At 47.8% G+C, this 288,358-nt stretch overlaps 1 protein-coding gene across 8 annotated transcripts; it reads left to right on the forward strand.

The window, feature by feature from the left end:
• Positions 1-38,259: 38,259 nt before the first annotated feature.
• BIN1 (bridging integrator 1) lies at positions 38,260-193,365 on the forward strand. Of its 8 annotated transcripts, XM_084643534.1 has the most exons (19): positions 38,270-38,501; positions 108,472-108,552; positions 120,276-120,330; positions 120,896-120,990; positions 124,220-124,315; positions 131,169-131,276; positions 133,866-133,958; positions 139,398-139,483; positions 141,674-141,749; positions 143,477-143,559; positions 152,299-152,446; positions 158,142-158,270; positions 163,322-163,432; positions 165,454-165,477; positions 171,826-171,945; positions 178,290-178,424; positions 179,351-179,461; positions 182,313-182,414; positions 186,749-193,365. In XM_084643534.1, the coding sequence occupies exons 1-19, from the start codon at positions 38,421-38,423 to the stop codon at positions 186,854-186,856; spliced, it is 1,842 nt and encodes a 613-aa protein (XP_084499660.1). In that variant the 5' UTR covers positions 38,270-38,420; the 3' UTR covers positions 186,857-193,365. The 8 variants fall into 8 exon arrangements, with proteins under 8 accessions (XP_084499666.1, XP_084499660.1, XP_084499662.1 ...); XM_084643536.1 differs by lacking the exon at positions 171,826-171,945 and having other exon boundaries at positions 38,272-38,501; XM_084643535.1 differs by lacking the exon at positions 133,866-133,958 and having other exon boundaries at positions 38,273-38,501.
• Positions 193,366-288,358: the final 94,993 nt, after the last annotated feature.

The following is a 288,358-nucleotide window of genomic DNA, read 5'->3' on the forward strand; positions in this document are numbered from 1 at the left end:
TCTGTTTGAGGGGTTGGAGCAAATGCAGTTGTATCGCAGAGCTTGGCTGTAGATGATGGATCGTGTGGTGTGGTCAAGATGAAAGCTAGAGGCATGTAGGTAGGAATAGCGGTCAGTGGGTTTCCGGGATAGGGTGGTGTTTATGTGACCATCGTTTATTAGCACTGTAGTGTCCAGGAAGTGGATCTTTTGTGTGGACTGGACCTGGGTGAGGTTGATGGTGGGATGGAAATTGTTGAAATCATGGTGGAATTCCTCAAGGGCTTCTTTTCCATGGGTCCAGATGATGAAGATGTCATCAATATAGCGCAAGTAGAGTAGGGGCGTTAGGGGGTGAGAGCTGAGGAAGCGTTGTTCTAAATCAGCCATAAAAATGTTGGCATACTGTGGGGCTATGCGGGTACCCATAGCAGTGCTGCTGATTTGAAGGTATACATTGTCCCCAAACGTAAAATAGTTATGGGTAAGGACAAAGTCACAAAGTTCAGCCACCAGGTTAGCCATGACATTATCAGGGACAGTGTTCTTGACAGCTTGTAGTCCATCTTTGTGTGGAATGTTGGTGTAGAGGGCTTCTACATCCATAGTGGCCAGGATGGTGTTTTCAGGAAGATCACCGATGGATTGTAGTTTCCTCAGGAAGTCAGTGGTGTCTTGAAGGTAGCTGGGAGTGCTGGTAGCATAGGACCTGAGGAGGGAGTCTACTAGCCAGACAATCCTGCTGTCAGGGTGCCAATGCCTGAGATGATGGGGCGCCCAGGATTTCCAGGTTTATGGATCTTGGGTAGCAGATAGAATACCCCAGGTCGGGGTTCCAGGGGTGTGTCTGTGCAGATTTGATCTTGTGCTTTTTCAGGGAGTTTCTTGAGCAAGTGCTGTAGTTTCTTTTGGTAACTCTCAGTTGGGTCAGAGGGTAATGGCTTGTAGAAAGTGGTGTTGGAGAGCTGCCGAGCAGCCTCTTGTTCGTATTCTGACCTATTCATGATGACAACAGCACCTCCTATGTCAGCCTTTTTGATTATGATGTCAGAGTTGTTTCTGAGGCTGTGGATGGCATTGTGTTCTGCACGGCTGAGGTTGTGGGGCAAGTGATGCTGCTTTTCCACAATTTCAGCCCGTGCACGTCGGCGGAAGCACTCTATGTAGAAGTCCAGACTGCTGTCTCGACCTTCAGGAGGAGTCCACCTAGAATCCTTCTTTTTGTAGTGTTGGTAGGGAGGTCTCTGTGGATTAGTATGTTGTTCAGAGGTATGTTAGAAATATTCCTTGAGTCGGAGATGTCGAAAATAGGATTCTAGGTCACCACAGAACTGTATCATGTTCATGGGGGTGGAGGGGCAGAAGGAGAGGCCCCGAGATAGGACAGCTGCTTCTGCTGGGCTGAGAGTATAGTTGGATAGGTTAACAATATTGCTGGGTGGTTTGAGGGAATCACTGCTGTGGCCCCTTGTGAAAGTTTAGTGTCCTTTTTCTTTTGTAGAGAAGCAAAGTGTGTGTTGTAAATGGCTTGTCTAGTTTTAGTGAAGTCCAGCCATGAGGAAGTTTGTGTGGAAGGTTGTTTTTTTGAGTATCCATTTTTGAGAGCTCATTCTTAATCTTTCCCTGTTTGCTGTAGAGGATGTTGATCAGGTGATTCCACAGTTTCTTTGAGAGGATGTGGCACAAGCTGTCAGCATAGTCTGTGTGGTATGTACATTGTAATGGATTTTTTACCTTCAGTCCTTTTGGTACGATGTCCATCTGTTTGCATTTGGAAAGGAAGATGTCTGTCTGTATCTGTACAAGTTTTTTCATGCAGTTGATAGATTTACACTCCATACGGCTAAATGCAGTGCCTTGCATGATGAGGTTTCAGAGTAACAGCCGTGTTAGTCTGTATTCGCAAAAAGAAAAGGAATACTTGTGGCACCTTAGAGACTAACCAATTTATTTGAGCATGAGCTTTCATGAGCTACAGCTCACTTAATCGGATGCATACTGTGGAAAGTGTAGAAGATCTTATTACATACACATAAAGCATGAAAAAATACCTTCCCCCACCCCACTCTCCTACTGGTAATAGCTTATCTAAAGTGATCACTCTCCTTACAATGTGTATGATCAAGTTGAGCCATTTCCAGCACAAAACCAGGTTTTCTCACCACCCCCCCCCACACACACTTTGTCCTTACCCATAACTATTTTACATTTCAGGACAATGTATACCTTCAGATCAGCAGCACTGCTATGGGTACCCGCATGGCCCCACAGTATGCCAACATTTTTATGGCTGACTTAGAACAACGCTTCCTCAGCTCTCGTCCCCTAACGCCCCTACTCGCGCTATATTGATGACATCTTCATCATCTGGACCCATGGAAAAGAAGCCCTTGAGGAATTCCACCATGATTTCAACAATTTCCATCCCACCATCAACCTCACCCAGGTCCAGTCCACACAAAAGATCCACTTCCTAGACACTACAGTGCTAATAAACGATGGTCACATAAACACCACCCTATCCCAGAAACCTACTGACCGCTATTCCTACCTACATGCCTCCAGCTTTCACCCTGACCACACCACATGATCCATCATCTACAGCCAAGCTCTGCGATACAACTGCATTTGCTCCCACCTCTCAGACAGAGACAGACACCTACAAGATCTCTATCAAGCATTCTTACAACTACAATACCCACCTGCGGAAGTGAAGAAACAGATTGATAGAGCCAGATATATGCTATCATGTGCCAGCAATGCCCTTCTGCCATGTACATTGGTCAAACTAGACAGTCTCTACGTAAAAGAATAAATGGACACAAATCAGATATCAAGAATTATAACTTTCATAAACCAGTCGGAGAACACTTCAATCTCTCTGGTCACGCAATTACAGACATGAAAGTTGCGATATTACAACAAAAAAACTTCAAATCCAGACTCCAGCGAGAAACTGCTGAATTGGAATTCATTTGCAAATTGGATACAATTAACTTAGGCTTGAATAGAGACTGGGAGTGGCTCAATCATTATGCAAGGTAACCTATTTCCTGTTTTTTCCTACCCACCCCTCCTCAGACGTTCTTGTTAAACGCTGGATTTGTGCTGGAAATGGCCCACCTTGATTATCATACACAATGTAAGGAGAGTGATCACTTTAGATAAGCTATTACCAGCAGGAGAGTGGGGTGGGGGGAGGTATTTTTTCATGCTTTGTGTGTATAAGAAGATCTTCTACACTTTTCACAGTATGCATCCGATGAAGTGAGCTGTAGCTCACGAAAGCTTAAGCTCAAATAAATTGGTTAGTCTCTAAGGTGCCACAAGTCCTCCTTTTCTTTTTTTGATTGATTTTCAGTAATCTCTGAGGAATAACATTGTGTGGTCTTGTAGTACCACCAGGTGGTGCTGTACTCACAGGATTCCATAGCTCAGTTGATGCAGGATCTCTTTAAGAAGAAAAACCGTTCTTAAAATTAACCAAAACAAGTAGCTTACACTATTTTCCCTTCTGTAGCAAGATCTAAACCTCTGTATTTCAGATGAGGTCAGTTCTCCAAAATACAAGATTGCTGTAGTGTTCTTGTATCTTGAATACAAACTATTTCAGGGACTTATTTTCATCCCTCAGACCCAGAAGCAGCCTTGTGTGTGCCACCATATGCCTGCTTTGCACATGCACTTCTCCACATGTCTGCTCAAAATGGGGATTTGCACAGATACATACAAAACTATGCATGCAAAACAAGCACACAACTGCCTGCACAAAGTTGTGTGTGGGCATGGCTAAAAAAGGGGACCGGGGGGGAAAGGATAATTGTTCCAGGGCCTTGAGCAGCCGGATGGGGAGCACTAACATCTGAATAAATAAAGTGAAATGAGAGAAGGTGAGGCCCCAGCCAATATGGTGCACCAGGACTTCACATTTTTCTCCTCAGGTCTGTGTGGGGGCCTGCTTGGAGAAAACTAGGCCCTCAGAACATTGTATTCATTATTAGAATCTATTAATTGTTAAGTATGCATTGCACTTAGTGCTGTACAACACGTAAAATAAAAGCTACCTCCTGCCTTGTTGTTTGGCTCCCTGGTAGGTGTTGCAGAAAAGCGTCTTATGAAGGCAGCTCTGACAGGCTTGGCAGTGTTTGTCTGAAACACCCCCAAGCTGCTATCAAGTATTGACACAGCTGCGAAATAGTTAAATGAGATCTTCTGACTCACTGAGGTAGCTTTGAATATAAGGGAGGTGGGAGCAACTGACTTGCAGAGAGCAGATTTAGGGAATGAACACTGGAAAATCAAACCAAATAAATATCGGGGGTAGCCATGTTAGTCTGTATCCACAAAAACAACCAGGAGTCCAGTCGCACCTTAAAGACTAACAGATTTATTTGAGCATAAGCTTTCGTGGGTAAAAAACCCACTTCTTCAGATACATGGAGGTTTGGTTATAAGGTCTGGGTTTTCCCTTTTTGCTTGTTGAAATTAGTGAAATGCTGATGCAGGCTGTAAGTGAGCAGATACAGCATGGACGATCTACTCACTCTGTATCAGTTCAAAAAGAGAAACTAGAAACGAAGGAAATCAATTAACATTAATGGCAGGGCTGTAACCTTTAAACTGGACACAAGCACAAGGTAGTATTGTATTAAGGAACATACTGTAGCTAAGGAAAACATAATGCAAAGCTTCTTTCATATTCAAGATATAAAATACCAATAAAGGGGCAAGTAACCGTTATAATAAAAAAAAACCAAGATCACATCTCCAGTAGTAAATGTTGATGTTCCACCACTATTAGAATTAAAAACTTTCTTGTCATGAAATCACTTTTTTAAAAGTGCCCACCATAAATGCCACATACTTGCAGGCAAAAAACACAGGCCGCATACTTAGAGAATTCTCAGATGTCTTTTAGAGTCTAGAATGTCTTAACGGTAAATCCTACATTAAGATAGACAAAACCAGAATGATGGAGTCGTTCACAAAGTTCACTTTATCCTAAGCAGATAAATTTAGAAACTGAACTTGATAATATGGAAAAGCTAGGAGTTAGTGAAAAGGTAGAACACCAATAAAGCACATTAGTTTTACGGTGTTATGAAGTGCTGAAGTTATAGTGGATGTTTTGATACTGGTGTGACCCAGGCCCTAGTGGGGAGCCAGCTGTGGTCACTCAATTAGAGTTAACTGCAAAGAATGGAGCAGAAAATCCCCATAAAGCTGGTGGATATTCCAATACTTAGATTCACCAAGTCAGCATAAAACAGCTTCTTTATTACCTTACTGGTTACTCAGAAGTCCAAACAACACAGTTCCCTTAAAGCGATCCAGCCTCAGGCCTCCATCCAGGTACCCACATCAACTATGATGAAAATTTCTGTAAATCTCATTTCATCCTATAAAAGAAAAGGTTCTACCAATCCCAAAGGATTGGACACATCAGCTCCCAGGTTAATAAGGTGACCAGATGACAAGAACAAAATATCGGGACACATGGGGGGGCAGCCACAGGCTCACCCCCACACCAGGGCCAGCTCTAGGTTTTTTGCCGCCCCAAGCGAACTGGGGGGGGGGGGGCGGGGGAAGCCGGAGGGCCGCCGAAGCAAAATATCGGGACAAATGGCGACCCGACCGTACATTGGTTGGGACGCGGGACAAACAAATATCAGGAAAGTCCCAATTTTATTGGGACGTCTGGTCAACCTACAGGTTAATGAATGTTTCAGATCTCACCCAAATACACGCTACAGGCAATTCTTATTAACTAAACTAAAATGTATTAAAAAAACAAGAGAGAGAGTGAAGTTAAAAGATCAACATACAGATAGACATGAGTTCAGTCCATTGAGGTTCAGATTCACAGCAGAGATGGTGAGCTTTGTAATTGCAAAGAGTTCTTTCAGAAATAGAAAAGGAGTACTTGTGGCACCTTAGAGACTAACCAATTTATTTGAGCATAAGCTTTCGTGAGCTACAGCTCACTTCATCGGATGCATACTGTGGAAAGTTTAGAAGATCTTATTATATACACACAAAGCATTGAAAAAAATACCTCCTCCCACCCCACTCTCCTGCTGGTAATAGCTTATCTAAAGTGACCACTCTCCTTACATTGTGTATGATAATCAAGGTGGGCCATTTCCAGCACAAATCCAGGGTTTAACAAGAACGTCTTGGGGGGGTAGGAAAAAACAAGGGGAAATAGGCTACCTTGCATAATGACTAAGCCACTCCCAGTCTCTATTCAAGCCTAAGTTAATTGTATCCAATTTGCAAATGAATTCCAATTCAGCAGTTTCTCGCTGGAGTCTGGATTTGAAGTTTTTTTGTTGTAAAATAGCGACTTTCATGTCTGTAATCGCGTGACCAGAGAGATTGAAGTGTTCTCCGACTGGTTTATGAATGTTATAATTCTTGACATCTGATTTGTGTCCATTTACTCTTTTACGTAGAGACTGTCCAGTTTGACCAATGTACATGGCAGAGGGGCATTGCTGGCACATGATGGCATATATCACATTGGTGGATGTGCAGGTGAACGAGCCTCTGATAGTGTGGCTGATTGTTATTAGGCCCTGTGATGGTGTCCCCTGAATAGATATGTGGGCACAGTTGGCAAAGGGCTTTGTTGCAAGGATAGGTTCCTGGGTTAGTGGTTCTGTTGTGTGGTATGTGGTTGCTGGTGAGTATTTGCTTCAGGTTGGGGGGCTGTCTGTAGGCAAGGACTGGCCTGTCTCCCAAGATTTGTGAGAGTATTGGGTCATCCTTCAGGATAGGTTGTAGATCCTTAATAATGCGTTGGAGGGGTTTTAGTTGGGGGCTGAAGGTGACGGCTAGTGGCGTTCTGTTATTTTCTTTGTTAGGCCTGTCCTGTAGTAGGTGACTTCTGGGAACTCTTCTGGCTCTATCAATCTGTCTATATGCTGCTTTTGTTGGGGACAGAACAGGAATGGAGTCTCAGAACTTTTAGTAAGTAATCTAGCTAGGTATGCGTTAGATTATGATTTCTTTAAATGGCTGAGAAAAGAATTGTGCTGAATAGAATAACTATTTCTGTCTGTGTATCTTTTTTGTAACTTAAGGTTTTGCTTAGAGGGATTCTCTATGTTTTGAATCTAATTACCCTGTAAGGTATCTACCATCCTGATTTTACAGAGGGGATTTCTTTACTTCTATTTACTCCTATTTCTATTAAAAGTCTTCTTGTAAGAAAACTGAATGCTTTTTCATTGTTCTCAGATCCAAGGGTTTGGGTCTGTGGTCACCTATGCAAATTGGTGAGGCTTTTTATCCAACATTTCCCAGGAAAGGGGGGGTGCAAGTGTTGGGAGGATTGTTCATTGTTCTTAAGATCCAAGAGTCTGGGTCTGTAGTCACCTAGGCAAATTGGTGAGGCTTTTTACCAAATCTTGTCCAGGAAGTGGGGTGCAAGGTTTTGGGAAGTATTTGGGTTCAGATCAGCGGCACTGCTATGGGTACCCGCATGGCCCCACAGTATGCCAACATTTTTATGGCTGATTTAGAACAACGCTTCCTCAGCTCTCACCCCCTAACGCCCCTCCTCTACTTGCGCTATATTGATGACATCTTCATCATCTGGACCCATGGAAAAGAAGCCCTTGAGGAATTCCACCATGATTTCAACAATTTCCATCCCACCATCAACCTCAGCCTGGTCCAGTCCACACAAGAGATCCACTTCCTGGACACTACAGTGCTAATGAACGATGGTCACATAAACACCACCCTATACCGGAAACCTACTGACCGCTATTCCTACCTACATGCCTCCAGCTTTCATCCTGACCACACCACACGATCCATCATCTACAGCCAAGCTCTGCGATACAACCGCATTTGCTCCAACCCCTCAGACAGAGACAGACACCTACAAGATCTCCATCAAGCATTCTTACAACTAAAATACCCACCTGCGGAAGTGAAGAAACAGATTGATAGAGCCAGAAGAGTTCCCAGAAGTCACCTACTACAGGACAGGCCTAACAAAGAAAATAACAGAACGCCACTAGCCGTCACCTTCAGCCCCCAACTAAAACCCCTCCAAGGCATTATTAAGGATCTACAACCTATCCTGAAGGATGACCCAACACTCTCACAAATCTTGGGAGACAGGCCAGTCCTTGCCTACAGACAGCCCCCCAACCTGAAGCAAATACTCACCAGCAACCACATACCACACAACAGAACCACTAACCCAGGAACCTATCCTTGCAACAAAGCCCTTTGCCAACTGTGCCCACATATCTATTCAGGGGACACCATCACAGGGCCTAATAACAATCAGCCACACTATCAGAGGCTCGTTCACCTGCACATCCACCAATGTGATATATGCCATCATGTGCCAGCAATGCCCCTCTGCCATGTACATTGGTCAAACTGGACAGTCTCTACGTAAAAGAGTAAATGGACACAAATCAGATGTCAAGAATTATAACATTCATAAACCAGTCGGAGAACACTTCAATCTCTCTGGTCATGCAATTACAAAAAAACTTCAAATCCAGACTCCAGCGAGAAACTGCTGAATTGGAATTCATTTGCAAATTGGATACAATTAACTTAGGCTTGAATAGAGACTTAGTCATTATGCAAGGTAGCCTATTTCCCCTTGTTTTTTCCTACCCCTCCCCAGACGTTCTTGTTAAACCCTGGATTTGTGCTGGAAATGGCCCACCTTGATTATCATACACAATGTAAGGAGAGTGGTCACTTTAGATAAGCTATTACCAGCAGGAGAGTGGGGTGGGAGGAGGTATTTTTTTCAATGCTTTGTGTGTGTATATAATATCTTCTAAACTTTCCACAGTATGCATCCGATGAAGTGAGCTGTAGCTCACGAAAGCTTATGCTCAAATAAATTGGTTAGTCTCTAAGGTGCCACAAGTACTCCTTTTCTTTTTGCGAATACAGACTAACACGGCTGTTACTCTGAAACCTTTCAGAAATAGTTCATAGTTTATAGTCCAATGTCCAAATATCATATTCAGGGCATACCAGCATAACTGGGACCTCAGTCTTGTGACTCAAATGTCCCCTGATGAAGCCAAAGCAGATCTGAGATGACAGAATCAGGACCCAAGGATCTTTTATACAATTTCATATCTTTTTGACAAGTTGGAGTTCCTCAGGGAACAAAACGTAATTAGCATGACTTTGAAGGAGGTCCATCTCCGGTACTTAACTATAGAATTAACGTAAGGCCATTGCTTGTTCCCCCACTATTCACAGATTATTTGCTATACATTTCAAAGAGAGATGAATACAGAGATATCCCATGTTTACAATTCATTTAAATGATAGGATGTTCTTTTGACCTCTGAATTATCAGAATTCTGCCTAGCCGGGGACTGTTGTTGGCTGTCAGCAATTTGTTCAGTGAATCAGTGCTAACCATGGTTTAGCTGTAAGTGTAGACAAAGAGCAGTTTCTAAATAGCATTGCCGCAAATCAGTTTTACTGCCAATAGCTGCAACCTTTGAAGGCCCATGTGTGTCTCTCAGGAAGGCAGCGAGTCGAATTTGCCTCAAAACCCCTAAACACAGCAAAAAGAAGCTGTGTCCGGGTCAAAAAGGAGATAGCGACAGCAGTTATGGGAGAGAAAAAAAGCACATGTGCAAACTGATCACAAACCACTTGTTTTTAGCCCCACTTAGAACATAGTTCAATAGTTTTCTCTGAAACTAAGCTATTATACCATTCTTCACTATCACATCTACAGCTGCTACCCTTATGACAGTGTCACAAATCCAAGAATTCATGATTGTTATAGTAACACTAGGCAGTTTTGTTTTTATAATTGTTTTCAGAGAAGTGATATAAAACAGGCATCTTCTCTCTCAGTATGTAATACCACATTTGTACAAGAAACAAATGAATCATTAACCACTCACTAGTCAGCTTAGTATTATTTTGAGATGTAAGCTGGTATTCACTTCTCTCCCTTCTGCTCGGTATTGTAGTTTAAAACGTGATTACAACAGCCATCTGGGATCTGGGCTATAGATGTATGAAATTTTTATCTCAATTAGCAGGCACTCTAAGTCTAATTTACCAAAATATTGTTGCTCATATTGTTTGGCATCAGTCCTGAATCCTTCCAGTTCATATCCTGGTTCAATTCTTCCAATCAGTATTTTTTTGGTTCTTGACTTTGAAAATTCTGTACCAAATCCGTAGGCTTGGCAGGCTTCATGGTATTCACTCCACACCCTGGGCGCTTGGAACTCTGAGGATGCAGTGAAGATAGAACTCACACCTTCTGGGTCCACAAGCAGAAGCGCCTACCACGTGAGCATCTCTGGTAAGTGCGATTAGCAATATAAAGCCTGTGACACACCCTTTGAACAGTTCTGATTCCATCTAGAAGACAATGATGTATACATAGGACTTCTGATTTTCAGCTGTAACTGATAAACATAAGAACATAAAAATAGCCACACTGGGTCAGACCTATGGTCCATCTAGCCCAGTAGCCTATCTCTAAAAGTGGCTAGTGCCAGATGCTTCTTGCAGTCAGAGACTTAGGGACACTTGTACCATGGGTTTCATACCCATTGATGGACCTATCAGCTATGAACTTATCTGATGCTTTTTTTTTTTGAACCCTGTTATACTTTTGGCCTTCACAAATCCCTTGGCAACGAGTTCCACAGGTTGACTGTGCATTGGGTGAAGAAGTATTTCCTATGGTTTTTTTTTTAAACCTGCTGCCTATTAATTTCATTGGGAGACCCCTGGTTCTTGTGTTATGTGAACAGCAGGGCCCACAGATAAAAGCTGGACCTCAGATCCTGAAACTCCCAAGCTGGGGCAAGCTCCCAAGTGGGTGATGGGGGCCAGCCAGAATGTAGGACAGTTGGGAGGGATGTGATTGTTTCGAAAACCTATTTTGAAAAAAATACTTGCAGATAAAACAAGGTTTCGTGCTTTAAGTGCCTTAACATGTCTGTAATACAAATAAGCACAGAGTATCTGAAGTATTTAAGTACGAGTGTGAAGAGTGATTCAAAATGCTTACGTATGTACTTAAGAACATGGCAACACAGCTTTTGTCTAAGGGCCTCTCTACACAGAGGAGAAATGCAGGTGATGGAGGTGGAATTTCTAAAACGCACTGTGTTGCGCATTAATTGGTCCATGCAGACCCTGCTGGTGCACATGAAAAGTTCCTGCACTTTACCATGGCGCTGTTCAAAGAGAACTACGTTAAAGGGCACTATGGGACAGTACGATCGGCACGACTGTAAATGAGTAATGTATGTAATATACAGTATTACAGTATGTGTATAAGACGCAGTATATTCATTACAGTACATACAAAAAGAGCCCCCCCAAACCATTGCTGTATGGACAGTGACGTAAAACTCAAAAATTGCTAAAAATAAATCCCCCAAAATGAAGGTAATAAACCCCCAAAACAGAAGCCCTGCGTATATACACAATAGCCAGTTCATTACAATACATTTAAATAGCTTTTTTTTACTTTCCTTAATGCAATGTAACAACTGCAGCAAAGTCTCTGCAGACCATAGTCTCTGAGAGCTGTTAGACTAGGTCACCTAGTAGATCCTTTCCTTTGCTAATTTCTATGATTCTGGCCTATTAGAAGTGAGGTTTTGCACTGCTTTGTTCAGGAGACCAAGATTTGGTTCCTGGTTCTATTATCTTACTTTCTACATGAGCTGGTAGAGCTGTCAGGACAGTGTGTTTGTTTTACTGGGGAAAGGAGCAAGTCACTTAACAGTGCATCCTGTAGCCAAACCAATGGACTGCAGTGCCAGCCTTTGGATAGCTAGAAAGAAGGTGGCTTCAGTGCAGAGTCTTGAATGTGAAGGAGACAAAGTGAAGTCCTTTGGGCTTCAGTAAAAAGACAGAAGGCCAGATCCTCATTTTAAAGTCAGTGGAGCTATGCTGATTTATACCAGCTGAGGATCTGGCCAGAGGATCCTGTTTTTTGGAGGCCAGAAGGGAGGGAAACTTTGCCTAACTCTAAATACTCAACACTAAGAATATTAAACATACGTAGGAGCTATTGTGATTTAGCTTTATCAAGTCACGTTTAGGGCAATGTTCACTCCACATGATGCACACACACAAAAGTCACCTCATCTTTGTTGTGTTTGTACAGCGCCTAGCACTGTGGGATCCTAGTCCATGAGTATGGCTCCTGAGCATTATGATAATACAAATAATAGATAAACATTTGAAAATTTGAAAACATTTTTAAATATTTGAAAATACTTTAGAAGCTCTGTGGAATAGAACAGCAGAATGAAAGCTTGCGTGCCATGTATTATGAGGATGGGGTAATCAAATAGCCCCGAGGAAGCAGTACATTAATGACAAGGTCAACCCTCAGCCACCCTCAAAAAGGCTTCTGTACAGGTGTATGTAATTTCAGTAGGTACCAACTTCGTGACCTGTAGATTTGTCACATCACTATGGAGCTATAAATAGAGGGAGTCTATATATTGGTAAGGTTTGCAACTGACGCCTACATATTTGTATCTCTTGCTCGAGTTAAAAGCTCCTTAGGCAGAGGATCCACTTTCAGATGTACTCTGAGCCTATATAAATAATATCTTTTGAAGTCTGTGGGTGGCTATATTGCTCTTCGAATAATTTAAGCTTAGGGATCAAATTCAGTAGGGTGGGTAAGGAGAAGACAGAAAGGGAATATGGGGTCGGTCCCCTTGCTAAACATTGACTACTTATGCCCTGGTAAAGTAGAATCTTACTGGGCATGCCCAGAGGTGACAACGTATTTGTGATCTCAGAAGACCTGTCAGAATTCTGCAGTATATCTACACCCTGATAAGTCTATGCCAGATCATTCCTGTCCATGCAGTTTGGTTTCTCATCCTGTCCTAGAGCTGATGAGTGTTTCATAGGCCCTGAAATTCTGCTCTTTTGTTATACTTGTTGCTTGTGTTTATATTTTGTTACCAGTAACCTGGAATCTGAAATGAGTGGACATATTGTAGTGTATTATGTTTTCATATTCAGATCTGGATATGGCCAGCGTAACGGCTGTATTAAAGTTACTGGCAGAGGGTCCAGTCCTGTGCAGTGGGAGGTCTTCCACTTACTTCAGTGAGAGAAAGATCAGACCCAAAGTGGGATGTTTTGAACTCTACTGGGGAGCATTGCCTTACAAATCTCTAAAGCCAGAATATGTAAAAAAATGGATCCAGGGAATTCCAAAAGATCAGATGCGAGATAATCTGGGTTTGGGGCTTTTTTTATGTTAAATCCAGAGATCTCAGAATGAGTCATTTAGAATTTCTGCACAGCCCAAAATAATACATTGTTCTAAGAGGCAGCTGCAAACAGACTGCCTGTGTAAAATGTGAATGGAGAGGATGAAAGGAACTCCATGTTTGTGGGTTTCATTTCTTTAGCCACAGAGTGACATTCTTTTCAGACACTTGTCCTAGATAAAAATATTGACACTTTCAACAATTGAAAGGTTAAAAAAATTAGACATTTCGTTTGACCTGAACAAAATGTTTTGTTTTGATTTTAAACATTGTTGTGTGTTTTCCAATTTTAAACAATAAATAAATAAAAGAATAAAATGAAAGAACAAAAAGTCATCTTGAATTGAAAAAGCACACCGTTCGTTCTGTGTTGCAAATGTTGAAATAGGTTTTTTCCCCCAAATAAACAATTCAGCAAAATCAGCACGAAAGCTTATGCTCAAATAAATTGGTTCGTCTCTAAGGTGCCACAAGTATTCCTTTTCTTTTTGCAAATACAGACTAACACGGCTGCTACTCTGAAACCTGTCAAAATCAACATGAATTCCCAAAATATTTTGGTGTTGCCAAATCTGCATTTTTTTTTTTTTTTTTTTTTTGCTGGGAAAAAAAGTTTTGATCAAAACACTTTACCTAGCTCTAATTCTCTCCTCTTTAACTGGTGGGGTTGGTTATGTAAGAATCATCAGGATTCCCCATAAACCACTCATTCTGGCTGCGAGGGGACAGGAACAAAGAAAAGGCATTTAGGTGTTAATGCTGCCAAAACAGTGGAACAAACATTTGTGCCTCTGCTGCACAAGCAGAAGAGATGCTGCAAAGGGGATTTGCAAACTCTGCTCAGAATGGGGCCCGGCAATTTGGGGGAGTCTCTGAATGGCTGCATGCAAGCCAGTATTGGCGGTGAGATATCCAGAGCAGTGAGAGCGAGACTAGAGGATTCTCAGGTCCTTCCCCTTGCACAGTGGGGAAGTTGCTTGTGCCACTGAGACTAGTCCCTCTCCATGGTCTAAGGGAAGGATTTCTCCCCATCTCTTCTCTTTGCAGGTGATCAGTTTCAGTATGGCCAGTCCCAGCCATTGCAAAATCATAAGTCAGATCCTGAAAATCGATTAGATTGGTCTAAAAACCAAGAGGTTGTTTTGTTTGTTTTTTTTTAAATGGTACTGTTTTTTCCTTTCTCATTTTTGAGCCTTTAGGGTTCACATTGTCAAGGGGTTCTCCACAACTCATGGCTAGACACTGGCTTTTTAAAAAAAATGAAAGCCAAGTTTTTCACATATTCACGTGACTTAAAAGTGGAGCTTTATGAAAACACCAATTCCTGCAAGCTTTACGTTCAAGTTGTGAGAGTGGGCAACTCTGAGAATTTGCCCCTTGATGCTTGGACTAAGAAAGAAGGTACAATAATGCACTCTTGCTTGTTGCTTTTAGGGGGACTGGTTAAGAACAGGCTTTGTTGAGATAAAATACCTTTTGTTGGTTTATTCTGAAACTGATTCCTTTGCTTCAGTTAAGTGGAGCACATTGATGAAGTGGAGCTCCATCTAGAAGAAATGTATTCATCATAGTGCGCTGGTGACCCTGATGTCTGTATACATGAGGCCATGTAGGATTAAACAGTGAAGTGTGTCTAAGGCTCTGTAAATATTATCTGTTATACTTGGCAGGGACACATCAAGATGTAAAAGCATTTGATACAGTGGTAGACAATGTCAGCTCTTTCTTGTGTGTGAATAGGAATGCTTCAGTGTCCATACCGAGTTAGTTTGTAGTCTAGATCTGGTTTATAATCCGCTAAATCTGTATAGTACACCAATATTAAAGTCTCATATAAAACACTTGATTTTGAGAGAAGGTTTGTAGTTTTAGTAAAACTAAACAAAAATAGACTAACATTTATATGCCATTTGATAGGAGTAATTTCAGAAGGCAACAATTTTGCCAGGGTCTGAGTCTAGGGTGACCAGATGTCCCAATTTTATAGGGACAGTCCCGATATTTGGGGCTTTGTCTTATATAGGTGACAATTACCCTCCACCCCCTGTCCCGATTTTTCACCCTTGCTATCTGGTCACCCTATCTGAGTCATAACAGGACAGAGAATATAAGACATTTTAAGAACAGGCCAATGCCATCTAACCCAGCTTGCCTGCCTTCCTTTGGTTGATCCAAATCCAAAATTTCTGCTTTTTACCATGCCCTCCTGAATCCATACCTTCTATTATAGAGCTGCTGCAGTGACTTCATGGTTAAGGTTACAGCTCACAGTTATGAATTCTACCCCCAACTTCCTCACTATCTTCTTCTTTTCACCTCATATTTCTCGGTGTGGTTTCCTGCACAAGAAGGATGTATGTAAGAAATTCTGTGGCTAAGTGGACAGGATATTTTAGATATCTGAGAGTCTGAAAAATGAATACTTGTGGCACCTTAGAGACTAACAAATTTATTTGAGCATAAGCTTTCGTGAGCTACAGCTCACTTCATCGGATGCATGCATGTAGCTCACGAAAGCTTGTGCTCAAATAAATTGGTTAGTCTCTAAGGTGCCACAAGTCCTCCTTTTCTTTTTGCGAATATAGACTAACACGGCTGCTACTCTGAAACCTGAAAAATGAATGTTTTTTCTGTTTTGGAAGTCATTTAAAAAAGACTTGGGACATCGTTACCTAAAAAATGACTTCATCTAGGAGCTCCACATCAGTTTTATTCATTTGCCCTCATTGTGACTAGTGCAATTCTTTTAGGAAAGAGATAGATATATATATAGAGAGGGAGAGAGAGATCTATCTATCTCACTGGGGTTTATACATTGCTTCATAAATGTGGGTGGAGTTGATGAACTTCTTTGTAAATCCAGCAGAGTTTATAAACCCAGGAAGATGTATGAGCTTACACACTTTCCTGTCAAAGCAGATATGGTAAATGAATTTAAAATAGGTCTGTCAAGCGATTAAAAAAAAAAGAATCGCTATTAATTGTGTGATTAATCGCACTGTTAAACAATAATAGAATACCATTTATTTAAATATTTTTGGATGTTTTCTACATTTTCAAATACATTGATTTCAATTACAAAACAGAATATGAAGTGTACAGTGCTCACATTATATTTATTTTTGATTACAAATATTTGCACTGTAAATAACAAAAGAAATAGTATTTTTCAATTCACCTAATACAAGTACCGTCGTGCAATCTCTTTATCATAAAAGTTGAACTTACAAATGTAGAATTATGTACAAAAAATAACTGCATTCAAAAATAAAACAATGTAAAATTTTAGAACCTACAAGTCCACTCAGTCCTACTTCAGCCAATTGCTCAGGCAAACAAGTTTGGTTACAATTTGGAGGAGATGCTGCTGCCCATGTCTTGTTTACAGTGCCACCTGAAAATGAGAACAGGTATTCGTGTGGCATTGTTGTAGCCGGCATCGCAAGATATTTATGTGCCAGATGTGCTAAAGATTCATGTGTCCCTTCATGCTTCAACCACCATTCCAGGAGACCTGCATCCATGCTAATGATGGGTTCTGATCGATAATGATCCAAAGCAGAGGGGACCGACACATGTTCATTTTCATCATCGGAGTCAGATGCCACCAGCAGAAGGTTGATTTTCTTTTTTGGTGGTTCGGGTTCTGTAGTTTCGGCATCAGAATGTTGTTCTTTTAAGACTTCTGAAAGCATGCTCTACCCCTCGTCCCTCTCAGATTTTGGAAGGCACTTCAGATTCTTAAATCTTGGGTCGAGTGCTGTAGCTATCCTTAAAAATCTCACACTGGTACCTTCTTTGCATTTTGTCAAATCTGCTGTGAAAGTGTTCTTAAAACGAACATGTGCTGGGTCATCATCTAAGCTTGCTATAACATGAAATATATGGTAGAATGCAGGTAAAACAGAACAGGAGACATACAATTCTCCCCACAAGGAGTTCAGTCACATGATGGCATATATGCCCCTCTGCCATGTACATTGGCCAAACCGGACAGTCTCTACGCAAAAGAATAAATGGACACAAATCAGACGTCAAGAATTAGAGCATTCAAAAACCAGTCGGAGAACACTTCAACCTCCCTGGACACTCAATTACAGACCTAAAAGTGGCAATTCTTCAACAAAAAAACTTCAAAAACACACTCCAACGAGAAACTGCAGAACTCGAATTAATTTGCAAACTGGACACCATCAAATTAGGCTTCAATAAAGATGGGGAGTTGATGGGTCATTGCACAAACTAAAAACTATTTCCCCATGCTAATTTTCCCCCTACTGTTACTCACACCTTCTTGTCAGCTGTTTGAAATGGGCCATCCTGATTATCACTACAAAAGTTTTTTTTTTCTCCTGCTGATAATAGCCCACCTTAATGGATTAGTCTCGTTAGAGTTGGTATGGCAACCCCCATCTTTTCATGGTGTGTGTGTGTGTGTTTGTGTATATATATATATATATATATACACACACACACACTATCTTCCTGCTGTATTTTCCAGTGCATGCATCTGATGAAGTGGGTTTTAGCCCAAAAATCTTATGCTCAAAAATATTTAATAAATTTCAATTGGTATTCTATTGTTTAACAGTGTGATTAATCACGATTAATTTTTTTAATTGCAGTTAATTTTTTTTTAGTTAATTGCATGAGTTAACTGTGATTAATCAACAACCCTAGTTTAAAAAGCTCTTCCCTGTGTAAGCAGGGTGTGAATGAGCTCTCCCCTGATATCCAGTGATGACCTGGGGAGAAGACTTCAAGACTTGTTTGCATAGATCAGTGGTCTCCAACCTTTTTATGCCCAAGATCACTTTTTGAATTTAAGGGCAACCCAGGATCTAGCCCATCCCTTCCCCGAGACCCCGCCCCTTCCCCGAGGCCCCGCCCTGCTCACTCCATCCCCCATTCTCTCTGGCGCTCACTCTCCTCCACCCTCACTCATCTTCACTGGGCTGAGGTAGGAGTTGGGGTTCGGGAGAGGGTGTGGGCTGGGGCTGAGGAGTTTGCAGTGTGGGAGGTGGCTCCGGGGGTGCAGGAGGGGGTGAGAGGTGCAAGCTCTGGGAGGGAGTTTGGGTGCAGGAGGGGGCTCTGGGCTGGGGCAGTGTGTTGGGGTGCAGGAGGGGGTATGGGGTGCTGGCTCTGGGAGGGGGCTCCTGCTGGGGGGGGCACTTACCTCGGGCAGCTCCTGGGCGGTGGCGCAGCAGGGCTAAGGCAGGCTCCCTGCCTACCCTGGTGCCACTCAGGCACATCAGCACCTCTTCCCTATTATGAGCTGGGACACCACCCGCCTTGCCAGCCAGTAGTGAACCACGTGGCCACGTCACTCCCGGAAGGGGCCAACATGCTCTGTGCACTGTCCCTCTCTGCAGGCACTGCCTCTGTAGCACCCATTGGCCACAGCTCCCTGTTCCCAGCCAATGGGAGCTGCGGGGGCAGTGCTTGCAGGCAGGAGCAGCCCGTGGAGACCCCTGCCACCCTCCCAACCCCCACGGGGCCAAGGGGGTATGCTGGCTGCTTCTGGGAGTGGTGTGGAGCCACGGCAGGCAGGCAGCCCCCCTGCATCGCCACGGCCGGCGATCACAATCGACTGGGAGAGTCTCTCCAGGATTGACCAGTCGATCGCGACTGACGGGTTGGTGACTGTTGGCATAGACGCACCCACTCTGCCTAAGTGAGCAGCTTTGCCCAAATGATCGCCTTGGGCTGGTGTTGGATTGCAAGTCACTTTGGTATTGGGTGAGGGGTAATAAAGTGTTGTTACCTTTGTTGTGTGAGTAGAGGCCAGCAGAACTGTGTTTGGCATGCCATGATTGTGGGTGGTCACTGCACTCACTAAGCAGGGGCTAGGGATGCCAAAGGCCTGTGGAGATGAGAGAGGGTGGTCATGTTTGATGGTGTGGTCTCTGCCTAAAGATACTATGTGAATCTTCCCCTCTCTACTGTTTAATGACAGCCCATTAGACTCAATTGGGAGTCTTTTGTTTTGTAATTCGTCACAAGAGCTGAAATCACTGAGAGCCAAGTGCTAAACCTTAGACCTGCTTGAGGGGCAGCGTCTCCAGTGAAAAAAATTGACTAGCCAGCCTAAGGCCTGGTCTACACTGGAGGTGGGGGTGGGGGGCATCGATCTAAGTTACGCAACGTCAGCTACGTGAATAACGTAGCTGAAATCGACGTACTTAGAGCTCTTACCGCGGTGTCTTCATTGCAGTAGGTCGACTGCTGACATTCCCCCGTCGACTCCGCCTACGCTTCTCGCTCAGGTGGAGTACTGCAGTCGACGGGAGAGCGCTTGGGGGTCAATTTATCGCGTCTTCACTAGACGCAATAAACAGACATCCCCTCCCCCCCCCCGCTGGATTGATCGCTCCCGAGGTAAGTGTAGACATGCCCTTAGTAGTGAGGCTCCCCGGTTAACTGCTGAAATCACTGAGAGCTGTGTTAAGTGGGGGGACCTCAAGACATCACAGAGGCTAGAGTTGAGCAACGCAGCGGGTGACGGCACAGTGGCAGAGTGATCAGTGGCACGGCGGCCAGCGTGAATGGCGGCCAGAGTGAACGGTGCAGTGACAGCTGCTGTGGCCATGTTTGGTGCCTTCCCCATGTCCTGGGGTAAGAGGTGAACTCATGCAAATGCATCTCTGCACTCTGGGTCTTCACTGACCAAGGGCGACAACTCTGAGTGGGGTGTAGTGGAGGGAGAGGGCAGTGGCAGGTTAAAGGAACATTTGTTTGTCAGACTTTCACACCACAAGGTGAGAACCTGAAGTGAAGGACACTGCCCAACGGACTCTGGGGTGGGTGTTTTGCTCAGGGTCATTTGCTTGGAAATCACCTTTGTGGCATTTTCCCATATTAAGGCTGGCTTCCTTTTTTATTATTATTAAAAGTTTTCTTTGCTGTACACTGACTCAGTGCTTGCAAGAGGACACGTATTGCCTCTTAGAGGCACCATGGGGTGCCGTTTAATTTTCCCAGATTGAGCCAGTTCTGTGCTGTATTGTTAAGACCCCCCAGATACTGAACCTGGCTCTTGTTGCTGCTGGCTCCACCTGGCAGAAGGGTTACAAGTATAATCCAACAGATCACTTAGATCTGAAGATGAACTGCTGAGGTTACAAACACCACGGTCAAAGCCTTGCTATGTATGTGGAACGCTTGCCTCATCACTGAAATGAAACCACCCCAAGGGTGAAAAGTAGCAATTCTTTAACAGCATACTCCAAAACCACTCAACTGCATTAGGAGCAAAAGAGAGAGAAAACCCAGGGCCACTGTATTTTAGCACCTTTCCAAAATTAAATGTTTCCACCCATGATTCCCCTTTGTTTCTTGCTCTTATGGACGTGTTCTTCCTAGCATCCTGTGTGTTACTTCTTATTTTATAACTTTTAAAATTTCTCATTGAAACATTTATTTTGAACATATAAAAGCAAAAAGAACAGAATGGTACGCGTTAACATGAAAAATAAAATGTGACAGAGCGACATACCACAAACACATTGGGTAGGAGGCATTCCTCAACACTGATGGCAAATATCCCCAGACAATATCAGGCAGGAACATAAGAATGGTCCTACTGGGTCAGACCAAAGGTCCATCTGGCCCAGTACTCTGTCTTCCGATAGTGGCCAGTGCCAGGTGCCCCAGAGGGAATGAACAGAACAGGTAATCATCAAGTGATCCATCCCCTGTCGCTCATTCCCAGCGTCTGGCAAACAGAGACTAGGGACACTATTCCTGTCCGTCCTGGCTAATAGCCATTGATGGACCTATCCTCCATGAATTTATCTAGTTCTTTTTTTTAACCCTGTTATAGTCTTGGCCTCCATAGCATCCTGTGGCAAGGAGTTCCACAGGTTGACTGTGCATTGTGTGAAGAACTACTTCCTTTTATTTGTTTTAAACCTGCTGCCTATTAATTTCATTTGGTGACCCCTAGTTCTTGTGTTCTGAGAAGGAGTAAATAACACCTTCCTTATCTACTTTCTCTATACCAGTCATGATTTTATAGACCTCAATCATATCTCTCCTTAGCTGTCTCTTTTCCAAGCTGAAAAGTCCCAGTCTTATTAATATCTCTTCATACGGAAGCTGTTCCATACCCCTAATAATTTTTGTTGCCTTTTCTGAACTTTTTCCAATACCAATATATCTTTTTTGAGACGGGGCAACCACATCTGCACACAGTATCCAAGATGTGGGCGTACAGGGATTTATAGAGAGGCAACATGATATTTTCTGTCCTATTTCTGTCTGCTCTTTTGATGGCCGCTGCACATTGAGTGGATGTTTTCAGAGAACTGTCCACAATGACTCAAGATCTCTTTCTTGAGAATGCTGGATGCTGCAGTATGAGATCAAAGTTTCCAGTTAGAGCTCAGTAAATACTGCAAAAAGCCTTCTTCTTATAATTGTTTATCATTTGTATTACTGTCGTGCCTAACTGCCCTAGTTATGAACCAAGTGCTTTATGAACACATATTTACTTGAAGTCATGGAAAATGTACTCGCACCCCTGTTGTGTTTGCTCTCCATGAACGCTCATTCACTTGAGTCGTGCTGACACAGTGTTCATCCACTGAGAATTTCAAAGTCACGTGTAAGCATTTATGTAGAAACCAGATGTTAAATATAGACATGCAAGTATTTGTGCTGAAAGGGCTTATGCACTTCTCCAATTAGGAAATAGAAACCATAGCACATGACTCATCTGAGTAACCACAATGAGCTGACACTTCTCGAATAGTAAATGATGCATATGGAACCCTTGCAAAGAACTGCTCACAATCAAACCAAAAAGTTGCCCCCAAAATATTAATCACAAAAGCAATTTGTTAGCTAGTTTTGAAGAATGAGTAAATCCAAGGAAGTGCTTATCTGCTGGCAGGACATAAGGTGAAATAAATCAGAGAAATTATTTGCTGGGAATGAGTCACTCCGGTCTGTCACCAAGGAAGTAAAATGAAGCTACGAGTGTCCTGTAAAGGAAAGAAGAGATGACGGAATACCAGCAGGGCCTGCTATGGACATCCATACTTCCTTACCTGGGCTGGACATCTTTGACATGAAACCTTGTCAATTACTCTAAAGAAATTCTTAATATACAATATCTGCTGATTTTCACTTATCTGTCATGCCAGTGGTATGAACACGGAACTTCAGCAGGTTTTTGAGGCCTCAATCTAATGCACTTTGAAGTCAATGGACAGATTCCTATTTACTGATCTTTGCCTGAACCATGACCGCCCCTAACAGAATCCATGATAACTTTCCAATTGTCCAGAAGAACTAGCATCTCACTTCTTTTATAATACAATGCAAGACACATCTCTTTGACCAGGTCTATCCCATGGCTACAGAAGAAAAGCTAGCAAGATGGTCCCTTTGCCAAACAAATCTATGGAGAAGAGCAGGGCAGTGGTCCATTCCTAAACAAATGACACTTTTCTTAACTATCCTATTGCTACCTAGATAACAATGCAGGTGTAATCCCCTCTCTTGTTCCCCGGCCCAGTATGAGGTCGTTCGAGATAGGGGAAGCCTGCCTTGTGACTTTACACAACTTTGGGAACCTGTGCCTGAGGCTTCTTTGTGTGCTCCGCATTGTGTGTCAGTGCATATTCATCTCAGACCAGCCCCACTCAGACAAACCACCAGGAACATGCACTAGACATCCATGAATATAGATAAATCAGATGTATAGTGGCTTGCCACATAACTGATATTTATAACCTGGTTGCACTCTATAATAATAATAATAATTAATACCAAGCATTTTTCATTTGTAGATCTCAAAGCACTTTACAAGGAGGTCAGTATCATTATCGCTATTTTACAGATGGGGAAACTGAGGCATGTAAAATGAAGCAACTTGCCCAGGGTCACCAGCAGGCACATGGCTCCCCAATGTGCTCAGGGCCTTAGGGGCAGACCTGGGACTAGAATCCAGATCTCCTGAGTCCCACTCCAGGGCACAAGCCACTAGACCACATTGTTTGTCTCTTGACTTGTACCCCCTCGTTATAATACTAATTAATTAATAATTAATAATAGAATTAATAATGGAAACAGCCTCCCAAAACTGGCATGAAAATTTACCAGACCAAGCACAAGAGTTGCTTACCTGCCCTTTGCCAGGATGATTGATGCTAATGAAAAAAACTAATGATGCTTTTTTCGCCGATCTAAAAAATTACTTGCCCTGGATGAGTGAATTAGAATTTTACAAGGCTTAATGGAATTATGTTTTCCCTTTTTCCATATCTTATGAATGAATCATGAATTAGTGAATTCTTGAAAAGGCTCACTTAATTTTCCTTTATTTGCATCCGATGAAGTGAGCTGTAGCTCACGAAAGCTTATGCTCAAATAAATTGGTTAGTCTCTAAGGTGCCACAAGTACTCCTTTTCTTTTTGCAAATACAGACTAACACGGTTGTTACTCTGAAACCTTAATTTTCCTATTCGTTCATTTTGAAACACGTGGATGTATGTTAGCTGGTCCTAGTATCTGTTTACTTGATTCTTTGTTGTGAGAGCCATCTTGACTAGGAATATCAAAGTGAAAGGGGAACTGGAGAAGGGTTTGAAAATGAGCCTTCTGGTATCAGGGTTTTCTGTGATAAGCCCAGTTTTATTCACCATTTTTCATAATGAGCTGGAAGAGGGAGTTAACAGCCTATTTAAATTTGCAAACAATACTAAATCAGGAGGTGTTAACAACAGAAGCAAGGATGGAGACATAGAACGCAAGGATCTAGCGAGCTTAGAAATATGGCCACAAAATAATAAAGTGAGACTCAACTTGGAAAACAATGTAGTATGTGAAAAAAGCCAATGCATTTGTGAGCAGCATCTGTGTATCAGTGCTTCCTTCAGAGACGCGAACCTGCCAACCTCCCTATAAAGCACAGGAGTCCCACTCTCAGAAACCAACACTTGAGCTGGAAAATCTCTCCAGCCATCCCCCCATCTCCAACTTCCCAATCCTGTGCATAATAATAATAATTAACAATAACAACAATCCTAATTAATAATAAATAACAAAATGCTTAAAATTCATTTAGAAAGTGGTTAAAACTAAGCTCTAACAATATATGATCCCTGCTGACATCCTGGTTGCTTCACAATCAAACTTCAGAGAGGGAAGTAACACAGAGTGAGCCCTTTTAGTACTGCTTGATAACCTCCTCATGGCAATCCGTACAGGACATATTTCACTGCTTGAACTACTTAACCTCTCAGCTCCATCTGATCCAGTGGATCACAGGGTATAAAAGTCCTGCCTCCATGAAACAGCTGGAATAGACAGGTTTCAGAGTAGCAGCCGTGTTAGTCTGTATTTGCAAAAAGAAAAGGAGGACTTGTGGCACCTTAGAGACTAACCAATTTAGACAGCACAGCATTCCATTGGCTCCAATCATTCTTCTCCATCAGAACCCACAGAGTAGCAATGGGCAACCTTTCCTTTTCCTGATAGTCCCTCACCTCCAGAGACCTGCAAGGATATATCCTGCACTCCCCTCCTCTTCAGCATCGACTTCAGACAAGCAGTGAGATATCAGAGGATCCACTACCAACAAAATGCCAATGACGCTAAAGCTGTCACCAACCAGAGTGGATGATCTTGATGGTCCGGCAGTCCTTCTGGCCTTAAACTCGCTGGCTATGGATTATGGTAATTCACTGTTGCTAAGGCTGAAGGTGGAAGCAATTAAGAGGCTTCAGGGTGTGTAGAATGTGGCTGCTTGTCTTCCCAGAGAAACTGTCTATTGTGAGTCCATCACCCCTTGCTGAACAAAGAACTAGAAAACAGGGAAGAATCTTGCACTGACCATGAGATGGACTGGATAACCTGATATACTTTCCCCATCTTTAGTTTCTATGAGAAATTAGAATGAGGAGTACTTGTGGCACCTTAGAGACTAACAAATTTATTTGGGCATAAGCTTTCATGTACTTGAAAAGATGGGGGTTGCCATATCAACTCTAACTAGACTAATCCATTAAGGTGGGCTATTATCAGCAGGAGAAAAAAAACTTTTGTAGTGATAATCAGGATGGCCCATTTCAAACAGTTGACAAGAAGGTGTGAGTAACAGTAGGGGGAAAAATTAGCATGGGGAAATAGTTTTTAGTTTGTGCAATGACCCATCCACTCCCCGTCTTTATTGAAGCCTAATTTGATGGTGTCCAGTTTGCAAATTAATTTGAGTTCTGCAGTTTCTCGTTGGAGTGTGTTTTTGAAGTTTTTTTGTTGAAGAATTGCCACTTTTAGGTCTGTAATTGAGTGTCCAGGGAGGTTGAAGTGTTCTCCGACTGGTTTTTGAATGTTCTAATTCTTGATGTCTGATTTGTGTCCATTTATTCTTTTGCATAGAGACTGTCCGGTTTGGCCAATGTACATGGCAGAGGGGCATTGCTGGCACATGATGGCATATATCACATTGTTAGATGTGCAGGTGAATGAGCCCCTGATGGTGTGGCTGATGTGATTAGATCCTATGATGGTGTCCCTTGAATAGACATGTGGACAGAGTTGGCAATGCGTTTTGTTGCAAGTATAGGTTGCTGGGTTAGTGTTTTTGTTGTGTGGCGTGTGGTTGCTGGCTTGTCTGGTTATGTACATTCTCTCCTCAGGCCCTATGCTACCAGCACTTCCAGCTATCTTCACTCTCACAGACCTTGGGAGACAGGCCAATCCTCGCTTACAGACAGCCCCCCAACTTGAAGCAAATACTCACCAGCAACCACATAATTCTTCTCAGGTATGCTGCCAGCCAAGGAAGAATCTCTGGAAAGATAAGGGCCAATGGGTTATTGTGAAATGCTACCTTGTCCCCCCGCCAGACTGGATCAGAAAGGAATGTTAAAATAAACCAGATAAGGGGGAAGCAGACACCCTCTTTGCCTGAAAGAAAGAACCTTCCAAGGCTGAAGGGAAGGGTAAGACTCAATATGGCCAATCCATACCGGATATTGTCCAGGAAAAATGCACTATCTGAGGATGGTCACTATAGACCAGGTGGAACACATAACAACTATCGGAGTCTGTTTAAAACAAACCTGGAATCAGAATTTAATTTGGTTTTAATACTTAACAAAGGATACAGACTCTAAGTTTGTTTGTTTCCAAGATGTTGGTTTTATTGAGCTAGATTCATGGTGTAACATAAGTAAGACAATGGAGTTAAACCAGAGAGGAATTTGGCGCATTCTCTTTCAATGTTATGGCTAGAGATGACCTGAACCAAAACTCCAGATCTGAACACCCTTCAACTTTGCAGAAATCTGAAATCCAGACACAGGTCCAAATCCAAATATTAGGGCTTAAACCCATCTCTATAGCAACATCGCTGAGTATGTTTGATTTTGTGTTTTTAAACTTCATGATTGATTTTTAGAGCTGGGTGAATAATACTTGAGAATAATATTCAGTATGAATGTTTGCATTTTTAAATTCTAATATTTATATATTAATAACCATCTTTATTTGACAATCTGTAATTTTAAAAAACTGTATATAGCTAGCTAGCTAGACAGATAGATATAAAACAAAACCAGAATTCTTTGTTAATGAAACAATACAGATATCTCAGCACTGCTGTGTATTAATCTCAACTACAGCAGGGAATGTCGCCGTTCCAAGAGTGTGAATGTTAGCAACCACTACCATTGTCTTCTTTTTCTAATACAAGGGTTTTACACAGACTTTCGCCACCAGGGGGAAAAAAGCTATATTTTCATTCTCACCGTTTGGAGCTCAAAATGTAGCAAGCTGTAATCAAAAACTTTAAGCCAGAAAAGATAAATATATGTCATTTGGGTGTGTGTCTGAGATCACTATTTAAAAATCAGATGTTTTGAAGCAGTTCAAACTGGAAAACAATATCCTGTGCCCAGGACAAACTTTGCACATACCAGAAAAAGAGAAATACAACAATAGTTTGTGCAATGAAGGGAGTAAAATTGTTTGAGGATTGCAGAATATAGATGATGATACAGACCTCAGTCTAGCAAAGCACTTAACCACATGCTTAACTTTAAACAGGTGAGTAGTCCCAATGACGTTAACGAGTCTACTCATGTGCTTAAAATTAAGCACATGCTTAAGTGTTTCGCTGGATTGGGACCTAAAGAGACACCATCAACTCGAAATCTAGTCAGTTAAAAACAAAGGGTTTCAGATGCCCCCTGCCAGTATTTGTGGTTTTACCATTACGTTTGCCTGTTTTTAGTCTCTAAGGTGCCACAAGAACTCCTTTTCTTTTTTTTGTTTTTAATATGTTTTTCTTTGCCCTGTGGTTTGTGTGAATGATTCATACAAACTACAGGGGAAACCAGCTCAGGGCCTGATCATAAATGAGCTCCATATTTTCCCCTTGACCCCATATTGCAAGATCAAGTCTTACTCACATGAGTAGTCCCACCAACTTCAATGGGGCTATTTGTGAGTAAAGTTACTCTCGTGTGTGTTTGCAGCTTCAGACCTCATAGTAAGGAAACTGTGATACTCCCCAGACACAAAATGTTGTCGAATACACAAAATAAACAAACAGAAAAAAATATGGTTTTTTCCTTTCTAATCAGTTTTAGTGGTTCTAGACAATAAGACAGGTTTCAGAGTAACAGCCGTGTTAGTCTGTATTCGCAAAAAGAAAAGGAGTACTTGTGGCACCTTAGAGACTAACCAATTTATTTGAGCATGAGCTTTCGTGAGCTACAGCTCACTTCATCGGATGCATACTGTGGAAACTGCAGAAGACGTTATATACACAGAGACCATGAAACAATACCTCCTCCCACCCCACTCTCCTGCTGGTAATAGCTTATCTAAAGTGATCACTCTCCTTACAATGTATATGATAATCAAGTTGGGCCATTTCCAGCACAAATCCAGGTTTTCTCACCCTCCGCCCCCCTACACACAAACTCACTCTCCTGCTGGTATAGCCCATCCAAAGTGACCATTCTCTTTACAATGTGTATGATAATCAAGGTGGGCCATTTCCAGCACAAATCCAGGTTTTCTCACCGCCCCCCTCCAAAAACCACACACACAAACTCACTTTCCTGCTGGTAATAGCTTATCCAAAGTGACCACTCTCCTTACAATGTGTATGAAAATCAAGGTGCGCCATTTCCAGCACAAATCCAGGTTTTCTCACCCCCCCCCCCAAACACACACAAACTCATGTGTATGGGGGTGGGGGGGTGAGAAAACCTGGATTTGTGCTGGAAATGGCCCAACTTGATTATCATACACATTGTAAGGAGAGTGATCACTTTAGATAAGCTATTACCAGCAGGAGAGTGGGGTGGGAGGAGGTATTGTTTCATGGTCTCTGTGTATATAATGTCTTCTGCAGTTTCCACAGTATGCATCCGATGAAGTGAGCTGTAGCTCACGAAAGCTTATGCTCAAATAAATTGGTTAGTCTCTAAGGTGCCACAAGTACTCCTTTTCTTTTTAGACCATAAGAGTAGACAAAACATGTTCAGCGAGACGTGATTTTAAATTGATGCTGTTCCTTTAAATGGGGGGGGGGGGGGGGCGTTATTTTGAGTTTTTTTAAAAAAAGAAATCCTGTAAAAGGAACCAACTTCTGTCTCCCCGGAGACAATCCATGATTTTAGAAGAGTGGCCTTATAAAAATATACTCCTCTATTTGACACTGCTAGCCAGAGCCATTGCAGCATCTTTATTGTCAGCTGCGGTACTTTGGATCATTACTGTAGAATGCTGTTGTGTTATTTATAAGGACACCATGCAGTACGGCCCTGATTCAGCAATGCACTTACTCACATGCTTAATTTTGAGTGTGCGGTTTATTCCCATGTCATGGCATGTCATGTACGTGTATGAATTAAGCGTGTGCTGGAGTGTTTTACTGAATAGGAAGGGTATTATTATTAACACGCTTAAATTTGAGCACGTGTTTAGGCGCTTTGCTAGGTCACAGAAAAAGAAAGGCTGTTGCAACTCTGGGCAACACATCCAGAGGCGTCGCAGAGCAGAGCAGTGCTGAGAGATCCTCAGTAACCGGGTTCAAGGGGCCATGCTTGGAATACTGTATTTTATTCCAGTGGCTGCAGTAGCAGAAATAACAGAACTCATTTGGAGGGAAAGCAGAAAATAGGAACACAATGGGTTAATCGTATGAGGAAAGATCCATAATAGCCCCTTCCAGTGATGACCCATAAAACTTTCAGTTGCCTTAGATAATTAGATAATGTTAGCTTGGTATCTGCAGTATTTCCGGTTCTTGATATGGCAAACACAGAGATAACCTTATATAAGGTGCAACTGAAATGCTTTAAGGTTAACTCCGGTGCCATGTTCAAAGCACCGTACAAACATTCACTCCTTAATCTTCATAACATCCCTAGGAGGCAGGTTAATAGCATTATTATCCCCAGTTTGCAGACCGAGACGCTGAGGTGAAGGGATTTATCTGAGGCCCAACAGCTAGTCAATAATTCAGCCGGCGTTAAAATTCAGGGATGAAAATCTGCCCCACTGACATCAACAGGAGTTTTATCATTGACTCACTGGGGCCGGGATCGCAGCTCAGACTCTCTGCTCTATGTTCAGTCCTCCAGTCCGCACCCCTTCTGTAGTAAAAGAACTAGCTATGCAGAGGCTGGCTAAATGGTGACTCAGGGTTTGATCCTGCTCCTTTGAAATCAATGGGAGTTTTACCATTGACCTGGCCGGATAGGTCTCTGCTGCAGCTGGGCGCAAGCCTCCCAGCCTGGGTAGACAGACTTGTGCTAACTCGCTGAAAATGGCACCGTGGCCCATGGTTTCAGAGGGGCTGCCGTGCTAGTCTGTATCAGCAAAACCAACAAGGAGTCCTTGTGGCACCTTAGAGACAAACACATTTATCTGAGCATATGCTTTTATTTGGGTAGAAACCTGCCTACTGTATTTTCCACTCCGTGCATCTGATGAAGTGGGTTATAGCCCACGAAAGCTTATGCCCAAATCAATGTGTTAGGGCTTGTCCACATGACCAAGTTTTGTTGACAAAACTTATGTCAACACCCAAAGGTCGACAAAACAAACATCGCCAAAGGGGGGTTCACACTTGCTCCCTCTGTTGACAGATCCTGTCCACACTGGGTACACCATCATTGACAGCGTGAGCCATACACCGTGGGTAGGTATCCCACAGTGCAGTGTTGTGGGAAGGAAGAGCGGATCACTTTGCCTCTTGGGATTCTCTCCGAGTGCTCCCACAGCCCCCTCAGCTGCGGAGAGCAGCATCATGAGCAGCTCTGTGAGCTCGCCTGTGCTGAGGAATGGCAGAGCAGCCCAGCAGCCTGTCCCCCTCCCCGTTCCTAGCGTCGGGCAGAACAGGAGCATTCCAATGATTTGCTCGTTGTTCATTCCCCAAAGGGAGCAGCACACAGATACTTCCTGGAGCTTTGAAAGGTGAAGGGGGGAGGCATAGCTCAGGGGTTTGAGCATTGGCCTGCTAAACCCAGGGTTGTGAGCTCAATCCTTGAGGGGGCCATTTAGGGATCTGGAGCAAAAATTGGGGATTGGTCCTGCTTTGAGCAGGGGGTTGGACGAGATAACCTCCTGAGGTCCCTTCCAACCCTGATATTCTATGCCTGCAGGGCAGCAGAGATCAAAACACAGGGCAAGCATTGTGGGATACTGGCAGAAGCCAGTTCTGTCAACAAAACAATCAGCAGTGTTTACACTGGCTCTTTGTCAACAATAAAGGGAGGGGAGAAGAGAAAAGTCTCTCGTAGGGGTGGAAGTTTTTGGTTGCCAAAACTGGGCTTTTTTCATGACAAAAATCCCATTGTAGTGTAGTGCAAAACACTCTTGCTGTTTTGTCGCCAAAAGGCAGTTTTGGGCGACAAAACTTGGTAGTGTAGACAAGGCCTAAGTCTCTAAACTGCCACCAGGACTCCTCGTTGTCTTTACTGTGGACATGGTGGCTTGGGAGGCAGTTCAGGCTCTCAAACTCACCCAGCTCCCCTGGTCTGAGCTCGGGTGGCTAGCCCAAGTCTAAGCTGGAGCTCCAATGTCCACACTGCTATTTTTAGTGTGTTAACTTGAGCTAAGCTAGCACGAGTCCAGATTACCAGGGCTGTGAGGCTCACTCCCAGCTGCAGTGTAGACATACCCACTGGGAGCAGGATCGAGCCCGAAGAGCGTGTTCCTGCCAACCCTACTGACAGTAGCGCTTACTCCTGGAAGTCAATGGGGCACCACCTACTGTAAGCAATATGCATGGTATCGAGTCTTTACAGGTTCCGGTGCCAAGGGAGGATATGAAAACCATCCAGTTAAATACCAATGCAGGAGAGGAATTGTTTTTTATGGCTCAAGGAAGATGTAGCGAGGAGTAACAGGATGAGTTAAGAAAAGGTAAGTCACGTTAAGTCCAAATTCTGTCAAAAACTTGGAGATGATGCAGGGAAGAGCCACAAAAATGACCCGAGGGCTGGAAAAAAAATGCTGTACAGTGAGAGACTGGAGCCATTCGGTTTAGCTTATCAAAAAGAGGATTTATTACTGTGTATAAGGCTCCTCCACCCGGAGGAAATATTGGGTACTAAAGGGCTCTTTAATCTAGCAGAGAAAGGCAGAACAAGACCCAGTGTGTAGAAATCAAAGCCAGACCCATTCAAATGAGAAACGAGGCACTAATATTTAACCCCAAGGAACAACCTACTAAGGGAAGCGGTAGAGTCTCCATCTCGTGGAGAAAACGGCCGGTCTTTCTGGAAGACTCGTTTTAGTCAAACACAAGATAGTGGGCTCAATGCAGGAGCAACTGGTAAAATTCTCTGGCCTGTATTATGTAGGAGATCAGACTAGATGGTCTCATGGTCCCTTCTGGCCATAACATGTACAAATCTATAGAAGCAAAGATGGACTGTTTTAAAGGGTGAAATTAAGAGCCAGGTGCTCCAAAGTACAGAAGAGAAGACTGCCCGAGATTTGCCACATTCTTTCAAGTGACTACTTCTGGGCGTATGCAGTGGTGCTGTAGCTTTGCTAGCCCCTCCAGGTTTTTTTTCTCCTCTCCTCCCCAATGACCAGAGAGGTGTTAACAGGCCACTTCACCTTGAAAATGAGTTAATTACTTATGCTAAACAGTCTGTTCCACCTTGTGTTTAGCTGTGATTCTCAGAGTGCATTTCTCAAACCTGCAGAAGAGCTCTGCACAAGCTCAGATGCTTCTCTCTCTCACCAACAGAAGCTGGTTCAATAAAAGATATTACCTCACCCACCTGGCCTCTCTGCTTCTGGGGGAAGAATGACCCAAATACCTCAGCAAAAGTTAGTTCTCCTGCACCCACCATCCAGGACTTAAACTAGGGGTCTCAAACACTGCAGCCCCTCGGAGTTATTTCCTGCAGCCCGCCACAGGCGCCGACTCCACCGGCAGCCAAGTTCCCCTCATCACCCGCCCCCCTGCCTCCGCCCTCTGAGTTTGCCTCGTCCCCGCTCCTCCGCCTACCTCCCAGCGCTTCCTGCTGCCAAACAGCTGTTTGGTGGCACTTAGGACTTTCCAGGAGGGAGCGGGGAGGAGTGGGGACACGGCTCGCTCAGGGGAGGAGGCGGAGAAGAGGCGGGGCCAGGGTGGGGATTTGGGGAAGGGGTTGGAATGGGGGCAGGGAAGGGGTGGGAAGAGGTGGGGCAGGCGTGGGGCCTCATGGAAGGGGTGGAGTGGGGGCGGGGGCAGGCTTTTGTATCTTTGTATGAAAAGGTGTCAGTGATGCAGCCCTCGGGCCAATGTACTAGTCCTCATGTGGCCCTCATGGTGATTTGAGTTTGAGATCCCTGACTTAAACTATCTTTTAAAAAGATTCTGCAGGGTTCGCATGCCAGACACATTATTCATTATTATTTATATAGCACTTTATAACCAAATAATGGAACACATGTCCTGTCCCAAGGAGTTTACAATTAAAGATCCAGTCCTGCAGACACTTACTACTAAGTGTAATGCTTACTGCTGAGAGTAGTCCCATTGGAACATGCTCCATAGTGCTTTCAGGACTGAACCCCAAACAGGCAGCATTTAGACAAAGGATGGGAGGTGGAATACAACAAAGAGCAAGAGATTGAGTGGAGGAGTTTGGTATGTGTCTTGTTAATTGCTTGTTTTTATTTTATGTGTGTGTTTTTTTTTAAATGAACGATTGTATGAGGTAAGCTCTAGGATTTATATGTGTCCTGGTGGAAGTGCATTTTGAGCAGAGGACTTTTGTGGGTGGAGGGATGGCAGGCTAGGACTGTTTGTTTTACTGCAGGACTGATTAACTTGATAGAGCTGGTTTACATTACTACCTTTATTACCCACCTCCTGAGCCTGTTATCACTTTGTTCTTTGGTGAGCACGAATTCTTCAGGCCCATGTCTTTCTAATCTCTGTGAAGTGCCCTACAAAGTTAGTGCACTAGCGATCTTTCTGATAATAATAGCAGCGATCATAATGAATTCCAAGGCCAAAGATCAGACGGAGCAGATCCGTGCCCGCCCCGCCCCTGCAGCCCTTGTCCCAAAACTCTTTCCCTTGTGCCCCCATGTCACTGCCAACCCACTTCCCCCAACATCCAGTTTCTTATCGCCACCAGCTGCCTCCAACACCTGTAGCTTCACCACCCAGCCCTGCAAACTATGACCCTTACCCACTGCACTCAACCCCCATCACCAGGCATTTTAGCTGGCCTGAAGTGCAGCACTCCTTGTGTGCCACTCCAGACAGAAAGGCTGGTATCACATAGAATATTTCCATCTTCCCAACCCCCAATGACAGTGGCGCTGTTTTAGATTAAAAACTGTGATATGAGGATGAAAGAAGGTCTCCCTCTCTTCCCTTCTACAGACGTTGCATGTGGCCCCCGGGGAATGATTTTGGCTGTCGCCATCATTTCAGTTACCACAGACTGGTTGACCACAGACTGAAAGGCTGGTACCATAGACCCATAGCCTAGGTTAGCCAATTAGCTACCAGTAATCAGGTAATTTATACTAAAAGAAGAAACGGAAGAAGAAAATGATAAAAGGTCTGAGATATACTGTGTTAAACTTCATAGCTTTTTAAGGGCCCACAAGATCATCTCGTCTGACCTGCTGCATCACACAGGCCAGAGAATTGTATCCAATTGCCTCTCTATTGAACCCAGTAACTTGTGTTTGACTAACGTATCTGTTCCGGAAGGCATCCAGTCTAAAAGTGGAAGAATCCACTACTTCCCTTGGTCATTTTTTCTGATGGTTAGTCGCCCTCATCGGAAAAAAAAATTGTGCCTTATTTTTCATTTGAGTTTGCCTGGATTTAACTTCCAGCCATTGGTTCTTCATGTTTTTCTTCACTAGATTGAAGAGCCCTTTGGTACCAGGTAGACTTTCACCCAGTGTAGGTGTTTAATCACAGCTCTTTTCAAACTTTCAGTTCACTTTGCAAAATTTGACTTTTGGTTCAGTGAAATACAGTTTTCTATGGGAGTCACTATCTAATTGCAGGTGTCAAGCAATAAATTGAAAAGCAGCAGGATGCATTATTTATAAATATTAAAAATCAACAATAGCAGTTAGTTGCAATTAGCCTTTGAAAATTAATAAGAATGACAAATTGCCATGCCAGCGGAGAGAAGTCTGCAAAGCTGTATCCTTGACAATGTCTAAGAATGAGGGTTTGGTTGTTCTATTTTTCAGCATAAAACCTTCAACCATCAATCACACCCCAACTGAAATTAAGGTGAATGGAGCCCTCAGTAGGCAGCTGTAAAGAATATTTCTCATTTATTTATTTTAAAATGTTGGCTCACTGGTGTAGGCTATGGGATGCACATCTTGTTTTCATAAGGGACCGTAGGTGACAGCAACCCTACAGTATTATTCCATAAATATTGTTATGCCAATATGCAGGACACATACTGAGCAGACAAAATTGCAGTTCATTTTACAATGACAAAACTTTATTAGCCAACATGGCTTAAACCTGCTCCTCCTCTTGCTTATCTCTGGGTAATCCCACTGACATCAATGAAGTCACACCGGTATTATGGTGTGGTGTGATGAGAGGAGAGTCCTGATCTTTCCTCTCATCCCTTGTGGTCCCCACCTCCACATTCTCAGTCTTCATTGCTGTGCATAACACCCCCATCCTCCCACAAGCCCAAGAACGCAACCTTGGGATCCTCTTTGCCTCTGCCCTCTCATTCTCCCCCTATATCCAGGCTGTGACCAAACCCTGCCTTCTTCCTTTACCACTCCAGAGCGCTCCCTCCCGATAGCTCTGTCCCTTGTCAGTGATCTGGTCTTCTACTGCCTCAGGTATTAACCTCTTCTCACTCCAGCCTGCCTTCACATCCTTTGGTTTGCCCACATCACACGGCTCACCGAGCCAACTCACTGACTCCCTGTTGCACTTTGTGTCAGGTTCAGACTTCCCCTTCCCTGAGCGACGGAGTTATCCTGACCTAACCCCTGGTGTAGATAGCCCCACGTCGACGGGATGGCTTCTCCTGTTGACACAGCCACTGCCTCTTGGGGAGGTGGAGTACCTACGCCAACAGGAGAACCTCTCCTGTCGGCATAAGTAGCATCTACACTAAGTGCTACAGCTGTAAGTAGAAAAGGAGGACTTGTGGCACCTTAGAGACTAACCAATTTATTTGAACATGAGCTTTCGTGAGCTACAGTATCGGATGAAGTGAGCTGTAGCTCACGGAAGCTCATGCTCAAATAAATGGGTTAGTCTCTAAGGTGCCACAAGGACTCCTTTTCTTTTTGCGAATACAGACTGACACGGCTGCTACTCTGACAGCTGTAAGTGTAGAGGTAACCCCACACACCTCCTGGGTGTGGTGGTCTGTCCTCTCTTATGGCACCGAGACCACTTAGAGCAGGGGTGGCCAGCCTGAGAAGGAGCCAGAATTTACCAATGGACATTGCCAAAGAGCCACAGTAATACGTCAGCAGCCCCTATCAGCGCCCCGCTCCCAGCGCCTCCCGCCCACTGGCAGCCCCGCCGATCAGCGCCTCCCCGCCCCCCTCACCTCCCAGGCAGCTGTTTCGTGGCGTGCAGGAGGCTCTGGGAGGGAGGGGGAGGAGCGAGGGCACGGCAGGCTCAGGGGAGGGGGCGGGAAGGGGTGGGGTGGGGGCAGGGCCTGTGGCAGAGCCAGGGGTTGAGCAGCGAGCTCCCCCTGGCCCATTGGAAAGCTGGTGCCTGTAGCTCCAGCCCCGGAGTTGCAGGTTGGCCACCCCTGACTTCGAGAGAGATTAATGAGTCTGCTCTACATCCTTAGCTAGGAACCATGTGGTTCTTAGCTCCTGAGGTAGGGGCTCATGCGTTTAACTCCAGAGGTCCCAGGTTCGATCCTGCCCGCTGACGACCTGGGTCTGTCGGTGTTCCATAGACAAGCCCTGAGACTGCAGCTCTGTCTACAAAGGTGAGTGTGCCTCCTCTTCCATTAAAATCACAGCCAATTAATTGTTCACCTGCCGTGTCTGAACCACCAAGGCGTATGCATGTGTTTCTAAATGGACTAAACACGTTAGCCTATTTCTGTGATCCATGTCCTTCCTTGCCTCTCCCTTTCCCTGTGCTGGGTCTCTTGTCCGTCCTGTCTGTCAATTAGACTGTAAGCTTTTTGGAATAGGCCCCTACCCGTCTTCTCTATGTTTTCTGCTATGTATCTAGCATTCTTATGGGTGCTAAATTTAACAATGGTTGGGCAGTTGATGTGCTGAGACGGCTGCCCATCACACTGACCAACCCTCTGTCTGCCCGTATCCATCCGCTGTCTCTTGTCTTACACTTACATGGTCAGCTTTTGGGGGCAAGGGCTGCCTTTTTGTTCTGTGTTTGTACAGCACCTAGCTCAGCGGGGTCCTGGCCCACGGCAGCACTGCAGTAAAATAAATAAGCAGCGGTATTGATAATACTGAGATGACATGGCAGATGTGCAGATGTGACTGTTGCCCTAGAACATAAGAACGGCCAGACTGGGTCAGACCAATGGTCCATCTAGCAAGTATCCTGTCTTCTGACAGTGGCCAACGTCAGGGGCATCAAAGGGAATGAACAGAACAGGGCAATTATGGAGTGATCCATCCCCTGTTGTCCAGTCCCAGCTTCCAGCAGTCAAAGGCTTTGGGACCCCTGGAGCATGGGCTTGCATCCCTGACCATATTGGCTCAGAGCCATTGATGGACCCATCCACCAGTAACTTATCTAATTCTTTTTTTAACCCAGTTATAGTTTTGGCCTTCACAACATCCCCTGGCGATGAGTTCCACAGGTTGACTGCGCTTTGTGTGAAGAAGTACTTCCTTAGGTTTGTGTTAAACCTACTGCCTATTAATTTCATGGGGTGACCCCTGGTTCTTGGATTATGAGAAGGCGTAAATAACACTTCCTTATTCATGTTCTCCACACCAGTCATGACTTTATAGACCTCCGTCATATCCTCCCCCTAGTTGTCTCTTTCCCAAGCTGAACAGTCCTGGTCTTTCAAATCGCTCCTCATGTGGAAGCTGCTCCATCCCCCGCCGTCATTTTTGTTGCCCTTCTCTGTACCTTTTCCAATTCTAATACAGCTGTTTTGAGACAATCTACTGGAGAGGATCAGAACCATTCAAATATGTGTCAGAGGCCCCACACTGCTACAAACTAAGGCCCAAAGGAGTTAGGCGCCTGAATACCTTTGAAGATCTGGGCCTAGCTGAGATTACCTTTTGGCTCAGGTTGTAGCGAGCCCCGCTTTAGAAGGGGGGAGAATCGGAGGCCTATCCCCCTGAAGTTCTGCATGGCTTTTGGGTTTGTGGCGCTTTGCCTAAATACACTTCAATGGGGACTAAAAACCCAAGGGCATAAACATGCTCCCAGAGCTACAGCGCGGGGAGCAGGGCCCATCCGAGGGTTGTGTGTGTGTGTGTGTGTGGCTTGCAAAGTCAAAGGAGGGCTGATAGAGCTGAGCAGGGGTTTCCCATTGCAGGGGCCTGCGGGAGCGGTCCCTTTAAGAAGCGGCCTCGCCTTTGGGGGCCGTGTGTCTTTAAAAGGCCGTCTCCTGGCGCCCGGCTCCCGGGGCAGGCGATGGCCATTGTCTCGCCCCGGGCTTCCCTCGCTCCGAGTCGTGCAGCCGCGCGGGTGAAAAGGCAAAGGCAAGATGGCTGAGACGGGCAAGGGAGTCACGGCGGGGAAAATCGCCAGCAACATGCAGAAGAAACTCACCCGCGCCCAGGAGAAGGTAAATCGAGGCAAGCCCCCGGCCGGGGGGCTCTGGGCGAGCTGGTTTGACTGGGGACGTGTCAGTGCAAGGGGGGGGGAGGGGTGTGTATGTGTGTTGCAGTCTTCCCCCCCCCCCGTAGTTTTCCTCCCCCCTCCACTCCCAAAGGCACTTGACGGCTCAGTAGCCCGGGGGGGGGGCTAGTGGTCGCCAGCCCGGAGTAGCCTCTTGGTGCCGCAGCTGCGGTAGCTCAGGGGGGCTCTGAGAGATCGGGGGTGCGCTGGTTGACCGCCGGTGGGAGGGGGTGGGGAGTGTGTGTTGTGTTGTGTGTGTGTGTGTGTGTGTGGGGGGGGGGGGTCACAAACAGCTGAAGCCAGGGAGCAGCGCTGCAGGCTGGACGCGCTTTGCTTTCCCATGCGGATCAGACCTGTGCATTTCTCCACCCCCCCCAGGGCAGCTTTCCGCCCCTCCCGCCTGGCTGCAGATGACCCCCCCCCCCGCGCCCCGCCCCGCTGTTCTGCCCTTGCTCCCCTGCACTGCATGGAGGGGGATTCCCCGGCAGGGCACCGCAGGGGGGCTGCCCCCCCAGGGAGTTCCCCAGTGGATTGCTGCGCGGTGTATGGCACCGGGGGGGTCCCAGCGTGAGACCCTGCAGACAGGGAGGGAGTGACGGGGGGGGGGGGGAGGTTCCCTAGGTGTGGATTAAATCCAGTGGGGTTGCAAAGCTCTCCCATAAATTCAAGTGCTTGGGTTGAACGCAGCCTTTCAAAGGCATGGCAGCCTCCCCCCCTACCCCCCCCCCCCCCGCCCTGGCTATTCTCTGGGCAGCCCCATGGATACTGGCATGGGAAGTGTTACAGGACCAGGCTCATAACATGGGCCCAGTAGCATGAAACCCTCTCCCGGGCACTGCAGTACAACAGCTCTCTCTGAAAAAGCTAGCCGTCCAGATCTGTCAGAGAGCAGCTCTCCTCTTGGCTGCCAGGCCCCCCTTCCTGTTCTGGACCCAGGTTTGCTCCCCGGGTTTATCACTGGAGGAGATCAAAAATTTAAAACTGGCTTTCAAGGGGGTTGCTGCATTTGGGGTCACTGCAGCTGTCTCAAGCGTTTGCTAGGGGAGAATGTGAAATTTTGCAGTGAGGTTTCCAACCAGCTTGTGTGCTCTAGTGGGGATCAGCTGGGGGGTGGGTGTGTGTGTGTGTGTGGTGGGGGGAAGGATGTGGCCTGTTCCCTCTGAAACTCCTTGTTGGCTGTAGATAGCACAGAAAAGCTCTGCTAATCTTTAGAAAGCACTGCATGGCAATTCAAGCAGATCTTTATGCTTTGCTAGTTGGGGGGTGCTAAGCTTGGCACCTAAGGGTGGGGGATTGAAGGAGTTCGACACCACCTACCTCCCTGTCTCACACTCTCCTCTAAAACCTAGAGCAAGATTTCCTAGCTTTCCCCTCTTTGATTCTCAGATTCTGGAGTCTGTCACTATGCTATGTATGCCTTCCTCTGCTAACATCAAGCTGTTGCTGGGGAGGATGAATTAGGGTCTCTTTCCTGATGTCAGGGAAAGGTTTGGGGACTATGCAGTGGATAGTTTTCATGTTCATCTCTCTGGGATCCTGCTCTGGACGCCAGATGCCTAGTCTGTGCAGGGATTATCGGACGTTTTATGCAGGGACACTGATCAGCTGTTTTTCATCTCAAGCACGCTCATCTTGGTTTTCAGTGATTGCTGTTACAGAAAGATGACATTGACTCAGTGAGGAGCAGTACATCTTTGGGAGAATGCTTCTGCAATGACTGTTTCTGTTCTCCAGGAGTTACCTTTAGCAATGATTAGCTCTAGATGGAAGGCCTGATTACACAAAGCAAAGTGAATGTAAAATGCTACCAGATCAGAATGGGGAAAGGAAATCCGAGCCCCTCTGCCTCTGCCCTCCCTGATAGGTCTCACTGAATTGCACTTATTTAATGAAGCTGGAATGGGGCCCATAATGTTGTCTGGCTGCTTTAAAAAGCAACCGAACAGTGACTGCACAGGGAGCAGCAATGAAAACGCCTGCTCCTACACACTGAACAAGAGAACGAGGACAACTCTTTGGTTGTAAACAATGAAAAAAGAATTGCAGGGCTTTGTTCATCCTCTGCTTGACCTCGATGAACTGATTCAATGGAGAGTCTCTCACTGGCATGGGAGACCTCACCCTCTTCTCCTGGGGAATGGCTTGCATAGAGGAGAGTTATCCCACTAATTTTGATACTAGCAAAGTAAGAGGTAGGCATATCGCAATAGTTACAGGATTACCATCAATCCTGCACAACATGGTAATGTAGGGAGACAAATGCAGTGAGCGTTACGCCATCACCTTGGCATTTGCCAGACTTTATTTCCTTTAAATAACTGATACATATAAATCACTGCTTGATGGGAAGAATGTAATGCCACTCTATGGTCTGAGAGAAGAGTTCTGTATATTTAAAGCCAGACATGAATAGTTGCATTAAGCAAAAGTGTTGAAGATAAGCTGGGTGGGTGCTCAGCACCCAAACCTATTTTAAAAAACAGTATGAAAAGGTTATCCCAAAAGGATGCTCTGAAAGATATAGCAATTTCCTTTTAAAAAAAACCTTATTAAATAAAATTGAAATAGCTTTGGAGCCCACTGTATTAAAAATGCAAAATGTATACATCATTGTGGGATCTCATGTAACTTTGCTAAGGGGGAGATGTGACCAGTGTGAACCCTGGGAAGTGTTATGAGCTTCAGAGGACTATTTGCCAGGCAAGAATGAACTTTTGGGACAAAGTTAAGTTGGTTTCCTGGAGAGGAGGTGAATGGAAAATCCTTCCTCTGATTATGCAAAGACCCAGCCTTTTGAAGCTATGCCCTGAGAAGAGAACCATTGTCTGCTGTTCACCTGCTACTTGAGGCCAAGATCAAAGCCAACGCTGTATAGAGGAAAGAATTAACTATCCATGATTGTGTGTATTCTGAGCGAAAGCTGATATAAAATTGTGACCACAAGAAAGAACCCTAGGAGGGGTTTGAAGGAATGATCACTTACCAGAGCCCCTGGTAGAGCTGAGGGTGATCTCTGGTAAGCTTGTTAGCAGGCATGTAGTTTTTTATTGTTTTTAATCTGTTTTCTCTGTAATGCTTTCACCTTAATAATAAATGTGCTTGCTTAGAAAGGGCTGTGTGGGTAACTTATCACTGTGGGCAGTTATGCTGTTAACTGCCTTCTCGCCAGAGGCTATATGCAGCTGCTGGCTGTTTAGGTTGTCTGGCTTGCTGGGAATATCGCAGTTTAGGCTGGGAACTGTGCAGCCTGGAAAAACCCTGGTCTAAAGGGAAAGAGATGGGTCTACCCTCAAGAGAGGTGATGGCTGCGGAGCTAGAAGCCTACAAGTGGGTGCCCTTGCTGGACCACAAAGTGGGAATACAGATGCAGTTGCCTTGAACTGTGATAGATGCTCCAGGGAATTTTCACTGCCTTTTAAGCATAGGCACCAACTCTGTGGGTGCCCCAGCTGATCAACTCCTCCCCCTCCCTCCCAGTGCCTCCTGGCTAATGTGGTCAGCTCTTTCACCATGTGCAGGGGGAGCTGGGAGGGAGGGGGAGGAGCGGGGATGGAGCACACTGGGAGGAGGGGGCAGAGAAAGGCAGGGTGGGAGCTTGGGGGAATGGATGGAGTGGGGATGGGGCCCGGGGTTGAGTGGGGGTTGAGCACCCCCTTGGCAAAGGACAAAGCAAGCGCTTATGCTTTTAAGGCTTACAGTGTCCCTGTTATGTATGCTTTTTAGGTTTTATATTTAGAATGAGAATCCCTCCTCCTCCATTGATTTCCAGCTTGAGTGCTGGGAGTTTATGATCTCAGCAATGTCCCTGGTGATGAATTTGAGCCTTGTATTGAATGAAGAATGATGTCTTATTCAGTACTAAATTCACAATGGAAGACTGGAGACATTCTCTTTCCGCTTCTGAGATCTCTGTTGTGTAAAGGACGTAAGATGTTCCTTCAGATATGGTGTTCGTCCGCTTTTCACCAAAGCTCTTGGTTTATTTCCAGAAGATACTTTCTTACGTCCGGCAGAAATATGCGGCAAAGCGGTTGGGTAATTGGATACAAAATCTTGTTCATTCATGTTCAGCCTAGAGTTGCCATGAGTAAAAATTGTTACCATCTGGTGGTTATTCAGTGATCCATGTAAAGAATGATTGTGGTGTCTCAGACTGGTTACAGGTGTCCACACCGCAAAAACAACCATCATAAATGGTACTTACACCCTTTTTGGCAGCCTTAACAGAGAAGCTGGTGATTGATGAGACTTGGGCAAGAAATGGCCTCTTGCAGTATGGCTACACAGCAGCTGGGAGAGTGATTCTCACCTACAGTAGATATAGATGTGCTAGCCCTTTCTGAGCTAGGGTGCTAAAAATAGTGGTATGGATACAGTGGCTCAGGCTGACCTCCTGAATACATCCTCATTGGGGGGGGGGGGGTATTTGGGTGAGTACCTTAAACTGCTGCTATTTTTCGTGTGCTAGCTTGAGCAGAGCTAATATCTTTCTATCCAATCTCTCTATATAGCGACCTGAACTGGGAATCTTGCCTCCCACCAGCAGCCGGGTAGACACCCGTAATCATTTAGTTTAGTCGGGGATGAGGCATGTTGGTGGGACAGGTTCATTGCAGTTGTCTATCCTGTAGATAACTGGTGTATCTTCAGCTTCTGAGACGTTAAATATGGGGTTCTAAACTCACTCTAAAGGGGGGGGAGGTAGGGGGAAGAGGTTGGTGCCACAAAAACATTACAGATGTTCACGTCCGAGGTCATCATGGGCCTAGTGTTGAAGTTTGTTTGCACTTTTTATGGCATGTAATAAATGCGCCACAATCTATGCTTTTCTTTCTCTTTTTAGCCTATAATAATCTAGTTTTATTTAGATTGTAAATATCTCTTCCCAGTGCTTTACTGATACCAGTCTTATACCCTGAATTAAGTCATCCTAGCTCTGTTCCAGGGATTTGTTGTTTCTAGGCCTTTCAGTCTATCTGCATGAACACAAATTTTCACTTAACATTTAAATAAAAATGAATTTGGCTTATTGGAATGAATCTTGGCATCCTAGAAATTCCTCAGGTGGAGGGTCGATTAATGCCTCAAACTGATGACTGACTACTTCTTGCTCAGCTGGGCATGTCACAGAGACAAACCTGTTTAGTCATTACTAACCTCTCCTATTGGCTGGCTAGAGAGCAGGAGTGGAATGATAGCTGTGTCGAGAGCTGCTCAGGATTTAAGGTGTCTGGAGGCAAGCCAGCAAGGCGAGGAGAGAAATGTGTGGTAGATGCAAGGAATCAAACTATCAGGTTTGGGGCAAAGGATTTCTGCAAGAATAATGTGAGGTAGAAATAATAAACTAGTTTATGCCTATTGCTCCAGGCTTGGATTGTGTGTGTGTTGGGGTGTGTTTGTCATGTTTTTATTTGTTGTTCTGTTGGTATTTAGAGACGAGTGGTGGTCTCTTTTCATGGTGTGGTAAATATTACATTAAAAGACCTCTGCATCTAGTTCAACCTTCCAGACGTTTGGGGGTGGTGGGCGGGGGGGGGGGTACAGTCTTCTATGACATCAATAAGGTATAATCATGCTAGTTAATGTGAATGCTAACAAACAAATCCATCATCACTTCCCTAGCTTTATTCCTAATCTAAGCAAACTAAAAGCAGGGGGGATTCCTTCTAGATCAAGCTGTTTCAATGATGGTTTATGTTATGGTAGGCCTCCCCAGTGTGATTTTTAGATCACAGGTCTGGAAGTCAGGACTCCCAGGTTCTAACTTTCCCAGCTGCCACTGACTTGCTGTGTTACCCTGGGCATTTTACTTCAACTCTCTTCCTCACATGTACTCTGGGGATGATGACACAGCCATCTTTGTAAAGGGGCTTTGATAGAACACCCTTCTGAGGCTATCAGTGCAAAGTGTTATCAGTTTATTATTGGTGAGCATAACGCTTTATATACCAGTAAGACAAGCACTCCTTTAAAGAATTAACAATCCTAGGTAAATGGTTAATGGTGAGCAATAACAAAGGACCCTGGGGTGGAAGGTGGCTGGGAAGGAAGGGGTAGAAGAAAACTGTTCTTGCTCTGTCTCTCAATCCCTTTCTCGAATAAATTGTCTGTCACAAGAATGGTGTTCAGAAGGGAGCTGTCTCTTCACTGATCCGACTCTGTTCCTTTCTTTTTCTCTGTTTCCTTAGCCCTTCTCTGAACAGGAGCCAAGAGAAGGATGTCAATGGGTAGGAAGGATTTAGCAAAAAGGCGGGCCTTGCATGTTGATCAGACCTGGTCTCAGTCCCACTCTTATGTGAAGAAACCCAGAGGTGGGGTCCAACAGCTAAGAACCCCCTGAGTGAAATTCTGGCCTTATTGAAGTCCATGGGAGGTTTGCTGCTGACTTTAGTTGGCCCAAGGATTTTGCCTCTGTGGTCCCCAGAGTCTTAAGCTGGTCTTCTCCAGCTGTGGACTGCAGCTGTCTGGAGGCAGCCTCGGAGCTAGCCAGGTCCTAGCTCTGAGGACATCTTTGGAGGTCTTATAGACTTGTATTGGAAAAGTAGAAAAGGGACTAGTGCCTTGTGTTGCCTTGGCCCTACTGTTGCAGGGAGTAAATGACTGAAAAAATATGCCTGCCTGGTCTGTTCAAGACGGTGGAATTCATTTTTGCTGCACCTCAGGTTCCTCATGGCCTTTCAAAGCCTTGATCTAGTGCTACTGTTTGACCTCATTCCTGGGCAAAGTGTCAAATGCTCTGTGTAACGTCAGGCAGGAGGCGTGCAGAAGTGGCGATGCAGCGGGGGACAGAAGTACTGTACCTGTGCTGATCCTGTCAGGAACTGTCTTTTTCTGGAGAACTTGCCAGCAGCTTATACAAGGCTTGCTTTGTGGGTGGTGGTCTCTTTCGTAACACTGGTAAAGGGCCTTCTTCACCTGCCTTTCCTAGACATAATCCTGGAAGTGACAACATGACTCTAAAAGCCATAATTAAGGACAGCTGCAAACTGACCACATTGTAGCTAATTCATTTAGGAAACACAAAGCTCTGGAATGCTTTCTGATTCAGCTCTCTCCCTCTTTTCACTTGTGATTTTAATTTGATTATTGCAGCAAGCCCTCTCTAAAATTATTCTTGGGAGGTCAGGGCTTTGCATTGTTTACTGAGGTAGTTGTAAGAGGAATTTTGGTAAGACTTCAAGGGAGATTTACAATAGCCCCCTGGAAAAGTTACTCTGGCTGGGAGGTTAATTGAATAGCTTTTGGTCCTTCAGCCTTTCTTCGCTGCTAATCATTGCCCTAGAGTAAAACCACGTCATTTTAATTATTAATTATTGTTACAGGGTCATAAACTTGCCTGGCACTTTACCAGAAAAGAAGTCAAGTCACTGCCCTGAAGCATTTACAATCTGAGGTGCTCAGCACCTTGCCAGATTGCATCCTAAGGGCATGGCCACACTACTAAATTAAGTCGACCTAACTTAAGTAGGCATGCAGCTGCCACAGTAATAACATCAGCTGTGCATGTCTACACTTCGCTTCTTGTGTCAGAGGCCTGGGTCCTCTCCAGGAGCACGTGCACCAATTGAACTGTCAGTGTGGGGCATAGCGGGACAGCTTCTGAAAGCCCGCAACAGTTGATGTAAGTAATGTTGCGTCTACACTGATGCTGTGTTGATCTAGCTACATAGACATTGACGCTCTTGGAGGTGGAGTTAAGTGGGTGTAGTGGGCGAGTTCCCTTGGTGGGAGCAAAGTTGTAGTGTAAACACTAACCGAGTTAGGTCAACGTAAACAGCTATGCGTCACCCTAACTCTGTAGTGTAGATGCTGGCCTCCTTTCCTTCCCACTGCCCTCCTCCTCTTCCCACCAACTTGGCCGATTTTTATCACAAGGGGCAGGGTTTTGGAAGACTTGTGGAGCCTGTCTGGTGGTGACGTGAGAAGCTCCAGGCCTCTTGTGAAGTTCAGCCTTGTGGGAAGCCAGCAGAGTCTCTTCCCCTCGGCCTGGCTTCACTCTCCCCTTCCCCATGTGAGAAATAGACAGGAAGGTGCACGCATCTGCTCCTTCCCCTACCCTCTGCAGCACCTGGCCTCGGGGGAGGGAAAGAATTGCTCCAGGAGCTAACACCCTCCAGGCTGGGAAAGTGGGAGACGGTCCTACTGGAGCCTCTGAGGTCTCAGGGGTGTGAGGGGGTATGGGAAGAACCTTAGGAGAAGCAGAAGTGAGGCTGGGGACTGGTGGGACTGGGGTGCTGCTGAGTTCAGGGAAGGGGAGAGGCTGCGGGAAGGAAGAATAATTAATTAAAATAAGAATCATTTTAAGCTATTTGGACAATTATGAAGGTTTTTTTTTAAAAAAAACAACAAAATAATTTATTGTAATTACTGAACAATGTATATATTTATGTAGTGATCAAAATCATGCAGAGAAGAAAGATTTAAAATGGTTTTTGAGATACTTTGAATGTGACTGAATGGATTATTTAAAAATGATATTTAGGGATTATAAATATAATTAGTAATAAATATAAAAGGCTCCAAAAGCTGGCTGACATTGCAAAGATATTCTTGCATGTGAAGGTCTTTGCAGCTCATATGGATCACTATTGAAAAATAACTGGAAAATTTTCTACTTTGAGTGCCTTGTGTTTCCAGGATGTTCATTGTTCATTTTTCAGCTCCATTTTGTAGGCCTTGTGTGGTATATTTCTAAATAAGTATGAATTAGGTTTTTCCATCATATTTTATCTTTATCACACTATGGAGCTCTCCATTGAGTACTTCTGCATGCAAGAACTTAACAGAAGTGCGCCCTCTTTTCCCTACCAGCATAGTTGCTGCTTTCCATTTTTGAAGGGATGCTTTTGAGGGGATATCCATCCTAAAAAGGAGATACCGTTCACAGAAGCATTACAATGATATTGAAATTAGTTTCTCACTTCTTAGGAGTAGCTCAGATAAAACAAAGTCTTAACCATTTTGTGACCTCTCCCTTCCAATTCTCCTAACTAGGTTTGTGTACCTTCAGTGTACAGACTCTCCATCTCCTCAGCCAGGGTGAGGCATGCGTGCATTAAAGGTTGTATTCAGTGTTGTTGTAGCCATGTTGGCCCCAGGATATTAGAGAGACAAGGGGGAGGTAATATCTTTTATTGGACCAACTTCTGTTGGTGAGAGAGACAAGCTATTGAGCCATCCAGGGCTGCTCTTCAGGTCTGGAAAAGGTACTCCTGGTGTCACAGCTAAATACAAGGTGGAACAGATAGTTTAGTATAAGTATCGGGCACATATTGTAAAGGGACTATTCAAGGTAGAGTGGCCCATTAACATATCCATAGTCCTAGGACAAAAAGTGTGGGGGGACAGTGGTTTACAGGTTGTTGTAATAAGCCATAAATCAAGTGAGAACCTGCTTCAATACAGAAATAAACTCCTCTTGCAACCTCCCCCTCCCCCCACCAAACTGGAACCCATATGGGGTATCATCAAACAGCTACAACCCATACTTCATGGGGACCCCCCCAAAAGAAATTGTTCCTGAACTCCCATTTCTGGTCTCAAGCAACCCCCAACCTCCATGCTCATCAGAAGTAAGCTCCCCACAGACCAGAACACACCAACTCAAAGTGACCCCAGACTCTGCCAGGATAACAGATGCAGAACCTGCAGACATATCTCCAGTTCACTGCTACAATGATCAGTGCCTCCCAACACACCTCTAAAGATCCATGGATCCTACCACTGCCTAGGACAACAAGTGGGTGCATCCCATGCTGTGCCCTAAATGCCCCAATAGCAACAATGAGAGTGAAACCAGACAGTCACTGTGCTCTCGAATCAACTTGCACAGGAAAATGATGCAAGACAAAAACACCCCCGTCTGTCACCTGTGAGTGAACGCTTTTCACAAAGTAAATACTCCTATATCTCACCTCTCCATCCTCTTCTCAAAGGAAACCCGCACAACACTTTCAGAAGATGAGCCTGGGAGCTTAAATTCATAACTCTGTTAGACCCTGAAAATCATGGACTGAACGCACACACTTGGATTTATGGCTGTAACCCACTAACCCCCTTTTTTTGTCCTATGACTGCAGAGGTGTTAACAGGCCACTCTCCCTTGAATAAAGCAAAGGAGGACTTGTGGCACCTTAGAGACTAACCAATTTATTTGAGCAGAAGCTTTCGTGAGCTACAGCTCACTTCATCGGATGCTGTAGCTCACGAAAGCTTATGCTCACATAAATTGGTTAGTCTCTAAGGTGCCACAAGTCCTCCTTTTCTTTTTGCGAATACAGACTAACACGGCTGCTACTCTGAAATCTCCCTTGAATGGTCCCTTTACAATATGTGCTAACTACATATGCTAAACAAGCTGTTCCACCTTGCATTTTGCTGTGATGCTGGAAGCACCTTTCCTAGACCTGAGGGAGTTCTGTGTGTGTCTGCATTAAAGGTTTACTTTCCCACCTGAAATTAATCTCCTGGAAACGTGTGTTTGATAGAGGGGAATTAAAAAGTCAAATGACAGATGAAGAGCATGTTGATTTTTAAATCCTATGATTTGTGGGGCCAATCTCGTGATTTTTTTTTTTCCTCCCAGGATCTGAGTCATGATTTTTGATCTGAGATTGGCAATACTGCTTGAAGCTTCTACATTAAAATATATATATAGTTTATTTGAAGGGAAGATGAGGGCTTAATTGACAGGTATTTGATTTTTGTCATGTTATGGGACCCATCCTAGTTCCATCACACAGTGCAACCTTCACAGCTCCACGTGGGCTGCCGGACCATGCAGAGCCCTTGCCCCAGTCAGTTGCACTGGCAATTTACCAGGACCCCGAAGGCTGCACTTGATTTGCATTAACAGAACAGATTGCAGCCACCCTCTTCTTCAGGGAGATGCAGCAGATGATCCTAGCGTTCGGATCTCCCTATTTATATTAGTGACGCTGGGACATGTATTCTGAGCACTGTCTTTTTTAAAGATAAAGTTGTATTATTCTGAGCTGCATTTGGCCAGCGGGCTCTGCATTATCCACCCTTGTACAATGTGCCTTTTCTATTTATTCAACACAAGAACAAGAATTAAATAGCTGCTGTGGTGGCTTCAAAAACCGCCCACACAAAGAGCTTGGTCTCCTAATGTCAGCAGCATAGAGGAAATTGTTGGCGACTTGGAATGGACAGCCTGCCTTTTAACCTTCTGCTCCATAGCTAGTTTATTTGCCTTGCTGAAGTTCATTAACAATCAATCTAAGTTTCAGAGTGGTAGCCATGTTAGTCTGTATCAGCAAAAACAACGAGGAGTCCTTGTGGCACCGTAAACTAACAAATTTATTTAGGCATAAGCTTTCGTGGGCTCAAACCCACTTCACCAGATGCATGGAGTGAAAAATACAGTAAGCTGTGTGTGTACAGCACATGAAAAGATGGGTTGCCTTACCTGGTGGTGGTGGTGGTGGGGGGTCAGTGCTAATGAGTCCAATCCAATTTAGGTGGAAGTTAGCACTAACCCCCACACGCGCACACACACTTGGTAAGGCAACTCCCATCTTTTCATGTGCTGTAATATATATATACTGCTTACTGTATTTTTCACTCATGCATCTGATGAAGTGGGTTTTAGCCCACAAAAGCTTATGCCCAAATTTGTTAGTGCCACAAGGACGCCTTGCTTAAACAGTCTAAGTGTTCCACAAGAGAAAGTGAAGTGAAAGTATAATAATCTGGTGTCAGCAACTGCTGAGCTAAGAGAAACTGAAATGTAGCTTTTATTTATTTAAAAAAACTTTGAAGAAAGTCACTCATTTAACATGCAAGTTTAGCTCATTTGACACTTAGGTCGCATCACATTTAAATAAACACCGAGACATAAGCAGAGGCCTTTGCAGAAAAGCATAGTTTTGAGGGCAGTAGGGACAACAGATCTGACATGGGATTTTTGCAGTGGGTACATTTTGGTGAGGTATGGACCTCAGATGGTTCAGGTCAGTACTCGGAATTTCAGATACATTTGCAAATTATTTGAACCTCTTGGATCTTTACAAACTGGTTGCTACTGTGAGAGGGTTTCAGCCGTGAAAGAAACGAAAACTATAGTAGTGCAAAGCAAATAGAAAATAACTGTGCAGGGTTGGTGAGGATTAAGACACGCAGGTTAGGGTTGGCTTGCATGCACGGTTAGTGTGTTCACCCATGCAAACTAGGTAACTTTGGAGGTGCGTCTACTTCATTTGCCTGTCCAGTTACTAAATGTGTATGCACAATCCTGCTAAATATGCAAGCAAATTAAATGGCTAAACTGAAAACTGGCCATAGATTTTTTTTTTAATTGATATAAGATCACAGAAAGCCCAAGTTTAAAAAAAAAAAAAAAGGTACTTTAGGGTTCCTTCAGCCTGTTCGTGTAAACTTTCTCACAAATTAGTAAGATGATAAAAAGCTTACCCTATCTGCTGAGGAGGCCTTGGAAATTAGAGTGCAACGCAGCCTCTTTTGCCTTGGGAATATGTGTATGCCCATATTGATTGCCTGGCCAGAGAAACCAGGCATACAGGGAACCTGTAGATGGAATAGTTGATGGATTGGAAAACAAGACTGATCGTGCCTTCCCACGCTCTTTCTCTGTGTAGTGTAAACAGAAGTCCTGCAGAACTCTACTCGGTATGAACTGAAATATATCGAACATGTTCAGGAGAACTCTTCCTCCAGAGCTGCGCCCTGCAGTTGAAAAGCTTTTTCATTAATTGTCCCTCATGGCAGCATAGTGCTGTTTGTAAGAACCACTACTAAGTTCAGCCATTGCTGGCTTTTTTTTGCCCCTCAATTTAGAAAGAGGGAGAAGTCTAGACAGCAGATGTTCCTTAAAATAGGCTGCAGCGCAGGGTGAAGAGAGCACTAAATATTTGACTATTTCAGAGCAAAACATTATTTAGGAGTGACAAATCCATGACTAAAGAAACTTGGTTAGTGTTACCGGTTTGTTAATGGCCTGGTAATGAATAAAACCTAGTGTGCCGGACTGTCTGCAAGATGTCTGCCATTTTAGGCCTAAGAAAATAGTTACCTGGTTTGGAATGATTCATTAACTATGCAGTTCTCTGTCAAGCATGTGGGGTGTTTTTTCCCCAAAGTTGATGGGCTTTTTGGTTGGAATTGCCCAATAGCTACACCTTCCAAGGAAGTTATTTTATCAGCATAGTAACTAGAGCTGAGCAGAGACAGAGTAAACATTTTTCAGTGAATAGTTGCTCACATTCCAGGGTGAAATTGAATTAGATAGGACTGCAATGCTCCCGTTCACTTTCCATGACCACTAGTCCAGTACTGAAATACTTCAATGTTGGCTGAAACTTTTTTTGAGAGGCATCAGCCATTGTAAAATTTGCAATTCATCCTGCGTCAAATACGACAGTGTTCCATGCTGCATCATCATCATTTAATAAATAAAATATTCTCTGTTCCAAAGCACTTACACTCCAAAGGACAGACCTACAGAATACAGATACTGCTGGACTAGTGGCTCTCAACCTTTCCAGACGACTGTACCCCTTTCAGGAATCTATGTCTTGCGCACCCCCAAGTTACACTTCACTTGAAAACTACTTGCTTACAAAGTCAGACATAAAAAGACAAGTGTCCCTGCATGCTATTACTGAAAAATTGCTGTCTCATTTTTACCATATAATTTATAAAATAAATCAATTGGAGTATAAATATTATAGAGCAGTATAAACAACTAATTGTCTGTGTGACATTTTAGTTTGCACTGGTAAAACTAGGTAAATATCTTGAGTTGATGTACCCACTGGAAGACCTCTGCACGTATCCCTGGTTGAGAACCACTGCACTGGATTATCCAAAGGTACGGATTAGTTCGGGTTTTTTGATTGATCATTTTACTAGTTTATTGTAAACTGGACATTGCAGAAGGTGGGCATTTTTAGGGGGTATTTGGATGATAGGCCTGTGGCAATTCTCCAAAAAGGGCTGTATTTTTGGAGTTTAATATACCCACTTATATCATTTGAAAGCTCATTTTATGACTGTTTAGATAAGGTGTGATATGGAGCTGTCAAGCGGTGAAGTAAGCCTGTAGGCAACCTGAAACAATGGGACCCAAAATGAGTGTTTTTTGCACAGTTCCAGAAACACTGCAATAGGGGTATGGCTACAGTTCTTACGGTTTGTTAATTTCAACACTTTAACGTGGTGATTATAGGTCAGAGCTACCAAATGACAGTGTATTAAAAGATTTGTATTGGTTTTGCATGGACAAGGAGTTTTTTCCCCGGAAATGAAGCCGTTTAGCATGTTATCATTTAGTTGGGATTGGCCCTGCTTTGAGCAGGGGGTTGGACTAGGTGACCTCCTGAGGTACCTTCCAACCCTGAGATTCTATGTTGCAAAAATGGCAAATCAACATTTTGCAATATATCAATGTGGAATGGTTTCACGTTGCACATTCTTAATTGTCAAAGTATCTCACAGGTGATTATAGTAGCTTTCTATATTTTTTCAGTTGAAATTTGTTTACCCAATCAGTCTCTCACTGAAGGTTGTGGACCAGCAGCAGTAGATTGCATGCCCACAGCTTGTACTGCATAGTGGATAGATATAAACGTACATGCATTCCTAATGTAATCAGTCTCCATTTGTAAGCTTTTGTACGTACAACGTAGCATTTAATTTCTCTGGTAGAGTTTTAACTTGTAACTGTCTTTGCATGCAGTACTAGTCTTTGAAATATTCTAGAAACTAGCTTTTTAATTCAGTGATGTTTATGCACAGGTCAGTATTAGTGTCAAAGATGACAATACACAGCTTCGTATTATGAATATGCAAAAGCTATGAGAGAAAGAAGTGACCTAATAAGAAGTAGTGAAAACAAAGTCCATGAAGAGCATATTACAGCTCTTACCAACCATGTCATCAAGAATATGACAAACCCATTTGACCCTGAATCACATCCAGAGGTGCTTATCAGCGTATCTGTGGACTTCATCAGATAAACAAGTTTCACTACTGAAAATAGCAGATGTTGGTGAGGAAGAAATGAAGAGGTTTGTGAGGCGCATTTGGTTGCGATGGGACATGAAGCTTCTTCAGCCCAGTCAAGAAATCTGGCATCAAAACATTTGCTGACATGGTCAAGAAGACCAAATGTAAGTCTGCCAAGGGAGGGACAGTCCCAGTAGTGGTCAGTCCAGAAATTGCTTTCTGCAGATCCCTGTCCTTAGCAAGATGCAGACATGTTTCAATGGCAACTGTTCTTAATCACCAGTAGGATTTATGCTTATGACCCTCTTCAATGCTGATGGAACAATAAGAAAAGACAAAGCTGAATTAGGGCTGTGATACTATCTAAAGGGGAAGTTGTGATAGTCTACACAATTATGGTAATCATTTTTACAAAATTATGATAAAGCTTGTAGAAGGTGCGCCTTGTAAGGTATCATTGGAAAAGTTATAATATGCTGAATATTACTGTCCTGTTAAAATGTGTGTATCAATATTATGTATGGAATTACGAGGTTTTGCTATATGTTTGTGACTCAAACATGCTGTGAGTCTGAGAAATGCCAACAGGTTAACTCTTCAGGAATAACAGAGGGACTATAAACAATGACCCCTGCTTGTCAGCCCTGGAGACCCCTCAAACCGCACGTACCCAGAAAAGCAAGCAAGAATTTGCAATTCATATGAAGGACCATGGCACTGCCTGACCTCATGACACAGCAAGGACTTTTCCAGTAAAAAGGATCAAGATATAAAAAAGGGGTAATAAAGGCCCCTGACCACCCCCCACCCCCCCTTCTGGAGTGGCGAATACTGATGAGAATTCTGAACAAAAGGACAAAATATTTTTGGGCAACCCAGAGGAGCATATAGAAAACTAGCAAATGTTACATCTCTATTAGCATTGTGTATTACAAACTTTTAATTCACATGTAATGTATTCACCTGCTTTAACCTCTCAGTAACTTTTTCTTAGCTAATAAACGTTTAATTTAGTTTACTAAAGAAATTGGCTTCAGCATTATCTTTGGTGAGAGCTGAAGTATACCTTGAACTGGGGTAAGTGACTAGCCCTTTGGGATTGGAGAAACCTAATATGGGGTGATTTTGCTTTTAATAACCTTTCTTCATAAAGTCTGGTCTGTCTGGGTAGCTAAGTAGAGGCTGGAGAGCCTAAGGAGGACTGTCCATGGCTCCATGGTAAAACAAATGTAGTGATCCAGGAGTGCACACTTGTTACTGGTTTGGTGAAATCTACTAATAGAATATACCACCAATTTGGGGTGGCCATCCTGTTTTCTGACTGCCTGACCTGGGATGAAAGAAAAGGAGGACTTGTGGCACCTTAGAGACTAACCAATTTATTAGAGCATAAGCTTTCGTGAGCTACAGCTCACTTCATCAGATGCATATCGTGGAAACTGCAGCAGACTTTATATATACACAGAGAATATGAAACAATACCTCCTCCCACCCCACTGTCCTGCTGGTAATAGCTTATCTAAAGTGATTATCAGGTGGGCCATTTCCAGCACAAATCCAGGTTTTCTCACCCTCCACCCCCCCACACAAATTCACTCTCCTGCTGGTGATAGCCCATCCAAAGTGACAACTCTTTACACAATGTGCATGACAATCAAGTTGGGCTATTTCCTGGGATGGGCTCTCTCAGCTGTGACCCATTCCGGGCACCTGTGACAAGGGCATGAGCTGGAAGCTCAATGAGCTAAGAGTATGCAACAAAGAAACGGCAGTGTACATCAGACACTATGGCTGCCAAACAAACGATAGGTACAGACAGATTCCACACATTTGATGAATTGGCTGCTCAGTACTTGAGACAGGTCCTAAAAGGATTTGAGACTGCTGATTTTGCAGTTGAAGTCTTTGACCGACATGACAACAGTAACTCTGTGGAAATCGCAGAAAGACAGTGCTGAAAGAGGAGCTAACATTGGATGCAAGAAAAATACTGGTGGTTGGTAAAAACCGTTTTTCATGGAGGCCCTGGGAGTCCAAGTGGGGTATCCAACCAGCAGCCGCTCAGAAAATTCCTCTGAATATATGGTTTAAAATGCACCTGAGCGTGTAGGAACACAAACACTTCTTCTTTCTGGAGGCTTTTCCAGTGGGTGAAGTAGCAAAGTCCATCACCAAGAGAGGTGTTGAAGCCCAAGACTTGTAAAGTACTCAAGAGGAAGCAGACACAAAGATACTTCTGCATGCTGTATATGCCAATATGACTTTTGAGTCTCTTGGTGTCAAAGGAACCATAATAATTTGGTCACTTGACATGTTTTGGTCCTTCCTGTTCACTAATTTCCAAAAATGGAACTCTTGTTTCAATCCCCATGTTATCTGGCAAGCATTGCTTTACCCCTGTACATGGGACTTGGGACGCAGTTGCTCCTGACTTCTGCAAGGTGCTTCCTGATGCACATGTATTAACAGGGTGCGACTCCGTGTCATCCGTATTTGGTTTTTTTGGGAAAAAAATCTGTTTAATGTTAAAAACAAAGGGAGTTTATTTACCTCATTCAGAAATCTTGCCCAATTGGGAGAGCGTGACAGATCCACTGCAATTTCTGCAGCAAGGCAGTTGCTAGCCATGCTGTATGACCAGGCCATAAAAGAAAAGGGGTGCCCAGAGACCTGAATTACTTGCACCCCAGTCTCTCCATCAAAAAGGAGAAGTGACTGGCCAAACTCCTACCATGTGAGGACAGTTGTGAAGAGCATGTCAAAAATGCATCTTGGCAAACAAAGCTTTGGATGTCTTCACATATATGTAAACCTGATATTGGATTGCCATTGCTACATGGATGGAAAAATGTGGATCTACCTCCTGAATTCTTCCAGGCATCTGAGCGTCTACAAGACCTCATTTGTGTATGCCCCTGTAGGGGTTGCTGCATGATCAACTCTGTAGTCAGAACAATCTTGACTGAACACAACTGGGTCCATGCCAAGGCAATGAAGACTGTGGTAACCCACCCACTCAGCAGAGATCATAATGGTGAACAAGATGCTAACGCTGATGACTAGAAATGACACCAATGCTATTGCATTTCAATGATTCCTGTACAAATTTATGATTAGATTTTTCTTTTACCCTTTAGACTGTGGTTGGGATACTTTGTGGTCACAAATCCAATTTTTTATCTTACTTTAATGACTATGTATTGTTTCTGTTGAAATAAGTGCATATATTTCAAAGTGGTTATTTCAACGTGTTGATGTCATTGTTTATCCTTGTTTCTGTGGTAAGGGCATCACTTGACAGCTCCACATCAGACCTCCACTTTAAAGTGGATATAATAAGCTTTCAAGTGATGTGTGCTGTGCCTGTGTGTAGAGGGTGCATTAAGTTGACCAAACCAGTGGTGTCTGCTGCTCGCCTGTGAAGAAGGGGTAATGGTTTTGTGAACTAGCGCAGGGATGCTGAATCTATGGCCCACAGACCATACGTGGCCCACCAGAGCCCGTGGCCTGCTTCAACACAATATGCTCATGACCAGTTCATTAACGTTTTGTCATGTTTACATCACTTTAGTTTACAGAAGTGTGTAAATAGACAATACTTTCTAAATACATACACAACAAGTTGAACTTAAAATAAAAATCAATAGAGGTGACTTATTAAAATACGTAGAATCTGTTTGGCCCACCCAAGGTTGTGCTTCATTTTATGTGGCCTTCCTGTGACAGAAGGTTGGGCACCCCTGCACTAGAGCATTGAGGTCATTCTGCACGCAGGACGCAGCATAGAAAAGCGCACGGCCAGGACCAGGCATGGGACTCAGCCTGCAGGATGAGCGGAGGGTGGCCTTGGAGGAAAGGAGGCTTGATCTGCAGGCTAGAAAGGAATTTTATGCGGGGCTTTGGAGGGGAGGACTAGAAGTTTGACCTTGATGTGGTAGGAAGGGCAAGCTAGTGGAGAGATGAAGGGGGGGATGTGATTGGTTAGATGGGCGAATGGACATCCAAAGTACTGAACAGAATGGAGCTTCCAAATCTCTGAGCTTCCAGTAGTCACCTATGAGTGGGTGACTATAATCCGCCACCGGACCAGATTTCCCTCCCCCGCCAAATGCATGTAACTGATTCTGGTGCTCTTTAATACCTGCCCCTTAGCCTGTGTGGACAGCTTGGCGAAAGGAATGCAGTGTGCAGCATCCTGTCTTGGTTTCTCAGCTCGTGTGTGAACTCCTGAGGAGCTCATCAGGGTGGCACATAGCCCTTGCCCCTCACAACAGCACTTCTCCTACACTTGAAAACACCATGGGCCAGAGTCACAGCTGGCATGCGTTAGCACTGCGTCATTGAGGTCAGTGGAGTTGCGCCCGTTCGCAGTGAGAGGATCCGGCCCTCCTCTCAAGGGCTCCATGGGTAGCTTCATTGACACCAGTGGCTTACAATACCCTAGGAGAGGAGGAGAATCGGGTCCAGTGCTGCCTGCTTCTACTCTAGAAAAATCAGGAATAAGGTCTGCATAAAGTGACCGATAGAAATCTGAAGGAAAGTAAATCTGAGGGAAGCCTTGACTTGATTTGAGGGACCAGCTAGACCTGCAATCAGTGCTCACACACTCACTGTCCTGTGTCCATGTCACAGGCTGGGCTTTGCACCCAAGCTCAAGCCTGCGCTGGTGTATTACCAAGGCATTTCCAGCTATCCCACCTGTGGCGATGCTGAGCTTTCCAGGTTAGAGCCGCTCTACAGCGTATCCGAGGTTCTGCTGTTTTTCCTTCTCCTTTGATTGCCCTCCTCTCTGGGGCTAAGACCTACCCAGCGGCATTACAGGGACTCTCCTCTTCCTACTGGCCCAGGCTCAAACCTGCCTTGCAGCAAACATTGCAGTAGCTGTCCTGTTCTCTCATCTGCACTCAGGCTCAGAGCTGCTTTGCAGTACTACATCACTTCCCTTGGGTTCCCTAATATTCTCTGCTCCCCAGCTGGGACCCGCAGTGCAGAAGCTCCCCTGTTTTGCCAGTCTCCTGATTCCCCACCTCTGGCCTGTACTTCAGATCCCCTTCCCTTTTTAATTTGCATCCTAAGTTGGTCACCTCATTTTGCATTCACATCCAGCTCTGGAGAAACAAAAATGATTTTTTGCGGCTGTATCTGCATTTAAATCGCATGTTACAGGGGTGAGGTGGAGGAAGAGAAGAGACGAGAGGCAGGGATTTGTACAAATGGCACTATTTGTGCTATCTAGCCTCCTTACTAGTGTTACAGCCAGCTATAGATAGGGCTTAATTAAACCCTGTTAAATGCCTATCCAAATAAGATTTAACTTCTTGTGGAGTTGTCGTCTGGAATGTGACATTGATGCAAACTGAATTAAGTGATGCCATTTTGGCCCTCTTGGTTATGTGGTTACTATGCAGCTAATACCCTGATTCACTGATAAGTTTCTGTACGTTTTGTCTAAAACAAAACAACCCTAAATGCAGTTGTGTGTCTAATTTGTGTGCAGAATGACCTTGATTGCACAAACAAATCTGGTAATTGTGTGCACGAATGATCAGTTGCGTGCCAGTTGACTTACCAATGAAAATTAAATATGCAATTGTATGCACCTAATTTTAAAGATCAAGGCTGAGTATTTAAGTTACCTGACAGTCACAGATGCTACGTACCCACAGCTACCATTCTCTTCTGATGTGTAGAGTGTTCAGCACATTTGAAAATCAGGCCAATTATTTAGTGCCAAAACTTCAGGCTCTCAAACCTTGGAAAGTTTTCATTTCAGTTCTTAAAGTTCCTGGTCTCTTATGGATTTTTAAGTTAATATCTTACTTAATTGAGGTTTTTAAGGCAAGAGATGCTGTCAAAATAAAAATCCAATTTTAAAAGCCATTTTCCTTCGGTGTATTAGACAATTAAAACTGAATTAATAGTACAAATCTCATTTAAACCTTTAACTTTGCCATTTGTTTACTTTTTCATTTTGCTTTACCGTCAGCTTGGCTGGTTACCCTAGAATGGTCGCTTCCGAATCTCCTGCACTGATACGATGCTGTTGTGCTTGAGGTGGGTGCAAGGGCATTGTCTTAAATTTCAGTGAAAGCCCCTCTTTTCATGTAAACTCTTAAATCTTTCAATGATAAGAAAGCAACTGAAAATAGCTTTTGGCATCCAAAGCAAGAATTTAATTTGTTTCCCCAATGTATTTACTCAAAACAAGTCAAGAACCTCTATTTACACAGCAAAATCTGTTAAACACACAGTGTGTTCAGCCTATATTTAGGAAAAGTTGATTGACAGTCTTCTGTTTTTCTATGGAGCGGAACAGAGGCAAAATAATTACACTAGAAATTCAAATAAGAATTTGCTTTACTTTAGCACATGGTGACATCTTACACGTGAACTAAGATGAAAAGGAGTACTTGTGGCACCTTAGAGACTAACCAATTTATTTGAGCATAAGCTTTCGTGAGCTACAGCTGATGAAGGGAGCTGTAGCTCACGAAAGCTTATGCTCAAATAAATTGGTTAGTCTCTAAGGTGCCACAAATATTCCTTTTCTTTTTGCGAATACAGACTAAGATGTGAGCTTTGCTCAGGGTTGGCTATATCATGGAGGACAGGCAAAATGCAAAGGGGCCTAAGAGCAGAAATATGTACAAAGCGGTAGCATAGCCAGATTAAACCTGGGATAATGCATCAGAAAGGCAGCAATCCTCTATGGAACCTTGGGATCAGCTGTACTGGGGGGGAGGGATAGCTCAGTGGTTTGAGCATTGGCCTGCTAAACCCAGGGTTGTGAGTTCAATCCTTGAGGGGGCCATTTGGGATCTGGGGCAAAAATTGGGGATTGGTCCTGCTTTGGGCAGGGGGTTGGACTAGATGACCTCCTGAGGCCCCTTCCAACTCTGATATTCTATGATTCTGTGTATTCTAGACCTTGGTGTTAGCAGACAGCAAAATGGATGTGGTATTGCAATGTAACTTGTTTTGAAATTGGGGTAAGTAAACAGACACCCTGCCACAGAGAAGGGAAGCAATCTTCCCACTCTGCATCGCAGTGATGAGCTCACACCTGGAATATTGCGTTCTATTGGATGTGGGAATTCTAGAAAGAAACAGGGAGAGTTCAGAGAGAAAGCAACCAAGTGCTTCAGAAGCTGAAGGGAGAAACTATAGGGAGAAAAACCAAGCAGGCTGGATCTTCAGAACGACCACCCTGAACAACCCAAAAATCCCACATTCCCAAGTGCAATATAGGGACCTGTGGCCATTCATCAGGGCAGATGTCAGAATTGCAGATGTGATTATGGTGTCTAGTCAACGGTCCTCTTAAATGTACATTGTTTGCTTTTAGCTCCATACTTTACATTTTATTTTGAAGGGATGGTGCTTCAATTTGTTGGGCCAAATCATCAGCTGGTGTAAGTCAGCATATCTCCCTTAATGCCACCTGAGTTCTGCAGATGGGAGAGGCCTGGACTAGGGATGTGAGCAGAAGACTGAGAGCCAGGATCTTCTAAATTCTCAACCCAGCATTGTCACTGGCTTCCCTCTGCAGCTTTGGGCATGTCCTAGAACCTCTCTGCTTAACTACAGAACAGAAAGCTAATACGTTGCAAGAGCGTGGTGCGAATTTGTTCCCGCTTGTAGAGTGCTGTAGAAATTAGGAGTTGCTCAGCCATGCAGTGGTAGGTGTGTGAGTTACAAACTGTAAAAGCCTTAAACTCTTGCATGCTGGAGATGGACTGTACTGTATGTTCTCCTAAATATATAGGACAGCACTATGTCAACTATTGTGGGTTGGGAAGGAATTATCCCTGAGGTCAGATGGGCAGTATTTTTTGGGGGGCTTCCTCTGCAGCATGGGGTGTGGATCACCTGGGCATCTCTCCTAATTAATCAATGCCCTACCATTGCTGGGATCTCAGGCATTGGTGGCACCTTGGCCTCCTCTGTTCTGTCTGTGGCAAACAGTTTAGTCTCCTGAGGACTGACATGCTTTGGTTTAACTAAAGCTACTGGGCTCAACAAAGAAGTATCTGGGTGAAATTTAATGGCCTGTTACACAGGAGGTCAGACTAGATGTTCTAATGATCACTTCTGGTCTTCGGCTCTGTGAAACTAAGCCATTTTAAAAATACTAAGGCACAATGTAGCTTTTTATTTCTCTTTGCTAGAGAAAGCACCTCCCCCCCTTCTTCCCCCCCGCACCTCCTGATCAGCTGTTTCGTGGCATGCAGGAGACTCTGGGGGCAGGAGCGAGGGCATAGCAGGCTCAGGGGAGGGGCGGGAAGGGGTGGAGTGGGAGCAGAGCCTGTGGCAGAGCCAGGGGTTGAGCAGCGAGCATCCCCCGGCACATTGGAAAGTTGGCTCCTGTAGCTCCAGCCCCGGAGTCGGTGCCTAGACAAGGAGCCGCGTGTTAACCTCTGAAGAGCCGCACGAGGCTCCATAGCCGCAGGTTGGCCACCCCTGGTCTAGATAATACTTAGCCCTGCCATGAGTGCAGGGGACTGGACTAGATGACCTCTCGAGGTCCCTTCCAGTCCTGTGATTGGATGATGATCACTAGCATGGCTTCAACTTTAAAAGCATCTTGCGGGGTTTCTACCATATTCAGCTGAGCAGCCACATCCTTCATGTACCTTCAGTTTTAGCCTGTGGCTTAGTGCCTTTGTCTCTAAGTGACTTCTGTCAGTTTCATTTAGCCTTTTATAACTCTAGAGACAGAGAAAATATGAGCTAGGCTTTCACCAAGCCCATCCAAATCATGACCGAACTGTAGGCAACATCCTCTATGGTGCAACCTTCTAATGTAATCAGCTGTTGCAATGTCAGATGCTGAAGGGATGATGCTTTATCTCTGCCTTTCTTTGCCTGCCAACCCACTGGCTGGGTGCATGATGGCACTGTTGCTGGCAAACATGAGAGAAATGCTCTTCTTTCAGGTTGTCACGTGCAGGTTCTATGGGGGAGCTGATTACCTTGGCCACTAGTAAATGGTTCTCTGAGGTATGTTGTATTCACACAGATCGGCTAAACTTAGCTAATGGGTTTTTCCTTCCTGTTTGTCACAGCAATTTGGTGTTTCCAACTCTTGTGATTGTATCATGGTTCTTACAATATTTGATGGGCTTCGTTCTTATGGCCCCGGCTTCTGGGCTCATGTGATTACATGAGAATCTCTGCCTTCACTTTGGGGAGAAAAGGCAAGTTTCTCAGGCTTCGTGGCTGCAGAGAAAAGCTTGAAAATGTGATTCCTAAAGGCTCAAAATCCAAAAGCAAATAAAAGGACCCCAGTTGATTATTTTAAAAAAAAAACTAAAAACAAAACCTCACGATATTTTAAAGACAATTTTTGTTTTTTTGGGGGGGCTGGACTCTTAAAAAAAAAAAAAATTTGGAAAATCGGGGAAACTCCATGTAGCCACTCCTCAGCGTACTGCTTCACAGTCCCGTTGCACAATTGGCTTCTGTCTCTGTTACCTGTCCCCTATCTTCTTTCCCTACCCCCCCGTTGGCTCTCTTGTCTTTTTGCTTCATAACTACGTGTAAAAAAAAAAAAAAAAAAAAAAAAAGTCCAGTGTTCCTAATCTTCAGATGAAATGTTAGCGCAATAGACGTTTTCTTAAGTGTCTACATGTGGCTGATCTGTCCTGGGGTGAGAGACCAGCGTGAAGAGGATGGAAAAGAATGACTCTGTAGTCTCCATTGGTTTGTCTATACGTGCCAGCTTCTGGTGAAAAGTGCCTGGAGCAGGGTTGTAAAGTGAATCTCTCCTTTTTTTAAAAAGCATTCCTACCCAAGCCTGTTAAGAGGACAGTCACGTTACTCTACTGGTGCATTCCACAGCAAGCTGATTTTCTCCTGCTGTGTCTCCTAAAATCTTCTCTCTGGGCCCCTTCGGGTCCATTGTTTTGGTGGGAATGTCTGACACCAGTTTGGTTAAGACAGATCTTCTCTGGTATAGGGTGACCAGACGTCCTGTTTTGATAGGGACAGTCCCCCTTTTTTTTGGGCCTCTTTCTTATATAGGCGCCTATTATTCCCCCACCCCCTGTCCTGTTTTCTTTCACAGTTGCTGTCTGGTCACCCTTCTCTGGTATAAAGTGAAACTGGGAGAAGAAAACTAAAAGGGTTATCTAAGGCATCTGGAATATTGCTAGGCATCATTTATAGTCTAGATCAGTGGTTCTCAACCTATTGCACATGCAGCTCTGTGTTATATAGGTCTACGTATTTACTACTGTGTGGCCCTGAAGATGTCACGGGCCGCAGCTGTGTGCTGATTGGGCCACAAGCTGCCCACAGGCCATGGGTTGAGAACCACTGGTCTAGATGGATCCTCATCCAAGATCTAGAATGATTGATTTAATCTGACTCCTGCAGTGCACTATTTATGGTGTGACATTGACAGCAACTACTAGAGGGAGAGATCTGACGAGATAACTGGCTCTGTGAATGAGGGGAAAGCAGTGGATGTGGTGTTCCTTGACTTTAGCAAAGCTTTTGAAACTGTCTCCCACAGTATTCTTGCCAGCAAGTTAAAGAAGTATGGGCTGGATGAATGCACTAAAGGTGGATAGAAAGCTGGCTAGATTGATCACTACCCATTGAGTATTGGACTTATGAGGAGAGGCTGAGGGAACTGGGATTGTTTAGTCTGCGGAAGAGAAGAATGAGGGGGGATTTGATAGCTGCTTTCGACTACCTGAAAGGGGGTTCCAAAGAGGATAGCTCTAGACTGTTCTCAGTGGTAACAGATGACAGAATGAGGAGTAATGGTCTCAAGTTGCAGTGGGGGAGGTTTAGGTTGGATGTTAGGAAAAAGTTTTTCCTAAGAGGGTGGTGAAGCACTGGAATGGGTTACCTAGGGAGGTGGTGGAATCTTCCTTCCAATCACATCCGATGAAGTGAGCTGTAGCTCACAAAAGCTTATGCTCAAATTGGTTAGTCTCTAAGATGCCACAAGTACTCCTTTTCTTTCTCCTTCCTTAGAGGTTTTCAAGGTCAGGCTTGACAAACCCCTGGCTGGGATGATTTAGTTGGGGATTGGTCCTGCTTTGAGCAGGGGGTTGGACTAGATGACTTCCTGATGTCCCTTCCAACCCTGATATTCTATGAAGAGAAAAATGGAAAACTGGGCAAAACAATGTTTGTTAGGCACTTACAGCCCAAGATCCAAAGGAGACATGGTCCCAGGCCACAAGGGTACTGAAACCTAAATTGAGGGGAGTGTGTGGTACCCACTAAGGAGTGGAGGAAAAATGGACCAATGCAGGAACATAAGGATTGCAGTAAATTGCCAGCATGGGTATAGCAGAGTATGTAGCAAGGAAACCATCTCAGCAAAAGTGCTCTTTCTGCTCCATGAGTGGCCTATTTTAGGAAGTTGATTCCATAAATGGACTATGCAGTATGCTTAGAATGCTTTTGGAATGTGGTTTTCCAGTTCTGTTACCTGAAAGGTCACTCTGCCCTTTTGATCTCTTCTCATATCAAAGCCGTTCCATCCCCCAATCATTTTTGTTGCCTTTCTCTGTATCTTTTCCAATTCTAATATACCTTTTTTGAGATGGGGTGACCCAGAACTGCACACAGTACAGTAGAACCTCAGCATTGCCAACCCCTCGAGAATGGAGGTTATTTGGAACTCTGCAATGTTCATCGCTTGAAGAAAACATTATGGTGATTCTTTCATAAGTTTACAACTGAACACTGACTTAATACAGCTTTAAAACTTTACTATGCAGAAGAAAAATGCTGCTTTTAACCATTGTAATTTAAATGAAACCAGTACAGAAACAGTTTCCTTATCTTGTCAAATCTTTTTTTTAATTTCCTTTTATATTTTTGGTAGCTTATGTTTAACACAATGCTGTATTGTATTTGCTTTTTTGTCCGTCTCTGCTGCTGCCTGATTGCGTACTTCTGGCTCCAAATGAGGGATGTGCTTGACCGGTCAGTTTGTAACTCTGAGGCTCTACTGTATTCGAGTTGTGGGTGTACCATGGATTTATATAGTGTCATTATGATATTTACTGTCTAATTATCTATCCCTTTCCTAATGGTTCCTAACATTCTGTTAGCTTTCAGTTGCACATTCAGTGGATGTGTTTGAGAGATCTTGGAGTCATTGTGGATAGTTCTTTCTTGAGTGGTAACAGCTAATTTAGACCCCATTTTGTATGGATAGTTGGGATTATGTTTTCCAATGTGCATTACTTTGCATTTCTAAACACTGAATTTCATCTGCCACTTTGTTGCCCAGTCTCCCAGTTTTGTGAGATCCCTTTGTAACAGTTTGCAGTCTGCTTTGGACTTAACTATCTTGAGTAATTTTGTATCCTCTGTAAACTTTGCCACCTCGCTGTTTACCTCTTCCCCCCAGAACATTTCTGAATACGTTGAACAGCACTGGTCCCAGTACAGATCCCTTGGGGACACCACTATTTACCTCCCTCCATTGTGAAAGCTGACCATTTGTTCCTACCCTCTGTTTAACCAGTTACTGATCCATGAGAGGATCATCCTTTAGCATATAGAAGAAAAGGAAAGAGCTGAGGTTAGATTGGGAATCTCCATGAGGCAGGATCAGAGGAGGAAGCTAGACATTTCTAGGGAATCTGCAGAAGTACACTGGTGTTGCTTATCTAAGATTGCTATTGGGGCTAGCAGCTGAAGAAGAGCATAAAGGAAAGGTAGCAGGGGCATTAAGATGAATACACTGGACATCTGTGGATGTGTCAAAGGCTTTCCTGAGCATGTGTGTATATGGACTAAATTCTGCCCTTGAAATTGCTCACGCATCCCCAGCTGACATCCGTGTAGAGTGACCAGAGAGCAAGTGTGAAAAATCAGGACAGGGGTGGGGAGTAATAGGCGCATATATAAGACTCAAAGTCCTGAATATGGGGACGGTCCCTGTAGAGTGACCAGATGTCCTGATTTTACATCAGTGGGAGCTGTGCATATATATCTAGTGAGCTGGCTACCTCTTCAAAGCCCTGCATGAACACTAATCGGTTCTCACAACAACCAAATGAGGGAGGGAAGTAGTGATATCCCAGTTTAACTGATGGGGGTGGGGGAACGGAGACCTAGAATAAGGGCTGGATTTAGGGCTTGTCTACATTGGTAAAATTACTGGCATAGCTCTGCCGGTAAATCTCCCTGTGTAGACACTCTTCTTCCAGAATAAGAGTGTTTTCCTGGTTTGTTATGTCGCTTTGAAAACTGGCAATCTTCCCCATCTAGACAAACCCTTATATATTTGGGATCTTGTTAGTCCTTTGTCTGCTAAGTTGAAGAGCCCTCTATTATGCAATATGTTCCCCATGTTGTACTAAGAGATTTTGCACAATGTAGACACTCTGACTGTGATCGCCTCTTAACCTTCTCTTTGACAAAATTAGGCTGACTCAGACTAGAAATGAGGCAGTTTTTAACACTGAGTGTAACTGGGACAACTTCAAGGGCTGTGATAGATTCTCAATCACTGGGAACTTTTAAATCAAGATTGGATGTTTTTTCTCTTGAGACACCCTAGTGTCCGTTGAAGTCAATGGGAGATGTAGGTGCCCAGCGAATTAGGCCCTAGGTGATTTTCTCAAAGCAAGTTAATGACAGAGTTGGGATTAGATCTTGGGGGCTGCTGGTTCACATCCTTGTACGCATTCTTTTAGGTTACACTGATTATACTGCCTGGCTGAAGGCAGAATTTGGCCCTATGTGTTAACCTTCAGATTTTTGTCCTTTTTCTTGGTGCCTTAAAGTTCACCATCATGAATAGGAGCCGAACGAGAAACAGGGTTGTAATCGGATCTGGAAAATGGTGGGACTGAGAATGAAGTGCTTCTTATGAGCCATCCGTAACCTCCTGCCAACATCAGCTAATTTGCAACACTGAGAAGGTAACAGCTGAGGGCTATGTAGGGAGATGCGCCCTGCAGAACATTCTCTCAGACTGTACTGTGGCACTGGCACTGGCCCTGGGCCAGTAATGCTGCAGACATGCTATGACATTAAAAGGCCTGGCAGATATTTTAGACAAGGAGAGGTTGAGGACGAGGAATCAGGGGGTCAAGAACCAAGAATGGCTCAGTAAATTTGCAGCTAATAGTGTACTGGGGAACAAGGAGTCTCAGGAGGGAATTCTTCCTACATTCATGGAGAGGAGAGTGGGAACAGGCCAGAAGGCAAAGCATTTGTTCTCTAGATTGAGCAACTTCCACAGGTTTGCTGTCCTCATCGTCATCATCTTCCCTTAACAATTGCCACTCCTTTCTCATGTCTTGCCTGAGCCACGGCTTTCCAGGCTTCAGCATGTGCAGAATGTCACTGAACAGTGTCTCCTGTATAAAGGAGACCGTCCATATTCTCAAACCGCTCATAGCTTCTCTGTCCATTTGAAACTACCCCTGTTTTAAAATTGTGCAGAGTGAGAGTGAGTATTGTTTAATCACAATAGTTTTATTGTAGGATTGCTCAGGACTGCTGGGCTATGGACAGTTCTTTCCAAACCTTCCCCCCCCCGGCTCTGCATTTCTCTCGAAAAAGGAGCGTTTAGCAAATTTTTTTTGGAGGGGTCTGAGAAAGTAGGAGTATGTGGGATTTGAATGATGCAGAGGGTTTGTGCTGGTCTTCTGCATGGGGCAAATTTCTCTTATTAAAACAATAAGACCCAGAATCTCAAAGATATGGAAAAATACCTTTGGGGATCTGAGTCTATATGCCTGCAAGCAGATTGAAAAAAGGAAAAGAATCCTAAAATTTGGTGGTCACAGTGAGCTTCTAAAACCTATATTTTTTATAGTTGATTATATTCTCCCTTTATTATAAAAGCGAAAAGACCTAAAAATACATCGTCCCTGTTGGTAAAGCTATTGTTCCTAATAGCCATACGGGGATCTTAATAACCCTCTAACAAGTCACCATGTGACCCTGGCTTGAATAAACTTTGCCAGTGACAAGTGGTGGTTTTGCAGGCCTAGAGATTTTGAGGAAGTTGTTTATAAACTAGATGTCTCTCTTATGATTTGTTCTGATTACTAGGAGGAGGAAATATACATGTAATGCCTTGTGCTGCCGTAACCAACTGGATCTTCCTCACTAACCCCCTTTGTTTGTTGTTTTCTTTCCCCCCACTTGCTGCCTTTTTAATGTAAGAGTTTCAAGGGCTCATTCAATGATTTCCTCTGTTCCTTAGGACGTTGGATTGTAAACACTGAATCGGGGCAGAGAGGCTGATTCTGATGTCGCGTACCCAGAGTGTACAGGGGATTGGACTAGATGACCTCTTGAGGTCCCTTCCAGTCCCGTGATTCTATGAAGTCAGTGAAATTCTACCAGTTTGGAAAAGCCCTGGTGGGACGAGCGTCAGTTCCACTGTCTTTTATTAGTCTGTAAAACGCCATGAACATTTATGGTGTATTTAGTGCTTATTAAGGCCCCTAAGCATTTCAGCAGGCTTTGGAGCAAGTCCTCAGTGGCTGGTTAACGGGACAAGCCAGAAGAAGCTATTACACTTTGTGCATATTCCAGCTGCGAGCCCTTCTGGTCAGACTCCCAAGGGTCTGACAGACTGCCTGGGTCATGTACACAGTGCATGGCCACGGTGCTGGGACCACCAACCAGACGTTCACTGTGACTTCAGCACTCTGCTTTCTAGAGGTGAAAGGCAAGTGTGGTTACACCCTGTGCAGCTGTGACCTACTCCTTCATGCAGCTGACTCAAAGCTGAAAAGTCAACAGCTTTTTCCATCCTGCATCACCGCCCACTAGTTAGAAACCAAAAGGTAAAAACACAGCCAACACCTTCCCATTTCCCAAATCAATAATGGGTTTGCCTCTGCATCTGGAACCTTATCTTGCAGGTGCAGACTGATAACATGGTTTAGTAATAATACCGAGCATTAATGTAGCCCTTCAAACCACTATGCAGCCATTAACCAAGAATTTCCACAATGCCCCCTGGGAGCTGGAGGGGGGTAAATGTCTTTAGTCCCATTTTACAGAAGGAGAAATTGAGACAAAGGTGTTTGCCATTGAATCGTGGCTTTGGGCGAGTCCAAAGGCAGGATTTTAGTTCAGGCTCACCCTGGCTCCGAACCAGTCGTCCTCTGGAGAGGAATGTTTATTCTCATGGCTGATGCGGGCCGGAGGTGAGAGTGCAGTCCTTGGTTCTGCCCGAGTTTCCGGTGTGGCTTTTGGCAAACCACCCGATCCCTGTCTGTTTGCCATCTGTAAAATGGGAAGAATAATCTTTCTTCATCTATAAAGTTGGGAAATCTTTGTGTAGGAGGGACTGTCTCTTACTATGGGCATGTGCAGTGCCTAGGGCAATGGGGCACTGATTTCTGTTGGGGTGTCTGGGAGCTATGGGAATACAAATCAGACATGCTGCTGCTAACAGAAGTGAGCCCATCCTACCATCCAGTAACTGGTCAGCTGCACAGAGGCAGACTGAATCCCCAGCCCCAATTCTCTCAGCGTTTCATTGGTAATCCTGTTTCCTCTCTCCAGAGTGCGGGAGTAGGAGGCCTCTGGCGCTGCCAGAGAAATTTGCTGCACCTGTTCCATTGTATCCCTGACTCTGCTATTTCAGACTCGCCACTTTCCCTTTATCTGGGGGAAAGTCCCCTGGTGTGATTCAGAGGAAAGTCTCCTTGTGCTAAATGCCAGCTGGGGGAGTGGGAGGTGGCAAAAGCAGTGGCTGTTGCTGCTCAAAGCTCGAGGAGATGGCTCCATCCCTAAAGTCTCACCTACCCTTGCGAAGATCCATCTCGCTCTGCTTCGCAAACCCCCAAGCCCTCGCAACGAACTTCAGCTGCTGGTATGCAGGGTGATCGCTTTTAAATTTCCTCCTTCTGGGCACTGCCTGCCTTATACCCCCTCTGCTATGGTCTCCGGCCATCTCCTTGTGTACTGGAGAACCAAGCACAGAATGAGATGGCTGGCCTGATCATGCAGATACTAAGGAGGAGGGCTTCCTTATAGCAACAACCCAGGGGAATCTCTAGCAGCCGCCTCCTCTCTCTCTGCTACACTCCCAGCCCCTGCTTGTCTTGGGAGAAAGGAGCCCTGTGCTGATTGCATCTTCCTGAAAGCAGAACACCAGCTGCATCATCACCCAGTGCCTCTTCCCCCCGCCCCCGTTTTCCCTGGAGTCTGTATCAATCGATCACGCCTGCCTTTCCCATCTCTTTCGGCTGCTTTTCCCATTTGACTATCCACGTCCCTCTTGCTTTACGTTAATGTAGTTCACTCCTTGTTCCAGGCCCTCTTCCTGTCTTTGTTTGTTCTGCTCTTTTTCCTCCCCTCCCCCCCGCCCCCCTTCCTAAGCTTGTGCCCATGGCGGTAACATAGCTGAAGCATAATACCAAAGGAGCTGCTGCTTTGTTGCTCTGTCAGTGCCAGGTTGCCATTTAATAACGGGTCTGATTACCACAAAGGAAATAACACACCGATGCAACCCTGATACTCTCTCATCTTAAAGTTTAATTAGAGATCAGGGTGATGTATAGAGGCCTCTGAACACAGGAGTGGTTATGTGGTGTTGAAATATTTGCAGCTGGGTTGGATGATCCAAGATCACCGCTGCCTCCGCTCTTAATATGGACTTTATTGATCCTTGAGCTCAGTCTTGGTTCTCTCTCTTCTCCACCCGCTCCCCCCATTCTTGTTAGTAGCTTGAGGCCTTTCCATTTGGCTGCTGTTCCCCTGTGGGTTTGCAGTGTTGATCCAGGCCTTTGCAGTTCAGTGTTTGTAGCAGTTGGATTAAGTGCTTTGGGGCAGCAGGTATCTTTGGACTACTACCTTCAAGTCAATTCAGTGATCTTACTGTCCTGTTTGCTCTCCATGGAGAATAGAGAGCAGCAGGAGCATGGGCTGGGGCAGGCAACAGAGCTTGAGCATCTCCAGCGGTACAAATAATGTTGGGAATCTTTGTTGTGGACCCGTCCGTTAGGGACCAGAATGAAGTCACCCGAGCTGTTGTCAGTGGAATGCATTTTGATCGTCATGGGCCAGGCTTTCAAAAGAGCTCCACTCCCCTTTAGGCACCAGAATCCATGGCCAGCTTTTCAAAGAGCATGGCATGTGGGCCCTTTATAAATGTGGACATGAATGTCCTCCATGGGAGCTGCTGGGTGCTCAGCAATTTTGAACATCTGGTCTCAGTCGTGGGAGCTGAGCATTAGAAAATCTGGCCCAATAATCCTGGGCTGCATTTGAGCCAGTAAGAATACTCTAAACCTCTGCCTTGCTTCACTTGCAGTAAGATGCAGGCAGAGGACAATAACCTAATTTCAGCCTTGATAGTCAGTTTGCAAATGGGTGGCCCATAGTCTTCCCTGTGTCTCAGAGCAAAATTACCCTTGATGTCAGTGAGTGTCCGCCATGGCTAGTAGTTATCAAAGGTGCACTGTCCCCTAGTTAATATTTATTCTAGCGCAGAACATTTGTTTTATCTTGGCTTCTCATTGGCTTAATTAAAATGCGCACACACTGCCATGTCCTCTTAAGGAGACTGCAGTATGTAAACTATTGAGCCCATTAAATGCAGTGGACAGCGTGGAAATTCTCCAAACACCTTGCTCGCATACTTAAACAGTTGTGTGGCTTTGATGTTTGCCTGTAATTTAGGTGTAATCGGTTACAAAAATTGTCGTGTCCATCTACTGATGCAAACTGAGAATCTTAAATTCATCCCTATTGGAGGAGACGTAAACCCAATATCCTGACTCCTGACCTCACCACCTCTTTTCACAAGGTGCAGGAATTTGGCCAAAACATTTGTCCGCCTTCTGCTTACCTAATATTTCCTCCTGTAGTTTCAGCTGGTGAAGGTATTCACTTCTTGTCCCAGACTGCCGGCTGTTGCTGATCCTTGCTACCTAGGACTCCTGTTAGACTATATTATTTGTGTTGTGCATAGGAGCCCTAGTGAAGTGGTCCCCGTTGGGTTAGGTGCTGTACAAACAGAGTAAAAAGATGATTCCCTCTCCTGAAGGTATTGGATCAGAGAGAATAAACTAGAGGGAGCACTTGGAGTTTGCAATGGCTGTAAAGCATCTTGTGTCCGTGGACACCAGTTATCCCAGGTGTTGCTACAAGCATTAATTGTACCAATAGGTTGTGACATTGGGGAGCAGGTCTCCAGCCATGTCTGATGGTACTGGCATAGTCTGCAGTGCTTCTAGGTGGGCAGCTGCAAATGCTGCAGTTACACCTATTTTTGTTGGTCATCCTGTTTGCATCCCACAAGGCAGCACCTCCTGCTTAGAAATTACCCAGCAGCTCCGGCAACAGCGCTGCGATGGGTGCGCCAGGATTCCCAGAGCGCGGTAGCACGAGCACAGGTGGAAGGCATGCGGACCTGCCAGGAAGGATCTGCTGTGTGGATAGCCCAGCACCATTAATAGGGCAAGCCGGGGGAGGGGTAGCTCAGTGGTTTGAGCATTGGCCTGCTAGACCCAGGGTTGTGAGTTCAATCCTTGAGGGGGCCATTTAGGGATCTGGGGCAAAAATTGGGGATCAGTCCTGCTTTGAGCAGGGGGTTGGACTAGATGACCTCCTGAAGTCCCTTCCAACCCTGATATTCTATGTTTAATCCAAGCATTGTGAAGACTCACTTCAAGCAACCAATCTGCCTGCAATGGTTTCCTCACAGTGTAGACGCAGCCAAGATGAAGCCCAGCTGTATCGCTTAGTAGCCTCTTTGGAGGGCGCACTGGAAACCTTGGCTAAACACATATTAAAGCAAGTCATGGTTGGAACGAGTGCTTTGGGGTGTGTGTGTGTGTGTGTGAGAGAGAGAGAGAGGGATGCTGCTTCACAAAGAAACACGGGGTGATACTAGTGGTGTGCAATTCCGTTTGTTATCCCAACATAGACCGTAATAAGAGCCTGTGTCTGAGTGAGAGAAAAAGGCTAGTCTGTGTTCTGTAGCGTTACCAGTGGGATTTAACTCCGTAATTCCAATTTGTATTTCACGCTGCTCAGCTCTTGGGAATCCAAGGAACTTCACACCACTCCTAGCATAGCCGCAGAACCATCAGAGTTACAAGACAAAGGGGGCTACAGAACAGTACTTTGTTTTTTTCTACAAGAAAAAACAAACTTGCCATAGGGTCAGAAATGAGACCTATTTACATTGAAGTGGCACCAAAAGATGTGCGTCGGGATCTAGTGAGGGATTGGAAGAAGAACAGACGTTCCCCAGCTGATGTCAGAGTATAAAGGTATTTCCTGTGATTCCTTCTTCCTTCCAAAGGATTATAATGAATTTTGGTGCTGATGAAATGTGCATGTCTGGCAGATGTTGGCAGTGATAGCACATGCTTCCTCCACACTACCCAGCGAGGGCATTTTGTCCTGTACCTAGGTCCACTCTAGCAGTCGATGGAGACTAAAATCATACTTCAGTCTTTGATATCCCTCTGTCTACCTTTTTTTGTGCATGATGTGGCCTCCTCTGCACCTGGAACTGGACTGAGGCCATTGGATTATTTCACTGAAGAGTAGTGCAGTGGCTTTTGATGCTTTATGTGAACCAGCAATCCAGAGGTGATAGGCTCCATATCTCCTTGCCAGGGCCTTGAGCCCTCTAGAATGTGATCCGTTTTCCAGAGTCTGGGTCTTCCTTTCATGGGAGCATGCAACTGCTGTTAGTGTGATGAGAGCTGCATGTGTGTCAGAGGTGCATGTCTATTGCACCCCCCACCACCCCGTGCCCCCCATTCCCGTTTCCTGGCTTCCCTGAATCCGGTCCCTTTCAGACTGGCTCAGTTGTGCTGAAAGGCTCCCCCAGGACAAAGGCTCCTTTGTAGACAGCTGCAGCTGGTCGCATCCACGTCCTCCTCTCTCCATTGCTTCTAAATGCTCGCCGATCCCCGCAGTACCACCCGGTGACGGCAGTGCCTCTAGGGATGAGCATTGCTCGATTTTTATTTTTTGGCCAGCCAATGGGCATTTGGACTCTGAGATTGTTACAGAAATGACGCTGTTGAGGAGGGGGTCACAGAAGTTACTGCCGTATGTTTGTGTCCCCCCGTCCCCCCCATGTATGGGTAACATGGATAACAAACTACTCCCCTGAGACTCTGCAAGCAGCAATAGGCCTCACCCCCACCTCTCCTTGCATTCACTATTAGGACCTTCCATTTATAAAGCCAGCTCCCCAAGTCCTGTCTCAGTTTCTACCCGTCCTTATTCAGTCAACTCTCCCATTTGACTCCCTCGTCTTTCATTCATTTCAAACACTGTGCACAGGCGGTCACCGAAGTGCAGCCATTGCTGGGGTGGACCACGCAGCTGCGACTTGGGAGCCAGGCCGCAACTATGGGATTGCAAATTTTTACTGTCCTGTTTCTGTCCTCCTCCTCAGAGTGGCTGCATTCCCATTTCTGGTCCCTGTAGCTGCTTAGGGGGGTGCCGAGGAGGGGAAAGTGAAATCTGCAGGGGGAAAGCAGGGAGGTTGAATGCAACGACCAGAAAGGGTGATTCTTGCAAATGAGAGATTAAATGATCACAACTGGTCTCTCCGAAAAGACACCCACGTGCCAAATATGCCTTCACAACGTCGTCCAGCGTGGATGCGAAATAGGTAGGTGCTGTTGTGTGTACTACCCCTTCATTGCTCCCAGTTGCTGGGCCCTGCCTCTCCTTCCTGCCCGCTAGCTCTCTAGAATAGAAAGCCATTAACCAAAGGGCATCTTCCACAGCCTGCCTGGGCAGTGACGCAGAGATATCGTGTGCACATGTGTCCCTCTCTTCCCTGAGTTATTAGTGCGGACGTAGGCAGCCGCGGAACATTTGCTGGCCTTCGTCATGACTCATTTTTATCCAGGCACTGCCAGGCCAGGAGGAGTATTTATAGGAGCTGCCTGGGAGGCTGAGGTGACACTCCTGGAAAAGGCAGCTGCGTGCGTTAGCACGATCTGCACGGTTGTCTTTGCCTGATTGCAATCGTTTAATGCAGTCCAAATCCATACTATTGAATAAGCGAGGCGATGGCTGCTCAGGGGGAGTCACTGCATGGCACAGTGTGGCAGAAACACCGGATGTGCCACCCGGGCAACGTTGTGCTGCCAACCTTGGAAATATTTTTGTATTTGGGGTCAAAAGGGAGAGGGGATTTTTGCGGTTTTTTATACCGATGGGAGTTGGACACCGAAACGCCTGAGGATCTGGGTCTTCGTGTGGGAGGGGTGGCAGATTATCCCACATCTAATACATATTCCTTTGCAACATCAAACGCGGGCCACCGTTGGAGAAGGGATGCTGGATGAGAGGGACCATGGGTCTGATCCAGTCTAATTCCTTTGCTCTTTGTAGCAGTATAGTCTGACGGAGGTGGGCAAACTATGGCCTGCCGGCCACATCCAGCCTGTTGGGCAGTCCTGACTGGCCCCTGAGCTCCCAGCTGGGGAGGCGAGCCCTTGCCCCCTCCCCTGCAGCCTCAGTGTGCCGCCCCGCCGCTCCTGCTGGGCAGTGCGGGCAGCGTGGCTGGCTCTGGCTGAGCTGCGAGCTCCTGCTGCTCTGAGCAGCATGGTAAGGGGGCAGGGAGTGTGTGTGTGGGGGGGTGGATAGGGGTCAGGGCAGTCAAGGGACAGGGAGCAGGGGGAGGTTGGATGGGGCAGAGGTTCTCGGGGGTGGGAGGTCAGGGGATGGGGAATGGGGGGGTGGTTGATAGGTGTGGGAGTCCTGGGGGGCCTGTCGGGTGGGGATGTGGATAGGGATCAGGGTGGGTTGGTCAGGGGAGGGGGTCCCAGGAGAGGGCAGTCAGGGGACAAAGAGCAGGGTAGGGGGGCTTGGATGGGTCGGGCATTCTGAGGGGGGCAGGATCCAGGCTGTTTGGGGAGGCACAGCCTTGCCTTCCATACCCAACCTTCCATACAGTTTCACAACCCTGATGTGGCCCTCAGGCCAAAAAGTTTGCCCACCCCTGGCCTATGAGAATGAGGAATAGTTCCCTAAGGGAGTGGGGTAAGCCCCGTTTAAAACTAGGATGGAGAATGTATTTCAGGGGACAGTCCTACCCTGGCTTCTGAGGGAGGGGCTAGATGGAGAATCTGGTGGGATCATCTTCCATGGCTGTGGTTTAATCCCATTCTGTTGGGGCCTGCCTGGCTGGATACTCATTCTATTATGTTCTGAGTTTTAAACCAGTCGTTGTGTCTGGGCAGGGCACCCCGATTCCTTCCACTTGGGTACCAGCCTGATTCTCCTAGATGCTGAAAATTATTTCAGTTTCCCCTCTCGGGAATTTAGCACCAGACACTCAAAGTCCAGGCATTTCTCTTTTAATGCGGGTAGCAACCCCTCCCTCCCCCACCCAGAGCCTGGGTCTCATGACCCATCTGGCATTCTCCAGGAATGCTCTTTAAATATACTTAGGTGGGCTGGTGAGTGTGAACTTCCCCTTCTCTTCACCCCATTCCACCTATTCCCTCGGCTGCTGTTTCTGTTCCAGGACAGCTTCGTTGCCGCGTGATCATGTGCGAGGAGAATTAGAGGAGGTGGTAACAGAGCTCCTGCTGGTTAGTAATAGAAATGATGCTCTGAATGTTATCAGATTGGGCTGCGACTCTTCGGTAGCACATACAGTGTAGTGTTACTTTATATTATGCATGGGCATCTGAAGGGCAAATGCCCGGCTTAGCTGCATGCCCCTCCCACTCTCCTTCCTCCCAGCCCCGCCACCTGTTCGAGGGAGCTCTTGTTAGCTTCTTCTCTCCTGATTCAATGTTTTCTCCTTCCTTGCGCGCGGCTTCCGCACTGATTATGGTCTCCTCTGGCTCAAGTGGATGAGGTGGGGTTTATTCCCTGCTGAGATCAGAGTGTTACAAAGGGCCACGTGGGGCCTGGAGGGTGTTGACAACTCCAGGGACCTCTCCAGTTTTAGGAGATTAGAGTTGCCAGGTGTCTGGTTTTCAACCAGAACACCCAGTCGAAAAGGGACCCTGGCAGCTCCAGTCAGCACCGCCGACTGGGCCATCAAAAGTCTGGTCGATGGTTCTGCGGGGCTAAGGCAGGCTAGTCCTTTCCTGTCCTGGCACCACCCTGTGCCCTGAAAGCAGCCAGCAGGCCCGGCTCCTGGGGGGGCGCACAGGACTCTGCATGCTGCCCCCACCCCAAGCACCGGCTCTGCACTCCCATTGGCCAGGAACCGCAGCCAATGGGAGCTGTGGGGCGGTGCCTGCGGGCGACAGCAGTGCGTGGAGCCTCCTGGCTCCCTCGCCTAGGAGCTGGATCTGGCCATTTCTGGGGTGCAGGGCAGAGCCAGGACAGGCAGGAAGCCTGCCTTAGCCCCACTGCGCTGCTGACCAGGAGCTGCCTGAGGTCAGCCCGCACCCCAACCCTGAGCCCCAGCCTTGAGCCCCCCCAAACCTGGAACCTCCTCCTTCTCCCCAAACCCCTCATCGCACACCCCCATCCCAGAGCCTGTGCCCCCTCCTGCACCCAACCCCCTGCCTCAACCCGCAGCCCCCTCCTGCACTCCAAATCCCTGGGCCCGGCCCTGCCCCCCAGCCTGGAGCCCTCTGCATCCCACACCCCTCATCCTAGGCCACACCCCCAGCCAGAGACCTCACCCCCCTCCCACACTCCAACTCCCTGCCCCAGCCTGGAGTCCCCTCCTGCACCCTGAACTCCTCATATCTGGCCCCAGCCCAGTGAAAGTGAGTGAGGGTGGGGGAGAGCGAGCCATCAAGGGAAAGGGAATGTAGTGAGCAGAGGGTGGGGCCTTGGACAAGGGGCAGGGCTAGGGTGTTTGATTTTGTGCAACAAGGAGCTTGAGACCTAAATAGTGCACAGGGAACTTCTAAGCAGGAACATGTTGGTTACTTCTCTTGTGCTATCTAAATCAGGTGGTGAACCTCTACGATAAAAAAAAACTGTTACATGCATAATGTTCCATAAAGGAGGAAAATGATGCCTTGATCTTTTTACTATGACAGTTCTCCTTGCCATTTTCTGTGTGCTTTGGACCAATAGATGTGGTTCTCAACCTATTTACCATTGTGGGCCGCATATGCAGCTCTCTGGTATGTGGGCTGCATCTACACAAAATATATATATTTCCTGTATGGCCCTGAGGATGTCACATGGGCCACAGCTGTGCCGATTGGGCTGCAAGCTGTTCACAGGCTGCAGGTTGAGAACCACTGGTCCAAAGGGACCAGATGTAAAGTTTGGTCACATCCAAACTCCCGCAAAGTGTTGGGCTGTAGGGTTTTGCTTCTGGCCCAGTTGATTTGTGTTGTGTATTTCTCTTTGGGCTTGCTCTGGAAGATGCATACAGTGACCCAAATGCTGTGTGAGGGGTGAAGCTGATTCAATAGTTCAGAGATGTGTGCTTCTTTGGAGGATATTTTTCCTCTGACAAAATGGTTAGGGGAGGGAATGGAATGTCTTTCCCCTGGTGGATCTTACATTTCGTCACCCAGTGGAAAGTTATACCAGAGCCCCATCTGGAGAGATGGTAACGCTCTGGAAAACATCAGCATGAAGTGGGGTGGAGAGGCTGGGAGGTATTGTTCTCTTGAGTTCCCTTCTATCTCCCAGCTTCTCTTCAATACTCAATGTTGATGTATTTCACCCCCTGCCCCCAGCAAAGCAGCATGGAAGAGGAAACTTGGCTTTGTGGGTGTATTGAGAATTGCTGCTGTCTCGCTGAGGGATCGGTAAATGGGGTATTTTCACCTCTAGGTCAGAAGTTCACCACTGACCCAGCTCAGCAGTGACCAAAACTCAGCCTTGTCTTTTGAGCAATGGGAGATTGATCTCGGGCTAGTTCCTAATGGACAAGTGCTCTCATCACAGCAGAGAGAACAAGGACTGAATGGGACATAAAGCTCCCTATTATGTCTTCACTGTGGAGTTAACCCTAATCTCTCTCTTCCCCCCCCCCACCTCCTCTGAGTTTGGTGCTTCAACCCTGGACTAGCTGGGGGTTGAGGGTAGCCCGACTTCTTTGCCATGAGGACGCAGGCTAAATGGCTCCAGTGCTGATACTCCTGCAGTGCCTGTGTGCTCAGATGGACAGACAGGTTCCGCCATGATTCGGTGGGAAAACCACAGAGCAGCTCAGCTTGCAGCAGTGCTGAGAACCCTGGAATGCACCCCCAGAAGACACACCTGGGGGAACGCAGCACTAGTGAGGACACAGGAATTTGGATAGGACTCACAGTGCGGGGGGAAACACACCTAGGCTAGACTAACCAGAGGGCTCCGACCCAGTGGTTGACCACGTGGGTGAACTCTGCAGTGAAGACCTACCCCTAGAGGGTGGTCCCTTCTTGGTACAGGCGACCATGCAGGGCAGCATGGGGAGGCAGCTTGCTCTGCCCCTAGAATCATAGAATATCAGGGTTGGAAGGGACCCCAGAAGGTCATCTAGTCCAACCCCCTGCTCAAAGCAGGACCAATTCCCAGTTAAATCATCCCAGCCAGGGCTTTGTCAAGCCTGACCTTAAAAACCTCTAAGGAAGGAGATTCTACCACCTCCCTAGGTAACGCATTCCAGTGTTTCACCACCCTCTTAGTGAAAAAGTTTTTCCTAATATCCAATCTAAACCTCCCCCACTGCAACTTGAGACCATTACTCCTCGTTCTGTCATCTGCTACCATTGAGAACAGTCTAGAGCCATCCTCTTTGGAACCCCCTTTCAGGTAGTTGAAAGCAGCTATCAAATCCCCCCTCATTCTTCTCTTCTGCAGGCTAAACAATGCCAGCTCCCTCAGCCTCTCCTCATAACTCATGTGTTCCAGTCCCCTAATCATTTTTGTTGCCCTTCGCTGGACTCTCTCCAATTTATCCACATCCTTCTTGAAGTGTGGGGCCCAAAACTGGACACAGTACTCCAGATGAGGCCTCACCAATGTCGAATAGAGGGGAACGATCACGTCCCTCGATCTGCTCGCTATGCCCCTACTTATACATCCCAAAATGCCATTGGCCTTCTTGGCAACAAGGGCACACTGCTGACTCATATCCAGCTTCTCGTCCACTGTCACCCCTAGGTCCTTTTCCGCAGAACTGCTGCCTAGCCATTCGGTCCCTAGTCTGTAGCGGTGCATTGGGTTCTTCTGTCCTAAGTGCAGGACCCTGCACTTATCCTTATTGAACCTCATCAGATTTCTTTTGGCCCAATCCTCCAATTTGTCTAGGTCCTTCTGTATCCTATCCCTCCCCTCCAGCGTATCTACCACTCCTCCCAGTTTAGTATCATCCGCAAATTTGCTGAGAGTGCAATCCACACCATCCTCCAGATCATTTATGAAGATATTGAACAAAACCGGCCCCAGGACCGACCCTTGGGGCACTCCACTTGATACCGGCTGCCAACTAGATATGGAGCCATTGATCACTACCCGTTGAGCCCGACAATCTAGCCAGCTTTCTACCCACCTTGTAGTGCACCCTGCCTATGTTTGTCCTGCTTTGTGATCATCTGACAAAACTTTCATGGCCGCCTGCCTGATTCCTCTTTCGTTCTTGCTTCCCCTGTAGCTGCTCTTCTCCTTCCTGTAACATCTGCTGAGGTTGTCCTACTGAGTCTTCTGTTGCTTCCTGCCACACAGAAGCTTCGTATTGCAGTTGAAGCTCCTAAGCCATGTTCAATCACCCCCTTTCCAGTTCTGGGTTCTCCTCTTGCATTCTCACACGGCAGGGATTTAACATACTGAAAAGCCAAACAAAACCTGCTGTCAAATTTCTTTCCCTCAGGTAGGTCATTAAGACCTGGGATCTCCTCCTCTGTTGGTTGCCTCCCCTTTCCTAACCTCCGCATGACACCAGGGAACAGGAACTGAACCAGGAACCACAAGGGTTACTATATGTGCTGTGAAACCAAACCAGAAAGGAGACCTTAATTGAATGGTCCTATTCCTGGCAGCAGATCTGCAATCTTACATGGATCAGATGAGCTGTCTCCTGGAAAATCAAGCGTATACTGTATTTGTTAACTGTTGGAGGAAAACAGCAAGCAATTTAAGTGAGCCAATTCAGCAGAGACCGTAAACGTTTAAAATCTCTAAACCACAACACCCCAGACTGCTGAGGTTGCACCACTTTCTTTTAAAGACCATCTAGTTGAATGGTTAATGTTAGGACCCAAGTTGTGGATGCTTGATTGCAGATGGCTAATGCTTAAACAGGGCAGGTTAAGTACAAGGAAGGCTGGTTTTGTCACGAATGACATGCACATTAGTTTATTGCAATAAAAAGTGCCACTAAACTGATTCCATTAGTCTCCAAAACAGATCTTAGATGGCTTTGAAAAATTAACACCACTTGTCTGCCACTTTCTAGTGTAAAGCGCTTTCACGTGCACATCTGCACGCACGCACATAGGCACACGAGGCAGAGAGTGTGAAGCTTTAGCACAGCTGTGTCAACTGAATGCCAATACCTGGGATGGTTTTCCATTTCACTTCCAAGCCTCTTTCATCTGGCACTGCTGTAGCAAAGTGGCTTTTATTGGGAATTTTAGAAACTGAACTGGACATCAGGAACAACCTGATTGGTTAGCTGAGGTTGTAATTCCCACATAATTATGGGACAAAGACCTCACAGTACTTACCCAAATTGAAATTATGGTAAGTAACTGGGATTTTTTGTTTTTGCAGTGGAATTTAAAAATATAAATGAAATATGGACATTGGACACTGGAACATAAATTTATTACTGATCCAGGATCCCATCCTGTTCCTCACAGCAGTGTACTTTGTGTGGGGAAAAGTTCACATTTTGACTTCTTGTAGTTTGGGTTTTCTTAGTAGTTGTTGGTTTTTCTTATTTTTAAGATGCACCTTAGAAGCTACTCAGAAGTTTGCAATGTTAAAAGTAGCCTTGGCAGAGAACTTTAGTGGGCAGATTACAGGTGAGACAGTCAGACGTACATGTGAAATATAACTTTTGGTTAATCTTGCCAGGTATTGATACCATGCTCACCAGCAAGGCATCTGAGTGGCTGCTGCTTGGGGATAGTGCCATGTGTATTGTCTCCCTCTAATGGCTAGTCCATGTGAAAGATAAGAGCCTGCTGGCTAGTGGAGTGGCTCCTTTTGGCTTGAGTGCTAGTGGCCCCCTGTGTCGGAGCTGAAGGTGTGGCTCTATTCCTGGAGGAGATTAAGTGGATCTGTGGCGAAGAACAAAATACCTTGTAGGTGACTTTCTGGAATCTTTACGTATGCCACTATCCAGCACATGTGTAGCTTGGGCCCAAGTACACACCTGTATGATTGAAACTCTGTTTATGTGGCTCCATGTTAAGTTCTGCAAAATCACTCTTTCAAGGCATTCTGTGGGGGACTATAAAATCCTAGAGAGATGTTCACAAAATCCTGAACATCTCCTGGAAAGCAGGGAGGATGCTTCCAATTTAGCCACCAGAAGAGAAGTCCTCTCCTGTACCTATTTCACTGTGGTGCTCACTCAGCTGACATTAATTCCCAAGATGGCTGAACAACTGGAATTAACTCAACTGGAGGAGAAAATGTAAATGGGTTCTGTGGGGCTGGCTAATTGCTCTAGAGAGATACCATGGAGAGAAAAGGTTAGCCCAGCGCTGTGGGTAATTCATGTAACTGATTAATTTTTAAAATCTAAAAATTCACGTTAACGTCAATAAAAGCCTTATTTGTTGCTCCTCTACACACATGTTATGAGTCAAATTCATCCTTGGAGTCATCCAGCAATGAATTTGATCTGCATCACTTGTTGACCATATGAACGTTCAAGTCATTAGTGCATCCACTGCAATGCATTAGTTTAAGGTTGGAACTCGATGGTCATTAGGGCGGGTCGAAAAATTTCTGTCAACTGTTTTTGTGAGAGGAAACTGGGTTTTCTACTTCACAGAAGATGTCTTCTTTCTGGGCAAACTTTTGACTTTGCATCCAAATTGCAAACTGAAAATGCTTTGGTTTCCTGATGAAAAGTCAAAATTTTCTGCAGAAAATTAAACTTAGTTTCTGTTGAAACTTTCTGTGGGAGGAAAAAAATCCTTTCCACCTAGCTCGATTATTAATACCCTGCACGGCAGAGGGTGTTGGACTGTGAACTCTTGACACAACAGGGCAATGGACAGAACAGCTGAACTCCAAAGCTTTGCCAAATTAGTTTTTGCTTGAATCTGGAGGGTCTCCCCCCGCCTGCTCCTTTCATTTAGTGTGTATTTATAGGGGGCAGGCTAGATAGGCCCAGTACAACATGTGTATTTGCAAATTCACTATATTAGGCTATAAGTGGGTGAAGCAGTATAGTAAGTGAAACACGCATACTAAAAAGGACACATAAGCAACACAAACCTCTTCCCCCAGCTGCTGATATGGTCACATGCTGTCCCATATCACATGAATTTACAAGGCTCTGCAGAGTTTGCTCCCATTGTAAGTCTCAAAGACCAGACTTGAGGCTTTCAACCCCCCCCCCCACACACACACACTTCAAATGTTAAATGACACAGCTGGGTAAGGACACTTTCAAGGGAACAGCAGGAGAAAATCAGACCTTTGAACGCACCATGAAATTCAGAGAGTAGCCATCACCTTTAAAAGGTTATGGGACTTTCCCTGGATTGATACGAAATTAGTTCCATTTTACTCAGTTGGTGTTTATTAATAGATATAAACACCATGATCGTCTGGTGTACTGAACAGTATGTATTTGTGGGGATGGAAGGGAGCTGAATTTGTTAATAGTGACAATCCTGGCTCATTAATAGAATGATCTTGTAATTTTATATCTGCACACAATAACTTCAGGCAAGATAGTTAAGCCTCATTTTTACTTTTACTGCACTGTTGGGATGTGTATTTCTTCCACTTCTGGAATCTATCTCCCAAACACGTAGGCCTGTTTCAGAAGGGCCACGACTTGCACACTAGAGCTGGCTCTTGTAGATAAAATCTAGGTTGCTAAACTCTGGTCTCTGTAGTTCATGTGAGAATATATTGTTAGAGAAAACCTTTAGTTCCCTGTCAAGAGTTGGGTGCTGAAGCCCATGGTCAAGGTGGCAATTTACTGAGTTAAATTAACCCTTAAGAAGGGGCTATAGGCATGCTATTGGAATCATCGGCTACAGACCTTGTCAGAGGACCCATGCTGGTATGTAGGCATGGGACCTCTATGCAGCTGGCCCCGCACATCCAGTGGATCCTCATAACATTCATATGGATCTTGTGATCTGTGGGGCTGGGTGGCCAAGACTCCTTGCTTCTTCTCTGGGGTGTAAATCCTGCCCTGCAGTTGGAAAACGTTGGGATGAAACTCCATTAGGTGGAACTTCACAGGGTCTTCCTTCAGCAGGTGCTCCTCCCATGCCTGGGAGAGGGCATTCTGGCCCTCAGCCAAGTTGGCACACTTGGGGTTTAGTCACAGCTGCTATAAGGTGCTTTGGTTGGCTTCAGATAAGAGAGGGAGGGGGCCTCTTGGCAAAGATATATTTTAGTCACCCAGGTGTATAGAAAAGAAGTTGCAGGAATGGCTGAATATCAGTTGTGTGTGAGCGTTAATTTGGACAGAACATTGAGATCCTTATCAAATGCTGGATAAACATGTGAGATCATTGTGTGTGGGAGTGAGGGGGTCTGTGACCAGGGCAGTCCCATGCCCCAGCTATTGATTGGCTGCATCGAAAGGGACCTGACAGCATCCGGGCCGATCTACTGACCGGACACCCAAAATCCGGTTACTGTTGGCGGGGAAGGCACTGAGTCATCACTCCCATCAGCTCCTACTTAGCCTGGGCCACCCCCTATCTGGGTCAGGCAGCTGCAGCTCCCAGCCCCGGCTCCACAGGCAAGTCCCTCCCAACCTGGGCAGAGGTGGGGGCGGAGAGAGGGGAAGAGCAGCGAGCGATGGGGGGGGGGGGGGGGGAGGAGGAAAAAGGAGCAAATGGGGGCAGGGCCTTGGGGATAGGGCCGAGCAGGAGCAGGGCCTCAAGGAAAAAGGCGGGGAAGGGGTGGGTCCTCAGGGGGAAGGGGAGGTTCCTGCTGGCGTGTCTGGCTTATAAATATTACAAAGTTGGCAATCTAGGCTCACAGCAATGCAAAGATCAGATAAGGGACCCAACCCCCTTCCTCTCCAGCCACGATATCAGACTGTGTCACGCAGCAGGAATAAATCAGGGCCTAAATCTGCACCCCTGCCCTCTTCTTGCCTCCCCTCCCCCCAACTTTGTTTCTACATGCTGGAAGCGTTTAGGGTCTGGTTCTCAGGTATGCTTAGGCCCCTTTATGCCACCCTGGCTCCTGCTTTAACTGAGGCTAAAGCCCAGCAAATTTTTTTTAGGTGTCTTCACTCCAGAAAGTTAAACTCCATTAAAAAAGGACGGGCCAGATTCCGATCTCCGTTACACCAGTGTAAATCGTGAGTAGTTCTGTTGAACACTGGTGTAGCTGAGATCGGAGTCCAGCCCCAGGAGTTTTACGAAGTGTCTGTTCTTGAAGCCAGCAGGGCTTTTTCAGTGGCAGCTGGAGGATCAACCCCCCTTCTCCCCATCTGTATTTTTTTTCCCAACATATTACAGATGTCACTTCTTCGTGACTCGTTTGTGAGCAGGTGAAATGAGCAAGTGTAATCCATGCTTAGTTACACGAGAGAGAGAGTCTGTCGAACGGAGGCTCTACTCTGCCACGCCCTGGATGCATAGTGGCTTTCTGCAATCCCCCTGCAGCGTGCACTGGTGCTGCTGGTCCATTTCTGGTTTTAAAGATCTCTGGGCAGGACTGTAATAGGAGGTGCTGGTGCATGAGAGCAGGGGGCCTGAAGGTTGCTGACAGTCCTCTGGTTATTAATGACCAGGGCAGGCCTGAGAATAGACTCCACACTTGCTCTAAAGGAGACAGCTGACAATGGTGCTTGATACTTCTTTGCCTGACATTTGACTGACAGCGACACAAACCCAGTGTCCTCTTGGCAGTAGCTTAGATCTGGTGACATTTACAAGCAGAGCTGCTTTCTCCAGCCTAATTTTAGATGGATCGTGTGTGCGTGTTCGTGAGTTTAATGAGAGATATAAAGGCAGAAGAAAACTTATCCAAACAGAGATGAAACAAGGGTACTAACTGTGGCTAGAGACGGAAAGAGGATTGTCTCTTTTGTTTGCTTGAAAACTTTGTTAACATACCTAGAGGATGTGTGGTTATTCTCTGCCTTAGCGTGTGTGGGCCTTGCTCCCTTGAAAGTTAATGGAAAACTTGTGTAACTATGTGAATCTCTCTAACCCAAGTGTGTGTTTCTGATGGTTTTGCAGCGTGACAAATGTCTGAGTGTCTGTGTGTATGTTTAGGCGGAGGGGATGAGTGTTTAAACGCCAGGGCTAGGGGACAAGCTAGTTGGAAATGCAGTGTGGTCTCCTCTGGTAACTGAGATTTTATTTCTTTCCTTATACTTCTATTTTTTTGCAAATGAATCTCCTGTTGGTGAAAAGCTGCTGGACTGCTAGAATGAAATCTGCACGCCACAGAACTGCTCCAGCCATGGCAGGCCAGGATAACTAGAGCATGCAGCGGGATTCACCCCTACCCAAAGGGAGAAGCTCTGACGGGAGCTTAGCCTGAATGGCCATGCCAGTCCTTGGGGCGTCTGCCAGGTTCTGATTGTTTGCGATGTGGACACCTGTCCACCAGGCTTTGGGCAGAGACCTGCTAACTCGTTTCCTATATGCTAGGTCACTGAGCCGACGTCAGATGGTAACTTTCCGTTACTAACAAGCTGGGACCAATTTCAGACCAGTGACTTAGAGATGAAAGGCTTCATATCCCATTACCAACCTCCCCTTGAGCCATCAGCTGCCTTGCTGAACCAATATTCCTTGAGAAGCTGCTTCTTGTCAGCAAACACATCTTTCCTCTGAGGCCATCTTCTCCAGGATGCAGGGAACAGGCCATGCAATCTAAATAGAAATGAATGCCTTTTTAGTCTGACCCCTGGGGTGAGGGTGCCCCAAAGGGGCATATATTGTACATCCTCCTCTGGATGCATCAGGGTTTTGCAAGGGTCTTCTCCTGGCATCATGAGAACGTACACAATGGGCGGCTAAACGTAACCCAAGGGAGACATTGTGACCCTATTGGCCATGCCTTGCTGGAGAGCTAAACTGTGCCTTTAGATGGATGAAAGGGGCCACGTTTTGCTCAGATGCTCTGTGCTGAGCGATATCTGGAGAGGCTGTTTATGTATGCTAGGTATGCCCATTTTAGCGTGGGACTAACAGTTATGAAAATGGCTCTGGCAGGAGAGTACAATGAATGAAAGATCTCTGAGCTTCCCTCCCAACCAAAGATTAAGGCCCTGGCATAAGCTGACACAGCTTCATTGACTTCAGTGGGGTCGCACCTGCTATGTCAGCATTACATTTGTGCCAAAGCTTTGGAAAACGTTGACCCTAGCAAGCTCCCGACTCGCTGGCAGTAAAGAAATCCAGGCTGCATTAGGTGGAAAAGAGCAAGCTGGAAAGTGTTTCCATTTCTTCTTCCTCTCAGCTTCAGCTTCCCTCCCTACTTCACATATTCTTATGTAAGCCTCACTGGGAGTGTTTTGAGTTGGCAGATGTCCATCAAATGAGCATATTCTTTTGCCTTCATGAGACTTGGACATTAGTATGCTTAGTGCAGCATTCTGCAACCTCACCCCCTTTCCCTAATCAGTCAGCCAGACATGCCAGATTCCCGGGTATAATTACTATTCAGTACTCCCTTTGCACTGCATTATTGCTTATCCATGGATCAGGACCCCATTGTATTATGTACTGTAACTGTACACCCAAAAGAGAAGGCGGTCCTTGTTCCAGACAATGCTCTGGTGACTCAATGAAGTGGCTATCATAAGTAGTGCAAACAACCAGACCGTGCTGGCGAATCTGTCCCATCACCTCTTACTTGGATATGGGATTTTCTGGGGAGTTGCGGGTGGAGAAGTTGATACATTAGGATCCCTATGAGGAGGTCCACAGAATGAAAGCTCTGGGGTGCTGCCAATTTTATTGGGCATGTCTCTTGTTCCCTAGGTTTTGTTCAGGGATTGCATCTACTCCACCAGCTAATAAGAATATATTGTTATCTGGTCTGTTCTAACCCTGATAAATGTGCCTATGGGGTGGCAGGAATAAAAGCTATACTCGGAATGTCTGAAAACAAGCCCTTTGGAGTTGCAGTGGCATTATGCCTCTCTGCACTGACCGCTTTTGTCCACGTGTATGTAATACGTGGTTTGAGCATTGGCCTGCTAAACCCAGGGGGTTGTGAGTTTAATCCTTGAGGGGGATGTTAAGTTGATCTGGAACAAAAAATGGGGATTGGTCCTGCTTTGAGCAGGGGGTTGGACTAGATCTCCTGAGGTCCCTTCCAACCCTGATATTCTGTGATTCTGAATACATTCATCATCTGTCGCCACTCGCCCAGCCCAGAACTGTGCAAACCCCCTTCGTATCCAAGCCTGGTAACTGAATCTTTAAGTACTGTCAAAAATAAAACCTGCTGAGCTAGAATCGGATCTGGTTATCCGAGAACTGGAAATATTCTGAAGGACAGAAGCGAGTCAGTCGATAACTGGGCATGTTTGGGGCGGAGAGAAGTAACTGGCCACTCCATTCTTTACATTTCACATTAGTTTAAAAATCTTAGTTTGGGACGGGAGTGGGGCCTGGCCAGGAAAATCTATTTATCTTTTAAGCACTGGAGCGCTGCAATGTCCCTATATGCTAAAGGAGAGAGACCGTGAACGCGCCTGTGTGTGTACTTGGCATACCTTTCCATTGATGTGGAAGCCGCATTGGTGCTGGAGGGACGCTGTGAATTTGATTCAGGCTTTAGCGAACGTTCGCACCCTTCTGCAATTCCAGCTTTCCCCCGTGAAAACCAGATTATGTTTCTGTTTCTAATTTTGTGGCAGCCACAGGCAGGCTCCTCATTTGCGGAGGGCCGGACTTCCACGCCATTCTGAAAGCAGAGTCTCTTCTCTTTGTGTTGGAGATGGCATTGTGACAACTCATCGTCCCCCTAGGGCTTCACAGTTGTCATGTTCCTGCAGACCGTGATCACTTGGAACTTCATGCCAACAGAGGGTCTACAATTCCAATCCTCCCACTCCAAAAGCATACGCTTCTAAGACTAGAGTTCATGTGGAATCTTCATGCACTTTTGGCAATATAGGGCATATGATTCAAAATTGAGCAGTCCTGATTCCATCCAGTGGGGGCAGCATGGTCACACATCCATACTAGCATTTCACTATAGTAGTTTGCTGATTTTTATGGCCTCTTTTGTCAGAGGGTCTCAAGTGCTTTTCAAATATTGGCTATGTAATGAAACCTGACAGTCCCTCCAGTGAGGTAGGAAAGTATTTAGCAGGTGGGGAAACCGAGGCACAAAGTGTCAGAACCGGGATGAGAACTCGAGCATTCCTTTGTTCAGATCATGCACCCATCCTGTCTAACATGGGCAATGTGGCCTGTGGACATTAAAGTTCTTGTCACGTGATGATCCAGCTTGGTATAGGGTTGCCAGGTGTTCGGTTTTCGACTGGAACGCCCACTCAAAGAGGGACCCTGGTGGCTCCGGTCTGCACCACTGACCGGGCTATTAAAAGTCCAGTCTGCAGTGCAGCGGTGCTAAGGCAGGTTCCCTGCCTACTGTGACTCCACACGGCTCCCAGAAGCAACCGCATGTCCCCGCTCCATCTCCTATGCATAGGGGTGGCCAGGGGGCTCTGCACGCTGCCCCTGCCCCAAGCGCTGGTTCCGCAGCTCCCATTGGCTGGGAACTGCAGCCAATGGGAGCTGCAGGGCCGGTGCTGGCAGATGGGGCAGGGGGCAGCAGGCAGAGCTGCCTGGCTGCACCTCCATGTAGGTAAGCCTGCACCCTGACCCCCTCCCATGCCCCAATCCCCTGCCCCAGCTCTGATCCCCATCCCACCCTCCAAACCCCTCGGTCCTAGCTCAGAGCACCCTCCTGCACCACAAACCCCTCATCCCTGTCCCCACCCCAGAGCATGCAACCCCAACCAGAGCCTTCCCCCTATACCCCAGCCTGAAGCCCCGTCCTGCACCCTGAACCCCTTATTTCTGGCCCCACCCCAGAACACACACCCCAGCCCAGAGCCCATACCCCCTCCAACACCCCAACCCCCTGCCTCAGCCTGGAGCCCCCTGCCATACACTGAACCCCTCTGTGCCACCCTCCAAGGCCAGGAGCACCCTGCTACACCACAAACCCCTCATCCCCACCCCAGAGTCTGCACTCCCTGCCAGAGCCCTCACACCCACCTGCACCCAAACTGCCTGCCCTAGCCTGGAGCCCCTTCCCACACTCTGAACCCCCGAGACCAGAGCCTCATCCTGCACCCCAAATTCCTCATCCCTGCCACCACCTCAGAGCCTGTACCCCCCCATCCCAACCCACTGCCTTAGCCCAGAGCCCCCTTCCACACCCTGAACTCCTCATTTCTGGCCCCACCCCAGAGCCTGCGTCCCCAGCCTGAGCCCGTACCTCCTCCCACACTTCAACCCCCTGAGCCAGCCTGGTGAAAATGAGCAAGTGAGTGTGGGGAGAGTGATTGACAGAGGGAGGGCAGGGGATGGAGTGAGTGGGGGCAGGGCCTCAGAGGAGGGGTGGGGCAGGGCAAGGGTGTTCAGTTTTGTGCTGGTAGAAAGTTGGCAACCCTAGCTTGGTATGAATAGAAGTCTCTTTGAAGATGGAGTCTTGCAGGCGGATACCTCATAGAGGCCCACGTTGTAACTGAGGGGCACATGTGGTCTGGTCCCTTCAATGCAAATTAAAGCTCCTGGCAAGTTGTCAATGTGACCCTGACTCGGGTAGTTTTTTGAGCACGATGTCCCAAGTTTCAGGATCCCCGTGTGGTGGGGTCTTCAAAGACTCTTCCCAACCCATACAGGGATAGTGGTAAGGAGAGCAGGCCTCTAAATTGGACCTGCCAGCTATGTTTTGGTTAGTGAGTATGGGTGTGACGTGAACATGCCCATGAAGAGTTCTCACCTCTGCAGTTCTCACACTACATAGGCAGAGCAATGAAGCATATGAGACTATTGGTCTCTGTGCATACAGCAGCGAGCAGGCTTATTGCAGTCTGATCAAGAGAATGCTTCATTGAACGGCTAATGCAGTGCATCCTTGAGCTCTAGAAGAAGTAGAGACCTGTGCTTCTGGAACAAGGAATCTGAGCTCCAGCCCTGGGGTCACCATGCAGTTCTGTGTGGCTGTGGTGCCCGGCAGTGACAGCCAGGAAGTCCTGGATTAGTTAGTATAATCTAGCATTTCTGTCATACCTTCCATCCCAGGGTCTTAAAGCATTGTAGGCTGCCTGCAAAGCTGAGCAGAGTAGCAGACATCTGCTGGGATAGACAGACCTCTGCCAGCTGTAGAATTCATGGGGAAGAGCCAGTTTGGGTCTGGATTGTTTAAAAAAAAAAAAATCTAGTGATGAATTAGAGAAAAGAACGTCGCTAATTAAGAGGGGAAGAGCTGGGGTGTTCTCTAACCTTTGAAAGTACCAGCTTAGGTGGGTTTAAAAAACCCAACCCGCTCTCCAGCGGGATATAGAGTACCAAACATACTTCAGCGATGGACAGGGTAAACGTATTGCATCATCAGAACATCTCATCATTGGCTGTTTGGGATTCTGTAGCCAGGGCACTGTGACCTCGCTCTGAGAAGATATTAGATTTTCCGAATAAACCTTTATGGGTGTTGGCATACTACACCAGGTAGAGAATGTTATTGTAGGGTCACCTTCAATGTCACCAGCTTTCTGGAACTCCTTACAGGGATGTGTTAGATTTTTTTCTTTTTTTCAGGGCAGTTAATAAAACTGCTGACCATCCCATTGCTTGGGCAGTAGTTTTGTTTTGGGATTTGTTCTTTTCAAAATATATGTGAAAAAAGGAAGAAAATCTAAATTGATCGATGGTGTTTTTTTTTTAACCAAAATATTTCTTCGGCTTCTCCTGGGGATGAGTTTCGCTTGACCCCTTACTTGGCTTGAAGACTTAAATTTATCTTTCTTTAAAAGGCCTATAATTCCAGATGCTTGTTTTCAAGTAACATTCTAAAGAAATGTGATGTTTACAGAAAATGCCTGTTCCCCAAAGACCATGTGATTTATTGGCTTCTAGTGATGTTGCACAAAAGTGACTGGGCCCCTCGGCTTGGCTCCCACTCAGAAAATTAATCTTTATCCCTTTCCTAATGAGTTTGTACGAGGCTGAAACTGGTTCAAACCAGCAGCAGTCCACTTCCTGTGCGTTCAGTTTCAGAGCTCTGATGCACCACTTCCCTCACAGAACGGAGGATTGTCTTGTTTCTAAGAAACTGCATTTTGAATGTAATCAGGCTGGTTGAGATTTAGGCAGGGTGTCACACAGAGAGTGCCTTAAAACACTGAGCCTTGATGGTGTGATATGGAACTATGAGCTTTGGTACTGTGTGCACTGCCCAGGTGTATGTGGAACGCACCGAACTCGCCAGTTTCATTCCAGCATGCAGTGGGCCCTGTGCAAAACCTGGGATGAATTCTCTTGGAAGTATTTTTGCTCTAAATTCCTGATCAGGAACCTGGACAGGGTGTCACCAGGACCTTCCTCTAAGCCAGGGTACCAGGGAGGTAAATTACGACTACTTTTAATACTTGGTTGCTTCAGACGCAGTTCTGTGCACTTTGGGTGAAGGTGGATCAAAGGCAAACTGAAGCACATCTGTGCTCATGTCTAATCCTGCTGGGCAGAAGATACAATCGATATTATAATGAAAATTGGTTGTGGACATCAAGTAGCCTTAACAAAAGAGAGAACTGCAGCGTGTGTATGTGGGTTTATTTACTGGAGGGAGGACTGGTCTCTAGATCAGTGGATGGTTTTAACCCTGCCTTCCTCTCTGCCCAGGTCACTGTCCCATCTGGCAAGTGGTCTCGAATACAGTGTACTTGTGTGGTCAAAGATGGGATGATGAATGGCTCTGAGTGCTCTCGTATGGGGGCCACAGGCGCCCTCTGCCCAGAGGGAGGAGAGATCAACAGGTTGTCTTGGTGCAGTGAGAATGCTGCAGGTACAGACTTGGTAACTCTTGTGTACTGGGGTCATCTTAACAGGCTTAACTTCCAACTGTCAGATTTCTAAAGAGTGATGAAGATCAGTACAGAAGTCTCATCGTCCTAGAACTTAGCCTGCTTTTGCTCAAAAGCAAAGTGTCCAGATAAATTAAATACAGGTACAAGCTAGAACACTAGTTGCAATAGTGGATTTCTTCGTCTTCTCCCATTACTCTAGAAACACCAGCTGAGTCCCAGTGCATACACTGCATGAACCTTTAGGCGAGTGGTTTCCAACTTTCGTACACAAACTCGGCTATATCATGGCATGCAGGGAGAGAATGGGAAACTGGAGATGTCCATATTCCCAGTGGGACTCCTTCCCCTTGGCCTGCAATGGCAGACTTGAAAAACATACATTTTCTGCATCTAAAGATGTAATGAAGATTTTTTTTCTAGGCCTACGGGGCCCCCTGAGCCCTGTAGACTGGATGAATAAAAAAACCCGTCAAATGTTTTAAAAACTGTGTGGGGGGGAGGGGGGTTGTACTACATGTGATGGGGTATTATGGTTTTATCAGCACTCACAATATTCTGCATATAGCCCAGTCATCGCTTGATCACAGTATTAATCAGTGGCCATCTCAGATCTCTGATCATTACAAATGAACGCCATGTATTCTTTATCGAATTTGAATTTTATGTAGACAGAAATGCATATTGTACAGGAAGACAGTGAGTTACTTTCTCACGGGCACACATGGTGTACCTCTGAAAAGTTTCTCTGCCAGCATCTTCTTTCAAGCGGCAATCTATACTGGTTCAGGTTAGGGTCTGAGTACTAGTGAAACACCTGGAAATGAAACGTGTGTTCAGTAGGGTACGTACCTACAGGCTCGTGTGTGTGTGTGTAATCACAATCTGGGTGAGGGATGTGCATATCTGCATAGAACACCTGACTTTTAAGCTAAACAAATAGACTGTCTTTTTGAGATAGGGTATTGAACCAAAACTTGAATCGAAACACCCTTGGAATCTGGAGCCGTTTGGACCTGATCTGTATATTGTGGCTTGGACCTTTCTCTAACATTTACTGCTAGGTGGTAAATACCATCTTTTGGCTACATGTGGAAGAAACAGGAGGTGTGCAGAAGTCCCCTTCCTTTCTTGAGGAATATCTTCTGTAAACCTTTTTGGAAAAATTCCTGATAGTTAGATCAAATCTCTCGGGGGGAACAGAATGGGACCCTGTTGCTGGGACACTTGAAGCCAGCCTGGATAAAGCATTGGAGATTATCCTGGCAGAAGTACAGCACTGGCGGGGGTGGACTAGCTCTGCTAGCAGGACATTTTTCAAACCTAATTTCTATGAATATGGCAAGTCCACTCTTTGGAGGAAACTAATATGCTCCACTGTGGGAGAGAAATGATCTGGATTCATTTACAGTTTCATGCATGGTCTTCAACCGACTCTGTCTTCCAAGAGGCCACTGCTTTGCAGAGCTATGTATCCGCAATGCCCATCAGCCAGGTAGGAAGTCCCAGCATTGTCCTGATCTTCCCCCCTCCATTGCCTTCCTACCCTCTTCCCTTCATTCACTCGCACAGTGAACACCCGGATTAGATCTGGCGCCAATGACCCTGGTAACTGAGGCTTCCCTGCGGGCGTGACGCTATTGCAGGGAAATGTCAATGCCTAGTTTAGAACGGTGATTTGATACAAGGTGGGGGACTCAAAAGCAGCATGCTTGGCACCCTCTCCTGTGCTCAGGGGCAAAGCTACTGTCATGGGATAGAGAAGGGCCTACCCAGTGCAGCACACTCTGCAAAGAAGGGCTCCCACTCACTCCTGGTCCTGTAATGATGTACAACCTTGTGCGGCTCAAGCTAATTAGAGACATAGAGGGGGAACTAGCTTGACTGACTTTATTACAGGCGCTGAGTTAATAGCCCCCCTGCCCCCGAGAAATCAAATCTCAGGTTTATGGTACAAAGGAAACTACTGTAGTTGGACTGAGCAGGTCTGACGGGGGAGTAGCCCTTAGAATGAATAGTCTCTCTTAATGAGATTTGATGGAGATGTTTTGGATGTAATGGTGGAAGAATAGTGCGGTTGCCTGGGATGACCAGGGAAACTAAAGGCTTCTTATCCGAGCATCAATTCTGGGCATAACCAATGGAAAAGCTGATGTACGATCCAATGGATCAAAAATGAAAGAGTAGGAATAGAATGAATGCCAGTCACCGTGGTTTTATGGAAAGGAGGTGTTGTCAAACAAACCTGATTTCATTCTTGGAGCTCACAAGTTTTGGTTGGTGAAGGTGTGCATAGATGTAATCTACTTGGAGTTTTGTAAGGCATTTGGCTCATATCGCACAACACTCTGATTTTAAAAAAGTAGCACTAGACAATGTCAATAGAGCCCACATTAAATGGATTCAGAATGGACTCTCTGGCAGATCTCAAAGTAGTTGTCAATGGAGAATGATCATTGAATGGGGATTGTGTAGTGGGGTTTCTCAAGAATCGGCACTTAGCCCTTATTCAACACTTTTTATCAATGATCTGGAAGTAAATATAAAATTGCTGCCAATAACATTTGCCGATGACGGAAAGACTGGAGGAATTGTAAATAGTGATGCGGACAGGGCAGTCCTACGGCATCTGGGTTGCTTGATAACTGGGCCCATTTAAACAGTGCTGCCAATGCAAAGTTATACATCTAGGAACAAGGAATGCAGGCCACAACCACAGAATGGGGGACTATATCCTGGAAAGCGATGAGTTGGAAAAGGATTTAGAGGACATAGTGAACAAACAACTTAATATGCCTGTGTAATGCTGTAGCAAAATGGACTAATGTTTATACACCCAAGGATCACAAGGAGTAGTGAGTAGGACCAGGGAGGTGATTTTACCTCTATATACAGGGTTGGTGAGACCAATACCGGGATACTGCATCCAGATCTGGTGTTAACATTTTTAAAAGGATGTTGAAAAATTGGAGAGGGTGCAGAAAAGAGCCACAAGAGTTATTCAAGGGCTGGAGAAAATGCCTTATAGGGAGAGACTCAAAGAGCTCAATCTATTTAGCTCCTCAAAAAGAAGATTGAGCAGTGATTTGATCACAGTGCATAAGTACCTGGCACATGGGTTACACCTGAATTGGGAAAAAATACCAGGTATTAAACAGCTCTTTTATCTAGCGAAGAGAGGCAGAACAAGAACCAATGGCTGGAAGAAATCCAGATGAAGTCAAATGAGAAACAAGACACACATTTAACACTGAGGGTGATTAATCATTGGAATAAACCACCAAGGGAAGTGGTGGGTTCTCGGTCTCTTGATACTGAACCGGTTACAGTGGGTCTGGTGACACTGTTATCTTGATGGTCATTGTGAGTTCTCTCCGCTTCCGCTGTAGGTTGAAAAGGGTGAGGGAAATGCAAATATGCCGCTCCTAAGAACAGCCATTGGCCAGCTTAGTGAATTTTGAGAACCTCTAGTTAAAGGCTGCATTTCCCCTTTGTGTGGGAGCTCCCAGGAGGGGATGAAGTATGCCTGGAACTCCATGAGATCCACCAACTGGAGTTTCCATCATGAAGTGGAAAGGCTTGGGGGATGTATGGGAAAGAGAGAGAAGATGGTCTTATGGGGGCTAGAGCCACTACGGTAGATTCTCACCTGAATATACAGCCTTGCCCTTTAGTCACACAGGCATTTTGTACGTTCCCCCAAGGCTTGTCCTTCTTAGCACAGCGATTTTATATATAATATTTTTTTCTCTGTTTAGGACAGAAAAATCCCCTACAAGGGACAGGATTTTAAAATTAAACTGGAGGAAATAGAAAAAAACCTCTTGGTAACTGTTCCTAGTATTGGAGGTCTCTTTCTGCAGCCTTGGCTTAGCTACAGGTATCAGGACTCTCTACATAATGATAGTATTTTGTAGTTCTAGGGTGGTTACTGTTTATACACCAGGCAGTTGGCTCTTGGCAATCCTGTGAAGTAGGTGCTAGCTCCATTGTACAGATGGGAAAACCAAGGCATGGAAAGTTTGACTTGCCCACAGTCAGACGTGAAGCGTAGCTGGGAATAGAACTCGGATCTCATGCCTTCTAGTGACGAAACCACAAGACCATCCTCTGCGGCTGCTGTGGGGAAAATCCTGAGCTTGGGAAGATGACCATGACTGAATAGGCGTGAACAGCCAATTGCACAAGTGAAATGAGTCTGTTTTCCTTCTCACTCTTTCTTGGGCTGTTCTGCCCTTGTCTGTTGTGGGGGTGAAATTCACTGGTGGCTCAGAAATCAAGGACCAGCTAGGGGAGTCCATCTGATGGGCCAGATTAAATGTAGAAAGTGCCTGTGGATCTTTTATTTTTTTTTAAACACCTGCCTTTTCTCCAGCCTGAATCATTTGAGCTCAAAGGGAAGAGACCATCTTTTTTTAGAGTTCTAACATTACCCCTCCTGCCAGTGCGGGTCACATTGGGTAATGATACCACATGCAGTCAGTCCAGGGGGAGCTTTCAGTGCATACCTCTCCTTGCTACAAATACCTTGTAGCATAGTACCAGCTGTTGGAAGGTGGCAAAATGAGACTGTTTCCGTAAAACACCTTCCTGTGCTTTGTCGCCTCACTTGCCACTGTTGCATGTGGTTGGTGGAGGGTGTGCGACATGGCACTGTGATTGTGTTGGGCTGTGGGACCCAGGAGCCCTGGATTCTGTCACTGATGTTCTTCTGTGGCCTTTTGCACATCATAGACAAACCATCAGATGTGGCCTGAATTTCTGTATTTATTTTATTTAGTGCACAACTGTAGGTGCAGTGTCTGGCTCTACGGAGCACCCACAGCTCTCGTGGACTTCACTGGGAGATGCAGGTGCTCAGCTCTTCCAGACATCAGGTCCGAGGTGCTTCTGGCTGGGCATCATGCAATCCGTGATATGGTTGCAGTGTCTCTGGCAAATGGGCATAGCCACACTACCTACCTCGCAGGGGGCTGCGAGGATAAATCAGTTACTCTGTAGGAGATGCCCACATACAATAGTGATGGAGGCTCTGGTAAACAGGATCTGACCTCGTAATTGGATGAGCAACCTCCAATGAAAGCTCAGGGAGTTACAGGAGGTGAAATGGCATTCTCTACCATAGTATTCGAGCACCTTTAATGTATTAGTCCTGTTAAGAAGGGCCAGGCTATTATCCCCATTTTACAGAGGGGGACCTGAGGCAAAGGCTTTCACAAGGTCCAGAGAAGTCTGTGGGCGAGCAAGGAATTGAATCCCGGGTCTTCCAGGTCTTGTGCTAACACACTAACCAAGGGACCATCCTCCCTCGCTGCATGATTGCCTGTGTTCTGCCAGGCTTTGCTGTGGAATCAGGTGGACTTTGTCAACAAGCAGGTAGTTAGTAGGAAACCTCCTCCATGCTAAGCTTAACATTGCGCCCCCTCCCTCCCACAGATGATCAGAGTCTCCATGGTTGCCCAGAGCCAGGATTCCTTTCTGAATGTCAAATGCAGCGTGGAGGCATTTAAACTTGAACTCTGCCCCTCCCCGACCACGTGCCTTTGTTCCGTTGTTCCAAGGAAAGACTTAATTGTGCCGTGCTCAGATACGGACAGTGGAGCTGCCCTCTGCACAGGACAACAAGCAGGAGAAGCACAAAGGGCACCATTGGGTGCCCTACACCCATTGATAGCTAAGTGGGACTTAGCCACCTGGTTCTCACCTGTGCTGTTCAAAAGCTCTCCTTGAGTCTGAGTGCAAAACGTGTCATGGAGGAACTTGCGTTCATTTATTTCACTGGGCAAATGAGATTCCATTTGGGCTGAGAGGTGGTTCCTTTGTTTTAGGGAGGACAGTAGTGTGGCAGCTCAGGATCAAAATGTGCCTTGGTGTTTCAATTGCGCTGATCTGGTGTTAACTGTTCTAGGTGGCCTCTTCTCAGGACGAGGCTGAGTCAGACGTGGGGTAAAAGGTATGAGGCTGCCCTTTCAGCTACAAGATTATGTATCAATACATGGCAGCTCCAAGTATAAGCAAGTGGGTGATAAATGGGATCACAGGGCTGCATGTTTGTGTCCCGGGGTTTCCAGATCAGATGTGCTCAGTTTGCCCTGCCAACCCTGTAGGCTCAACCTGGGATCTGAAAGTCAAGCTGGATTCTTTTCTTCTTGCACATCATCACCAGTGCAAAAGATCCCGTAAACCAATTTACGCCCTTGGTGTGTGTATGCAGTTACAATTGGAGACTAACTGGTTTGTGCAGGTATTGCTGAGGGCAGAATTAGGAGGAAGTGGGTTTAGGTGTCACTTTCAGCATAGTTTGGCTTGCAGGGGCTTCAGCATATCATCACGGTAATAAACCGGATGGGGTGTATGTATTCGTGATTCTCTATTCCGGATTGCATTTGCTGTCAGTTAGCAAGGAAAAGTTCTTCCTCTCCTCCTCACCCCCGCACGGAGAAAGTGTGATCTGAAATCATTAAAAGGCAATAAATATGGAACCCCTTGCTGCTCTTTGTCCTTTTTAGAGTGGAATCACCCTTTAAGGGGATCTGACCCTGCACTGCTGCACAGGGGAGTTGCTACAGTCAGAAAGCATGGTCCTTCTTTGAAATGGCAGATTGGATCAGACTAGTGGTACATTTGTGCAGCATCCTGTCTCCAATTGTGACCAGCACCAGACTGTTGAAGGGAAAGTAAAAAGAAGGCATTTTGGGATAATCTGTACCCAGGGAAAGTTACCTTCTAATGCTCAATCATTAGAAGTTGACTTAAGCACTGAAGCATGAAGAATATTCTTGTCCCTTCCAAAACTCTCATATAATATAATATTGTCTCATCCCTATAAATGTCCAATCCTTTTGTGAATGCTGCTAAACTCTTGGTCTCTGATATTCTGTGGCAATGAGTTCCACAGGCTAATTATTCATTGATTTTAAAAAAACCTGTCCTTCAGGTGATGGTATGAACATTCTCTTCATTGACTGTTCTAGGTAGGAGGCTAAAACTCCCATGGCATAAGGGTGTTTGGAATAACCATGTCTCCTGGCCATCATTCCCTCTCAACTGGTCAGGTTCCAGGGTACAAGGCTCTCTGAGCTATTGCTCAGTGTATAATGGATGCAGGATTTGCCTATGCACCCACTGCAGTTTGACTAATGGTGTCTAACTCTTCTCTTAATGAAGTCCTATGAGTGTATAAAACCAGATCCCATTCCAAATAATGCTGTTTGTAAGCCTGGTGCTCATTTGCATGTTTATTTATGTATTAAAAGCCAACTATTTTTTTAACAGTATTGTGCATCTCAGGGTCTCCAAGTGCTTTTGAAATATTATTCAAGCTCTGTAAAGTACAGTAGAAATTAGTGTTCCTGGCCTACAGAAGGGGAAACTGAGGCACAAAGTGTTGGGTTCCCCCCAAAAAACATGAGTGTTTAAAGTTAAGCACCAGTGTCCTGACCATTTATTTAGGTGCTTAAAAATAGATTTGGGCTCCTACTTTAGGCACTTGAGTCTGAACACTTTGCCCTAAGTGAATTCCCCATGCTCTCATAAGCAATCTATGGGTGATCCAGGAATAGAAGCCACTTTCATGCAGGGGGCTTGTGCTGAAATCCCAGCATGAAACTTCCTTTGGTAAAACCGCTTCCCTGGTCCAAAACTGTCCCTCTTGTTTGGCTGCTTCTTACTCTGAAACCCGTTGTAAATCTTCACTGCCCCCATAACATGCTGGGATTTTAGAGACCAAGAGCTGAGGAGGGTGTCCGGCTGGAGTTCCTTATTAATGCTTACGTGCCAGATCACCGCTTCTGGCTGCCATTGGTGTGTGTGGTCTGACTGCAGACAGCAGCTGCCTGACTGTCTTTCCTGTCTGATCCATCCTTGGCTCTCCAGTCCTGGGTGCTGGGGCTGTGTCAGGATCTTAACTTACCGCATCTCTGCACAGGCAAATCTGCTCCATTAATAGCTATAAAGAGCCTGCAGTTTCCATCCTAACTTGATCTGGCTTTGCAATGAGCCGGGGGATTAAGCGCTGTCACTCGGGGGTGGGTGGGGGGAATAGCATCCGTACTCCTGGCCGAGGGGAGTTGTCCTATGAGCTCACTGTTTATTCACAGCCGGAATGGACATGTGCTGCTGGCTGCTTTGTGTAAGGCCAACCTCTCCCCTCTCTCGGTTGGCAGCCGTGGGTGTGCTTGTTTTTCCTGAACCCAAGCTGTGTCATATGACAACCCCTGGCATGGAGCTGTCAGGCTGGTGACCCCTCATTTGTGCACTCTTTTTCGGGCGTGGTCTCTCTTTAAAAATGTTTTTAAATAAACCCCTTTTCCCTTACCCCACTTCCCTTCATAGGGTTCCCTGAGGCTGTTGATTCCTCTGCTTTACATGTCCCTCTGTGTCGCTCAGCTGCAAGCCATCCAAGGGCAAGACTTTGTTGGTCACAGCACTCCTGGCCCGGGTGGGTAAGAGCTTGGGGGACAAATCTGAGCTCTCAGGAATGGAGAACACTTAGCAGCAGTGCTTTAATTTGTGCTAGGGCTGAGCCCCGGCGACTCTCGGCTTGGCAGTTCGTAGCCCCGGCACCTCTGGGCTTGCCGCCTCTGTTATGAAAGTAAAAAAAAAATTGCTTGAGCACCGGCACCTCTTTCATTACCAATTAAGCACTGCTTAGCGGTGCCTCAACAGAGCCCTAAAGGAAAGGGGAGCTAGATCTCCTGGATGGATGGAGACCAGGGGAGTAAGGGGCAGACTTAGGCTTGAGGCGTCTGTTGGATTAGCAGCGTGTGCAGTATGGTGCATTCGAAATGCAGGGCCAGTTCCCAGGCACACAGGATGCAGGAGCACAAGAAGTCCATTTAGTGGCCTTTTCCTGATCATTTCCTGTGACTAGTATTATGTCTGTTTGCACATACAAGCAGCAAGGGCCCTTTCAAACCTTTGAGCTCTGGCAACGTACTCCGCATTCCTCTGAGTTAAACGACCCCTCCAGAGTCCTGAAAGCATCCTGTTACCAGCCGGACACATGTGCCCATTAAAAAAGCCTCTTTAGATGACGGACAGATCTCTTGATCTTCTTATCAGGACTTTTGTCCCTGCTTGAAATCTGCAGAATGAAATATCTGATGAATGTCCTTGACCAGTGCGCCTGTAAAACGGGTCTCAAGGAGTGCTAACGATGGTAGAAAATCCACCCTCTGCCCTGGACGAGCTTTGGCAGGAAGTCCTTCTCTGGCCCATGGTAACCCCCGGAGAACATCTGCTCAGTGAGTGACATCCTTCCCGGAAGTACTGCATCACACCTGAGAATGATGTCATGGGGCCGAGGCATTACTCGGGTGCTGCCACGGACAGTCCTTCCTGGCTTTTGGGATTTTTGCCTCTGATGACAATGAAACCCTGGTGCAGATATGTAACCTCCTCGGGAGCATCCAGGCATCAAATGTCCCCCATCACTCGAGTAGATGAAACATAGTGTGAAGAAACTATCATTGATTACGGTCTAGCTCAGTGGCGGGCAACCTCTTTGGCCTGAGGGCCACATCTGGCCATATACATTGTATGTGGGGCCATGAATGCTCACAAAATTGGGGGTTGGGGTGTGGGAGAGGGTGAGGGCTCTGGGGTGGGGCCAGAAATAAGGAGTTCAGGGTGTGGGAGGGGGTGCTGGACTGGGGCAAGGGGTTGGGGGGAGAGGGGGAGGGCTTTGGCTGGGGTGTGGGCTCTGGGGTGGAGCTGAGGGGTTTGGGGTGTAGGAAGGTGCTCCGGGCTGGGACTGAGAGGCTTGGAGGGGATGTGGGTGATCAGAGCTGGGGCATGGGGGGGGTGAGGGCTCCAGCTGGGGGTGCAGGCTCTGGGGTGGGGCTGGGTATGAGGGGTTTGGGGTGCAGGAGGGTGCTCCAGGCTGGGATAGAGGTTCAGAGGGCAGATCAGGGCTAGTGCTGGGGCAGGGTTTGTTTGGGTGAGGGGCAGCCTTAGGGGTGCAGGCTCCAGGTGGCACTTACCAGAACCAGTGGCATGTCCCTCTTCTGGCTCCTATGTGGAGGCATGGCCAGGCGGGTCTGCATGCTGCCCTATCTGCAGCCGCTGCTCCCGCAGCTCCCATTGCCTGGGAACTGAGGCTAATGGGAGCTGTGGAGGGTGGAGCTTGAGGTGGGGGCTGCATGCGGAGCCCCCTGGCTGACCCTAGGCATAGGAGCCAGAGGGGGGACATGCTACTACTTCCGGGAGCCGTGCAGAGTGCCCCCCAACCCCACTCCCCAGATAGAGCGAGGCAAGCCCCCTCCCCCCCTCCCTGGCAGGAGCTCAAGGGCTGGCTGAAAAGATCCGATGGGCTGGATGTGGCCTGCAGGCTGTAGTTTGCCCACCCCTGATCTAGCTTCATCTCCAGAACTGCCATCGCTGTCCCTTGCTGTCCATCCAACGTCCCTTTCCTGCCACACCTCACCTAGCTGCCACGTGCACCTTTGTATGGTTGCTCGGTCAGGAGTTTGATTCGCATTCATCCCTGGTGGAGTTGTCCTGTTATGTCTGACCCAAAAGGCAAAATCTCTCTGGCTAGGCTGCCACGGCTGGCTCTCTAGGGCAGAAGGCTCTCAGGTCACTCTCTGTGCCATGCTATCCGCTCACCAGCCGCTCTGCCAGCTCCATTCTTTTTAATCCTGTTTTCACGGTAGCCCTAGCGGGAGAGCGCAAGAGTCTGACCCTGTGTCCTTTGTTAGAATGGACCCTACACACTCTGTATCTTCAGCCCCACAATTTGCCTCCTTTAACACAGGATGAACACTGTGTATCCCACTTAGGGTTGCCAGGCACCTGGTTGAAAAGGGACCCTGGCAACTCTGTCTGGGCCGCTAAAAGTCCGGTTGGCCACAGCAGCCGGCTCCGCACGCGTCCCAGAAGCAGCCAGCATGTCCCTCCGGCTACTAGGTGCAGGGGCATCCAGGGGGGCTCCACACGTTACCCCTGCCTGCAGCAAAAGTGCCACCCTGAGTATCGGCTCTGCAGCTCCCATGGGTCGGGAACTGCGACTAATGGGAGCTGCGGGGGCAGTACCTGTGGACAGGGGCGGCGTGCAGAGCCCTCTGGCTGCCCTCTGACTAGGAGCCAGAGGGACATGTTGCCACTTCCTTGGAGCCACCTGAGGTAAGTGCTGCCTGGAGCCTGCACCCCCTCCTGAACCCTGAACTCCTGCCCCAGCCCTGAGCCCCTTCCTGCAACCAAGCTCCCTCTCAGAACCTGAACCCTGAACTCCTGCCCCAGCCCTGAGCCCCTTCCTGCAACCAAGCTCCCTCTCAGAACCTGAACCCTGAACTCCTGCCCTAGCCTGGAGCCCCCTCCCAAACTCTGAACCCCTTGGCCCCACCGATAACCTGGAGCCCCCTCCTGCACCCCCTGCACCCAAACTGCCTGCCCGATGCCCCCCACCGGGAGCCCTTATCCCCTCCTGCATCCCAATCCCCTGCCCCAGCCCAGTGAAAATGAGTAAGTGAGTGGGTGGGGGAGAGCAAGCGATGGAGGGAGGGGGGATGGAGTGAGCAAGTGGGGGGGGGGGCTCAGAGAAGGGGCAGGGTAGGGGCAGAGCCATGGGGGAGGGGGGAGGGGGAAGGGTGTACAGTTTTCTGCAATCAGAAAGTTGGCAACCCTAACCCACTGTCTGTTTGGGGTGTGTGTCCGTGTCCTGCTGTGCGTCTGACCCACTGAGCATGAAAGGGTCTTTTATAGCTCTCAGCTACAGCACCTGTTCCTTTAGCTCAAATTGTAGAGACTTCTCACTCCAGGTCAATCCCCAGTCCCAAGGAAGATAGTTCTCATCACAGTTGCAGGTGTCTTTTTTTTTTTTTTTTTTCCTCGGTGTTACATGAACACCCCAGAGATTCTCCCCCCGCAGGCAGAGGAGTGAAACACTGTCACGCTAATCTAGATAATCTGACCACAGCCTGAGCAGGGGCTGTGCGGACCAGGTGCTGAATGACTAAACAGCTTTATCACGCACGGCTCCAGTGTGAGTTGCTGCACCTCCCTGGTGCTCGCGACCTTGAGGAAGGCTTCCAAGCCCTCGCACGGGCTGTGTCAGCACGGCTAATGTCATCAGCCGGCTGTGTAACCGCATGGGCTGGCCAGTGGGTGCATTAAGTGCCGTTGCACTAAGTCTGCCTTAACCGTGCTCAAAAATAACAACATGCAGGGTGTGATTTCTGTCATGCTAGCAAAGCCACCACTGCTGTCTCCGGCAGGAGCGACACCCAGGGAGGCGGGTGGCCAAAGGGTTTAAGTTGTGGTCACTCAGCTTCCAGGTTCCTGGCTTGACGGAAGTGGCTAGTGGCTAGTGCTGTTGCCCTCTGCAGTCTCCCTGAGCTGGGAGAAATCCCTAGTGGTTGTCCCATAAGGCACCATCTTATTAGCCCCGCCCATACGCATGTATTGGTGGCCTTCTCCGAGAGGATCCAGACTTGATGGTCCACGGAGGCTGATCACCTCTGCTGCGAGTGAAAGTGTCAGGGCCCATCTTGTGTGCGTGTTCCATGCAGGGAGAGTGGGCTTTGCTTTCCCGGTATGTCAGTTGGGTGCTGTCCACCTGCGTTAATCCCATGCACGCTTGCAGGCAGCAAAAGGTCTGGGGGAGGGTGCAGAAGGGGACAGGGTAGCAAGGGGGTAGCTTCCCTTGTAACCAGAGAGCTGGGGGAATGGAGAATAACCAGCTGCAGTGCTGCTAGGCCTCGTAGAGGGCGTGGCTCTTGGAAACCTGAGTTGGTGCACTTTTGCAGCGCTCTCCCAGCTGGAAGGCCCCATTCCTCCAACCTCAGTTCACCCACAACACCCTGCAGCCAGGAGTGATTGGGCTTTTCCCTGCTCACCTGTTTGGAGGCTCTGTGGACTCTGGTGCTGCCACCCCTGCCTGGTCTGGAAAGTTTAACTGGCCAAGTGAGTAGCAGAGGAGGGCCTGGGCACCTAGGAAATCCAGTTTCTGCTTCTACCTGTTGGCAGAGTCGGGTAGGACTATGAACAGGGAGTCTGTGGTGGCCCCCTCGTGGTTAAGTGTGGTGTGGTATGCAGCCCTGTATGGGCACATAGGTCTCAGGCTGCCATGTCCGCTGGTTCCTCGAAGGCAGCCTAGTTGTGGGTGAGGCGTGCCGGGCCCTGGCTGCAGAGATCCACAGGGACGTGCACACCATGCGTGCATCCACCTGGGGGTAGGGTTGCCAAGTGTCAGGTTTTGGACCAGAACGCCTAATCAAAAAGGGTTTCTGGTGCCCCAGCCCAGAGCCCCCTCCTGAATCCCTCATTTCTGGCCTCACCCCAGAGTCTGCACCCCCAGCCGGAGCCCTCACCCTCTCCAACACCCCAACCCCATGTCCTAGCCCAATGAAAGTCAGTGAGGGTGGGGGAGAGCAAGCAGTGGCGAGAGGGAGGATGGAGTGAGTGGGGGTGGGGCTGTGGCGGAGGCAGTTAGTGTTTGGGTTTGTGCAATTAGAAAGTTGGCAACCCTAACTGGGGGGCTCTCTCCTGGCTTAAGTAGTGGTGTTGGAGAGCTTCTCAAGTGAACCTGAATAGCTTGATATCCTTAATTACAGCCTTAGGGCCATGCTGTGTACCTCTTCCCCCTCCCCCCCCATGCTTATGCTTTTGGATTTATGCTGCTGATGGAGGTTTCGGGGTGCAGAATTAATGTCTGTTAGGCTGCGTTTTCTACTTCAAGCATAATCCATGTGTGTGTAATGCTCTGTGTGTGCATGTAACCCTCCATGTGTTCTATTCATGACCAGCCCATGCTTCTGAACCCAGTGGCTGGCTGGGGATATCACGTGCCCTTTCTGCACACAGCATGCATAGCGGGCCTTCTCCCCCCCTCCATCAATGTCCTTCTCTCTCCTCCCCTGTGGCTCCAGGACTGAAATTGCCCAAGGCAGGGCGAGTCAGTCCTGGCCGCCTCCTACAGCTGGAATCTATCCCGCTGCCTGTGACAGGTTGTATCGTGGTGGGTCTCCCTGGACCAGAAGTGCCCAAGCACTCTGTGGAGAGTGTGTTGAAGGGGAACTCCTGATAGGGGAAGTGCCCTGATAAGGATTTACTTTGGCCTGGGGCCAGCTGTGTGGTGCAAAGAGCTCTTGCTGTAGAGAGGAGACTAGCTGGTTGGTGTGGTTATCGGGTGTGGGGAGACAGATGGGTGCATGGTCCCCTGGCCTCCTCTGGCACCAGGTGGAATTGAATCCTATGTGATTAGGGCCCTTTTACCCCTTAGCAGCCAGGTATCCCAAACTGTGTGTGTGTGAGAGAGAAGAGGGAGTGGGGGGAAGGTGGTATTCTCTCTCTCTCGTCCATGCCCTTTGTGTCTCTCTCTTGCCTTATATACCCTCAGTTGCCTTCCCTCTCGTGGGCTGGGCAGTCCAGCAATCCTGGGAGGGGAAAAAAACGATCTCCTGACTGGACCTAATTTTTCACCGTTTGGCACCCCATGCAATCATTTATGCCTGTGCAAAGTGGGTATAAAATGCTGCTCACTCAGGATTCCCTGCTCATGGACCCCAGAGTTAGTGTGTCACACCCATTCGGCACAAGGTGCGCGGCGGCGGGGTCCCTCCTTTGCTGGCCTCCTAAACAAAACTAGGCAGCATCTATCCCGTTGCTGTTGCCTCGTTCGCCCTCACCCTGGGTGGACGCCGGGCTCTGATCGCTGATGTAGCGTTCCCAGCAGGGCTGAGCAGGCATGAGCTCACCCTGACTCTCAGCTCTGCAAAGCATCTCTGACTTGCTGAGCACAGGGACTGGATGAGCCAAGAAGCTGCCACAGTCTCTGCTCCTGACTCTTTACAGTTTCGTGTCAGCCTTGTGACCTCCGGGTTAAAGCCCCTCTTCTGTTCCCCGCTTGCAGGTCTTACAGAAGCTCGGCAAAGCGGACGAAACGAAAGACGAGCAGTTTGAGCAGTGCGTGCAGAACTTCAACAAACAGCTGGTAAGCGAATTGGTGATATGTAATTACACACAGGGCCGTAGCGCTGCAGGGGGCTTTTGGAAATGAACATGCAATGAAGGCACTTACAAACAAAGCCATAATCACACAAGTTACCCACCCACCTGTAAGCCCCCTACTGTGCATACACACCAGATCACGTTAATCTCTTATTTCATTTCCTTGCCACATGGCAGGTAACGTTGTATTGGAAAAAGGCCAATTTAGATCTAAAATTTAGGTTGAATAAAATCTGAGTAGCAAGATTTTTCCATATTTCCCCCTCTTTTATAAACTTAGTTTTAACAGTGGTTTGCTGCGTGCATTCCTCTGGCAGTGCGGGAAACCCAGCCCGCCAGCCGCATTGTGCTAGGGCCAGAGAACCAGGAAATTAAACTGATTAGAAATGCAACATAACATTAGTCAATGTACCTTACTGTTCCTCAGCTGAGTGAAATGCAAAAAAGTAAACAAACCGCATAAATGGTGAAAGGAAATACACAGCTGAGAGAGCCCACAGCATTACTTCCCTTTTTGTACCTGTTTGCTAAATCCAGCCAATCCTGTTTGTGTTAAAATGTTTCACTGCTGCATTTTAACAAAATGTATTTCTGTTACGATAGCGCCTAGGAGTCCTAGTCATGGACCAAGACATATTGTGCTAGGTGCTGTACAAACACAGCACAAAAATAAATGTATGTTTGTAGGATGGCAAGAAAACTCATTGATTTGTAGGCTTTTTATACAGAACTGCCACATCATATTCTCTATCTAGAGCGCACTGTCACTTAGACTGGAAACTGTAGCTAATGGGAGAGATTTTGGAAAAGAGAAGCTAAAGGCTGAGTGGGCTGGAGGGAGTGATTTATGATGAAAGGATGAAATAGCTAAGTGTGATCCCGTAGCTTCCCCACACAGGAATAAGGGGACAGGATAACTGTGATAGAGAGAGGGTCGTAGAGACCTCGGCATAAGAAGGCAAACCTGAATGCTGGAAGATTTCCCAATAGCCATTGTTTAAGACTGAGGGATGGGACGAGTCCCCAAGTGGGAGTTGCACACGCAACAGGAACTCTTTAATTTGTACTGGGTATTAAAGGATACACTGGTTTTAATATCTCTCAGCTGTTTCCTGACCAACCTCCTAGTCCTCTCCCACCAATCAGTCTCTCTGCCTGGCTCCCTCCCTCCCCCTCCAGCCACAGAATTTCCTTCCCACTCCTCCGTCTCCCTCTCCCTTATTCATGCATACAGAGAGCCCATTTCCACATGCACCCCTCCCCCTCCTGCTACTGCATCCATAGGTCCCCAGCCCCAGAGAACCCATTCTGTGCCTGTACTGTTCAGCGCCTGTTCTACTGCTTTTCTGTGGCCTGTCCCCGAGTCCCAGAACCACAGACGTTAGTAACAGAATGACCGACTAGGTCATCCAGCATCACTGAGTGGACCTAGGAGCCTGTCCAGCGTCTGCTAGCCGCTGCTGCGTAATGCCCAGGGCACAGCAAAACTCAGAAGTGTGCTTCCATCACGTCCCTAAACGAGTCACGGGCCTCTTCCTCGGCCATAGCTCCCTTTCTGCTGCTGAATGCAGAGTCCCATGATGAGATTTTTAGAGTCCCTCGGTCTCACGTGAGACTCCTCTAATCCAGAGACTCGCCTACGAATCTCTCAAGGCCTCTGTACCGCTGCTGCCTGAGCTGGTGCTTCAAAAGCAAGTGCAAAACCCCAGTGGCTGGTCTCCGTGATTGTGCAGTATTCTATATGGGAGAGAAGCGTTTCTCCCTGGCTGCTCGTGGCTGATGTGGTATTGTGAAACGCAGTTTGCCCTTAATATTTGTTGCTTTACTAGCCATCAGCGGCCATGGAATTGACTCTTTAAAAGGGGAAAAAACAGCTCCCTGCCCACCCAGCCCCTCCCCCCCATTAAATCTAGCCACCCTCCTGCAGCAGTGAGTTCCATAGTGCATCAATATGAGGAGTGAAGAAGCGTTTAATTTTTGTGTATCCTGAATGATGTGATGTTCAGTTTCATGCTGCCCTCTTTGTTCTCTTCTTAGGGGACAGGACAAGGAAGGAGAAACTATACCAGTCAGTTAGTTGATCATAGGACTGGGAGCTGCTGTGTAGCCTCTGATCTGTCACTTGTCCTCTTTGCCTCTCAATTTCCGCATGGGTGAAAAAGGGATGGTGCCTGTTTTTGCAGGGAGTGTCATAAACCTGGATTAGTTTGATTGTGCAGCACTCTGAAACTGCCAGGGGTAATTATTATGATGTTGGCTCAGATATGCTGGAAAAAGAGCTCTATATATAGATAAGATTTCTGTGGACTTCCTTATAAAGGGCTTGTCTATGCAGGGAAACTGACCAGAATAGCTGTTGTGGAATAAGCATTTCTGGAATAGCTCCCTGCGTGAACGGTCCATTCCAGAACGATTAGTGTGCTCGCAAACTGCACTAATCATTCCAGAATAAAGTGACTGAATAGAGGATCTACCCCGGGTGTGCAATTGCTTATTCTGCAGTGTGGACAATTTTCCCATGTAGACCTTTCCAAAGAAGGCACCTTAGACCAAAACTTAAGTTTTGAGAAAAGTTGGGCTCAGACCCTCAGAGATGTTTAGGTGGCTAACTCCCATTGGCTTTCAAGCCAAGGCATTTCTGGGACCCTCCCATCCTGCAGTTCTCCTATTCTTGCAGCACATGTGGTCACTGTTCCTTGGCTTTTAAAACTAATGGGAGTTAGGCACCTAAATACCTTTTTGGGTCTGGGCCTTGATCTCTTGCAGCAAGGAATTAAAGCTTTGTATCCAATTTAGCATTTCAGTGGGCTGGAATTGACTTGACCTCCAGAGTGCTATTGAAGCAGGAGGGGAGGGAAACACTGCAGATGGCTCCAATCCTTGTCTGCTAGTAAGTCAGAGGGGCCCCGGGTTCTGTGGCTGAGTTGAGTCGTCTCACTGGGTGTTTCTGGGTATGGGGCTATTTGTGAATATAGGACAGAGATAAGTTAGCTCTCTCCTTCCCCCAAGGCATCCTGTGGTTTCTCCAAGTGTGTGTTTGTGTGGGGGGGAAGAGAGCCCATGCTGTATAAACCTTCCTGTGTCCATTCAAAGCAATGCAAGAATCTCTCTCTCTCTCTCTCCCTCTCCCTCCGAATGGTAGGAGCTCTCTGCTTAGACAGGTGGACTTTGCTATGTGACCCAGGAGCTGAACATGGCCTTGCTTCTGCAGAGCTGTAGATGACCACACACACACTAGGTCTTACAGGGCTTGACGAGGCGTCACAACTGGGCTGTTAGTCTCCTCCTCGTGATGGGCTAAATTTGGCTGTTAACCTCCAGCCTGGATCCTTGGAATGCACCCCCACCCCTCCCCCGGCTCCCTTGCCCAAATGTTATTTTGTATACTGCCACCATCATAGCCCCCAGCCATCCAATGCATGTCACCCAGAACTGGGAATAGGGGGCATGCTGGAAGAAGTGAAGGGGGACCCTTGTCTTGAGAGGTTGGACCCATGTTACTTGCCCGATGTCTCTGAATGTCACTGGCTTGGGAGGGAGGAGAGTTGAAGGCTTGGCGTGGAATCCAGGCCTGGCACATGGCAAATGGTACCTGCTCCCGGCTGGCGGAGTTGCTGTGTTTTGATACCCTGGCGTCTGTCACTCATGTGGAACCTCCGGGCTGGTCTACACGGTTTTACAGCATGTTTTTGATAAGGGTTCCTGTCTCTCTTGCTCTCCTGTGATGGCTGGGAGCTGCAACTGTTACTGGCGAGGGTTGGGTCTTTCTAGACTCGTTCCATCAGGGCTGAGGTCAGCACCACTCCCCACCACCCCTCCCTCGTATGCACCAGTTGGTGTGGGTGCCCCTTGTGCAGAGCAAAACATTCCTCTTCAGCTTGCAGAATCTGATTGCTTTCAGCAGTGCTGTTTCCTAGTTCTTGGGGTGGGCGCGGGGAGGTGGATTAGTTTTTGTGGGGCCCTGGGCCAGAGCAAGTGATTGGCCCCTCCCAACCCCTTCCTCCTGCAGTCCTGCCCCAGTTCTGCCTGCAGCCCCACCCATGGTCCACCTCATTCCACCCCCTCCTGCTGTCCTTCTCCTTTCTGCCCCCCCACCCTTGGTCCCAGGGCCATAGTGGGGAGTGAGGGCTCCCCCAGCCCTGAGGCCATGGCAAGAAGCTAGAGCTCCTCTAGTCCCAGGGCTGCAGCTGAGGTCTGGGCACAGGGGCTTTCCCTGTCACCCAGCACTCCTGCCGGGGAGCAGGTTCTGGGTGCAGTGGCTTCCCCCGCCCTACCCGGCGCTCCTGTCGGCATGTGGGGGCACCCATTTTTGTAGGGTCGCCTATCAGCCCAGTGGCTAGTCTGCTACTGGGGGGAGATATGGGATTTAGTTGCCCATACATTCAGACACAGGAGCTGGGTGTCTTTTCTGATTTTGGTAAAAGTGCCAAAGTCAAAATCCAATGAGCAGTGTCCTTCAGGACTAAATTTTCAGTGAGCCTCCTTAACTGTGCCCTGCTAAACTGGGGAGTGTGCTGTTTTCTGTGTGCGCAAAGCTCATACGCTGGCTGTGTTTTTCCTCAGACACAGTTAAGGAAAGATGCCTTGAACTTTCAGGATGGACGTCCTGCTGATACCAGAAAGTTAACTACTCCCACAGCTGACCCAGAGTCCGTGGTGATCTTCCACTTTAGCTTGGCTTTCTTGGCATTTGTGGGTTTTAATAGATATTTCATTGAATCCTTCTATCTTTGTGATCATTTAAAGAATATTGTGCAACCACATTTTCTTTCTGACCAGCCCAAAAAAGATACAACCTTCTTCCCCCCTTAGATTAAAAATAATGCTGAGTAAAGGGTTTACGGCCTGTATTTCAGGGATCTGTCTATTGGTCTCTAATTCTGCCCTCAGGGCTTTATGGAGCATCTTGTAAGTGGCCACTTACAGAGCGGAGCGTTAATTCTTCTACGTGGAATCCTTGACCGTGCCTGGCTGCTTCTTGAAAGCTGCTTGTGCACTGTCATGGCTGGACATATGTAACGGGAGTGGAGCCATTACGGGCAGCTTGCAGATGCAGCTGGTGGGTGTATGCAGAAAACACAGTTGCTAAAGGTTCTTGGGGGAAGCGTTAATGCTAAAAATAAAACCCGGCAGTTTTCTTATATGTGAGGGAGCTGCTCTTAAATGCAAAACAACCTCTTCATGGAATCACTGGCTAACATGGAACAAATAAAGGAAATGCTGGGTACGGACCTGCCTCAGATCCACAGACCCAAACTACCCTGGAGTTTAGGAACATTCAGGGAACTGGCTACAGAGCTGAAATCTGCATAAAATATTCTAGATAGAAGTGCATGTTATGATGAGGGGTTGTCTTGTTCTGAAACATCAGGCATTGGCAACAGGTGGAGAATGAAAGGGGATGGTGGTTTTTTTGCTACCACTTTTCCATGTGTGATGTGTTTATAGTCTCACCAGGATTTACAGAGTGTATTGGAATGGTGTCCCATGACCGATCTACTAGGCACTATATCTAAAAGTATATCCTTTCATCTGTTTATAAATTTGCTGCCAGACAATCCCCAGAGCGTTCCAGGGCAGCTGGATGTTCTTGTGGTGTTTTGGGACTGGCTGAGACCAGCATCTGATGGAAATGTACCCTGCCATTTGTAGCTCTGATAGCGCCTGGTCGTGTGTGGTCAGATTTTTCACAAGTTGTGTTGTAGTAACTGGGCCTACACATTTCCCCACATTGCGAGCTTGTGTATGTGTGTATTTAAAAAAAAATGGTGAAAGTTCACAATGTCGTCATGACCTATCACAACAAATGTTGTTGGGAAAAGGTACAAAAGGGAGATGGACTGAATCGGTTCAACCAAAAAGACCTGATATAATTCAAGGACTGTGTTAAGATCATGCCAGCTAAACAAGAAACTGCGGGACCGGAAATCAAAGGACCAAAACTGGTGTGTTGAAAATTGGGCCTAACTGGTGAACAAAATCATGAGGACATGGGCTATTCCATCCATCACTGCCTTTTTGGGGTCCTTAAAAGAAAAGATGTGAGGGGAAAATTGGGAAGTGAACACATCAGTGGCTGACTGAAAGAAGAAGGAAGCTGTCTGCCAACAGCTGCCGCGAGCTTACCATCATGGCTGCCTTCCCCACCATCTCTTGGGACCCAGGAGTTACATACCAGTGTTGGGCCTTACTCATCCTAATCCAGAGAGATGTCCTGACCAGACTGGGCCAGAGAAAGGGACCCAACTGACATCTCCACCTCCATCTGCTTTGGTTAAATCCCAGTCACCAGCTGGGACATGAGACTTTTGTCACCCATGTGTCCTTTTCCTTCCCCACCATATTTCTTCTTTTTCCTATCCTTCTCCCCAGGCCTTCTGTCTAGTAAGAGCCAGAAAGGCAGTGAAAAGCAAGGCCTTAAACAGCCTGATGCTGGTACAAGTATGCCAGGTCCCAGAGTGGCTGGTAAGAACATGTACCACACCTGTGTCTTCCAGCAGCAAGGCTGCAGGTGAAAGTCCATGCCAGAGACAGAAGCTGCATTTCCTGTCATTGCTGTTCTTGTCTCCTTTTCTGTAGGCGTTTGTCCCGTCTGGCCTTCTAGGAAATGGGATCAGATTTCAACAGCTCCAGCCCATCTTGATTAACCTCTTGTTTCCCCAGACGGACCGGTATTGCCATCTTTAATACCAGCAAAGAGCCTGTCAAAAGGGGGTTTTCTTTGTAAAAACTGTACAGCTAAAGGGAAAGAACAAGGGAGGTTGTTAAAATGGAAGCCTTACTTAACACTTTACATATCAAAAGCTTTCACTGTTTCCTTCCTTTTGGTATCTTTAATACAAGGTCAAAAAGAGTTTTTAATCTTGTGGTTGCCATGGTACTAAGCAAGCTGAAGTCTCGGCACACCAAACCCCGAGTTTTGCTTAACATTTTCAGCGCTGGATAGCAACAGTGTTGTGTTAACACCTTTTGACTCTTTGGGCCCGTATATTCCACCTAGATGAATACAGCAGTGGCTTCTAAGTCTGGATGCTTCCATCTTTAGTTTACCAACTTTCGCCGTATGTGCAGGAGGAGAGTTATCTGGAGGATGTTCCTTGTGTGCTAGTTCATGAGGCCTGATGTTGGACACTGCGAAAATAGGGGCACCCAAAATTTGAGGTTACTTTGGAAAATGTGGTTATCAAGGATCCCTCCTTCCCTGCAACCCTTCCGCTAGCCTGGAATCACCGGTTCCACAGAATGAAAGTCCTGGAGCAGGGGTCCTCAGAGTGTGGCAACCAACTCTTGCTGGTGGCTGCTCTGACAATTTTTCCTAAAATACTTAATTAACTTTAGGAAAAGCAAATAAACATGCACAGATACATGTCCAAATCATTGCAATTTATTTATGTAAAATTTTTTTTGCAGACTCAATAAAAACAATGTACAGTTGTCTCTATTCTTTACTGGACCTAAACAGAATAGAAACAGAAATAAGGTGTTTTGCACATTCTTGTCTGTCTTTTTGTTTGTTTTTTGCTTTTCTAGTAAGTCTCTGGCTGCAAAAAGTTGTTTGTTAATGTCATTTCACAGCAGGCTTAGTAGGTAGCTGGGAGGCTGTGAAAAGTGGTATTAACAAGCAGACTTATTCAGCTGTGGCAAGTCAGGGAACAAAATTAAGCCTTGGATGTGGAGGTGGATAGGGAGACAGCAGGGGGTCTGGGCAGTAGGAGCATGGATGCGGGGGCCAGGGGCGATGCAGGGGGTGTGTGAGAGCAGAGGGCATGCACCCGTGGTCAGGGTGCAGGGCTGGAGCCCGAAGCCTCACAAGCAGGGCCGGCCTGCCTCCCGCCTCCCCAGGGCTGAAGCCCGAGTCTCCCTCCCCTGTGGAACATGGGGAACTCACTGGCTGTCTGCTCCTCCTGCATTTGTGGCTCCAGAGGAGGGCAGGGCCCAACTCCTGCTTGTGGCCCTGTGGGAGGGGGCCACTGCTTTGTGTCCAACCCCATGAGGCTGTGGCCACAGGAAAAGCTCCGGGTGGCCGCATTTGAAAAACGCTACCCTCAGGGTTGTTTTTGTGTGACAGCCTTTGATGGCCCATCTCCCTTCCTCACCTGCCAACTTCCCTTGGCATTGCCAGGCTGTAACTCGATATATCTACTCTGCAACCAAGAGGTGTGACTGCTGCACCCGAGATCAAAGCTGGCTTGAATTAAACAGTAATGAAGCTGCGGCAGGCAGGCCCCGACCACCTGGGACATACATGAGTGGCTAGTCTGTACTGCTGCCCACTTGCCACCACTTAACTGCTGTAGTTACATGAGCTAGCTTGGATCTAGCTCGATGAAAGCAAGTTCGGGTATGGGTGTACCTGTTGCAATCACACCTTCCAGTGACAGTGTAGACATACCCTTCAGGTATGTTTTCACAGCAACTAGACACCCATGGTTGGCCTGTGCCAGCCAATTTGGGCTCACAGGGTTCAGGCTGGAGGGGGGGGCGGGCAGGGGGCTGTTTCACTGCTGTGTAGACTTTTGGGCTGGAGCCCAATTTCCGGGACCCTCAGACCCTGCAGTTCTGTTCTTGCAGCACATGTGGTCACTGTTCCTTTTCCCCCAAGCCCTCTGAATTTAGCACAGGCTCAACTTTGCCACATCAACTGCTGGAAGAGAGAATTCTGGAGGGGGCCTGCTGGAATCTCTGCTCAGTGTGTACAGCAGTGTTTGGAACACCAGAGACATCGGCATGAGCTCTGTTTGTTTTAGGGAAGGCGAGCTGAGGGCAAAAGGCAGGCGCCCAAAGAGTGGTGGATGATAGGAAACAGCTGCTTCCACAAAGGTACTAAGTCTGAAGCTGTCAGAGAGAGCCTGCAAGCTCCCTCATCAGCCTGTCAAGATGCATTATACGAGGGCACCATGTGGAAAATTCAAGCTGGGAAGGACGACGGGGAAAGGAAATGTAACAGAATGTGTGATGCTAATGCACAGCATAACGGCCGCCCTCTAGCATCCTCGTAGAGTTCCGGAGCTAGCAAATGCAAGTGTTCAATATAGGGACACCAAACCTGTTTTTTTCCTCTAAGGACACCTGTCTCTCTCAAAAAGAAAAGGAGTACTTGTGGCACCTTAGAGACTAGCCAATTTATTTGAGCATGAGCTTTCGTGAGCTACGCTTCTTCAACCTTTGCGTCTCCTAGAAGACCCTTAGGCTTCTGATGCCATCTGAGCCAACGCTTGCTCCACTGCGAAGGATCGGAGGGTGGAAACAAAAATCCAAACGAAAACAGAATCCATAGACTGTCTGTCCCCCCCCCCCCCCCATGCGTTGGCTGTCTTGCGCCTACCTCTCCGCTGCCTGCCCCTTTGTGGTGGTGGTTGCATCTGCACAAAGTGGGTGTAAAATACTCCCTTTCTGACTTGGTGTAATGTGTTTACACCTCCTTTTACACAGATGTAAGTGATGACACGTTGCAAGGCAGTGGTGAGTCAGGCCCAGTGTATATTTTAAGTGTTTAATAAAAAGCAACATTTGCATCATTCAGTATTGAGGTCTTCCAAAGTGTGTGTGTGTGGGGGTGTGTGTTTGCAATGCAAGACGTTTTCATCTCGGTTCTTCTACTGTATCCATCACCATGGTGTCTGATTGCCTCTTAATTCCAAAAAGCAAACCAGAATAACTGTTATTTCTTAACTGTTCGCTTCCAAATCTGCAAAATCCAGCACGGGCTACTGAATGACATTTTTAAAAAAAAAATACATTGGGGTTATCACCATTCATGCTATTTGTTTGCTTCCTGCAGCTTCACCCAGTTTGGAAAGGAAATGGAACAGTTCAGTGTCCTTGTCTAGCCCCTACATTGGCACCGCCAGTGGGTCGCTGGAACCGGTTGTTAAATTTAGAAGCCCTTTTAGAACCAGTTGTCCCGCTTCTAAATTTAACAACCGGCCACAAGTGGCGCCTTAGGTGCTGACTCCGTGGGTGCTCCAGGGCTGGAGCACCCATGGGGAAAATTTGGTGGGTGCAGAGCACCCACCAGCAGCTCTCTGCCTGGCCCCAGCTCACCCCACCTCTGCTCTACCTCCACCCCCAAATGCGCCTTCCCACTTGGCTTCTCCGCCCCGAGCCGGCTTCCCACAAATCAGCTGTTCGCGCGGGAGGCCGGGGAGGGCTGAGAAGCAAGCGGTGGCTTCACGCTCAGGCCCAGGGAGGCAGAGGTGGGCAGGGGGCACAAGGAGGGCCGCCCGTGCTGTAGCAGGTAACCTTGGGGGGGGGGGGCGAGCTCAGGGGAACCGCTCCCCGACCCAGCTCACCTCCGCCTCCCTGGGCCTGAGCGCAAAGCCGCCACTTGCTTCTCAGGCTCCCCCCCGCCCCCGGCTTCCCACGCAAAGAGCTGATTCGCAGGAAGCGGGGGGGCGGCGGCACAGAGAAGCAGAGCAGGGCTGCGCATTGGGGGCAGAGGCGGAGCGGAGGTGAGCTGGGGCCGGGCGCGGGGCAGGGAGCTTTCCCCGTGGGTGCTCCAGCCCCTGAGCACCCACGGAGTCGGTACCTAAGGCGCCACTTTTTTGATGTGATCAGTGGGGGGAGTGGTCCTTTACCCCACCCATAGGAGCCAGAGGGACCTGCCAGATGCTTCCTGGGAGCTGCCCCAGGTAAGCACCGCCGGGACTCCCCAGCTCTCCCCCCGGCAGGTCCCTCTGGCTCTTAGGGGCGGGGTGGGCACCCACTACGGTAGCCCACGAGACCCTTCTGCCTGGTTCTGGGGGCAGTCAGGGAACGGGGGGGGGGTGGATGGGGCAGGGATTCCGGGGGGAGACATCAAGGAACGCGAGGGGTTGGATGAAGTAGGAGTCCCTTGGGGGCGGGGGTGGGCCACGACCCCCTCGTGGGGTGAGGAGGGAACCAGTGGTTAAGTTTTTGGCAGCTCATCACTGGGCGCAGTGCTTTGTGTGTTTTCTGTTTCCGATCTCCCAGGGGAAAGTTCATACTGAAACTGCTCACAATAACATAAAAAATACAAGCAGAAATGTATTCTTGATTGATTAGATCTTATAACCTCCCCCAAACCTACATGTTGGGCTCCTTTTGTGTGATTCTAAAGCGTCTGTCCCTCTGTTGGTAGGTCTACCCTGCACATTAACCCTGGGTTCTGACTCTGGTTTGAGCCCAAGCCCCCTTTCCATCCACAAATAAATCAGTCTGATTCAGGTCAGCAAGCACTCAGGACCCAGGTCCTAGGAACCTGCTGGGAGGAGTGTGGGGGTCAGAGCCTGAGTCCCACTGTGACTCCAGCCCAAACCCTGTAATTCTGCAGTGTGGACCTGAGTCAGCAGGTCTGGACGTGTTGGCAAAGCAGTAAGATCCGGGGCCAGCCATGGTAAGCAGAGGTTTACAATGCAGTATAGATAATCAAGCGTGAATTGGATACACTGAATCCACAAGCCTAGGTCCCACAGACCCTGGCTTAGAATGCAGTGTAGACACACCCTATGGGGATCAGGGTCTATTGGGCTAGACAGCCTCATCTGCCTTGATTTCTTGGTTCGCTTTGCTCCATCCTGCATAGACAGTTTCTTAGTTCTGTGTCAGCTCCTCAGCTGTTGGGCTGTATTGGGCAGTTCTGGGTGGATATGGTGTGTGGTTTTTTTATAGCACGGATGGGTCCTGCACGAATTCAGCTCCCTCTGTACAAAACAATAACCAGCTGGCTTTTCCTTGTCTTTGTAGGCAGAAGGCAGCAAGCTGCAGAAGGATCTTCGAACTTACCTGGCTTCCGTAAAAGGTAAAGACCTCAACTGGAGGTCTGTCACTTTTCCGACTGCTGGCACCTCAAATAGGGTTTTCCTGGCCATAGCTCTTCCTGCCCTGTGCAAATAAGGTTTCCTGGAGCAACTGGCCTGGTGATGGAGCGCCGGTTTCACATCTCTTGCTCCTGAGGCTGGCAGGGTTGTTCAGGCAAGTCAGCAAGGTGGCTCTGGTGGGAGACATTGGGGTGCGGAGGTTGGTTTCTCCTCCCAGCAGTCAGGTGGTCCTGGTGTAGGTTTGTAGGAGACCCTCTCCTCTCTCCTGCTAGGTGAGGATGAACACTGAACATCCTGTTGTCTGAGTGACTAGATCTTTAATCCCCCTGCTTCTTTTTTTTTTTTTTTTTTACACGTCCATGTTATTGCTTGTCCAAGATGTATTAGCAAGGATCATGCTTGGAAAATATCCTGCCTTAAACTAGAATCAGGCTCCTGTTATCCCTTCCACGCAGTCGAGTTCTTGCCAGCAATGGGGAGGGGCTCGTGGTGCCCTGGTGAAGCACTGTCCCTCAGATTTTGAGGCTGCCCTCTCTTCTTTCCTAGCAATGCATGAGGCCTCCAAGAAGCTGACGGAATGCTTGCAGGAAGTGTATGAGCCAGAATGGCCTGGGAGAGATGATACCAACAAAATAGCTGAGGTGAGACTCCATGCTGGGGCGGGAGGTCGGCCCCCGGGGGAGAGCGGATTCGCGGGACCAGTGCACTTACCTCCTGCGCTCGGCTTGGGAGCCTTGCTGCGAGACATCTGTCCAGCAGCAATGATCCTAGGAAGAAGCAATGGCTTTGGCCATCAGGAGCCGCTTCAGAGAGAACATTGGCCCAAATATGTCACGGGTGGGGACTGGGTGCATCCTTTATCCACCCATCGGCACCAGGGGAAGCACTGGCTCTCTCAGCCCTGCAAAAATGTGGATAATTAGCCATCCCCAGGTAAACTGTTTGTCCCCGTCTGGTCAGGATGTCTGGTCTCTCACTGGGGAAGCAGTGTTTCGAGTCATGCTTGGGTTAAGTTAGTTGATTATCTCCAGCAACGCACAGCCGCTTGTATGGTTACCAGCTGTCTCGAGATGCAATATTAACCCTCTAAACCCTTCACGCCGGCTGCCTGTGAAACGTTGTTGCGAGTTACCTGCTGATGGTGAACTCAGCACTCTACAGAAAAGACCCTACCCTAACCCCCAAACGGGAGATGCGCCAGAGATTCTGTGAGGCCCTCTGGGGACTTTGATTGCTATTGATCGTACATTGTTTGCAGTGTTGTAGCCGTGTTGGTCCCAGGATATTAGAGAGACAAGGTAACATCTTTTATTGGACCAACGCCTGGTGGTGAGACAAGCTTTTTGAGCTTTCCCAGACCTGAATTCTGTATAGCTTGACGGCTTGTCTTTCACCACCAGGCGTTACTCCAATAAAAAATTCCCTCATCCTGCTTGTCCCCCATTGACTGTACATGGCAGGTGCTCAGATACTCCAGTGGTGGGCAGCAGTATTAAACCTTTAGATAACTAGAGACAAAGTCTCTGCCCCACCAGTCTTACAATCTAAGAAGATGAACAATAGACAACAGCTCTGGCGCTGAATGGGCATGAGAAGGATTCCTTACAGCGCTCACTCATTTAAAAGTGGCGCTTTGAAAGGAGCAAGTCACGGCACTAGTCAGGGGGTGGACTAAAGCTGACAGGCTCCGTGGTTGAGTTGTGTGCCAAGCGGGGATTTAAAGGAGAGGGTGGGGTGAGGAGGGTGTTTTAGGCTTGGAGGGCAGTCTCTGACAAGGATATGAAAGGGAAGGGCAGCATGAAGTGGGGTGGAGCTAAAGCAGAGGGGGAATGTCACTGTTATGAATAAAGGGGCTATACAAGGAGACAGAGGTTTTATTGGGTCTGTTTATCCAACCAAGTTCCATGAGTTAATTATAACTTCATCACGAGCTCCTGGCAGGGCCTTCTCTGTACCAGTAGATTTTTTTTTTTTTTTTGTCCGGGGCATCCGGAGAGGGGTGTTAGGGGGTGGTCACGGCTACTTAAAGCCAAGGGGCAGTCACTCTAGCAGGAGGAGACCCACAGGGAGGTGTAAGGTGTGGACGTTTTGGGGCATGTACCTTGGAGGTAGTGATACAATGATTGTGGTTGCTGTGGGCAGGTTGATTTGGGGATGAAGATCTTTAATGGCTTTTAAAAAAACTTCTATTGAAACTGTATTCCGTGTAAGCACAGTTTGCAATGTAACAAATAAGCTGAATTGTGGTGAATGCTCTTCCTTTGGTCTTCCTCCTCTGGCTCTCACGGGATAGGTGATCTGCAGCTTTTTGGCTTGGGGAGAAAACCAGCCTGCTCCTCAGCTTTATTCCAGTTGCATGGGATGTGCTGCCTGCATGTAGGGCATGATCCATTGAAGTCAGCGGGAGTTTTTTCCATTGACTTCAACCGGAGCGTGATGAAGCCTGTGGTGCCATGAGTCATGCACACAAATATGGAGATTCTCAGCTCTGCATGCCAGATGGACGCATTGGCATTCGGAGCCCTTTATTACTACTCATACTGTCTCCCAGGACAGTTGGTCCTAGGAAAGGAAAGGAGAGATTTGGGGGAAGGCGCACACACGAGGCATGGGCTGGTAGATAAACCGAACAGACTGGGTCTTGGTACCTAGCGGGGAGTATGGTCTAGCACAGTGGTCTCCAACCTTTTTACGCACAAGATCACTTTTTGAATTTAAGATCAACCCTGGATCTACCTGCCTCTTGAGGCCCTGCCCCTTCCCTAAAGGCCTGCCCCGCTCACTCTATCCCCTCTCTCTCTATGGCTCCCTCTTCCCCCACCCTTACTCAGTTTCACCAGGCTGGGGCAGGGCGTTGGGGTGCAGGAGGGGATGCAGGCTCTGGGCTGGAGCCCGAGGGGTTCAGAGTGCAGATGGGGGCTCTGGGCTGAGCCTGGGGCAGGGGACTGGGGTACAGGAGGGGGTGAGGGGTGCAAGCGTAACCCACACACCTTCTTGGTGTGGTGTTCTGTCCCATCTAGTAGCGCTTAAAGAGAGATTGAGTCTGTGCTAAAGCCTTAGCCAACAGGCAGTTGGCTTTTAGCTCATGATGTAGAGGCTCATGCACTAAGCTCCAGAGGTCCCAGATTCGATCCTGCCCATTGACAATGAGGGTCTGTCAGCCCTACATGAGCTCTGGGCGGGGAGTGTAGGTACAGGAGGTGGCTGGGTTAGGGGGTGGGGGGCAGGCTCTGGGAGGGAGTTTGGGTGTGGGCTCAGGGCTGGGGCAGTGGGGTCTGGGAGGAAGTTTGGATGCAGGAGGGGGTTGCAGGCATGGGCAGCGCGTGGAGACCCGTTCCCCCCCCCACCCTGGGGGCTGCAGAGAAATGCCAGCTGCTTCCAGGAACAGCACGGGGCCTGGGCAGGCAGGGAACCTCACTTAGCCCCGCTGCGCCACCAGACTTTTAGCGGAGATCGCAATCGACTGGCAGAGGCTCCAGGATTGACCAGTCGATCACGATCAACCGGTTGGTGACCACTGGTCTAGCAGTTGGAGTAGGAGAATCAGGACTTATGGGTTCCATTTCTGCATCTACCATGTGACCTGGGATATGCAGTGTTGTTGTGGTTGTTTCAGTCCCAGGATATTGGCCAGGCAAGCTGGGTGAGATAATATCTTTTTATTGGACCAACTTCTGTTGGTGAGAGAGAGAAGCTTTTGAGGCTCAGAATTCTTCTTGATCTGGGCTATGTCTGCCTCACTTCCTCCAAAAGAGACTCAATAACTACCTCTGGGAGGCTTCACAGATTGTAATGTGCTTGGAGATCACTGGCAATAGAAATGTGAAGCATTCTGATCGTGCTCATAAGCACGTTCCTTTTGTCTTTCAGAACAATGACCTGCTCTGGGTGGATTTCCATCAGAAGCTTGTGGATCAGGCGCTTCTAACCATGGACACTTACCTTGGCCAATTCCCAGACATCAAAGTAGGTTGCTCCTCTCACTCCTGTCACATTGTGCTAGAGAATCTCTGGGACGCTGTGAGTTGAAGTTGGGGCTTTGCATGAGCGCGTCTCTTGGGACTCCATCTTTAGCTTGGGGGTAGCGAAATGGATGTGGCATAGGCACACCCCCCCACTGAAATCACACTGCCCCCTGTTGGCCAAACACCAATCGTCTGCTCTCTTGGCTAGTGAATAGCTGCCCTGGCAGCCAGGGTGTGGGGTATGTGAAAGAGAAGGAAAGGGGATGCTGCTATTGGATGCATTCCAAAGAGGATGGCGCTCGGCTGTTCTCAGTGGTGGCAGATGACAGAACAAGGAGCAATGGTCTCAAGTTGCAGTGGGGAGGTCTAGGTTGGATATTAAGAACCCCTATTTCACTAGGAGGGTGGTGAAGCACTGGAATGGGTTACCTAGGGAGGTGATGGAATCTTCAACCTTAGAGGTTTTTAAGGCCCGGCTTGACAAAGCCCTGGCTGGGATGATTTAGTTGGTGTTGGCCCTGCTTTGAGCAGGGGGTTGGACTTGATGACCTCCTGAGATCTCTTCCAACCACAATCTTCTATGACTCTATGCTGCAGGATCAGCTCCCATGTAGATTGTCCTCTACGTATCGGTGCAATAGCTGGATTAACTGGAGCTGCCCTGGGAAGGTGTGAGATCTGCATACTCAAGCTTTGTAGGGAGCTCTACGCTTCACTTATCATGATAAATATTCCCTGGCTCCCCTGCTCTTTTACTTCCTGTCACTGGAGAGTGGCTCCATGCCATAGACTGGGGAATTGTCTGTTCACCTAGTGTGGTAGCATGTTCTAATACATGGGCTTTCATCAGCCCCCTGTGAGCAGAATGTGTTTCAGTTGGAAACCCTCTGTCATCACTAGAATAGCGTTTCATTGTCTACCAGCCTTGTAAAGGGAATAAAACCACCCAGACAAGGCTTCATTCATGCTTTCCTGCTACCACAGATCCAGGACCGTGGAAGGGGAAAGCCATGTCGGGCATTAATGCATTGACATCGAACGCACTGAAGAGAAGTAGCTGAAACTACATAATGGTCCTTATTCCCCTCTCCCACGTTAAAAGGTGCAGGAGGGAGAAATTTACCTGTGATACTCAGGGGCTTTGATACACCAGCAAGCCTGCTGCATTTCCCCCTTCTAGAGGAGACACTACAGGCCGTGCCAGGGGGTGGAATGAGAAAACACATGGGTGACCTCACATACATTTGCCTGAATGGTCCCTGAAGCACCTTGGGAGCCCCTGGCCCCGTCAGTGCCGACCTTCCCTCTGGCTCTGCCATGTCCGAGCCACATTACAGCTCATGAGCTGAGCCGTGCTGGCTTAGCGCATGCCAGTTGGAGAGAACACGCTGCCCATAAAGCAGCTGTCGGCAGACCCTGCCCCTCTCCCACCAGGCTCCTTGGAATTCGTGCACCGCTTTGCAGTGGAGGGTAGGGTCAGCGTGGGGATTAGCCTGGTTTTTGCTCTGTGCTGTTCAGGCCAGCGCTGCAGGGCGTGCTGGGACCTGGCTGCATCGGCGTGCAAGGCGGCAGGCTGCGTGCGTGAGGGAGTCTCTTGGCAAGCCAGGATGCCGTTCGTGTGGCTCCACGGACGGCAACACCGTTAGTTCTGAGTCTCTCCATTGAAGTGAGAGCAGCATGAGGTACACGCAGAGCAGCTGGATCCAACCTGCCACACCGGCGTCTTCTAGTGGGAAACGGACCCCTGGCTTTTCCTACCCAGGTGCAGCAACTGAAATGCCAAGAGGGAATGCAAGGGCTGCAGAGGCATCCCCCCCTGCGCTCTGCATGCCTCTTTTCCTCCCCCAATCTGTGTTTTGTGTGTTGGCTCATTTTTAAAACTTGGCCCCTACCTGGCAGGTCGGCAGAATCCCGTTAAGTGCCGGATTTATTCCCCCCCCCCCCCCCCCCCCGCTGTTTAGGCCGTTGGTGCCCTGGCTTTCCCTTCCCCTGGAAGTGCAGAGCAGTCAGGAAGCAGCCAGTGCTGCTGGCGAGTGGCCAATAAGTTTATGAGGCTTGCGTGGCAGGCAGATCTCTGTATTGGGTTAAAAGTCTGTTTGCACATGGCCAGCTACTCAGGAGGGGTGGGGGCCTCTGCTGACTGTGCAGGATCATATGATATCCTGTGAGTTCGTTCTCTCTCTCTCTCTCTCTCTCTCTCTCTCTCTCTCCCAGCCCCATTCCCTCCCCCAGCACCAGTTCACTTTGAAACAGCTGCACAGGGAATGGGCTTTTCCAGGTGGCAGCACTTGTAACAATGTCACCATATGGGACGGTGTCAGCTGGCTCCTTCCCTAGGAAAGTAACCCTCCCCCCCCCCCCCCCCTTCCTGATTAGCTTAAACTTTTGTCACTATCTGAAGTTGCACTTCCCTCCAGAAACAACAAATGCTTTCAGGTTCCAGGATCATAATGCAAGCTGTGAACATGTGCGACCACAGGGGGTCTTTGTTTCTTGGGGCCCCTCCCCACCCCCTCCACACACTTGCTTCTATAGTTTCCACTATGACTGTACATCAGAGGTCAAACCATGGGGGAAAAAGTAGCTGTCTTCTTCCAAGCTTCTTCCAAGGAACTCCTTGCCGGAGGATGTTGTGAAGGCCAAGACTATAACAGGGTTCAAAAAAGAACTAGATAAGTTCATGGAGCATAAGTCCATCAATGGCTATTAGCCAGGATGGGCAGGCATGGTGTTCCTAGCCTCTGTTTGCCAGAAGCTGGGAATGAGCGACAGGAATGGATCAGGTTTCAGAGTAGCAGCCGTGTTAGTCTGTATCCGCAAAAAGAAAAGGACTTGTGGCACCTTGGAGACTAACAAATTTATTTGAGCATAAGCTTTCGTGAGCTACAGCTCACTTCATCGGATGCATTCAGTGGAAAATACAGTGGGAAGATTTATATAGACAAAGAACATGAAACAATGGGTGTTACTATACACACTATAACAAGAGTGATCAGGTAAGGTGAGCTATTACCAGCAGGAGAGTGGGGGTGGGATGGGGGGGAGAACCTTTTGTAGTGATGAAAGGTGGGCCATTTCCAGCAGTTGACAAGAATGTCTGAGGAACAGTGGGGGGGGGGGGGGGGGGAAGGGAGGGAGGGGATAAACATGGGGAAATAGCTTTACTTTGTGTAATGACCCATCCACTCCCAGTCTTTATTCAAGCCTAAGTTAATTGTATCTAGTTTGCAAATTACTTCCAATTCAGCAGTCTCTCATTGGAGTCTGTTTTTGAAGTTTTTTTGTTGAAGAATTGCCACTTTTAGGTCTGTAATCGAGTGACCAAAGAGATTGAAGTATTCTCCGACTGGTTTTTGAATGTTATAATTCTTGACGTCTGATTTGTGTCCATTTATTCTTTTACGTAGAGACTGTCCAGTTTGGCCAACGTACATGGTCACTCAGTTACAACTCTAAAAGTGGCAATTCTTCAACAAATAAACTTCAACTGTTGGAAATGGCCCACCTTGATTATCACTACAAAAGGTTTCCCCCGCCACCCCACTCCCCACTGGTAATAGCTCACCTTCGCTGATCACTCTTGTTAGTGTGTATGGTAACACCCATTGTTTCATGTTCTCTGTGTATATAAAGGGATGGGATACTGGGCTAGATGGACCTTTGGTCTGACCCAGTATGGCTGCTGTTATGTTCTCTAGCTGCCTGGCTTTCTTGTCAATTTCAGCTGATGCATGTAAGGCAGTGTCTACACACATACTGTCGCCTGCCCCTAATTACACCAACATCAGCCCCACGCTTCTCATAGAGGTGGCGGTATTAGGTCGGTGTAGCAAGGCACTTACATCAGCGGGAGCAAGGCTGTAGTATAAACGCTGACCTAATTAGGGGGACGTAAGCTGCCTTAGGTCGACCTAACTGTAGTGTAGACTAGGGCTAAATCTTTTCCATGTCTAGCTTCTCTGGAACACTGTTAAGGTTTTAGGCTGGGGTTCCTAAAGGAGTCATGCACCCAAATTTCCCCTGAATTTGAGCACCAAACACTCCTTTCAAAATCTCAGACCACAAATATTGCAGCCTTACTGATACGTTTTTTTTTCCTTTCTCAATCCCCAAGTAGGGTTGACATTTTCTTCAGGATTATCCTGGAGTCTCCAGGAATTAGAGTAATCTTTAATTAAAGATGATGTCCTGGAATGAAACCTCCAGTAATACGTCCCTTGGCAACCCTATTCCCAAATGATTCTCCAAACAGTAAGAAATTAAAACAACCTCCTGCGTTGTTTAGATCCCTCTAATCAAAGCATTGTCCACCTCTTGATCCCTTCCTAGAATTAGCTAGAGATCCGATTCCTATTGGGGCCTATATTAAGATGCACATTTATTTTTACTGAGAATGTCATTTCTTTTACAATAAAAAATCTTTCAGTGGTCTGGGTTTTAAAAAAACAATTTCTCTTTTCTGGTAAAGTCCTATTCAGCATGCATCCATTTGCCACCCGCACTGAGCAGTGGCTTGAGTCAAATTTGGTTTGCATGACTGATCGAAAACCATTACAAAAGATTTTGCAAATTCTACATCAGTGAGACTCCACAGCAAAGCTTTACATAAGAACATACAGCGTCATCAAGGTGACCTGCAAAACGAAACAAAATGGATTTGTGCCATGTTTGCTTCCTTAGGATCTAGCAAGACAGACTGAGAGGTTTTTCTGTTAGAAATTCCTCTGCTTCTCCTGGGATGCAGGAGCTGGTGTGATGACAATGTTGCAAGTACTGAGGAAATAGGAATGGATTGAAATGGGGGAGAATTTTAGTCAAATTGTCAAAAGGCTTTTGTTTGTCTTAACAGCCATTTAACTCCAATACACAGAAACCAGGTGGGCGGAAAGATTTCCTAGTTAAAGAACAACTAGGTCCTTCAGTTAAGGGCTGTGAATGCTCCCATTCAGTTCTCTGGACTTTCAAGGAGACCCTAGTTGGAACAGGGAAGCTGATATTCCTGACGGGTGGGTTTTTTTAAATGATTAAGAAAAAGCAGATTTAAAAACCAAAAACCTTTCAGGCCTTCTGTAACTATCATTAAGAAGCAAAAAAGGGCACAAAAGCCATTTCTCCCTCCCACTCCTGTGCAGGTCACTGTCTAGGGTTTACTTGTATAAAATATTGTGTAACCCAGTATTGAACATTTCTGAGTGCGTTTTTGTGGAGTCTCTAGAATACACAAGGAGATCCCGTGACCCAACAGAGCTGGGGATGGGGGGTTTGAGGTGTGGGAGGGGCTCAGGGCTGGGGCAGAGAGTTGGGGTGCAGGGTGGGGCTGGGAATGAGGGACTCAGGGAGTGGAAGGGGACTCTGGACTGGGGCAGGGGGTTGGGGTGTAGGAGGGGGTCAGGGCTCTGGGCTTGGGGTGCAGGCTCTAAGGTGGGGCTGGGGATGAGGGGTTTCGGGTGCAGGAAGGGGCTCCGGGTTTGGGCGTCTCAGGGCTGGGGCAGAGGATTGGGGCACGGGCTTACCTCCAGCGGCTCCCGGTCCGCGGCGCAGCTGGGGTGCAGAGGCAAGCTTCCCGCCTGTCCTGGTACCATGGACCAAGCTATGTCCTGGAAGCAGCCGGCAGCAGGTCCTGCTCCTAGGCGGAGGCATGCAAGCGGCTCCACATGGCGCTCGCCCACAGGCACCGTCCCACCCCAGCTCCCATTGGCCAGGAGCCAGCCAATGGGAGTGCGGAGCCAGTCCTCGTGGCTCCCCTGCCTAGGAGCCAAACCTGCTTCCGGGGCACAGTGTGGTGTTGGAACAGGTGAGCACTAGCCTGCCTTAGCTGGGCAGCACTGCCGATGGGACTTTTAACAGCCCGGTTGGCAGTGCTGACCAGAGCCACCATGACCCAGTTCTGGGTTGCGACCCACGGTTTGAAAACCACTGTTCTAAAGGATGCAATGACCAGAAAGGGGCATGAACCAGCACTGTGGCTCTGGAAGCTTAGGATAGTTCTAATTCGAACAGAAACTGGGCCTGTCTCTGCTTGGTTTCTTTTTTTTCTCGTTTTTTTGATAGTTATTTCAATATTGACTCAAAGATCAGGCTGCTTTTATTGCAAAGGAGCATCTTAGAATCCTTGTTTTTACCCATCAGAAAAGTTTTTACCCAGCTGTTCTAGAAGGATATTGAATGAGAGCCTGATTCAAACCCGAGGGGAGCCCTTCCAGTCATCTTGAGGAGCTTTGGATCAGGATCCTGTGGGAGAGCAGAATCATGGGGCTGCGCATTTGAAATGTGTGTGGGTTTTACTGTGGCTGAATTCATTGAGAAGCCCAGTGGCTCCACCCAGAGCTGCTCAGAAAGTTTAATTTACAAAGAACTCCAACTGGTGTGGCACGAAGGGGCCTGCACGGCACCGAGTGTGGGTTGTAGTTGTTCACAAACAGCATTGCACGCTCGGGAGGAAATGTGTAACCTTGGCTTTCAAAACGGAGGGCTTTGTCCAGGCGGAGGGCTCTGTGCTAAAAGATCCAATCACAGGATTGGGCTCTGGGTTGGAGGCCATCTTTGCTTCATGTCCACCGCTGTTGGTGCGTCACAGATAATGGAGAAGGGCGATGCAGAGAGACATTTCCCTGGTGCCGGGGAAATGCTGCCAGTGGCAGAGACCTTCTGAAGGGGGTGACCTATTATGAGGTCTGAACCCCAGAAGCAAAAGGGGGGTTCCAGCTAGCCCAAACCCAGAAAGGCCAATCCTTTACTCACTTAATGAGGTGTAACTGAGGAGGGGTTTAATTGTGGAGTTCAGCTGACAAGGGTCTAAACTTCATGGCTCTGGCTGTTCATAGCTGGTGTTTCTCTCTCTCTCTCTCTCTCAGTCTCGGATCGCTAAGCGAGGGAGGAAGCTTGTGGATTACGACAGCGCCAGACACCATTTTGAATCCCTACAAACCGCAAAGAAGAAAGACGAAACAAAAATTGCCAAGGTAAAGCAAAGGGTGGGCCCTGCTTTCATTTATTATTGTTTTTAATAACTGCTCGTTTAGGAAGTTTTAACATGTTGACTCATCGTTCCCAGGTGCTTTCTGTTTAGAGAACTGTCATGCAATGATCCAGCCAGAGTGTTTTCTGTTTGGCAGAGTCACACCCATCCATTTATTTTTATTCCCCAAATAAACTTTAGGAGAAGGCTCTGAAGGTGTGTTAGTGCACTGATGCTGATCTTCTGGGCAGTGTACCTGGTACAGATTTCAGGGGTACATGGTTTTGGTGATCACAGAAGCCTGAGTGAGAGAGGAAGAATGGCCTTACGGTGCCAGCTAGGAACTGGGAGGCAGGAGGGGATTCTATTTCCTTCTCTGACCCTGGATACCCGCATGCCTCAGTTTCCCCATCTGTAAAATGGTGATGAGAATAAGTAAGTGGTTGGCTGCTGTGCCCTGAATTCAGTAAGTCTGCAGAGTGTTCTGATCAACAGTGCTATAGCAGTGTTTGCTGGGAGGGACTACCTGGCACTTTCAGCATGGGCACGGCTGTGACCTGTTCAGAGCCTCTGCTCCGTTAATTCCTGCTGTATAAATCGTCCCCTGAACAGCTTTTGCTCTTTCAGACTGGAAGGTGCTATGGCCAAAGCAAAACTGGCAATTAGGTTGTCTGAATACCCTTCAGTCTTTCTGAAACTACGCCCTCCGTGATCACTTGGGCCCTGTCGTGACTAGGAATTAACGTGTGATGCTAACCTGTTTGAAACATCTAGTGTGGACAAGACAGAGTAGACTTGAACATGTGCTAAGATGGTTGAATACTAGCCTCGGCACCCCCCTGTGAGCACATACTAAAGGCAGTGGGTGAAATTCTGCCTCCATTGATGTCAATGGGGAATTTTGCCACTGACTTCAGTGGAGACAAGATTTCATCCAAGTCTGCCTGGTCTACGCTAGACTTTTCCAAGGTGTTAGCCAGAACATGCTAACAGCACACCTTAAATCCTAGTCTAGGGGAGGGATGAGCTGGGTGGGAGCTAGGGATGGTGGAAGAAGAGAGGAGGGAGACATTTCTATATTTTCTCTCTTCTCTCCCCCCCCCACCCCTCCCGAATCGGGAGAGACGCAAAACGTTCAATTAACAATCACCAAATGCTTCTATCTCAAAATACACCAATGGTCCTGGAAGATGATGTTGCTCTAACTAGCTCTGGAAAAGTTAATCATGATTCTGTATGTCTGGGACCTAATGGCTCATCTGCCTTCTGAGTGCTGCTTTTGCACTTTATTTTAAGCCCTCAGTCTTTACTCATCTCTTTATCATTGCTTGCACTATGGATATGCAAAACCAGGGAACAAAATTGAAGGTGACTTTAGGAACCAGAATCATTGCATCAGGTATGGAAAAAACCAATGTCCCTCATTCAATACATAAGGCTGGTCAGCCAGTCAAATGGCTCAATTAACAGAACTTTCCACTGGCTTTTCTCTTTAAGCGTGCAGAAGTAAGAAGGGAATTTTTCTGGGGGTTGGGAGGTGCAATCTTTCATTTAAGGGTGGTGGTGTTAATGGGCGATTTTAAAACTTGCTGCGGTGATTCATATATGAACATTGGAACCTGAGGCCTCTGGCTCTGGTATTTTCAAGTCTGGGAAAACTAGACTACTCTATCTTTGCTACGCTCACTGGTCTCCCCCAGACTGCTCATGTGCTGAGGCTCTGTGACAGATGACTGGTTGTTGACAGATTAATAGATAAGGTCGATGAACAACGTGGACCAAAGGACAGAACCCAGGGTTCTGTTTCTGATGCTGCCTCTGGGTCACTTGGACAAAGCAATTAGTCAACGGGAGCTTTTCCAGTCACTGCAGTGGGCTTGGTCTGGCCCTTCAGCCCTCTCTCCCTCAGTTACCCTGTCTGGTAAATAGGAATAATGCTACTTACCTGCCTTTGTAAACTGCTTTGACATCTATGGAAAAGCATTGGAGAAATGCAAAGTCTTGTTGTTGTTACAGTGTAGAGCAAATACTGGGCGCTAACTGGTGTTTTCTCATGATATTAGAACACCAACAGCATCATGAATTCTTTTGGACTTATCCTTCCTCCCCCCCCCTCACTTCTTATAACACATGCACATACACCCCTTAGGAATCCTGCCACTTACTGCTTAATTGACAACACTCCATTAAAATGAGTGCTGTGGACTTTAAATAATTGCATGTGGATGAGAGTGACGTTGAATTAATCCCGACCTCCTTGAAGGCAGTCGGAGGAAACTCAACACGTGGCATTTTTGTGCTAAGTCACTAACCATTCTTGTCTGTTGCTCTTTGCAGCTGGGCTGCTGGTGAACAGTCTCCCAGCCCGGGTGCCCTCTGTCTCCAGATCGCAGCATTAATTACCGCTACACTTGGTATGCTTTGAAGGATTCGTAACTGATTGTCCCCTGGATGCTGTGTCTCTTGCCTTGGTGGTGTTGGGTTGGCCCAGCCTGTAGTGCTCTCTCTCTTGTGATTTTGTTTTCTAAACAGATGTCTGTCTCTCTCTCTCATTTTTGTTTTCTCTTTCCTTTGAAAACGCTCCCCCACGCAGCCTGTCTCGCTGCTTGAGAAAGCTGCGCCACAGTGGTGCCAAGGAAAACTACAAGCTCATCTCGTTGCTCAAACTAATCTGCTCCGAAATCAGGTGATTGCCTACCTTCCTGGCTCTAACTCCTGCATGTGCTATTTTGGGCTCTAGTCCCGTAATGTGCATTTAATTTCCAGGCAGCGTTCACTCTAGGCTCTCCATAAAGTGTGTCCTTGTTGTTCAGGGGCCAGATTTCTTCCTGCTCTAACACCAGTGACCTTAAGTGAAATTACATCTGGGGTAGGTTTGATCAGTTGATTTTTCCAGTAAAACTCTATTATGCTTTGCCCAGAGGCGGATTAAGATTTATTGGGGCCCTGGGCGCACAACATTTGGGCTCCCCCATACCTTCCTTTCAATGGGGCTGCAACCGCTGCTCCTCAGTGCTCCTGCAGGGGTCCCCAAATTGGCCAGCGTCCCTGGGCACGGATCCCATAGGCCCATGCATTAATCTGCCACTGGCTTTACCCCATGAAGTGAACACTGGGGCAAGGGGTATAGAATGGGGCTGGGACAAAAGATCCCATCCAGTTCCTCTAGTAGCTTTTTTTCCTAAATGAGAAGCAGATTTTATGGTTAAAAATAGAAACCTTAAGAAGATGCCTTGTGAATTTCTGCCATTCAGTAAAGCTGGATGCAAAATATCACAGCAAAAAGCAGAAGTGGTTTATACATTTGTACAAATTAGTTGCAAAACTTTCCCAGGGTGAGATCCAAAAATGCAGATTTGAAACTATTCATTTCTAGAACAAGTGCTGAGAGAATCTCCCAAGGCCTCAGAGGTCCAGTCTGGTTTGGATTAGAAAGGGATGCAAGAGGTACATCCAGCACTAGACTGAACACCGTCAAGTTGCAGGCCCTGGGGCTGCCTGAAAGCAGGGTTTTTCCAGGTATTATTTAGGTTTGAGATCCTACAGGGAAGGAGTTCAGTAAGTGAGGTCAATGAAACTATAGTTATTGAAATGGGATTATTTGTTCCACTCCTTGCTTGGGGAGTGGGAAGGAGAAACTTGCCTTCATGGTGGAATCGTCCATGGTGACTGTTTCATGGAAATACTCAGACCCAGATCCTCATCGGTCTGTAGGCACCTAACTTCCATTTAAAACATTTCCTAAGTACCTTTTGAGCATCTGAATCTCAGGGACCTACAGTAGGAGCAGACAGACAGGAGGACTGTGCTAGGGAGGAATGAAAACAAATACTCTGAATGGGAGGAGGACATTAAGTCATTGTTCTGATTCCGAGAAACCCACATACCTACTCATACATTCCTAGTGATCTCATCTGCTTTCATTCAATTGCTCCCTCACATTCCTGATCAGTGAATGAATCACTGTTTACCTATGACAGGCTACGCTTCAAAATACCTGGGAGCTTTCACAGCCGATTTCTGATTGTACTGATAGGATACTGGCCAATAAAAATGCTGGAGTGCCACATAAACTGAGCATTGGCTAATGGAGAAGATTGTAGGTCACCTTTAGGGCAATTGCAAAGGAGGAAAAATTGTACACATTTTTTGCTTCTTGGTGATGTCTAAAGGCCTGAAAGGTTTCTTTAAGCTTGTTTTTCTACTGAGAAATAGCAGGGAAAAGAGGATTTGCTGGAAGCTTCTTTGGAGGCTACACAACTGGAGAGGGAAGTTTCTCAGCCAATAATCAAAGGAGTCAGCATAAAGCTATCAAACCCCAGAACCTTAAACAGCCTGAGTAAAAATCCCTTCTCCTGCCAATTGCTCATCGTTCAGTCTCGTGTTATGTCACAATCTCCCTAATTGTCTGCTCTGTTTTTGTGGGGAGACTAAGACTGGGCAAGCCGTTTTGATTTCTAATATAAAGATGAGTTGGCAATTAACCTTTCAAATAACCAACTCGCCTGGCCTTTAACAGATAGAAAATAGTGGGAGTTTCTTGTGAACGCTCGGGAGGTTTCCTCTTGGGGGGTGTAAGCGAGTTACACTGTAGCATTCTGGTGACTCTCTCCCATTTGGAACAAAAAGGAAACCGCTTAGAGCAGCAAATTCCTGCTGCTTCTTAGCTCCACTGAAACGCTGACTTCTGTCTAAGCTGCAGTGTCCTTGGTGATCTGTAGCTCCAGCAGAACAGTGTTTCTGGTGGTCCGTCCCATCAGCCAGCGAGTAACCAGCTAATTGAGCGGTGTGCCCTTCTGGTTCCCCAGAGAGGAAGGATGGCCTATGGGTTAGAATCTAGCCTGGGACTTGGGAGACCTGGGTTTAGTTTTCTGCTCTGACACTGCTTCCTGTGTTGCCTTGGGCAAGTCACTTAGGCCCAGAGCCTGCATGCAGAAGTCAAAATGGGAGTTCAGTGAGAGAGAGGTGCCTAAATACCTTTGAACATCTGTGCCTTGGACTCTCCACCCACTGCACATTAGCCTGGGTATGTGGGACCCGAGCTTGTGGACTCCGTGTTTCCAAGCCTGTGCTTAAGCATCCGTACTGCATTGTAAGTCTGGGTTTACAATTGCTGCACTGGGGTCTCGCAGCTGTGCAAACATGTCCATACTACACTGCACAGACCTTCTGACTCGGGTCTGCAGCTTGAGCTGCCTCCACACTGCAAAATGACAGGGCTTGGACCTGCCTCTCAGCGGGACTTGGACTCTGACCCACCCCCCTATCAGGGTCCTAGAATCCAGGCCCTGAGTGCTTACTGACCCGAGTCAGACTGAGATGTGTGTGGACGGAAGCTGGGCTCGGGCTCAAACCTGACTCAGTCTGGCCCGTAGTGTGCAGTGTAGATGTTCCCCCTCTTCCCTACCTGTAACATGGGGATAACAGTGGAACTGATGGCAGTGGGAGTTGAGGACAGCTGTGAGGAGACGCTCAGCACTGCACAGAATCAGGCCAGCTGTATCCAACCAAAATAAATTCTGCATAGAGCTGGATCCCGGGGACCATATACCATTGGCTTGGCCAGAGCACGAGAGAAATGAATCTAGCTCTATCACTGGGAACAGCAAAGGGATTTGAATATCCACAACAGAGCCCTAGCCATAGCTCTGAGCTGCATGGATCCCTCTTCCCTCACGTTTCTAGAGTGAACGCTGCCTGCGGGCTTTTAGTGGCTGTGCTTTGGGCTGTCCCAATACTCGCAGATCCGCTCAGGATTGCTCTCTGTGTCCTTCGGCCTGGAGAACGGATAAACCTGAGGGAGGGACCATGTCATTTCCTTCATTGTGCAATGGGGCTACTGAAAAACAAACAGCGTTTAATGGGGATCTTCGCCTCTGGGGATTTGAACTCCTGACTGCGGTTCAAGCCTGGTGTGGAAATGAAAGGGGACACATTTCAAAGGTGACTTCACTCGTTTTTCCTTTTGAGTGAATGGATCGGAAACATTCGTGCCCTGATAGAGGTCAAGGCCAGAAGAGACCCTCCTGATCCTGTCCTCTGCCCTCCTGCATTGCATAAAGCGGCATCTCTGTTTAGGAGGGGGGTCATTTTTTTGCAAGCCCACAGTAAATGGTGGGCTTGTCTAAATGCCAGTGCGCAAGAAAGACAGGTGTCACTTCCGTTGCTCTGTGCCTTCCTTGGAGTGGCTCCATATCTCTGTTAGAGACCCACCGTTTCACAGACAGGCCAAGATGGGCATTTCTTCCAGTACCCAGCTGTCTCTCTTCTGGCAGGAACCCCTTGTTCTCTGACCTTGAGCACGGAGGACATCACTCCAGGCTTCTGCTGAGGGCTGGTGACTTCTGAAAGTTGGGTGGGGGCTAGACTGAGAGACCCTGAGCCCTTCCTCTGCTAGTTCCCCCTGGCCAGGGAAGCAGGAGACCAGAAATCGGACCTGGGTCTGCCACATAGCAGGCCAGTATGTCTCCTTTCCTGACTGCTCCCCCATTAATCTGGTTTGTGTGCATACCCGTCCTTGAGACGGAGAGCCCAATGCTGCCTAAAGCCGGGTTTCCTCTGTTAACCCCATTGCAGAGCAGATCTCCTTCTCCTGGCGACGTCTGTCCCTTGCCTCTTGGAAGGGGCAGGAAGCCAGCCTCCGGTTCCGAAGGTTCCTGTGGCAATAGGAAGGCGGAGAGAGCGGGCCCCTGTGGGGGCTGGATTTGCACACAGGCTGGAGAGCCCTGTGGCATTGGACATTCCTGCTATTGTAGTTAATATAAACAGCAGCTTGTGCTGGCCTTCCTGTTTAGGCTGTGCTGTGGGGTGGTTACTCCAGGGATTCGCTGTTCTCTCTCCCCACCACGTGGGCAGGGGCGAGGCAGAGAATGGAAACATTGAAACGGGAACGTTCGCGGTACAGGGCCTTGAAGGGAGGAAGAGGGACGGTGGGAGGAGTGGGGTGTGGATGTGCCTGGTGCTGACTTAGGGTGGGTGTAGAGTGGTGGGCATGGCTAGTTCTGACACAGGGGGAGGGGGGTAGGGTGGTGGTGGGCGTGCCCGGTACTGACTCGGGGTGGGGGCACGCAGTACGGAGATGGTGGGTGTGCCTGGTGCTGCATTGGAGGGGAGAGGGTGCGTGCCCGGTGCTGACTTGGGAGGGGAGTAGGGGGTGGTGGGTGTGTCCACTGCTGCATTGGAGGGAGGGTGAAGGGGGTGGTGGGCATGGCCGGTGCTGACTTGAGGGGTGTGGGGCGGTGGACGTACCTGGTTCTGACTTGTGCTGTTTGCAGTAGGAGCCATGAGCGTCTTGTATCTCTGCATTATGCCAGAATTCTTGCCCTGGTCATGGGCTCCTTGGTGCTGGCAATGGGAGATAGGGGGGATTCACCCAGACAGCGGGCCAAAGGGCAGAGCAGGCTGCTGGTCTGGATGCTGGAGTTAAAATCTTGATCAGACCCCAGTGTAGGAGTCTAGATTCCCTGGGCTGGTATGTGTGGCCCACGGCTCGTCGGCACCGGTTTTAGCTGCCATCCTGGCTGCTGTCTCCAGACTGTGGCTCCATGGCTGTGAAAGCCTGTCCTTGCTGCTCAGAGCCATCTCCCTGCTGAGCCCAATCCAGCCTTGCTCCTACGCTGGCCACTGCTCAGCGGCACTCTGCCAGGCAGGGATCCGCTGGGCGTGCTCGCCCTGCCCCCAGTGCTTTGCATCTGTAGAGGGTTCCTCCGTGACGGAGGATTCCTCATCAGCTGATTTAAGTTTTTCCTCTGGCAGGGCAGAGCCCTGTGTCTTCGATTCTCCCTGTGCACAGGGGGTTCAAAGCTGGAGTGGGGTGTCCAACCGGCTTAGCACCATTGCCGTCCATGGAGCTAGGCTGAGGTACCCCCACTGGGCTCTGATCTTTCCTCTCGGCAGTCCATTAGGGGAGTGACCCACCTTTTCTGGTGGTGCAAGTGAGAGGAGAACTAGACCCCTTGTCCTCAGCAGAGAATTACCCCAGGCTGCCGCTAAAGGGGTTCAGCAAGACCAGTGTGGTGCGGGGGATCTCCCTTGCCTGGTCTCTCCAACTGGCCAGGGAAGCAATGAATGCCTTGCGCTGCATGGAGCTGGGTGGGTGCTGACTTGTCCCGTCTCTGTTGTGAAGGCGGAAGAAGAGCTGGTGAAAGCTCAGAAGGTGTTTGAGGAGATGAACCTCGATCTGCAGGAGGAGCTGCCTTCACTATGGAATAGGTGAGTGCCTGAGGGCGGCCGCCAGAGGCCATTCGCCCCTTAGGGAGGTCGTTACTGTGATTAGCTCCCCATCGGTGTGAAGGAGGGCCTGGGTTGAGGGTAACCCTCTGCCCTGGATTTCTGTGTGTGACCCAGCTAATGGGGCCTCTTCTAGCATTCACAGAAGCCACCCCCATCCTGTTTCCAAGACCCTGCCGTCCCCAGATCTTCCAGGAACACAGTAGCCACCCAGTGTGTGTTGTTTTTAGGGGCTGTCCATAAATTACATAGCACATTAGAGCATGGCAGGGGGTCATTAATTTTGCATGTTTGTTTCAGTGGGGCAAAGTGATACAATGGGTAGTAGGGGTCTTGAAAATCTGCCTAGGGAGAGCTTCAATATGCTGGCGACATAGTGGGGAAGGGGATTTAGGGCTCTTCTACACTGCAAAGAAAAATCCACGGCAGTTAGTTTCAGACTCCGGGTTAATTGACTCGAGTGTGCGGGGCTTGGGCTACGGGGCTAAAACCAGCAGAGTGGATGTTCCCACTCAGGCTGGCGCCTGAGCTGCAAGACCGTCACCCTTCGTTGGATTTCTCAGCCTGGGCTGCAGCCCAGCCAGGAGCATCTATGCTGCTATTTTCAGTCCCGTAGCCCGAGGCAACTGATCCCAGCTCAGCGCTGCAGGATTTTCTTTGCAGTGTGCCCTTAGGCACTGAGCCCCCAGGCGTGGCTCTGGCTGGCAAGTCCTTTCCCTGGCGTCTGAGTCCCAGACTCTCCAACCCTGCTGCACAGCAGGGACCCAGCTGGCCACCCCATGGTGCTCTGCTCCCAAGGGCAGGCTGGACACAGGGAAACAGGCAGGCAGTGAAGGGAGACCAGTGGATTGTACGTTTGCTGTACAGGGATTGCAGCCACGGAGACGAGGGGAGCTCGGAGAAATCCTGGTGGAGGCTGGATTGGGGATGAATGAGGAAGGAGAGCTGATGTTTGGGGAGGGGAGTGTCAGGGTCGAGTGCAGGCAAAGTCCACTCAGAAGTGTCCCAATTTCTGATTTTTAAAATGGAGTCCTCTGGGGCAAGGCTGGTGCGGGCAGAGGGAGGACAGGAGGAGGGGAGAGCAGGCATCAGCGGGATGAAAGCAAAATCCTGATGGGCCTTATAGTCTGTCTCTAGCGTTCTGGCTGTGTAGCTTATTCCTAAGGCTTCCCCGGCTGTGATAGGTGAGCACAGCTATCTCCTCTGCACCATCCCACTCTACTTCCTCTCTCCGCTGGTCACTAGCGGAGATGAAACATTTCCGTCAACATCTCTCCCCTGAGAAGGATAGATCTGCTGCACCGACCCACCCTGAGGGGTGACAAAGCCATTTGAGCCACGCACCCACACTGAACACCTGATTGTGGGGGCGTTGGGTCATTCTTTGCCACCTGCTAACCTCACTGCCCAGCAGTCCAGGCTGTGTATGCATGCGTGCCCCTCCACCTGGGTGGTGACAAGCTGCTCCAGTTAATTGTCCTCTGTTACGAATTGCTGGGAGAGCATCATCTGGCTGAGCTCCTGTTTCTCAGGGCTCAGCCCCCCTCTACAGCTCTAGCTGTCTCTGCCCTGTAACAGAGAGACGCGCCCCACATGTGACGGTGGGTCGCGCCCCTTCTTCAGAGCAGAAAACCCAGCCGGCAGGGCAGCACTTTTCTTGGGTTGACTCAAGTCACTAGATTTGGGAGTCACCCAGTGAATGTGTCTGGGACCAGGCCCCTAAAGCCTGCCCTAATTCTGGGGCTTCCCTGCTCAACCCTCTTGTTTTCCCCCAGAGGTTACTGTGGCATCTTTTTCCAGAAGGGAGGATGGGGGGGTGTTGGTCCATAGCCAGTGCCACTCTGGAGGATGGCGTGGGGTGGGTCCGCCACAAAAAGTCTTCTCCCTTTCTGCTAGAACCAACCATCTCCTACAGGCCCTACTGGCCTGGTTTATTCCGTAACTAGTGTCTCCCACATGGCAGCAAAGCAAAACAGTCACTCCGGCCCACAGGGCTGTCTGGGGACTTCCTGACCTACACTGCTGTTAGGACGGTGAGAAAGAGCAGCTTAACTGTGAAATGCATTGTGTGTGTGTGTGTGGGGGGGAAGGGGTTAGCAAAGGAAATCAAGTCCACCGATCTTGGAAGAGCCACATGTATCCACTAACCCTTGCTCTGTTTTCATTTGGCAGTCGTGTTGGTTTCTATGTCAACACATTCCAGAGTATAGCAGGCCTAGAAGAGAACTTCCATAAAGAAATGAGCAAGGTAAGGTTGCTGGCCCTTTTATTCATTTGCGGTGCTATTATCATTAACAGACACTTGTGCAGTGCAGCAAATGCACCCAGGGCTGTACAAGAAGCCAGTGCTTGTCCTGATGGCTTTACAGTTGTAACATCCCTATTTAAATAGCCATCCGGTTGCTGCAGGGAATCTTACAGGTTTCAGCTGGGAGTATTGTTGATTGGGGCATATTCCCCCTAAAATCAGTGGATCCCACCTGGAGTCAAAGAAGCAATGAATGAAGCCAGTCTGATTCAGCACCTTCAAACTTTTGGGTAAAGAGTTTCACTTACTAAAATGAATAAACTGGTAGCAAAGGTGCCATCTGTCGTAAACCTTCAATGCCCTAAGGAGTATCTCAAGGAGCAGATGGCTTAGTTGCTCCATGCTTGTTCTGTAGCTGCCCTAGCCAGGCCCTCAAGAGGTCTGAGGGGTAGTCAGTGGCAAGGCCAACACAATGACTTTCATCCAGAATTTTTGTTTTCATTTAACTTAAACAGATTTGAAATAACTCCCGGAGTCCTCCAGGCTTGTGCGTTGCCCACATGATTTATACATTCCCTATACGTCCTGCTAATCTTTTATGAGGAGACGGGGAGCCCAAGTGAAAACAGATACTTTTGTTCTCCGTCTGTAGTCTGGGCAACAATACAGCAGCTAAGCAACAAGCAACATTATGGTTGTTAAATTCCCAGAGGTAACTACTCACAGTGAGGAAATGGCTGGCATGATTTAAACATTAGCATCAAGTTCTGCTGATACGTCACAGGGACACTTACAAAATATGCCAGTGTTCTACAGTAATGCTACAAACCACTAGCCCCACTCTGCCCCAAGCTCTGCTCCGGCCCCGGCCATGGCCTCACTTCCTGGCCCCATGCCCGGCCATGGCACCCACCATGGCACGGCCGCAGCTCCACTCCCTGCCTCCCTCCGGCCAGGGCTTCATTCCTGGTACCAGCCCCACCCCCTAGCTGCACCCCCAGTCTTGGCTCCCTTACCCCTGTCTGCATCCCTGCCCCTGGAGCCATGTCCCCACTCCCAGCCTTGGCTCCTGGGGGGTGAGGGGGGGCGGACCGCAGTAAAGGGGGGGAGGACCACTAGTTTAGAGAGAGTCTTCCTCCTGTGTCATGTTTTACAGGTCTCTTCCCCAGTTTTTTGTTGTTTGGGGACACATGCAGGAAACCAGGACCTTTTGTTCCTTAAGTCATCTGCTGCTTATTAGAGCTGTAGGATCAAATTAATTGCTGGCATGGAGGGTGCAATACCATTGACACTGATGGAGTGGGATCTTAGTGCAAATGGTGACTTTGGCCTGTAATTTTGTTTGTGACTCAGCCATTTAATAGTAGTAACCTCTGGTGTCGACACAGATGAGGTTCAAGGCTTATGCAGAGGTCCCTGGTAATATCGGGGAGGTTGGAGAAAGGCAGGAAATAGAGAAGACCTGAGCAGGGTAGTTGGTAAATCAGACACACAAGCTCCTTAGGCACTTCATGGTTTGGAACTTTAAAGAATGCGTGGATTACTTTAGTGCTTCCGGATTATGTTTCCGTTAAAAGGGGGTGGCCAAGGAGGGGCCGGAACGAAGGTGGGCCCAGTTTCACCAGCAGTGTGCCTTCTTCTGGGGCATCATGGTCCTGATGCAGGTCTCTGCCTTGGCTAGCCAGCCTGTTCCCCACCTGCTTCTTAGGGTTCTCTTCTTTTTACAGTTGAACCAAAACCTCAACGATGTCCTGATGAACTTAGACAAGCAGTACTCGAGCAACGCCTTCCCCATTAAAGCACAGCCAAGGTGAGTCACCATTGGAGCGATGCGCTTTCCCCTGCAGACGTCGAAGGAGCAGGTGGGAGGCCTCTGTGGAAATGTTTCTTACAGGGGAGAGTGAATTGTTTTTTATCTGCATTCTACTGATTTCAGTTCTCCTTCCTCATCCTATGTGGCGGTCACCTAGTGGCTCTCAATAGATCACTCCATGCCCAAGATGCAGAACTGACCCACCTAGTGCTTCTCATTGCGGGTCAGGCTGCACAGAGGGACAGTTCCACTTCCAGATCATGGGCTTCACCCTCAGACACACATCTAAGACCAAAACTCCTCTGAGTCACGGAGACAAGAGTAACATGTCCCATCTCCCCCTATCCACTGCCCCCTCTCCATCCCACCTCTGGTCACCAAACCCAAATCTCTAGTTGGCAAACTCTTGTGTGCAGTTACCCATTTTGTGCATGCAAATGGCAGTTTTGCCCGGGCAAATCTCGTGGGTACCGTTCGAGCCTCACAGGAGTTTGGCCTTTGCGTTTAGGGAACATCAGACCTCTAATATGCCCCAGGAGACTCTGCAAAGTGCTAGCGTCCACAGGATCCTTTTTTTGTCCGAGCAGAATCTGGTCCTCGTTGATTAACTGCAAATCTGTTGGTTAACTGAAAAATCTCAAGCCTTTCCAGTTAAGGTGGTGGGAAGGTCGGGCTGTGGCTGAGGCTGTATCTGGCTCCCGTCCAAATGCGAGAGTGATGAAGCAATGTGGGCCTCTGGCTTCCAGCTGCTGCTCATCCCACATGCTGGGTGAGCAGTAATGCAACATAAATGCCAAATCCGCATATGGGGGAGTTAGCATGATATCAGTGGTAACTTCAGCCTATGCGTCTTGCTCCAGGACAGCTGTTGAAAGGTTAGAGCAGCTGTGGGGACCCCTGTGGACTCCTATTCCTTCCCCTCCCAATTTAACCCTTTGTTGCAAACACAAAACCCAGTACCAGTGGGTTTGTACAATTCGTCAACTTTGAAGGTGAAGGTGTTATCCTAAGTAGGAGGCCAGATTTTACCTGTGTTGATACAAACTTCCATGAAACTTAAGACCAGTAGAAATGTTTCCGATGGAGATGGTGTTTCCATCTCCCCATCTAGCAGACATCCCCCTGAAGACTTCGCAACCCAGACTGCAACATTGTGCATGGGGACCTGAAAGAGAAACGGACTCTTCTATCCTCTACCAAAAGATGTTATGAACCCAATAGGGCACTCCTGTGTTAGAACATTTCCTACCCCGTGGTAGCTGGGTCCTGTGCTATGTAGCAGACCTTCGTTTCTACCCCCCTCCCTTCCAGAAGAGTGTCTGTCCATTGTTCCACAGTAAGCACAACGAGATCTGTGATGTAGCCAGCACAGAAGTTTGGGGTCTGCTCTTGGCCATAGAGTCCAGTGACCTTGCAAAACCCTAGCCCATCCCCATGCCTTGAGGATGGGTTTCTGGTGTGCTGGGTCTTTCTCAGCTGGGAGCAGGTGAGATCCTTACAGTTCTAAAGACACCAGGGGTGAAATCCTGGCCACCTTCAAGTCCCATGGGAGTTTTGCTATTGACTTCAATGCAGCTGCTGTTCCACCTCAGCAGTACAGGGTGGTTCTTCCCTGGTCCCTTTCCTAATGCAGCCAGCTCCATCCTGCCAGTCCACTGGGATGGGGTCATACGGGGCAGATCTCCTCTCATGAGCGATGGGGCTCTGGTTCCCTCCAGATGGCATCCAGTCCTGGTTAATCAAAATGATTGGGACACTCTCCTGAAGTCTGCTCAGATGGAAGGCACAAACCACAAGAGAGGGATGAGGAGGCAGCTGATGCTTTAACTTTGGCCCAGTAGAATGCAGTAACGACAACTCAACATACGTTTTGTTTATTTTTATGAATACTTGTGACTCCTGGCCAGCAGCGAGGCCTCCCCAACAAAAGCTTCCAAGAAAATAAAATTTTCCATCGGTACAATTCTGGCCCAGGCAAGCCTCCAGCTTCATCTGTAGGATGTGAGGCAGCCCAGCTCCCTCTGCTGTAGCCCAGAGCACCGTGGCTGGCTGGAAGAGCTCATGTCCTTAGGAGGGAAAATAAACATGGAAAACCCTGAATGTGTAGAACTCATGGGCTTGGCTCCATCTTTTCCCTCCATGCCCAGTTGCCCCACTGAACCACTCCACACATGCTCTGAGCCAGAGTGATGGAGATCTTTGCAAACAGAAAAGCATTCTCCTTCTCTCTCCTGATGCATTGTTTTTGGGCTCTACCGAGGGTCCAGACCCATCCTGTAACAGAGCTGTTCCACACAGGTACCCAGGGACGGGGTTGGATGGCGTCAAACTTTTGTCGGGGACAATAAATTTTTGCAGATGGCAGGAAACCCAATTGGGAATTTCCATCTCTCCAAGTAGCTCCTCAGCATCTTGCTGGGGAATCTTGTCCGGTGGGGTTGGGGAAATGCCCCTTTCCTTTCTCATTGCAGATCATGGCCTGCAATAAGAGCAGATGATTCCCCTCATTTGTATACACAGGGACGGGGGCTGGAGATGGAGAGAGTGAAAGGAAATGGATTTAGATGGGTGGAGAGATGGGACAGGTCCCCTGTTATGTCAGCATGCAGTCTTTGTGAGGAATTCTGCTTGGTGTGACTCCTGTGTGCTTTGAGTGTGTAAATGGAAGGGAGCAGTGTAAGCTGGTGTTAGTGCAGGTGGGGAGAATGGGGAACTGGGAGTCAGGATCCCTGGCTTCTAACCCCAGGTCTTCCGCTGGCTCACTGTGGGACTGTAACTTCCCAACCTCCATTTGCCCACCTGTGAAATGAGACTATGGATCCCTGCCTGTCTGGCTTTCTACACATCTGCCTCTTTCTGCAGATCTGCCTCATGGTCCCTAGGGGAAATTCACATCTCTTAATGCTGCCAGTGCTCATGCAAGTCCCTGTCATGCACAGGAAGTCCTGTCCTGTGCTCTGCCACCTAGCACATAGATCAAACCCAGATGCTAGGAGAAGAAAGGGCTTGAATACAATCATCCTGTGGTACCAGGTTCATTGGTGCATGGCACCTTAACGTTTGCTCCCCCATGGCTGTGCTATCCGGTAATGGAAATCATTGTGTGCCATCCCCACCAGAAAGAAAACTAAACTGTTCTCCAGGCTGAAGAAGAAGATGAGCAGGTATCGGTATGGAGAGCAGCATTATGAGACATGTCTGAGTGGAATAGAAGGCCATGTTCTAACAGCCTGGGGGGTGTTAACTTGGGGACTGGAACGGAGTTCCTTGCATGACTCAGTGTGTTTCTGGCCCCGTGGAATCATTGGAGATTTCTGCATGTCTGACTAATCCTAGTAATTTCTTATTCCTGGTTTGAATCCCTGCTCCCTTTCTGGTTGTTGGTCTTCGTTGGAGGGTGCTAGGAGATATTGGCGGCCTGTGACACACAGGAGGTCAGATTGGATGATCTGGAGGTCTGTTCTGGCCTGAAACTCAGACTCCATAGCTGTTCGAGCCGTCAGGCTTTGTTTGGGTTCAGAGCTGCTCTGGTTTAACTAAAAGTGTGATTTGTTTTAAAAGCTGATTTAAACTGGCGCAACTTTGACGGTTAAAAAGGTCTCCTTTCCCCGAGATGGAGCTTTCCTTTTGAATGTGTTCTGATTTATTGCCCGCGTAAGGGGAAATAAGTTGCTACGACCCTTCTCCTGGCTGAACCTGGATTCCCCATGCTTTGCCCCTTGTGACACCAGTAACATGGATCAGTGCAATGTGGCTATAAAATGCTACCACATTGCGCAGGTGCGAATCACAGCACCAGGTAGAAGCAGTGGGGAGTCAAGCCTCTTGCCTTTTAAAAAGCACATGGTTGTAACTTCTGTTTCAATACACAGAGTAGTCTGACCACCTAGTGGTTGTAGCTGATGGCTACATGCATGTTGTAACTAAAGTGGAAACACGTAGGAGATTGGGTGCCTATGTAAAGGGAGACTTAAGAGCGGGACTGAATGCACAAGGCGGAGAAAAGAATAGTTGCATAATTGTGTAGAAGCATTTCCTAGCTTGGGGGTTCCTTAGACTCTGTGCTGACACTTTCTGCCAAGACTAGTCAGAAAAAATAATTTTAATCCCAGCTGGCTCCTAGAATGCAGTGCCGTGGAATAGTTAAAACAACCACACTGGGGTTGGAAAAGGTTTCAGGAGCAGACAGAATTAGCACTTGGCATTTTCCTTCCTGGAGCAGCAAAAAGCTTCAACTGGCGGTAAATGGCCGTGACTTACCAAGGGCTTTGGTCCGGGGCCTGCTAAACCCAAGGCAGGCGGCGTGGAAGGAAATGGGATGGGCCTAAAGGAGAAAGGGGCAGCTAGATGTGTGGAGCCTTTCACCTGTGGGGCACCAGTTCACATCCCTGGTAGGGACTGAAATTAACTGCCCCCTGAAGACTGCGAATGAGTTGGTGGGTTGCATCAGTTCCTGACGGGCCAGGTGCCCGTACCACGGTTGGTGGAAGTGTCATCAGAGACGCCAGTGAGTGAACGGGACTGGAATCTGAAGACCCTCCAGGCACACGGGTGTGGAAGCTGGCACACAGCTGGCTGGGTGGTGTCTATTCTGTAGCTAGGGCATTAGCCGGGCCCTTTGAGATGTGTCCGTTTCAGACTAATGACCCACTTCAAGAGTCACAGAGGGGCCCTGAGATATGGCATCTTTACTCCAATCCATATCCGGATCTTGTTCTCCGCACCCCAAGGGGAGGAGTCTGGGGCTAAGATTCATCGTTTGCTTAATTTTATACTAAGACTGAGACTCTCAGGGCCAAACTCCCATAACGTTATCCTGGGACTGAGTATGTCCCTAAGGCCAGGGCTTAATTTGTGCCAAAGCTTTCTAAGGCTGAGCCCCGGCACCTCCGGGCCTGGCAGTTGAGAGCCCTGGCACTGCTGGGCTGATTAAGCATTGCCTAAAGCTCATACAAATGAGAGCAGAGGGGAGAAGGAGGGCGGTGCTACCCCTGAGCCCCATCTGCACACAGAGTTGTTCTCTTCCTTTAAGTTTTTCCTTCCTTTTTGGAAAATCCAGGACCAGATGCCAATGGCGCGAGGCCACCTGGCCCATAATTTAGAATTTCATGGAAGCTGAGCAGGATTGAAGCGGCCCCATATGGCTGCCTGACTGGGGGTTTATTGTTCCCCTGGGTACTCTTCCTGCTGGTGGGATTCTCCCTGGCTTTGCTGTCCACATCTGGTGGACTGGAGGAAGCCCTGGGTGTTTGGGCCCCCTAGAACAAGGAGCTTCTATACATATCCCAGAGTGGAACCTGGATAGATGTTTTCCTTCTAGCAATAAAGCTTTTTATAATCAAACCAAAGAATGCATCATTTCCCCCCAGTGGTAGGGAATAGGGGTGTGCAATCAATCCCCAACTCTTCTCACAGCTGAATTATATGCCCCCCCCCAAACATCTCTTGGAACACTCCTCTGTAATTACCAGATTTCTGGCACAGACAGTCCCAGGCAGAGCCCTGCAGCGGGACTGGGGTCCCACAGGACCCGCTGCCATAACAGCGGGAGTGGGTAAAATGTGCTTTGTTGTGAGCAGGATTGGCTGGGTAATCAAAACCAGAGTGTGGCAATTTGAAGGAAAACACTAAATCACAAAATGGTTTAAGTGAGATTTGTTTTATTCTTTTAGTGGTAAAAGAATTGTTCCTGAATTCCATTTATAAATGTGTTAACCAACCTTTTTTTTTTTTTGTGGCCTGGGGGAATCTGTCTCTTGCAGGATTTATGGGATCTAAGGTTTTTGGGGGAGTGGGATAAAAATGCAAGAAACAATGCATCGGTGGGCGGGAACAGGTATTACAGAGCAGGACGGGAGCAGGATTAAAAAAACAGTCCCATGCAAGGCTCTGGTCCCAGGCAAGCCCATCCCATCCCTTCCTTCCTACATGTGCTACTCCGAAATCACCAGAAGGGGGCACTGTTGGAGGGAGTCGGCTTGGGAAGCAAGAGGCTGGGGACCAGGCTCGAAACCTGGGTCTCATCTGGCTATGCCCTGCACTCTCACTGAGTCGCTGAGTCAGCCTGAGCCATGCAGCTTTAACCGAGTTGCTCTGAAGCTGGTGGGGAGCTTGGGAGCCTACTGAGGCCAGCCCCTTCCTCTGTGCCCTAGAAATGAGAAATCACAGGATGGGAGGAGGTGGTGTACTTGATACTGACAGGTGACTAACTAGCTTGCTGCACACTGCTTATATTGAGGTTGCTGTGACTCTGATTTACAGCAGAAGTTCTCAGCCTCTTCCCTCCTAGCACCTCCCCACTTAGTCACTCCTCAGCTGTGTCCCACAATCCTTCGCACCGGCCACACTGCAGTAGTTTAAGGGACATCTGAGGAGGACCCAGTAGGCAAATCCATTCAAACTGAAGAGCAGGAGGGTTGGATGCATGCTTGTGACCCATTCCTGGTTTCCTCCCAACAAGCACCTGCTTCTTCTCCAGGTCCATATCACGCCCAGGGTGAGAGCTGTCGACATAGAAAGCTGTTGGGTTTTTTGCATCTTGTTGTCATGCTGCTGATGTGAACGTCATTAGAAACCTCTAATCCACATGAGAGCGTGGAGTGACTGCTTCTTGGGTGGCGTCTCTGAGGTTGGGGAACGAGGTGGGATCGGGGGCTCAAAGGCTGATGCTTGCTTTGAATGGAGAGAAATATTTAAATGCCTCTTGGTTCTTCCTCCACCCTGTCGCAAGACTTTGTATGTAAGCATGAGACCGTAGTGCATCCTCCGATGGTGTGAGCATCTACATGCCACTGTTGGCCAATGACTACCAGAACATGGGTACTGTAGTGCATTTCTGTTTCAAGTGGACATACAGGGAGTGCATTGTTGCCTGATGGGATGGGGACTGAGGTTCTGAGTCCCATCCGGTTTTAGACTGGGTCTAATCCAGGTTTTGGAGTGTACTGTGTTATGGACCAGGTGGCTGTCCTCGGTGTGTTTCATGCCACAGTGGAGGGACCATGCCTTTTCCCTACAAGACATGTGTCTGCTGGCTTTAGTTATGTAACAGAAGAGCTGCCTCTTAAACACCGTTGCATTTTCTCTTTTTCTTTATAGGTGGGGCTGGTAGTACTGTCCCTTACTAAGGTTGCCCGACACTTCCCATTATAAGACCCTGTTTTCAGTTGCTTATAACATTGCCATACTTTAGCTGTTTGGGTTGAAATTTTCCACGCCAAGTGTCTGCCTCAAGCTGAATTGCTTTTGATAATTTCAGCCGAAAAGGGTTCAGCTGTTTCTGAGAAAGAGGCTAGGAGGAAATGTGTTTGGCCCATGCAGGGGGAGTAGATTGGGACAAGGCGCCTGAGAGGAAGGGAAAGCTGGAATTGGAAGATGGTGGGGTGGGGGAGGGAAACTGGGAGTCAGAGGGGAGACTGGGACTGAGAGCCAGGGTGGAGATGGTGGGGGTGGGGAGCTGGGAGCCAGTGGGTGGGGGCTGAGACTGAGATTGGACAAGGAGCCTGGGGGAGACTGAGCCTGGAGCCAATGGGGATAGGGACTAGAGGTTGAGGCAGGGGAAGTGACAGGTAGGATGAGAAGTCAGGAAGGGGAAACTGTGACTGGATGGGCAAGGAGCCTGGGACAAGGAGCTAAGCGGGGGGACTGGGAAAGGCAAAAAGGACTAGGATTGGAATTGGGGGGGGGCGGAATAACTGGGACTGGGAGTTATGGTGGGACACTGGAACAGGGATTGTGAGTCTGGAGGGCGAGGCTGGGACTGGCAAGGCAAGAAGACTGGGACAAGCCTGAGCAGCCTGAGGAGGGGCAAGCGGGACTGGCTAGGTATGGAGAATGGGACTGGGAGCCGGGTGGGGAACAGACAATACCAGGATAGGGACAGATGGGACGCGACAGGGCAGAAAGGGTCAAGCTTGGGGAATTGGACAGCTGAGTGTTGGTCCTGCTTTGAGCAGAACCAGTGTTGGCCCTGCTTTGAGCAGGGGGTTGGACTAGATGACCTCCTGAAGTCTCTTCCAACCCTGATCTTCTACAATTCTGTGAGTCTTTGTCCGCTAGAACACACTGCCCTTGAGAGCCTGGGATGGAGTGCAAGACTCCTGACCTCTCAGCAGACCTGACCTCTTCTGCTGTCAGCAAGTATCTGTGAAACCTTCTGGCAAAGGTCTCGTCCCCCTCTCGTGCTGGTCCCCACAGAGGATGACCACCTGCTACTGCTGTCCGTTTCTTTGTTAGCTCAAGTGGCAGAGGCTTATGTGGGTGTCCGCATAATGCCACAGGACAGAATTTGTTTTTTTTCAGTGTGTGTTTTTAAAAAGCTAGGAGATGATGCTCAAAAAAAACTGTTGAAAGGGCGCGATTGAGGTTGCAAAGTCAAACGCTCAAAAGTTGGGAAACGTCAGAACTAAGGTTTCCTATATATATATATATATATATATGAGACTGTGTCTCTTCCCTAAGTGCACCCATGCGCATGCAAGGCAGTGACATAGGTTAATATATCGTGATCTGCATGAGTTCCTACTGCACGATGCATTGGATTGAGGGTGACTCGGCAAGAAGCTGTTCAGAAGCTTATACACGCTGCTGATACTGGACGTAGGGTCCCTGACTGCAGGTGTGGGCACTGAAGTCGGGGGAGAACTGAGACCAAGAGGGCTGGCTGGACCAGTCTGTCTGATCAGAATAACTCATTCTGCGGCTTGTTCTGACTCTCCTTTGCTTTCTCTCCTGCAGCGACAGTACTGTGAAAGCAAACAAAAGCCCTTCACCTCCACCCGACGGGTCCCCCATCACCAGCCCCGAGATCAAGACCGTCAACCATGAGCTGGAACCGTCCTCATTGGAAACACCCGGGGCTGGCATCCCTAAGTCACCGTCTCAGGTAGTGTCCTCGCGATGTTAACCTAGCCCCAGCAATGACATCACTGTTGCCAAAGGCTCAGTGGGCCACACAAGTCAGGTCTCTGGCTGCTATTGAGCATATGAGATGGTGTCTGCTCTCCATCTTGTGGAATGGCCTGGATCCCTGTGTGGCAGGTGCTGCCTGTCTGATAAGATCAGTTGCTCCCTGTCCATTGCTCTATTGCCGGGAGAATGCTAATCAAGCCCTGAAATTCCTTTTGAATGCTGTTAACATGTGTACTCCATAGGAAACGAAATAATACCCCTCTACCAGGGTGGTGTCTGACCATTCAGAGAGGGTAAAGGTCAGAGTTGAGCTATGAAGTTTGTTCTCTACCCTACACCTAATTAACCTGTGGAACTCATTGCCACAGGATATCATTGAAGCCAATAGTTGAGCACTATCCAAAAAAGGATCAGACACTGACATGGGTAAGGAGAACATCCACAATTACATCAAACAGGGTGAACAATAAGGGCAATAAATCCTTGTGCTTCAAGGAGTAGGCCAACTGCTGACTACTGGAGGCCAGGAAGAGGCTTGTCCCTTGTGGGGAATCTAATACTTTCCACTGCAGCGTCTGATGCCGGCCACTGTTGGGAGACAACGTGCTGGACAGGCTGAGCCACTGATCCATTTTGGCAATGCTGATCTCCAAATACTCTGAAAAGCAGGGCTTAGTCTGCACCTTGTGGTCCCTGCACCATAATTGCTGCACACATTTAATTTAAGCTAATTTTTTTTGCTCATTGGTCTTTTTCCTCACATGTGAAATCCCAAGTGGTATTTTTTAAAATATGGTGTCGGTTGCCACTTGCAATATCACCATAGCTGGATTCTCAGCTGACGGGCTTCATAATTTTTATTCTCTGCTTTAAAGAAAATTAAATCTGTTGCAGCTCTCTACCATCCCCACATAAGAGGGAGTGAAAGGAGTGGGTGGATGGGAAATGCAGAATAAACTTAGCTGGCCAAATTCAGATGTGGCATAAGTCTATGGACTTCAGTAGGTGACTTCAGTAGATTATCTTTCCAATGGAAGAATCCTGGTTCTCAGTGGTTCTGGCCTAATAGCATCCTAACCGGAGGAAAAAATCACTCTTCAGCCGAGATGGCTACAGATCAAAGCTTTCCTGAAGTCCAGGTGAGGTGGAGTCATGCTTCTGGGTCAGGGCGGGGAGATGTTCACAGCCTCATGAAAGTCCTTTCATGGTCGGTCTTAGCCCTTTGAGGTACGTAGGTACCTGGCAGCGTTTTCTAAAGCCCTGTTAGAAAAAACTCATCTTTTCCTTCCAACCTTCCTCAACGGCTGTTGGTCTTGGTTCTATTTTCTCTTCCATTGCAGGGACCTGTCTGCTCTTCCTCCTGGGCCATCACCTTGCATCTCCTTGTGCAATTGTTGGCCAGTGATATAACCCCAGACCCTGAAAATCCTCCCTGTGCTGTAGGGAGGGAATGTGCCGTGTCTTGTCCGTTGAGTTTTTAGACTGGAACAGAGTGTTACTTGGTGGCATTCACCTTGCAGGAGAGGTGGAGAGCGTAGCTGGAGCAATAACAGAATGGGGGAAAAAAAAACTTTAAACCAAACCAGCCCTCTGACAGCAGCTAACTCCAGGGCTGTGGGTGGAGAATGTTTAATTCCCTGGAGCAGCAATGGTGTGCATGTAAAGGGGAAGGACATCACATCGCCTACTCAATCTCTAGCCATCAACATCCAGAGAGAGGACCAGGCTTGCCGCTCCACAGCCATTGGATTGCAGTGTCCATTTAAATGAGTGGCTCAATGCCTTTTGGCGCGTTGGAGGGGTAAGGCCATGGGATCTCTGCCGACAGCTTCAAGGAGAAGATGAGGTCTGGCTGGGCTTGGGGGAGCACGGCGCCAAGAGGGCACAAGCCTTGCCCGTTGTCTTGGTGATACGCTCGCCTTGCCCAGTGATGGCAGCACGAGTGATCTGGGAGGCTCTTGGGGAAGGGCTAGTTCGCTCCCCAGCACCGTGGCAGGATGGAATTCCTCCAGCTTGAGTAACAGACTGTCCCCGTCCCTCCCTCCAACACCTTTCCCCACATACTACTCAACCTTCTGCTCAGACTGAACTCCCATCGCTCTGACCGAGTTACAGGCCTGGGTCTGAACTTCTGCCTGGCTCTCGTCGACTGTCCCAGAACTCTGGATCGGAAACCGGAGCAGGGGCTGCGTGTGGGATGTGGGAATGAACATGGAGCCAAATGTTCGGGCTCCCTCCTGTTCTGCGAAGTACTTCAGAATAACCCACCTCCATTCTCCCTGCAGCGCCCCCTGCTCCCTATTCAGCTCTGCCCTGGCCAGCTAGGGAGCATCGTCCCCTCCCACCCTCCTCCTGCAATGGAGCCTTGTCTGCTTCCATCATCTCTGAAGTGTGTCTGCAGTTTGGAGAGGTCCTGAGTTGCTGAGTGGAGAGCAGATGTGGCCCTCTCTCTGCAGGGCTCTCTCAGCCCATCCTCTGCCTCGTTCCTCTGAGACAAGCTTTCCCCTCCCTCCTCTTCCCTTTAAATAGCACGTTCTCCTCGATCTTGCAATGCCCTGGGTGCTCCCCTGGCAGGCTGGCTGACTGCAACAGCAGGGGGATGGATTGGTCGCTGTTAAGCAAGCAGAATACAGTCGAACCCCATTTAACCGAGCCTCTAGTACCTGGCTCTCGGTATTAACCGAACCCACAGCCACCCGGAGCTGGCAGCGGGAGCCCCAGCTGACGTGGGGCTGACAACAGGTGCCTTGCTGCCCATTCTCTGGTTTTTCCAGCTTTTTGGTTATCTGATCTGGCCCCGGTTCCAACTGGATCAGGTAATCGGGGTTCTGCTGTACAGTGTATTTAAGCGGCCTGGCAGTAACAGCCGCTGGAACAGGCCAAGGTGGGCCTTAATGCGGCGGCTGCTGCCATTTGCTGGCAGCTGTTTTTTGGTGCACGCATAGTTCACCTGGCTGCTGCCGTGAGGAGTGCAGATACGGGCGGTGTGCCGTCAGCGTGACCTTCTGGGTCGGTGCATCAAGCACAAGAGAGGGAGCTGGATCCAGACGCGTGGAAGGCAGCGAGGGGGTTTCCAAACAACTGAAGGGAGGAATGACACTGGGCAGACTTGGATAGGCCACATGGCCTCCTCCTTATTCCCAGCTCTTAGTGCGTGGGTGGAAAAACCCAGAGCACGTAGCCACATGAGTTAGAAAGCACAAAAGCTGCTCCCTCAGTTATCAGCGTTTAATATGAAGCTTTGTATGGGATGTACGTGGGTGATGGCAAGTCACGGGGTAAATGACTCAGTCTGGGGTGATAAGCCCTGAGTGGACAGCATCAGGGATGTGAAATACCCTGGCTACGTCCTCCCCCCACCCCAGGGTACACAGATGCTAACAGCCAGCGTGGTGTGTGGAAAGCAACAGAGGGGCATATTGAATGGACAGGAAAGGAGGCAAAAGGAGAGACCATTGACATCACTGGGTGCTAGGCACTTAGAGGATCCGTGCCTAGCAGAAAGATCCTGTTGGGTTGTCACTATTTCAGCTCTCGAGCTGTTTCCTACCATCTCTCTCTTCAGAAAAGCTGCCTCTGTCTAGCCTCCTAATGAAGCGACGGCCAGCATGTCTCCACACGCGTTAATGGGTCTGAGGGTGATCCTGGACGTCGGAACCAGTGGGCCTCATGAAACCACAAGGGCAGGAATTGGGCTCTCAGCTACGTTGCTGTCAATCTGGAGCGACGCCACTGAAGTCAATGGAGCTACCATGGACTTACGCTGCTACAGGCGAACACGGCCCAAGCTTAGTAGATGGGGTTGGGGGTGTAACTTCCTTTCTGGGCAGTGGGGTCCTTCCGGATGGTCTTGTTCAAAATGAACAATGTCTGGTTTTACCAGAATAGGGGGATACAGGCTCCAGTCTGGGCTGGAACCAGAAGGCTGGCCAGGAGGGTATTCCATTTCCTTCAGTGTATAACCACCATGTCCAGGGAGCATTCTTTCCATTCGGAATCGAGACACCGTGACAGGGCTCTGTACAGATGCGGTGCAGTGTGCGGTGGGCTACATAAACGCTGCGGAAGGATTAGTCATTGCACTACTGTCATTGCCCACAGAGCCACGCCCATGAGCGATTAGGAGGATGGGTGCATTGGAGAGGGGCAAACTTCCAAAGAGTCGGTGTTTGGTTCTGGATTAGTACCCAGAGCCTCTTGTGACAGCAAACTTTGGCTTCACTCTTAGGAGAACAGTCTTTCCCATGAGACTTGTGGTACCTTCTGCATCTGGCTGGGCTCAGGATACTGCAGGAGAGGCTGTTCCTGTGGCATTTTGGCACTTCTGCTTCCACACAGCTGAGATCTGGAAGTGAAAGCGCCACTTCCATTTTTGCTTACAGTCTACCCAGGGGCCTGCAGCCAGCTGTAGTTCAGAAGATGTGTTTATGGAATCTTACAGGCACGTTGGCCAGGGCAGATTAGCCTTTGGCTAGCATTTTCTGTGGCTAGCCAAATAAATGTCTGGTAGGACACGCATTCATGCATCCGAGGGGGGGGCAGTGCAGCCTCGTGGAGTGAACACAAGCCCAAGAGCCAGGATCTGCATGTTCTAATCCCAGATCTCACACTGATAGGCAGTCTGTCCTTTGTCAAGTCACATGCTCTCTGCTTCAGTTTTCCCTGGCTGCAAATGGGGATAATAATGACCGCCCTTCTTAGGTAGGATGGGAAGATTAATGTTCATAAAGCTTTTTGACATAGAAAGTGTTATGGGGTGCTAAGCAATATTACAGTTCTGGAAATCTTCACCACACTGTACAGTAGACTGTTTTTCCCCAGTCCATCAGCATCGTCTCAGCAGGTTCAGTTTGAGCTCGGGTATCTGGGGGCAAAGGAAATTCAAACAGTGCCTGAACTGGTTTGCCGTTCCCTATAGTATGTTCCCACAGCACTGAATCAAAGGCTCCCGCTGTGAAGTGAGGGAGGATGTCAGATATGGACAGAGGCATGGCCTGACCCCACTGCCTGCCCCTGGATTTATGCCCCCATGACTCTTGTGACTTCAGTGGTGTCTGTCACTAGCGTTACACGCCTGTGAAGCTGGGAGTCGACAGGCTCCGGGCGAGCTCATTCTCACATGTTTCAGTGACCCCAGATCTGAGTCTTGGTTGTGTCACTCTCACGAGGAGCCCCATCTGGTCTCACTTATGCTGCAGTTGATGCTCTGAAACCAGTGGAAGGGAGATCAGGATCCAGCCCACTGGGTGTCCACGTGCGAATAAGTCCAATCTGCTTTGGCTTCTAACGCCCCCAGGCCCACACCAAACAGGTAGGTAGCGGGAGCAGTGGCCAGCGCACTGACGTCTCTGTGGAAATGTGTGCTGAGTAACCTGTCTGTCACCCCGGTGGTCCTCTGGAAGGTTGCACGTGCTCTAATTACATATGCATGTCCGAGTGATGCATATTAATTGTGTTACGCTTCTCCCCCACAGAGGGAGACCCGCCCGCGGCTGAAGCGTAACTAATGATGCCAAGCCTTCTCTGGAGGCGTGTGATGGTTTCCCCTCCCCTCTTTCCATGTTGATTTATTTGACCCCCTCCTTGTGTCTGTGGTTCTATTTTGGCTAACCTGGTTCCTGTCTCTGGTTTTTTTGGGTGTCGTCGTGTGCTCGCTCGCTTGCATGCAGTTGCGGAAAGGCCCTCCGGTACCGCCACCTCCAAAGCACACCCCCTCCAAGGAGATCAAGCACGAGAACATCATCAGCCTGTTTGATGACAATTTTGTCCCCGAGATAAGCGTGACCACCCCCTCGCAGGTTAGCCGCTCTGCCCTGCCTTATTTCTGTCTGCTCCCAGCCCCGGGCGCTGTCCCCTGCTTAGAGGTGTCACGCCACGAAACCTGGTCAGGAGGCAGGGCCAGAGGGGCTGGCTGCCGCTGCATGGCCGGGGGCTGAGATTGCCAATCGGATACCACGGAAGCCAGGGCTGTGTGACGGCTGTTCTCGTGGCCTGTGTAGAATGAAGAGGGAGGACTCTGGGGGGCGCCTAGTGAAGGGGTCACAAAGCTATCGCTCACTTGTGTCCACCGTGCAGGCGAAGAGCGGCCGGGCCTAGACATGCTTCCCAACAGGCCTGGGTGAGGCACTCATTGCTCTGCTGCTGTACGCTCCCAGGGCCTGATAATCAGAGGCTAGGACAGGTCCAGCTGAAGGTAGATATGGGCGTTTGGCGCCTCTGAAAATTAGGCTCCTTTGGCTTTGAAATGCCACTTCTCGTATGGAAAGGGAGTGTCTCAGGAACACGGTGGAGTGGGCAAGAAATCACCTACAAGACAGGGCTGAGGATCAAGGACTTCAGTCTCTAGAGACCTCTGCTGGCACCTTTCACTGCTTTCAGCTCTCTATAATAGCATTATCTCTGAGTGGCGCTGGCCTGAGGCTGGTGGCTCTTAATCAGCCCTCAGTCTCTGCAGTTAAAGTCCTAAAGATCAAACGCAATTTCAAAGGGAAAATGTTCCTCTCCTTCTCTTTAACGTGGTTTGCAGCTGGAGAAGGGGTCTGGGGAAGTGGGCAGGTTATTCAGTATTAGATCCCTGGGTACTACTCTCTGAGCTGATGGGAGCCTGACCAGTTTTCTGGCTTAATTATGAGACTCGCGCTGCCTTTTATGTTCAGTTTTTTTAATTCATCCCTGAAAGACCCAGGTGACACTTCTAACACTGCTGTTCTGTAACTGTCCTCCTCGCTTTTCCTTCTGTAACTCAAATTCAGTGGCCTGTGGCTTTCCAGCTTCCACCCAACTGTGGAGAAACAAGACACGCAGGGTTGGGAGAAAAGAAAGCTAGGCCTCAAGTTACAGTGGGATATCACGGAGGCTGGTTGAAATCAGAGTGGAGGGGTGATGTGGACAGCAATAGTGTTCGAGTACTCAGCATCAAACAGGCAGTGGGAGGGGTTACCATTAAAGGGGGTCCGTGTTCATTCTGACCAAAGGACCCCCAATGAACAAAATCCCACCCTTCAAAACAAAATCTTTCCTCCTTTGCTAAAGCTCTCAAATTAGGGTTGCCAATTTTGGTTGGATGTATTCCTGGAGATTTAATCACGTGACATAATCTTTAATTAAAGATTAATCTTGAATTCTTGGAGACTCCTGGCCAATCCTGGAGGGTGGGCAACCCTATCTCAAAGCCTTTCAGGCTCCCAACCCTGTCACTGCTACTATATTCTTTCAGCAACATTTAGCTGACAGCTGCCTGGCGGTGGACGCTTGCCTTTGTTTTTAGTGAGGACATTTTGCTTGAAAACTTGGCTGTGCCAGGCTCATGCCATCACAGACAGAGGCCTCTCCTTTTGGGGGGAGGGGAGAGATGTCCTTCAGCGCAAGTTCCTGTATTGATACTGATATCCAACATAATATTAAACCAACGTAGGGAAGCAGACTATAAAAGTCTATGGGCTAAATTGTCCCCCAACAAAGGGGCAGATTCCAGACTTGGTTACTCCAAGGTAAATCTGGAGTGACTCCATTGAATTAATTGGATTTGCACCCATGTGACTGAACTCAGAATCTGGCCCAAAATAGTTGGCATTGCGTGATTTTTGGCATTTCCCATGGTTTGTTGCTCCTGCAGTGTTCTTCATGTAGCATGACACCTTGTCATCTCCACCAGACCGAGCACCATGGGGTCAATGAAGGCAGTATGGTGTCTGCTGTCCCTCTGAACATACTGGCCTTTGTCAGTGTACTCAGCCCCTTGATTGATTATTGGAATGTCAATTTCTGCAGGGGCTTCTGTAAGCTGGAAACCATAGTGAATGGCTGGGATCTTAAAGAAAATATTAAGCTTTCTAGCTTTCAAAGCAAACTGCCAGCAGGACATGAGAAGGTTCTAATACAGTCCATTGACCTGCCTGGGAAGGAGACTGTCTAGAAGCCATTAGGGATTGCTCTGGTTTGGGGGAATTTGTGCATTGGAGTGAAATTCTGGCCCCATTAAAATCAATGGGAGTTTTGCCATTGACTTTAGTGGGGACAGGATTTCCCCCATTAACTCCACTTGGGGTGAAAGGCAGCAGTGACCAGGGCATGACAGGATCCAACACTGGACCTTTCCCCAATTTCGATACATTTTACAAATATTATGCAGGGTCCATTAGTCTTTGTTTAACTTTAAGTATTAAAGGTTTGCAGGCAGAGAGATGGGCCCAGACTAAAACCTCTGGGCATCCTAAATTCATGGGCTCCTGACTCACCCCAAGGCAAAAGGCCCGATACCCAGATCCATATTTTGTGGCCTGAGCCCACCTCAGCTGGATGCTTTCCCCCAGTGTCCTTGTCGGATACTGCTGGCATCACAGCTAGGGGTAAGGTTCTGTTTTGGCTTAGTCAGGGCATCCAGCTTCAGCAACCAAGCTGAGGGAAAATCACGGGGGAGATGATCTGATCTTAACAGAGCCTTGTAAGTGCGCACAGCACTTTCCAAACACTTAGTAAAGATGAGGTCCCTTCTCCAAGAAGCTTAAACTAATTTGGATGCACTATGCAAGGTAATGGGTATGGCGCATGAAAGTGCGAGGACCCTGTTTGTGGGGAGATCCCCAAAGAGGTGGGTTTTAAGAGGGTATTTGCAGGAAGAGCGGAGAGAGTGCTTAGTTCCGAGGGAGCAGGAGGCTGTTCCTGGGAAGGGTAGCGGCATGAAAGAAGGAGACAAAGGGAGCAGTTGGGAAGGAGTATCTGGAGGACCGTAAGGAACAAGTGTGTTATCATGCAGAGCTTTGGAGGTCAACAGCTGCAGCATCTCTGCACTGTCCCCAATACAGAACTCTCCTCTGCTCCAGTTACATTCATATCTGGACAATCTAACAAGCGTTCTGTGTATGTTTACATCACAGGAGAAAGCCACGGGCCACTGCTCAATTCTTTCTCCTTCTGCATGCCTGGGTAGCTTGTCGCATGTCTGCGTAACCGATCACTGTCTGTTACATTGTTCGTATAATGTGTGAACACCTGCATTTATCCAGGGATTCCAGCACACGGCAGTTCAATGCGCACGACCCAGGATGGGACCTGCTGTGTCATCCAAAAAGACGTGATCTCTGAGGGAGGACTCTTGTTTCTAGAACACACCACTGGGCCACCCAGTGTCCATGAATGTTCGGTGTATTCCCCAGGGCCATTTCAATGTGCACTTGTGCCCCTTATAAGATAGTTATTGGGGGTGCATTAGGCAAAGGGCAGGAAGCCTAATCCATGGTACATATAACTCTTGAACAGCAGGTAAGATTCCAGCCTAGCCAGAGCCTTTTATCTCTGAATACTAAGTAAAGCATGGGAGGTGGAACCTCTGTGAAGACATTGCTCTACTAGAGAATTATCTAGGAACTATTATAGAATTATCCAGTGGGATATAGAGGCTGGGTGCTGGTTAGTGTTTAACACTTTGGGTTGGGGACCTGGGTGGCTGCTGGCCACACTCCTTCGTGTGAGTGCTAATGGGTGCACCATAAGCCCATAAGACTGGGAGAGCGATAAAGAGAAGTGGAACTAGGAGTAAACTGTGTTGCGGTGGAAAGTAACAAGGGTGTGGATCTCGTGTATGGCACTTTCTGTTAACTGTAGTGGTGGTGCTGCAAAATGCTAAACTTTGTGGTCCTCTTCAGCCTGGATGGGCCAATGAATTAATGTCCTAACTTGATACTGAAGCTTGTCGTTGAGTAATTTGGTGTGTTTAGTAAGTACTAGGAGCGTTTTTACTCTTGGACTTTGCTGGAGTTGGGGCGGAACAACAGAAAACAACCGTGGGTGGAACTGGAAATATAGTTGAAATTATAGGGCCAGCGAGCTTGGGGAAAATCCTTTGAAAGCACGAAGCTTATAGAGCAGAATTGTTTCTTCTCAAAGGAAGAGCAATTCAGAAAGGAGATGTCTCATAATGGCCCTGCAGGAATCTAAAAATGAATGGCATTAGCTCAGGACTGAATGTTAATGACCAGTTCCCCTTATGTGACGGTTACCACATCGGCTGCATTAAAGGCAGTTCATGAATGCCCCGATAGTGCCATCCGCTTGTGTATTAGAGATAACGGAACTCACTCTGCTGGCTCGGAAGGTAGCAGTGACATCTCTTGAATCTGGGTGTGTCTTGGAAAATACAAAGCACGTTAGTCCTGGTGTGTGTGTTTGAGGACTGGAGAGCCCCAGTGTGGACAGCATTGGAGCTTGCACTGACAGGTGTGGAATTCGATGGCCCTCAGGAACCATGGGGTAGATGTGAACTCTCACCTATGACACATGTGACTGTGATGGTGTTTGGAGTCTGAAGAGGGGTAACAGATCAGCAACTTTAGGGATTAGACTTGTCTCCATTGGAGGTACCTTCCAGGGTCACGTGCCTTTCCCTCCCAAGCTCCTGAGCAGCTGGTGTAGATATGACGGGTGAGCTGAATGCAGGTAGGCTGCACAGGGAAACTAATCCTGAGCTGGAAGCACCTTGTGGCTGTTGCTGATGCAGAAAAGCTGCAAAGGACAGTTGGGAATAGATGAGAAACCTTTCCAAGCTAACCGGTGCAATGGCATTTCGGCCATATCAGACCACGCTGTCTTAGCCACAGAGCCATCCAGACAAGTAGGAAAACGGATGAGGTTTGAGTTCTTGGTTTGCATGCGTTCCTTGGTGCGCTGCACATGCTCACTGGCATCATGCAATCTGGGGCACGAGCACAGGCATGGAGGCATCTGTTGTTATCATGCCCACCATGTGCCTTCTGCATCTGCACCCTGAGTCCTGGATATCCACTGCCATGTACCGTCTATCTCTGGTATCTGTCTAATGCTCACACTGCTTTTCTTCCTTACTGCTGCCAAGTTTGATGCCCCTGGGCCCTTCCAGGAGGGAGCCAGCCTGTTGGATCTGGATTTTGATCCCATTAAACCAGATGCCAGCCCTGTGGGGAAGACACCCACACCTGCCACTCAGGTTTGTTACTTATCCCCATTCCCTCTTCCATGAGTACGTGAACCGTTACCGACTGCGGAGTCAGCCTGTGCCTTCAGTGCCTATTTCCATATTGACCGAGCTCTCAAGGGGTGTGCACATGCCCCTGCAGATCTGTGAGCTGTCTCGGACGCTCGTGTGCATGAGTCGGGTGAGCGTGCGCCTGGCTTTTCACATGCAGCGATCTGATCTGCCCAGAGAATGTGGACGTTTGCGGGACACCCAGTGTGCCCGGCTCTGAGGATTTGGCCTGAGAAACTCCGTCAATGTGTATCACAAGGTTAGCATGGACCATGTCCCACATGGATTTAGTGTCGCCTTGAGTGTATTGCTGGGAAACCCAACCATAGTGCTGGGCTCCTCCCAGCAAATGACTCGGTTTGGTTAGTGGCGGGAGCAGAGTGATTTTTAAGAATCAAAGAGTGAACAATCTGCGGTTACGTTAGACAGGATAAAACTGTGGAAGGGATATTAAAGCTCCTGCCTCTGGACAGGAGCCAGCTTCTAACTATATGGAGTTAAGAAGCACTTCCTCCATGAGCTTGTTATTGCATAATTGACTGTCACAGAGGTTTTACCTTCCTGAGACCCTCGGGTGCAGACCACTGTCTGAGATAGGATACTGGATTAGGGGGACTTCTGGTGTGATCCCCTCTGGCAATGTCGGTGTTTCTGGTGAACATTTGGCTCCCAATTAAAAGACGGGCTTAGTGATGCTGCATAGAGGGCATTAACTGGCAAATACAGATTTGTTTCTAAAGAGGAGATCTTTTGAATATATACAAACTCTCCTGTATTTAATGCAAGATCAGCTCTGCTTCAGATCCCTACTGAATCGGGCAGAGTCTTTGAAACAGTTCCTGGGTTCCAGGTAGAGGACAATATCTGAACTTCCATTCCAGATGTGAAAGAAAAGAGCAGCATTTCCTGATCCTGGTCTGCTTTTTTCTACTATGGCTACAACTGAAACCTGCACACTTATGAGTAACTAACAGGTCTGGGATATTTGCAGTGTTCTGATAATGTTAATTAGGGCTGGTCTAAACAGATTTTTTGTGCCATTATAACCTTGTTGTGTATGGTGGTTTTTTTTAGCCACTAATAGTCTACACTAGGAATGCTTTGCTGGAGTAGGAATACTGATAAAGCGCTCCTAGCGTGGACACAACTGCATTGGCGAAACTGTACTTTTACCAATAATATCTTATTCCACCACGCCCCAAAAAACCAAGCAATACCAGTAAAAGTGCACTTTTGCTGGTATAATTGTATCTACAGTTGGGGTTTCTGCCAGCATAGCTTCGTCAGTCAGGGATCACACCTAGCTGAAGTCTGTTGTGTAGAAATAGTCCTAGAGCAGATACCTTTTACTGGTACAGCTTTTTCCCTTCCGTATGCAAATAGACTAACAAGTTTAATTAACATGTGCTTATACCAGGATAAAGTAAACAAGTGTCGTAAAAATGGTACAACTTTTGTGTGTAGACCGGGCCTTAAAGACAAGCAGCCAATGTCAGGATTATGGGAGGGATTTTCAAAAGCGCTCAGCGCTGGCCTATCTTTGCTGCTACCGACGTTGCTGGGAGTTGATCCTTGGCATCAGCAGGGGGCCGAACACAAAGCAGAGTTCTGAACCGCGCCCCCCCCCCTTTCCCCCCATCACTGCAGTCATGGAAATGAGCATGACCAGCCCAATGCTTCCAAAGGTTTTAAAGGGAGAAAACCATATGCCACTAGCCCTTGAATTTTCCCAGTGGCGAGATGGTGACCAGTGGCACTGTCGGCCATTGATGTTTGAGGGCTGTGTGACCTAGAGTACGTCTACACTGCAAATTAGGGTGTAACTGTATGGCAAGCAGGTGTATTGTTAAGAAAAATGTAGAGGCAAGTGCAGTGGAATGTGTACATCTGCCTTACTCTGACCAATATTTGTATTGCTTCCGTTGGCGGAAATAATCAAGTATAAACCTGTTTTTGTTCTTGTTGCTCTTTGACATGCTTAGTCTTTACCTTGGGATTTATGGGAGGTAAGAATTTTATACAGCTTCCATTTTGGTAAACTCTTACGGTCTCCCTTGGCATGTGTCGGCACAGTCTTCTTCCTCCTGCCTCTCCCTCCCTGCCATGCCAGAATTGCTCCCTGTGCCTCGAACCTGCTTTTGCCTTCTGTTCTGTGGATCGGCCTAAAAACGCAGCCCTGCGTTCTGGCACTCCCAGCAGAATGTGCCATTAGCAATCCTGTCTTTCCCTTGGTGTTTTGCATTGCAGTCAGCATCGCCTGAAGCTAACCCCACCACAGCCGCAGTGTCGTGTTTGCTCCTTTCCTCTCCAGGCTTCCAAACCTCTCTGTCCTGTCTCTCTTTCATTGTGCAACCTGCATGCCTCTCAACTGCCCCTGAATTTACCTCCTTCCTGTATGCAAATTTGGGGTGTCTGGCGGGCTTTGCTGCTCGTGGTCGATCACTGTTAGCAGAAATGCCAAAGCGAGAAACGCTGCCTCTTCGTTTCTGCTCAAGAAATGAATCTGTCTTCCTTTGTGTTAAAGGGCCAGACCCTCCGCTGGTGTAAAATTAAAGGAAGGAAGATGGTTGACACCAGGTGACAATCTGGCCCAAGCTTCCTATATGGCATTGAGCAATCTCCACGATGCATGCCCTGGGCATGTTGAGAAGGATGCTTCCCCTATGTGTTTTTATTGGCTGTCTATGTTGATCTTTGCTTCCCCTCTTTGTGAACTGTCTGTGTTTAAAAAAAGAAAAAAAAAAGTCTGTCTCTTCACAGGGAAAGGCTTCAGGCCTTAAAAGTGGACAACCCTGGTTGCGGATGTCTGCTTACTTCATGGCAGTGCAGCCAGTCCCTTTGAGAAGTGTTTGCTCTCATGCCCCCATCATGGTCTGGCACGAGTCCGCTGAGTGTTCCTTCCTCAGATGAACGAGTGCCTGTTACTTCCTGAAGCCGTGGTTTCTTTGCTATCTTTGGGGATCAGAGTGAAGAACTGACATATATTTTTTCCCTTTTGTGTCCTCCCAGACAGTGGCAGGGGGGTGTCTCCAATCACTAGGCTCAGGTGGAGTTGGAAACCCTGCTTCTCCTCTGTTTATACACAAGGAAATAATTGGCCCACCTGTGTTCTTGCTATTAAATGGAGCATAACTGGGGAGAAGCAGTTTGAATAAAGTGAGGATTGGCCCAAACTGTGGCCCCCGAACTCCTAATCTGCTTTGAGTTTGGAAAAGCTTTAGCTTTGAAATAAAATGGTTTTTTTTTCACTGTTGCTACCTTTGGTCTTCTGTTTCCTGTTGGAAGCAGGAAGGGCTGAAACACCACGAAAAAGACATTATTCCTGGCCTGGCTGGGAGTAGGAAGTTATTAGTCATAGTAACACCTGGGAACCCCAATCAGGGATCAGAACCTTATTGTGCCAGGCACTGTACATACAAGTAACAATGAGCAGTGTCCATTGAATCAGAGAGTTCCCAGTCTCTGCAATGTACCCGCTATCTCCTATTTCCATGAGATTTCAGATTCAAGAGATCTCTGTTCCTGTCTTTGGAACAAGCACCTGGAACCAGATCCTCAAGTCTAGCTGAGCTCAGTGTGTGACCTGGCAGCAGGAGTGAAAGTTGCTTTAAGCCACTTTTCTGCTCCCCTTATCCTGGGAGCCGGCTTGACCCCACCATAACTGAGAGCAACCTCAGAACTATGCTGACAGAAATGGTTGCCTAGGGACAATTGTACCAGCCAGGGATTGCCGGAACATAAGGCACCTGGCCCACATCTTTTCTTGCCTCGGCCCATCCTGATACATTTGGGGTGGGGTCCGAGGTTGTGTCTACACTATACACCGCTGGCTGCGGCACGTAGCTACACACTGCAGTGAAAGGTAGGCCATGTCCACACTGTGGTGTGTAGCTACACGCAGCAATGAAAGGCTCTGGCGGGGGGAGGCAGCAGGGAAAAGCTCCATCACCTCCCTGCTGCCGGCGCCTTTCAGTGTGGCAGCGGGACACTGCTAGAAAAAAGCTGTGTAGACAGAGGAGGTACTGCTTGGGCATGTAGAGAGCCGTGTGGGGTTTATACCTTAAAGGTTCAGATGTGCGTTTACTCACCTAAGCAGTACCCCACTGTTGACCCCTTTGTTAATCCCCATACTTGGGGGCGTGTGCAGGGTCTGTACTCTACACACCGCTGTAAGGAGTGCGCCGTGTAGACGTACCGTGAGAGAGGGGAGCGCAGAGCCAGGTACTCCTCACTTAAAGTCGTCCCAGTTAACGTCGTTACGTTGCTGATCAATTAGGGAACATGCTTGTTTAAAGTTGTGCAATGCTCCCTTCTAACGTCGTTTGGCAGCCGCCTGCTTTGTCCACTGCTTGCAGGAAGAGCAGCCCCTTGCAGCGAGCTGGTGGGGGTTTGGAACCAGGGTGGGCTGGCAGCCCCTCTATCAGCTCCCCTAAGTTCCCTGTGTGGCACCCGCCCAGCAGGCTATCAATTGCCAGCCGTTCAGCTGTCCCTCCCCCCACTGCCATGTGCTGCTCTTGCTCTCTGCCTTGGAGCTGCTCCCGGGAGCCTCCTGCTTGCTGGGCAGGGGGGCTAATGTCAAGGTGTCCCCCTCCCGCCTGCTGCTACACCCGCTTACCCCTTCTCCATACAGCGCAGAGTGGGGTCACAGACGGAGCAGCAGCTGCTGCTGTCTCAACTTCCTGATCAACTTAAAAAGACAATGCACTTAAGAGTGGGGTCAGTGTACTTAAAGGGGCAATGCACATCTCTCTCTCTCCCACACGCTGGGTGTGTCTGTCTCTGTCTGCCATGTTGTCTCCCCTCCTTCCATTCGTGCCCCCTTGTAGTGTGCGAGGCTATATTAATAACAGTGTGTTTAGCCCTTGAGGGCTCAGCCAAAAACTAGTTCATCATTTAGCACTAAGGCATTCCCTGGGAAATATCCCACCCTCTGACTTCACCACCTCAACCAAGCTTTACAATCATCATCGGTGTGTACAGTATTAATTTGTTTAAAATGTATAGAGTGTATATATATGTGTGTGTGTATAGTTTTTTGTCTGGTGGGAAAAAAAATTCCCTGGAACCTAACCCCCCCCTATTTACATTAATTCTTATGGGGAAATTGAATTCGCTTAACATTGTTTCGCTTAAAGTTGCATTTTCCGGAACATAACTACAATGTTAAGCGAGGAGTTACTGTACACTGGTTTAAACCAACCAGGCTTCCATAACTTTCCCCTTAAGGCAGGTGCCTGTTTTTTCTGCTGTAGCGTTGAATCCTATGGCAAGTAACCAGCTTTGAACCTTGCAGTCACATTGGAGCGGGTTGTAACAAGAGACCTGGCTCAGTTCTGCTGCTCCAGAGAGCAGTCTGGAGGTGCGATAGAGTGTATGTGAAGATGCTGATGGATTAAAACAAAGCAGAAAACCCATTCAGTAAGCAAAGCTTCCAAACCTGCGGAAAGCAAAGGCACTTCCCCCATCTCTCTGTGACTCTATATGACTGCATTGTCCCTCTGCTGCTATGCTGAAAGTTCCTAAAATAGAGACGTAGGCAGGTGACATCCAAATGCCTTTTGCTGAAAGCCAAGAGACTAACTGGATTCCATCCCTGGCTCATTAAACACAGTTTCTGCAAATTAGCTGGCTGAGAAATCTATTGCTCACCATGGGTTTCTTTTCACCTGTCCAAACAAAGACACACTTGGCCAAATGGATGATGGTTGCTGTCAGTCCCTGTTACAAGCCCATTGAATTCAAATAATAAGCAACCTGGGAGTGAATCTAATTAAACAGGAGCAACCTGTGTAGCATTCCCTGTGTTTGTGTTTAAGTCAGAGTTGCTGTGGGAAGCATCTACATGGTGGTTTTAGCTCAGGTATTCAAAATATCCATGGCATTGTAAGGCCAGGAATGGAGTAAGTAGGAAACATTAGGAAGGAACTGATGGGATAAGGAGTGTATGTTAAATTAGACCAGTAGGGTGGCTGGCGGTAAGTAATGACTGTTGGACCAAGGTATTTATTTTTTCATTACTCCTGCTGTTATTAGCAAAACACTTACAGGATCTTGTAGGTTTCAGACTGGAAGCTGATTGGGCTTGGAGTTAAGAAAAATGGAAGTGGTTGCACTGGGGGAAAGCTGTGTATATCCCAGCTTGTCGCATGGATAAATCCAAGTGCGTCAGAAGGGTTACTTTGCCAGTCCGTTGGCTTGAGTGGTGTCTAGGAGACCCGAGGCATGAGAGCAGCAGAGAATGGGTTTGACCCAGACGTGATGGGGGGAAAACATGCTGGACGTGTTGCTCTTGAGGTGAGATCTGCTGGCGAAGGTGTGTGCTTTCTTGGAGGATTCTGTTTCCCTCCCCTCAGGAGGACTCGCCAGTCAAAGGGAGGGATGTGAGGAAAATACAGGTATAAACTTGCCCATGAGTGGAGGACACAGTTGGGGCTCAGGTCTAAGGCCTGACCTTGTTATGTGGGACCCTTGCCTTGTGCTTTTACTGAGTGTTTTGAAATTTGATGGATTTATTAATTGGTTCAAATCAGTAGTGATAACAATGTAGAAGGTCTATCACTTCCTGGCAGGCTCTCTGAGCCTCTCTTGAAGAGGTTGATGTTGCTTACTGTTTGTAACAGTGCTGTGCTCATGACCCACACACCCAGCCTACTTTGCAGCTATCTAGTTTACGCGAAGCACAACAGGGCCTCATTTCCCCCGAAGTTCTAGTGAGCAAGGCAGGATGGTGTGGGAGAGGCTAGCCAGGAAGGTTGGGTGAACAAGCCTGTTGATGCAGAGTTCAAATCTTGTGTCCAGTTAGAATCATAGAATACAGAATCATAGAATATCAGGAGGTCATCTAGTCCAAGCCCCTGCTCAAAGCAGGACCAATCCCCAACTAAATCTTCCCAGCCAGGGCTTTGTCAAGCCGGACCTTAAAAACCTCTAAGGAAGGAGAGGGAGTTAATCTTCACTGAGTTGGTTCTTGTTCATTCCAGAGCCACTAAGTTTACAGAACTGGCAGTTTCTGCTCCTGGGGTGACCAGATGTCCTGATTTTAGTATCTTTCTTATATAGGCTCCTATTACCCACCCCCACCCCCTGCTGTCTGGTCACCCTATCTGCTCCAGAAAGGCCTGTTGCTGGAATAGCAGGAGGTGGTCTCATTCCCAGAGCTGTGAAAGGCCCCAGGATTGGAATAGAGGGGTGGGAGCGGGGGCAGAGGGTTAGGCCTGAAGTGCATTGGCAAAGTTGAGGAAAGGGAAAAACATGCCCGTTACCAGTCTTTAGTGCCTCCTGGAAGTCCACCATTTCTGTGGGTGCTGAATTCACACTTCCAAATTAAGGAAACCCTCCTAGAATATGTCCTTGGGAAAAGGTTCATTATAATAGACACCCTCCTTATCTATCGATCCCAGTGAGAAAACCTGTGTTTTCTTTGCTTATCTGGGCTAATTTTGCTTTTCACATTTACTACAGTGTAACCCCCCCACCCCCCAGTTGCTTTCCTGTCTATTCTGCTATCAGCTGCCTCTCCCAAAGGCCAATGCCCCAGCTGCATCAAACTGCATGGAGCTAGTCTGTTCAACCAAACCATCACTGGGTATGCTTGGCCTTCTGAGCAATATTGATGGTTGCTTGGGAGTGGCTTGTTAGATTCACTGCTAGCTGTGTTGATCCTCAGGAAGTGTCCAGTCACCAGGCACTTTCCCCTCCACAACACCACGCTGAGTTTCTTTTAATTAAAGTGATTAATCTTCCTAAGCGGCCGCTGCTGTAAACAAATGATGAAAAGCCACTCTGCTTCCTTCTCCATAATAGCTATAATAAATGATCCCATGCATACAGCCTTGCAAGGCTAAAACGCATTGCTCACACAGTTTTCTTGGCTGTCCTGTAAACTGGAACCTTACTCCCTTCGAAGGGACAGCGAGTAACACACTTCTCTGTAATACAGTCGCTTGGGTTAGGAGACACAAGAGAACAATTACTAAGCTGGCCAAATATATATGTGGGTGGGGGGTGTTCTAAGGGCTGGATTCTGTTCCCAGTTATACTGGGGTAAATCCAGAGTTGCTCTGTTGTCATTGTCCAAGACCACTGGAGTTACTCTGGATTTGCACCACTGTCATTGAGAAGATGCAGCAAGCAACTGAAAAATAATGAGATTTGCTGGTGGAGTTGCAGCTCGGTTTTCATAATATGTTCAAGTTTTTGTAGTTCAATGGCAAATAGCTGCCCAGCGGATCTGTACCTCTGTTAATGTCTCATTTTCTGCTGTTTCCCCCTTACTTACCATGCACGTCTCCTTTTTATCCACCGCCATCTTCCTCCTCTTCTCTCTGTCTGTCTTCCCCAATCCCAACCGCCAGCCTGAAAAGACTTCCTCGAGCAGCATGCAGTCGGTGGATCCGGGTCTTGCTGACAACCCTAGTGATAGCACATTTGCTGTGGACTGGCCCAGCCAGTCCACAGAGACCCAGCCAACCCAAGTAAGTGGAATCCACGCCCAAGTCTATCCAAAATGTAGTGCTCATATGAGTGTGGAGGGCAGGTGGGAGTGGTTCTAACATCTGCAGGCTGGCAGCTGTGTTCTAGGACATGGAGAACGGGAGGGCTGGGTTCTGGTTATTACTGTGGTAGCACCTAGGAGCCCTAGTCACGGACCAGGTCCCCATGATGCTAGGTGTTGCACAAACCCAGAACAAGACCATCTCTGCCCCAGTGAGCTTACAGTCTGAATACATGTGTGATAGAGTAGGCGGCGTAGAAGCATTCATGCATGAACCTGCCATTTTGGAAGGTCCTACGTTAAACTAGGGGCTGCTTTTTCCAGCGCTCTAAAGTTCAAGAGGAGCAGGTAGGGGGTCCTGAGTTCTCAGCCGGGCTCTACTAGTGATTCGTTCTGTGATCTTCAGCTGATCATTTGACCTGTCCGCATGTCAGTCTCACCATCTGTAAAATAGGAATAATACTTACGCAGAGCACAGAGATTCAGGAGAAGACACAGCTCCACAGCGCACCACCATGGGGCAGCAGGGCACACAGCCTGTCCCTTAATGACTGGACAGTGCTTTGAGGAGATCATTGTGAAGTATCAGTGTCCTCAGCTCTATGGAAGGGGAAACAAGAATGGTTATCCAGTCAGAAGCATCTGTCCTAACAGACTGGCACAGATTAAAATGGGAGGAAATTCAGGTCTCATTTGCATGCACAGCAGAGTTCAGAGCTGTAAGTTCTAGGCCTTCCCCGCCAGTACAGGAATAAATCCCAGATGTTCATATAACACAGTAAACCTTACCTCCCAGCAGCTTCCTGCACCAAGAGCTTTCCAATTGGATGGGCATTCCTGGAGCAGTAACCTGCCTCATCAGACTGATACCCACTGGGAGGTATTTACACAAGGACAACTTTTGCCAAGGTTCTGACCTCGGAAGGGGCCCCAGATGGGTGGGCCCCTCTGCCTGAAGCCCCATTGACTTCACCGGGACTTAGAATGGCTGCAGGGTTCTGTCTACACAAAGCTTGTTGCAGAACCTGTACCTAAGAGAATTTACGCCATTCAGAATTCTGGAGTACTTCTGTACCTGGCTTTGGAAAACCCCTGCATTCTATAGTACATGTAATATACTTATATATGGAGAGAACATAGAGTGTGTGTGAGTAGGTAATTACTCTCATGTGCATTAGTGTATTTAGTAAATATACATAGAAAACATAAATATGTATGTACTTTATCATATATTCATATACACATACTGTGCGTATATATTGTAACATGCGTACGTATACACAGACACACAAAATATCTCCTCTGTTGTAGAGCGGTGTATAACCGATAGTAAATATCTACGGAAGATATTAAAACTAGTCACTTCTTCAGTTTTCCTGGTAACCATTTTGGTCCTAGCTCTGAGGACCCTTTTTGCGTGGTCCTCTCTTGTGAAATTCAACAGTCCTTTAAAATCCAGGGCAGTTTCTTTTATGACGACGTCTGACCCTTGAGAAAACCACCGCTGTGCACTGGGGATCATGTCTTGTTGGCTCCCTGGGTTCTTGTGACCCCGCTCTGGTGTCATGGATTGTGTGGATCAGCTGCCTGGCAGTTACTTGCTGGTAACTGTCCTTAAGGGATAGATGGTCTGGAGGTTTCTAGATTAGCTGGACCCAGCTGTAGTTTTGAGGCAATTTAGGGCATGCGTTCTTGTCGTGTTTCAAAATGGCATCTACTTTGTACCAATTCACAGCCCCCAAATCTCTCTGAACAGTCACGCCTGGGAGGCAGCGTCTAGGCAGGGAAAAGTTGGTGAATATTTCTCTAGGCATATTACATATTGGAGCTTGTCCATCCATCCCCTTCAGGAAGCACAGAGCCTTGTAACAAGAATATTGCTAACAAAACCCAAATCTATGACCTTGCAAGACAGCAGAAGTCATGTTTGTGCTAGAATGATCACATGGGTTTGCATTTCTTCTCACGTCAATGCTAGTGGGATCAAATCCTCAGATGGGGTAAATCATTATAAGGGAGAGGAGAATCAGGCCCACTGGGACTATCTGTATGAGTAAGTGTTGCAGGATTGGGCCCTCCAATTACTAGGGAGATGGGCTGGTCGTTTTCAGCCCAGATGTATCTTCATGAAATAGTCACGCACACATCTGATGCTATGAAGCATTTGGTCGTCCTCTATGCAGTGTGCGTGTGGGATGGAGAATTCAGTGGTGCATTCTATATCAGAGGCTTAGAAATGTAGGGCTGGAAGGTCCTTCAAGAGGTCATCTAGTCCATCCGTCCTCCCCACTCCCTGCTCCCCGATAAGGAGGCAGGATCAAGTATACCTACACCGTCCCTGACAGGTGTTTGTCCAACCTGTTCTTAAACCCCTACAATGACAGGGATTCCGCAACCTCCTTAGGTAACCTGTCCCTGTAATTAACCCGCAGCAAGGGAGATTTAGGGTAGGTATTAGGAAAAACTGTCTAAGTCTAAGGATAGTTAAACCAATTACTACTTCTCTATCTGACCACCTCATCCCCACCTGCTATTTCAGGGTTGCACAAAAATTAAATATTCCAAGTAATATTGATCCCTAGAAATTGTCTGTTAGGGGATTTTTGCCCTTAGGAAAGTTCCTATCAGAATTAAAATCAAGCCAAGCATTTGCAGATGACCCCTATTTATTGGACGGGCTGAAAACCAAATAGGAATCCGGGTCATATCACTGACAATTTTTTTTCATTCCTACTCTGTCTGGCAGGTTAACAGATTCCCATTTCTGCATCTTGTACTAGATGGGCCAAGTCCTCAGCTGGTGGAAATCAACATAGCTCCAAGGAAGCTGATGTGGTGACATTGATTTACACCAGCTGAGCATCTGGCTCATACTCCTCAATCCAAGCCCTAGAATCATAGAACCATAAGGTTAGAAGGGACCACAAGGGTCATCTCGTCTAACCCCTGGCCAGGATGCAGGATTTGTTGTGTCTAAACCATACAAGACAGATGGCTATCCAGCCTCTTTTTGAAAACCTCCAGTGAAGAAGCTTCCATGACTTCCTTAGCCAGTCTGTTCCATTGTCCTATTCTTCTTACAGCTAGGAAATTTTTCCTGAGATTTAATCTAAATCTGCTATGCTGTAGTTTGATCCCATTGCCTCTTGTCCTACCCTCTGTGGCAGGAGAGAACAACTTTTCTTCATCTTTCTTATGGCAGCATTTCAAGTATTTGAAGACCATAATCATGTTTTCCCCCCCTTAATCTTCTCTTTTCCAAACTGAACATACCCAGTTCCTTCAGCCTTTGCTCCTATGGCTTGCATTCTATCCCTGTGATCTTGTTTGTCGCTCGCCTCTGGATCCTTTCCAGTTTCTCCACATCCTTTCTATACATTGGACACAGTACTCCAGCTGTGACCTAACCAGTGCTGAGTAGAGTGGTTCTATCACCTCCCGTGACTTGCGTGCCATGCCTCTGTTAATGCAACCTAAAATTGCATTTGCCTTTTTTTCCCCCGGCAACAGCATCGCATTGCTGACTCATGTTGAGGTTGTGATCCACCACAACTCCCAGATCCTTCTCAGCACTGCTGCTGCCCAGCCAGATATCCCCTGTTCTGTATTTGTGCATTTGGGTTTTCTTCCCAAAAGTGTAGCACCTGACATTGGACTTTGTTGAATTTCATTTTATTGTCTATAGCCCAGTTCTCCAATGTATCAAGAGCCCTTTGAATTTTAGCTCTATCATCCAATGTGTTTGCAAGCCCACCTCGCTTTGTGTCATCTGCAAATATGATCAGTATGCTCCCTAAGCCTACGTCCACGTCATTAATATCGACGTTAATCCATACCAGACCCAGAACAGATCCCTGTGGTACCTCACTTGAGACTTTCTGCCAATCTGACATAATTCCATTCATAGTTACTCTTTGTTTATGGTTGTTTAACAAATTGTGTCCACTTAATGGTAGTTCCAACAAGCCTACATTTCTCCAGCTTATTTATCAGAATGTCATGTGGGATGGTGTCAAAAGCCTTGTTGAAGTCCAGGTATATTATGTCCACCACATTCCCCCTATCTGCAAACCAGTTACCCCGTCAAAGAAGGAAATCGGGCTGGTTTGGCATGATTTGGTCTAGTAAATGCATGCTGGCTGCTACTGATCCCCTCCCCCCCTTTGTCCTCCAGGTATTTGCAATTGAATGTTTTATACATTGCTCTAGTAGCTTCCCAGGTATTGAAGCCAGGCTGACTGGTCTATAGTTTCCCGGCTCTTCCTTTTCCCCCTTTTAAAAAGATGGGCACTATGTTAGCCCTTCTGCAGTCTTCCAGGACCTCTCCTGTCATCCATAAGTTTGCAAATATTGCCAGTGGCTCTGAGATTTCTTCAGCTAATTCCTTCAGCACTGTGGGGTGAATAGCATCAGGTCCTGCTAATTTGAATTCATTCAGACTGGTCAGAAGATCTGTGATGTGTTCTTTATTTATCCCAAACTGCATTCCCCTTTATTGTCGATGGTAAGTTCGTTAGTCATCTGGTCACATGTTGTTTTGTAGTGAGAAGACTGAAGCAAAGTAGGCATTGAGCAGCTCTGCCTTCCTATCCTCTTCCGTTACCAGCTCACCTCCAGCCCCCTTTGACTCCTTTTCTTTTTCTTTTTTTTCTCCTTTTTTTCTCCTTTTTCTTTCTTTCTTCTAATTTGTCTTTCCATGGGATCTTGCCTGCTATTTCTCTGAGTCATTTGAGATCCATTTTTCTGAAATCCTTTGTCCTTATTTTGCTGTTCTCAGGTCCTCCTTTCCTTAGGAACTTGAATTCTATCAGAGCATGATCGCTTTCTCCCAAGTTCCCAGCCATCTTCACGTTCATAACTAATTCATCCCTGTTGGTCAAAACCAGATCCAAAATGGACGACCCCCTAATTGTTTCTTCAACTTTCTGATTTAGAAAGTTGTCCCCTGCACAGAACTTGCAGGACAATATTATGTTTTGCTGCATTAGTCTTCCAACAGATATCAGGGAAGTTAAAAGCCCCCATTAATACTAGCTCAGGTGTGTTAGCTAATCTCGTTAATTGCTTACAGAATGACTCATCCACTTCTCCTCCTCTTCCTGATTTGGTGGTCTATAATAGAATCATACCATAACACTGGTACTGATCTTTTCCTTTTTTATCATCACCCAGAGACTCTCAGTAGGTCTGTTGCTCACTTCTCTGTGGACCTCTGAGCAAGTGCATACATTCTTGACATACAGTGCAACAGCTCCTGTTTTTCCCACCGTACCTATCCCTCTGGAACAAGCTATATCTCTTCATGCTGGTACTGCAATCATGGTAGTTATCCCACCGACTTTCTGTAATGCCAATTAAGTCGTCATTTTCTTCATACACCATGACTTCAGTTCATCCCGCTTCTTCCCCAAACTCCCTGCATTCATGTACAGGCCTGGAAGGTATTTTGCAGACTGTCCTCTTGCCTTTTTAATGCAGTTCTGATTTCTAGGCCCTTCTCCAGAAATTTGCCCCTTTCCCTTGTCTTCATTACTTGAGCCTACGTGTGCATTGGCTGGATTTTTGTCACCATCACCTGTAAGATCTAGTTTACAGCTCTCCTTATCAGGTTAGCCAGACAATGTCCAGAGATGCTCTTCCCAGTATTTGCTAGAGGGAGCCCATCCCAGCACAGTAATTCTCCTTCCTGGAACATCAGCTGGTTGTCGAAAAAGCCAAAGCCCTCTCGCTGATACAATGCATTTACTTCCACAATTCAGTTATAATTCCATACAGATCTGTACCTGTTTTATATAAAGAGTGGATCAGAGTTTGCTCCTGGTTACACCTGGGTGAATTGAGGTAGGCCCACTGACTACAATGGAACTCCTTTACTGGAGTAACTGAGAACAGTATTTGTCCCAGCAAATGAAAGTTTCAGGTCAGCTGGGTGTACTTGCCCGTGGTTGTCTCCTTTCCTTTGGCTGCATGCAGTCAAATAGTTCATTCTGTACTCAAGTAAAAACACATTAATTTTTCTCGGAGCTTTGCCTGACACTGGATGGGAACTACAGGCTAGCTAGACTATGGAGAGTCAGGAAAGCATATGAGCAAGAATCATTTTCCTAATTGCCAGGAGATGGCAGCAGTGGACAGCGTAGATCTCCTTGACCTGAGAGATCTGCCTGGAGAGCGTAGTCTTTAAATTGATCTCTTTTCCATGCGCGCGTGTGCGCGCGCGCGCACACACACGCACACACACACACACACACACACACACGCACGCACACTCTCTCCTGCTCTCTCTAATGAGTGTAACTCTCTCTCCGGATGCCTCTGTTGCAGCCAGCAGAAACCGCTCCTGCCAGTGCCGAGCCGGCTGGGACGGAAGCACCTCCTGCTAGCGCTGAAGCAGCTGGGACAGAAGCCGCAGCTGGAACTGAAGCACCTAAAATGGAAACTGACTCAGGATCTGCTCCTGTAAGAACGTAGGGAAGGTGGGGGTCCTGTCCTTCCCACCCCTCTTGATTTGCAGGGGCAGCTATGATGGAAAGAGGGCTGTGAAACGGACCGGGCCTCCTTTGTAGAAATGATCGGACATGGAAGCTGCTTGTGCGGCTGGCCTGTTCACAGGCCAGACGTGCACTGGATTTGTCTTGCACGCTCAGGCCAAGGCCTTCGGGAGCAGATGAGGAACCTTCCTTCTCCCTCAGCCCCCTAACTCTCCCATGCCCCAAAAGCCAAGCCAGTGGGAGTTGTGATAAGCTGGTTTGGGGTGGGGACTGCTGTCCCCTACCTACCTTTTTTTGCTTCACAGCCACTGACCTCCATATTCCCCCCCCAAATCCCCTAACCTCTAACTCTTGCTCTGACCTCACCTCACTGCCTCCATTTCCCAGCCTGTAAGAAGGGCATTGTGCCACTGGCCTGCTCCACAGGAGCACTGCAAGGAGTGAGGAAACAAATGTCCCAGTAGCGTGACACCGCTGCGTGTGTATTTCGCTGTTGTGAGTGTGATGGGGCTCCCTAAACGTTCAATATCACAGGGCAGGTACGATGTTCTCCGGAGAATGCAAAAACATCCATATTGTCCCCCAAAAAAGTAGTCAAACCACCTTCATCGCCCAGCCTAAGGTCACAGATAATACAGTTCCTTACAAGCCCAGATCCCTCAATAGTTATCTGCCGCCTTCTCTGCTTTCCCGTTCACTCCAGGCAGGGCTATAAGCTGACCTGGCCGAGTGTGCTTGGAAACCCCACTGGCAATCAAGGCGTTTGGGATCTGGGGCAGGTTGTGGCTGAATTTAGGGGGTCCCTGTGGCGGGGGAGTGGTTCGGACACTCCTTTCTCAGTGCTGCTTTGTTCCCTTTCTCCCCTTCTCTTCCCCGTCTGCCCCCCCCCCCCAGAGTTCCCTGCCTGCTGTTGTCGTGGAGACGTTCCCAGCCACCGTCAATGGCACCGAGGAGGGCAGCGCCCCCTCCGAAAGGGCCGACATGCCCCCGGGCTTCCTGTTTAAGGTAAGCACGGGTGGGGCGGGGGCTGATCTCTCCCTGCGACCCTTGTGCAGGAGGTGTTACACTCAGTGCTGCCACACCAGTGGCTATGGGGCTGCCGGGGACAGTGGAAAGCCACCAATGATGTGGGTTCCCTTAGACACCACGCCAGGTTCATTGCAGCCAGTGCAGGGGGCAGGCTCTTTGGCCCCTCCAGGCTTTTGTTCTGCAGGGGGCAGGTTGGAGTCATGTCCGCCTCTCCCCATCCCATTGTTTCTTGACTTTAGCAAAGCTTTTGACACGGTCTCCCACAGTATTCTTGTCAGCAAGTTAAGGAAGTATGGGCTGGATGAATGCACTATAAGGTGGGTAGAAAGCTGGCTAGATTGTCGGGCTCAACGGGTAGTGATCAATGGCTCCATGTCTAGTTGGCAGCCGGTATCAAGTGGAGTGCCCCAAGGGTCAGTCCTGGGGCCGGTTTTGTTCAATATCTTCATAAATGATCTGGAGGATGGTGTGGATTGCACTCTCAGCAAATTTGCGGATGATACTAAACTGGGAGGAGTGGTAGATACGCTGGAGGGGAGGGATAGGATACAGAAGGACCTAGACAAATTGGAGGATTGGGCCAAAAGAAATCTGATGAGGTTCAATAAGGATAAGTGCAGGGTCCTGCACTTAGGACGGAAGAACCCAATGCATAGCTACAGACTAGGGACCGAATGGCTAGGCAGCAGTTCTGCGGAAAAGGACCTAGGGGTGACAGTGGACGAGAAGCTGGATATGAGTCAGCAGTGTGCCCTTGTTGCCAAGAAGGCCAATGGCATTTTGGGATGTATAAGTAGGGGCATAGCCAGCAGATCGAGGGACGTGATCGTTCCCCTCTATTCGACATTGGTGAGGCCTCATCTGGAGTACTGTGTCCAGTACTGTGTCCAGTTTTGGGCCCCACACTACAAGAAGGATGTGGATAAACTGGAGAGAGTCCAGCGAAGGGCAACAAAAATGATTAGGGGTCTGGAACACATGACTTATGAGGAGAGGCTGAGGGAGCTGGGATTTAGCCTGCAGAAGAGAAGAATGAGGGGGGATTTGATAGCTGCTTTCAACTACCTGAAAGGGGGTTCCAAAGAGGATGGCTCTAGACTGTTCTCAATGGTAGCAGATGACAGAACGAGGAGTAATGGTCTCAAGTTGCAGTGGGGGAGGTTTAGATTGGATATTAGGAAAAACTTTTTCACTAAGAGGGTGGTGAAACACTGGAATGCGTTACCTAGGGAGGTGGTAGAATCTCCTTCCTTAGAGGTTTTTAAGGTCAGGCTTGACAAAGCCCTGGCTGGGATGATTTAACTGGGACTTGGTCCTGCTTCGAGCAGGGGGTTGGACTAGATGACCTTCAGGGGTCCCTTCCAACCCTGATATTCTATGACAGGGAAAGCTCTAATCCCTGCAGGCGGAGCCTGATGGAGCTCTGCAGGTGGGAGAGACGTTGCAGCAGTGGTCTGGCTACGCCAATTGATCCTCCTGACTGGGTGCCACTTGCCATCTGGAGAGGCGAGACAGGGCACCGTTAAAGGCAGAACTCAGGCAGATAAACCACAGTCAGGCCTGAAAATTCAGAGCTGCGTTTCCAACACCCCAGATTTCTTGGGTCAGTCAGATCTGGGGGCTTGGGGATCATCCCATAAAGAGGCGTGAGAAGAGTGAGCAGGGAAATAAGGCCCCAGATCGCAGCTGCTCCCGAGTTTGAGGGTTCTGGGATCTGGTTCAGCCCCAAACTGCAGTCCACCCAGCCCAGCTCGAGTCAAAGCTGTCAGAGCCCCAAACTGTGGGGTGACTTCTGACCTGTAGGCACTTTGTGCCCTAGGCTAAGGCGGGTGTCAGAAACTCACAGCCTCTCTTTTTAAGGAGGATCCATGCCCTTTGGAGGTAAGAATAGGGTGACTGTATTTCCCAAGGGAAAATGGGACACTGTGTGTGGGGCTGGCCCAAGGCCTCCCCACACCCCATGGGGCTGGCCCCAGCTGCTCGCCCAAGGCACTCCCCCCAGCTGTCACTGGTCACTTGAGCCCTGCTGGCCCCGCACTGGAGGCTGTCACTACTCACTTTTCACTCGAACCCTGCTGGGCCTCCCACACTAGGCTGTCAGGAACCCTGCCCTACCGCCCCCCGCCACTGGTTGCTGGAACCCCGCCGGCCCCCCATGCACTGGAACCCTTCTTCCCCGCCCCATGGGGCTGGCGTCTCCACTTCCCCCCCCCACACACACACGTTCCTCCCCACTGCACTCTTTTGACAAAAGTGGTCATTTTATCCCATGTGCTCTTGCCAACTTGATCAGTTGGCAAGAACAAGCAGGACACATGCCCTCTTTCGTCAAGAAAGTCGGGACGTCGGGGACAGGGCTTAAAAAAGGGACCGTCCTGGCCAAAATGGGACGTACGGTCACCCTAGGTAAGAACAGCTGTTGTGGATGCCAGTGCCCTGACTCCCTGGGCCCAATCACTCGTTTGCCTTAAACAGCAAACTCAGCCTGGGTCTAGAAGCAGAAGCCGATCTACAGCAGAGCAGCTGGGTCTGAGCAATTCATTTCCGGGGGAGGCAGTGTGTCTGACTGCCTGTAAGTGATAGAGATGGGAGGGACAAAGGCCCAGATCCTCAGTTTCTCTAATGGACGTAGTGCCTAACTCCCTTTGAAATCAATGTGAGTTGGGCACCTCAATTACTTTGAGGATCTGGGCTGAAATGGCTTGGATAAAACTGGCCCGAAGAAACTGGAATCACAAAGATCTGAAAATCCTGCACAAGTTTCCGCCTGCCTTGTCCTGCCTTGGAGAGCTGGGTGGGTGCTCATCCGAGTCCTCGTCTCTCGTAGGTTCAGGCCATGCATGACTATGTGGCCACAGACAGTGACGAGCTGCCGCTGAAGGCTGGGGACATGGTGCTGGTGATTCCGTTCGACAACCCAGATGAGCAGGTGAGGGGGAGGGAGATGGCGGGGTGGGGACGGGACTGATCGCTTCTCCTCCCCTTACTGGCTGGGGTCTGTTGCTTGCAGCTGGCTGGAGAGCTGGCCTGTCCAGGAACTAGGGTGGGTTTTCTCCAAGAGAGAGGGTCCTGCAGAGACATCTGCCTGGCTAAAGGCATGGAAAGTGTGGGCGGGGTTTTACAAAAAATATCCCTCTCCTCTTTCCTGTAACTACCTAGGGCTTCCTCTTGCCAGCAGAGCAGCTGGTCAGGCCTCAGGTTGGCACCTGTCAGTGCTGCTCCTTGGGTCATTACTTGGCTAATGCAAGGATGACCTTCATCTTCTTCCTGCTCCCAATCCTGATGAGCATCCCCAGCTTCTAGCATGCTAAGAATCGCAGGCCGCAAACCCGGGTATATGGATCCTCTGCTTACAGGGAATCATGTAGCTAGCTTGCTAAATGGACCAGGGTGGTCATGAGGGAATGCGGGGAGGGATGGGCCAGCCACCAGAGTATGAACCGAGGAGCCCGGACGGTATGGCGCCCAGGGCTACGTTGCTAAGTTTAGTGCACGAACTCCATCAAAGCGAGCGTGTATACGTGGTATCACGCCTCCCAGCTACAGTGTAGGTACACCTGAAGGGTGAAATCCTACCTGGGATGGGAATCCCTTCCAGCTACAATGTAGACGTACCCTAAGAAGGCAACACGCTGTGGATCAGGTCTGTGATGTCAGTGTAGCTGAGCCAGTTTACGCTCTCAGGGACTTTTTGGTATTGCTGTAATGTCATTGCCCAGCAGACGGCAGTATAGTCTAAGGACTAGAACAAAACAGTCATCCTTCTGCTGTAGAATCCAAGCCATAGATTCTAAATCCAGATGGGACCCTTGTGGTGATCTTGCCTGACTCTCCCCGGGAGAGGTTTAGACTCTCCCAGATACAAGCCAGAGGTGAATGAGTTGGGACTGACTTTGTTTGTTTATTATGAGCCCTCTGTAAAAGCGTTGAGGAAATCCTCCGGGCTGTGCTGAGATTCAGGACTTCCAGTTTAGGGATGCTGCAGTTGTTCTATTAACAGCAGAGGCGGGCAGGTGCTAAGAAAACACAGATCTAACCTCCCTGCCCCTCAGGTAGGAGAATTCCCTGCTCTTTAGAACAAAGCCATGGGGCTGGATTTCCCCCATGGAGGTCTGGATTCAGCCAGAGATAAAGCTGGCCCTTTGAATACCTTTCTAATGGCAGGCAGGCAGCGTGGTGCAGTGGGTCAGCAGGGCACAAACTGGAAGGCAGAAGAGGGGGGGTTCTAGTCCCAGTTCTGCCATTGGCTTGCTGTGTTATCTTGCTGTGTTACCACCGGGAAAATGGGCGGAACGCTGCATATGCACCTGTCTGTAAAGCACTTGGAGATGTACAGCTGCTCCCTGCAGTGTGAGAGAGTCTTAGGAGGAGCTGAATGCGGAGAAACTAGCCATTTCTGCTGGCTACGGTATCCTCTTCTGGCTGGGACTTACCTGCCTAGGGATTGTCCCCTCTAGCAGCTTCCAGAATAAAAAAACCCTGATCCTATGGAGAGCTATCTGGAGATTCCCTTCTAGCTTCGGTGGCAGGAAAGGGCGCTTATGGAGCAGAGTTTGTCTACAACCTATACGTGCGCTTGAGCTGGATGCAGCTCTGAGCGCCACGGTGCCGCGATCATCCAAGCTGCCGCCAGCTGTGCTCTGAGGGTTGCAGCCTACTAACAATAGCTCCCAGAGCATCCTCTGCTCCAGCTTGTCTCTGGCAAGGCCTGGACCTGTAAAACATGCCTATCAAAGAGCACGCATGGTGCATATGAGAGGAGAGCGCTTGGAAAACCAGGCAATTAGTGTATTTAATTGTGTATAACCATCTGCAGTGCTCAAATCCAGCAGCTCAGGTGTCAGTCCCTGAGTGCAGCAAACTGGGAGCAAATGCCATGTCTGCAGCGCCTAGACCGAGGGACCCTACCCCGTGTAATTGGGTGCAGTAGAGAGGTGGGAGATGTGCAGCTTGTACCTCTGTGCATCACAGATGCAGACCAGCGGCCGGATGTTACGTAGTGCTTGCCTCATTGGGCATTGCAGTAAGGACCCCCGGGCTTGCTGCCTCCCACCTAGCCATTTGTCTGCCTAAGTTATGGCACACTGAAGCAATAAAATCAATCACAGACCCTCCAACCTTCAGTCCGCGGCTCTGCCGAATTGGGCACGTGGGTTTGTGCCGTGTACGGTTTCTGTGACGCCTGCGAGGCCAAGACTTGTTAGGAAGCGGCCAGGGGTAAATCAGCCTGCAGCATCGGTACTGTCAGCGGGGGGCCGCCAGCCTGAGGATGCTGGACTTTTTATTCCAGCAGTGGCTGCAATATAAAACATTCAGAGAGCAGGACAAGAAAGCAAAAGGGTAAAAACCTGAAGGAGAAAGCCGCATGTGCCCTGCTTCTGGATACCAGGCTGTGCAGCGGATGGGGTGGGGGGTTGCTGTCGGGGCAGCTCTCTTGTGTGGATTTTTTTTTATGTAGCTGCCTTGGTTGTCCTCAGGGGACTCCTGCCAGCTCCAGTAAGGCAAAGTCATGAGAGGAAACCATCTGAATTCACCACCTCCACTGGCTGGGACAGCTGGTAGCTGGCCATTCTGTCCTAGCTGCTTAGTTAGCTTAGCCCAGGGGTGGGCAATTATTTTCGCAGGGGGGACGCTCCATGAATTTTGGTATGTCGTCACAGGCCGCACATTTCTACTCTATTAATAGAGGGGGTGCAGGGTCTGGGAGGGAGTTTGGATACAGGAGGGAGCTCTGGGCTGGTGCAGAGTGTTGAGGTGCAGGAGAAGGTGAGGGGTGTGGGCTCTGGGAGGGAGTTTGGATGGGGGGGGTCCAGATTGGGGTGCAGGAGGGGGTACAGGGTCTGGGAGGGAGTTTGGGTGGAGGAGGGGGTTCTGACCTGGGGCAGGGGGTTGGGTGCGGGAGGCCGTGAGAGGTGCAAGCACTGGCCGGGAGATGCTTAGCCACAGGCGGCTCAGGCCGGCTGCCTGCATGCCGTGGCCCCACGCCGCTCCCAGAAGCGGCTGTGGCCAGCTGCTGCTGACTCGTCTCTGTGCATCCCTTGGGGTGAGGGGGTCAGTGGGTCTCCATGCGCTGCCTGCACCCGGAAGCACCGCCCCCGTAGCTCCAATTGGCTGGTTTCTGGCCAGTGGGAGCTGTGGGGACAGTGCTGGGGGCGAGGGCAACACGCGGAGCTCCCGCCCCGCCAGGGGCACACAGAGCTGTGCCAGCAGCAGCCGGCCGCTTCTGGGAGTAGCATGGGGCCATGGCCGGCAAGCAGCCTGCCTGAGCGCCCCACTGCACCATGGGACTTTTAGCGGCCCGGAGATCATGAGCAGGCAGTGGAGGCCAGACAGAAACGTTAGTCATGGCAGGCTTCACAGAAATGTTAGACGGGCTGGATCCGGCCCACGGGCTGTATTTTACCCACCCCAGCTTCGCCTGACAGGATGCATATAAATGAGCTGAGGGCCAAGGTGGATGCCTCACCCAAAGAGGTGGACGCAGGGCAAAGAACAACGTGTGCAGCTGTCATAGTAAACAGTCCTCCCTGTGTGCACTGTCCGTGGGGCCAGGACATGAAGCAGCCTCCTCCCCTGAAACCTCTCTTACTCCAGACATGCTCCCAATCTGCAGGGAACCTCCTTGCTGAATGACCTCGGCAGAGGACAAAACACGCAGAGGTGGGGGCTGTACGCTGGTGGCTACGCAGTTCCCCTGAGTTATAGGTTATCCATAGGTTTTAAGACCAGAAGGGACCATTCAGGCTGACCTCCTGCATGACATGGGCCAGGGAATTCTATGCAGCAATTCCTACACCAATCCCAATAACTCGTGGTCCAGCTAAAGTGCATCATCTAGGAAGACCCCCCCGTCTCGATGTAAAGACGTACACTGGATCCCATTGCACCCCAGGGGCCTGCTAGCCCCCTTTACCCGTGGGCCAGGTTCTGATCTGACTTCAGTGGGAGTCCTGACTGACAGGTAGCATAAATGAGAGCAAGCTCAGGCCTTGCATATACCATAATCACCGTGTCCTGCTTGTGCAGTGGGTGGCAGCTTTGCCATTGCCTCCAGTGGGAGATGTTCTTCACTGCAAAAATGAAAAGCTCCTTTGCCCACCTTGCTTTGTTTCTAGGGTGCTTTCTGCTCCCTGTGAGCTAGCTCGGAGCATCACTTTGCTTATCCATTTCACCCACTCCTTTTCTGATGTCCCCCAACCTGCACTGCATAAAAAATAATCTGGCCCTTGGCCTCTGATGGATCTCTTTCTCTCTCTCTGCCAGGATGAAGGATGGCTGATGGGCGTGAAAGAGGCTGACTGGCTCCAGCATAAGGAACTTGATCAAAGTCGGGGGGTTTTCCCGGAGAATTTCACAGAGCGGGTGCAGTGAGAGCCCAGAGCTGCCAGCTGATTTTTCTGCCAGAAGAAAGCAAGTTTTCCAGGAGGTGTTTTAAAAACAAAAGAAAAGAGAATTTTAAAGGAACATAAGTCCCAAAATAGTGTCAACTTAAAGGTTGGATTCTTCTTAAAGAGCAAGGTTTTAGCAGTAAAATGAATTCAAAAGTGTTATTAAAATATATACATAATAATAAGACAGGTCAAATGCCCCTTTCCCACTTTGATTTGACAGCATTTGAATTCCGAGGCTGATGCAGAAGTGGCTTGGTGTGGTACCTGTAAATGCTGTGTTGGCTGAATTTTGGGGATTTCAGTCTGATACTCGAAAAGGAAAGAGCTAAGGCCTAGATCTTCAAAGGCTCCTAACTGTCACCGAAATCAGTTGAAGTTAGGATCCTAAATACCTTTAAGGATCTGAGCCCAGCTGTCCCATGGGTGGTTGGGTTCAGCTCTTTTGTGATCTAAGTTGCTGGCGTGGCATCCCTAAAGTTTCAGGCACTGCCCATGTTACGACCTATGATAGGCCAAATGTCCTGTTATGCTGTTGAAAAGACATATTTAGTGTACAGTGTTCACCAATATGGTGTGTGTGTGTGTGTGTGTGGTGTTTTCTTCCTTTGAAGATGTAACATGAACTGTGATTTTATACATTTAAAAGCAAACACAAAAAGTTATCAGGAAGAGTACATTTCGGAGTGAAATGTGTGCAGCTAGGCTCGGTCCAAAATTCCTCCAAACCTTGGAGCTGGACGATCGCAGCAGCACACGCCGCCCCGGGAAATGTTCTTGAGGGAAAATTGGGAAACTGACGACAAATTAAAAAGAAAAAAAAAAATCTGAAACTTTGAATTTGTTTAAACTAGTTGTGAAGAAATAATGAAAAAGCCTGTTAAAGCAGGAAAGTTTAGATTCATGTAGGCAGGGATGGTCTTGAAATCTGGCTGTTTAGAAAGTGCAGTTTTAAGGAAGAGGGTGGGGGGAAAAGAAATGAGACAGAATATCTGAGGCATACTACAGAGAAAACAACTCTGCTTTCTGTGTTTCCAGTTGTGTGGTTATTCTCCCCCCCCCCCCCCCTTTCTTGAATTCTGCATGTGAAGTATCATTAGACCTGCTTCCTCCAATCCTGTGCTGGTGAACAAGTTGAAGTCAGAGAAAAGTGAACTGTTTGAATACTTATTTAAAATTTCTGCATGACTTTATTATATTGGGACAAGTTCGAAGACGTGGGACTATTACAGCGTCGACGTGGGGACAGTACTCCAGGTCCTGATACTGGCACCGACCTTTCCTACAAGTCTTTGCTCCTGTTCGGTTCTGGGCATTTGAAAGTGCCCTGCAGCCTGCTTGCTTAAAATAAAACAAAGTGGGTCTTACACTTCTCAAAGTCAACAGATTAGATTCCCCAAAGTCCCATGGAGGTACTTTAAATGCTACTTGAATGCTGATGCAGCTGGCAAGCAGATCTGATCTTCTGGTTTTTTTTAAGGTCACCCATCTTCCCCCTGGCCCAAACTCCTCCTCCTTTTTGCCTTGACAGGGTTGGTATAGGTGCAGCTACCTCCTACATACTGGGACACTGTATGAAATAACACTTTTCCTAACATAAGCTGGCTTTAGCAGAGTATGCAAAAAATTCTGGCACAGTTAAACCTTCAAAAAAAAGCCCCTCTTTTCTGATCTTGCATGTATGCTATTGGGGAAAAAAAAAACCCCTCTTGTAGGTCCCAAGTGTGTGTCCGTATATGTATTAAAGTTAATGGTCCACTTGTTATCTCAGTGATGCTGATGTAAAGTTAGGAACACTAATGCCAATGGAGTCACTCTGGATTCACACCGGTGTAACTGAGATCAGAATCTGGTCCATGTCCTCAGATTCTCTCCATATTTTGCTATCGTGTGTGTGTGAGAGAGAGATTGGGTGTGGGGGGGACTTGCTGCAACTGATACTTTTTATCTTTTTCCTCCCCCATTACAAAAACACAAGACTACTCAAGAATAACTGCTCCCAGCACAGGAGTACTGGGAGCCAGCACTGTAGAATATTATCCCATTGTTTTAATCAGAGGTGCCTTGAGCATCTTAACTAGCACCCTGCCCTTTCAAAATCTCTATTTTTATGTCTTTGTAAACCCAGTTGCTCCTTCGAAGAACAATGTTATGGGGAAAAAATTATAGAGAGAGATCTATATATATAAAAAAGCGGGTTAACTTAGTTAACAGCAAGCTCTTGGCTTAAATGTGCTTATTTTTATGCAGAACCCTGTTGATTATGGGTGTGTGTTTTTTTTTTTTTTTAAGATAAGATTATAAGTACGAGAGCTATAGTTTGTCTCCTAAGTAATCGTTTTATTAGTGACTAGCACCTTAGGAAGCTGTGCGGACTTCTAATTTATTGTATGTTTTTTTGGTCATCTGCTGTGTTTGAACCAGACAGTTGTTACAAAAGAAATCCTGCTAAGGCCTTTTCATTGTGTGGGGCTAACAAAGCAACCGTCCAGTACTGTATTGTCCCTGCTGAAGCGAAACTGAACCTCTGCACAAAAGGGGATGTAGCGTTCAGCTCTGATTAATTCTGTTCCAGTGGTGCTCAATGGGGAAAGTGCCTCTCCCTCTCTCTCCATTTGCTCCTGAAGAAGTCCGCTCAGAGCAAACAGAGTGTACCGCCTAGGCCCTATGCCTCCTAGATAGGTCTGGATCCTGCATTGCTCGCACGTACACAAACTCAGTGGGAGTCTTGAGGGCATGAGGTCTCCAGGATTAGACCCCTATATTGTAAACTTCCTGTGCAAAAAGCTCCTGCTTGTATTGTAGCAGGCAGGCCTCAAGCCCCTGGGCCAAAATCAGCCCTGGTGTAAGCAGGTGCCACTCAATTTATTTTACTGAAGAGACATCTGGATAGATTTGAGCCTGTCAGGTGAAAAGAGCCCACAGTCCATACTGGCTTAGGATGGATCCCTGTATAACATGGGCCAATAAATCCCCCGAATGCACTGGCTGCTAGAATGGGAACGTTTTAGGGACAACATGTCAGATGGCCCCAGAAAAGCTGCTATTTTGCTGTCTGCGAAGCTGAGGTTGGAGAGTTTTACTGAATCAACAATAAAGCATTTCTCTCCCCACCTCTGCCCCCCTCCACGTGGTTTTGTCGGATTGGTTAGAAGGGAGCTCTTATCTTTCCAACCGCAGTTGGTCCTAGTTATGTGTGTTCCCCTCCAACTTGAGTGTAGCCACCTTGCCTTTGTCCCAGAGGGCAGCGGTCACACACTTGATGATGACAAAATAAGGCATCGTTCTCCTGTTTTTTCTTCTTGTCTCTTTAGCTGGGTCAGCAATCTGAGTTTATTACCTGGCATTCAGCGTGTAGGATGCTGCGACAAGCCATAACCAGCTGTGGCTCCTATGTGCTCTCTGCTTTTTCTCTTGGCTAAATGCCCTGTGCATTTCTTTACTGGGTAGGCCATCTAGCAAAGAGAAAAGGCTCCTGGAGCCAGGGTTTCAAGCACACTGAGCCAGTCTGCCCTGAAGTTTTCCCTAGGGGAAACCAAGCACCCATCACTCAACCTGGCTTTCCAATTCGGAGCAGTGCCTTTTACCCAGGCTGTAAGTGGTGATTTTCTTTCCTCTCCCAGTTCTCGAAGGGCCTAAGCTAAAGCCTGGGGAAGTCAAGGGACGTCTGGCCATTGACTGGAGCTTTGGGTCAGGGCTCGAGTGTCTGTTGTCCTGTGCAGTATCAGTTTATAGGGTGGGTTTAGTTTCAGAACATCCACTTGAATGATAAACGCTCAAATCTGAGGGGAAAGCGAGGGAGGTGGGAGAGGCCTAGATCATCCTTCAATCATTTCAGGTTGGTGTGGTGGTGGCCTCGGTCTCGGGAACAGGTCGCCCTGCTCAGGGCTAAGGAGGGGCAGTGTGAATCGCTGTGAAGATGCCTGAGAATAATAACGGTGCTGTAGTCTCTTGCGCAGGGCAGTGTGGTCAGAGCCTCTCCTCCGCTTGGTGCTCAGGGGCATCGCACCCACTGGAGCCTGCTCTCTTTTCTTTGCAAACCAGTGGTCACTCCTCTGAGGCACTAACCTGGATATTTTAGGCACGCAACCATCCATCCTAGAAGGTGCCCAGGCGTCTTTTACAACATGCTCCGCTCCTCCTGCCGTCAGGGGAGGCCTCGGCCTGTCAGCACCTTGCAGGCAGGACGCACAGCATTGGGGCCTCACGCGCTCCAGCTTTTAACACAAAGCCTGGGGTGGGCGGTTACGGCGGCTCATCCCTTCCACAACAGCCATGGCCAAACCCCAGTCCTTGCTGCAGAGCCCAGCGGGCGCTGAGCTCCATTGAGCAGCCTGCCAGCCACCTCTGCAATCGCTTGCTTATCGCAACGGGAGCCTGAGAGCTCCTGAGCACCCGCATCTCTCATCCGGGCAATGGCAGGTGCGAGGCACCTCCTTGTGAATTATGCCAGAGTCAAAGCGATGAAGCGCAGGCTTAAGTCCCCTATAAGTCAAATGAATCTTAGGCACTTGCTTAAGTACTTAGCTGAACTGGGTCCTGCAGGCCATAGTCCGCATTGACCCATTTCCTAGGCATCACTGGAGCGACACTGGGGACAGATTTGGCCCATTGGATGTAAAGTTCCCCTCCCTTTCTGTGTTATGAATGGCTCCCCTCCAGGCGTGACCAGGCATTGGAGCAAAGGAATGGAGAAGAGTGGAGGAAGCCACCCATGGTCCCCTGCAGTGCAGCTGGAAACGCAGCAGAGTTGTACACGCTTACCCCCAGTGCAAAGGCCTCTCGTGCACAGAAGGGCCCACTGCCAGAGTCACACACTGTTTAGTGCTGGTCACGGCCTAGTCGATGCTGGGGAGTAACTAAGGATCCCACCTAGTGGAGGCAGAAAGTTGCACTTTCTGGCTTGTCTGCACGGGGGTTTGTAGCCACCAATGGGGCCACGTCGGTGCAAACGCAGCCAGGCAGCAGCAGGTCAGCTGAGTCACAGTTCACAGGGCTGCACCCTATCAGCAGGAGGGGTCTGTGCACCGGGGTAGCTACAGCGGCGGCTAAAATCCCAGGCCTTTCCGGGCTAGCCCAGGGAGCAGCTGCATTTGCTGCACAGAATGGGGCAGGAATGCAAGAGGGGCCCCTGACTCTGCTCAGGCCTAGGGAATTACAGACCGGTGCCAGCCATGGGGGGGGAGGCGCTTCTTTTCCCAGTTGCTCCCATGCACCTTCCCGTCAGCCTGGAGTGTGAAACTAGAAGACACCTGAGCTCCTCTCATGTAGCGGGGCAAGATGCAATGCAATCAGATTAGACGGAGGCCAGAGAAACAGCAAGCTATTGCTTATTAGGGCTGGCTGTGGGAGGCCCTTTCTTGTACTGCAGGCCACACATCCCAGAGAACAGAGGTTCTCAACCAGTGGTCTGGGGTCCCCTGCGGGGCCACAAGCAGGCTTCAGGGGGTCCACCAAAATAGACCAGAGAGCAAGGCCGGCGTTAGACTAGCGGAGGCCCAAGGCAAAAAGCTGAAGTCCGAGCCCTGCTGCCCGGGTCTGAAGCCAAAGCCTGAGGAATTTAGTTTGGTGGGACCCCAGGCAGTTGCCCTGCTTGCTACCCCCTAACGCTGGAGCTGGCTTTCAATCTACTGGATGTGCTGAAAACCCGTTACTGTGACACAGAGAGGCTGTGGAGTTTTTATAGCATGTTGGGGAGGCCTCAGAAAGAAAATGGTTGAGAACCCCTGCTATAGAGTATTGTACACATGGGGGGGGGGCGGGTGAGTACGCCTCACTCCATCAGTCCTCTTGGAACATAGACCGTTCCCGAGTAGCCAACACCGCCCCACATTCTCTGGAGCGGGGAGGCAGATTTTGACAATGGGGAAGCCCAGTGGAAATGCCGTGTGTGGCTCAGAGCCTTTAAACGTAGCATTTGACCCTTTCAAAGGTCTGAGTCTATATTCTACTGCTTGTGGGGGGTGGGGAACGGGCAGGGACACCCCAATGGCTGAGAAATTATTTCTCATTGTGAGCGGGGGAGTCTTATTAAACAATCAAACGGGGAAACTCCAGCTTTCAGACTGTTCTGTATTGGCTTGTATTTTAACTTGTCTGCTGGCTAGAAGTCTTTCACCTGTTTTTCTAGCACATGCTGCTAACCCTGTTTCCTAGTCCGTGCTTCAGTTAGGCGGCCAATACTTGAAGCCTGCCACATGCAGCCCTTGGTTTCATTCGGCTTCTCTTTAACTGAGTCCTTTGCAATGGCTTTGATGCTGTGCTGGCAACCTTGTTTCCATCTGGTCAGTCAGTCTCTGAGTTTAACCATGGTGACCTGAGCGATGTTTGGTTTTTTGGGTGGGGTTTTTTTTTTTAATTTTTGTCATACAAACCTGAATAATTCCCACTGTATTCAGAGCTGTGACTCCCTGTGCCAGTGACATGTACTAGACGACTTTGTCCTGTTTGTTTCTTGGCAATGTTCAGCAAATACAATTTTGTGTCATCCTACAGCCTCTGTCAGTCATTTCACTTTTCAAGAGAGCCAACGGACCAGGGTCATCTTTCCTCTTAAAGAGGCAAAACACTGAGGCAGAGAGGCTATGCTCAGACAAGATTACCTGCTCATCTAGTCTGATGTCTTGCTTCTTCCGGGCCACCAACCACCCCTCCATCCCCAGCTATTCCTACACTGAGCCCAATGGATTAGATTAAAGTACTCACAGCCCTAAGGAGACTAAACCATTGTGTGCCACGGGCAGAGAACAGGAGGGACCGAGGGCCACCAGGCCCCAAGGCCCCTGCAATGGCAGGAGATGGAGATATGTTGCTGATGGTGAAGATTAGCTATCTTATTGTGTGGCCTAAGAGCACCAGTCCTGGATCAGGTGCTATACAAACACAGACTTAAAAGATGAGTCCTGCCCCATGGAATTTACAATGCAAGTGTGACATGAGTCAGATGGACAGGTTTGTCCTTGTATTGATTACTGCTGGGGGGCAGGAGGGAGGGGCTCTGTTCTTGATGTTGCCACTGACTCAGTGTAACTTTGGCCAACTCAGTCTCTGTGACTCAGTTTCCCCAGCTGTAAAACGAGGTGAATGGTGTTTGCCCCCCCACCTCTTCATGGGGATGCTGTGTGGCAAAAGCCACTAATGTCTGACTAGTGCTTTGATAGAAGGTACCACAGACACACAGGGTGGGTTACCACTCCACATTCGTGCCAGCCAGCCAGGCCGAGTGCGATGTCCCTGCTTAGGGCACTAAGCTTGTCTGAGTTGAGCGGCCTGAATGCGGGAGTGTGGAAAGAGGGGGCATGGCATTCAGAAATAAACTGTGGGCCCCAGGTTGGCATGAACTGATAAATGCCAACCGTTGCCAATTAGTGCTTTATCGCCTTGGCTCCTGGCCTTGCTTGTCCTCATTAGAAAGGAGCCTGTCACGCTGTTTGGCAGTCTGGTTGTATGGGCCCTTTGCAGATTTTAGGCAGCACAAAGCATTAGTGCTTCAGCCTTTCACGTCTGTGGTGCTGGATTCAAACCTACTGGAGCAAGAGGCCAGGATATGCCCCTAAAACAGCCCTGGTGGCCACCTCCTGCTCTAGTTGGTGGCTCAAACCCCCGTGTTCGCAGGGGTCAGTGAGCTTGACTCGCGTGGCTGCAGGTCAGGACGGAGACACCTTGGCAGAACGGTGGAGGTGTGCAGAATCTGTACCTTTTCTGCCTGGGTTGTGCCTGGTGCACTCCTACTCCATTCACCCAGAAATGTAAGTACGAGGGAAAGCATCCCTGCAGAACTCATCTGCTTTGCAGCTGCAGGTGAGCCAGTTCAGCTGCATAATTCATTCCCCACGCTCCCTGTGAACAAACCGCCCTTAAAGCCTGTACACTGGCAATGCATTAATCTGCAGCGCTGGCTGCTCAGACGCATGCAGAGGATCAGCTTAAGTGTCCCTACGGTCCCACAGCCAGCTTCATGATGGCACAGGGGAGCTGCACGCCAGGCCTGAGCTGTCCTGAGGGAGTACCCCAGGGCAGGAAGCCTACCTGCCAGGAGCAAAGCCAGCTCTAAAAGAGATCCAGCTGTAGGAGACATAGGCAAGGTACTCTGGAGCAGGGGTGGTGGGGCAGGGCTGGGGCTGGTGATAAGGTGGAGGCAGACCTTCTTCCCGGCTATGGCCCAGAGAGCCCATTGGCTAATGCTATGGCCATTGCAATGGGGGCCCCCTCGGCACTCCCTTAGCCTGGGCTGGGGACAAACTGGCCCCTCACAGCTTGACTTGGGAAGGTGCATTTGCCTGACCCTCACCCTGCCACAGGGATGAATCTGTTGAGCTGGCAGTAGCTGGTGACGTTTGGAGGAAGGCCGCAGCCCATACGTGGCCCTGGTGGAAGGGAGGAAAGAAGGGAAGCGGGTGGGGAAGTGTGGGCTAAGGGGCTGGATGTTCATCAAACAAGCAGCTGGTTTGCCCCCGTGTCCCCGCCCAGCCCACTTTAGTTCAGCACAAACATTCCCTGCAACCCCCTGCACTGGAGGATACAGGCAGGAAGAAAGCCCATTTCCCCTTCCGCAGTGATTTAGATCTGCCAGGTCCACTGGGGTCAGCATGGCCGGGTGGCTAAAGCCCCACCAGGCAAAACCCCAGCAGCCACCATTGAACCCTGGCTGGGCCTGGCTGCTCTGTGGGCCTGCGGGAGGGGCAGGGAACAGCAGACCGCGGACCGACAGCACCATCCTAGCCGATGGCTTTGTGGCTCCAGGAGGCAGCGTGGGCCTGCTGGGAAAGGCCCGTCGATTCCCAGGGGGCCCAGCCCAGCCCTGTGATGGGGCTTTGCTTGGCCAGCCAGGCGTTAGGGCCACCAGCAGCGATGCCTCTGGTCCAGCTGTGACACATGCAAGTTTTCCTGGTCCCAGCCCAGCTGTCTTGCTCCTGCTTAGCAAAGCTGCAAGTGCCCAGGGGCTGACTGTTACGTGATGACTCCAGAGGCCAGAGATGGGGCACAGCTAAGTTACAGAGACCCCCGGAGAGCTTGCTGTGGGCTCGGGCTGCCATTTCAAAGCCACCTCTTCAACTTCCTCCTCCTGGGAGAAGCAGCAGCATGTCCCAGCCAGGGGTGCGTGTCACGGGCTGATCAGAACCTGGGGGCAGGGCAGGGGAGAAGAACAAACCTACCTGCTGTGTGGTTTTGAAACTGCTTCCCCGACCCTGCTCTGGGCGGTCGAGGGGGTCACTGGCAGAGCTGGCTCAGGAATATTCTGCCCCCTCGGCAATCAACATGCGGCTGGCCCCATCTTGTTTCTAGGGAGTCGCATTTGCCAAGGGGTGCGGGGTGACCTCAACACAGAGTGGTGAGGGCATCAGGGGGCACCCCCAGAGGCAAACCCTCCCACCCCCCCCCACTTCTAACCCAGGCACCGCCAGCCCCCACAAAGCCTCCCGCCTCCTTCAGGACAAGCCCCCTTAGCAGCCCCAGTGCAGGTGCCTGGTCCCAGCCCCGCCCCGAGCCTGCACAGGGCCCAAAAGGCGACTTCGCCAATACCAGGATGCCGGCAGAACACCGGCCTGCGTCCGGGCCTCAGCACTGCTGACTCCATGGGCCGTCTCCGGGACTTCCGCCCGGCCCTGGCAGCCGTGTGCCATAACGGGAGCGGCCCGGGGGGTTTCTCTGGCTCTCCCTGAGTGTCCTGCTTGGCCTGCAGAGACGCCTGCCAGTGCCTGAGGCTGCACGGGGCGAATCCTGAAGCATGTTCCCAGTTCCATGAATCAACATTTCTGAGAGAGCTATTGGGAGAGACCAGCACAAGATAGCGGCGTGGGAACAAGGGACCGTGGGAGTGAATCCGGAGTGGCTCCCAGTCGCGCGCTCACACACAAATCCATTCCTTCCGCTCTCAGACCAAGGACAACCTGGAATCAGGCCAGGGAAGGGCCTGTCAGTTGTGAGTTAAACCCCACATTTATCTAGTTTTACATCCCCTTCGCCAGCCCTGCCTCTCTCTTGCGCACACACACCCACAAACACACATACACACACCCCATTCCCCTCCAGAGACTCTTGCACACAAACACTTAGAAAGAGAGATGCACAGAGCGAATGAGAGACATACACACATTACAATTGTCAAGGACTCGAACCCCAGACGGCATGGTTCGTTGTCTGACCGGAGAGAGACGGGCAACACCAGCAAGGTCCGAACACAAAGCTCTTCATTGAAGAGCGCACACAACAATAGAGAGCAGCCCGTCTCCAAAGAGAACCAGCCAGCCTCTAAGTAAAACTCATAGGTTTTTATAGACAGTTCCGTCACATCACAGATTTATTCACAAAGCAGCCCACCCCTCCCCTATGTTAGTTAAAATCCTCTTTCTCTATTATGCATGCACTTCTACGCCCTTATTGTAGATAACTTTTAGCAAATTGCAATGCTTCACTAACTTTCTTATCGGTATGGGTGTCAACCAGGAGATGAGGAGTTAAGAACAGACATAACACAAAAACAAGGAGTGGAAAACAGTGCCCCTGTATCTCAACAAACTGTTCCCAGAACATTTGGTACAAAAATGCAGGAATGCAGGCCTCCCCTTTTTTCTTACTCCCTGCAACTTAAACAAGTATTCTTTCATTCTATTTATCTCGTTCAGGGACTTTCCCAGCAACCTTTATTAGCCTGACTTTGGTTCCGTTGGCATAACTGCTTCATATTTAATTTTTCTCACCTAACACAGTGTTACTCACTTTTGAGATTTTTATCACAAGGCTCAAGCTATTTGGTGTTTTCCTCAAAGCCCCAGCTCCTGGAGGCATGGGATTATGAAACAGCAACTTTTAAAAAAAAGGTTGAGGGAGGGGGTTGTTGCTTTCAGGGGGAGTTTGTCTTTTGGGCTGCCATTTTCAAGCTCCTCTCTCCACCCTGAAAGGCCAGAAACTTGGCTTTCATTTTCAATAAAATCTGATTTTTAATCCAATCGTCTTTTTCTTTTCCATGCCTGACATGATTTCTGAAGGCTCAAGCTTGGCACAATCAAGACATTCGCAAACACCAGACTCCCCCTCTGCCCTGCCTGCCTCCAAACTTTTAATAGCAGCTCCTGAGGAGTAAAATAGAGCGCCAAGGTCAGCCCTGAGCGATAAATATACTGGCTGCTGGCACCGTGAAAACTTCCCCTTAATTGTCTTGTTAATAAAGCAACAAATCCTGCCACGGGGCTCATCAGCGGCACGTCACAACAGGCGGCTGCAGGGCTGCTTGTTCTGGAGAGTATTACATTAACTCTTTCCTCCCCTGTGAAGTCAGAAGGCGGGTTAGTGCCCCTGACTGGGACTCAGGAGCCCAAACTCAGGCAAGTCACTTCACGGTACTGTGGCTCGGTTTCCCCATCTGTAAAATGATGCTACTGTGATTGCTCTCCTTCGTAAAGTGCTTTGCGATCTACGAATGGAAAAGGGCTGATATAGCAGGTTGATATTACTGTTATTTGGGGAGGCGCCAGGGCAACAAGGCTACTCAGCTCTACTGCTGACGCTGATCTTCTTGGCTTCATGGCCGTCGGCAAGTTATTTAAGCAGCTCTGTGGCTCAGGTTGCCTGTCTGTAAAATGAGGAGTATGACATTGACCTCACAAGGGGCTAGCGAGACTTAACATTGCCTGGGGATGCTGTGGCATCTCCATCATTGAAGGTTTTTAAGAACAGCTGAGACAAACACCTGTCAGGGATTGTCGAGCTGTTACTTAGTCCTGCCTTTTGTGCAGGGGACTGGACCAGATGACCTCTCGAGGGCCCTACCACTCCTCCATGGCTACAACTCTATGACTGTAAAGTGCTTGGAGATCCTTTGCTGGAAGGGGCTAGGAAAATTTCTCAATGGCACCTAGTGATGCTAATGGCATTGGGCACTGGGGACGTCCCCCTATCATCTAACAACCCTCGCCTTTGCTTTGGTACCTGAGCACCTCACAGTCTTTAATAGCCTTAGCTCACAGCAGAGGCGGGAGGATAAGGAAGTGCTACTATCCCCATTTCACAACTAGGGAACCGAGGCACAGGGCATCTCTGGCCCAGATCCCATTGGGAGTTAGGCACAGATCCTCAAAGGCATTGAGATACCTACATGACTAGCCCAAGGCCACTGAGGAAGTCCAACATGACGGAGCAAAGAATTAAACCTGGATCTGCTGAGTGCCACTGGGCCATCATGCTGGTGCGCAGGGCTGAACGCTATCTAACTGCTGGCGATCAATATTTAAGGCATATTGATATGCGGAAGAGAGAGGCGTAAATAGCCACAAGTCTGACTGATCAATAACTCCCGCCCCTTTGATTCTTTGCAGAGGGGCCTTCCCCCAAGTCAGGGCTGCTGCAGAAAGAGCTTGGCCTCATAACTTCTGGCCCAAACCAAACTCACTGTGGTTTTTCCCACTGTGGCATCTTCCTTGGTTGTGGCCTGAATCAAACCCACGAGGGGCTGGGTTATCAGTCCGCACTGTGTGCCATACTGTCCAATCCATAGAGCCCTACATATCAAGGCAGGATGCAGGAAGTGCCTCTGATGAATTAGCTCCTCCCTGGCAGTTAATGCGACCTGTGCTCCTTGGACCAGTGGTGGGCAACCTGCGGCCCACACGCGGCCCCTCAGGGTAATCCGCTGGCGGGCTTCCAGACAGTTCGTTTACATTTGCACAGCCAGCTCCCAGTGGCCCTGGTTCGCCGTTCCTGGCGAATGGAAGCTGCGGGAAGCGGCATGGGCCGCAGGGACATGCTGGCTGTTGCTTCCTGCAGCTCCCATTGGCCGGGAATGGCGAACTACGCCCACCAGGAGCTGAGGGCGGCCGTGCCTGCGGATGGACAATGTCAACAAACTGTATCGCAGCCTGCCAGCGGATTACCCTGGCCGGCCGCATGCGGCCTGTGGGCCACAGGTTGCCCACCGCTGCCTTGGACTGTTGATGCTAGCTATGGACAAGGTATCATTGATCGTTCAGTTAGAAGACTGCAACCTCGCTGCTATTTCCACTCCAGCACTGGAGCAGCTGGCTGGGAAGATGGCCGAGCTGGCTGGGAACCAGGGGCCAGATTTTTAAAGGTATTTAGGCACCTAAAAATGCAGATAGGTGCCTAGCGGGGTTTTCAAAAGGGCCTAGGTGCCTTACTCCCACTGGTAACACGGCAGTTCAATAATACCAGAATTTGAAGTGTAATTGTATTAAAGCAAACACACCTCCACTCTCTGAGTGTTTGGAACCGGGGCGCCCTGCAGGTCTGGTGAAGGCAGAATTACGTGTAAGAAGGGAGCTCGTTCCTTGCCCCACCCCTGCTGGCTGAGGTTGGCAAGGGCCATGTTTTTTTCCTGATGCACATCATTGTGCATTGCTGGAGGCAAGTGCATGTTATCACCTGGGCCCTGGCTCTTCCAGCCAATGTACCATGTGATCATGGGGTGGAGAGAGAAGCTCTGGTAGGAGAGAGTGGCATGCGAGCTATTACAATTAAGCGACATATGCTGATGTTCTGTGATCAGTGCTGCATAACCCATTGCATGAAATAAACAGCTCGGTGAGCAGGGCTGCTCCGCTGTTGAGGACGGTAACAACACTCCCCTGCTCGACCTCAGCAGTCTCTTATCCTAGCTTTTTTTGGCTAGCAGCTCACTTTTGCTTCAGGGCTCTGCTCTGTGTCCAATGTGCAGAGATGTTCGACAACCAATCCAAAAACTTGCCTTTTCCTTACTTTCATTTCAGACCAACACCCAGCATCAGACCAACTTGTCCGTGTGACTTCTGTGCCGCTTGGTAGTCTCATTTCAACCACAGTCTTGTGGCAGTCTTCCCTCATGTCGTGTCCAGCGGTGTGCCCCTCCTGGCCCAGGACTTGACAACAAGTGAAACAGAGCCAGCCACCAACTAACCATTTCCTGAGTTTCAGAAGGCCCATTTTGTGAACCGATGCAGTGTTTAGTCACTGCTGTCTAGACCTTCAACCAAGGCGGTGGCATTCGATAAAGCTGCTAGTTCTTTACCTGAGTTCAGAGATTTGTAGATTCCAAGGCCAGACGAGACCATTTTGAAAAGCCCATGGTGAGTCTTACTGAAAGTCTGACTTCAAGGAGTATGTAAATTCAGGGATCCCACTAATGGAAGTAAGAGGGAAACTTTCCATGGAGGCAGTTTGTCCCTTAACTGCCTACTATAGGCCTTCTTTCTCTGAACCATCTGGTGCTGAGCATGTAGAAGGCAGGATACTGGTTTAGGGCATGTTCCCATGTTCCTCTTTAACATAGCTCAGCCTTATTTCCCTGGGCTCATGTATGTGTCTATGAGTCCATTTCATGCTTTCTAGAATCTCCCAGGAGCAGACATGGAATTGCTGTTGCCCATCAAATATGCAGATTAGTTTTTACAGGGGCATAAATTACTCCAATCTGGCGACTCTTTTATTAACCACTTTGTTCTGCACATTGAAGAAAAACAGAAGTGAAGTTAGTAATTAAATGTTTATTGTTAAGTACTTTATATATTATATACTGTAGGCCATTCCATCCATTAAACAACCCATTTAACTCCCGTAAACTGCATTATTGTCTATTATTAGGGTAATCAGCATTCACACCCTGTAACGCTGCATTTCCATCTAATTGCCCTTACTTACTTGCTTCATATTTCTATTTAATTAAGCTCAGCATCAACAGAGAATTCACTGGGGTGCAGTGTGAGGAGATGACGTGACCCTTTAAAATTCACAGTTGGGACTGGAAGCTCAGGTCTCCAACAGTCTTCTTTGACATCTGCTAAAGGTTTCCCATGCAGGGGTAAACCAGATCCAAGCACCATTGAACGCTGAGGAAGTTTGGGTGTGGATAGGAATTTGTGGTGTTGGCCCATCCCTACTTTTGTCAGATTACCCATAAATGAGCCCGCTGCAGTAGGGTGGAAGCCAAGACCAGCCTAGCAATAGCAACCTGCCCTGGTGCTGCAGACCTAGAACAACGGGGCGTTTTTCAACGCAGCTCCAACAGTAAGAGGAGCCTGTGTGGGAAGGAGCTGAACTTCCAACGGTTGGGGTACATGCCAATAAGAACAGTGAGAGGCTTTGTGTGTATTTCTTATGCCCTGGTCCCCAACACTTTTTTATTCTTGCCCCATATATGCAGCTCTTTACTCCTCATTTGCCAAAGAGGAAGCAAGCAAAGGCCAGAGGTGAGCAGCACAGCATGGTGGTACTCACACAAAGAACAGGCGCCTGGATTCCATGGTTTTACAGTGCCTAGATGGATGCCCTACTGAACTAATTCGTCCAAATTGTAATTCCCTATAGAAGCAGCAATGACCCATGAGCCAACCCTCTTTCATCTCATCTAATTTATGCGGTGCCCATCACCATGGCATCCAAGCCCCATGGCATCTGAACCACATCTTTGACATTAAAACAACAGAAAAGGCCAGAAATAAGGAGGGGGTGCCGTGAGGGTCAACCCATTTCCTGTGCCAGGGGCTGTAAAGTCTCTCCCCATGCGGCATAGTCCATGAACAAAACGCAAGGAGAATTAATGCAAATCAACTGAGTCCATAGGGAACGGAGGGGAATGGCTCCTACTTGAGGTACATCAGGATCGGGGCCCCACTTCCCTGGGGGAGGAGCCTTTGGGCAGCGGTCAGCTGGGAAGCTGCTGCCTTCAGTCAGGCCTTTCCCCAGGAGTTGAGGGCTGAAGGTCTGTTCTTTTCCCTGGTCTGCCACCAAGCAAGCTCCCCTTTTAAGTTCTTCCTGCACCCTGGGCCTGCCTTGTAGGCATGGTGGGGCGGAGCTGGCTGAACGTAGAACAACCCTTTAACCCCTTGTTGTCCAGGGTGCATTTGTATACCCCAGCCCAATATCATCCAGAAAGGCATCCAGTCTTAATTTGAAGCCCTCAAGAGATGAAGAATCCACCACTTCCCTTGGTAACTTGTTCAATGGTTCATCACCCTCACTGTTAAAAATGTATGCCTTATTTCTAATTTGCAGTTATCTGGTGGGAACCTCCAGTCACTAATCTAGCAGATAAAGGCAGAACAAGAATCGATGACTCCTTTAGTTCCTGACATCTTCTCCCCAGGATGGGACTTAGACACCGAAAACACTTTGTTGTAATCTTAGCTGCATCTCTGGATCTGAAATATTTCTTCCACATCGAGCATGCCCTCGCTCACCCAGCGGTACTGAGGACCCATTGGGAGAGGAGGAAGTGGGGGACTGCTAGCCTTCCGAGATTGTAAGTGCTGCTCCTGCCAGGCCTAGACCTAATGCGATCTGGTGCATTTTACCACGTTTCCAGCCTGGGTTTATTTCATTTCGATTTGCAGTGATGTAAGGAAACAGAAAAAGGCAGGGTCACTTCAGCATGGGTTTGTGCAGGAAATGAAGCAGCTGGCTGAGGACAACTTAAAACATTTTCTGGTGTGAGCAGAATAAAATTTGAGGACTGGCCTGAATCCAAATGCTCTCAAATTTAGGCTGATTCCTGGACTTTAGGGCCAGAAAGAACCATTGGACCATCTAGTCTGGCCTCCTGCATAGGACGGGCCAGAGAATTTCATCTAGTTACTCCTGTATGGAGCCTAATGTGTTTCCACCTGGTTCTGAACTCTGTGTCTCTATCAATATATCTGTCGTCACCCCTGCTAATAATTCAATCACTGGACTCAGTCCAGTTAGGTATCGGCTGCCCTCAACTACCATTGAGCCAGTGCGCCCTCAGCTGGCAGCGATTGGCAGTTGCTATCTGTACCTGGTTGGATAGCCACTGAGAACATGCAAGACAACGTACAAGATTGGGCCCACTGACAGTGCAGTCATTTCCTCATTTGCAGACTGTATTGTCCCTCTGCAGTTCAGGTTGGCTTAAATGGAAACCCAGCCTCCATAAGCACGGCTGTTGGTTGTCACTGAGCAACCAAGCTGCTATGACCTTGAGGCGTCATCTGGCCCCTCAGGAATCCCTCGGCAGCGCCTTTGGCTACAACCAAGTCCAAAACAAATTGAGTCCAGTTATTAACTTTAAATGGGGAGGTTAGCCTCAGCCAGGCGAATAAAACCAATTTATGAGGCAATTAGCTCTGTGGAGACAGAGCAGCCATCTGAGAAGCATCTTATTCCATCTGCACAGCCTCTTACATCCCTGTGTTTACGGCACACTTCACATGTCATAAATAATCCTAATGTAAAAACAAAGAGCCTCCTGATGCTCTGTAGGGTCAGCTGGGAAGCCCTTCCATAGCTGGTGCTGAGCTGCAGTGCTTTCCTCCCTGAAGGGGTCCTTCAGGCCCTTGTGCTGTGTTTCTTGGTTGGCTGTACTTTCCAGTCCCAAATTCTTAAAGAGACATCCTTTGGCATGAGCGGTTCACAGGATCTGCATGTGCAGATGGGGTTAATTGCACTCCCAAGTACCTGAGTTGCAAAGCAGGCGTAGCGAGAGCACATTCAAAAGAGCGGGTGTGCAAAGGCCCCTGCCCCGCCAACACATGGTCCTCCCAGTTCATTTGTCATGCCTGTTAGTGGCTGGAGCCCTGCTCATGGGAATGTGCCTTCAGGTTACCTGGCACAGCCGTTGCTTTTGTTAGCTAGGTTTGAGTCCCAGCATAGACTGGTGCCTGACTTAAAAGGTCTTGTGAAACAAAGTGGCAGATGTGAATTCTGGCTGAAAAATGGAATTTCCGATGTATGGGAAATTCAGAGATTCCAGAATTTGGTGTTGTCCCATGTGGGGACAAAATTTCAGAATTTGTCACGAAACAAAATATTCCAAAATATTTCATTCTGATAAGGTCAAAAAATTTCATTTCAATGTTATTGTTTCAATTCTCTTTAATTATACTTAATTATACTATATTATATTTTATATTAAATTAATATATAGATTCATAGATACCAAGAGCAGAAGGGACCATTGTGATCATCCAGTCTGACCTCCTATATAATTCAGCCCGGCGAATTCCCGAAAATAATTCGTAGAGCCAACCTTTGAGAAAAAATCTACTCTTGATTTACAAATTGCCGGTGATGGAGAATCCACCATGACCCTTGGTAATTATTTTATATTATGTAAGCCAGGGTCTGAACGAGCTCTTCTCTGCCATTTATTAATGACCAGGGGGAAAGACCTCAGGAGCAGACTACATTTGGATAGACACACCTATTTGGCATAGGTGAACTGTTGCCTGTACAGCAACACTCATGCTACATATGTGAGGACGTACCATCCAACATCCTATCGTTAACATGCTGCACGTGGGGAGGAGAGAGAAGGAAACTGATCTTTTCGTTAAGCAGAGAGTTAACAGCTTTGGCTTGTTCCTGGCTCTGCCACTGAAGCTGAAAGTTTCAAAAGAGGTCACTAACTTTGGGTGCCTCCATATTTTTGGTGGCCCCCTTGAGACACCGAGGGGCCTAACTTTCAGAAGCGCTGAACGCCCAAGGCCCCCATCAGAGGTCAGTAGGAATAGCTATGTGCTCAGCATTCATGCATACCAGGCTGGCCTTAATGCGAATACACCCAAAGAGGCCACTAATCTTGGGTGCGATAGTCTTTGGCTGCTAGTTTCAGGTGTCCTGCCTGAGACACCAATTTTCACCCCTCGGCATCTTGGTTCTCCCATCTGCAAAATGAAGTTGACCTCAGGGGGTTGTGAGGCCTAATTTCCATTTGCAAAGTATGTGGCAATCTGTGCAATGTGACGCTATAAAAACAAGAAGAGTTATGAGTGCATGAGGCAATATTACTGTGTACTGGACCAGATGCTCAGCTAATATAAATCAGCAAAGCTTCACCGATGTCTATGAAGCCAGATCAATTTATGCCAGAGGAGGTTCTGGCTCATTGTCTTCAGTATGCAAGATCCCATTGTAATCAATAGCTCATCAGCATATAGTTGTTTAAAAACGCAGTATGAAAGCATTTGATCAGAACACTAATACTTCTGGAAGTGCAGGTGTATAAGATGCCCTGTATTCCCTATATTAGCTGAAGAAGAAATTATACTGCAGTCAACCCACAGGGAAATTTACAGGCTAAAGAAGCCACATCTGATGGAATAGGATAGACACTAATTAGACACACAGGAACTCAGAAGCACCAAATTTTGGAGTAACAGGGTGACACGCAGAGACAAAAAGGAAAATAACCTGACAAATGTGAGCTTGGTGAGCAGAAAATTTACATTCATTGTAATCAAAAGGACTTCACCATTATCAATTATGATCTCTACGTGCAGGAGGCAACCTTAGCTACTGAGTCGGCGTGATCATGGATGGAGCGTGTGTAGCTGTCTGTACATTTATGACACTCACCACGATAGTACAGCCACCTCTGGGTGGCTCAACAGAGTGGCTGGCTATCCACACTGCTCCAGAGTTTAGTACAGGAAGGGGAGAATAATAGTGGAATATTATATTCCACCGAAACCAGAGGAGGAATTCAGGGAGGCAGAATGGAATTTGGCCAGATGAGTGGAGTTAACAGATACCAAAAAGAGTTGCAAGACCTTTACCAACCAGCTTTTACATTATAGCCTGAGAGGCTGGACTGGCCAGCTGCATGGATGCACTGTTAGAGGACGCTCTTTGGGGGGGAGCCACCCTAAGGAGAGGACAGTGTATCCTGGAGCACTTTACAAGCTTTCCCCTCCAAAGCATGTGGGATCTACCAGGACCACAACCTCAGGCAGCATGGTTACAAGCCCCAGAGCGCTAGGCAGGCAAACTAGCGAGGCCTGTGTAGTATGGCCGAGGGTATAGCTCCACTGTAGCGGGTCCGTGCTTTCGCAGCCGGGCGGGGCGGACCCACGCTAGCTCTGCTTGTGCTAGTATGCTAAAAATGCCAGCCTGGGCGTTGCGATCTGGGTGGCAGCCTGAGCTAGCCGCCCGAGCGTGGCCCTGGGGGCCAGGTGGGCTTGTGCTCAGGTGGCTAGACGGTGCCGCCAGGTCCACACGGTTATTTTCAGCATGCTTGCCCGAGGGGAGCGGGCACGGGGCAGGCAGCACACGGCCAGCAGCCGTGGAGCCGGAGCCTAAGTGGCTCATTTCGAGTGAGGCCATTCTGCACCAACTTTCCGCTGACAGCCCATTTCCCTACCACTCCGCTCTGCAGATTACGCCCAGGGTTTATTGCCGCTCAGAAACGATGTTATCCATAAAACAGCTCAGCTAAATCTGGCGATTGCTCTAAGGTTTTTTAACCCCCCCCCCCTTTCTTCCTGCTAAACCCACTGAGTTAAAGGCCTGGTTAACATCTACTTTAAGTCTGCCTTAGATTTATTGAGTCATCAAAATTTAAAGGGCAGCTTTTTTAAAAAAGCTTTTAGTTCTAAGCTGTTGGGCTTTTGCAAAGCTGGTTCCATGGGTAACGACGTTTCTTCTTCCGCCCCTTGAACACACTACCTCTTTGGCAGTGCTGAGCTCCCGCTAGATCTAAAGGAGGACCATCGAGAAGCTATTCATTCCTGGGGATGTTTTCTCCCTGAATGTCTGGGCGTAAGTGGCACTCGCATAACTGGGATCGATCAGTTACCATGCGGGGAGCGCAGACCCCTAAGAAAGCCAAGGCATTAGGGAAAGGTTACATTGATCTCTGTGGAGGCTGCAGGGCTTAAATTGCATGCGCTGAGCGTGATATGGTGTGTACTGTATAGATTACGTGGGCCAACCACTCTTGGCTCCAGGCCTCCTACTGTGTATGAATGGAACAGCCTCCCCCAACTTGTTTAATTAAGTCAATGGCTGCAGATAGGACATTGGGCGGGGAGGGTCAGGGCTCTGAGGTGGTATCAAATATTCCCTCTCTCACAGGTGCCCGGCAGGCTGGCTCTTGCTCACACGCTCAGGGTTTAGCTGTTCGCCATATTCAAGATTGGGAAGGAATTTCCCCCCTGTCAGATTGGCAGTGACCGCAGGGGGTTTTCCCCTTCCTCTGCAGCAGGTGAGTGTGGGTTGGTTGCCAGGATTATCTGGGTATAGTTCAATCATTTCCCTGCCATTGCAGGGGGCCTTGGGCACTGGTGCACCTCTGTCTGGCGCACATAATAATCTAGTCTCCAATGGGCTGTAATGCTGGTGTCTAATTTTGATTGGGGGTTTAGTGCTTGGGTTCTGGCTCATGTTGGGGGCCTGTCATTCCCCCCCCCCAAAGAAGTGAGAGGGAAGAAAAGCAACTCATCAACACACTAATGAATCATCTTTAATCGTTAGAGATGGGTCCAAAACAAAACCCCGGCTCTGGCCATGGCTGAACGGGAGGAGATATTTGGAGCTGGCTGGTGCTGAGCTCTGCAGCTTAGGCCCACGGGGTGGAGTGTTTATCCAGAACTGCACAGAAAGTCCGCCCTGGGAAAACACTTGGTGGGCTCCAGCCAGCTTCTAGTTGCCCAGGGATTGATGACTTTTTTGCCATCATGGCTGGTTCTCAGTGTCCCTCTTGCTTGCTGTCTTGGCAAAAAGGTCAAGGGTCAAATGGGACCGATATATTCTCCCCCTGCCTAGAGATGAAGAGAATGGAGGCATGTTGGGAGGGGCCGGAGTGTGCGTCCACAGCCAGTGCCTGGGGAGAAATAAGTGGGTGTGATCTTCCAGGGGGATGGTATGACTCCATCATTTCCCCCTGGCACTACCAAATCTGCATTAACAAAAGAGAGCGAGGACACCTGGCTCCCCCAGCCCCGGGTGTGAGACAATCACTTGGCAGAGCCAACCAGCTTAAAAGTCACGGCAAGTAAACACAAACACATGGCTGAATAGGGAAACAGCCCTCTGCTCCCTGTGTTGTTCCATGCCTCAGCTTTGCTAGCGGGCTTCGTCTTCTCCCGGCCCTTTAATATCCCTGCACCGCATTCATGCACAAAAGCTGTCCCACTTTGATACTCACTCATATAAATGTTAACACAGCTATATAGGACGCAGCTGTCGGCCGGATAATTGCACAGAGCTGCTTTGGTTTCTTGCCGGTTGTGAAGCGTCTGCAGACACCCTAGTGGGGTGGCTGCTGTATACACTAAGGGCCAGGTATTTAGGCACCTAAAGATGCAGACAAGTATCTAGGAGGATTTATAGGCTCCCAAGCAAGTTAGGTGCCTGACTTGTATTGAAATCAAGGGGAGTTGGGTGTTTACCCTGCTCAGGTGCTTTTGAAAAGCCCATTAAGGGGCTGTCAGAGGTATTTAGGCTCCTAAAGATGCAATCTGGCCCTCAGTCTGAGGTCTTGTCAGAGATCACAGAGGGCTTTAGACATTACTCTTTAGCACTGGCAGATAGCAGTTCCAAAGCTCTTGAGACCCAGGATGGATAAGCATGGTAAACGCACATTTCAGCCCCTGTCCACGTGAAAGCATATTGCAGTGCCTTGGGGTTTGAAGCTGTTGCAATTACCTATGGTATAGGACTCGGACTCAGGAGAACTGGCTTCAGTGCCTAACTCTTCCACGGACTCCTTGCGTCACCTTGGGCAAGTCACTTAGTTGCTCTGTAGCTCAGTTCCCTACCTGTAAAATGGGAATATTAGGCCCCTTTTCCCACCCTGTCTGTCTTATCTGTTTAAGTCATCTTTGGGGCAGGGCCTGTCTCTTATTAGGGGTCTGCCCAATACCTCACACAATGACATCCCAGTCTCAGTATCTAGGTGCCACTGTAATGCAACTGACCCACTTTGTAATTTCTATTCTACTTTAATTACCACCCCAGGGAAAGTTCTGCTTCCCTATGGAAACTTCCAGCTAATGAACCCCGGCCGGATTGTGTCCCTGTTGGAGCTGGAGGCGTAGAGCCAAATCATCAAATGGAGAAGGGCAGAAAATAGTGACATTCAAAGCTGCTTTTCTGTGAAAAACAGAAAACATAACCTCTGAGCTGATGGCTGTAACATACTCCCCCTTTCACAATGGAAGGAGGGTGAGAGGAATGGCAGCCAGCATTTTAAAATACGGCTGGTAACACTAACACTTTGGCTTTCGATAGAATTCCCACAGCCCCCCTGTGATTGCTCACGGCTGTGAAACCCAGAGATTGATGGGATTTTGCGGTGGTATAAAATAGTTGCTTAGCTGCACGCCGCTCATGGCGTCTCCGACAAAGCCAAGTTCCTGTGGTGTAGATGTGGTTAGAATATTGGTCAGAAGTAGCCCGGTTGCAACACCCCATGGTTAGTGAAACACACAGACTCACACTGTACAAGACAGCAGCATAATAACCAGGGCAGAAGCCAGCCAGCCAGCCATGAAAGAACAGTTTCATGACATGCACACATTGCTTTAAAACAATTGTGTGGGGTTTTTTTGACCCCCCCCCCCAATAAATTCCTGTGTTAAAGAAACAGGCTACTGAACGATGCACGTCCACATTTTGTAAACAGAGTATTTTGGGGGTACGTGGACCGAATTTGGGTGAACACATTACATAAAACCAGTGTTACTGATGCACCTGCAACAGTGAGGGTAATTAATTCCTGGAACAATTTACCAAGGGCTCTCCTGGATTTGCCATCACTGGCAAGTTTTAGATCTCCATTGGCTGTTTTCTAAAAGATCTGCTCTTGTTCAACCAGGAATGAATTCAGGGAAGTTTTGTGGCCTGTGTCATGCAGGGCAGACTAGATTTTAAAATACTGAACAGACAAAGCATGGTGGCAGTGGGGAAAGAGACAATGTGATTTTCCCCAAGGTCACCAGTGGAGTCAGGCTTAGAATCAAGGGTTTCTAAGCCCTAATCCGTCACCTTAGCCACTGGCCCAAACGATCTCTCACCAATAATGGTTTCATAGAATGACTTCAAAGGAGCTGTGCCTGCTTGCCCCAGCTGAGGACTTGGCCCAATATATTCAATATAAAAGCAGGGCATGAAAGTAAAATTGATCGGAAGACACTTGCCATTACAATCTTGACATTTGCTGCCCCTTTGGTATGTGCAGTATTTCCTATACCCAGACAAGGAATACTGCAAATATCGCCGTATTAGAACGCCTGCTGGTGGTAAACGTCAGACGTTAATGGTGCCGTTGTATTAAGATAACAAGCCAATAAGCTCTTTCCCCTTAACCCTTTCAAGGCTGGTCTCCTTTGGACCCAACGACTTTCATTCTTGAGGTAGAGTCCGGGTAGCTTGTCTGCAGTAACTCTGTTAGGGCTGAAATGAGGCTGAGAGGACCACCAAGTGACGGGCCAGACTGTACCTTTTGGCACTGATCAGCACTAGGGATGGGGAGTAAACGCCACCTGGGGAAACTCCTCCTTTTTCGCTCTGCCTTGGTGGCGGGAGGGGGTGATCATCCATTTGCTGTTGGCCAAACCCAGCAGCCATCTTGGGATGCGCCCAGCGCTGGCTCAGCTATGTTGGCCAGCGTGTAACAAGGTAAAGCTAAGTCTCCATCCTTTCCCCAACCACCCACTCCACCGAGGGAGTAAGTGGGCATTAGCCAGGCTTACGCCTGCATGGCCAAGCCGCAGGTCCAGGTAGCCTGCATAGAAGGTACAAGGGGCCTTCTTACTCCCTTGCATAGATGTGGCAGTATCTACCCCTTAGATCAAGGGTACCCAAACTTTTCATGGTCTTGCCCCCCCCTTGCCCCTGTCCATGCCCCCCTGGGACTGGGGCCATGGATTGTCAGCAGGGGTGGACAGGGGTAAGGGGGCCAAGGCTGGGGCCACAGCTGTGGGTGGGGCTGGGGTCGGGAACTGAGCTGCAGCCAGGGGCTGAGGGGCAGGGCCCCAAGACTGGGGGCGGGGCCAGAGTGGGGCTGGGTGGTGCTCCCTCCCTGCCCCCCATGGAGGCTGGTCCGGGCCCCGCTGCGCCCCCACGAACATTCCTCCATGCACCCCAGCTTGGGGACCTCTGCCTTAAATTGTAAATTCTTCATGGCCTGCATTGAGTCCCTCTCTCTGTTTGCACTGAGCACAACAGGGCCATTGATTGTGTTTGCCGTTCACGCCCTTTGGCATGAAGTGGCGACATTCCACATGTCTCCACAACTACAGCGGCTCTGGGGAGGGGAGTTGGGTGCAGCTGAAGGATGACCGATAGAATTTCTGAGCTACCTTTAGCTTCCTCTTGTGGTGCACTACAGAAGAACTGCTGTGCCTTTTCAAAAGGTCTGTGTCCTGAAATGTGCATCCAGCTGGGGACAGGAGACAGCTGGGATATTTTCCCCCTGGCCCTGCACTGGGGCTCTCCTTTCTTCATTCTCTGCTTTAGCAAAGTGGCTAGTCGTGAACAACAAATAATTACAACTCACCTTGAGGCCCCCGGATGAGGATCCTGTTGTGCTAGGCGCTGTGTATCCACATGGGCAGAGGCAGCCTCTGCCCCAAAAAGCTTCTAAACCATGATCCGGCAGCCAAAAGACAGTGTCACTGGCTGTTAGAAGGATGCTCTCCAAGTCGTTTGATAATAGAAGAATGTTCCATCTAGCAGACAAAGGTATAACAAGGTCCAATGGCTGGAAGTTGGTTAGACAAATTCAGATGAGAAATAAAGGTACACATTTTTAACAGCGAGGGTAATTAGCCCCTGGAACTATTTACCCATGGTTGTGGGGGATTCCCCATCACTGGCAATTTTTTAACCAAGATCGGATGTTTTTCCAAAAGGTCTGCTCCAGTTTAAACAGGCATTAACTCCATGAAGTCCTATGGCCTGTGTTATGCAGGAGGTTAGATCAAATGATCACAGTGGTCCCTTGGAGTCTAGGAAAGCTAGAAGTAAGTCTAAATATGGCCCTGGACAGCAGTCCCTTCTATAATTTCTTCACTGTGAGAGCCTGTCCCTGTATTTATTGTTTTTTTGGTACTGTGAACCATACAGACCGTATATAACAAAGACATTCAGGATATAGACCAGCAAACCCAGGACACAGGTAAATGTGCCTATTGGCTTCAGGGGGCTGCTTGTCCGGGTAAAGGACTGTGTGGGATCAGAACTCCCCTCAGGAATATAGAGGCAGGTCCATGCTTGCAGGGGGCCTTCTGTGTGTCCTCTTCTGCACGTGGGGTCCACAGCCTCCCCCCCCCCCCCTTTCCTAACCTTGCGGAGAGTTCTCAGCAGGTCTGGCAATCTGCAAGTAGGGAGAAGCTATGTGGGAGTGGGGCTGAGATCTCAGTGTGTTAGCCACAGGGAAGTTAATACTGTGTCACACAGCAGCTGTGTACTAACATTCCCCAGGGGCAGGCACCAGGTGCGGGGCCTATGTAGCGCTGTGCTGGTGTGTGACAGAGAGGAGGTGGCTTGTCAGAGGCCACACAGTGAGCCTGTGGCACGGAAACCAGATCTCTCAATTTGCCATGAAATGCTGAAGCCACACGGCCAACCTTCCTCCCCTAACATTCAACTAGTTCGTTCCTATTTATTGACTTCTTTACATTCACAGCACATTTTAACAATGAATGGCAATGTGATCAGAAGACGACCCTTGTTGACTTATGCAGGGCCTGCCCCTCAAACCCAGAAGCAGCAAAGATCTGGCTCTTTACACGAAGTATCTTTCCCTGGACATCATCCCTATCTTGCTGGTCTCCAAATGGGAGTTCCTCAAGGGGGCGGTGTTGCTACATGGTTGGAATGGTTCCTGGTCGCCTTGATTTATCCCAACAGTCAGCAGCAGAGGTTTCACGTGCAGCCTACGGTGGGATGAAGCTGCAGAATGCTGTGTCTCACCCAGGTTGGGTTTAATTAAGGACACTCGGAAGTATCCCACATTAGGCAATGTATATTTGAAGTCAAAGCTCCACAGGCATTTAATGGGTCTTAGGACAAGCCTGAACTTTGACTTGCATCTGGCAATTCGATTTTGAATCACGGCACCATCACAAGAGTTTGTTGTTCTGCATTTGGCACGGCTAACAAAAATGTAACCCTCCCTCCTTTGGCTAAAGCTCTGTTACAACAGAAAGAGACGGGTAGCACGCACAGCGGTCACGCTAGGTCAGTGGTTTTCAGCCTGTGGTCTGCGGACTCTCTGGGGTTTGCAGACTGTCTATTTCCAAAGGGGTTTGCACCGCCATTTGAAATTTATTAAGGGTCCACAAAGGAAAAAAGGCCGAGAAACCACTGTGCTAGGTAAACCGTTCTAAGGGGCAGCCATAAGTCAGCACATTGCTCCCCTGTTGATTTCATATTCCCCAATTCTCAGTGAAACTAAGAACTTCAAGAGAGCAGCTGATGCTCTCTTTTGAGTCTCTTTGCTACCCTTCCCTGGCTGTGTGATAACTTACAGCCTCATGTGACACATGGCAGAATCCATGCCATAAACTGTTCATCTGACTGATTACCCTGCGCTCTAACCTTTCAGCCCTGGGACTGATTGGAGGTACTCAGAGGTTTGAAATGTTACAAACAGCTGCCATTTAAAAGCAGAATCAACCAGTTAACTAACAAAACATTGCCTTTCTTTCCCTGTTCAGTAAGTAATTCCCACTACTTCAAAAATCACATGGGATGGTAAATATCCAGTCCTGGACTAGTGACAGGTCTGGTCTGATATCTAGTGACCCTGTAGGAAGAGAAATCAAAGCTTTTTCCCAGTGGGCAGGAGGGGGTCCCTGAGTGGTTCTAGGGGTGTTGGCACTTGCTTCTCCTCTTGGAGGGGTCCCCAGTACTGGACTTTGTAGTCATGCGTTCTAGTCCTGGTTCTGCCACTGATGTGCTGTGCAACCTTTGGCAAGTCAATTCACCTCCATACCTGGGGGTTTCCCCATCTGTAAAATGGGGTAATGATACCGACTGAAGAGTAGTTAATATTTGTAAAGCAGTATGAGTATGTAGGGTCAAACTCAGCCTTGCTGGAAGTGGCCACAACCCCACAGAGTTTAGCAGATTCACACTAGGGCTATATTAGCCCAATCTCACTCTTTGTTCACCTCCTTTAGTGAAAGACAATGGGGGTACTTTCCAGATTCTCTGTGACCCTTTTGCTGGAAACCTTTCTGCAAAACTGAACCCAGAATGACGATGAAAAAGGGACAAAGCATCAGAAGTGCAGAGTCAGAAGCGGTTTTATGGACGTCGCAAACCATGTAATTTTTAAAATCCTCAAGTGCTTTTTTTTGGGGCTTGGAGAGATCCCATTGTTTCCTTGGAACATGAACAATGCTATCAAAGCTCTCTTTTAGCACAGCTCCGCATTGTAATCGCCAATATTCGGTTGGTTTAAATGGGCATTAAAATGCAAATGATCCATTTTTAATAGGCATAGCGGAGACAGTCTCCGAGGTATCAGGAGTCAAATCAACACAATTTCAGCCTTTTAGCTTGCACCCTTCTGTGTCACGTTTCCTTTGCTTCTCTACTCCTTTCAATTTCCTCCCCCTCTCTTCCCAGATCAACCCCCCCCCCCTTGCAAACATTCCTATGGCAGGAGAGATACTAGGCTCTTCAGCACCTCAGCGAAGACTGAAACTCAAGAGGGGAGGATAACGAGTTGCAGAGCAGGAGGTTTACAGGATGCCAATACAGCAAGGGCAGAGAGTAATACAATATGGAGCTGTTAACCGCACGACAAAATAAACACTCCTTTGGGAAAAATCTAACACTAATGCCCATTAGCTTAATAGGCTTGTGGTTAAGGCATAGGGGCCAGGAAGCAGGAGATCTGGGTTTTATATGCAGTTGTGCCATAGACTTCAGGACACTCAAGAAGCGCGATCCTCATTGGGCTCTTAATGGTCCTGTGCTTCAATCGTCTCATCTATCCAAAGTACCCTGAGTATCCTAACATGGACTGGCCTCCCTGAGGGTGTTCTGAGGCTATGTCTGCCAAGAGCCCATGTTAGCTGGGGCTACCGAAGAACAGAGCCCAGGGATGGAATTTTCTCCCGTTCATGTCTCCGGATCTTGCCAGTTGTTCCATTCTGACAAAAGCTGCATCAAAAACTTTTTTCTGGATGGGTACTCTGCCCCTGCACCGCCCTGAGGCCTCGCCCCCCACTCTGCCCCTTCCTCCAAAACCCCACTCTCGCTCCACCTCTTCCTGCCCGCCCCTCCCCCAAGGTCCCACCCTCATGGTCTCTTCCCACCCCCAGTCAGCCTCTTCCTGCCCCCTCCCCCAAGGCCCCCACTTTCACTCCACCTCTTCCTGCCCGCTCCCTGGAGTGCCACCCTCCTGCTGCTGAACAGCTACTTGGTGGGGCCAGCCCAATAGCTGATTGGCAGGTGGCTGGTGGGTGCTGAGTACTCCCTATTTTTTGTTTCCTTGAGTGCTCCCGCCCTGAAGCGGCCATGGAGTCAGTGCTGTCCAGAGTCTGCTCTAAATCCAGCCTTCAATGCACAGGTGCTAACTTATGCAAGTGGCATTCATGGGGAAGCGCTGGGGATTCTTCTTAATGAACACCAAGCAAATTTTCCTACACTTATATACCACCTCATTGCTCACACATACATAACCAATACCTTTGCATGTACTGCTAGGATGGCTCCCATTCACTGCTCAGAGGAAAGTAAAATGAAAAAGCACCAACCCTGTCTGACTGGGACTTGCTTACAATAGCCCCGCCTTTAGGCTCTGATTCAGCAAAGCTCTTGCCACTGCGGGGAGCCTGGGGCCCTTTAAAGCGCCACCCAAGCCCGGCTGCCAGAGCCCCGGGGTAATGGCGGCAGGGCTCGGACGGTGATTTAAAGGGTCCAGGGCTCCCCGCAGCGGCTGGAGCCCTGGGCCCTTTAAGTCACCACCGGGGAAGCCGGTCTGGTACGCCGTACCAGACTGTACCAGCTTACTTTCACTTCTGCTTTCTTTTCTCTCTCCTGGAAGAGTACACCCCCCATGTCTGTGTTAGTTCAGTGATGACTGAGGCAGGTGTTCCAATGATAAATGTATTTAACTACCAACAAGAAATCACTTATAAGGCAACCGTGGTACTGCTGCGGCAGGAATGTAACATTGCTACATTCTCTGTCCCAGGCTCTGCAGCTCCTTCCTGTCTGTATGCGTGTGATGCCTGGTCTACACCTAAAAATTAGTTTGGCTAAGTTACATTGCTCTGGGCTGTGAAAAATTGTGTGCCCTGTGTGGCATAGCTGGGTTGACCTAACCCCCCCCCCTGTAGATGCAGCTAGATCAACAGAAGAATTCTTCCATTGTCCTAGCTACCAGCTCTCAGGGAGGGAGATTAACCACATCAATGAGAAAAAAATCCCTTCAGTGGCTGTAGGAAGTGTCTACCCACTGTAGTGTAGACATACAGAGAGTCTGAACCTCACCAGGAAGTGAGGCACTGCAGAGCTTTTGGCAGGACGTGGTTGTGGGGCAGCTTTAATCTTCCTGCTAGAACTTAACCCCTTACAGCACAGTGTCCTGATGCCCCAGGAACCAAACACGTAGGTTCAGCTGAGAGGACTTATTTTAGATTACAGAAAAATCACAAAGAACAAATATGTGTCTCTCTGTATGTCATGGAGACTTTACATTTTTTTTGAGACGTTGGCAGTTGTTAATACTACCAATGGCAAAGTCGCTGTTCAGCCTGTCTTCAGGCACAGGACAACTCACCTAAAACTTGAGTTCAAACTGTTTTTTTCCCCCTCAGCCATTGCGAGCAACTGAACGGCTAACCAACCAACAACGGGTGAGTTCAGCAAAATGGCAGTTAGCAAAGAGGCCTAGGATAGCAAGTAGATCTTTTAATTTTCAGGACAAAGGGTTTGGGGCATGGAGGGTTTGGATACTTTTCTTTTTGTATCTGTGTATTATCCCTATTGCGAGTGTAGCAGAAAAAAAATCTGCTATTCACCCACCTCTAGTTGAAAGATCTCAGAGCTCTATACCTTCTTGCATTTAAGGTCCAAACAGCTATAGCTACATAGATAGCTGTGTTATACATATCTTATACACAAATGCACATTGCATATGACACACACACCACACATGGGGGTAAACAGTGAGGTGGCAAAATTTGCAGAAGATAATTTGAGTAATTTTGTAAGTCCAAAGCAGACTGCAAAGAGCTACAAAAGGATTTCACAAAACTGGGTGACTGGGCAACAAAAGGGCAGATTAAATTCAGTGTTGATTAATACAAAGTAATGCACACTGGAAAACATAATCCCAACTGTACATATAAAATGATGGGGTCTAAATGAGCTATTATAGCTCAAGAAAGATCTTGGAGTCATTGTGGATAGGTCTCTGAAAACATCCACTCACTGTGCAGTGGCAGTCAAAAAAGTGACCAGAATGTTTAGAACCATTAGGGAAGGGAGAGATAGTAAGACAGTAAATATCATAATGCCATTATATAAATCAATGGCACACCCAGGCCTTGAATACCATGTGCAGTTATGGTCACCCCCTCTCAAAAAAAATACATTAGAATTGGAAAAGGTACAGAGGCGGGCAACAAATTTTAATCTTTCCTCATATGGAAGTTAATCAAAGATGGACTCTTCAGCTTGGAAAAGAGATGACTAAGGGGAATCAGATAAAGGTCTATAAAATCATGAATGGTGTGGAGAACATGAATAAGGAAGTGTTATTTACTCCTTCACATGACACAAGAATGAAGGGTCACATGATGACATTAAGAGGCAGCAGTTTAAAAAAACAAACAAAAGGAAGGACTTCACACAGTCAACCTGTGGAACTCATTGCCAGAGGATGCTGAAGATCACAACTATAACGGGGTTCAAAAAAGAATTAGACAAGTTCCTGGAGGATAGGTCCGTCAATAGCTGCAACCCCATGGATGCAACCCCATGCTCTGGGCATCCCTAGCCTTTGACTGCCAGAAGAGGAGAATGAATGAGAGGGGACAGATCACTTGATGATTGATTTGTTCATTCCCGCTAAAGCATTTGGCATTGGTCACTGTCAGAAGACAGGATACTGGGCTAGATGGACCTTTGGTCTGATCCAGTATGGCCATTTTATGTTCTTATGTTGCCCTTCTCAAGTTGTTTGAGCAGAGTGAAAAATTCCAACAGTTCTTTCCAGAGATAAATACATTCAGAGTGACAACATCAAAAGCCACACCAGTCATTCTGCTGGCGCTAGGCGTTATGGGACTTTACATCAGAGCAAAAGGCGATAGCAAGAGAAAAATAAACTGGTGATTAAGTGACAGAGACAGTGCAATGAGGACTGGGAAAGCTTAAACATTACCAATTTACCAGGTAGTTTTATGAAGGGAGGAATGGAAGATCCCCTTGGAGAAGATAATTGACTTTATTTCGTAGCTTTTGGTGAAAAAAGAGCTGAGGATTTTGCTTCCTTCTTTAATATTTTCTGTTAAACATAAAAGGGATGGAAGACAGATAACCTGCCTAGAACTGAATTAAGCCTAAAAGCAGAAATTCTAGACTGGGTAGCAGAGGGACTTTAGTTATTACAGACTGCACAGTCTGATAGAGGACATGAATGTTTTTCTTCTGCTGCTGCTTTTTATTTGGTTGTCAAGTCCACTCTTCTGAATAAGATTGTGCAAAGTTCTACATTGGACAGACTCCACTGTAGTTTAGCAGCTGGTTCCTGATCACTGAACAGAACTTCTCTAAGCCATGCAGAATGTGAAGTGGGGAATGTTTGGAAAAGAGATTTGGAGCAAGAATGCAAGGACTCCATGATGCTGTTTGCAGGGCAAGCAGCAGGTGAGAGCTTTTGAGTAGGACACATGCTTGCCTATGAAGGTTTGAAAGGGGAATGGTTGGCCTGGGAGGATGGTAGGAGCCTGGGATATGAAGCCTTTCACAGGCTCAAACCCAACACCTCAAATATGCTCAAGGTTAAAGGTAATTGCTAGCCATCGAGTGGCTTATGTTACGATCAGTTGGCTGTAGCCCAGCTACTAGGTAGGCATCACATCAAAGCTAGTGCAAAACATCCAAGGGCATACTGAGCATGGAAAATGAAATAGGGTGTCATCTCTGCGAGGGTGCCCCCTCCAGGTCTGGAGCTGGGGGTGAGCTAAGCTGGCTTTGCTGCTGCCCCTTGCCTGGAGAGAAGTAAGGGCTTGCCTCACCAGGGCTGGCAGCCTGATAACTTACATAAGCACTGGGTGAATGGTGAACAGTCGTAAAAAGTGAGAAGATTAACATTCCCCCTCTATGTCACGCTGGATTTATAGCCTTGCGACTGCTGTCGGGATATTTTTATGGAAACAATACTACTACATAACAGCTGTGGTATGAATTGTAATTCACTCATGAGTAATGAATCATAGAATATCAGGGTTGGAAGGGACCTCAGAGGTCATCTAGTCCAACCCCCTGCTCAAAGCAGGACCAACTCGCAACTAAATCATCCCAGCCAGGGCTTTGTCAAGCCTGACCTTGACAACCTTTAAGGAAGGAGATTCCATCACCTCCCTAGGTAACCCATTCCAGTGCTTCACCACCCTCCTAGGGAAAAGTTTTTCCTAACATCCAACCTAAACCTCCCCCACTGCAACTGGAGACCATTACTCCTTGTTCGGTCATCTGGTACCACTGAGAACAGCCTAGATCCAGCTTCTCATCCACTGTAACCCCTAGGTCCTTTTCTGCAGAACTGCTGCCTCGCCATTCGGTCCCTAGTCTGTAGCAGTGCATGGGATTCTTCCGACCTAAGTGAAGGACTCTGATGATGATGTTAATGGACTATCAGGGACAGGCAAATATACTCTTATTGTCCTTTGTAATTTTGAGTCACACAACGATCCAGAAACCATTCTCAACATTTCTCACGCTTCTTCTTTGTGCCTCAGACTTGCTGAAATAATATTAGCACACACTTCCCTAGAGTTATCAGGACAGAAGTAGTCATGGGTTATAGTTGTTTGCAGTGCTGGCAAAGAATTAAACCATGGCTCCCATGTGACCAAGTGTCTACTAGATTGTGAGCTCTGCAGGGCCAGGACTGTCTTTTTATTTTCTATCTTAGACACTTAGCTGCCCCCCCCCCCCCAATCACCATAGCATTTGAGCACCTCACATTCGTTAATGGATTTAGCCTCACAGAACCCTGGTTATTATCCCCAGGAACTGATTGGAGGAGAGAGTTTAACACTCAGATCTTCAACTCCTAATTCTCCAACTACCTTTGAGGATCTGGGCCTACAGGACTTGCCCAAGGTCACTGAGAAAGTCTGGTGGGGCAAGGCATTGAACATGCTGCTGTTGAGTTCCAGATGAGTCCCCTACCTCAGAGGGTACAGCTGGGCTCAGTATTACTCACTTTTCCATAACACCATCCATCTCTGCAGGATCCCGGAGCACGCTACAAACATACTGTATATATCAGAGATGGCGCCAGCCCAACTCCCCCAGACCTGAACACTTCCAAACTTGGAGGAAGTTTGGATTCAGCTCCGATATTTGTGTCTTGCTGAACTCTACAGAATGGGCTGAGCCAAGACTCTGCCCCTATGCTGATCACCCCCCAAGTCTGAGAAAATCTGGAATTGGATCTGGTCTTTGTAGCTCTGGTCTGCCTCTAAAAGACACCCAAACATAGGAATCTTTCTTCCTGTCCCTGCACACGGCATGACTAAACGTCAGCCTTTTAGGACAGAAAGTGGAGAGAATCTGTATCCAACTGAAAATGCAGGGGGTATTAATCTAGGCAGAATATGCTCAACCAATCTGGAAGCTGGAGGACATTGAAGCTAAGACCCTGGCTGAGTAAAGTGCCATGGGAACTTTAGTAACCATAGTCAGGAACCTGGTTTTGCCTTCGAGGCAAGAAAATGGCCCCTCCAGCACACAGCCACCAGCTGAGGCACAGTTCTCCTGTGAGTCAGAAGGAATATGGCCATGGGCATGAATTGCAAACACCACTTTCCTACAGCAACCTGGGTTCTCCTTGAAAAACCCTTCCATACAAGCACTGAGCATACTTCACCATGCATAGCCTGTGAGAGCCGATGGGATCACAGCCTCAGATTATAGGACTTAGCAGGTGCCTTTGTGCATATAAATATACTGAAACATTAGAGGCAGCACAGATAATGGCGTCTATAGTTAACATTACCTGACACTCCCATTATAAGAGTCTGTTTTCAGTTGCTCCTAACTGTGCCAAACTTGAATTTTCCATGCTGGGTCTTTGCTTCAGGCTGAATATTTCTGGAAAGTTTCAGCTAAGAATGATTCATTGTTTTGTCCAGGTTAAAAAAATTCTTCCAACCATTTTCTTGAGACCCTTTGGTGCCTCAGTGCTTTGGAGCAGGGACTTGAAATTCGGCAGGGTGGTTGTGCCTTTCCCCACCCCTGTGAAAACCAACCCAAATTTGGCCAAAAATCTTAGTTCACGCATACTCAGTAGAGACTTGATAGAGTTTGGCAGCTAAATTCTCTAAAGATTCTATCTGCACTGGGCATGCTCCATCCAGCCCCTCACAGTTCCTGTGTGCCTACTGGACTGCACATGAGCCATTCCCACAGAGTGATCCAGTGTGTTCCAGAGGACTTTAGGGACTGAGCAGAACTTTCCAGGCAATTGTTCCTTCCATCTGCAGGAGGCCTCTGTGGTGCTGGACAATGGAACTGAAAGCAGGGAGCATGTCTTTCCTGTGCTCTGTGTGCCTCAGGGAGTGTGAAGGAAGAATAGGAACAGCCTGACTTGAATGCAGAGGGGGAGGAAAAGGTGATGGTGGAGGCAGGGTCCAAAGCAGAGGGAGGCAGAAGCAGAGAGGCACTGGTAGGGCTGTAAGAAAGTTGTGATTTTTTTGGTTCAAACAAATGTGGCTGCAGCTTGTGACAGCTGTGGCTGCAGCTACCTTCCAAAGCAGGGCAGCCACACAGACGAGATGCCATGTGGCTCTTGAAAGCCAACATGGAGGGGCAGCCAGGCCAAATTTGAGTCATGTTGCAACCCTGTGTACCAGGGTGTAATGCAACTTGCTCAGATTTAGCCCATCTGTCCCTCTGTCATGACATCTGGGCCAAATCTGAGCAAGTGGCATTGCAACCTGGAGTATGGGGTTGCAATGCCACCCAAATGTGTGGCAGCTATAAAAAGCTGCTGTGTGTGTTAAAATTGTGGGCTGTGATTTTATTGCAGAAACCACGTTTCTTTCAGCCTTAGGCATAGGATTGAGGTGGGGAGAGGGGCAAGAGCCGGGGATGGGGGAAAATGAGCAAGTGCCATGGGAGAGGACAGGAGCAGGGGGGATGAGCAGGAGCTGGGAAGGGGAGAGCAGGGCAGAAGAAGCTATAACCATTCAAGAACACTCTCCTCCAGAGTCTGGAGCCTAACCCAAGTTTTCTGAATCTCCATATTTCATTGCCATCTAGCAAACAGCTGTGAAACCCACTGGCAAAATGTTGCCATCCCCCTCTAGTGGCAGGTCCACACAGAAGACAAAAGCCCCCTATTGCTATCCATTACTCCATTCACTCATGGAGTAGAGGACTGTGCTATGGATCTAAAGAGCTCAGCCCTGCCGATGATCGATCCATGTGGCTCTACAGGATGAAATTTTTTTTAAAATAAAAAATTAGCAAATACCTCCCTTCCCCCAGGCCTCCAGCAGGGGGCTTCTGGATCTAGTTGGCCCTGTCACACTCAAAAAAAGAACATCACAAAGTCAATCACTCAAAAGTTAGGCGATGTCAGAATTAAAGTCTTCCGTGTAACTTTTTTCAGCCCTCTCATACATATGAATTATGATACAGTCATTGATGATATGATCACCTCCTATTGTTCCCTAGGATCCCTGCCTCGTTCGGTTTGACCTGCTCTGGGGATAAAACAGGGTTGTGTAGGGCCCTTGCCTCATTCATTGCAGAAGGTGTGTGGTGAATCAGTCTGCAGGACAAGAAAGGACGATCTGTGATTAAGGCAGCTGAATGACACTCTGGAGTATTGGACTGTATCCCTGTCTCTGGCCCTGCAACCTATGTGATGCTGGGCAAGTCACTTCATCCAAACTTTTCCCCCACTGGTGTGTTCCTCATTTTATAGGTACCTAACCTGAGACAGCTGGAGTCTGCTTTGCAGAAGAGTTGAGTACTCACAACCACAACTGATGTCGATGGGAGCTGTGCTCTGAACATATAAAGGGCTAAGAATTCAGAAAAATCAGACCGTGGGCTTTTCAAATCGAGCATCCAAAATTAGTTGAAACTTGACAAATTTGGCTTTATTCTCCTTGCTTGGAATGTAAAATGGGAATAATAATCCACCTCAAATGGGTGACGAATATAAATTCATTAAGATTTGTAAAGAACTGAGTCACTACATTAGAAAAGCCCATAAGGAAATGAATCATTCTATATTCACTGCAGGGTTTGGCTGGGGCCACACATTGAATGATGAAGAAATATTGATTAGCTGCCCATTCAGGGAGCACTGTCCCTTCTCTGAAGGGAGTAAAGCAGGATTGTACATAAAAAAGTAGTATATGATCATGTAATTAAAGATTGTGCTGTAAATGCATATGCAAAGGGGGCTGAATTAAGGTTGTGTAGGCAACCTGAGTTCTGGCATTGCCTAACTTTGGCGTGCTGGACTTTGCAACCTTAGCGTTCTTTTAACATTTTTTTTGCATGCAATATATATTTAAATGGAAAACATTTAGTGATGAAAATCTTTCCATTCACTGACTTCTTAATTTCCTTATCTGAGCTGTAGTTACTGAGTTTGCTGCCTCATTGATTGTACAACATAATATCTGACCATCTCTTAGAAGTGCAAGAGAACAGCACTATGCTGGAAGGTATTGGTCCAGTGGAGTGGAAACTTAGGGGGGTGTGTATATGTGTGAACAATTGCATAGTTAAATCCTAGAGAATGCAGATCTGTAGCACTCTCTTTGCTGAAAGACAAACTCCTATAACAGCAGACAAGTAAATACATGTGAAATGGTCACTATCTCTCTCTTGTCTTCGCAATTTCAGTAAGGAACCTCCCTAGCAAGTCAGTCAATACCAGCTTCCTAGTGCAAGCCCACATCGGCAAGGGAGTGAGGGGAAGAAGAATGCTTGCCGGAGCGCTAATAGAAAAAAAATCAAATGAGTTTGACTTTATTAATTATTATTTTCTCTTTCCAGTGTAGAGGATCATAAAAAACATCTGCATTTTACAGAGGGCCAGATTGGGCCCCCTGCTAACGCAGTGTCATTGGCACAAAACAACCTGAAATCCAGCTCTAGGCCACGCCCGTGTGCAGCGCCCAGTGTCAAAGGTACGTCAGAAGCAAGCGGGAGGGCAAAAGAGATGCTGGGTGCACCACTGCGTCCTCAGAATTATTAGAAATATTATATTTTTGCAAAGATAAATTCCCTTACTTCTGTCACCAGTAAGGCCTTCAATTATTAAAATTGAAACAATTTTATAGGCCAAATTTATTTTTAATGCTGCCTGTTTGGGTTTTTTTTTCCCCCCCTCTTCTTTTTTGCATTTCCCTCAGCTTAAAAATTAGAAACGGAACTAGTCAGGTTCACGTTCTCCTTCTGATGGCCTCATAACTGCAAAGTGTTGTGGCTCCCCCATAATTTGCCCTTTTATGCAAATTATGTATCAAGATAATTTGCATATTGGGGAATAATTTGTGTACAGCCATAAACTTCAGCTTGAAAATACCCTTGTGATTCAGTGCAGGTGAAAGGCCAGATCCTGCGGATTCTTAGATTCTAAGGACAGACAGGACCATTGTGATCATCTAGTTTCATATCCTATATAACACAGGCCAGAGCACTTCCCCAAAATAACTCCTAGAGCATATTTTATAGAAAAATATCCAGTCTTGATTTTAAAATTGTCAGAGATGGAGAATCCATTGTGACCCTTGGTAAATTGTTCCAATGGTTAATTACTCTCACTGTTAAAACTGTGCTCCATATTTCCAGTTTTTAATCTAACTTCAACTTTCAGTCATTGGATCATGTTATATTTCTCTGCTAGAGTGAAGAGCCCATTATTAATTATTTGTTCCCCATGTAGGTACTTATAGCCTGTAAGTTCCCCATTAGCTTACTAGAGAGAAGGTGTCATAAAAATAAAGGGAAGGGTAATTACCTTTCTGTATACAGTGCTATAAAATCCCTCCTGACCAGAGGCAAAACCCTTTCACCTGTAAAGGGTTAAGAAAGTAAGAACCTCGCTGGCACCTGACCGAAATGACCAATGAGGGGACAAGATACTTTCAAAGCTGGAGGGGGGGGGAAAACAAAGGGTCTGGGTGATGCTTTTGCCAGGAACAGATCAAGAATGCAGTCTCAGAACTTCTGTTAGTTAGTAAGTAAGTAAGTAATCTAGCTAGCCATGCATTAGATTTCCTTCTGTTTAATGGCTGGTAAAATAAGCTGTGCTGGACAGAATGTATATTCCTGTTTTTGTAACTTAAGGTTTTGCCTAGAGGGATTTGCTATGTTTTGAATCAGATTACCCTGTAAGGTATTTACCATCCTGATTTTACAGAGGTGATTCTTTTACCTTTTCTTTAATTAAAATTCTTTTTAATAACCCAATTGATTTTTTCATTGTTCTTAAGATCCAAGGGTTTGGGTCTGTGTTCATCTGTACAAATTGGTGAGGATTCTTATCAAGCCTTCCCCAGGAAAGGGGGTGTAGGGCTTGGGGGAAGATGTCTCCAAGTGGGCTCTTTCCCTGTTCTTTGTTTAACATGCTTGGTGGTGGCAGCATAGGGTTCAAGGACAAGGCAAAGTTTGTACCTTGGGGAAGTTTTTAACCTAAGCTGGTAAGAATAAGCTTAGGGGGTCTTTCATGCAGGTCCCCACATCTGTATCCTAGAGTTCAGAGTGGGGAAGAAACCTTGACAGAAGGTTATTCCTCTAGGGCATGTTTTCTAATCCTTTAATCAGTCTCATGGCTCTTCTCTGAACTTTCTTCAATTTTTCAACATCCTTCTTGAATTGTTGGCACCAGCACTGGACACAGTATTCCAGCAGTGGTCACATCAGTGCCAAATACAGAGGTAAAATGACTTCTCTACTTCTGCTTGAGATTCCCCTGTATATGCATCCAAAGACTGCATTCACCCTTTTGGCTACAGCCTCACACAGGGAGCTTATGTTTAGCTGATTACTCACCATGACTCAAATCTTTTTCAGAATCACTGCTTCCCAGGATAGAGTTTCCCCACCATGTAAATATGGCCTACTTCCTTTGTTCCTAGAGTTATACCTTTAGCCATATTAAAGCACAGATTGTGGCCAGTTTGCCAACCGACCTAGATTACTCTGCATTAGTTACTAGTCCTCTTCCTTATTTACCCCAATTTTTGGGTCATCTGCAAACTTTATCAGTTATTTTATGTTTTCTTTCATCTCATCAATAAAAGCAAGGTAGGGCCATGAACAGAGCCCTGGGGGACACCACTAGAAACACACCTGGCTTGATGCTGATTTCCTGTTTACATTTACTATTGAGACCTATCAGTTAGCCATTTTTTAATCCCTATAATGTGTGACATGTTAATTTTATATTGTTCTAGTTTCATCAATCATGTCAGGTGGTACCAAGTCAAATGCATTATATTAATGTAATATACTTACATTTACACAATTACCTTTGTCAACTAAATATAATTTCATTGTAATGGGGTGCCTCATCTCACAACCGCCCCGTCTCAGTGCATGTGGGTCTTCGGTGACTCAGCCCTCCAGCTGAATCACCCAGTCTGTATGTGGGAAAAAAACCAAACCCCCTTCCAGGATATATTTCCAACAAGGGGCCTATCTCAGAACCCTCTGTAAGGTCCCTTGATCTGCAGCTCTATCTCTGGGCTTGCTTCTCAGTCCAGCAGGGCCTATCACAGTACCCTGGTTCAAACTGTTTCTCCATCCCTTCTGGGCTCTCCCAAATTGTCCCTGCTTTTCAAGCAGTCCTAACCCTGATATGGGGCCAAATCCTCCAAGGCTTCCTCCCTAGGGACTCTTTGCCTCTCTGGCCCCAGTTCTTCAGCTAGGCCACTAAAAGAATTCAGTTCCCCTTCCAGGATGCATCAAAGTCCAGGCCACTTTCTCAGTAGCTCATAGAAGGGTCTGGGCCAGCCCTCTACTCCAGGTCCCAGCCAGGAACCTATAGATAACAGCCATCCACCACATCTCTTTAAATAAACTGCATCACTGCAACAATTTCCTGGGCCACTTCCCTGCAGCCCCAGTTCATTCTTCACCCTTACCTCAATGTCTTGTCCTGGTTGAGTCTCAGCAGCCAATCCAGAACTCCTTTGTGTTCCTCTTGGCCTCTGTCAGCACTGCTCTCTCCAAGGTCCTGTAGCTCCCTCAGTCAGCCAGGCTCACCATCCATGCTCCTCCAACACTAGCAATGAACTGATCTCAGGCTGGCCCTGCAGCTCTTCTTATACTAGCCTGCTGGATCCTGATTGGCTACTTCCCACACAGCCACTCTAGTCAGCTTGGAGGACCTCTCTACTGCAAGGCCTCCAGCAGGGGGCTTCCTGACCTAGTTGACCCTGTCACACTCATTAAAAAAGACATCAAGCTAGTCTGACAGGATCTATTTTCCATAAATCCATGCTGATTGGCATTAACTATGTTACCCTCTTTTAATTCTTTTTTAATCAAATCCCATATCAGTTGCTCCATTATCTTGCCTGGGATTGATGTCAGACTGATTACCTAGGTCATCGCATTTACAGTTTAAAAATATTGGGACAACAGTAGCTGTCTTCGCATCTTCTGGAATTTCCTCAGTGTTCCAAGTCTTATTGCAAAGCAACACTAATGGCCCAGCAAGATCTTCAGCCAGCTTTTCAGCCAGCTCTTTAAAAACTCTTGGATATAAGTTTTCCAGACCTGGTAATTTAAAAATGTCTAATTTGAGTAGCTGCTGTTTAACATCCTTCTGAGAGTCCCATAAGATGAGACTACACCTTCTGTTTCTTCCCCAAATACCGAATAGAAATATTTATTGAACACCTCTGCCTTTTCTGCATTATTATTGATAATTCTACCCTTTCCACCCAGCTAGGATTCCTTTTGTTCCTAATATACTTAAAACTCCTTTTTATTGTCCTTAACTCTGCTGGCCATAAATATTTCATAGTGTCTCTTTGCTTCCCTTATAAACTTTCTACAATTCCTAACTTCTGATTCATATACCTTACTATTAATCTCTCCTTTCTTCCATTTCATTCATTCATATATATATATTTGGGCTGACGAGTGATTAAAAAAATTAATCACGATTAATCACACTGTTAAACAATAATAGAATACCATTTATATAAATATTTTTGGATGTTTTCCACATTTTCAAATATATTGATTTCAGCTACAAAACAGAGTAAAAAGTGTACAGTGTTCACTTTATATTTATTTTTTATTATAAATATTTGCACTGTAAAAATAAAAGAAATAGCATTTTTCAATTCACTTAATACAAGTACTGTACTGCAATCTCTTTATCATGAAAGTTGAACTTACAAATGTAGAGTTATGTACAAAAAATAACTGCATTCAAAAATAAAACAATGTAAAACTTTAGAGCCTACAAGTCCACTCAGTCCTACTTCTTGTTCAGCCAATCAAGTTTGTTTACATTTTCAGGAGATAATGATGACCGCTTCTTGTTTAAATTGTCACCTGAGAGTGAGAACAGGTGTTTGCATGGCACTGTTGTAGCTGGTGTTGCAAGATATTTTTTTGACAGATGCGCTAAAGATTCTTATGTCCCTTCATGCTTCAGCCTCCGTTCCAGAGGACATGTGTTCATGCTGATGACAGGTTCTGCTTGATAATGATCCAAAGCAGTGCAGACCAATGCATGTTCATTTTCATCATCTGAGTCAGATGTCACCAGCAGAAGGTTGATTTTCTCTTTTGGTGGTTCGGGTTCTGTAGTTTCCGCATCAGAGTGTTGCTATTTTAAGACTTCTGAAAGCATGCTCCACTCCCCTCCCCACTCAGATTTTGGAAGGCACCTCAGATTCTTAAATTTTGGGTCGTGTGCTGTAGTTTAGAAATCTCACATTGGTACCTTCTTTTCGTTTTGTCAAATCTACAGTGAAAGTGTTCTTAAAATGAACATGAGCTGGGTCATCATCCGAGACTGCTATAGCATGAAATATATGGCAGAATGTGGGTAAAACAGAGCAGGGGACATACAATTCTCCCCCAAGGAGTTCAGTCACAAATTTAATTAATGCATTATTTTTTTAACGAGTGTCATCAGCATGGAAGCATGTCCTCTGGAATAGTGGCTGAAGCATGAAGGGGCATATGAATGCTCAGCATATCTGGAACGTAAATACCTTGCAATGCTGGCTACAAAAGTGCTATGTGAATGTCTGTTCTCACTTTCACATGACATTGTAAATAAGTAGCAGGCAGCATTATCTCCCGTAAATGTAAACAAACTTTTTTCTCTTTGTGATTAGCTGAACAAGAAATAGGATTGGGTGGACTTGTAGGCTCTAAAGTTTTGCATTGTTTTATTTTTGAGTGCAGTTATGTAACAAAAACAAATCTAGATTTGTAAATTGTGCTTTCATGATAAAGACATTGCACTATGGTACTTGTATGAGGTGAACTGAAAAATACTATTTCTTTTATCATTTCTACAGTGCAAATATTTGTAATCCAAATAATATAAAGTGAGCACCGTACACTTTGTATTCTGTGTTGTAACTGACATCTATATATTTGAAAATGTAGAAAAAACATCCAAAATATTTAATAAATTTCAATTGGTATTCTATTGTTCAACAGTGTGATTAAAACTGCGATTAATCACGATTAATTTTTTTGAGTTAATCGCATGAGTTAACTGCGATTAATCAACAGAACTAATATATAAGTAACATTTATAACCAATATCCCCTTCTTCCTTGATTGAGGGATTGTGGCTTTTGGGGCATCTAATAAGGTGTTCTTAAACAATTCCCAATTATCATTTACATTTTTCTGATTAAATTCTTCCTCCTGGCTGATCTGTCTAATTGTTTTCAGCTGTGAAATGTGAAATTGGCCATTTTAAAGCACCAAGTGTGGTTTGGACTTTATTCTGTTTGCACAGAATGTCAACAGAATTATTTCCAGAGTAAGAATGGCAGGATCTGGGTCAGAGTGAAAATGTTTTTTAGAGAGGAAAGGACACCTTGCTGCTTTTCATTTTCAAGAAGCACAGAAAATAGAGATGGATAAGACCTACTAGTCCTTTTCAGTACTGCTGCCTAGTCCTGCTAAATAGGGACCATGCAGACTAGCTATTGGTCCCACTGAAGTCAATGGGAGTTTTGCCATTCACTTCAATGGGAGCAGAATTTGACCATTTGACTTTACTGGGGCTTGAATTTATTTCTTAGAAATTAATTGCAAAGGTTCTACATTTCTGGCACATTTTTACATATAGTTCTGCACTGTGGGTGACATTCCTCCCATGCAGAGGGTCAACGAAAGGCTGATACACGACTTACGTCCTCCGAATTGGGCTGAAATAATGTAGAGACCTTGCCTGCACAGTGGTGAATTTCACCCTTGGTGAATTAAAACAAATATCTGCAGCATCCACTGTGGTGTTCAGTGATCCCTCAATGCTTGGAAAAGAAGCTCAGACTTTAAAGGCACAGGATCCATTATCATACCCACTACTGCTTGCTTCATTGCCTGGCTGGGTAGAGAGGCCATAGTTACAATGATGCTATGAATCAGTCCTTGAAGAGGAGAGAATCCTTCCGTGATTTATCTAGGTGGGATATTCATGTTGGCTGGACTCTTTCAGTAATTGCTTAATTATGATTCTGCTCCCTTTGACAACAGCAAAAAAGGCTGAAGAGTGGAGATGGGAAATACCATAAAACAGTGATTGGAACATCCCCAAACGTCTCTGCAACTCAACCCTCTTGCTATAATGAGCTGAACCAAAACCCTGGGTCATATCTCACCACTTGATCTCTGGAGAACATCTCATCCTGAGCCAAACTTTGTGGCCTTTTGTTCTCTGTAAAGAACAGGAAAATTCTCCACACCCGCTTCAGATTCCAAAGTCGATTTTATTGGCCTGTGCGGTTATTTTCTACCTTGGTGATGTTGACTCAACTTCTTGTTTCCCCCCAGCCAAAAAGATATGCTTTATGGTATTTAGAAATAGAAAAGAAAAATACCTGTTCATAAGGAAAAAATATATGAATGTAAAAAAGCTTGTTAGAACTGCTGAAATTGAGGTCAAACAGAAAAGATCTATTACGTTACCTATCCTTCTCCGTTCCCCCACCCTCTGGCCAATAAAGAGTTGTCTCGCCAGGGATTTGTTCAGCATTGACTTGTCTTAAACAACGGGGCCTTCCACCTCTTCCTTTTGGAGGCTATTACATATACTAATGAACCTCGCAGGTGAGTCATTTTTAGCCTTCTTTAAACATTGCAACGTTAGGTTATTTCCATGATTAGCTATTTGTCTAAAACAATAGTTCAACTGCTGTGAGATGCCCAGTGCAGGGCTAACCATGTATCAAGACATATGTAGGATAGGTCACCAGTAAAAAGAGGAGACCAGGCAATTTCACAGTCTCCCTCCCCCCCCCCCCCTTTTTAATCTGACAGTAAAATTGGGGTTTGGTATCCCTTTAACACACTGAACAGCAAACCCCTCTCCTAATGTGCAATGTTTTCCAAGGTAATTCAAAGAGAATACCCTTCAGTTTTTAAATTGCCCCTTTGTGAATTGAAAGCTGCTGTTGTTTTCTGAAAGCGCTTGCCGTTTAAAATGGCTTTATATGAAAAAAATAAATAAATCCACAACCCCGGCTACTTCGCTTTCCTTCTGATCTGTCCAGTGCTTTTCAAGTGAGTGGGAACACACAGACAAATGCATGCTGAAGAAAATCTCATTTCAACCCTAAATGGTGCTTCAGAATTTCCAATTCATGCTGTTGCCATTTTTACAGGAATTGATGGCTGCCATTGTTATCAAAGCTGACAGGCCTCTAGTAGGTTACACAATTGGCTCGGTCTGCTTGAGCCTTTCATTATTCCCGAATGGCAGATTCTTATGACATCTCTCTTTTATAGGCATTGCTTATTTTTATTTCTCATTTGACATGGCTGCTCCACACTTCTGCTGCTGGGGTGCTGAGATAAAACAACTCCTTTAAAGTTAAAGGAACAACAGCTCCGATCCACTCGGAATGTAGCTGTCTTTCTGTTCATTTAGAATCAAAGCTTTTTTCTGCTTGTAGAAATTAACAGTTGGGTAATTGCCCAACGCTGCTTAATGCGCGGCGGTTTATTCTGCTCCACCCCCGCTGCAACTGGGTTTTCTGGTTGAACAACACAGGGGAGGATACAAATGTCTCTGTTACCGAAGTTAAAATGTGCTGTAAAAACAATATAACGCTGCATGGTTTGGTCCTGGTGCCGGAAAATAAAAGAACAAGTTTTCCTTTGAGTGGCTGTTTGTCTAAAAATATCCCATCCAACAGAGAGCTGGGCGGATCGGCAGGGGTGCTGGGGCTTTGAGCCCTGGGGTGACCGAGCCAATCGTCAGCCTGAAAATAAAACTAGCTGTAGAAAAAAGGGGATGAGCGGGGAGTCGCCAGGAGCCCAGCTGTGCAGCAACTGACAGGAGAGCTGCACGGACACGATAAAATGCCCAGAGATGGTTAAATATTTCACTGATTCCGAGTGGAGTTTATGCTGCAGGAAAAAATAATGAATTTTCCAACTTTTGAAAAATAAACCTTGGCACCTTCCGGCTGAAAAGCTCAGCTTGCTTTCTGATCTGTAGGGGACCAGTAAATAAAGTGGGAAAATGAGGCACAGGTGAGGCTACTGAGTGAAACTCACCCCTTGCTGAGGGCCACCTACCACAGTGGGGTCCAGGCCCTTCCTTAGGGCTTCTAGGTGCTATCGTAATACAAATCAATAATAAATAATAATAATAGGCCTATGCAACAATTAAGTCTCAGAGGATTAAGCAGTGCATCAGCCTGATGTCAGCGCTCTGCAGAGGGGTGAATTTCACCCTACAGGGTTTGCCTGAGGTCACATAGGACATTTGTGGCAGAGTGGGGAACAGACCAAAGATCTCGTCCCAAAGGCTCCTCTTGATGGCAGTTTTTCCCTGGAAAGCAGCGGAGCGGGGCAGAGCCCCCTTGCCTGTGCAGATCTATGTGGTGGGAAGGGTCCTCATTGTCCAAGCAAGTTAGCAGGATCCCTCTTATTTCTGAAGCTGTAGTCGATGGTGCAGAGTAGAGATGAAGCTGGGGAGAGTCCATATGGACAGGGAGGGCAACAAATATATCAAATAATTAACATACACACAGGTACGGAGGCCAGAGATACTTTTTTCTGGTGGGGCATGGAGGAGTAGAGGGGATGATATTCATACAGTCGCAGATTCCCAGGCCAGAAAGGACATTGTCATCATCCAGTCCAACTTCCTGTACAACACAGGCCAGAGAATGTCCCCCAAATAATCCCTAACATGGATCTGTTAGAAAAACAGCCAGTCTTGATTTAAAAATTGCCCGTGATGGAGAATCCACCACGACCCTGGGCAAATGGTTCCAATGGTTAATTACTGTCACTGCTAAAAAAATTGCACCTTATTTCCAGTCTGAATTTGTCTAGCTTCAGTTTATAGCCATTGGATCGTGTTAGAGCTTTCTCTGCTAGACTGACAAGCCCATTATTAAATATTTGTTCCCCAGGTAGGTACTTACAGACTGTAATCAAGTCACCCCTTAAACTTTTCTTTGACTCAAAGAGCTTCTAATCCTTTAAGCATTCTTGTGGCTCTTCTCTGATGTGAAGGGAGCCCACAGGGTGTTGCTTTGATAAGGAATTTTAAAACAAATATAGTTTAATTGCGGAAATGATTTGGAACCATCAAGGCGTGCCCATTGTAACTCTGCGGAACAGTGTGATCCTGCTACGCTTACATTGATCTCCATTTCATCCTCTCACATTCACTCACTCCATCTGTCTTTAATGAGCCTGTATACACTGTGGGGCAGGGGTTTGTTATGTTCATAGCATACACACTGAGAAGTTACATAAAACCATAAAAACTCTTGCTGGAAGGTTGCAACATTAACTCGACTTTAGGTCTTAGAATTCAGAACGATAACACACAAGAACCCCAAAACAGAGAGAGAAACACAGAAAGACCCTAAAGTAGACAGACATAACTCACTCCCATTTGCTCTAGGCCAGCAGTTCTCAACCAGGGGTCTGTGGCCCCCTGGGGGGGCCTCTAGTCAGTTTCAGAGGGCCATGGGGCCCCATGGCTGAAGCTCGGTGCCCCAAGCCTCAGCATCCCCACAGGGCTGAAACTGGGAGTGGAGCTGCGGGGAGTCCCGAGCCCCAGTGCTCTCCCCAGGCTAAAATCCTGAGCCCAGCACCCCCATGGGGCTGAAGCCAGAGCTGCGGGGCTGAAGCCCGGAGGCCAGAGCACCGGTGCACCCGTGGCTCTAAAGCTGCGCCCCAGTGCCTCTGCAGGGCTCAAGCCCCGAGCTTCTCCCCCAGGCCCAGCTCCCCACGGGGCAGAAGTCCCAAGCCTGCTCCACACCCAGTGGCTGAAGCCAGGAGCCCCAAGGCTCGCCTCCCTGGGGGGCCCTGGAGTTTTTATAGCATGTTGGGCGGCCTCACAAAGAAAAAGCTTGAGAACCCCTGCTCTAGGCTGTCTGTCTACAAACTAACTGCTGCTAGGCCCAGGTTGCATGCTTCCCTTCAGAGCCCCCGGGGTGCAAACAGGACAAGGGAAGCCCCCGAAATTTAAGTGAGAGCTTCCAGTTTTTACACAGCTCTCAATATACCACAGGGTTCCGTCTTTGAGACAGGCATGGTCATTTACTCTGTGTCTGCACAGCTGTTAGAGACTGATCCATGGGCAGTTAAGCCTACTGGTCAGAGCGAGAGTCCGGCCTAGTGGTTGCAGCAGGATCCAGGAAGCAGATCCAGTCCCAGGGTCAGGGCCGGAGTCGGAACTAGTAACTATGCCAGGAATCAGAGCCGGAACCGGGCACGAAAAGCCAAGCCAAGAAGCACGAGAATCAGAACCAGAGTCAAGAACCAGGGTAAGGAAGCCAGAACCAGGAGCAAGCTGAGCTAGCAGGGATGGTGCAAAAGCAAGGCTGGGAACAAGGCAGGAGCAGGACTAGGGGCAGGACTGGAGCAGGATGGGAATGCATTGAGCAGCTGGCGTGGAGCTGCTGTTGTTGCTGGGCTAAAAGCCAGCCAGCTGCCCTTCCTGACCAGTCGGATGGTGCAGGCAGTCACGCCGCAGGCCAGGGAACTTGTCCAAGCAAGTTATTGGGTGGCCAGGGGACTTGTTGGGTGGCCAGGGGACTGACTCTGCTGAGCCCCGACTACAGCCCCGGCACGGTGGGGCCTTGAACTGGCTGGCTTCTAGGCACTGCTGCAAGCGCAAAGTGAAATGCCCCGACGTCTGTTCGACCCCAGCACATTTGGACGCTGTCCCCTAAATAACGATAATCCATAATAAAACAGTCCGTGAACAAAATGTGGTTTAATACAATTAAATTAACCAGCAATTCAGGACCTTGTTCTATTTTTAATCACCTGTTCATTACCCTCCCCTCTCCTCTGCCCACAGGGTGCCTTGTTCTCACGATGTCTGCAGCAGGGCGACAAGTTTAAAGAGTCCCAGTGGGAGCAGTGTGCTACTGCAGGACCGTTTACAGAAAGGCCAGGTTAACATCACTGATTTCCGGCTGCAGCCTCTCCTCTCCCACCAAAGGGAAAAGCTCCATTTTCTCTGCTAATGATGTGGCAAGACGCCAGCTTCTGGGAGGGAAAGCAAATCCCTCTTCAAGCTTATTTCCATGAACTGACTGTAAATGACTCAGAGCTTAATCTTGAAGTCATTTGGCTGTGCTGCTTAAGGGGAGGAAGTCTTTAAAATTAGACCTCCGATCTTCCCGGGGACTAGTAAACCAGAGGAAAGCTTTTATGGGGCAGGTTACTTAGATTAGCATGCAAACATCATTCCAAGGGTACGACTGTAACAGGGGTTTGGGCTAAGAAGACACACCACCTGCTGATCGCATATTGTCCTTCCCCTTTCTTCACCTGATCCCCGCCTCATCCAGCATGATGTCACTATTCATTGTCTTATCTATCTAATTTTTGAGCTCATAATAGTACAGCTGGGCTATAAGTGGAAACTTTTATCTTCCCCCTGATGTTCTGTGGTTCAGACAAATGCTAAATGGGTCTGAATCATCCTTGGTTTAGGTTTTTCCAAACCAAACCTCAGCCTTCTTTGACCCCTCCCTTCTACTTGATCCCCTGGTGCTCCTTCCCCTGCTTCCTCTCCAGCAATGACCCATTGACTCTGTAGGACTTAAAAATTGTATTCAGTTGGTACTGAAACCCATCGAGGTTAACTAGATTTCCATTAAATCTGCAAGCCACCAGTCCAAGTGCAAATCCTGTCCTCCCTCCATAGCTCCATTAGTAGATCTTTCTCTAATTACTCCAAATATTTATGTCAGGGGAACATAGGACGGAAAGGATCCCCTGGGTCACTGAGCCCAGTCCCTTGCTATCTCAGACAAGCCCCTCATATAATCCCTTTCATAAATGTATCAACTTTCATTGTAAAACTAGCTAGGCTGTTTGCCCCCAGTGCACCTACGGGAAAGCTGTTCCAGAACCTCACTCTGATGCTTAGAATCCTTGAAGTCTCATGGCTACATCTAGGTTATGCAGTACAGTCGTCTTCTCACCATTTCCTCCAATTAATAAATACCAGATGAAAACATATTGCATCCATCCACCCAACCAGGTACAGGCTGAGCATTCAAAGATCACACTGATGCCTGCGGGAGCCTGACACCTCCACCAGGTTTGCTGCCTTCGTATTTTCAGCCTTGCCTGCAGCCCATGTTACTATGGCTTTTTGATCTCACAGTCACATGGTTAGAAGAGATGCACTTTCCTTGATGCGCAGAATCCAAAGTGGACATGAGAATGCAGACAGGTCTATTCTCAGTCCTGGATGGGTTGCTTGCTTTGGGTCAGTGAGGTAAGATTATTTAAGCTTCCTTTGGATAATGTTGGACAAAGAGAGGATGTGGTTTTGGAAGATGCTAAATGACATTCTTTAGCGGCGCTACTGTGTCTGCAGATTACAAATATTAGTGCCTTTGTAGCTGCTGCCTTCAAAGTGGTGAAAAAAGAGCCAGCTCAGCATATCTGCAAGTCATTTGCATTTTGTGTTATCTTCACACAATTATGTGTTTGAAGAGAGAATGCTTTTGCCTTTTTTTTTTTTTCTTCTCAAAGCTCTCTGAATTACTTTCAGTTCAGGTTGACTAGCCATCTTATTCTAGGTAATGAAAGTCAGATGGGAAATGGTGAAACCGAGTCTGAAGTCCAGCAGCCCGTTAAGCTGAAATGCCAAATACAAACCACACTGGTGGTTCATTCACCGCTGCTAGGGAAAGAGCGAGGCAGATGGTTCCTGCTGAACACCCTGGGAAGGAATGAAAGAAGATCATGAAGGCTCATATTAACACTGGAAAGAGGAGAACTAATGAAACACAAGGAGAACCGTGTTTCTGACGTGCCAGAACTATACCAAATCTTAGGAGATACCTCACATGAATTTCAGAGTTGTTTTTTTGTTCTGTCTCTTTCCCAAAATGAAAAGTTCAGCCAGCCAGGATTATAAGTGATAAAACAATACAATGGAATTTTAGTTAGAGCATCTTGCATACAAATGGTGGGTCCTAGTGCGTCCTGATACAAGCCACGGCGGCTGGCTGGGGGACGCACTGATAGGGATGAGTTTGCGGCTTGTTTTAACCCCATGGAAGCCCTTTCTGCTGGAATCCAGATTGGACGGTGTGAAGGGCTGGTTGGGGGGCAGCTCTCCACCCCCAACGCAGCATGATCTGCAGTAACTTGTGCAGGTTCTCCTGTGTCATGCAATGCTTCCTCCCTCAGGCTGGTTCTGGGGATCAGGGATTTGCAGAAGCCCCCCGCAGCATTGCTTTTGTGAGAGGGGGGCAGCCAAAGTGCAGCAGGGAGGCAGCTTTAGGTGAGCGTGCAGAGGCAAGGGAAATCGGTGCAGCTCAAGGAGGATTTATGGAGATATTCAGTTCTGTGTAGGTTCTTGTACCACGCTCATTACCGTGGTAGCTGATTAGCATGCAAACATTGTCATGCATTAAGCAAGGTGACTAACCCTCTGTCATGTGTTTGTCCTCTCATCTTCTACCCCAGGGGACAAGTGCATATATGTTTATGACAAACAAGGCAAGGTCCAAGAAATGTGCCTTGCACTTGGAGGAGAAGGAGGTGAGGCTTCTGATGGCCCTTGCTTCCTGGGCATGTTTATTCCACAGTCTCAGCCGCCAAGAAAGCGCTGTCTCCTGAACAGACAAGTGTTACCCTTATTGTAGAATTCCATTGTGCTGGAGGAGACAAGTGGTCCACTACAGTCTTCACCCCACAGCGTCTGTGCATCTTTTAGCTATCCTGGACCCAGGACTCGGAGCGCCTTGAAGATAAAGACCAAGACATTGAACTCGATTTGGTATGCTGTGGGAAGCCAGGGTAGAGAGCAGAGGGCAGCCGTGATGTGTTCATGGTAGCCAGTGTTACTGAGGAGATGCACTGAAGAGTTCCGTACTAGTTGAAGATTCCTAAGCACTGAAGGCGTCATGCCCTGGTATTTCCCATTGGTGTAGCCCAGATGAGGGGTGACAAAGGCATGAATAACTCAGGCCAGGTCATGGCCTGCCAGGAGTTAGGGGGCAGTTCACCAGACTCTTTTGTAGGGCTTTGGGGAAATCCTCTACACAATTGAAGAATGAAGAGGAAATGTAGAGTTTCCATTCCCCTGACGGGCTATACTTGGGCCCTGCATCTCACGAGTCTTTACGGAGGTAAGTCGCAAACAGCAGTTCAGAGATGTGTGTGCGCGGGCGAGGGAAGGGGGGAGGGGGGGGGAAGAAAAGAAATGTGTTCACAGGATGGATGAAAAGTGATGGAGAGGTGTCCTAGTTCCCAGATGAGCTAGTTCTTGAGTAGTTGACCCCCCAACCTCCCCCGCCTTCAGGATGGCTGGAGCTACAGAGGAGAAGTTGTTCCAAGAGGATGGAGCTCATCTGTTCTCAGTGGTGGCAGATGACAGGACAAGGAACAATGATCTCAAGTTGGGGGAGAGAGTGAGGGAGGGCCAGTGGGGGAGGTCTAGGTTGAATATTAGGAAACTGTATTTCACTAGGAGGGTGGGGAAGCACTGGAACGGGTTACCTAGGGAGGTGGTGGAATCTCCGACCTTAGAAGTTTTTAAGGCCCGGCTTGACAAAGCCCTGGCTGGGATGATTTAGTTGGGGTTGTCCTGCTTTGAGCAGGGGGTTGGACTAGATGGCCTCCAGAGGTCCCTTCCAACCCTGAGATTCTAGGATTCAAACAGACAGTGACCAGATCACATGAAAGGACAGCAGGAGGCACGTGCTAGCTGAGCGGAGAGAGAAAGAGTCTGTGGGGTGGGCTGGAGCAGATCCATGGGGAGGGGTTTGCACACTGGACTAGGAAGCCAACAAATGAATCAGGAGCTATGGAGCTGCTCTGCATGTAAGTGATGTGTGTCTTCTCCCATTTCTCATGCAGCACCGATAGCCCTACCAGCCACCCAGTCACTCAGGCCCATAATTCAGGGGTCATCTTTGACTTGGCCCTCTCTACTCTCAGCTCCAGGTCATATGCAGCTCTTGCTGCTCCTACCTATGTAATAAGTCAAAGGTGCAGCCTTTTCTGGCTCTCCAGGCTCTTGTTCAAGGTCTCATCATCTCGCATCTCTGTTGTTGTGAGCCCCTCCTCCCCAGCCTTGATGCCAGTCACATTGCCCCATGCAAGTCCATTCAAAACACTGCTGCGAGGATTATCTTCACCCAGAGCTCTTCACTTTGACCCCCCTCCCCTTTTCCACCCCTCCACTTTTCCCTCACATCAAACCCAAGTGCCAGGTTCTTGTCTTTAAGAACCTTGGGCACTTAACCCTAATGGATCTATCAGGTCGACTTGCTTATTGAGCCATGGGCCTCCACCTTTGCTCTGCCAGTGATGGCATCTTTGACTTCCTCTCCATCTGTGGCTCCTTTCTGTGCTTTCGCCCAGGTCACTCTGCCCTCCCCTCCTGCCCTGTGCATGGGGAAAAAACCTGTCAAAATTCTCAAAGCCACAACTTATACTTATCCTTTAAATCCCTCCTGAGAACTTACCTCCGCATGAGGCCTACAAATCCCTACCATCTGGTACTGGATAGGCAAGTGGGAAACTCTGCTCATCTCTGTTTTATTGTTACTCAATCCATCCCCTGTCCATTGGTCTGTTTCATCCTTCCGTTGTGTCCTGACACCTAGACTGTACATTCTCTGGGGTAGAACCTGGCTTCTTTGATACTTCTCCATACAGCACCTAGGGGCATGAGGCACTGCTCCCTGATTGGGTTTGCCATGTGCTACCATAATGAAGTGAAGAGTGAAGGGGGGAGGCAAAAAGCTTTCTGTGCATGCCAGAGACTGGAAAGCTCAGCCTTGGAGAGTCCAGCAAGCCAGGGTTTGTAGTATTAGCTGTTGTTGGTTATGTAGCTCCAACAGTGTGTTAGGCAGCGTAGAAGACATACAGAAGTCAAGAAGAGGTAGGAGATGAATGCATGGATCAGGATCTCCATAAAGGTGGAGTCGAGTCAATAGTGCTGTGTCCATGGGTGATGCTGTGGAGCACGTTTTGGAGATGTGGGAGGAAAAGGACACTTTAGGGGTCAAGCATGAGGGTAATGCTCGGGACACACAGCTGCTAGTGTTAGGGAGGTGTACATTGTGGGATGGGATGAAAGAGATGGGACTGGGATTCGAGCAGGTTTCTCCATCCTAAGAACGCCATGTCTTTGAGACCATGAGTGCCTATCAGAAAAACCCAACCGGCTATTCTTGAGAGCATAAGCTGGCCATCAACTGTGTCAGGAAAAAAAATCACATGCAGGGCGTCTCCATGCATTGACGGTGCATCAGCTGAACCTAAATCGGTTTAGCTAAACCGTCCCCTGTGTGTGTGTGTACTTATGTCAGATACGTTGGCAAATCAACAGGCACAAACGAAAGCTGAACTGATGTATGCCAGCTGTAAAGCAACAGAGGAGTGTTCAGATGCAAAGTCGCACCAGGTTAACCAAATCGGTATTAAAAAAAAATCATACTTTCAGTTAAACCGGTACAACTGTGTGTGTAGACCTGGCCATGGGACACACAGAGGTACCTGCTTCCAGGGACTGCTCACTGCTAGGACATTCTGGGTATGGCAGAAAGCCTTCCCCTGAGCTGGAGACCAGATCAGGTAACACCCATGACTAAATGCTCTACACTGCTCTATGCAAGGGGTGGAAACAGAGCTACACCGTGAGGCTCTGGGGTGGTTGGGTCACAGGGAAGCCGAACAGCTCTCTGAGTTTGTGGAGCTGTGGGGCTGGTGGGGAGTGTGGGGCTGTGTCCTCCTCTCCCCCTGAGTCCAGCAGCAGAGGGGAGAAAAGGACCCTGCTGGCAGGGGCCACCTGGGAACCCATCAGGCCAGAGGGGAGAGCCGCTGGGGCCTGAAGATACTGGTGGGGTTGTCAGAACCTGGTGGCCTTTTTGCAGTGGCCATTCAGGACATTCTCTCATCTGTGCCGAGCGGCTCTTTGCGCCAACCCCCTCCTGCCTGCTCCCTCACATTCTCTTTGCTTCAGCCTTCTGGCTCCCCATTTCCCACCTTTCCCCCTCCTTTTGTCTCCCTGTTTAGCCATTCCCCTCCCAACCAAACCTCACCCGAATAGTTGGAACCCTAATGGCAAAACTGAAAAGGGACAGAAAAAAATGGTGGCCCCAGCATGCTATTTGCAGCCCGTGACATAGTTCACTCTATGTGTGTGTGTTACACCCCTTCCCCCCCCCGAATCCCGTGTCCGTTTAGACGGTAAGGTCTCAGGGGCTCTCTTATACTCCATCTTTGCACAGCGCCTAGCACAATGGGGGGCCCGGTCACTGGAATGGGATATTCAACCTTCTGCAGGGCCAAGCCATTCTCTGTTAGGGACCGTGTACATTGCTCACAGCAGTGAGCCTCCCAGCGCGGGTTGACAGAGTCAGGCTTGCAGGGTTTGCGCGGCGGTGCTAAAAGCAGCTGTGCAGATGTTGGAGCTGGGGCTTGGGGCAACTTCAAAGCGCTGTCTACACTGCTATTTTGATTTATATTTTTTCTGTTGACCTGCCCGAGCTGGGAGGCTCGCTGCTGCGGGCTGTGTAGATGTTCCCTCAGAGACCAGGATGAGACCTATGCGGGGGCAGATTATGACACATATGTCTACTTTGGGGTTCTTACACCATCCTTTGAAACATCCGGAGCTGGCCATGGTTGGAGACAGGATGCACGGATAGAAGGACCATGGCTCTCATCCAGTCTGTCCCTGTCTCCGTTGGGGTCCCTAGACACTGGCTCTAACACAGATAAATAGTAATGTCTCCCAACTCAGTGGTGTGTCCTACTTGCCTAGTGGATAGGGGCCTACTGGACTCAGACTCAGGAGACCTAGACTCTATTTCCAGCTCTGCCACTGGCCTGCTAGGTGATCTTGGGCACATCACACCCCCTGTCTGTGCCTCAGTTTTCCCATCTGTGAAATGGGGATAATGTAAAGTGCTGTGAGACCTACAGATGAAAAGCATTATACAAGAACTAGGTATTGTTTTTATTGCTGCCTCCCCTTTTTGCCACTGGCAGTACAACCAGGAACCGAACCGTGGCTGTCTTGGGAGTTCTCAACCCCTCTGAAAATCAGAGCTGCTTATGTAGGTGTCTAATATGAGAGCTGAAAATACTGGCTTTGAATTTCAAAGACTTGGATGGGCTCTGAGGCCTCCCAGACTTCGGGGAAGTTTGAATCTCCATTCTAGCTTTGACGGTTGGGGGACTCAATTCTGCATTTGAAAAGAACAGACCAAAACCACTTTCCTACTCCTCCTTTATTTTGCTGTGTGACCCTTGCTCATGAAGGCGCTGACGATGTTCCAAAGGCGGGGAAGACAGAGTATTCTAATTGCTTATGCTTCCCTTGCTTGCAGCTGTTGCATTTGTTTTCCACTTGCTGCAATTAATTGGAATGAATTTTAACTACTTCATGGGGCTCGGACAGGAAGGAATCCTAAGAAATTCCACATGAGGGCTCCAAAATATATTTTAAAAAGGAGAGAAACGGCTTGATCAAATAATTATTCCATTTCAGGAGCAAAAGCGAACGGCATGCAATTCAGTATACAAACAGCACAGGAGCTTCCCCTATAGGGAAACCATCTCAGGGAACATAAAGATCATCTTGCGACAGCAAGAAAAAACAGAACAAACGTACATTTCCCAGGCTGTTCAGATAGTCACACCTGGCACTGGAGGGTAACTAGGTTTTACTCTGGCATATGGAGGGTGTCAAAGCTAGAGCGTGTGGTGGTTTGTGATGTGCAGAAGAGTGACTTCCGCTGCAACTCTGAGTGGCTTACCAAGGAGCACAGGCTTCCTTAAACTCCCAGTTGTAATGGGCAGTTAGGTGCACAGCAAGTGCAGAGAGGAAGCAGTGGTTATGGGTCCTCGGTCCTAGGGGACAAAAGTATTAAGCCTTTTTCACAGGAAAAGGCTCCAGCATGTTGGGTTCAGGAAGTTTCTTGGCTAGTGGCCCCCCAGCTTTCACTGCTTGAAGTCTTGGATTCTGGCCACCAAGTTAATGGAAAAAGAGAGGGGAGACTTTTAATACAGCGTCACAGTTAACACAGTGTTAAAGGAAGAGAGTCAGGGCCCCAGCCGAAGCTCATTGAAGTCAGGGGGCGTCTTGCCATTAACTTCAGTGAGCTCTGGATAAGGGTATCGAGTTCAGAACTTCAATTTTAAGGGCTTGTCTGCAGGGTGAGTTACTGCGTGGCCAGCCAGGGTGTGAAACCACAGCGCACTAGCTTGCCGTGCAGTCACGTCCAGCATAGATCCTGCTACTGTGCACTACGGGTTTCGGAGTGCACTTCATAGAATCATAGAATCTCAGGGTTGGAAGGGACCTCAGGAGGTCATCTAGTCCAACCCCCTGCTCAAAGCAGGACCAATCCCCAGCTAAATCATCCCAGCCAGGGCTTTGTCAAGCCTGACCTTAAAGCCTGACCTTCGACGTACTACACTTTACAAGTAGTAACCAAGCGCACTCCGGGACTTTTACTGTGCTAAAGCAGTGTCCGCACGGGGATTAGTGTGCCACAGATTCTCATGCGGGCTTGCCATGCAGTAACTTCCCCATGTAGACAAGCCCTAAGTCCCATCAGACAGTTGGTGTCTCTAGCAACACAGGGCCCACTAGCACCATGCATGGGTATTGATCCCACTCAGGTGGAACAATGCCACATAGTCACCAAAACCATCTCCTGACACACCTGGCTCTACCCTGCAGAGCTCCTAGTAGGCAAGAACGCAGCACAAAATCCTCTTTCATACAGTAGCGCCATGATGACTGTCATGCACATCTTGGTACAAAATATAGGCCAACAGTAAAATAGCCAGGCCATTAAGAGAGTGCATCTACAGCCAGACACATGGCAGGGTGGCCAGCATGTGTGATTTTTATTGCAGGTCTTGCAAGTTTTGCTGTTTCTATTAAAGCCCTATCTCTTGGACTCAGGAGAATCTCATCTCAACTTTGATATTTTTTAAAAAAAGAAGCTGTGTCCCCTAAAGGCTCAAACCCTGGAAGGCAAATAAACAGAACCTGTAATTTTTAAAAAATGTTGTGATTTTTAAAGCATATTTCAGGATTGGTGGGGGAGGAGGACGGTGAGTAAGGATTGTCAAAGGTTTGGTGTTAAGCAATGCTACCCTCCCCCCCATGCATGTATATACATAGTCTCTCTCACCTGTCATTCGAGGGTCAAGTCTCCAATCATTTGAGGGTTAAAACACTAGATTATCCAGATCAATTTACTAGCACCAGTTAATTTCCCTTCAACTCTCTCTTCCCCTTTCCTTTTCAGACAGAGGTTTCTGCGCTGCAAGGGTAATGAAGACTATGCATGAAGCCAGTGTCTGATCTTTCAATCCTTTTCCAATATGGACTAACACCAATACATTCAGCATCAATATGTCACTGGCCTTCCTGAGCTTCAGTTCGTACAGCTCCAAGGTGGAGAAGCCTCAGAGGACCCAGAGATGGGAGGCTGGCAGAAATATTCCTTTAGTCTCAGCAGAAGAAACAAGTGTAAAGGAACCCTGGATGGACACTGCAGGCTCTTTCTTCTTGTAAGAGACCAGAGTTAAATACTCCTTTTAAGATGAGTTAGACAGTTACATTTGTATGAGTAGTAGCCATAGTGGACCTTTAAAATTGTGTTGTACAAGACCCTGGAGGACACAGGTTAGGGACCATTCCTGTAATATGGGGCATTGGCTAGATGGCCCAATTGGGATTTTTCATCTCTATGATGCTAGTACACTTAATACTCCTTAGAGAGTGGTGTGACGGGTTCAGTCACAGAGATCCCCGTGGGACTGTCGCCTGATGTGCTGAAATTACCTCTGAGCCAGATTTTCCTGCCAGCTTGGGACTCCAGAACCCTCTCTTGTTGAGCCAGACACACTAGCCTGCTGCAACACAGAACCAGGATCTGGTCCATGCCCCCAAAGCTGCAGATTTAACTGAAAATAGCTCAGCAGGTCACCTATCTCCAACACCCAGACACCCAGTTCCCAATGGGATCCAAACCCCAAATAAATCCGTTTTACTCTGTATAAAGCTTATACAGGGTAAATTCATAAATTGTCTGCCCTCTATAACACTGATAGAGAGCTATGCACAGCTATTTGCTCCCCCAGCTTTAATCACTTACTCTGGGTTTATTAATAAACAAAAGTGATTTTATTAGGTATAAAAAGTAGGATTTAAGTGGTTTCAAGTAATAACAGACAGAACAAAGTAAGTCACCAAGCAAAATAAAGCAAAAACACGCAGATCTAAGCCTAATACATAAAGAAACTGATTACAGGTAATATCTCACCCTTAGAGATGTTCTAGCAAGCTTTTTTCACAGACTAGACTCCTTTCTAGTCTGGGCCCAATCCTTTCCCCTGGTACAGTCCTGATTAGTTCCAGCAGACATCTTAGGTGGTAAGCCAGGGTTTTCTCATGACTGGCAGCCCCCTTTGTCCTGTTCCACCCCCTTTTATGGCTTTGGCACAAGGTGGGCATCTTCCATACAGAAAACACAGTGTTACCAGAAGTTTCCCCTTCCCACAAGTGAATTAATGTTTGTGAAGGATGCCGGACTGACAGCCCTGGAGACTGTAGGCCCATAGGTGCCAACTCCATTGGTGTGCTGGGGTTCAAGTGCCCACTGAAAAAAATAGGCACTTAGCACCTGCAGGGCTGGATTAATCTTTTGTGGGCCCCCGCGCCCAGATCGTGGCCTTGCCCCCCAGCTCCACTCGTGCTCTGCCCTGAGGCCCCACCCCCACTCGGCCTCTTCCCCCTGAGGCCCCGCCTGCTTCTTGCACGGTGGGTGGGGGCGGATAGGAGCACCCACCAGCAAAAACAGAAGTGCTGAGGCCTATATTTAGCCACAAGATAGGCCCCCAACAGGGCGAGCAAGCTGCCCCGACGTTGCCACTATTGAGCTCCAGCTCTGAGCTGCAGGGACCATCACTTTAGGACGGGCAAAGGAAGTTCAGAGAGTCCATTCTGTAGGACTTGAAAAATGTGCCAAACATCAGCTAGCCCAAGGACCAAGCAAGGCCTAAGTATAGCAGGGCCCCAAGCCAAACTCTGTCTTGCCTGGGCTCACATAGCTGGGTTCCTTCCTTTGCCTGAGTCTGCAGAAGCCTGGCAATTGCGGGCTGAATTCTGAGCCCCTAGCTAATGCTGCCCCAACCAGATACATGGCTAATAGGTCCGTTAACGATGCTGACCCCTACAGAACAAGTTATGCTCACTGTGGCTTTAGAGCATGCCAAGTGTATGGTGACTTTTCTGGTGTGGCCACTTGTCAGTTAGAATTGGGACGCAAACTCTCATTTCATATAGGTTACTGGATGCCCATCCAACAGTAACTATTAATCACTCTCAAGCTGGTGAAGGGATTGTAAATAGCAACTTCCGCTCAGTAGCCCAATCAACAATCCCTTGAGCCATCCAGCCATTCACCCAGGAAGTGTGAATTTAGTTGCAACACATTCAGGAAGCATCAAACAACAATTGCTGGCAATGAGCTGTAGGGATTTGGTAGCTCCTCCCAGGCAGCTCTGTCAGGGAGTTTCTATCCCTCCTGACTTTCACCCTGTGCCTCACAGAGCTACCATGACACCTCTGAATCAGGACCTGCAGAATCCTACTGTTTGAGGCCTATGCCCGACATAGCTCTGCCAAGCACTGTAGTCCGGGCCTACAGGCTTCACTGATATTTTAGTTCTGGGCTTCTCCTGAACAGAAAGTTCCCTGTTTTGGTAAGCTGGTTTTTTGCTGTGCTGAAATGGAGAGCAGGCTAAATCCCACCTAATGCATTTTCCCTTTAGACATCAGGCTTTGAATTTGTGGGTCCAGGGGTGTATTAAAACCACGACACCAATCAGCTTACAATGACTAACACAATGGCCAAGTGTGTCTTTGTGCCCCGTTAGGGGTTGGACCATGTAAAGAAGTTTGTGAGTGTGCTACTGTCTGCCAATGAATACATTTGGAGCTCAAGCAGTAGAGCCTCATGCTTTTAGATCCGTAGGGCCCAAGTTCAATTCCCATAGATGACCCACCCAAGGAGTCATCATTCACCATTTTTAATAAATATATTTCTATTTAGGTTTAGTTTGCAGACTATGCTATACCACGAAGATGTGCCTAACTGGATACTGTGGCCTTAGAAAATAAAGCTAAGCTTTTATTTTTATTTTTTACAGCTTTTATTTTTCACAGTCGTTACATTTCTTAATTCAAAATTTACCTGTCTCAGTTACATACATATACCATTTTTGATCAACTCTCTTGAAATTCCACTCATCTGGACTGTCCAATGTCTAGGAAGGGCTGATTCCACAGCTATCATCTCCCCTGTTCACCATCTGAACCCCAGCAACAGATTAATAAGGGCTAAAGTATGAAGGGTTAATCCGAACAACCAAAATGAGCAAGAATTTCAGCTATCCAGCACCGCCTTGAGGCGCGGAGGTGCCCCATGCCATCTGAAGAGAATGAAACAGCATGTCACCAAGGAGGAAGGTGGATGTCAAGAAGATAAATTACACGCCTGGCCAATGACCACCCAAACCAGTGTAAATTAATAGACACTTCACTTTATCTGACACTCTAGGGTTCTGCGATCTGCTCAGTGCCACATTCACATCTGTTGCTGCCAGAGATCCAGCAGCTTGTGGATAACTCAGGTGCAGTGGAGGTGTTGATTTCACCTTGTGAGAGATGCTGCAAACCCCCATGAAATATGTGAGGGTGAAAATCAGGTCAGAATCAGCGTGTCTCTCGTCCAGCCCTGGTAGTTTTATTCTGAAGTCAGTTTAGGTTATACTGAAAGATGCTTGGTCACCAACATCAGAGACGGATGTTCCCTCTTTGCTCCAGGAGACGACGTAGCAGTTTGCGCAGGGTTTCAAAGATGTCAGGAGCTAATTATCTGTGTCCCCAACATTGCTAGCATCAGTGGACGCTTCCCCCTAGCTCACCTTGACATGACTTGGAGGGACCCCCTTGCTGAAGTGAGGGGTTTACAGTCTAGCCTCCAGCCTCATTGATCCCTTAGCCTCTCTCCTGAGGGTTTTAACAGAGATGCCCATTGTTGTGGTGGTTTGTGGACACCTGTCCATGAAAAGGCAAACTGCCCAACTCATTTCAGATCAGCTAACGCACGCTCAGCGCGGGGGCAACAGCTGGTCCTGATTTGAACCAGTGACCTGGAAGTGAACAACTAGAAGACCGGTCCCATTGCCACACTCTTGAGACATTTCTTCTTCCTCAAGGAGAGGAGAGTAAAAAACTCAGCTGAATCAAACTCCACACTGGTCTTCATGATGAGATCGTTCAGAGAAGAACAGAGGTAACATTTCTCCCCAAGCAAACTTTTTCTCTTGAACAGGGGGAGTCTGAGACTTTGGGGTGGGGAGGGAGGGCAGCAGAATTGCCTTTCTCCTGTGAACTTTGTTGTTCAAAAGTTGAACCAACCTTTATTTTTTTAAAGGATGAATACCTGCCTTAGGAACAAACAGAATACATCGATAGGCACTTAGAAAGAGAACTGCCACCCTGGACCAGTGCAGAACTTTTGATATGGTTTTGAAAGCCGGGGCTGTTTCTTTTCAGCTGCTTTGTGCCGTTAAAAAGAAAGGCAGAGCGGTGGCAGAAGCACAAGAGGCCTGTAATGAAGAGTGCTTTGAAGAGAGCTTTCACTCTCTCCTTTCCTTAGTGGGGAATCGTTGGCCAGACACACCTTCCACCAAAGAGGGGGGAAATAAATATGCTTTCAACCAAGGGGCTTTGTAGGAAGGCAATGGAAGAGTTAAATTGCCACGTACCTAAAAATAACCACGAATATGTGCTTTGAAAAACATACCCTGCGTAAGTGCTCTTTTCCCATTGGTGGGGCTAAATGGGAAAGCAGAAATGTTACTATCAAATCTTGCAGATGGCGAAGAAAAAGATTTAAAAAAGTCACCCTGTACCAGTTCAGTTCCTCCTTGGCATCATTTCAAGAGCTTCCTTTGATCATATTTCCCCTTGCTTGGAGTTTTTATATACTTCTCTCCTTCTTTTATACGCTTTCCATCTTTTCCAGCTCGTTGGTGGTTACATGCCTGAGCATGATATTTCTGTTGCAAAGCAAAGCCCCAAAGCAAGAATATATGTAGTACTCTGGATAGGAGAGGCTTTTTCCTCTGGACAACTGAAAATAAATGGTGATCAGATTAAACAAACAACCATTTGTGCCAACAAGCACAATGCTGAGATTGGACCCAAGAAAAAAGACTGGTGAATCAAATGGAACAGATTGCGGATATTAGTGAGCACAGTTTACAGTGATATAGCACCTGTCAGCCAGAGGAAATGGCTCCCCACTTGCTTTGCAGTCTGACCAGATACTGTTCAGCTAGCCTGTGGTCACTCACCAGAAAGCTGGGCCCGTGTGTGTGTATAGATCACTTCACCCACAATGGAAATGCAGCTGCCTCTGGAGGCATTCTGCACCAGCATCACAACCCAAGGTTTTAGGACAGGAGGGGAAAAACAACAGACACCCCTTAAATGTAAATGACAGAATCATAGACTCATAGAATATCAGGGTTGGAAGGGACCTCAGGAGGTCATCTAGTCCAACCCCCTGCTCAAAGCAGGACCAATCCCCAATTAAATCATCCCAGCCAGGGCTTTGTCAAGCCTGACCTTAAAAACTTCTAAGGAAGGAGATTCTACCACCTCCCTAGGTAACGCATTCCAGTGTTTCACCACCCTCCTAGTGAAAAAGTTTTTCCTAATATCCAACCTAAACCGCCCCCACTGCAACTTGAGACCATTACTCCTTGTCCTGTCATCTTCTACCACTGAGAATAGTCTAGAACCATCCTCTTTGGAACCACCTCTCAGGTAGTTGAAAGCAGCTATCAAATCCCCCCTCATTCTTCTCTTCTGCAGACTAAACAATCCCAGTTCCCTCAGCCTCTCCTCATAAGTCATGTGTTCCAGACCCCTAATCATTTTTGTTGCCCTTCGCTGGACTCTCTCCAGTTTATCCACATCCTTCTTGTAGTGTGGGGCCCAAAACTGGACACAGTACTCCAGATGAGGACTCACCAGTGTCGAATAGAGGGGAACGATCACATCCCTCGATCTGCTGGCTATGCCCCTACTTATACATCCCAAAATGCCATTGGCCTTCTTGGCAACAAGGGCACACTGTTGACTCATATCCAGCTTCTCGTCCACTGTCACCCCTATGGTCCTTTTCCTCAGAACTGCTGCCTAGCCATTCGGTCCCTAGTCTGTAGCGGTGCATTGGATTCTTCCCTCCTAAGTTCAGGACCCTGCACTTATCCTTGTTGAACCTCATCAGATTTCTTTTGGCCCAATCCTCCAAATTGTCTAGGTCCCTCTGTATCCTATCCCTACCTGCCACCGTATCTACCACTCCTCCTAGTTTAGTATCATCCGCAAATTTGCTGAGAGTGCAATCCACACCATCCTCCAGATCATTTATGAAGATATTGAACAAAACCGGCCCCAGGACCGACCCTTGGGGCACTCCACTTGATACCGGCTGCCATCTAGACATAGAGCCATTGATCACTGCCCGTTGAGCCTGACAATCTAGCCAACTTTCTAACCACCTTATAGTGCATTCATCCAGCCCATACTTCTTTAACTTGCTGACAAGAATACTGTGGGAGACCGTGTCAAAAGCTTTGCTAAAGTCAAGAAACAATACATCCACTGCTTTCCCTTCATCCACAGAACCAGTAATCTCATCGTAGAAGGCGATTAGATTAGTCAGGCATGACCTTCCCTTGATGAATCCATGCTGACTGTTCCTGATCACTTTCCTCTCGTGTAAGTGCTTCAGGATTGATTCCTTGAGGACCTGCTCCATGATTTTTCCGGGGACTGAGGTGAGGCTGACTGGCCTGTAGTTCCCAGGATCCTCCTTCTTCCCTTTTTAAAAGATGGGCACTACATTAGCCTTTTTCCAGTCGCCCGGGACCTCCCCCAGTCGCCATGAGTTTTCAAAGATAATGGCCAATGGCTCTGCAATCACAGCCACCAACTCCTTTAGCACTCTCGGATGCAACACATCCGGCCCCATGGACTTGTGCACGTCCAGCTTTTCTAAATAGTCCCTAACCACTTCTTTCTCCACAGAGGGCTGGTCACCTCCTCCCCATGCTGTGTTGCCCAGCTCAGCAGTCTGGGAGCTGACAGGATTCATTTAGGATGGTCAGAGTGTAATAACCAGCACTAGAATTTCAGGGGTGGTTCAAATCTGTAGCAATTACGAATAAAGGGGGTAAATGCAGATAATAAGGCAGATGTGGAAGGCAGGATCGCTTCCCAGGCACTGGCCTACTTCAGGTGGTTTAGGTCTGTCTGTGCTCCATGCAGTGCTCTCATGAAGGTGTGCGGGAAGGTGGGGTCAGGGCTGTGGCCACACCCTCAACTCCTCTTGACAATTCCGATTCCTGCAGTCAATGTTAGTGCCCCTGCTCTTTCATCAGTACCTGCAGCCAAATTACAGCTGCCTCCCATATGGGAGGGCAGAAGCATGAGGGAAATTGCCCTGGCCTGCTCCATTTTTAGAGCATCTGCTCAAAGACAGCCATAATAGTTCCATGTGGGTAACGCAGTTGAGTCTGGGTCCTCAATGTTAAATAAAACATTACAGGGCGAACAGATCAGGAGAAGGAGAAACCAATTGCTAGGGTGTGTGTAGCATGGCACACACTCATTGCCGCGGCGCCTCCTGCTGGTCAGTCCGGGAATTAGCTCATCCCAACCTCGGAGTGCCTCCTGCTGGCCGGTGTCTTCCTACTGGTACCTGCTTCCTTGTCAATCTCCACCTCTTATAATACTTCTGACCCCGCGTCCCTCACCAGCCCGCGGTGCCCCTTCTCCTGGGTACATCCCCGCAGCAGTGCTCCCATACTCAGAGTCCTCCCCTCCCCGGTGAACCCCAATCCCTTAAGCCTACCTCACCTCAGTAACCCACTGTCTGTCTTCATCTAGTCCCTTCCCTCAGGGGCAAACTGCAGTCTGAAGCGGCCACTCATCATCGGCCAGGGTTGGACCTGCTGCCTCTTCCTTCCCTGGCTGCTTCCCCACAGCCCTAATACCTCTTCCAGCCCTGACAACAAGGCTTCTGCCTGGGGGTTTGCCAGGCTGGAGCTTCCCCAGCTCCTCCTGCTCTTCCCCAGCACCATGCTGTCCAAGGAACTCTTTGCTTTTTTCAGGCAGCCAGGTCCATTTCACTCCAAGGCTGGAGAGAGACTGATTACCCCTGCTGGTCTGCTCTCTTTTATACTGGCTTGGTCAGCTCTGATTGGCAGCCTCCTGCCTCTTCCTGAGTGGCTCTAAGCCCCAGCCCTCTCCACGGGCTGGCTTTTAACCCTTTCTGAGCCGAAGCAGGGTGACCGCCCCGCTACACTGTGTTATTGAACCTCAGTCACAGAAATTTGATTCTACAAGGCACATTTTAAAATCATGTCCACCAACCGTCCAGAACAGAAGTCTGTAAGGAAAGCTACTCAGAGGAATGCTGCTGATCACAGAAAACCAGAAGAGAATAATATTAATAAAAAAAAAAGGCCAGATCATCAGCGGGTATAATCAGTGGAGCTCCACTGAGGTCATTCAAACGATACTCAAACAAACTGAGCATCTGGCCCAATCTATTATCATACAATCATAGAATTATGGAAGATTAGGGTTGGAAGAGACCTCAAGAGGTCATCTAGTCCAACCCCCTGCTCAAAGCCCCAACTAAATCATCCCAGCCAGGGCTTTGTCAAGCCGGGCCTTAAAAACCTCTAAGGAAGGAGATTCCACCACCTCCCTAGTTAACCCATTCCAGTGCTTCACCACTCTCCTCGTGAAATAGTGTTTCCTAATATCCAACCTAGACCTCCCCCACTGCAACTTGAGACCACCGCTCCTTGTTCTGTTATCTGCCACCACTGAGAACAGCTGAGCGCCATCCTCTTTGGAACCCCTCTTCAGGTAGTTTAAGACTTTTATCAAATCCCCCCTCACTCTTCTCTTCTGCAGACTAAATAAAACCAGTTCCCTCAACCTTTCCTCATAAGTCATGTGCCCCAGCCCCCTAATCATTTTTGTTGCCCTCCACTGGACTCTCTCCACTTTGTCCACATTCTTTCTGTAGTGGGGGGCCCAAAACTGGATGCAATACTCCAGATGTCGCCTCACCAGTGCCAAATAGAGGGGAATAATCACTTACCTTGAATGCTGGCAATGCTCCTACTAATGCAGCCCAAAATGCCATTAGCCGTCTTGGCAACAAGGGCACACTGCTGACTCATATTCAGTTTCTGATCCACTGTAATCCCCAGGTCCTTTTCTGCAGAATCGCCACTTAGCCAGTCGGTCCCCAGCCTGTAGCGGTGCATGGGATTCTTCCGTCCTAAGTGCAGGACTCTGCACTTGTCTTTGTTGAACCTCATCAAATTTCCTTTGGCCCAATCCTCCAATTTGTCTAGGTCACTCTGGACCCTATCCCTACCCTCAAGCATATCTACCTCTCCCCCCCGTATTGATCTTCCAGTTCGGTCAATGTCCAGCTAGACTTGCTTTGATGTCCGTGGACCTAGTCATGGGATTAAAGTTAAGCATGTGCTTTAGTGTTTTGCTGGAGCAGGATTAGAACACTCAGCTCCTTGCAGGATCGAGCCCTACATAACACAATAAATTGGTAACTCTCAGAAATCCACAAAAACCCTATGGACTTCACATATTTACATCTGCCTACATCAGTGTATTTTAGAAATTTATATGGGCCCCCTCGTTACTGTTGTATCTGGGCGCCTCGCTATATTTTAAATCTATTTATCCTCAGAAAAACCCTATGGGGCTAAGGAAGAATTTACAGTTATGACTCCTATGTAAGCAATTCTCCTGTGTATATAGTTATCAAAAATGCAAGGGATAGAAGGACCTTTTCAGAGAGCTCCACTAGAATTCTGCAGGGGAACTGTGAGCACTGAGGAAGCACACTGCTTACTGAATATATAAGTAATTCCATGCAGTATACTCTAGCTCATCAAAATACAGAGTGCACATCACATGCTTCAGCGATCTCCGCTTTGGAGTACTTTAAATGAGTTCAAACCCTCTCAGATGCTTTGCTTCACAGGTGACTGACTAGCCAATGTACCAAAAGCCAAAATGTAATTAAACGTTAAACTCTTTAAATACCAAGTACTGTTGGGATAATGTGTGGGTAAAACACAGTAATTGTTTGTGTTTACTCTAAGTCTAGTTAGTTTCATTCTCACGCTCCCACCTCAAGAGCTAGCTCGGGAAATACAAGCTCCAAGCCCTAGATTGTCCTAGTGGATTGAGGGTCTCCAAGCAGTAACTGACTATTGATGTTGTGTTAGCTCCTTCCCGGCCTGCTGTGTAAAATGTTCTGCTGATTTCGAGGGCTGCTGATGAGTTCTCACCAATAAATATTGAAACCTCTCATAGAATGATAGAATCATAGAATATCAGGGTTGGAAGGGACCTCAGGAGGTCATCTAGTCCAACCCCCTGCTCAAAGCAGGACCGATCCCCAATTAAATCATCCCAGCCAGGGCTTTGTCAAGCCTGACCGTAAAAACTTCTAAGGAAGGAGATTCTTCTCTGCTAGAAAGTTGTCACTTTCACCTTGACCCCCTGCAGTGGGACATACATTTTCAGAGACATCGGGCATCTAGCTTGATCAGACTTGTTTTCTGTGTGTCGCACCTTTAAAATGCAGAAAAGTCTCAACTCTGGAGGCAGCTGCCATCTTGTGTTGAGAGGAAGTCCACACACTATCCTCTCTCCTGGCAACTGTTGCCTTTGCTCTTGCTCGTTTTGATGTTCTCTCAACAGGAAATAAAGATAACTGTCACTGACAGGTTTCAGAGTAGTAGCCGTGTTAGTCTGTATTCGCAAAAAAGAAAAGGAGGACTTGTGGCACCTTAGAGACTAACAAATTTAATTTGTTAGTCTCTAAGGTGCCACAAGTCCTCCTTTTCCTTTTTGTCACTGATAGAATCAAGTCCCATCCCATAGGAGCACTAAAGACAACAGAACATTTTAAATGGCTTCAAAATTGCACTGGTGAGACTGTTGCAACATGGGTTTAGCACTTCTGTGTCATACAGCAACCCATGTTAGATCAGTCACATTCAGAGTTAACCTCCTGTCCTCAGTTGTGTGGACACTCAGGCCTCTGAGTAACTTTAACCACATGAGTAGTCCTACTGAAATCAATGGGACTTCTATGTAATACATCAAATGCCCTCGACTGTGCCATATGCTCCGTGCTGCCTGAGAAGCAGGTTGTGTGTGCCTGCATATACCCTGCTACGTCTTCCATCTGGTCCTAGCCAGGTCTAGCAAGTGGAAAGGGGTGTGGGAAGGACAAATCGAGGAAAAGAGAAATCAACTAAACTTTCTGGAGCCTTAAAGAAGTTTTACAAAAAACTAGAATATTTTTACGTTTTGGGTTTTGCACAACTTAGATTTTAACAGAAACATTTTCTGTTAAAGATAAACCCTCACAAAACATTTCCCACTAAAGATAAACCATTGTTTACCAAATGGAAGTATAATGAAAACTACTCAACTGCAGCCCATGCTATGCAAAAAAGAAAGATTCTTGATCTTATAGTCATTGTTGTTGTGCTTCTAGAACATTAAGAAGACTAATGTTATCTGAACAGTCACCTAGAATTTACATTTCGCCAGCACTCTCAAATTTACAAATGGTTGCAGATCCATTCTAAATCTAAACCCCATGATTTCGAGAGGGTTCTAAATTTGCAAAAAGCAAGTTCTCTCACTAATAGCCGTATATCACATCAAGTATACTGAGAGCTGCCCCTGGTCTGTATCCTCACTTGCGGCTGGTGGATTGACTTTATGGGAATTTACAATAGGAAGTAGGAACATTTTGAAGATCAGGCTGTTAGCTAACAGCTGGTTCAAGATCTCATGCCTATGGTGCTGCAAATTGAGTCTCTAAAGAGGTTAAAAAAATCAAAAAGCATCGTACAGATTTTTTTGAACCTTTGTGGAGTTTCAAAATGCAGGAAGTTCCCAAGTTGGTTCTCAATGCAGGAAGGAATTCCTTGCTACATCAGCATGCTCAGTCCTCTTGGCATTTAAAAACATTTCAAGGACTGGGTCTCTGGTAAACAGAGGAGACACAGCTGGAAGTTGAGCTGTGTTGAAGCCTGTTTGTGTCTGTGGCCGTTTTCTTTAATCAATGCCTCCTTGGTTAGATGTACTGTGATTCCATGACACAGAACTCACATGGCCTTTCAATCATATGCAGTATCTTGAATTATTATTATTTGTTTATGTGAACTCCATAAGGTACTGGGTACTTTCCATAAATTCATTAAGGGCTTGCCCAACCCGTGAGGAAAGCTCACAGTTTAAGGACAGACAGGTAGGTAGATAGAGGTTAGAGGAAGGGGAAGTGGACCCACATGGAGGGATTTTTATATCAGTCAACTAAATTCACTGTAGTGAACATGGCAGAAATGGGTCCTTAAGGGGGACTTAAATGTGGACAACTTAGCAGCTTTGCACATGAATCAGGGAGGTTTTCCCCTACATAGGAACCTTAAACTGAACCCTGCTCAGCTCTAGATGCCACTGTGGTTAAAGTGCCAGCATCTGTGTATGTCCTGCCACCAGAGAGGTCACCAGTGGAGCTGCACCTGTGGTGGCTTCACTAGAAAATTAAACGTAGACAAGCCTGGGATACTGCTCTGAGCTCTTCCAGTCTGTCTACGCTGCACTTAGAAAACCCGGGCTGGCCTGTGCCAGGTGACTTGGCTCATGGGGTTTGGGCTAAGGGGCTGTTTAATTGCAGTGTAGACGTACCCGCAGGGCCTCAGACTTTCACTGTCAGCATCTCTAAAGCACTGCCTGTGTGGATATGCTGAATTGGTTTTGAAAGCAGTTTCACTTTAACATTAAACCATATGATTGAAACCAACCTCAACAGCGGGTCAGTTTAACACTAGGCAGAGTCTGTGCATTCTGCAGGGATTTGAGGAAATAAATCTGCATCGAGAAATGCTATTAGCCACCCTGGAAAGCTCATGGAGTGTGACAGAAAGCATCCCACTTTGGCGCAGTCTCCATTTAGCTCATTATTCTACTGAAAGCAAAGAAGCCCCAGTTATTCACTAGTGGATAAGGTGTAGTCTTCTAAACAAAACAAACCCGTTAGAAGTGTAAGCAGGGTCTTCTGGATTCTTCCCCAACAGCTAGCTGGGACAGGGAGAGACTTCAAGAGCAAACTGTATTTACATGAACACACCAACTCTGCTTAGATATCCAGCAGATAGAGTGGTGTTCTGCTCAAAGTGATCAACTTTGGCTGGTGTTGGGTAACAAATCACCTTTGTACTGAATGCACGGGTAGTGAAATGCTGTTACTAATGTTGGCATTATTGTGAATAAAGGGGAGCAGAAGTGTGCTTAACCTGTCCCAAATATGGGGGTCACCCCCAGCTGAAAGGACCTCATTAAGCCTGGGGCTCGAATGCCGGAGCCCTGTGAAGAGAAGAGGGATGGGGCTAGGTGTGCCAGCCAGGAGGTGTAGACCCTCCCCCAGGGTCCTCCCTGGACTGGTTTAACCTGTCCCCCTCTCACTGCTCAAAGAAAGAGCTAAATAGTCTTAATTAGGAGCCTCTTTGTTATTTTAAATGCTCAATCAGAGCTGAAATCAGTTGAGATGGGGCAGTGTTTCTGCCCAGCCTGCAAAGAGGTGAAAATTACTGAGACTGATGGGTAGAGGTCACAGCAGGGTGGCAGTGGAAGTTGACTGACAGTCAGCTGGCAGTGAGCGGCCAGCAGGGCAGCTGGTGGAGAGGCACAGCGAGTGGCCAGCAGGGTGGCTGGCAGAGAGGGCCAGAGCAGAGCCCCTCAGAGAGGCGTGGCCATCGGCTGGCAAGGTGGCTGGCAGAGAGGGGTGGCAAGTGAGTGCCCGAGCAGCAGCGCAAGTAAGGTGCCTCTTTATCCCCCCCACCATCCAGGGGGGCAGGTGAACTCTGCAGATGCACCTCTGAACTCTGGGTCTGCACCAATCAAGGACAGTAACTGAGTGGGGTGCAGAGAAGGGTTGGGCACGTGAAAGGGGACTTTTGGGTTGCTGGAGTTAAGAACCTGAGGGAAAAGGGCACTGCCCAATGTACTTGGGGGTGGGTCTTTTGCTCATGGTTTATGTTTATGAACCCTGTTTGCGGTGTTTTCCCAGATTAATGCTGAGTTACTTCCTTCCTTTTATTAAAAGTGTCTTTTCTACACTCAGACTCTGTGCTTGCGAGTGGGGAAGTATTGCCTCTCAGAGGTGCCCAGGGTGGTGTGTAATTTTCCCAGGTTACTGGGTGGGGGCTCGAGCTCGTTCTGTGTTGTATCAATGGAAAGGAGCCCCTAGATATTGAACCCGGCCCTGGTTGCTGCTAGCTCCACCTGGCAGAAGGGTTACAGAAGCTTAAGCTGAAAAGATGAAGGCCATCCCTCTATTTCACCCTGAACAAGAGGGCAGAGGAGCAGCTCATTAATAGCAGGAAATGGAGCAGATTTGTCCATTTCTCAAACATCAGACTCTAGCAAAACGGAGAAAGTGATTTAAAATACAAGCTGCGGAAATGAGGTCAGACAAGTTGGAGGAAATGATCTTCTTTCCCAGCACACAGGGGTCTACAGGCTTCCCTCTGCTTGCTTTTTATTATCAACGGAAGAGCAAGAAGGTTGTAATTTGGGGGAGTGTATGTAGCCACCGCATCCCGTCTCAAAGCTTTGGAGTGTTAGCGGGTGGGCTGGCAATGCTGTGATGTCTGAGAGCTGCCTCCGCAGGGAGGTGAAGGAGGAAAAACCTGCACACGTCCCCCAGACCCTTCCTTTTTCTCAGCCCGACCAGTCTGCTTTGATTTCCCTTGTGCTTGTAATTCTTCCCAGCAATTAGGCCCAAGGCTAAGGCAAACCCAGGCCAGATACCTACACAGTCAGATTCACACAACACACATATGTATAAAGCTTTGAGAGCAGCAGGTTCATTAGCAATTGGTGTGCAGGCCTGTGGCATGCATCCATCAGGAACAATGTGTTTCCCACATTTAGGGAATGTCCACACTTCAAATGCTGCTCTACCCCCAGAGTTGGCAGGGGTATCCCACAGCTCCCTGCCCCCATGGGTGGCAGGGGACCCTGCAGCTCCCAACTGCTGCCTGAAATCACAGAGGTCATTGGAAGTCATGGATTCTGTGACTTCCGCGACCGCCGTGACTAAATCATAGCCTTAGATATTACTGATTTATATTAGTGTCCTATCAAACACTGGATTTTACACCGAGACATTTGGATGCCCCAAAACCTTGATAGTCCCCAGACTCTTTGGCCTTGTCTACACTGTTAATGGCATGTAGGGGGCCCCAGAAGTAGCAGTGTAGACATGGGTGGCACTACTTGGGCATAGAGAGCTGTGTGGGGTACGTAGCCTAAAGTTCTGGAGTGTCTTTACTCATCTAAGCAGTGCCTCACTGTCTACACTGCTATTTATATGCATGCTAGGGGGCGTGCAGTCCCTGTATTCCACTCACTGCCCTAAGTGTAGACAGAGCCATTGTAATTTTCATGAGGAAACAGGGAATAGTCAGTGCAAGGCTTTTATTTCACTGTTTCATTGACAGCTTAAGAGATGAGGCTCTTACTCACAGAGTGTCTAAACTGCGGCTCTCTTTAGCCTACCTCCTGTTAGATACCTGCCCACAAGATGGAGCAGTCTCACAATCCAGTCCTATTGCCATTTAAATCAATGGCAAAATGTCCCCCGACTTCAATGAGAGGGAGGCATAATTTTTATACCTTCAGGATGTCTCCTCTGTCTAGATCCACTTTTCCGCTATGATTAATGGGGACAACCATAATTGAAAGTTATTACCAGTTTTTTTAAGCTGTTACTAATAAATTACAATGAAAATGGTAGGTTTCAGAGTAACAGCCGTGTTAGTCTGTATTCGCAAAAAGAAAAGGAGGACTTGTGGCACCTTAGAGACTAACCAATTTATTTGAGCATGAGCTTTCGTGAGCTAAAATGGTATTACCTGATTTTAATGAACTAATTAATGCTGAGCTAGCCAGACAGATCTGTGCAACACAATTCCTGACCCATGCTTGCAATAGCAGTGTTAGGAAAGGTTCTGCAGGTGCCCTGTGGTTGGGTGTATTATCCACTGAGTCCAGTGGCTACTGTTACTATTCCTTCCCCACCACTGATGCTATTGGTTTCCTAATTGCAGGTTGCTTTCCAGGCTTGGGGTCATTTTCTGTTTATAGTCAGGTTTCAGAGTAGCCGCCGTGTTAGTCTGTATTCGCAAAAAGAACAGGAGGACTTGTGGCGCCTTAGAGACTAACCAATTTATTTGAGCATAAGCTTTCGTGAGCTACAGCTCACTTCATCGGATGCATAAAGTGGAAAGCACAGTGAGGAGATTTTATATATACACACAGACCATGAAAAAATATACATTGTAAGAAGAGTGATCACTTATGATGAGCTATTACCAGCAGGAGAGTGGGGTGGGGAAATGTGCTGGAAATGGCCCACCTTGATTATCATTTCAAAAGGTTTTCTCTCCCCCTACCCCACTCTCCTGCTGGTAATAGCTCATCATAAGTGATCACTCTCCTTACAATGTATATTTTTTCATGGTCTGTGTGTATATATAAAATCTCCTCACTGTGCTTTCCACTTTATGCATCCGATGAAGTGAGCTGTAGCTCACGAAAGCTTATGCTCAAATAAATTGGTTAGCCTCTAAGGTGCCACAAGTACTCCTTTTCTTTTTGTTTATAGTCAGTTTCACTTTCCACTAATACAGCCCCTCTTATGCTTCCAACATTGCAGAAAATGATTCCATTAAAGACAATCTGCTGTTTTCACTGACAATTTTTAATGAAAGGTGTTGTTTTTTTTTTAAAATCACACTAGGTTTCCTAACTACTTCTCTCGTCTATTCTTAAAACCTAAATGATGCTAGGCTGCATTCTACATGCCAGTGTCCCTTTAAACCTTGTTTCAAGAAAATAGTTAAAATATTCTGGGTAGTTCTCCCAATGTCTGATAATATTGAAATGAACTGGAAAAGTTAAGTAGTGTTTTCCTATGGAGGACGTACCCATGGCCAGGGGCTGGAGGGTTATCAAAAAGTCAGTGGCCCAAATCCTGCTCTAAGTGATACTGATGTGAATACAGAGTAACTCCTTTGGCTTTAAGAACAGGAGTACTTGTGGCACCTTAGAGACTAGCAAATTTATTTGAGCAGAAGCTTTCGTGAGCTATAGCGGCTTCATTGCTCCACATTCACACCGAGACAGAGAACAGAATCTGGCCCAGTACATGTAAAAAAGAATGGAAGTACAATGAAACTGTCAGCTTCATGTACTGATTTAATGATCCTGGGTCCTCTTTGTCAGCGTGCTATAATAAAAGAAACACTTGGAGGAGCATTTCCCCATAGATGTGGGAGAGCTGGTAAAAATATTCCAGTACTCTAAACACAAGGTCGCTATCTCTGCACCATCTGAGCACCTCACATTGATATATTTATCCTCACATCACCCCTGGGAGGTGGGGAATTATTGCTATCTCCATTGTACAGATGGGGAACTGAGGCAGCAAGAGATTAAGTGACTTGCCCAGGGTCACTCAGGATGGCTGTGGCAGAATCAAACATTTAACCCAGCTCCCCTGAGTCCCAGACTGCAGTCACAAGACGAAACTGCCTTTTCCATCCCCAATAGGCTATGGTGAATTCTCACAGCACACTCATCTATCCAACATGTTGGAGGACAGAGCTAAAATTCAGAGGGATCTTGATACATTGGAGAACTGGGCTATAGGCAACAAAATGAAACTCAACCAAGAAAAATGTGAGGGGCTGCACCTCGGAAAGAAAAACCAAATGCACAAATACAGAATGGGGGATAACTGGCTGGGCAGCAGCACTGCTGAGAAGGATCTGGGAGCTGTGGTGGATCACAACCTCAACATGAGTCAGCGATGCGATGCTGTTGTGAAAAAAGCAAATGCAATGTTAGGTTGCATTCACAGAGGCATGGCATGCAAGTCACGGGAGGTGATAGAACCACTCTACTGTGTACTGTGTCAAGCTTTGGTCACCAATGTATAGAAAGGATGTAGAGAAGCTGGAAAGGATCCAGGGGCGAGCAACAAAGATGACCACAGGGATGGAATGCATGCCATAGGGGCAAAGGCTGAAGGAACTGGGTATGTTTAGTTTGGGGAAGAGGAGATTAAGGGGGAACATGATAGCAGCCTTCAAATACTTGAAAGGCTGCCATGAAAAAAGATGGAGAAAAGTTGTTCTCTCTTGCCACAGAGGGCAGGACAAGAGGCAATGGGATCAAACTACAGCACAGCAATTTAGATTAAATCTCAGGAAAAATGTCCTGACTGTAAGAACAGTAGGGCAATGGAACAGACTCCTCGGAAAGTTGTGGAAGCTTCTTCACTGGAGGTTTTCAAAAGGAGGCTGGATAGCCGTCTGCCTTGAATGGTTTAGACCCAACAAATCCTATCTCATGGCAGGGGGTTAGACTTGATGACCCTTGCCATCCCTTCTAACCTAGGTTAGGTACTTATATGCCCTGGGAGAGCTTCACATTGTTTAATTGATTTATCCTCACAACACCCCTGTGAAGGAGGGCAGCGAACTCACCTCTATCTTACAGCTATGGAACTAAGGCACAGAGGCTAAGTGATTTGCCCAAGGTCACACAGGGGGTATGTAGCAGAGCTGGGAATTGAACCTGGGTCTCCCAAGTACTAGGTTAACACCATAAACCTGGGCATCTCTCACTCACTATATAAGCTCTGGGCTATTCCAGCAGGGAAGCACAGAGTTCCATTATCCCAGAAGTGCCATGTCCTTCAATATTCTAAGCTACAATTCATCATCGCCTTACTGAAGGGGAAAACAAAACATAACCCCTCAAACCAACCCAAAACCCTGTGTTGAAACGGCCCTGCATGCTTCCCTCCCTTCTCACCCGATTTCTTTTTTCTGTGGCCCCACTGCCCTTGCCAAGCCTGCCAGTGTCCATTGTCCAAAGGGACCCATGGCCGTGGCTCGGAATGTTCCACCCCCCTCCGCAGCTTTGTGCCCTGGATGGAAACGTGTGGCACAAAGGACTCTGATGTGGAAGAACAGGATAGACTGTAGGTTGAACAAGTGCAGACCCATGCGTAGGGAGGGCTAGATTTGCAAAATGAGCTGCATGCAACTGCGGGCATCTATTTGCACGCAAACACCTGAGGAGCATGTGAACACCACCGAGAATCAACAAAATGCCCCCATCCAATGCTTAGAAGTCCTTTGCAGATCACCTTAACAATGGTCACAGTTGAACAGAGCTGCAGTGCCATGGCCCTGATATTTCCTAAATAATTTGTTAGATTTATTAGAGTTTAGGACTGATAGACACAGTGCAAGATTCCTCATGCATCATAAGACTCCTTATGCAGCATTGATAAAGCACCTCAGCCCAGACCACCACCAGCAGCCTGGCTCATTTAGCCATCAGACCACCTCACAGCTTTGCCAATGCACCTCGTTCTCTTGCTTTTCCACCCTTGCTGGGCCACCCTCTCCAGCAGAGGGCTGTTAGCTGTGCAATGCTCTTGTGATAAGGCCAAAGGGGGATTACTGTCATTCGCTGTGGTACTCATGTAATCTAGCTGCACTGAAAAAGATCTTATAGTAGGAAGATGTAAATCCACTCATTCCAAGGCAAACAGCCACAGGATAGACTGTTACCAGTACGAGGCGTTCCCTCCAGACACATTTGCATGTCTGACATTAGCAAAGATTTCAACCCATGTCTACAGGGATAATAGGTCAAAATGTTAATCCACCGTGCTACAGGCCTCCCTGGCTAAGGCACTTAACACTGCATCCCATGCCATATTATGATTCATTTTTGTAATATGGTTGCACCCCAAAGTCCCAGGCAGGCTATGCCTCTCAAATGCAGACTCTACCCCAAACAACGGGCAATCTAAAGCCCCAGTCCTGCAGTGTGATGCCTGCCCGTCTGGAACTCCATTGACTGTATGGGCATCCGCCCACTTGCATCTCCTTGTAAAACCAGGACTTGAGAAGGGACACTGCGCAATGAGGATGGGGGTCTAAACGGACCATGAGCTTCAACGGTGCTGGAGCACTGAGACTTCGTGCTCTCCTGTCTTGTTGTGTTGCCTTCAAAAAGATACTAGTTTTTGTATGTTGACAAAGGCACAATCCTTGTTATTACAGCCTACATCTGTGACTGACAACTGGGTAAAGGATATAACAGTGGTAAGTGTAACCCTTCTGCCCGTCAGAGTTGGCAGCAACAAGGGCCGGGTTCAATATCTAGGGGTTCCATTCCAATAACACAATGCAAACCGGCTCGAGCCCCCACCCAGTGACCTGGGACCAATATATACCACCCCCGCTGGGCGCCTCCAAGAGGCAATACTTCCCCTCTCGCAAGCACATAGTCTGAGTGTAGCAAAAGTCTTTTAATAACAGAGAGAAACAATGTGGCATTATGTTGGGGAAACACCACCAACAGGATTCATAACACAACCCATGAGCAAAAACAACCCCACCCCAGGCAAATTGGGGCATGCCCTTTTCCCTTTGGTTCTTGAGTCCAGCAACCCCAAATCACCCAAAGTCCCAAAAGTCCAATGCCCCAAAAGTCTCTGTCCCTGGTCAGGGCAGCCCCAGAGTTCGAAAGTTTATCGGCGGAGCTTTACCTCCCAATCTGGGTGGAAATGGGACAGGGGTAAGAGGCACCTTACGTGATCTGAAGCTGACCGCCCCATAGCGGCGCTCCGCTCCGCCAGCCGCCCCACGAACTCCTTCGCTCAGCTGCGCTCCGCTCCGCCAGCCGCCCCACGAACTCCTTCACTCAGCTGCGCTCCGCTCCGCCAGCCGCCCCACGAACTCCTTCACTCAGCTCCACGGCCCACAAGCAGCTCCTGCCATCCACACACTGCTCCGCGTCGAACTGCTTCACCAGCCGTCCCGCAAATTGCTCCACAATATATCTTCAGGCTCCCCCACTACTTAACACAACACTCAGTGATTTCAGCTCTTAGGTGAATTCAGCTTATAGTAGGGGAGCCCCAGTGCTGGTGCACTGTCAGCCCAAAGTGAGCTCAGCAGCCTATAACTAGACTTCTAATGAAATCAAAATTAGCTCTGATATTCCACAGTGGAGAGAGGAGGAAGTGCAATCAGCATGTAAGGCCCTCACCAAGGGGCCCATGCCACCAAGTATTAATACTTGTCCCCAGCCTCTCTCCATTCACACAGTTTTGGAACCCATGACCCTTGCCTAGCGAGTGCTACTTAGTTGATGGTGAATCCCTCCATCATAACAAAAGGCCACGTACAGTTCCAAGCACAGTTCCCATAATCAGGGTAATAGCAATTTATTCTTCCTGCCCCAATAACAGAGACACTGGGGATCCCACAGCAGCCAAAGTGACCATTTGGGCAGCTATGGTCTCATTCTAGGCGTGGTGGGTGTGCCTATGCAAATGAGATCGGCCCCTGAAGTTCTTTTCCACAACTTGCCACACCTCACCACCAGATGTCAGGGTGGAGCTCATCCTGACACTGCTTACATCCTCCCCCCAGCCGAGACTTTGTCGTCCCGACAAATCACACTCCCTTTATACCAACTCATTGGTTTCCTCCAAAGGGCCTCAGGAAGCCCACTTTAGCTTCCACAAGCCTGTGTGCTAAATGTATTGGCTCCTCACTAGTCACCCCAGGTGCATCATAAGTTAACCGCTTCACTGGTCTTATCACCCTGTCTCGTCTATTGAGAATCTCTGTTGCCGAAGTAAGGGGAACATCCTCTTGAGTGACGGATGGAGAGGCTTCCCTGGAGGGTCCCTCGGCTACTGGCGTAGGCCCCTGCACTCCTAGTTCTAACGCTGGAGGGTCCAAGGTGCCCAGGACATCCTCTACCTGTCTGTCCCCATTGTCCAATAACCTGTGTTTGTCATCACAGGGGGGTCTCATCAGCAGCACCGGGGTATCAGAAAGGGGCCTAAATAGTTCCGCCAATGGGTTTAGGGCGGAAAAGGGAGAACTCTCGTTTGGTTCAGCTGATCGAGACTGAAATCTTGTCTCCATCCCAGGATACACCAGGGTTGTGTCTTCCTCCTCAGACTCACTCTCAGATGTGCAGAATAGGGGTAAGTTAGCTGCAGGGGGCCCACTGTCTGTGTTGGATGGCGGCTTTGGTCTAGCACCTCTGTTCTGCCCGGCGGCCCTGCCGTGGCCCATCTCACAAGGGGTGCTTACCAATTCCCCCACAGGGAGCAAAAGGTTTCTATGCACCGTCTTTATTTGCCCTGGACCGTCTTCAGGTTTGATCTTGTAGACCGGCAGATCTCCCAGCTTTTCCATCACCAGGTAAGGTATTGCCTTCCATCTGTCAGCTATCTTGTGTTTGCCAGCAATACCCAAATTTCGCAGCAGGACTCTGTCCCCCGGCTGGAGCTCCTGCGAACGCACTCTAGCATCATATCGATGTTTGTTGCGGTCTGCGTTCTTCCGAGCCGCAGCGGTAGCTAAGCGATAAGCATCCCGCAGCTTTTCTCTTAGTCGTGATACATATTGCTGATGAGTTTCATAGCTATCTCCATCCTCTGATACACCAAAGCACAAGTCTATGGGTAATCTTGGTTCTCGCCCAAACATCAAGAGATATGGGGTGACTCCCGTAGCATCGTTCTTTGTGGCATTGTAGGCATGCACCAGAAATGCGACATGCTGGCTCCAGGTTGCCTTCTGCTCTGGTCGCAAAGTTCCCAACATATCTAATAGGGTTCGATTGAACCTCTCTGGCTGAGGATCACCTTGGGGGTGATAAGGCGTTGTCCTAGACTTTTTAATTCCTGCTATCTTCAGCACCTCCTTCAGAAGGTGACTCTCAAAATCCCGCCCCTGATCAGAGTGTATCCGAGCCGGGAATCCATAGACTGAGAAATATTTGTCCCACAATACTCGAGCAACGGTGGTGGCCCTCTGATCACGTGTGGGATATGCTTGTGCATACCGTGTAAAATGGTCAGTCACTACTAGAATGTTTCCAACATTCCTCTTGTCTACCTCTACAGACAAGAAATCAATGCATACCAACTCCAAAGGTTTGTTGCTGGTGATGTTCTTGAGATATGCAGCCCTCGTGGGCAGAGTTTTCCTTTGAACACATCGAGCGCAAGTCTCACATTTCCTGCGAACATCTTCAGCCATTCGGGGCCAATAGAACCTACTACGAATAAGTTCCAGGGTCCTCTCCATCCCTAAATGCCCAAAGTCATCATGCAGGGCCCTCATGGCCAGGGCTCTGTACTTTTTTGGCAGTACTAGTTGTGCTCGTTGTTTTTGTAAAGGGTCAGTGGTCATTCGGTGTAGCACTCCCTGAATCAGTTTTAGTTTGGTCCATTCTCTCAATAGTAGTTTACCCTCCGGGTTAGGTGGGACAACCGCAGTTGGGCTTCGCCCCTCCCTTTTGGCAAGTAGTGTATCACGAATGTCAATATCTTGCCGCTGGGCTTCTTGCCAGTCAGCCGCATTGAGCATGGGCAAAGGAGATTGGTCTAATGCAATATAGTTCACCGAAGCAGAAGGCATGCATTCAGGGGGCAGGCCCAAAGCTTCTGCAACACATCCCTGAAAGTCTTCACGGGCCTCTGGCTCTCGGCGACTCACACTGCAAATAGCTCTCACTCCATCTGTGGGTATCACAGCAACTTCTGGAGCCTGTGGACGCCTGGACAATGCATCTGCATCTACATTGCTTCTCCCTGATCGGTACTGAATGCTGAACTCATAGCTAGCCAAGGCGGCCACCCATCTCTGCCCTGTAGCATCCAGCTTAGCACTTGTTAACACATAAGTCAGTGGATTGTTATCTGTCCACACCTGGAACTGAGCACCATACAAGTAGTCTCGAAATTTCTCAGTGATGGCCCATTTCAAGGCCAAAAACTCCAGCTTGTGGGTGGGATAGCGAGTTTCACTACCAGACAATCCTCGGCTGGCAAAGGCTACAGGTTTACATTTGCCTTCCACTTCCTGGTACAGGACTGCTCCCAGACCCTCCAAACTGGCATCAGTATGCAGGATAAATGGTTTGCTTGGGTCAGCAAAAACTAGGACTGGAGCATGAGTTAGGCAAGTAATGATTTCTTGAAAAGCCCTTTCACATCTCTCATCCCACCGTGGCCCAAATGGTGCAAAGGGGCCATTGTGTCTCTGCACAGGAGGCTTTGGGGACCTCCCCTTATTCTTGGACTTAGATTTGTTCTTGCTGAACTGATGTCCCCTGGTAAGATCATTCAGAGGCTTTACAATCGTAGCATAGTTTTTCACAAATCTGCGGTAGTAGCCACTAAATCCAAGGAAGGTCTTGAGTTCTCTGTAGTTACTTGGACGTGGCCATGTAGTGAGTGCTTCTATTTTATCAGGATCAGTACTCACACCTTCTTGGGACACAATGTGACCCACATACTTCACTGAGGTTCTGCAGAACTGGCATTTGTCAATTGAAAGCTTCAGACCATAATCCTCCAACCTATCAAGCACTTTAAGAAGTCTTTCTTCATGCTCCTCTAAGGTTCTTCCAAACACAATCAGGTCATCCAAATAAACTAACACTTGCAGTAAATTCATGTCTCCCACAACTTTCTCCATGAGACGTTGAAAGGTGGCAGGTGCTCCAGAAATCCCTTGGGGCATGCGTTCAAACTCATAAAACCCTAATGGGCAGATGAAGGCTGTCTTCTCCTTATCTTCTTCTCCCAGAGGGATCTGGTAGTATCCACTTCGAAGATCCAACACAGAGAACCACTGGCTTCCCAGCAAACAGTCTAAGGCGTCTTGCACTCGAGGCATAGTGTACTGGTCGACCACAGTACGGCTGTTTAGGGTGCGGTAGTCAATACACATCCGGATTTTCCCATTCTTTTTGCGGACTACCACAATGGGTGAGGCGTATGGGCTGCGGGACTCTGTAATGATGCCATTCGCAGCCAGCTCCTGAAGATGATGTCGCACATCTTCCATCTCAGAGAGAGCAATCTTCCTAGATCTCTCCCTGAAAGGTCGAGAGTCATGTAGTCTGATATTGTGCTCTACTCCTTTTGCACATCCCACATCCCACTCATGCAGTGAGAACACCTTGGATCTTTCACAAAGTTTCTTCCTCAGGCGATCTTTCCAGTCCTCGGACACTGGTGAATCTCCAAAGTCAAACTTTGCTGGGTCTATTGCCGAAACTGGAGTTTCATACTGGGGTTTTACAATCGACTCAGGCTCAAAGAGGTCTGCTATCTTTTGTCCTTGCTTCACAAAAATATCACGACTCGTTTCATTAGCAATCAATATAGTCACCCTTTCCTGGGCTTCAGCAGGTAGGGTTATGACTCCACTGGGGACCAGCACTCCTTCAGGGAGCTCTCCTCCCATCGGCTGCTCTATCATTGCTAACGTCCCTTTACTGCCTTTCAGACAGGTACTCATGACAAGCACTTCTTGCTCCGTCCTTGCAGGCACTACTAAGGGGGTTGTGCCCGCGTACTTCAGTGCCCCAAGCGGTAGCTCAGATGTGTCCCTTTTAGCGCTCTCAATTTTCCTATAGGCTTCAGCACAAAGCGTATGGATCATCAGGGTATTCAGGTACTGGTCCCCAGCCCGCCTTCTGCAGTAATCCGCGAGTACCTTGAAGAGACTGGAGTTGGTCCCTATCAGCACAGACACATCAGAAGTCCCTTTAGGGTCAGGGCATATTAAGGCAGCTGTGTCTACCTCTTCTCTTACCCCAGCAACCTCCTCTGGGAATTCCAGGTGCACTATGACATACCCTTGATAGGGGTATTCATCCATGCTGAGGCCACATAGGCCAAGGCCAGTCAGTGGCTGTATAGGCAGGTGCCTAAGCATCTGTTGGTAGAATGACTGAAATATAATAGTCACTTGAGATCCAGTGTCAAGCACTGCTTTACACTCCACCCCTTCGATCCTCACCATGACCTCTGCTCGAGGCCCTATCAGTCCTGCAGGGATCCCAGCTGGACAGTCTTTTCTGGGGGAATCTTCAAATCCTGCAGACCTGGGGGGTCCCCGTCCCCAGACCCTCTGGCAGCTACCGGATCTCTCCCAACTGATCCTCAGCTTTCCATACACTAAGGAGGGGTTTTCTTCATTACGGCACTTGGCAGCACTGGGTCCATCCTGACCACATCGGTAGCAGAAGAATTGACCTTTCCCCCTTCGCCTGGGGGGGATGGTGGCTCTAAGTGCGGGCTTCTCAATCGCCACAGTTTGAGGCTTCTTATTCCTAGAAGTCTTAACTCGGTCAACGGTACTTTGCAGCTCAGCTATCCGTTCCGTCAGGACCTGCATTTGTTGGGCAAGTTCCTCTCTGGTGCTCACCATCAGTACACTGGCCATTTGCAGTGGTGTTGTGCTGGCTGGCTCCGATGTTTGGGCTTCCCAAAACTCACTGGCAGCCTGCCTTTCTTCCTCCTCTCGGACCTCTTTTATCAGCTGGGAGTAACTTGGGGGATGTTCCCGTCGTTCTCTTAGCCGGAGATGAAGTAGAATCGGGTTCTGATACTGAGTTCCTCTTACAATTTGAGCCAGTCTGGTCTGATCCATCTGCTCAGCAGTCACTGCTCCCCTCATGACAGCTCTCTGAAGCAGTCTCTCCAGTCTCTGTATGTAGGCTGAAGCCTTCTCGCCCTTTTGTTGTCGGGAATTAAGGAACTTACAGTAGCTGTCTTCAGGGCCCTCTACGCTCCCAAAGTTGTGTTCAAGGGCCTCTAGGCAGTCCTTCACACTGACCCCAGGGTCAATGAGCTTCAGGGTGCGAATCACATCTAATGCTGGGCCGCCAAGGCTCTCTATAAGGCATCTTCGCTTTTCTGCATCTGGTACGGCCCACTCTTGCAGCATTTCAGTGGTATGCTCTAACCAGGGTTCAAACTCCTCCTCCCCAGCAAATAATCTTAACTTACGACAAGAGTCTGACTCAGCATGGGGAAGCACAACCTTTTCCAATATTTGCCCCAGAGCTTTTGTCCAATCATCAGCCGAGGCTGCAGCCTCTGAGCTAGAAGCTGCTGAGCCAGGGCCCAACAAACCTGACATATTAGCCATTATACAAACAGTAATTTCCTCAAAATATAAGCACAAACAAAAAAAAATATAAATTGTTTCCCAATGTAGTGGATCACTCAACAGGTGCTTGCGAGGGGTACTGACCCAGGCGATCCCGGACGAGCCCCCAAAAATGTAACCCTTCTGCCCGTCAGAGTTGGCAGCAACAAGGGCCGGGTTCAATATCTAGGGGTTCCATTCCAATAACACAATGCAAACCGGCTCGAGCCCCCACCCAGTGACCTGGGACCAATATATACCACCCCCGCTGGGCGCCTCCAAGAGGCAATACTTCCCCTCTCGCAAGCACATAGTCTGAGTGTAGCAAAAGTCTTTTAATAACAGAGAGAAACAATGTGGCATTATGTTGGGGAAACACCACCAACAGGATTCATAACACAACCCATGAGCAAAAACAACCCCACCCCAGGCAAATTGGGGCATGCCCTTTTCCCTTTGGTTCTTGAGTCCAGCAACCCCAAATCACCCAAAGTCCCAAAAGTCCAATGCCCCAAAAGTCTCTGTCCCTGGTCAGGGCAGCCCCAGAGTTCGAAAGTTTATCGGCGGAGCTTTACCTCCCAATCTGGGTGGAAATGGGACAGGGGTAAGAGGCACCTTACGTGATCTGAAGCTGACCGCCCCATAGCTCCATAGCGGCGCTCCGCTCCGCCAGCCGCCCCACGAACTCCTTCGCTCAGCTGCGCTCCGCTCCGCCAGCCGCCCCACGAACTCCTTCACTCAGCTGCGCTCCGCTCCGCCAGCCGCCCCACGAACTCCTTCACTCAGCTCCACGGCCCACAAGCAGCTCCTGCCATCCACACACTGCTCCGCGTCGAACTGCTTCACCAGCCGTCCCGCAAATTGCTCCACAATATATCTTCAGGCTCCCCCACTACTTAACACAACACTCAGTGATTTCAGCTCTTAGGTGAATTCAGCTTATAGTAGGGGAGCCCCAGTGCTGGTGCACTGTCAGCCCAAAGTGAGCTCAGCAGCCTATAACTAGACTTCTAATGAAATCAAAATTAGCTCTGATATTCCACAGTGGAGAGAGGAGGAAGTGCAATCAGCATGTAAGGCCCTCACCAAGGGGCCCATGCCACCAAGTATTAATACTTGTCCCCAGCCTCTCTCCATTCACACAGTTTTGGAACCCATGACCCTTGCCTAGCGAGTGCTACTTAGTTGATGGTGAATCCCTCCATCATAACAAAAGGCCACGTACAGTTCCAAGCACAGTTCCCATAATCAGGGTAATAGCAATTTATTCTTCCTGCCCCAATAACAGAGACACTGGGGATCCCACAGCAGCCAAAGTGACCATTTGGGCAGCTATGGTCTCATTCTAGGCGTGGTGGGTGTGCCTATGCAAATGAGATCGGCCCCTGAAGTTCTTTTCCACAACTTGCCACACCTCACCACCAGATGTCAGGGTGGAGCTCATCCTGACACTGCTTACATAAGGAAGGCAGCCACATGCTGCTTGAGTCAACCTGCTGCTGCTATTTCCCTGAGCGTCTTCCCACCAGGCCCCTTTATCTTAGCTCAGGGCCAAAGCTCTCAGCTGCCTCTCTCCCTGCGAACCTATCTGTGCCAGTACAGCTGGAGATAAACCCTGGCTCATCCCCAGGCACCTGTGGCCAGAGAGTAACACCCACCCCCTGCTCCTCCAGTCCCAGCCAGGGGCTGTGCTGTTCAGCCCCTGCAGCTCCTTTTATCTGAGCCTGCTGGGTTCTGATTGGCTGTTGTTAGCCCTTCTAGCTCTTGGAGGACCAGGTCTCTGTAGTTTCCAAGATAGCTGGTCCAGAAAGCCCTCAGTAGGCCGGCCTGGAGGACCCACCTTCAGTGCTCCTTTCCTCCCACCTTGCTGCTGCCTGGGGCAGGGTATAGTAGGCCTGGGGGCCTCCTGTTGGCAGTCACAAAGGCCAGGTACACCTCATCACAGAAGCCGCAGTAATCATTGTGCATCAAGGAAAAGAAGGGCCTTTCCAAACATGTGAGCCTGCTAATATGCAAAGAGAGCGGAAAATCAACACAAAGCAAGTGCAAACACGCACAAGTGATAAACTGATCAGTATTGTCATGGGCAAGTCACATGGTGCTCTCTTCAACTACTCTAATAGAAGCAAGATTGCCGGTTATGATTCCCAGTCTGGACCACCGGTCATGGCAATCACACAATGATTCAGCTGCTGGTTAATTAAGCAAAGTGAGCTGCGTGGAACAGTCTTCTTGTTTTTATGAGACACAGCCCTGTCATTCAAATCGCTATGGGAAAGCCACTCCTGGCAGAAGGGGTTAAGCCCCAATGCATCTGGGTGTATATTAGTTATATTCCTGCTTACCTATTTTGTAAATACATCTACACTGATTTGCGACTGGTCCCTTCAATATCTGATCATCTGGGGTTTTGTGTAACTCCCATTCTATCTGTCCAGCCTGAACCGAAAGCTACCTGGGGCAAAAACTGTTATGTATTATCCAGGACTGTGCATCCTCCTTCTATTCAGGAGGTCAGACTAGATCATCTAATGGTCCCCTCTTAACTTCTATGAAGCTATGCCTCTGGTGCCCAGTTAATAGAGGCCCCCATCCAGTGCCCATTATAGTGAATGAGAATCATTTCACCAAATAGCAGCTGGAAAAACGGTCCCTATATAGCAACAGCTACTCACAGATCAAGAGCAAGGGCCAAATTTTACTCTGATTTATACCCCATGTCATTGCTTTGACTTCACTGGGGTTGCACAGGAGTCCAAGCGAATTTGTGCAGAATTAGGTCTCAAGTCTAGACAATATTATAAGGACCTAATTCTGCTCTTAGTTTGCTGGGTGAAATGCCTGCTGAATTTGGCTCTCAAATCTACCAGTTTAGGCCCCAGTCCAGTAAAGCACTTCACTTTAATCCTATGACTAGCCCCATTGAGGTCAAGAGGATTATCCACCGTGTTTAAAGTTAAGCATGTTCTCATGCGCTTTTCTGGATTGGGGTCTTACTCTACTGATAGCTCTACAGATGCTAACAGGAACCGGTTATACCTTGGAGATAAAGCATACAGCAGCTGCCATGACAATGTCAGTATTTGCCGACAGATACCACACACTTAACAAGGTTATCTGCTTTTCTAAGGATAGGAAAAAACCATTGGTACCTCCCATAGTGTGTTAGAGTGTTAACTGGCTGGCAATGTGGCTTTAATGGTGTGAGCTCTGTGCCACTCTGGTGTATCCTAGCTACTCAAGAGCAGTGCCCGTCATGTGTTCTTAGGCTGGATGAATTCTCCCTGTTGGGACGCTAGAGGTGATGTTTACTCAAGAGATAAATAATCCCAGTGTCATGTCAAATTGCTGGTTTTGAAAAACTTCCCCCGATTATTTTGTTTTAAAATTTAGTCTTGGCAGGAGCCAAATTTACATCAGAACCATGCGCCTCGTACATTCAGTTCAGGAGGGTGAGTGCTAATTGGGTCAGTCCTGTTTGAATGATTTATGAGACAGTCAGTAATAGCTGCCTTACCTTTTCCTCCTTAGATAGTCAGTGAAGTTACTCTCACCATTCTTCAAGGTTTAAATAATCTTAATCTTCAGTGCAATGGAATACGGGATCTGTTTTCAGGGCCCAATCCAAAGTCCCTTGAACTCAGTGGAAGGATGCCCGTTGATTTCTGTGGTCACTGGACTGAGCTCCTATATATTTAATAAATAAATAAATTAAATAATAAATAACACCTAGCTTTCCAACTGGAATTTTCAGCAGTAGATCCCAAAGCACCTTACAAAGGAGGTCAGTATCATTATCCTCAGTTTGAAGATGGGGAAACTGAGGCACGGGGCAGGGAGGTGACTTGTCCAAGTTCACACAGCAGGCTGGTGGCAGAGCTGGGAATAAATCCTGAGTCATAGTCCAGGTGTGGCCCAGGTGCCTCTCTCTCATGATGATATGAGGGGGGGAAGCTGGGCCAAATCTGAGGAAGTAGCGCTGCGATCCCGGGCACCAGGTCGCAAAAACACTCACACAAACTTGGCCTGGCCAAACCTGAGAGGTGCTGCGGTGCTAAATCACAACACCTAGTGCAGAGAGCTGAGCTCTGCCAGCTCCAAGGGACAGGAACCGCAGCCACCAGTATGGTATTCACAGTGTACTTATTTAGTACTTATTATGTTAATGTGTCTATTATATGCCATAGGTATGACATATTTAGTGAGCCAGCTGTTTTTTGCACTGAAGCTATTTACTGGGTTGCGACAGGCCATCAAGGTTTGCAAATAGGCCCTGAGCCCCAGGAGGTTGAGAACCACTGTTCCAGAATTCATAACTGGGTACAGATTCCCAGCTCGTCAAGTGCCCACGCTGGCATGGTCCCTATATTTAAACCAGTTATACAGCAGAAAGAAATGCTCCTCCCCACCTGATGGATAAATAAATAGACACTCACCAGCTGTAAAGCAGTTTTTACCTCGGGCCTCCTCTTGCCCCTGTCTGTGCCACCCCCTGCCTCCTAGAGCTGGGGTCAGGAGCAGGGCCATGGCTCTGGGAGGAAGGGATGCAGATGGGGTAAGGAAGTCAAGGCTGGGGCCACTGCTGGGGGCAGGTGCGGAGCCCCGGGCATGGGGCTGGAAGCCTGGCCCCTGGGCGTGGGGCCAGGAGCAGAGCCTTGTGTGAAATCTGGGGGTGCTGCAGCATCCCCAACACCCCTAGTTCCCACACCTATGATAAAGGGTGTCAGGATCTGGGCCACAATGAAGACAAAACAATCTGCTGCCTCCCTCAGGCCCACTTTGGGGGAAAAGGTGGGCCTTGCCACACCACCAGATAGCTAAACCCAGGCTGTGATGGGTCAAGGTAAGTAGAGAAGTGTGAAGCTAAAGACTCCTCCTGGAAAATGGGCCTGCAATGCTGAATGCTACACTAACGTGAGTATAAAATGCACCCTGACTTTCCCAGGCGAGAATAGAACTTCACAATTTATAGAGTTCAAGGTAAACCAACCAACCCTCCTTTCTCTCCACCGCTTTCTGTTGTCTACAATTTCCTTTTCATCGGGAGCAAAAGGGCTTCTAAGAATAATACAAAAGATTTTTTTTCTAGCCCCGCGATCTTTCTAGTCTGGGCTGCCGATTCCCCTGATAACTGACCCTGCCTTCGTTTTTATTCATGACAGCGATTCTACCGTAGAGATCCATTAGGCTGATAGCAAGCAGATCAGTCAGGAGACGCAACCAGACAAGAACGTCTAATTGGTACACAAGGTTATGAAAACATTTACAATGGGAACTCTCCTGGGAGAGTGTTCTCCACTGTGAGAAATGTCTCCTGCTCAACATCTCTATATTTGTACACTGAGTCCTCCTGGTAGCCCGTGTTGCAAATATTTCCCCTTGAGAATGGAGACTATGAGCTCAGTCCTTGCATATATTTTTAGGCTGGTCACAATCATAGAATCATAGAATCATAGAATCATAGAATATCAGGGTTGGAAGGGACCCCAGAAGGTCATCTAGTCCAACCCCCTGCTCAAAGCAGGACCAATTCCCAGTTAAATCATCCCAGCCAGGGCTTTGTCAAGCCTGACCTTAAAAACCTCTAAGGAAGGAGATTCTACCACCTCCCTAGGTAACGCATTCCAGTGTTTCACCACCCTCTTAGTGAAAAAGTTTTTCCTAATATCCAATCTAAACCTCCCCCACTGCAACTTGAGACCATTACTCCTCGTTCTGTCATCTGCTACCATTGAGAACAGTCTAGAGCCATCCTCTTTGGAACCCCCTTTCAGGTAGTTGAAAACAGCTATCAAATCCCCCCTCATTCTTCTCTTCTGCAGGCTAAACAATCCCAGCTCCCTCAGCCTCTCCTCATAAGTCATGTGTTCCAGTCCCCTAATCATTTTTGTTGCCCTTCGCTGGACTCTCTCCAATTTATCCACATCCTTCTTGTAGTGTGGGGCCCAAAACTGGACACAGTACTCCAGATGAGGCCTCACCAATGTCGAATAGAGGGGAACGATCACGTCCCTCGATCTGCTCGCTATGCCCCTACTTATACATCCCAAAATGCCATTGGCCTTCTTGGCAACAAGGGCACACTGCTGACTCATATCCAGCTTCTCGTCCACTGTCACCCCTAGGTCCTTTTCTGCAGAACTGCTGCCTAGCCATTCGGTCCCTAGTCTGTAGCTGTGCATTGGATTCTTCCGTCCTAAGTGCAGGACCCTGCACTTATCCTTATTGAACCTCATCAGATTCCTTTTGGCCCAATCTTCCAATTGGTCTAGGTCCTTCTGTATCCTATCCCTCCCCTCCAGCATATCTACCACTCCTCCCAGTTTAGTATCATCCGCAAATTTGCTGAGAGTGCAATCCACACCATCCTCCAGATCATTTATGAAGATATTGAATAAAACCGGCCCCAGGACCGACCCTTGGGGCACTCCACTTGATACCGGCTGCCAACTAGACATGGAGCCATTGATCACTACCCGTTGAGCCCGACAATTTAGCCAGCTTTCTACCCACCTTATAGTGCATTCATCCAGCCCATACTTCCTTAACTTGCTGACAAGAATACTATGGGAGACCGTGTCAAAAGCTTTGCTAAAGTCAAGAAACAATACATCCACTGCTTTCCCTTCATCCACAGAACCAGTAATCTCATCATAAAAGGCGATTAGATTAGTCAGGCATGACCTTCCCTTGGTGAATCCATGCTGGCTGTTCCTGATCACTTTCCTCTCATGCAAGTGCTTCAGGATTGATTCTTTGAGGACCTGCTCCATGATTTTTCCAGGGACTGAGGTGAGGCTGACTGGCCTGTAGTTCCCAGGATCTTCCTTCTTCCCTTTTTTAAAGATTGGCACTACACTAGCCTTTTTCCAGTCATCCGGGACTTCCCCGGTTCGCCACGAGTTTTCAAAGATAATGGCCAGTGGCTCTGCAATCACAGCCGCCAATTCCTTCAGCACTCTCGGATGCAACTCGTCCGGCCCCATGGACTTGTGCACGTCCAGCTTTTCTAAATAGTCCCTAACCGCCTCTATCTCCACAGAGGGCTGGCCATCTCTTCCCCATTTTGTGATGCCCAGCGCAGCAGTCTGGGAGCTGACCTTGTTAGTGAAAACAGAGGCAAAAAAAGCATTGAGTACATTAGCTTTTTCCACATCCTCTGTCACTAGGTTGCCTCCCTCATTCAGTAAGGGGCCCACACATTCCTTGGCTTTCTTCTTGTTGCCAACATACCTGAAGAAACCCTTCTTGTTACTCTTGACATCTCTGGCTAGCTGCAGCTCCAGGTGCGATTTGGCCCTCCTGATAACATTCCTACATGCCCGAGCAATATTTTTATACTCTTCCCTGGTCATATGTCCAACCTTCCACTTCTTGTAAGCTTCTTTTTTATGTTTAAGATCCGCTAGGATTTCACCATTAAGCCAAGTTGGTCGCCTGCCATATTTACTATTCTTTCGACTCATCGGGATGGTTTGTCCCTGTAACCTAACAACATTAGTTAGGGTTGATTAAAGGGGAAAGATTTATCACCCCAGATTTTAACCTGTTTCTTTATTTTTGCAAAGTCCACTTCATTCTTAAAATAGGTTCCGTCCTCCCCCCCAAATAAATACTATAATTTTTATTCTTGTGTAACCCTTCTGCCTGTCAGAGTTGGCAGCAGCAAGGGCTGGGTTCAGTAGCTAGGGGTTCCATTCCAATAACACAATGCAAAACGGGCTCGAGCCCCCACCCAGTGACCTGGGACAAATATATACCACCCCCGCTGGGCGCCTCCAAGAGGCAATACTTCCCCTCTCGCAAGCACAGAGTCTGAGTGTAGCAAAAAGCCTTTTAATAACAGAGAGAAACAATGTGGCATTATGTTGGGGAAACACCACCAACAGGATTCATAACACAACCCACGAGCAAAACCAACCCCAAGCAAATTGGGGCATGTCCTTTCCCTTTGGTTCTTGAGTCCAGCAACCCAAAATCACCCAAAGTCCTTAAAGTCCAATGACCCAAAAGTCTCTGTCCATGGTCAGGGCAGCCCCAGAGTTCAAAAGTTCATCTGCAGAGTTTTTACCTCCCAACCTGGGTGGAGATTGGGGGGGGGCGTTAAGGGGCACCTTACATGGGCCAACACTGATGGCCCCACCTCTGCATGGGGCTCCGCTCCACCAGCTGCTCTGCCCTGCCAGCCGCTCTGCTCGCCATCCCGCAAACGGAACTGCTCCGCCAGCCGCTGCCCTCACTGTCCCCACAAACTGCTCCGCCAGCCACTCCGCTCACCGTGCTGCAAACAGCTCTACCATATAGCTTCAGGCTCCCCTACTACTTAACACAACACTCAGTGATTTCAGCTCGTAGTAGGGGAGCCACAGTGCTGGTACACCATTAGCCCAAAGTGAATTCAGCTCAGCAGCCTGTAACTAGACTCCTAATGGAATCAAAATTTGCTCTGATATTCTACAGTGGAGAGAGGAGAAAGTGCAATTAGCATGTAAGGCCCTCATCAGGGGGCCCATGCCACCAGGTATTAATACCTGTTCCCAGCCTCTCTCAATTCACAGAGGTTTTGGAACCCATGACCCTTGCCTAGCGAGTGCTACTTAGTTGATGGTGAGTCCCTCCATCATAACAAAAGGCCACGTACAGTTCCAAGCACAGTTCCCATAATCAGGGTAATAACAATTTATTCTTCCTGCCCCAATAACAGAGACACTGGGGATCCCACAGCAGCCAAAGTGACCATTTGGGCAGCTATGGCCTCATTCTAGGCTGGGTGGGTGTGCCTATGCAAATGAGATTGGCCCCTGAAGTTCTTTTCCACAACTTGCCACACCTCACCACCAGATGTCAGGGTGGAGCTCATCCTGACACTGCTTACACTTGCTTCTTAAAAATACCCAAAAAAAGAACACAAGGGTGCAGATCCTTGCAAACAGGTATGAAACCAGCATGTACGGTCCTTGATTCCCAAACTGGCATAAGAAAACAAAGATCACTTGAGTTAGATTCACTCATTTAAGAATAGCCCTTCTCTAGCACCAGATCAGTTTGCCTGGCCATCTTAGCATTGCTTTCCCTCCCTGTTTTTAATCGGTGGTAGTTATTTAATATTTAGATTGCTACAAAACACAGAGGTCTCAAGCAGAATTGGGGTCCCATTATGTTAGATGCTTGCAAACATATAGGAGGACACTGTTCCAGCCCTGAAGAATTTACAGTCTGATTGCAGTGGAAAAAATATTACCATACCCCATTGGCCTGCAGCAGTGACAACTGGGACATAGAAAGGAAGAAAGTCTTGCTTCCTCCTTTCTGTAGGCCAGTGATGCTGGTTCAGACAGGCCATCCCTCAGTTAGAAGCAAGTTAGGTATCAATATGACTGTTAGTTTAGGGCTCAACTGGGCAGGTATGTAGAGAGGGAGAGACATCCCTGCCTGTTTCCTGCCCCCACTGGGGTAGCTAGTGCTGCTGTGGGGGCTTGGAGCACAGCTGGGTGGGAAAGTATTTTCCCAGCCTGCGAGAGCCGGAGATTTTGCAATTTCCCTTCTTAAATCAGGATGAAAAGCTGAAATCTCAAAACTGTTTGTGAATGGATCATTGGAAAAAATTTGGATCAGATCAATCACAATGTTTTGTTTTGATAAATTCAAAACGTTTCATTTTGATGTCTCTCTTTTTTTAAATGTTAACCGTTGTTTTGTTTAAACAAGTATACATTCTCAAAAATTTTGAAACAAAAAGTCATTTTGAACCAGAAAACAAAAAATTGTTTCATTCTGAAAATGTCAAAATGGGACTTTTGACAATTTTGAAAAAAAATCAATATTTTTTTCAAATCTGGAAATTTATTAAAATCAGCATTTTCTGAAGAAAAATGTTGTTTGTTTTTTTTTAAATTCCCAACCAGGCCTAGCTAGAAGGGACTTAGACTGTGCCCTGATGATGCATGTGGAGTACAAAGGCCATTGTACCCTTCCCATACTATGCACCCGTGCAGCAAACTGAGCACAATCTGACCCTTAATGTCTTTCATAGCCCACTTCCTGCTACGGCCATTGACTGCAGGTTAGTTTTAGCTGAGGAGGTTGTCCTGCTGGCTGAATAAAGGAAGTGGAGGTGTTGGTATCCTGACCAAGGGGAGAGATTTCTATTTTCAGGTCAGATTTTCTCCCTCCTCATTCAGAAAGGGCTTGTTTGTCTGGCTCCCTGTCACTCGCTTCTCTTCTCGCCTCTCTGCTTCTTTGCAGCTCGGCATTTTCTGGTGCATCCAAAAACTCACCTGTGTCCATGGGATACTCATGGACAGACAGCCCCAAGCAGAAGTGGGGCCTGGACCTACCAAAGGGTTGGAAGGACGAGAGCTGGAAGTGGCTTCCTCCTCCTGCTTCTCTGGCTCTCCTTTGCAGACTGGAGTGGGGTAGACTGCCTAATACCTGGTTCTTCAGAGCTTTGACTTCCACTATAAAAGGGAAGGGAAATGAGCAAACGTGGAACACTGGTGCAATACTCTTTTGGGTTGTTACGAGATTGATTGCCAATCCCCTATGGATGGCAACAATCCCCCACCGCTGACACCAGAGGCATGGCTACCTATCATTGCATGGCACGCCAACCGAGACAGCTCAGTAAGACACCACAACACACAAATGGATTCCTTGAAGAGGCCCTATTAAGAAAATTACTCTGTGTGTGGTGTGACCTCCATAGCAATTGTATCCTGGCTCTCACACAGCCAGAATGGAAGCTAAGATTGTATTTTTCTAGCTAACCTACTCTGGTTATCTGGGGTAGGGGAGGATGGGTAGGGATGTGAGGGTTCGGAAAACGAGCAGGTGCAGATAAAGAGCTTTTCAACAAGTGGGATGCATCTGCCTGCTTGTGTTTGTGAAGCAGGTTTTTAAAAATGTATTTCTATTCTTTCCTCTCTGAAAAGTTTCCAAAAAAAAAAAATGACAAAAAAGAGTGACAAATTCACAGGAGAAAAAATAACATCAAACCAGAAGTTCTTTTGAATAGGGGCTTTTGTATCAAGTTTAATGACAAGTCAGACTCGCCAGAGCAGAAAAGAGCTGAGCTAAAGGAAAAGTATCAGAGATTTTCCCCTTTACTTCCACATATAATGCTGCTCAGCTGAGACACAGATTCCATACTAACAGCTGGCTGCAAAGCATCTCCTTCCAACAACTGCATGCAGAAACTTTGTGCTGTATCTGCAACCAGGCAGACGGCATTGCAAATACACAGTCACTTCAGCTTCATTTCCTTATTGTTAAGTTAAAATTGCAGTTGAGGGGAGGACTTTGTCTGACAGGGTATGTGGAGTGGCTCGCAAGCACCGATGTATTACTTCACTGCAGACAAATGAAGACTGCAAATTTTCCCACCTGCTTTTGAAGTTAAATGCCAACATATTCGACGACAAATAAGAATGGTGATGGAGAGGCACATGACTGTCTGACCCTCAATGCCCCGCAGTATATTCTGGAATGGAATGAAATTACCTTTATCCAGAGAAGATGCTGGGTGTGAATGAAATGCACAGGAGGGTGTTGATTTTCAGAAGCAGCCTCCGATTTGGTGATTGCATTTTAACAAGTGCCATTTTGCATTTGCAGATAATTGTGGCTGCCTCTTGGTAGCGCTTAGAGACGAACAACACAGCCTTGGCTTTTCAAATAATTAGAGGAACTGTGTCTCCCTGAAAGCCAGGAAAGGCTCTGTGTTCAGGGTCTGGCCTGATGTAACCCCCTGCAACCCACCACCCCAAGGAGCTGCTGGCCCACAGAGCTGGTGAAATTGACATATGTCGGTGTGAGCATATATCCACCTCCAGCTCTCTGATCCAGGTGACCTGACTGAAGCAATCATAGAAGATTAGGGTTGGAAGGGACCTCAGGTGGTCATCTAGTCCAACCCCCTGCTCAAAGCAGGACCAATCCCAACTAAATCATCCCAGCCAGGGCTTTGTCAAGCCGGGCCTTAAAAACCTCTAAGGATGGAGATTCCACAATCTTCCTAGGGAACCCATTCCAGTGCTTCACCATCCTCCAATAGAAGGAACTGTACAATAATCCACTCATCCAACCCACCCTTGCCAATAAAATCCACAGCAGCTGCTTTAAGTCTCCTTTGCCCTGCATCTGTCATGCACAGGTGACTTACTGGGGGGCTGAGGATGCATCCCTTTATGTTCATTGCCACCAGATGCAAAATCAAAGCAAATGCAAAGAATGAAAACGAAGGGCTCCACCCTATTTTCATCAAAGTCAAAAGGAGTTTTGCCATTGGCTTCAAACTTTCCCAGAAGCGCTGCCTTGTTAGTTTCCCAGCACTTGCTACTGTTGAAATTGTTATACTGCAATTGTAACATCCATCGGTGTATGATTATCGGGGCTCCCAGTGTACGGCCAGTACAGTTTGCTGAGCACAACCAGTAAGATGGAAGCTGTACAAAAGTGCAGAAGCAGACACCATGCTGGCCCCTAGAAGCACTCGTTCTGCAAGTAGACAGATAATCCTGTTCAAATCTCTACGGGGCCAGAAGATCAGATGAAGGTCCAGGTTCTTTGTTGTGCGTGCACTCCTCTCTCTCACTTTATGGTGGATAATTGCCAATGGGGTTTAGGGCTGAATGAGCTTTAATGAGGGATTGAATTGTGTTTGTATTGATTCATTCACAGAGGCATCGATTTTTAGCCAGATGTGATCATCTAGTCCGCACATAGCACAAGCCTTCATCCTTCCTGGTATTCATTCCAAGTTGAATGGGGAGAGGTTGGTCATTTGAAGCACCATCTGGAAGAGCAAGTTTTATAAACATAAGAGGTGGAATGGGGGATGTATACAAAAAGGCCACTCTAAACATGTTGTCTGAATGCTCTGGCCAAGTGCATGTAATCTTAGCGGCTGGTCCCAGTGACTATACAGCTCCCTGTGAAGGGAGCTCTCCTTCAGTTCAAGAAGTCAGGAAGGAACTGTGGTTTTGGTTCTTGGTTCAAGCCCCTGTGCTGACTATCGTGTCAATAGCCAGGGTTTGTTACATGATCATGGTCCATCTTTTTGGATTTTTTGCCTTTATTCTGCTTTGCAATAAAATACAACAATTTTGAAACAACCCCACTCACTGAAAGCTTTTCAGTACAACCAATTACTTCTTCCTTCAGACACCTGCTGGGCAAAACTCAAAGGATCTGGGACACTCCACCTTTATTTCTGATGGTCGTATCAAAAACTGTGTTTCTGAACCTGGGGATACTTTTCCTGTCAGTGCTGGGATAGGGCAGACATCAGATTAAATGGGTTCTTCTAGTTTACGGGCAGTATATACTGCTCGGTTATAAATCTCCTTAGATTATTTGCTGAAACCACATTTATTCCCGGAATCAATACCTACAGATGTAATGTCCTAATTAGATCAGCTGGGCAGGACAGTCCCATGCTGGAGCGGGAAGAGTCTCTTTTCACTGTGACCCACAAAATGTAGCACTGAACTCCCATTATTACTAATGAGCCCCAGATGCTTAATTCTTGATGCAACATACTAAACCAGTGTGTATCAGCACCATTGTTTTCCCAAATGCTGAAAGTTCCACATCATTCATAATTCAGCAATTGGAACATGGTGATCGTCCATTGCCTGCACGCTGCAGTGCGTGTGCCTCAGCAGGGCCCTGATCCAAAGCTCATTGAAAAGACTCCCACTGACTTCAGTGAGCTTTGGATCAGGTCCCAGAAGTCTGCTGAAGGAAACTGACGGGGCCCCTGGGATTTGGCAGACATGTTGAGCTGCAGAGGGAGACCACTTTTACTTAGACTCATAGCGCATGTTAAGCAACTCCAAGAGGGAGCTGGCAGTGCTGGCAATGGGCCTTGTTTCGGCCTTCAATAATAATACTTTATAATTTCTACGTTGGGATCGTTTATCATATCACAAAGCGTTTTACAAACCAGATTCACCCACCACTGGAATGCTACCACCTCTGGCGTGGATCGGGGCAGCTGTTCAATAGCACACAAGCAACCTTACACAACGATGAAGGAGACTATCTTTGCCAATGATAACTGCAGAGGAATTTTCAGGTGGGTAAAATACAATGACCTATCCTTCAGTTTGGCCAGGAGACTCAGGATCCTTTTGAGAAGAATACAATGGACTCTTTAATAATCACAAATGGGCAATATCTTGTATCCGCAGGGGCTGGAACTACCATATTATAACAGCTGCAGATTTATACACTCTTTTGGACCCAGTCAATACCCATTTTAGTGACATTGCAAATGGCTCATCGCACTGGTTTACTACACTGTAAAAGTGTGTTAATTGCTTGCAACCTATTTGCTTACATGTGGAGCAGACTGTAAATACAGTAACTCCTCACTTAATGTTGTAGTTATGGTCCTGAAAAATGCTACTTTAAGTGAAACAATGTTAAGTGAATCTAATGTCCCCATAGGAATGAATGTAAATTAGGTTAGGTTCCAGGGAAATTTTTTTTGCCAGACAAAAGACTATATTATATTTATATACACACATATACACAGTATAAGTTTTAAACAAACAATTTAATACTGTACACAGCAATGATGATTATGAAGCTTGGTTGACGTGGTGAAGTCAGAGGGTGGAAGAGGGTGGGATATTTCCCAGGGGATGCCGTACTGCTAAATGATGAACAAGAATTCAGCTGAGCCCTCAGGGTTAATACATTGTTGTTAATGTGGCCTCACACTCTACAAGGCAGCAGGAATAGAGGGAGGGGAGACAGCATGGCAGAGAGAGACAGAGGCACACACCGTGTGTGTGAGAGAGATACACATTGCCCCTTTAAATATGCTGACCCCACTCTAAGTACATTGCCTTTTTAAGTAGATCAGCAAGTTGGGACAGCAGCTGCTGCCAGCAAGCTCCCTCCGTCCTGAGCCCTGTTGCGTCCCCGCACTGCTCTGTGGAGATGGGGTACAGGAGCAGGGGACAGGAGCGGGGGCAGGGGGACACCCTGACATCAGCACCCATCTTTCCCCCGCCCCCACACACAGCAAGCAGGAGGCTCCGGGGAAGAGCGCCAAGGCAGAGGGCAGGAGCAGCACACGGCAGTAGGGAGGGACAGCTGAAATGCCCGGCAACTGATAGCCATGATAGGCCCACCCTGGTTCCAAGCCCCCACGAGCTAGCTCCAACGGGCTGCTCTTCCTGCAAGCAGTGGGCAAAGCAGGCAGCTGCCAAACAAGGTTATAAGGGAGCATTGCACAACTTTAAACGAGCATGTTCCCTAATTGATCAGCAACGTAACAACAAAACAATGTTAACCGGGAGGACTTTAAGTGAGGAGTTACTGTACGCCCTTCAAGTGAGCCACTCTAAATTTCAAGTTTGTAGAGCCTAAACTGACAAATTTTGGAAGTTGCAAGTCCAAACAGCTGGAATAAGATTCCTGTTGCATTACAACATTGTCTGGTTTTATACAGCTTTTGATCTCTCACCTAATAGAGCCTTGCCCATGCAAAAAGAATTGAAATTGTTCTTCCTCGAACACTATTCTGGACCAGTGGTGACTCAGGACTAGTGATGTCTATTAAAATACCAACACGAGAGCGGGTTAATGTGGTTTGACCCAGAAGTTT

This window comes from Lepidochelys olivacea, assembly GCF_965140295.1.
Source record: "Lepidochelys olivacea isolate rLepOli2 genome assembly, chromosome: 11".
NCBI classification, from domain to species: Eukaryota; Metazoa; Chordata; order Testudines; family Cheloniidae; genus Lepidochelys; species Lepidochelys olivacea.

Bases quoted from the DNA above. Each gene is read 5' to 3' on its own strand.
- BIN1 (XM_084643534.1), top strand. From the start codon at position 38,421: ATGGCTGAGACGGGCAAGGGAGTCACGGCGGGGAAAATCGCCAGCAAC. The intron at 108,553-120,275 runs GTAAGCGAATTG...TTGTCTTTGTAG, and splicing joins AGAACTTCAACAAACAGCTG to GCAGAAGGCAGCAAGCTGCA. The intron at 171,946-178,289 runs GTAAGTGGAATC...CCTCTGTTGCAG, and splicing joins CAGAGACCCAGCCAACCCAA to CCAGCAGAAACCGCTCCTGC.